This window comes from Salvelinus alpinus, chromosome 2 (assembly GCF_045679555.1).
Source record: "Salvelinus alpinus chromosome 2, SLU_Salpinus.1, whole genome shotgun sequence".
NCBI classification, from domain to species: domain Eukaryota; kingdom Metazoa; phylum Chordata; class Actinopteri; order Salmoniformes; family Salmonidae; genus Salvelinus; species Salvelinus alpinus.
This window is the reverse complement of record NC_092087.1, coordinates 54,286,949-54,575,306: the sequence shown is the minus strand read 5'-3', so window position 1 is coordinate 54,575,306 and position 288,358 is coordinate 54,286,949. Positions and strand designations below refer to the sequence as shown.

Sequence of the window (288,358 nt, the reverse complement as noted above, 5' to 3'; positions counted from 1 at the left end):
CAACATCAATGCACTGTATACATAACCTAAGAGAGACTTTGATATAAATACATACAAGTGAATAATACCAGTGATTCATAGCTACACAGACACTGCCCCTATAGACAGGGTGTGACTGACCTATGGTCTACTAAAGGTCTTGAATCTCCTGAGACTCTCGTCAAGAACATTCGGTTTGAGAGAGTGGGAGAGAGAGGGTCGAAACAGAAGATCCTGCCAACCGGGCAGGATATAACTCTACCCACTTTGCCAAAGCACAGCCCCAAAGCCACTAAAGGGATATCAACAGACCACTAATGTACTACCTTGAGACAAGGCCAAGTATAGCCTACAAAGATCTTCCCCACCGCATGATCCCGAGGACAGGAAGGATGGGAGAGCGCGAGCAAGCCAGTGACTCAGCCACCATAATAGGGTCAGAGGCAGAGAATCCCAGTGGAGAGAGGGGAGCCGGCCAGGCAGAGACAGTAAGGGTGCTTCGTCACTACAGTGCCTTGATACTCACCTTCGCACCCCTGGGCCAGACTACCATACACTAAGCTATTTCCAAGTCCTATTCTTGAAGATCAGTCGGTAATGCATTAAAATCTGTGTTCTTTCAAACATTTTATTCTATATTTTCAATATATTTGGTATTTTATTAGAATCTCCATAAGCTGTTGCAAAAGCAGCAGATACTCTTCCTGGGGTCCACTTAAAACTTGACACTGCACACAATACAGAACATCAATAGACAAGAACATCTCAAGGACAGAACTACATAAATAAAAATAGAAAATACAAAAGGCACACTTACCCTACATATCAATACATACACACAAACTATCTAGGTCAAATAGGGAAGAGGTGTTGTGCCATGAGGTGTTGCTTTATCTGTTTTTTCAACCAGTTTTGCTGTTCACTTGAGCAATATGAGATGGAATGGAGTTCCATGCAATAATGGCTCTATATAATGTTGTACACATTCTTGAATTTGTTCTGGATTTGGGGACTGTGAAAATAACCCTGGTGGCATGTCTGGTGGGGTAAGTGTGTGTGCCAGAGCTGTGTGTAAGTTGACTATGCAAACAATTTTGGATTTTCAACACATTAATGTTTCTTATAAGAAGAAGAAGTGATGCAGTCAGTGTCTCCTCAATTCTTAACCAAGAGAGACTGGCATGCATAGTATTTATATCATCCCTCTGATTACAATGAAGAGCAAGACATGCCGCTTTGTTCTGGGCCAGCTGTAGCTTAACTAGGTCTTTCCTTGCAGCACTCGACCACATGATTGGACAATAATCAAGATAAAACAAAACTTTAGCCTGCAGGACTTGCTTTTTGGAGTGTGGTGTCAAAAAAGCAGAGCATCTCTTTATTACAGACAGACCTCTCCCCATCTTTACAACCATTGTATCTGTATGTTTTGACGATGACAGTTTACAATCTAAGGTAACGGCAAGTAATTTAGTCTCCTCAACTCGTGCAACAGCCACACCATTCATTACCAGATTCAGCTGAGGTCTAGAACTTAGTGAATGATTTGTACCAAATACAATGCTCTTAGTTTTAGAGATGTTCAGGACCAGTTTATTACTGGCCACCCATTCCAAAACAGACTGCAACTCTTTGTTAAGGGTTTCAGTGACTTCATTAGCTGTGGTTACTGATGCGTATATGGTTGAATCATCAGCATACATGGACACATATGCTTTGTTTTATGCCAGTAGCAGGTCATTGGTAAAAATAGACAAGAGCAGAGGGCCTAGAGAACTGCCCTGCGGTACACCACACTTCATATGTTTGACATTAAAGAAGCTTCCATCAAAGAAAACCCTATGAGTTCTAATAGATAGATAGCTCTGAAGCCATAACACATACAGGTTATATTCAATAATATCAAAGGCTGCACTGAAATCTAACAGTACAGCTCCCACAATGTTCTTATTATCAATTTCTTTTAACCAATCATCAGTCATTTGTGTCAGTGCAGAACATGTTGAGTGCCCTTCTTCATAAGGATGCTGAAAGTCTGTTGTTAATTTGTTTACAGATAAATAGCATTGCATTTGGTCAAACACGATTTTTTCCAACAGTGCTAAGAGCTGGCAGCAAGCTTATAGGTCTGACTTTCCTCTAAACTCAGATTAAAGATATGACAGATTGGAGGGGCTATAGTGTCAGCTACCATCCTCAGTAGCTTTCCATCTAAGTTGTCAATGCCTAGAGGTTTGTCATTATTGATTGATAACAATCATTTTCCACCTCTCCAACACTAACTTTACAAAATTAAACTTGCAATGCTTTTCTTTCATTATTCGTTTTTTATGCATGAATGCGATGGCTCACTGTTCGTTTAAAAAAAAAAACATTTTAACCTTTATTTAACCAGGTAGGCTAGTTGAGAACAAGTTCTCATTTACAACTGCGACCTGGCCAAATGCCCCGTTGTTGGCATTTCCTGTCTAAGTTTGCCCACTTTGCCAAATAAGTAATCATTAAAATAATTGTCAACATGAAATTGTTTTGTGTTGAATAAGCCATCGGATTCGATGAAAGATGTAGTTGAATTAGTCTTTCTGCCCATAATTTCATTTAAAATACTCCAAAGTCTTTTGCCATCATTCTTTATATCATTGACCTTGGCTTCATAATACAGTTTCTTCTTTTTTTTGCTGAGTTTAGTCACATCATTTCTCAATTTGCTGTAAGTCAGACAGTCAGATGTGCAGACTTATTAGCCACTCCTTTTTCCCCATCTCTTTCAACCATACAGTTTTTAAATTCCTCATCAATCCATGGAGCTTTAACAGTTCTAACAGTCAGTTTCTTAACAGGTGCATGTTAATCAATAATTGGAAGAAGCAATTTCATAAATTCATCAAGTGCAGCATCAGACCAACAAATATGTTTAACATCATCCACATAAGAGTCACAGCAAAACCTTTTATATGATATCTTATACACTATTTTAGGCCCAGCTTTTGGAACTTTGGCTTTCCTGGCTATAGCCACGATATTGTGATCATTGCATCCAATGGGTACGGATACAGCTTTAGAACAAAGTTCTACAGTATTAGTAAAAATGTGATCGATACATGTGGATGATCGTTTTCCTGTAGTGTTTGTAAACACCCTGGTAGGTTGATTAATAACATGAACCAGATTACAGGCACTGGTTACAGTGAGAAGCTTCCTCTTGAGCAGACAGCTTGATGAAAACCAGTCAAAATTCAGGTCCCCAAGAAAGTAGACTTCTCTGTTTACGTCACATACACTATCAAGCATTTCACACATATTATTTAGATACTGACTGTTAGCACTTGGTGGCCTATAGCAACACCCCAAAAGGAAAGGCTTTAGATGTGCCAAGTGAAATTGCAACCACAACACTTCAATAACACTTCACTTAAGGTCTTCTCTAAGCATTACAGGGATATGGCTCTGAATATACAGTGCCTTCAGAGAGTATTCAAGACCCCTTGACTTTTCCACATTTTGTTAGGTCACAGCCTTATTCTAAAATTTATTAAATTGTTGTTTCCCCTACACACAATACCCCATGATGACAAAGCAAAAACAGGTTATTAGAAATGTTGCTAATTCATGAAAAATTGAAATATGGTATTTTACGTAAGTACTCAGACCCTTTACTCAGTACTTTGTTGAAGAACCTTTGGCAGCGATTACAGCCTTGCGTCTTTTTGGGTATGACGCTACACCTGTATTTGGGGAGTTTCTCCCATTCTTCTCTGCAGATCCTCTCAAGCTCTGTCAGGTTTGTTGGGGAACATTGCTGCACAGCTATTTTCCGGTCTCTCCGGAGATGTTCGATTGGGTTCAGGCTCTGACTGGGCTACTCAAGGACATTCAGAGACTTGTCCCGAAGCCACTCCTGCGTTGTCTTGGCTGTGTGCTTAGGGTTGTTGTCCAGTTGGAAGGTTAACCTTCACCCCAGTCTGAAGTCCTGAGCGCTCTGGAGCAGGTTTTCATCAAGGATTTCTCTGTACTTAGCTCCGTTCATCTTTGCCCCCCCAAGCATGATGCTGCCACCACCATGCTTCACAATAGAGATGGTGCCTGGTTTCCTCCAGACGTGACACTTGGCATTCAGGCCAAAGAGTTCAATCTTGGTTTCATCAGATCAGAAAATCTTGATTCTCATGGTCTGAGAATCTTTAGGTGCCTTTTGGCAAACTCCAAGCGGGCTATCATGTGCCTTTTACTGAGGAGTGGCTTCCGTCTGGCCACTCTACCATAAAGGCCTAATTGGTGGAGTACTGCAGAGATGGTTATCCTTCTGGAGATGGGAATCTCCACAGAGGAATTCTAGAGCTCTGTCAGAATGACCATCAGGTTATTGGTCACCTCCCTTCTCCTCCAATTGCTCCGTTTGGCCGGGCGGTTCTTGGTGGTTCCAAACTTCTTCCATTTAAGAATGGTGGAGGCCACTGTGTTCTTGCGTAACTGCAATGCTAAATAAATGTTTTGGTACCCTTCACTAAATCTGTGCCTCGACACAATCCTGTCTCGGAGCTCTACGAGCATTTCATTAGACTTCGTGGCTTGGATTTTGCTCTGACATGCACTGTCAACTGTGGGACATTATATAGACAGGTGTGTGCCTTTCTAAATCATGTCCAATCAATTGAATTTACCACAGGTGGACTCCCATCAGGTTGTAGAATCATCTCAAGGATGATCAATGGAAACAGGATGCACCTGAGCTCAATTTTGAGTCTCATAGCAAAGGGTCTGAATACTTATGTAAATTAGGTATTTCTGTTTTTTGTTTTTATTGAATTAGCTAAAATTTGTGAAAACCTGTTTTTGCTTTGTCATAGTGGGGTATTGTGTGTAGATTGCTGTGGGAATTGTTTTATATAATCCATTTTGGAATAAGGCTGTAACATAACAACATGTGGAAAAAGTCAACGGGTCTGAATATTTTCCGAAGGCACTGTATACTGCAACATCTCCCCCATAAGTATGTCTGTCTCTTCTATAGATGTTATATCCTTGTATTGCTACTGCTGTATCATCAAAATAATGATCTAAGTGAATCTCAGAAATGTCTAATATATGAATGTTGTCTGATGCTAGCAAGTTATTGATGTCATGAACCTTATTTCTAAGGCTACATATATATATATGGGCTATTCCCAGCCCTTTCCTGGGTAGATTATCAGAGATAGACATAATATGGAAAAGAGAAAACAAAGCAAGAGAACATTCAGCAGTCCATTAATCAATTGGTGTGTGTGTGTGTGCTGTGGGGTATATCACAGTCACCAACAACATACCACATATACACAAAACACACACACAATACATAGCACAAGGCAACAATGATGTCAGGGTTGTCTAAAAAATCCAACATATTACAATAAGAAAACAGCAAATAATGTAATTGAATTCTACTCAACTCATGACTTTTTTTTACTGTTCTATTTAATAATAATGTAATTCTTTATTTATTGTCTTTATTTATTTTTACGATTATTTGTTTGGTATTTTTTCACTGTAATAGCTACTGTAAATTGGACAGTGCAGTTAGATTAACAAGAATTTAAGCTTTCTGCACATATAAGACATGTCTATGTACTGGGAAATGTTCTTGTTATTTACTCATGCTAATCACATTAGCGCACGTTAGCTCAACTGTCCCGATGGAGGGACACTGATCCCGTAGAGGTTTAAACATAGGCTTTAGCATTCACACTGATATAGGGGCTAGACCTACTGTAAACTGCAGTCTGAACATGGACATACCAAACATAGTCAACAAGCAAGATTAAATTCACAAGGCTATTGATAAGTCCTATAAAGACAGTGTGTCATTCTAATCAACAACTTGCTTTAAATAGGCTAATGTCTAAATACAGTTACAGGCACCATCATTGCTTCCAGTGGGCGTATATTACAGACAAGGCAATTAAAACTATGGAGGATTTTACGTACGCCCAAACTTTTCACAGGATCTGCATAAAGATCCAATATGAAGAGAAAGGGGGAATATCCACTTACGTCATACGGCACGCAAATGTTATGTTTTATAATCATCGTGGAACCATTTTCCAGATCATATTGGCACTTCTCCAGAAATAGCAGACGAGTCATGTACTTTCTCACCATAAGCCCACGGTGAATCTTTCCAATAAATTTGGTTTTTAATCAAATTAAACATTATTATATATTTTTTGTAATAGGATCAGGTCAAAACCATGATATCATAAATCACTTCTCTCATTCCATGGCACTGTGTGCACACGTATGCCAAAATGTCTTTACGCATAACATTTCCACGTCCGTACAAAATACTAGGCTCCTGTCAATTGTATCATAGCCTATGTGCGAGGCCGATTCTAAAATAAATTCTCTGTTGATATGGCATTATAGGAGGACTGAATCATGGGTGAATTTGCCATCTGGCAATTCTGGCAAATGCTATAAGGGCAAGACCATCTTCTATTGAGGTGGGCTGGTCAAGAAAATATACATGATATGGCTAGCGGCCCATAGGATGTGTTTTTAAAGACTTTTGCACAATTTCTCTGTTGTCATAATAATATATATTGAGCATTTGGCTGACCAGTGGGCAATGGAGATGAGCAGTGGAAATCAATGCTTGAGCACTGCTCAGAGGCTCCACATCCTTTCCAACCACTCTGCTAAAAACTGCTCAGCACCAACAGAAAAAAAATGCTGCTCCAAATTCGCTCTATTCATTCAAATCAGAATTTAACCAACACCCATCTATTTTTGTGAATACCTGGACCAACCATTTGGTTTTGAAGTATTGAAACCAAACCATATGATTTGAATGAAAAGTATTTTAATAAACATGAAACGGTGAATGTAAGAAGCGTTCATACTTTCAAATAGGCTCTAAATAGGTCAGGAGCCAGAAAGGGAGCCTAAGAAGAAATGAAAATTAATTATTTAGGCTATATTAATTCAATTATGTCAAGGCTATAGCCTACAAAGAAACACAGTGTGAAGCATTTGCCAGCTGGAGTCAGGGACATAAAGCGTTCAAGTTTTAAACAACATTTCATTGTATTAAATCATTATAGTCTATAAATGTGACTTACTTGGAATTAATTACAAATTCAAAGAAAAATGTTGCATTAGGCTCAGTCTAGTGCATTTAAATTCATTTTTAGAAATATGATTTTGGCCAGAGTCTGGCTTCAGCCTCATGAGATGGTTGCTGATAATGGGCCTCTGTACGCCTATGTAGATATTCCATTCAAAAAATCAGCCATTTCCAGCTAAAATAGTAATTTACAACATTAACAATATCTACATTGTACTTCTAATCAATTTTATGTTATTTTAATGAACAAAAAAAATAGCTTTTCTTTCAAAAACAATGACATTTCTAAGTGACCCCAACTTTTGAACGGTAGTGTACATATAGTTGAAGTCGGAAGTTTACATACACCGTAGCCAAATACATTTAAACTAAATTTTTCACAATTACTGACATTTAATCCCAGTAAAAATTCCTGTTAGTCCCTGTTTTAGGTCAGTTAAGATCACCACTTTATTTTAAGAATGTGAAATGTGAGAATAATAGTAGAGAGAATGATATATTTCAGCTTTTATTTCTTTCATCACATTCCCAGTGGGTTAGAAGTTTACATACACTCAATTAGTATTTGGTACCATTGCCTTTAAATTGTTTAACTTGGATCTGTCACGATCGTCTATAGGAGAGAGAGATGACCAAGGCGCAGCGTGTGCAAAATACATCTTCTTTTATTGAAGAAGAGAGAAAACAAACAAGAAACGAACAACTATACATGAACTAACAAAATAACAAAACTGACGACCGTGAAGCTATACAAACATAAGTGCTGACTCTAAACACTTAGACATAGACAATTACCCACAACCAGCTAAAGCCTATGGCTGCCTTAAATATGGCTCCCAATCAGAGACAACAATAACCAGCTGTCTCTAATTGAGAACCAATTCAGGCAACCATAGACTTTCCTAGACACCTACACTGAACACTAAACCATCTACTCTACTTAACCCCCTAAACCATACAACACCCTAGACAATACAAAAACACATACTACACCATGTCACACCCTGACCTAACTAAAATAATAATGAAAACAAAGATAACTAAGGCCAGGGTGTGACATAACCCCCCCCCCTTAAGGTGCGAACTCCGGACGCACCAGCATAAAGTCTAGGGGAGGGTCTGGGTGGGCGTCTGTCCACGGTGGCGGCTCTGGTACTGGTCGTGGTCCCCACCCCACCATAGTCACTACCCGCTTTCGTAGCCTCCTCCAAATGACCACCCTCCAACTTAACCCCACTGGATTAAGGGGCAGCACCGGACTAAGTGGCAGCACCGGACTAAGGGGCAGCACCGGACTAAGGGGCAGCACCGGGATAAGGGGCAGCACCGGACTAAGGGGCAGCACCGGACTAAGGGGCAGCACCGGACTGAATGGCGGATCCTGGCTGGCTGGCTCTGGCGGATCCTGGCTGGCTGGCTCTGGCGGATCCTGGCTGGACGGCTCTGGCGGATCCTGGCTGGACGGCTCTGGCGGATCCTGGCTGGACGGCTCTGGCGGATCCTGGCTGGACGGCTCTGGCGGATCCTGGCTGGACGGCTCTGGCGGATCCTGACTGGACGGCTCATGGCTGGCTGACGGATCTGGCTGCTCATGGCTGGCTGACGGATCTGGCTGCTCATGGCTGGCTGACGGATCTGGCTGCTCATGGCTGGCTGACGGATCTGGCTGCTCATGGCTGGCTGACGGATCTGGCTGCTCATGGCTGGCTGACGGATCTGGCTGCTCATGGCTGGCTGACGGATCTGGCTGCTCATGGCTGGCTGAAGGCTCTGGCTGATCCTGGCTGGCGGAAGGCTCTGGCTGATCCTGTCTGGAGGAAGGCTCTGGCTGATCCTGTCTGGCGGAAGGCTCTGGCTGATCCTGTCTGGCGGAAGGCTCTGGCTGATCCTGTCTGGCGGAAGGCTCTGGCTGCTCCTGTCTGGCGGTAGGCTCTAGCGGCTCCTGTCTGGCAGACGGCTCTGAAGGCTCATGGCAGACGGGCGGCTTTGCAGGCTCAGTACAGACGGGCGGCTTTGAAGACTCATGGCAGACGGACAGTTCAGACGACGTTGGGCAGACGGGCAGTACAGGCGCCGTTGGGCAGACGGGCAGTTCAGGCGCCGTTGGGCAGACGGGCAGTTCAGGCGCCGTTGGGCAGACGGGCAGTTCAGGCGCCGTTGGGCAGACGGGCAGTTCAGGCGCCGTTGGGCAGACGGGCAGTTCAGGCGCCGTTGGGCAGACGGCAGACTCTGGCCGGCTGAGACGCACTGTAGGCCTGGTGCGTGGTGCCGGAACTGGAGGTACCGGGCTAAGGACACGCACCTTCAGGCTAGTGCGGGGAGAAGGAACAGGGCATGCTGGACCCTGGGGACGCACATTAGGACTAGTGCGTGGTGCCGGAACTGGTGGTACCGGGCTGAGGACACGCATCTCAGGGCTAGTGCGGGGAGCAGCAACAGGACGCACAGGACTCTGGGGACACACAGGAGGCTTGGTGCGTGGTGTTGGCACTGGTGGTAAAGGGCTGGAGACACGCACCATAGAGCTAGTGCGTGGAGGAGGCACAGGGCTCTGAAGACGCACAGGAAGCCTGGTGCGTGGTGTAGGCACTGGTGGTACTGGGTTGGAGCGGGGAGGTGGCGCCGGAAATACCGGACCGTGCAGGCGTACTGGCTCCCTTGAGCACTGAGCCTGTCCAACCTTACCTGGTTGTATGCTCCCCGTCGCCCGACCAGTGCGGGGAGGTGGAATAACCCGCACCGGGCTATGTAGGCGAACCGGGGACACCATACGTAAGGCTGGTGCCATGTAAGCCGGCCCGAGGAGACGCACTGGTGGCCAGATGCGTTGGGCCGGCTTCATGACATCCGGCTCAACGCTCAATTTAGCCCGGCCGATACGTGGAGCTGGAATGTACCGAACCGGGCTATGCACGCGTACAGGAGACACCATGCGCTCTACTGCGTAACACGGTGTCTGCCCGTACTTTCGCTCTCCACTGTAAGTACAGGGAGTAGGCGCAGGTCTCCTACCTGACTTCGCCACACTCCCTTTAAGGCCCCCCCCAAGAAATTTTTGGGTTGTACTCACGGGCTTCCAGCCATGCTTCCGTGCTGCCTCCTCATATCGCCTCCTCTCGGCTTTAGCTGCCTCCAGCTCTTCACGAGGGAGGCGATATTCTCCCGGTTGTGCCCAAGGTCCCTTACCATCCAGTATCTCCTCCCATGTCCATGAATCCTGTGTAGGTGGGTCCTGTTGCCGCTTGACACGCCGCTTGGTCCTAGATTGGTGGGTAATTCTGTCACGATCGTCTATAGGAGAGAGAGATGACCAAGGCGCAGCGTGTGCAAAATACATCTTCTTTTATTGAAGAAGAGAGAAAACAAACAAGAAATGAACAACTATACATGAACTAACAAAATAACAAAACTGACGACCGTGAAGCTATACAAACATAAGTGCTGACTCTAAACACTTAGACATAGACAATTACCCACAACCAGCTAAAGCCTATGGCTGCCTTAAATATGGCTCCCAATCAGAGACAACAATAACCAGCTGTCTCTAATTGAGAACCAATTCAGGCAACCATAGACTTTCCTAGACACCTACACTGAACACTAAACCATCTACTCTACTTAACCCCCTAAACCATACAACACCCTAGACAATACAAAAACACATACTACACCATGTCACACCCTGACCTAACTAAAATAATAACGAAAACAAAGATAACTAAGGCCAGGGTGTGACAGGATCACATGTTTTGGGTAGCCTTCCACAAGCTTCCCACAATAGAGAGAGCTGGTGTAACTGAGTCAGGTTTGTCGGCCTTCTTGCTCGCACACGCTTTCTCAGTTCTGCCCACAAATTTTCTATGGGATCGAGGTCAGGGCTTTGTGATGGCCACTCCAATACCTTGACTTTGTCGCCCTTATGCCATTTTGCCACAACTTTGGAAGTATACTTGGGGTCATTGTCCATTTGGAATACCCATTTGTGATCAAGCTTTAACTTCCTGACTGATGTCTTGAGATGTTGGTTCAATATATCCACATAATTTTCCTGCCTCATGATGCCATCTATTTTGTGAAGTGCCCCAGTCCCTCCTGCAGCAAAACACCCCCACAACATGATCCTGCCACCCCCACTCACGGTTGGGATGGTGTTCTTTGGCTTGCAAGCCTCCCCCTTTTACCTCCAAACATAACGATTGTCATTATGGCCAAACAGTTCTATTTTTGTTTCATCAGACCAGAGGATATTTATCCAAAAAGTACGATCTTTGTCCCCATGTGCAGTTGCAAACCGTAGTCTGGCTTTTTTATGGCGATTTAGGAGCAGTGGCTTTTTCCTTGCTGAGTGGCCTTTCAGGTTATGTCGATATAGGACTCGTTTTACTGTGGAAATAGATACTTTTGTACCTGTTTCCTCCAGCATCTTCACAAGGTCCTTTGCTGTTGTTCTGGGATTGATTTGCACTTTTCGCACCAAGTAGGTTCATCTCTAGGAGGCAGAACGCGTCTCCTTCCTGAGCGGTATGACGTCTGCGTGGTCCCATGGTGTTTCAACTTGCGTACTATTGTTTGTACAGATGAACGTGGTACCTTCAGGCATTTGGAAATTGCTCCCAAGGATGAACCAGACTTGTGGAGGTCTACATTTGGAGATCTTGGCTGATTTCTTTTGATTTTCCCATGATGTCAAGCAAAGAGGCACTGAGTTTGAAGGTAGGCCTTGAAATACGTCCACAGGTACACTTCCAATTGACTCACATGATGTCAATTAGCCTATCAGAAGCTTCTAAAGCCATGACATCATTTTATGGAATTTTCCAAGCTGTTTAAAGGCACAGTCAACTTAGTGTATGTAGACTTCTGACCCACTGGAATTGTGATACAGTGAATTATAAGTGAAATAAGCTGTCTGTAAACAATTGCTGGAAAAACAACTTGTGTCATGCACAAAGTAGATGTCCTAACTGACTTGCCAAAACTATAGTTTGTTAACTAGAAATTTGTGGAGTGGTTGAAAAACGAGTTTTAATGACTCCAACCTAAGTGTATGTAAACTTCAACTGTAGATGTAGGATCTTAAGCCAGTTTGCTACAGCATAGAAAAATAATCCTGCAGCAACAAGAAATGTGAATTATTATGTGGATTATAATTAATGGAATTTTTTTAGGGGTTGATACTGTTTTTGTCAAGGCAAATCAAGTCGGACATTTTAAAGTGAAAATTATAAGGTCTAGATGCCTTTTTAAACCTCAATACACTACAGGAAAATTCTCAACAACAAAAGAGTGATCAAATTAAGATCCTACATCTGTAGTTAAGTCAATAGCCATCTACTAGACATTTATACAGTGTTTTTCTGTTTTATACCCAAATCATCATGTATTACAATAAAGGTAAATTTGAGGACTGTCTGTGTATTTTAATTGTTTTATCAATGTTTATTTGCTTCTATATCTCAGTCTCTTCAGCCCAGCAAGTGGGTTTATGAGCTGTAGTAACGAGTGACTCTGACTTTACATAACCACCGCCACTGGAAGCTGGAAAGTCAGCCTATCTTCAGCCAATTTCAATCTCTAAAAGGCTTCACTTCTTGGCAGAAAGATACACATACGCGCATGGCACTGTCAAACTAAGTACAAAGCTGGAAATCTATCCTCATCCGCATAACTACTCCGGGCATCATTCTATGACAAACACCGAAATTTTTATATTGAGTTCAATATAAGAAAACAGAGAGAGGGAGAGAGAGAGAGACTGCCAGTTCCTTAATGTAGCCATTGCAAAACATTAAGGAACTGGCAGTCTCGCTCTCTCCCTTTTCTTCAATTTAATTATATGTAGCCTAATATTTAAACACTTAGCTATGTGGACAGGGGGGAACAAATGACATGAACCAATTTGAAATATGTAGTTAGGATGTCATAAGGTATTATATAAGACAATGGTAATCTATAAGGTATTTATTCTGTGATTTTCTTCTTTGTCAAATATAAACTCAATGACCAGTTTATTAGGTACACCACCCCTTTTACGAAAATGGTTCGCCCTAATCAAGCTACAAGAAACCTTCCCAGAAACCTTCACAGTTGGAGGAGAGCCCCCTGCTCTTAGTAGAGAACAAATACCCTTTCCCCCTCCCCTCAATAAAATCAACACTCTACTTTCCCCAAATAACTGTTCTCTATGAAGTAACGATAGAAGTAGCCAATGCCAATTGGCTACATGGACACTGAAAAGACAATTCAAAGGGAGAAATATAGCATGTATAACAATAACTGTTCTATGGATGTACATGTGTGTGGGAGTATTGATGTGTTTTTGTTTTTGTGTATATGAATAGACGTTTGAGGGAAGAGTGAGGGATGGTGAATATACATTAGTGTAGGAGGGTGGGAGAGCATGGGTGTGTGGATGCATAGGGTATATGTTGGACGGGAATGAATGAGAATGGATGAGTAAGTCGATGGATGGATGGGTGTGTCGGAGAGGTACGAGCAGGGCCTAAAATGTACTTTTTGGTCCATGGTCCATCGGCCATTGTGGCAGGTAGATTTAAAAACCTACAAGCTACTCAGATTTTTTTACCAGCTAACCAGCTAACCAGTTGGCTAATGTTGCCTGTGTCCCCATGAGCTCCCTTGTCTAGATAGCTGTGTTTTTTGGCGTTCAAGATAAACTAGCTAGCTAGTTGGCTACTGCATGGCCAGTGTGAGCCAGCATGCTAGCTAGCCAGCTACATTTCAAATACGAAAAATTGGGGTGTTCAGATGATTACACTTAGATAGTTGGCTAACTACCTAGCAATTGGCGGGTGGTTTGTTTAGCAACAAAACCAATGGGTGGGCAAAACAGACGGTGTTGGCTTACATTAAAAGGATTATTGACAACGTAAACTATATTTAGTCTCCAAATGTTTATTGAAAACATAAATGAATTAGTTTCAGCTGATAATAAAACATGTTTTGTTTAGTTACTTTTTCCTCAACTTGTTTCTCTTACTTTGTAGCAAGTCAAGCTGGCTTACACAGAGCAGCTAACGTTAGCTAGCTAGCTAAAAGCTAGGCTGAAGATACTGTAGCTACACCAAATAATTGTCAACATAAACAAATGTCATTTGTCACATTAAAATAGCGCATTTGGATAAGTGAACACCCTCCTGAGTTAATACTTGGTGGAACCACCTTTTGCTTGAATTACAGCCATGAGTCTCTTTGAATATGTCTCTACTAACTTTGCACACCTAGACTGTGCAACATTTGCCCATTCCTCCTTGCAGACTTGTTCAAGCTCAGTCAAATTGCATGGTCACCGCTCATGGACTGCACTCTTCAAGTCATTCCACAGAGTCTCGATGGGATTTAGGTTGGGGCTCTGACTAAGCCACTCAAGGACATTCACCTTCTTGTCCTTCAGCCACTGTATGGTTGCTTTGGAGGTGTGCTTTGGGTCATTGTCATGTTGAAACGTGAACCATCTTCCCATTTTCAACTTGTCCTTCCTGGCCCCGGTCATCCAGTTTGGAGGGATGGCCTGATCTATGCAGGGTCTGGTTGGTGCCATATGACTTACACTTCTTAATAATGGTCTTAACTGTGCTCCGAGGGATAGACAAAGCCTTTGTAATCTTCTTATATCCATCCCCTGACTTGTGCCTTTCCCCAACTTTATCTCGTAGCTCTTTTGAAAGTACATTTCTACCCATAGTGGATTCTTTGCTTTGAATTGCACTACTAAGCAGTGGAGTCCTCTATTAACAATTGCTTTTATTCTGAACTAATCAAAGTCACTACAATTGAGCACAGATGGAAGCCAATTAGCTTGATTTGTGATCTGGAAGGTGGTTGGTTATACCTCAGCAAGTTCTAACTTATCCAAACAGGATATTTTACTGTTTTACTTTTAATTAATTGTCAGAGTTTTTTTTCTCACTTGGATATTGTGGGTTACCATGTGTATATAAAGCCGGAAAAAGTCACATTTTATGTGTTTTCATTTCAAGCTGTAAGGCAACAAAAGGTTAACATTTTTAAAGGGGGTGGTGACTTTCTATACCCACTGTAAATTATAATTTGCTTGACATTCAATGTATTATTCAACATTTATTATTAAAATAGTACTCATTTATAGTACCTCATTCTGGGGTTTGGTAATTTCCTGTTCTATTGACGGACTCTGACCGGACTGAAGATGACGCAGTTTGGAAAAATGTTAAGTGTGCGGCATCCTTTTTGTAACGGAGCCTGTGACACAAGGGGGTACTGCTATGCCACTCTGTTGCGGACATTCCTCCATTGAAATGAATGACATCCGGCGCAACACAATGGACTGCGAAGTTGGGATGTGAATGGGGATTTACACTCCGCTGTGATCAAAATCTTCCTCAGTAAAGTGTACTCCGATTAGCTTGAATTCACTGATGCAGCAGTGAAATCCAGTCTCCTGATGTCACGGCCGTCAAAAGAAGTGGACCAAAGTGCAGCGTAGTGAGCGTACATTTTCCTTTTTATTTAAAATGTCGCCAACAAACGAAAGAAACAACCGTGAAGCTTACTGGGCATTAGTGCCACAAACAAAGTTAACTACCCATACCGAAAGGAGGGAAAAAGGGCTACCTAAGTATGATTCCCAATCAGAGACAACGATAGACAGCTGTCCCTGATTGAGAACCATACCCGGCCAAAACATAGAAATAAAGAAACATAGAAAACAAAACATAGAATGCCCACCCCAAATCACACCCTGACCAAACCAACTAGAGACATAAAAAGGCTCTCTAAGGTCAGGGCGTGACACCTGAACTGCACAAACCTCAGCCAGGCTCGGAAATGTGGACTATTCTTGCTAGGAAAAGGTGTATCCTATGGTACGACTGGTGTTCGAGCAACCGCAAAAACAGATTAATTTACCAAGCGATTAAGTTGGATTTAAAAGGCTGTAGTACGATCTGTTAGCTAGCCAGAGTTGTCTGCGTGACCTTCACCTGAACAAACATCAAAAGCTAAATAATTTACCTGCAACATGGTCATTGCGAGCTCACAGAACAGGGCTCCGGGCAGCCGAGCGGAAATGGAGGAAAACTCGCCTCCCTGCGGACCTGGCATCCTTTCACTCCCTCCTCTCTACATTCTCCTCTTCTGTCTCTGCTGCTAAAGCCACTTTCTACCACTCTAAATTCCAAGCATCTGCCTCTAACCCTAGGAAGCTCTTTGCCACCTTCTCCTCCCTCCTGAATCCTCCTCCCCCTCCCCCCCCTCCTCCCTCTCCGCGGATGACTTCGTCAACCATTTTGAAAAGAAGGTCGACGACATCCGACGACATCCGATCCTCGTTTGCTAAGTCAAACGACACCGCTGGTTCTGCTCACACTGTCCTACCCTGTGCTTTGACCTCTTTCTCCCCTCTCTCTCCAGATGAAATCTCGCGTCTTGTGACGGCCGGCCGCCCAACAACCTGCCCGCTTGACCCTATCCCCTCCTCTCTTCTCCAGACCATTTCCGGAGACCTTCTCCCTTACCTCACCTCGCTCATCAACTCATCCTTGACCGCTGGCTACGTCCCTTCCGCCTTCAAGAGAGCGAGAGTTGCACCCCTTCTGAAAAAACCTACACTCGATCCCTCTGATGTCAACAACTACAGACCAGTATCCCTTCTTTCTTTCCTCTCCAAAACTCTTGAACGTGCCGTCCTTGGCCAGCTCTCCTGCTATCTCTCTCAGAATGACCTTCTTGATCCAAATCAGTCAGGTTTCAAGACTAGTCATTCAACTGAGACTGCTCTTCTCTGTGTCACGGAGGCGCTCCGCACTGCTAAAGCTAACTCTCTCTCCTCTGCTCTCATCCTTCTAGACCTATCGGCTGCCTTTGATACTGTGAACCATCAGATCCTCCTCTCCACCCTCTCCGAGTTGGGCATCTCCGGCGCGGCCCACGCTTGGATTGCGTCCTACCTGACAGGTCGCTCCTACCAGGTGGCGTGGCGAGAATCTGTCTCCGCACCACGTGCTCTCACCACTGGTGTCCCCCAGGGCTCTGTTCTAGGCCCTCTCCTATTCTCGCTATACACCAAGTCACTTGGCTCTGTCATATCCTCACATGGTCTCTCCTATCATTGCTATGCAGACGACACACAATTAATCTTCTCCTTTCCCCCTTCTGATAACCAGGTGGCGAATCGCATCTCTGCATGTCTGGCAGACATATCAGTGTGGATGACGGATCACCACCACAAGCTGAACCTCGGCAAGACGGAGCTGCTCTTCCTCCCGGGGAAGGACTGCCCGTTCCATGATCTTGCCATCACGGTTGACAACTCCATTGTGTCCTCCTCCCAGAGCGCTAAGAACCTTGGCGTGATCCTGGACAACACCCTGTCGTTCTCAACCAACATCAAGGCGGTGACCCGTTCCTGTAGGTTCATGCTCTACAACATTCGCAGAGTACGACCCTGCCTCACACAGGAAGCGGCGCAGGTCCTAATCCAGGCACTTGTCATCTCCCGTCTGGATTACTGCAACTCGCTGTTGGCTGGGCTCCCTGCCTGTGCGATTAAACCCCTACAACTCATCCAGAACGCCGCAGCCCGTCTGGTGTTCAACCTTCCCAAGTTCTCTCACGTCACCCCGCTCCTCCGCTCTCTCCACTGGCTTCCAGTTGAAGCTCGCATCCGCTACAAGACCATGGTGCTTGCCTACGGAGCTGTGAGGGGAACGGCACCTCCGTACCTTCAGGCTCTGATCAGGCCCTACACCCAAACAAGGGCACTGCGTTCATCCACCTCTGGCCTGCTCGCCTCCCTACCTCTGAGGAAGTACAGCTCCCGCTCAGCCCAGTCAAAACTGTTCGCTGCTCTGGCACCCCAATGGTGGAACAAACTCCCCCACGACGCCAGGTCAGCGGAATCAATCACCACCTTCCGGAGACACCTGAAACCCCACCTCTTTAAGGAATACCTAGGATAGGATAAAGTAATCCTTCTAACCCCCCCCCCCCCTTAGAGTTAGATGCACTATTGTAAAGTGGTTGTTCCACTGGACATCATAAGGTGAATGCACCAACTTGTAAGTCGCTCTGGATAAGAGCGTCTGCTAAATGACTTAAATGTAAATGTAAATGTCTTAAAGTACACAACACCTAACCTTACATGTGATTGGAAGGACTAGGACAAAACTGACATAACAGATACATTCAGTAACTGTCAGTGTGGTTAGTAGAAGAGAATTGATCATGTTGGTACCTATTCAATGGCATGATTCATGATCTTGGTGGACACCTATTTTCTCCACATTTCACTCAACCTCTACAAGTTAACTTTCATAAGTGACCAAATGCTAACAACTGCTTCACTCTCATTTCGTCCCTAGAAAATGTGGAGGAAGCTTTGTTTGCATGCTCCCTCACTGCCTCTCAAAGGGCTTTGTTTTGATCTGTCTCCATGTCGTTCAATGGTAGCTGTAATATGATGCCAACATTACATAAGTCAAGCTGGTCCCGATCTCTGGCAGTGGGTTGAGAGTCCTATTAAGAGATATATTATTTTTATACTCCACGGCCATGCCAGCCAGCCAGCCAGCCATCCCACTGCTCAGTGCCAAATTGAGGCCCTACTTGGGCAGAGGTTTATACAGGGACCAACTGAGGGGTAAATGGCATTGCAAGTAGCATGGTGTTAATGTACGCACACACATGCACGGTACACAAACTCCTGACACGTAAAGAGACAGGCGTGCAAATACACACACACATACTCTCAATGACTCACTCACACGCAGACACATGCACCCCCCCCCCCCCCCCCCTCCGTTCCCTTCCAAACCACATGGCCTGAACCCATGCTGACGGCTTTACTGTATTGGGCTGATTTATCAACAGGAGCAGAGGACAGGACAGGGTGACTTAAACAGGTTCTTGCCCTAAACAAGCTGCTCTGATCCCACTCGGTGCGTTGACCTTCACATTTTAGCTCCCAACTCAATGGGTTTGGATTATTATCTTACTTACCTGTGAGATTCACATATCCAAATTAACAAGGTGCTAGGTATGAATTAAAGGCACACTCAGTTGCTCCTTGACGGGTAATAAAGAGGTACTAATCTAAGTGAATGTTAACTGGGTAGCGTATTACAATTTAAAATCGTCATATTGCCTAGTCATATTGACATGTATACGACACACACACACACTGTCGTATCAACACACTCTCAGATTATTACTATGCTTAAGACTCCACATTCCTGGATAGACTGGGCTCTTTCAGAGTACTTAAAGTTCTATTTAAAGTTGTGTGTAATGTTAAAACCGAAAGTACCAAAGTCAGACATGAAGTTGTTCTGTGTACATACAGTAGGACTGGACAGGTGTTTTAGGTTATTCCAGGAAGAAATATAGCGGACGCTGTATGCATAGCATTTATTTATAGAAAATGAATCTGCACCTATGAAAGTCCTCTCAGAGTCAGAAACTTAGAAACACAACAGCGACCCCAGTGGCCAGATCTAAGCCAATGGGTGGTAAGCATTGAGTTGTGGCCGGGGATAGAAATTATAATTACAGTGTATGATGGATATGTGGGGTCGCAAGCCAAACAACGCGGCACAGAGCATCCTCTCAGAGTCCATTTTATACAGAACAAACACACAAGATGGAGAATGTTTCATTTGTATATACTGTATATACAGCACTGCAAATACTGTAATACTGTAAATATGCTGGCTTTTGACTGGACCATAGATTTCAGTAACGCAGTAAAGGCTGTTGTCTTTTTCATGATAAAGTGACCTTGTCTGTGCCAGTCCAAAAATGTAGGTCAACTGTGTATCTGTTTTGGAGTCAAAACGAATGTACGATCCAAGTAGTTGTTGTTGAAGTTGGTATGTTATTAGGCCTAATGTTAGACATAATGTTACTGTACAAAATGTTGTGCCTGTGATTAGTTTCACTTTTTTATGGAGGCATCAATGATAAATCATATGACACATATATTAGGTTTATATGTACATTATGTAATGGGGCTATATAGATACATTTAACACATACTCATGACAAAAGTTGCCAATGAAGGGTTGAAGACCCATACTACCTCACTCTACTGTAACCCTGATGAGTTTAATACATTAACATGCACACACACACACACACACACACACACACACACACACACTAAGGTACTGCTTTCCTGGAGAAATAGACAGAACAGAAGTGTGGACAGTCTTCAATGCCTGGGGTTGGATGTCAGCGATTCCTCTATAACCCTAAGCAAAACAATCCATAACCTTAATCAATCTATAACCCCAAGCAAAACAATCCATAACCTTAATCAATCTATAACCCCAAGCAAAACAATCCTCAAACAACAGAGATGTGAGGTTGAACTCCTGGGGTTAGGCTACGTCAACCTACTGGCGAGGAGTGCTAAACATGTTTAAGGTATTAATGATTAGAACCTGCATCAGAAGATAGAGTTATTTCCTGATGCAGTGTTGCCCCTCTGTGGGCTGAACTAGATATAACACCCAGCCTGTGAGATTGAAGTAACTGGGTTGTATAACATATTGTATTCATTGTATTCATTAGGCCACACAGTTTTGCAACAGAAAACAAAAGATAGTGTTTCTCATTGGACATGTTTCGGTGGCATTGCAAAGAAATAAGGCAGCATAGATCAATGCAATTGACACCACAGCTGTGGCACCTGACATATCTTTGTTGTGATATACAGTACAAAACGTTTCAGTAAAAGGCATAAGCTGACGCACACCCAAAAATGAAACTAAAAAGAAAGAAAGAAAGTCGCACTCTCTAATTTTGCTCCCAAATATGTAATGGGTATAGCAACCATAGTTGCTACAGTATACCCATTAAATGTTAGAACTATGCTCCCATTAAATATTTAGGAGCACAATTAGAATGTGCCACTTTCATTCCTTCTTTCTATACAAAGTGTTTCATACGGTAACAGCATCACGACTGTGTCGTGGGTGTTATATCTGTTTGTTGTACGGTGGAAACTGACCTGTTGAGGTGTTCTCTCACACAAATTGAATCATCTACATTTCAATTCATCTGGTTCGTTTAAACTTCAAAAAGAATAAACGGAATAATTGTGGAATAATTTATATGGGCCCTATACCTCTAATTATACAGGTAGTTTGACTAACTAGTCAAATCAAATCAAACTTTATTTGTCACATGCGCCAAATACAACAAGTGTAGACCTTACCGTGAAATGCTTACTTACAAGCCCTTAACCAACAATGCAGTTCAAGAAGAGTTAAGAAAATATTTACCAAATAGACTAAAGTAAAAAATAATAATAAAAAGCAACACAATAAGAATAACATTAACGAGGCTATATACAGGGGGTACCGGTACCGAGTCAGTGTGCAGGGGTACAGGTTAGTTGAGGTAATTAACTTGAGTCTGATCTCTACGTCATTTTTATTATTTATTTATTTATTTTATCTTTTTTTATTTTATTTATTTTCATTTTTTTTTATTTTTGTCTTTTTTTTTATTTATTTTTTCACCTTTATTTAACCAGGTAGGCTAGTTGAGAACAAGTTCTCATTTGCAACTGCGACCTGGCCAAGATAAAGCATAGCAGTGTGAACAGACAACACAGAGTTACACATGGAGTAAACAATAAACAAGTCAATAACATGGTAGAAAAAAAAAAAGAGAATCTATATACAATGTGTGCAAAAGGCATGAGGTAGGCAATAAATCGAATAATTACAATTTAGCAGATTAACACTGGAGTGATAAATCATCAGATGATCATGTGCAAGAAGAGATACTGGTGTGCAAAAGAGCAGAAAAGTAAAAAATAAAAGCAGTATGGGGGGTGAGGTAGGTAAATTGGGTGGGTAGTTTACAGATGGACTATGTACAGCTAGTCGGTTAGCTGCTCGGTTAGCTGCTCGGATAGCAGATTTTTAAAGTTGTTGAGGGAGATAAAAGTCTCCAGATTTTTGCAATTCGTTCCAGTCGCAGGCAGCAGAGAACTGGAAGGAAAGGCGTCCAAATGAGGTTTTGGCTTTAGGGATGATCAGTGAGATACACCTGCTGGAGCGCGTGCTGCGGGTGGGTGTAGCCATCGTGACCAGTGAACTGAGATAAGGCGGCACTTTACCTAGCATAGCCTTGTAGATGACCTGGAGCCAGTGGGTCTGACGACGAACATGTAGCGAGGGCCAGCCGACTAGGGCATACAGGTCGCAGTGGTGGGTCGTATAAGGTGCTTTAGTAACAAAACTAATGGCACTGTGATAAACTGCATCCAGTTTGCTGAGTAGAGTATTGGAAGCTATTTTGTAGATGACATCGCCGAAGTCGAGGATCGGTAGGATAGTCAGTTTTACTAGGGTAAGTTTGGCGGCGTGAGTGAAGGAGGCTTTGTTGCGGAATAGAAAGCCGATTCTTGATTTGATTTTGGATTGGAGATGTTTGATATGAGTCTGGAAGGAGAGTTTGCAGTCTAGCCAGACACCTAGGTACTTATAGATGTCCACATATTCTAGGTCGGAACCGTCCAGGGTGGTGATGCTAGTCGGGCGTGCGGGTGCAGGCAGCGAACGGTTGAAAAGCATGCATTTGGTTTTACTAGCGTTTAAGAGCAGTTGGAGGCCACGGAAGGAGTGTTGTATGGCATTGAAGCTCGTTTGGAGGTTAGATAGCACAGTGTCCAAGGAAGGGCCGGAAGTATATAGAATGGTGTCGTCTGCGTAGAGGTGGATCAGGGAATCGCCCGCAGCAAGAGCAACATCATTGATGTATACAGAGAAAAGAGTCGGCCCGAGAATTGAACCCTGTGGTACCCCCATAGAGACTGCCAGAGGACCGGACAACATGCCCTCCGATTTGACACACTGAACTCTGTCTGCAAAGTAGTTGGTGAACCAGGCAAGGCAGTCATTAGAAAAACCGAGGCTACTGAGTCTGCCGATAAGAATATGGTGATTGACAGAGTCGAAAGCCTTGGCCAGGTCGATGAAGACGGCTGCACAGTAATGTCTTTTATCGATGGCGGTTATGATATCGTTTAGTACCTTGAGCGTGGCTGAGGTGCACCCGTGACCGGCTCGGAAACCGGATTGCACAGCGGAGAAGGTACGGTGGGATTCGAGATGGTCAGTGATCTGTTTGTTGACTTGGCTTTCGAAGACCTTAGATAGGCAGGGCAGGATGGATATAGGTCTGTAACAGTTTGGGTCCAGGGTGTCTCCCCCTTTGAAGAGGGGGATGACCGCGGCAGCTTTCCAATCCTTGGGGATCTCAGATGATACGAAGGAGAGGTTGAACAGGCTGGTAATAGGGGGTGCGACAATGGCGGCGGACAGTTTCAGAAATAGGGGGTCCAGATTGTCAAGCCCAGCTGATTTGTATGGGTCCAGGTTTTCCAGCTCTTTCAGAACATCTGCTATCTGGATTTGGGTAAAGGAGAAGCTGGGGAGGCTTGGGCGAGTAGCAGCGGGGGGGGCGGGGCTGTTGGCCAAGGTTGGAGTCGCCAGGAGGAAGGCATGGCCAGCCATTGAGAAATGCTTGTTGAAGTCTTCGATTATCACGGATTTATCGGTGGTGACCGTGTTACCTAGCCTCAGTGCAGTGGGCAGCTGGGAGGAGGTGCTCTTGTTCTCCATGGACTTTACAGTATCCCAGAACTTTTTGGAGTTAGAGCTACAGGATGCAAATTTCTGCTTGAAAAAGCTGGCCTTTGCTTTCCTGACTGACTGCGTGTATTGGTTCCTGACTTCCCTGAACAGTTGCATATCGCGGGGGCTCTTCGATGCTATTGCAGTTCGCCACAGGATGTTTTTGTGCTGGTCGAGGGCAGTCAGGTCTGGAGTGAACCAAGGGCTATATCTGTTCTTGGTTCTGCATTTTTTGAACGGAGCATGCTTGTCTAATATGGTGAGGAAGTAACTTTTAAAGAATGACCAGGCATCCTCAACTGACGGGATGAGGTCAATATCCTTCCAGGGTACCCGGGCCAGGTCGATTAGAAAGGCCTGCTCGCAGAAGTGTTTTAGGGAGCGTTTGACAGTGATGAGGGGTGGTCGTTTGACCGCGGACCCGTGGCGGATACAGGCAATGAGGCAGTGATCGCTGAGATCTTGATTGAAGACAGCAGAGGTGTATTTGGAGGGCAGGTTGGTCAGGATAATGTCTATTAGGGTGCCCATGTTTACGGATTTAGGGTTGTACCTGGTGGGTTCCTTGATGATTTGTGTGAGATTGAGGGCATCAAGCTTGGATTGTAGGACTGCCGGGGTGTTAAGCATATCCCAGTTTAGGTCACCTAACAGAACAAACTCTGAAGCTAGATGGGGAGCGATCAATTCACAGATGGTGTCCAGGGCACAGCTGGGAGCTGAGGGGGGTCGGTAGCAGGCGGCAACAGTGAGAGACTTATTTCTGGAGAGATTAATTTTTTAAATTAGAAGTTCGAACTGTTTGGGCATAGACCTGGAAAGTATGACAGAACTTTGCAGGCTATCTCTGCAGTAGATTGCAACTCCTCCCCCTTTGGCAGTTCTATCTTGACGGAAAGTGTTATAGTTGGGTATGGAAATCCCAGAATTTTTGGTGGCCTTCCTAAGCCAGGATTCGGACACGGCAAGGACATCAGGGTTGGCAGAGTGTGCTAAAGCGGTGAGTAAGGCAAACTTAGGGAGGAGGCTTCTGATGTTGACATGCATGAGGCCAAGGCTTTTTCGATCACAGAAGTCAACAAATGAGGGTGACTGGGGACATGCAGGGCCTGGGTTTACCTCCACATCACCCGAGGAACAGAGGAGTAGTAGGATGAGGGTGCGGCTAAAGGCTATCAAAACTGGTCGCCTAGAGCGTTGGGGACAAAGAATAAAAGGAGCAGATTTATGGGCGTGGTAGAATAGATTCTGGGCATAATGTGCAGACAGGGGTATGGTGGGGCGCGGGTACAGCGGAGGCAAGCCCAGGCACTGGGTGATGATAAGAGAGGTTGTATCTCTGGACATGCTGGTCTCAATGGGTGAGGTCACCGCATGTATGGGGGGTGGGACAAAGGAGGTATCAGAGGTACGGAGAGTGGAACTACAGGATCCATTGCAAACCAAAACAATGATAATGATAACTAGCCTGAACAACAGTATGCAAGGCATATTGATATTTGAGAGAGACATACAATAAGGCATAAAGTGATTGCAGGTCTTGATTGGGAGAGCTAGCTAAAACAACAGGTAAGATAACAGCAGCAATAACAGGGTGCTAGTCTAACACAGCAACAACAGGTAAAAATGGCGACGACTAGGCAGAGAGGGTCGGATTAACTACACACAGATCCTGAGTTAAAGCACAGAGCCGACAGATAAAACACAAATAAACAGAATGGAGTACCGTGAATTAATGGACAGTCAAGCAGGCATCAGCTATGTAGCCGAGTGATCATAGTGTCCAGGGGGCATCCGTAGATGGAGCAGGGAGGCCTCCACTAAGCTAGCACGCGGCGTTTAAAGTTAGTAGCCCGGGGGGTGGTCTGCTCAGACGGAGGGGGTCTGCTCAGACGTGGTCGTGTCGACAGAGAATCCAAGCCGGATGGCGGTGGCGAAAGAGAGGTTGTGAATTGTAGAATTGTGTTTGCTAACTGGTGCTAGCTTCGTGGCAGTGGCGCTAGCTGCGCTAGCTGCAAGCTAGCTGTGAGGATCAGAAGTAGTGGCTCAGGGATTTTGGCAGGAATCCGGCGTTGTTGTCGAGAGACAGTCCGATGCTGGTAAATTGGTGAGTAATATCCAGGCTAATAACAGGGCTGGTGTCTGTGCAGAAGGTAAAAGCTACTAGCAGCGGCAAAAAAATGGCTAAATTAGCTTGTAGCTGATTTAGACCAGTTGTGATGGATTGGCAGGGCTCTGTGTCGGCAAAAAAAGGTCCAGTCCAATTGGCAAAAGAGGTATTGTAGCCCAAGAATTCGCTGGTAGACCTCTTCGGCTAGCCGGCAGATGGGCCTAGCTCGAGGCTAGCTCAAGGCTAACTGGTGCTTGCTTCGGGACAGAGGTGTTAGCAGCCAGTAGTAGCCACTCGGTTGCAGCTAGCTAGCTGTGATGATACGGTGTAATTGTCCAGAGCTTGCGTCAGGAATCCGGTGATGTGGTAGAGAAAAAGCAGTCCTATATGCTCTGGGTTGATATCGCGCTTGCAGACTGGCAGGTATTGGCCCGAGCTGAAGCTGGCTGTGTCCGAGTTAAGGGTGAAGACCGCAGCAGTGGCTAACTGACTACTAGCTAGTTATCTGGCTAGCTTCTGATTGGGGTTACGGTTCTAAAGTATAAAAAATAGCAGGTCCGTACCACATTGGGTGAGGCGGAATGTAGGAATGTATATTCAGTTCCTAGATGGAAAGTGAAATTAAAATATATACGAAATGTATACGAAAAATACGAGGACTATTTACACGGGACAAGACAAGACAAAGACACGTCCGACTGCTACGCCATCTTGGATTGTCATTGGACATTGTTGATCAAGAATCAATAGACTGTGTCCCTCCACAAACCCCAATACAGTGGTTCGTCCTTTAAAAGCTGCATCGTACTGCGGCACAGCTTGCATGGTGCCACAGAATTCTATGGCACGTTATTTAAGTGTGAACCACTGGTACCATTAATGTTAGTTAGAGATAGTTTGACCACCAGAGGGCATCTTTGAGAAGCATTTGATAGCCTTCAATAGTGGCTGTACTAGAGAATGCAAGCATGCGGGAGACCGGGGTTCAATTCCCAGACGGGGAGGAAGGAGCAGACTGTCCTGGTAAATAAGAATTAGTTCTTAACTGATTCCATGTGTGTTATTTCATAGTTGTGATGTCTTTACTATTATTCTACAATGTAGAACATAGTAAAAATAAAGAAAAACCCTGGAATGAGTAGGTGTGTCCAAACTTTTGACTGGTATATGCTTAATTAATTTGATTATGGTGTTTCTATTCAAAGAAAAACGAAAAACCCTCTGGGTTTTCTTTTAGGATGGAACCGAAAATATGGCGCTGTACAATGTGACGGTCGGGAGTACAGTACTGGGCTATTTAGTTAAAGAATCCCTGTGTAGTGCGTGCAGGCCAGTCGTGTATAGCGTACAGGACATTTTGGTGACCTTATTTGACCTTTTCTGCTGCTTTTGAGACACGGTTCGATCCCTCCTTGGGGCACTACTTGATTGAGCAAATAAAACACTAAACAATCACAATACAGTAACTATTGGTCACTCTATTATGTTTTATTATTGTAATATGTATTCATTATAGTTGTAATGGCTGTCAAAGTCGTTCTCCTCCTCAGACGAGGAGGAGCATGGATCGGACCAAGATGCGGATTGATAATTGTACATGTTTAATGTAAATAACAAGAAAACACTACAAACTACAAAATAACAAACGTGACATACCTCAAAACAGTCCTGTGTGGTCCAAACACTGACACAGGAAACAAACACCCACAAAAGCCTACTGCCTATGGCTACCTTAAATATGGCTCCCAATCAGAGACAAATGAATGACAGCTGTCTCTGATTGAGACCCAATCTAGGCAGCCATAGACATAACTAGACAACCTAACAAACACTATCCCATACACATACAACACCCATAGACTAACCAAACACACACACAACATACAATGCCCACCCCAACTCACGCCCTGACCAACTAAACATAATCAAAATAACATAAAAATAGGTCAGGAACGTGACATAACCCCCCCCTCAAGGTGCGTACTCCGAACGCACCACCAAAAGTCTAGGGGAGGGTCTGGGTGGGCATCTGTCCACGGTGGTGGCTCCGGCTCTGGACGCTGTCCCCACACCACCATAGTCACTCCCCGCTTCCGTATCCCCCACCCAATGACCACCCTCCAACTAAACCCACCTAACTGAAGGGGCAGCATCGGGATAAGGGGCAGCACCGGGATAAGGGGCAGCACCGGGATAAGGGGCAGCACCGGGATGAGGGACGGCAGCTCCGGGCTGAGGGACGGCAGCTCCGGGCTGAGGGACGGCAGCTCCGGACTGGCTGGCGGATCCTGGCTGGCTGGCGGATCCTGGCTGGCTGACGGCTCTGGCCGGTCATGGCTGGCTGACGGCTCTGGCCGGTCATGGCTGGCTGACGGCTCTGGCCGGTCAGATCTGGCGGAAGGCTCTGGCTGATCCGGTCTGGCGGAAGGCTCTGGCTGATCCGGTCTGGCGGAAGGCTCTGGCTGATCCGGTCTGGCGGAAGGCTCTGGCTGATCCGGTCTGGCGGAAGGCTCTGGCTGATCCGGTCTGGCGGAAGGCTCTGGCTGATCCGGTCTGGCGGAAGGCTCTGGCTGATCCGGTCTGGCGGAAGGCTCTGGCTGATCCGGTCTGGCGGAAGGCTCTAGCGGCTCCTGTCTGGCGGACGGCTCTAGCGGCTCCTGTCTGGCGGACGGCTCTAGCGGCTCCTGTCTGGCGGACGGCTCTGTAGGCTCATGGCAGACGGGCGGCTTTGCAGGCTCATGGCAGACGGGCGGCTTTGCAGGCTCATGGCAGACGGACAGTTCAGACGGCGTTGGGCAGACGGGCAGTTCAGGCGCCGCTGGGCAGACGGGCAGTTCAGGCGCCGCTGGGCAGACGGGCAGTTCAGGCGCCGCTGGGCAGACGGGCAGTTCAGGCGCCGCTGGGCAGACGGGCAGTTCAGGCGCCGCTGGGCAGACGGCAGACTCTGGCCGGCTGAGACGCACTGTAGGCCTGGTGCGTGGTACCGGAACTGGAGGTACCGGGCTAAGGACACGCACCTTCAGGCTAGTGCGGGGAACAACAACAGGGCACACTGGACTCTCGTGGCGCACTCTAGGCCTGGTGCGTGGTACCGGAACTGGAGGTACCGGGCTGAGGGCACGCACCTTAGGGCGAGTGCGGGGAGAAGGAACAGTGCGTACCGGGCTCTGGAGACGCACAGGAGGCTTGGTGCGTGGTGCCGGAACTGGAGGCACTGGGCTGGAGACACGCACCATAGGGAGAGTGCGTGGAGGAGGAACAGGGCTCTGGAGATGCACTGGAAGCCTGGTGCGTGGTGTAGGCACTGGTGGTACTGGACTGGGGTGGGAAGGTGGCGCCGGATATACCGGACCGTGAAGGAGGACACGTGCTCTTGAGCACCGAGCCTCCCCAACCTTACCAGGTTGAATGGTCCCCGTAGCCCTGCCAGTGCGGCGAGGTGGAATAGCCCGCACTGGGCTATGCAGGCGAACCGGGGACACCACCTGTAAGGCTGGTGCCATGTACGCCGGCCCGAGGAGACGTACTGGAGGCCAGATACGTTGGGCCGGCTTCATGGCATCCGGCTCGATGCCCAACCTAGCCCTCCCAGTGCGGCAAGGTGGAATAGCCCGCACTGGGCTAAGCACGCGTACTGGGGACACCGTGCGCTTTACCGCATAACACGGTGTCTGACCAGTACGACGCCCTCTTACTCCACGGTAAGCCCGTGGAGTTGGCTCAGGTATCCAACCCGGCTTCGCCACACTCCCCTTTATCCCCCCCCCAATAAATTTTTGGGTGAGCCTCTCGGGCTTCCAGCCTCTCCTACGTGCTGCCTCCTCATACCAGCGCTCCTGGGCTGTGGCTGCCTTCTTCTCCTCCCGCAAGCGGCGATTCACACCAACCTTAGCCCAGGGTCCTTCTCCATTGAAAATTTGCTCCCAACTCCATTCCTCTTCTCTCCATTGCTTTAGTTCCTTGCCCTCCTTCCTCAATCCGCTTGGTCCTGTTGGGTGGGTGTTTCTGTAATGGCTGTCAAAGTCGTTCTCCTCCTCAGACGAGGAGGAGCATGGATCGGACCAAGATGCGGATTGATAATTGTACATGTTTAATGTAAATAACAAGAAAACACTACAAACTACAAAACAACAAACGTGACATACCTCAAAACAGTCCTGTGTGGTCCAAACACTGACACAGGAAACAAACACCCACAAAAGCCTACTGCCTATGGCTACCTTAAATATGGCTCCCAATCAGAGACAAATGAATGACAGCTGTCTCTGATTGAGACCCAATCTAGGCAGCCATAGACATAACTAGACAACCTAACAAACACTATCCCATACACATACAACACCCATAGACTAACCAAACACACACAACATACAATGCCCACCCCAACTCACGCCCTGACCAACTAAACATAATCAAAATAACATAAAAATAGGTCAGGAACGTGACAATAGTATTGTGTCTGTTATTAATGATAAACCTCCCTATCTCTCTATTTTTCAGCTCCAGATGACAAAACCTACACACAGTTTAAGGGTCGCAGGTCACACATTTTATTCAGAGAAATATCCAATAAACCAAAGACATTGCTTTAACTGTGAATGTACTTTACTGCAGATATATTCCTCAAATGAAATGGAGCATACATAAAATAAACATTTTATTGCAATTTATTTACATTGGGTCTAGTGTGTGTGTGAGAGGGAGAATGTCACGACTTCCGCCGAAGTCGGTCCCTCTCCTTGTTCCTCTCCTCACCGGCCTTCTAGCCACCGCCAATCCACTTTTCATTTTCCATTTGTTTTGTCTTTGTCTTACACACCTGGTTTCACTCACCCAATTACTTGTTTATTATTTAACCCTCTGTTCCCCATGATTGTTTGTGAATGATTGTTCATTGTACATCCGTCCGTTATTGTGGGCTCGCTATATTGCTTTGTATTTTGTATATTTTGAGTAAAGTACGTTGATTACTCATGTCTGCTGTCCTGCGCCTGATTCTCTACACCAGCTACACACAGGACCATTACACAATCACTCACCTGGAATGGAGTCAGCAGGAGCAGACGCCCTCCCTGTGGCGGTAGAAGAGCACATCAAGCAGCACGCCATGTTGCAACGTCTGGGCACCGCCATGGATTGCATGCTGCAGACGATGGATCGTTGGGAGAGAGGAGGAGGTTTTCCAGCGCCTCCACCAGCCCCACTACAGCAGGCCCCACTGTTCACCCCTCCTTCACCCGGTCCCAGCGGGATTTGACTCGCGCTCCCGAGGGAGTATGATGGGACGGCTGCCGGATGCCAGGGGTTCTTACTCCAGCTGGAGCTCTACCTGGCGACCGGCCACCCGGCTCCTTCGGGGCGTGAGAGCGTGTCCGCCCTCGTCTCCTGCCTCTCAGGGAAAGCCCTGGAGTGGGCTAACGCCGTATGGAGTGAAAGAGACGCGGCGTTGGACCATTACGCAGAGTTCACACGCCGCTTTCGGGCAGTGTTCGACCACCCGCTTGAGGGTTGAGCGGCGGGGGAACGTCTGTTCCACCTAAGGCAGGGGACGAGGAGCGCGCAGGATTTCGCTTTGGACTTCCGAACCCTGGCCGCCAGCGCGGGATGGAACAACAGGGCCCTGATCGATCACTACCGGTGCAGTCTGAGCGAGGACGTCCGTCGGGAGTTGGCCTGCCGAGACACCACCCTCACGTTGGACCAGCTGGTGGACCTGTCCATCCGGCTGGACAACCTACTGGCTACCCACGGACGTCCGGATCGGGGCCTGTCAGTTCCATCTCCAGCACCTCCGCTCCGACGACCATGGAGCTGGGAGGTGCTGCGCCTAGGGTGACTGGAGGAGGGGCCATTCCCTGCACCATCTGTGGCCGCAGAGGGCACACTGCTGGTCGGTGCTGGGGGGGTTCCTCAGGGAGTTGAGGCAGCAGGCAGGGCACTCTCGTGCCACCCCAGGTGAGTCGGCACCAGGCTCACCCAGAGCCCATTGTTGCTCACATGTATGTGTTTATTAATTTTCCGGAGTTTTCCCCGCATTCACAGCATAAGGCACTCGTAGATTCAGGCGCAGCTGGAAATTGTATTAATCGTTCATTTGCCCATAGTTTAGGGATCCCAATTGTTCCTGTGGATATGCCCTTCCCTGTGCACGCCCTAGATAGTCGACCATTAGTGTCAGGGCTGATTAGGGAGGCCACCGCTCCACTAGACATGGTTACGCAGGAGGGTTACAAGGAGAGAATCAGTCTCTTCCATATTGATTCTCCTGTGTTTCCCGTGGTGCTGGGCCTACCATGGTTGGCCTGTCATGACCCCACTATTTCGTGGCAACAGAGGGCTATCAAGGGGTGGTCACGAGAGTGCTCAGGGAGGTGTTTAGAGGTTTCCATTGGTGCGACTACGGTGGAAAGTCCAGACCAGGTTTCCACCGTGCGCATCTCCTCAGAATATGCCGATTTGGCTCTCACCTTCTGTAAGAAGAAGGCGACTCAATTATCACCCCATCGACGCCCCCCGTTGTGCGATAAATCTCCTGGTAGACGCAGCACTTCCCAGGAGTCCCGTGTATCCTCTGTCACAGGAGGAGACGGTGGCTATGGAAACTTATGTCGCCGAATCCCTGGGAATCCCTGATACATTCTGCCCTCCACTTCACCTGCCTCCTCGAGTTTCTTTTTTTGTGAAGAAGAAGGATGGAGGTCTGGCCCGTGTATTGACTATCGGGGTATCAATCACATCACTGTGAGGTACAGCTACCCGCTGCCTCTCATCGCCAGTGCGATCGAGTCAATGCACGGGGCGCGCTTCTTCACAAAATTGGATCTCAGGAGCGCTTACAACCTGGTGCGTATCCGGGAGGGGGACGAGTGGAAGACGGCATTTAATACCACCTCAGGGCACTATGAGTACCTCGTCATGCCGTACGGGTTGATGAATGCTCCATCAGTCCCCAAGTCCAGAACAGACTATGAAAGGCACACAGTACTACATAGAGCCATGACTACATGGAACTCTATTCCACATCAAGTAACTCATGCAAGCAGTAAAATTTGATTTAAAAAATCAGATTTTAAAAAACCTTGAACAGCGGGGACTGTGAAGCAACACAAACATAGGCACAGACACATGTATACACACACACGATAACATACGCACAATACACACACGTACACATGGATTTTGAACTGTATATATGCGGTAGTGGTGGAGTAGGGGCCTGATGGCACACAGTCTGAATGTATTGTAATGTTTTAATTGTATAAACTGCCTTCATTTAGCCTTGGTAGCATCTAATGTGGATCCATAATAAATACAAACACAAATTGAGATGCACTCAAAAGGCTGATTCCACTGTGGTGTCTCCTACTGTCTCCCTTCTAGAAAGTGACGTTCTACGGCTCCACTCTGGTTGACAATGGCTGCTAACGGACAACCCCTGTAGATCCCTGGTGTCAGTCGACCTGGTCTGGTCACTAAGGCAAGCCTGGTGCAGTTTGGACACGACGGCAGGACGGTAAGTCGCCTAACGTTACACAAATGTTATTTAGACATACATTTTATTACCAGGGTTGTTACCACAGAATCTTTTTTTTTTAAAGCCTTTCGACATTTTTCTTTGGCCCTATGCTTTGGAAGAAGAAACCCTGTTTATTTTTGCAAATACAAAATAAACTTCAAAATCTTTCTGAAGGCATTTGTTTCTAACTTTTTGGATTTAAACATAGGCCTATGTAGCATCCCTGCATGTAGACATGCTGTACTACCTGGCCTTGAGGTCAGGACTATCATGGCATAGTTTCAGTGGTGTTCATTCCCTGCAATCTCTCGGGGACTGGTTCCCGCACCGATTCTGGCCGTTCCCCCTCATTGGCAGGAGAAATAACTTTGGATGTTTTCCAGTCGAACGTTAGGCCTGCGCTGAAAAGCTCTCTGTGAGGTGTTATGTATTCAGTAGGAGCAACTGAGAGAAAGAGTCAGGGGATAGAGGGAATGTTTCAGAGATTGAGTCAAGGAAGTTAAGAAAGATTGGGGCCAGTGAGTGAGAGTTTGTTAGTGTTGCATCAGTTTATGGGAAATGTGTTGAAAGAGAATTTTGGGGACAGAGGGCCGCATCACAAAGGCTTGGAGATTAGGCTCTGTGTGTGTGTGTGTGTGTGTGTGTGTGTGTGTGTGTGTGTGTGTGTGTGTGTGTGTGTGTGTGTGTGTGTGTGTGTGTGTGTGTGTGTGTGTGTGTGTGTGTGTGTGTGTGTGTGTGTGTGTGTGTAAGCAGGGAAATTGGGCCGGGTCCCGCCGGGTCCAAGAACCGGCACCTATGGTTATTTGAATTATCTAAGGAAAAATTGTTGTCCACATTTTATTTTTCAACAGCCAACAACACGAGAAGCAACAGCAAAATCAGACAACCCCATAGTAGAATAGTTTACACATTCAATTGTTCAGCATATCAAATTGCGAGTACCGCACAGGGAGAGAAATATGCATGTCATACTACACTGAACAAAAATATTAACGCAACATGCAAGAATTTCTAAGATTTTACTGAGTTACAGTTCATATAAGGAAACCAGTCAATTGAAATTAATTAAGCCCTAATCTATGGATTTCACATGACTGGGAATACAGATATGCATCTGGTCACAAATGCCTTAAAAAAAAAAAGGTAGGGGCGTGGATCAGAAAACCAGTCAGTGTCTGGTGTGACCACCATTTGCCTCATGTAGCAAGACATCTCCTTCGCATAGAGTTGATCAGGCTGTTGATTGTTGTCCCACTTTTCTTCAACGGCTGTGCGAAGTTGCTGGCTTTTGGCGGGAACTGGAACATGATGTCGTACTCGTTGGCTCAGAGCATCCCAAGCATACTCAATGGGTGACATGTCTGGTGAGTATGCAGGCCATGGAAGAACTGGAATATTTACAGCTTCCAGGAATTGTGTACAGATCCTTGCGACATGGAGCCATGCATTATCATGCTGAAACATGAGGTGATGGAGGCGGATGAATGGCACGACAGTGGGCCTCAGGATCTCATCACAGTATCTCTGTGTATTCAAATTGCCATCGATAAAATGTAATACTGTTCGTTGTCCGTAGCTTATGCCTGCCCATACCATAACCCCCCGCCACCATGGGGCACTCTGTTCACATCAGCAAACCGCTCGACCACACGACGCCATACACTGTCTGCTATTTGCCCGGTACAGTTGAAACCGGGATTCATCTGTGAAAAGCACACTTCTCCAGCGTGCCAGTGGCCATTGAAGGTGAGCATTTGCCCACTGAAGTCGATTACAACGCCGAACTGCAGTCAGGTCAAGACCCTGGTGAGGATGACAAGCACGCAGATGAGCTCCCCTGAGACAGTTTCCGACAGTTTGTGCAGAAACTGGTTGTACAAACCTACAGTTTCATTAGCTGTCCGGGTGGCTCGTCTCAGACCATCCCGCAGGTGAAGAAGCCGGAATAGGTCCTTGGCTGGCGTAGTCTGCAGTTGTGAGGTCAGTTGGACGTACTACCAAATTCTCTAAAATGACGTTGGAGGCGGCTTATGGTAGCGTGGCATTGTGTTTAGTAACAAATCTGCACATTTTAGAGTGCCATTTTATTGTCCCCAGCACAAGGTGCACCTGTGTAATGATCATGTTGTTTAATCAGCTTCTTGATATGCTGCACCTGTCAGGTGGATGGATTATCTTGGCAAAGGAGAAATGCTCACTAACAGGGAGTAAACAAATTTGTGCACAAAATTTGAGAGAAATACACTTGTGCATATTCATTTTTTATTTTGTTTTATTTTTTACCTTTATTTAAGCACTGAGACCACATTTCTTTAGCAGATGCATGAACACATCAATAAACAACAATTATACTATACATATCTTGTATACACCTCAATTACACAATGCATGAAAAGCAAACACAAAACACAAAAAGCAAAACACAATCATATGAAACACACACATCTGCCTGAATTGCCCAACATGAGTATTTAGACTAGCTGTATTTTTAAGATATGCTATTGAGCTGCAAACCACACATGGTTTATATGCATATGTGATGTATCCAAGCCCAGAATGAGTGCTGCAACAAAGGGGTTTATTTGCCCAATCTGGTCTAAGAGGAGTTTTGACCCAAGTCTACTACACATGGTCTCGGTCTAGATAGGGGAAATACACTACTCTTCTCTACCACTCTTTGAAAGATAGGCTTTTCTGGCCTCTACTGGTCATATAACTGTAGTACAAGTGGAGCTAAATTCAATGATTATTTTATCTTTATTTAACTAGGTAAGTCAGTTAAGAACAAATTCTTATTTACAATGACGGCCTACCCCGTCCAAAGCCTAATTGTGCACCACACTATGGAACTCCCAATCACGGGCAGTTGTTATACACCCTGGAATCAAACCAGGGTCTGTAGTGATGCCTCTAGCACTGAGATGCAATGCCTTAGACCGCTGCGCTACTCGGGAGCCTACAAATTACGGGGACCTCCTTCCCGTATACAAACTTCACGTGACTCATTGTAAAAACGAGGAGAATCTAGTCGTGTTCATTAGGCACCACACTGAAGAAAATGTACTAAAATGGAGGGACTACCTAGTCTTGTTCAATAAGAAATGCTAATTTGTTTTACTTTACTTGATTGAGTATATTTTTACAGGGACAGTTAACATGAATCAACATTTCAGTAATGTATTTCAAATTTTTTACGTTAAATTGTTAAATGTTTTCCGTCGTGCGCACTAATGAACACGCCCCTGGAGATTTAACAGTGCCCAAAATCATGCTGCAATAGATAGGACTTGCTATAGCTATTTATAAAGTTACCCTGCATGCGTGTTTGGACAGTAAAGTCAAATTTGAAGTCTGTCTGAAAACACCCTTTCAGTGAACATATCGGTAATGACGTTCCCTCCATAGTTGAATTGGTAAACATACAGCAAGTTAATTCCCTTTAATAATATGAAATATTTTCCTAATATACTGTAGCTGTCAGATTTGAGAACTGGCATTTTTTGAATAGGTGTAAGTAAAATGTTAGGCTACGTTGTTTACATTTTAAATATATAAACCTCTGTCTTCCACACATAGGGAAGAGAATGACATCCAAGATGTACAGATTTTGTAAATATATATTAAGACAGTGATATGCACCCCATTAGTGACTCCCCCGAGCTATTGATATCCATCTGTTTGACTACCTTGAAGTGCTTCAAGGATCCAGAAATGATAGATACAATACAAGGTACCAGAGAACTAGTAACATGGACTTAACTTTTTCCTCATGGAACTCACTAGCTTCGGTTTCCATCCAATTGGCGACAGATTTTCATGTGAATATTCAAAAACTTTCCTACCAGAGATGTTTACATCAAATTGACTTGTTGCAGATAACGTTGTGGACATAAAAATATAAAACTTTTGTGGTTAATTTCCCATGTACTGAATTAAAAATACAAGTTAAATGGGTTTCCATTGCATTTTCAACTCTACTGATGGTTTTGTCAAAAATAAAATTGCGTTATATAGCTTATGTGCCCACTCTGGTCTTGGCACGTCTACTCTAGCCAACAGCTTGCAGATACAGTGCAGGTAGGCTTTCCTACATGATGAGATTAGTATGGACAAAAGAGCGAGATTACCTTGATTTGTCAAACAGCCAAGCAACGATCATCATGTGACCAGAATAAGAGTTTAAGACGGTCTATATTTCTTGGAACTGATCAAGCTCATCACCGTGCACTCTCACCAGCTTTCACCAGTCGCAGTGGGAGGACCACACAACATATCATCTTGTGACTTTTACTTCGATATTTGAGCATAAAGTTTCCAGCTCCATTTGTTGCATAATTTATTTTACCGACACAAAAAGATCCCACTCTGTATAGCATGTGTTGACATTTGGAAAGTTAACTGTACCGACAAATTAGCTGCTTCCATCAGGGCTGTCGTGACATTTTTTCCCCGACGGACTTTACTAGCTTAAAAAGATTGGATGGAGAACCACATACAGTGCCGTGAAAAAGTATTTGACCCCTTTCTGATTTTCAAATTTTGGGGGGGGACTGAATGTTATCAGATCTTCAGCCAAAACATAATATTAGATAAAGGGAACCAGAATTTACAAATAAGTATATATTTGTTGTGTTATTAATAAAGGTATGCAACACCCAATTCCCCTGTGTGAAAAAGTAATTGCCCCCTTACACTCAATAACTGGTTGTTATAGACTTGTGTGTTTTGGATTAAATTCAGCTCTGTATCAGAGAATTCTACAGGAGAATGTCAGGCCATCCGTCTGTGAGCTGAAGCTGAAGCGCAGCTGGGTCATGCAGCAAGACAATGATCTAAAACACACAATCAAGTCTGCATGAAAATGGCTAAAAAGCAACACATTTAAAGTTAAATCCAGACCTAATCCCAATTGAGAGGTTGTGGCAGGACTTGAACGAGCAGTTCATGCTTGAAAATCCACAAATGTCACTGAGTTAAAGCAGTTCTGCATGGAAGAGTGGGCCAGAATTCCTCCACAGCGACGTGAGAGACTGATCAACTAACAGGAAGCGGTTGGTTGGAGTCATTGCAGTTAAAGGTGAGTTATTGAGTGTAAGGGGGCAATTACTTTCTCACACAGGAGCATTGGGTGTTACATACATTTGTGCCATGTAGTGTATTTCATAAAGTTATGTGGACACCTGCACGTCGAATATCTCATTCCAAAATCATGGACATTTGCTGCTATAAGAGCCTCCACTCTTCTGAGAAGGCTTTCCACTAGATGTTGGAACATTGCTGTAGGGACTTGCTTCCATTTAGCCACAAGAGCATTAGTGAGGTCGGGCACTGATCTTTGGCGATTAGGCCTGGCTCGCAGTCGGTGTTCCAATTCATCCCAAAGGTGTTCGATGGGGTTGAGCTTAGGGCTCTGTGCAGGCCAGTCAAGTTCTTCCACACCATGTCGACAAACCATTTCTGTATGGACCTCGCTTTGCGCACGGTGGCACTGTCATGCTGAAACAGGAAAGGGCCTTCCCCAAATTGTTGCTGCAAAGTTGGAGGCACAGAATCATATAGAATGTAATTGTATGCTGTAGCGTTAAGATTTCCCTTCACTGGAACTAAGAGGCCTAGTCCGAACCATGAAAAACAGCTCCAGACCATTATTCCTCCTACACCAAACTTCACAGCTGGTACTATGCATTGGGGCAGGTAGTGTTCTCCTGGCATCTGCCAAACCAAGATTTGTCCATTGGACTGCCAGATGGTGAAGGGTGATTTATCACTCCAAAGAACGCGTTTCCACTGCTCCAGAGTCCAATGGCGGCGAGCTTTACACCACTCCAGACGACGATTGGCATTGCGCATGGTGATCTTAGGCTTGTGTGCGGCTGTTTGGCCATGGAAACCCATTTCATGAAGCTCCCGATGAACGGTTCTTGTGCTGATGTTTTTTTCCAGAAGCAGTTTGGAAGTCAGTAGTGAGTGTTGCAACCAAGGACAGACAATTTTTACACACTTCAGCACTCGGCGGGCCCGTTCTGTGAGCTTGTGTGGCCTACCACTTTGCGGCTGAGCCATTGTTGCTCCGTTCCCACTTCACAAGAACAGCACTTACAGGACAGCTATGACGGTGCCACGTTGAAAGTCACTGGGCTCTTCAGTACAGGATTTTTATTAACCTGTCAGCAACAGGTGTGGCTGAAATAGCCTAATTCACTAATTTGAAAGGGTGTCCACATACTTTTGTATATATATATATAAAATTGTTCAATCAGGTTCCTGTCATCTAATATCAGATTTTGGTTGACGATCTGATAACATTCAGTATCCAAAATATGTAGAAGTAGAGAAAATTGGAAATGGGGCAAATACTTTTTCACAGCACTGTACAGACAACCAACCACATAGGCTACATGCTTTCTAGAAATACCCTCCCACTTATGAATTTTGGCAAAGATAGGAGCTTCGCCCTCAAACTTTTCTTACTCTGTGGACAGATTATGCTTCCTTTTCTCCTTCAATAACACAATTCAATTGTCCTTATCATGACTGCCAGACTAAAACGTCTGTGTCACCAAAGGCATCAGGGAAAGGACAGTAACGTCAAAGGCCCAGGACAATCGGACCACAGGCCACTGTCCTATGCACTTGCAGCTCTCCCATCTGACTGAAGCTTTCGCCACAGTCATGGCATCGGTACGGGTTCTCCTTGTGAGTCCTCCTCAAATGTCCTTTCATATGAGCGTCCTGCCTGAACGCTTTCCCGCAGACTGGGCAGACGAACGGTTTCTCTCCTGTGTGAACTCGGATATGCTCGTTCAGATGACTCTTCACTTTGAAACCTTTCCCACAAAGGTGACAGCTGTGTGGTCTCTCCCCTGTATGAGTCGTCATGTGGTCTCCCAGACCCTTCCTTGCTGGGAACCCCTTTCCACAGACATGGCATCGGAATCGTTCGTATGAGGCGCGTCTCTTCATAAATTCAGACAGTGTTCCTATATGCCTAAATGGTCGCCCTCTCTTTGTTTTCCGTGGCGGAGGGCTCATGGTTTCACTCGGAGCTGCAGAACAGTGTGCGTTTACTGCAAACAGGAACTGTGGGTCACTCGTTGGTACTCCGTAGCCCTCTCCATCAGGTTCTGTTTTCATGTGTTCCACTAGGGTACTCGACAGATTATTAATCTCATTGTCCTCCACAATCTGGGTTTTAAAAAGGTGCGAGGGCCAAGGGTCCTGGTCAAACCCACTTTTCACACAAGGAGGAGTGAACACAAACTCTATGTTATGACTATGAGACTCAGGCCCTTGCAATTGCTCTTCTACCAGTCTCGTCCTGAAGTCCTGTTCCACTGTACTTTGTGCGGGCTCTGAACTTTCTTGCCGCAGACTGAGGCCCCTCATCTCCTCTTCTTCTGAGACATGCTGCCTAGGTTCTGGAGGGAAGGAAAGGGAAATAAATGTTAGTCAACAGAGAGCCATATTAATATATCTTACTGAGACCAGCGGAGTAAAAAAATCATTATCAGCTTCAATTCAGTTGGCGCATAAAAGCACTTTGTCAGGCCAAATACAGTATCACACACTCCTTTCTTGAAACATTTATATATTTTCCCCTATTGAAAAGTGGGATTCATAGTTTACTGGTAACATTACTATCCTTTACTTTCATTGAAAAATATCCCTCAAACTTTGTTCGAATTCCCTTGACTTGCTGGTAGAGTGGGGGAAATTGTTGTAAAGTTGCGCACTCACAGAATCGTTGGAGGCACAGAATCGTCTAGAATGTCATTGCATTAGGATTTGCCTTCACTGGAACTAAAAGGCCTAGCCCAAACCATGAAAAACAGCCCCAGACCATTATTCCTCCTCCACCAAACTTTACAGTTGGCACTATGCATTGGGGCAGGTAGCATTTTCCTGGCATTCGCCAAACACAGATTAGTCCGTCGGACTGCCAGATGGTGAAGCGCGATTCATCACTCCAGAGAGTCCAATGGCGGCGAGTTTAACACCACTGATCTTAGGCTTGTGTTCGGCTTTTCGGCCATGGCATGGTAACCCACTTCATGAAGCTCCCGACGAACAGTTCTTGTGCGGACGTTGCTTCCAGAGGCAGTTTGGAACTTGGTGGTGAGTGTTGCAACCGAGGACAGATGATGTTTATGTGCTTCGCACTTCAGCGGTCCCATTCTGTGAGCTTGTGTGACCTACCACTTCGCGGCTGAGATGTTGTTGCTCCTAGACGTTTCCAGTTCACAATGAGAGCAGTTGACCGGGGCAGCTCTAGCAGGGCAGAAATTTGACGATCTGACATGTTGGAAAGGTGGCATCCATAACTAGGCAAGTCAGCTACATTGGCCTAGCCAATGGCTGACTTAGCTAAATTTACCTCCCCCAGAGACCACCAAAGAAAAATCCTGATTCGAACTTTTTTCACGTCGGTTAACCCTTTCCTTTCTAACAAAAACTGAAAAGATTAAAAAAAACATAATTGATAATAATAATAATAATAATGTTATAAATCCTTAGCCTTTCTCTGAAAGCATAGCAGGCCCTCAATGTTCCCCACTGTGTTTGGGTTAGTAAACATTTGTAGAGTGGCTCTATTTGCCCTCAGCATGCATTTTTTTGACCATTCTTAGTGTCTAAAGAACCCATATGTTCTTCTGAAATATTAACATAAATACTAAACATTTTGAACTCTTATTATGGTGACGATTTTACAAAATTAGTCATGGTCTTTAATTGGACTGGCATTTTTCTGGTCTCGCTCTTGACTCGGACCTCTCGTCCCCACCCAGTCTCGGTATGGCCTAGATTCGCTCCGGTCTTGAATCGTTCTCGCTTTAGGTGGTCTCGAACACAAAACTGTCCACATATATTGGGTTCTAGCAAGTTGATTAACAGGTGACAAGAGAAGTGACACACACTGTGGGCTTGCAGTGCGCGGAACGTCAAGCGAGGGCAGTGAAAGAGAGTAGGCTACAAGCCAGTCAAACAGTACGTTGAAGTAGTCGTCGTTACAAACCTGCTCTATGTAACTTGATTTGTGGTTTAATGACCAAATCCAACAGCTTCTGTAACCGTTTGCTCTCCTCTTTCGAACGGGAGATTTCTTCTTGATACTCTACTATCGTATTTTCAACTACTCCAAATATCTCTACAGCAGCCGCTATCAATCGCTCACGCAGAAACACATTGAGCAATTGTATTTTTGACATGTTGGGAATGCACTGTCGCTAGTATTTTAGTATCAATTTAAATCAATTTAAAGCTTTTTGGAAACCCTTGTTAAATGTGCCTGCCAGGAAGTAAACACTGCTCGCGATACTTTTTTTTACAGTGTGTGCGCGGCAACACAATACCGCACTACCGCCGCCTGTTGTCCGGAGTGGAAACAAAGGTTGACAATATGCTGACGTTTTTCAACCTATATTTTTGGTTCACATGTGAGAACAGACAGACATGACTCTCAAATGGCTATTTCTTCCAAAAACACTTTCCAGACTGGAAGTTGGGCTGCACGCTGGCTATTGGTTAAGATTTTGGTAGTTCCATATAGTCAATAACCTTCCTGGCCTCTGTCCTAGTATTGTACACCGTTTATGAATACAGTTCAGTCCTGATTCAGGGTATTATAATGGCATGACTTTGGACTGTTCGGAATAAACATAATAAACTGCAGTGCATGCAGACATGTTGAACTGCATGCTTCTTTTCGAATGAATATGAGTGCACTGTTTACAGTTGAAGTTGGAAGTTTACATACACCTTAGTCAAATACATTTAAACTCAGTTTTTCACAATTCCTGACATTTAATCCTAGTAAAAATACCCTGTCTTAGGTCAGTTAGGATCACCACTTTATTTCAAGAATGTGAAGTGTCAGAATAATAGTAGAGAGTGATTTATTTCAGCTTTTATTTCTTTCATCACATTCCCAGTGGGTCCGAAGTTTACATACACTCAATTAGTATTTGGTAGCATTGCCTTTAAATTGTTTAACTTGGGTCAAATGTTTTGGGTAGCCTTCCACAAGCTTCCCACAATAAGTTGGGTGAATTTTGGCCCATTCCTCCTGACAGAGCTGGTGTAACTGAGTCAGGTTTGTAGGCCTCCTTGCTCGCACACGCTTTTTCAGTTCTGCCCACAAATTTTCTATATGATTGAGGTCAAGGCTTTGTGATGTCCACTCCAATACCTTGACTTTGTTGTCCTTAAGCCATTTTGCCACAATTTTGGAAGTATGCTTGGGGTCATTGTCCATTTGGAAGATCCATTTGCAACCAAACTTTAACTTCCTGACTGATGTCTTGAGATGTTGCTTCAATATATCCACATAATTTTCCTGCCTCATGATGCCATCTATTTTGTGAAGTGCACCAGTCCCTCCTGCCGCATGATGCTGCCACCCCTGTGCTTCACGGTTGGGATGGTGTTCTTCGGCTTGCAAGCCTCCCCCTTATTCCTCCAAACATAACGATGGTCATTATGGCCAAACAGTTCTATTTTTGTTTCATCTGACCAGCGGATATTTCTCCAAATAGTACAATCTTTGACCCCAATGTGCAGTTGCAAACTGTAGTCTGGCTTTTTTATGGCGGATTTGGAGCAGCGACTTCTTCCTTGCTGAGCAGCCTTTCAGGTTATGTCGATATAGGACTCGTTTTACTGTGGATATAGATACTTTTGTACCCGTTTCCTCCAGCATCTTCACAAGATTCTTTGCTGTTGTTCTGGGATTGATTTGCACTTTTCGCACCAAAGTGCGTTCATCTCTAGGAGACAGAACGCGTCTCCTTCCTGAGCGGTATGACGGCTGCGTGGTCCCAATGGCGTTTATACTTGCGTACTATTGTTTGTAACAGATGAACGTGGTACCTTCAGGCGTTTGGAAATTGCTCCCAAGGATGAACCAGACTTGTTGAGGTCTACAATTGTTTTCTGAGGTCTTGGCTTATTTCTTTTGATTTTCCCATGATGTCAAGCAAAGAGCCACTGAGTTTGAAGGTAGGCCTTGAAATACATCCACAGGTACACCTCCAATTGACTCAAATGATGTCAATTAGCCTATCAGAAGCTTCTAAAGCCATGACATCATTTTCTGGAATTTTCCAAGCTGTTTAAAGGCACAGTCAACTTAGTGTATGTAAACTTCTGACCCACTGGAATTGTGATACAATGAATTGTAAGTGAAATAATCTGTCTGTGAACAATTGTTGGAAGAATTATTTGTGTCATGCATAAAGTAGATGTCCTAACCAAAACTATAGTTTCTTAAAAATAAATTTGTGGAGTGGTTGAAAAACGAGTTTTAATGACATTTAGGTTGGAGTATGTAAACTTCCGACTTCAACTGTATATATTTGTTTGTGTCCTTGTTCTTCCATCTCAAGTCAGCAACAACTATCCATCAGTTTGTTCATCTGCAGGTTCACTGAATTCTGCAAAGGTGGCCAGCGCAGGGACAGAAGGACAGAGCAGCATTGACTCATTCTTGACCACCACAGGTGTCCATGTGTACAGCCAGGGCCACCCCAGGCAGAAGGCCATAACAGAGGCTATACTGCAAGACCTGATCATTTCCTGCAAACTGCCTATGTCCTTAGTGGACAACCCTCACTTTAGGCATTGCCTGTCAGTGGTAGATGACAAATATAGACCAGTAAGTAGGCTCACGTTGACCAGGTGCCTGCATGACTTAACACTGAACAAAGAGGCTACAATCAAAAGTGCCCTAGAGAAGACAGAATCCGTGTCTGTCACTGTAGATATATGGACTGACATGATCATGAGGGGCTTCATGGGAGTAACGGCCCATTACATGGCTACGGCAGAGAGAAAAAAACTCCCAGACTGGAGTCAGTTCTGTTGAGCTGTGATAGATTCACAGGGTCACACACTGGGGAAAGAATCAGTGATACATTTGAAGTAATATGTGATAGTTTTGGCATAAAACATAAATTAGATTGTCATATGTGATCACCCTGCAAATATGAAAAAGGCCTTCACAGTTTGTTTCCCCAAAGCAAGCAATGATGATGATGTGGATAACCCCAGCCTATGGGAAGAATTTGGTGAAGAGTACAATGCGGATGTAGAAGCTATTCAAACCAACTGCAGGCAACAGCGCTTACAGTGCTTTGCCCATTCATTACAACTAGTGATTAGAGATGGACTAAAGGCAAAAAATCATAAACAGTCTGATGGCTAAGGTAACTCAACTTCGCAGCTTACTACCAAGAAGCATTTGAAGCTGAGTTCGGAGCCAATCGTTGTACCCCTGCTGCTGTGTCTACCAGATGGAATTCCATCCTCCCAAGGACACAAGGAACTCTGCTTATCGCCAAGGGAATGGAGCCAGCTAATGGAGCTAGTGGACATTTTGGACCCTGTGGTGACTCTCAGTGCTGCCCTTCCTTGTGTACTGTCACTCAACTATCATCTGCAAAGTATACTGAGCACAAGTCGTCACCTAGTAAGTCTTGTAAAAGCACTGCAGCAGTGACTCAAACGCCGATTCCAGGGGGTGTTTGTGAATGTCAGAATGGAGCACTCGGATGAACATGCAACAAAACTTCCATTTGGTGACAATGTATACATAATGGCTGCACTGCTGGGCCCATCTTTCTGCCTGTTCTGGCTTGATTATAAGGTCCTCATACCACATGAAGATAAAGCTGAATTGAAGGAGTCTGATTGGTAGGTATCGCATTGCAACATGCAGCGTTTTCTATGTCACTTGCAATCAAATAATAATGTATTTTTTTTCTTCATATACTACATACTTTTATTCTTGATTATATACAGTACATCATTTAGTGACATTTTTTCAGACCTTGTTTTGGCTGAAGCACGGAAAGTCACCATTACGGAGAGCAGTAGTAGAGAAGAAAAAGAACAACCACCTGCCAAAACCTCTAGACTGTTCTCTGACCTCCGCAACAAGATCAGCAAGAAGAAAGGAGACATAAAGTCATCTGTCAGAGCAGAGATTATTCGCTATATTGAAGTATCCTCTGATGAAAATTAAGTTGATTGCTTGGATTTTTGGAGAATCCATGCAAAAGACTTTCCAAGGCTCAAGCAGGTAGCAAAGACAGTGTTGGCTATGCCTGCCACCAGTGCCCCAGTGGAGAGAGTGTTTAGTCATGGAGGTCTCATCATGCGCCCTCATCGTGCCAGGCTCAGTGCAGGAACGCTGACAAACTTGATCTTTCTGAAACGTAACCTGTCTACAACATACATTTTCTCTGTCCTAGGGCACAGCATGTAATTTACTACTTGTTACAGGAAATAGTGTTTCTGTTAAGTGTCAGGGTCAGTAAGTATATTTTAGGGATAAATGTCATTACGTTAGGACACTTTAGTAGTGCAGTTATTGAACAGTTGTCAGTTGTTTTGGTTTACATTCATGCTTGTCATTTATCTTCCCTCACCTACAGATTTTCTGTTTGTGTGACAGAATTAAGTGAAATATAGACAAGGTCTGCCACAAAATACCATGCACTTTAAAATGTTATGTTTGCTTTTTTTCATATCCGGTACAATTACTTTTATTAATGTAAACTGTTTACATTTTAAAAGGACATTTATTTTAATTTAAATAGTGCCTGATGTGCTTTCATTCAAGTATGGACTAATGAACAAGGGTAAATCTCTTCAAATAATTTACAAGGTTTATAGGCCTAACCCACAGCAGGCAGAAAGCCATTGCCAAAAGGGACTTGAGACTTGACTTAGACTTGGCCCTAAAAGACTTGACTTGCTTGGACTCTAACTCAAAGACGTGTGAACATCTCTGCTGTTATTGACACAGAGGTTTTGGAACGTTCTTCTAAATGCTAAAACTGTAGCTAGCACACTTAGCCTTTGGATTAGGTAGCACAGGATAGGAGCAACTTTATTTAGCATAACAAATGTATGTGTCCTGTAACCAGGTGGAGAAGAACATCAACAACATAACCATCCGGATGCCCCACCAGCTCTTCATCAACGGGGAGTTTGTGGACGCAGAGGGTGGGAAGACCTACAAGACCTTCAACCCCACAGACGGAAAGGTAGGGAGAGAAGATATAGGAGAGCCAGTTTGAATACTTTAGGAATTTGTCCCTCTTTCCTCCATTACTTGATCTGCTCCTTGACAGTGACAAATAAATCCACCCAGGTCCTCTTTGAAGAAGAGGCACTTTGCAGCCTCCCAAGTGACGCAGAGGTCTAAGGCACTGCATGGCAGAGTTGCGGCGTCACTACAGCCTGGGGTTCGATCCCGGCCGTGACCAGAGTCCCATATGGCGGCGCACAATTGGCCCAGCGTCATCTGGGTAGGGGAACATTTGGCAGGCAAGGCGCCTGCAGGCTGACTCCAGTCGTCAGTTGAACAGTGTTTCCTCCGACACATTGGTGCAGCTTACTTCTGGGTTGTTGTGAGTGGGTGTTAAGAAGCGCAGCTTGGCGGGTCATGTTTCGGAGGATGCATGACTTGACCTTCGCCTCTCCCGAACCCGTTGGGAAGTTACACCGATGAGACATCAAAATTACGGAGAAAAAGGGGGTAACAAAATATATATATATATATATAAAGAGGTACTTTGACCACAGTGGGACAACCTGGTAGTTTTAAAGCTACAACATCACTTTGACAGTGTATTGAGTGTGTTTCCCATCTCTCTCTTCCTCTCTCTCTCTCTAGGCCAGTGGTTCTCAATCAGGGAACTTGGCTTATCCACAGGGGGTACTTGAGAAGACTCATGAGACAATAGGCTTATTGGTAAAATGCACATGCGCGAGTACTTCAGGGGTAATCCGGGCAGAGCAAAATTCAGTTGGTGGTATAGTCACCGAAAAAGGTTGGTGAACCACTGCTCTAGGCCGTCTGTAATGTGTCTCTGGCTCAAGTCAGTGACCTGGACCGAGCTGTGAGGAGGGAGAGTGGGGCAAGATGAACCCCGGTGACAGAGGCAGACTCATATACAGGTCAGTATATTAGACACAGATACTCATACCAGTATAATGTTAAGGTGGCTAGTGGTCCGTCTGACACAATCATGAACTGGTGATTCCGTATGATCTGGAGGTACAGAAACTCAAATAGAGTTTGAGTTTTGATTTGTGTGAGTTTTTCCATCAAGGTTTACATTTGTACCTAGGAATGGTGCTGTGTATTTAATTTACAGTAGTAAGTGTTCTATGTGACCCCTCACTGACCCCTTCAGGCTGGCTGACCTGATGGAGGAGCACCAGGAATAGTTGGCCACCATAGACTCATGTAGGCATGTCCATCCAGACCTTCTGCTACTTCACTGGCTGGTGTGACACGCTTCAGGTGAGAGAGAGGAACATGGACACAATGTCCATTGTCCAGTATTTTTCATTTTGTGCAACAGAATAGGAACAACTTTATTTAGCATAACAAATGTATGCTGTGTGATAGCAACTTATAAGAAGGTGCTTCGAGGAAAGTGAATATTATCCTTACCTTCATCATCATAATACTACTTCTACTGTGAATATCACAGACAGAGGCGCGGTCATTCCTTGTTACATTTATTAAAGGCTACAGTTTCATAATGCTCTATGACTGCATCTATAAGGTGCTATAAATATGTTTATAAAGCAATATAACACTCTTGATGTGCACAGGTGTAAAGGTGATCACATTTTTCTTTCGACAGGGCTGCACCATTCCCATCAACCAGGCCCAGCCCAATCGTAGCCTCTCCTTCACCAAGAAATAACTAATTGGGTGACATACACTACCAGAATTTGAGAATAAACATGTTGTTTGACCTTTGACCTCTCAGAGTGTGCGCCATTGTTATTCCCTGGAACTATGCTCTGATGATGCTGGCATAGAAAACGTCTGCTTGTCTGGCTGCTGGCAACACTGTGGTCCTCAAACCTGCTCATTTGAGGAGCACCCCCAATACCTCCAACCATCAGACTACCTTTCCTCAAGGTCATGTTCATTAGGCCACACAGTAGCAAAACGTTTTGCAATGGAAATGAAAACATTTGTCAAGGTATATGAAATATGTTTGGAAATAACACATAGCCAGCATGTTGAATAATTTTGGTTATTCCAAAATGTTCCTATTTTCCCGAGGTGACTCCATTGACAACAGTGCAGTTTGATGAATTAGCAGCGAGGGCAGGATTCCCCAAGGGAGTGATCAACATTCTCCCTGGATCAGGTACATTTGACAAAAATGTTCATATCAAGAGAGAGTTGCGCCCATGTTTTTCTTTACACACCTTCGATTTTCAACTGCATCTCAGTTCTCCTCTCACCACCTTCAATAGAGAATCTGGGAAAGTGCCAAAATAATTCCTGGATGCCTGACAGGTTGACTTTATACAAGGCTGTGTTGTGATGCTGACAGTTTGCTGGTACATCTTCTGCTGTCTGTCAGGTGCTCTGGTGAGCCAGCGTCTGTCCGACCACCCGGACGTCCGGAAGCTGGGCTTCACCGCCTCCACTGAGATAGGCAAACACATCATGAAGTATGTTGATGTGGGGCCCCATCCTCAAACAATCGCATGGTATGCTTTCGCTGTAAAGCCTATTGTAAATCAGACAATGCAGCTAGATTAACAAGAATTTAAGCTTTTAACCGATATAAGATACTTGTATGTTCATAAATGTTTAATATTACGATTATTTATTTGAATTGCGCGCCCTCCAATTTCACCGGATGTTGTCGACAGGTATCCCGCTGATGGGACTTGAAAATAAAGGAGAGCCGCACACTCTAGGAGCTCAGATGCAAAAAATATAATATCCAACGTTTCGACAGCCAAGCTGTCTTCATCAGGGTATAATCACAAACACGGCGAGATGACTCGTTTATATAGTGTCAAAAGACACACAGGTGTCTGTAGTCATGGCCAAGAGTGGCCTAATATCATTGGTTAATTCTCAAATATTAAAATGGCATACAAAGAACAGCATACAAAAAACAAATGGATAGCATACGATCATAGATTCATTTTAGACTACACAAGCTTACAAACAATTACAATGGCAAAGTCACAATAATCACAAGAATGGCTTCAGATCAAAGTCTACGTTGAGACCGAAGGGAGCAAGGGTCTTTAAGTTAAAAATCCAGGCAGCCTCTCGTTTTAACAGTAAATTATCAAGGTCACCCCCTCTCCTAGGGAGGGTGACATGTTCGATGCCAATATAACGCAGAGACGAAATCGATCCCGCTGATGGGACGCCTAGCCCTAAGAAGATTTATTAATATACATTTTTCTGAATATTTTAAGGCATCAATAACAGTGTATTTACTTGTGTATTTCATGGCATGAGCTCAGTATTCTTCAACAAGGGAGTGTAACGTTCGTCATATTCCTCCTCCTCGGACGAGGAGGAGCATGGATCGGACCAACACGCAGCGAGGTATGTAGACATAATTAATTTAATTGAACAGACGAACACTGACACGAAATACACTTGAATAAACTATAAAACAACAAACGACGTTAAACAGACCTGGACATGAGAACTACATAAAAACGAAGAACGCAGGAACAGGAAAAACGAATGAACGAACGAGACATACCGTGTGGTGCAACAAAACACAGACACAGCGACAATGACCCACAAACAAACAGTGAGAACAGCCTACCTTAATATGGTTCTCAATCAGAGGAAACGTCAAACACCTGCCTCTAATTGAGAACCATATCAGGCAACACATTAACCCAACATAGAAAATAACACATAGACAACCCACCCCAACTCACGCCCTGACCAACTAAATAAATACAAGAAAAAGGAAAAACAGGTCAGGAACGTGACAGGGAGAGAACCTTTGTTTTGTTATAAATGTCATCATGCACCCTGATTGATTCAAAGTAGTTTATTTAAAAAAATGAATGCAATGAAATATTTTCTCACATAGAATCATATCTAACGTCTGAGTATTCCCCCTTATATTGAACACATTTCATTTCACCTCACAAATCCTGGGTTGATGTCACATTGTTTTGAAGTCATTCCTAGTACATGTAAGAGAGATGTTCTTCTTGTTTAGTCTGCTTTGAGCTTTTTATCTCTGATGTGTGGACTGTACCAAAGAGAGAGGCCAGGCTGTTTACACTGCGAGGTCAACAGACAACAGTCAGGGAGGACCCCTGGTTGGCAGCAGGTGTGTTTGTGTGTATTTGCTTCTGCATACTTTTGTGTGTTCGGCAGTTTGTCTCACATACCGAGGATGATCCTCAGTGGCGGTATCCTGACCTGGACTAATAATAGGATGCTGTGCAGGTGGGTGAAGGGATTCTAGGTCTGGAGGGAAACAGTTTGAGTTGATAGACAGTATGTAGGCTGCCTGTTGTAATGTCATCATACTTTATATATTAAGTTGATGTACAGTATATTTATCTGGCTTAATGAAAGATAATTGCGATAGATGCTAAAAAAAGGTACAACATAAAAAAACTTTCCTACCCAACACTCATTTACTTCTTACTTTTAAATGAATCATAAAACATAACATCAGATTGGGTCGTAACACATTACACATTTCTAAGTCACAGTAATACTAGGAGAGTGAATCATCTGTGACTCTCCGGTGTTCACATTTTGCACATTTGACAAGTGTCTTTCTATTTAGCCTCTCACTCCTTCTCTCACATAGTCTGTGTAGACCGTAGATGCGTATCTTCCGGATTCTGTTTGTGTTGTTGTGAGGTGGCTGAACAGTGGAAGAGGGGAGCTCGGGGGGGTTAGGTCGCTGTGATCTAATGAACCTGATAAGGTGACCTCGCTGGCACGCCGTCACTACTTTGTGTACAGTTTTTACGCAGCTTAAACTTCATGCAGCGTTTGCATACGTCTAAAAGTTTCGAAGAGTTCAACTTTTCATGGACCACAGTCAGACAAAGTAGGATGTATAAGCATACAAAAATGCAATGCATCCGTCTCTGTCTCTACGGGCCCTATTAAATAAATGTCACCAAGTACAACCTCAGACCAGAGGCAAGTTCTGCATAGCAAGTGCCAGACAGTATTCCCTTGGATTTTATTATGCAATTCCTGGAACCCAGTCAATGTGTTTGTAATGCGGTCTCTAAGCTGTGATATACGGTCCCATAGACCTGTCACTTTGTCATTTAACAACAGACCCCGAAAGGCCATGGCTATAAATAATCCAGTGTGTACTTGTACGTTTGACTAAGGGCTCTATTCAATCTGTAACGCTGAAGCGTTACAGATTCCGCAATATAAATGTAAAGGTAATTTCCGATTGAACTGACATATGCAGCGTTTACCATGAATGCAGTCTCCACTAAAGTGGGAACATTGGCGTTTCATTTCAATCATGCTGTAAAAGCTGAACTTCCGCGATGCAGATTCAATAGAGCCCTGAACTTTGTTTTCACTGCACACTGCACACACTGAGGATGATGTGGTCTAAAAAGGCCACGTACATACTCAAGTTGTACAACTGATGTACAGCACATTTGGCACAATGGTTTTGATACAGCAAAGTTTTTTTCTTCAGAAAAATAATTATACAAGCATTGTGGAGACTGCACAATGGTTGTGTTTACTGTACATTTATGTTGTATCACAATAATAGCCGTTGTACGACAACCATTGTGTCAAATGAGTTTAGTATTTTAGAATTTTATTAAGATCCCCATTAGCTGCTGCTAACACAGCCACTACTCTTACTGGGGTCCACACAAAACATTTAAAATCGGAATTCACACGTTCATACACTTAGGTCGAACATTCCATGCTTAATAACATGACACATACGCCAGCACATACTCCTTCGTTAATCGTAATATGTTACAGATACCACCCAGTGGGTCATACTGGGTCTCTTGCGGTATAATATAAACCTTGGTGGAGTCTTTCATATAAAAAACAAATAGAGTCACACCGGATTGGAGCCATTCACCCAGTGAACGGAGTCCCATACATATGTTCCCTCAACACAACCGTGACAGCGTTGACTTTTTGTTATATGTTACAGTCATCTCCAGACATAGTGGGTTTCTTTTACGGTGAAGTGAGACAGATTAGTTGTACAACCTATGTGTGTACGGGGCCATAGAAGCTAAAGTGATTGGTATTTTGACATTTCATGTTAAAATTTTGTGTTTTCCGCTGACTTTGTTTATGGCAGTTGTTTTCTGGTAATTTTCTGGCAGTTTTTTGGTAGTTGTTTTCTGGTCATACAGGAAACCCCTACCGGGACTTACAATAAGCTCCTGGCACTGGCCTGTAAGCTCCTGCTACCCTTCTCCTAAATGTGTCCTTGTGGAATCTCAAGAACTGGATTTACTGTACCACAACTAATCCTTCAGAAGCTTATGTTGTGAGACTGAAGTACAAGAAGTTGCCTGACATTTCCGGGAGACTATCTCTGTTTGTGTCCCTCAACAATTAGATCACTTTTTAAATATTTTTTATTCCAGGCTAATCAGAGCAGGCATTATCATATAAATAGAATGACTAATTAAGTAGTTATATTTCTATGGGAATTATCTTGTGGGCACAAGCAACACATAATCTCTCAATTATAACTGTGTCCCAGAGTCCTCTAAGCCCTGAGTTTACAGTCCGTATTACAACACAGTGTCAGTGGGGGGAGCAGGAAGGAGAGAGCAGACTGGACACATCACGTCTCAGGGACACCTTTCAGCTGAGTCACTCTGTGTGTATGTGTGTGTGTGGGTGATTTCTGTGTGCGTGCGTGCGTAATCACTTAAAAGGGAGAGATAAAGAGCTGGGCTCAGTTTCCTCTCTCCCTCTTTAACAGCATGCAGGACTCAAATCTCTGTCATGGTCATGGATGATTAAAAAGTTATTGACTTTTACTTCACTTCCAGTGTTTTGCTAATATTTACTAAACGTCTTTCCGGTCGATAATGTCGTTTTTTAAATTTGAATTTAAGTGAGAAGGAGAGGGGGATAAAGGGAAGGGGGGGGGGGAGGCAGACTTGCTAATAAAGACTGACGCAGAAAGAGCCAAAACCCCATTAGATGCCACGCCAAAGGAGGGGAGACAGTCAACCCACCAATCAAAAAGGAGAGGAGATGTCCTTTAGAGGAGACCGGGCTAGTGCCGCGTGTTTGTGAGAGGTGAAACACCTGCTGGCACAGAGGATGCGTCACAGAGTGGGGACAGGGATGGAGAAGAGAAGCGAGAGAATAAAGAAAACGGAGTTGAGAAAAAGAGAGTCGTCGGGAGGCAGAGATAGATAGAAAATAAAAAGAGAGCAAAGGAGATTTAGAAATAGAGACAGAGTGAAGCAGAGCAATAAAACTACAGAGCGAGAAAGAAAGAGACCCCGTTTCAGTCTGATAGCCTTGCTCGTACAGACGCCAGCAGCACCCCCTCCCTCCCCCTCCCTCCCTCTCTCACAGAAGCACCATCACAACCCACTCTGTCTGCATACCAGAATACAGGAAACCCCTGGTGGCGATGGTACAGGTACTCTAACGCTTTGCCTCGCAACTCACACCTTATCGTTCTCACTCAATGTCTCACTGCAGTCCTTCTTCTTCGGAGCCTTAGAACCGCGGACCATCACCTTATTACCTCATTTCTCTTCTGCGACACACCGACAAACGACCACCGTCACGTCTCTCCGACCCAACATGAGGAAGGGGCTCCAGGGAAGCCAGGCTGCTCACACAGGGCAGTGGGAAGAAAAGGAGAGGAAAGAGGAGAGGCATCACGAGCAGCAGCAGCTGGGGAGGGCAGAGAAAAAGTTAGTAGCGTTCTGGTTGTCCTTGTCCCAGAGGACGTGGACATTTTTCAGGCCCCGCAGTGGCGAACGCACCGGCTGCTTCCAGCGGAGCCCCTCGTCAGCTCGCCTGCTGAAGAGCGAGGCGTGAGGAGTGCGAGAGGCCAAAGGCAGTCCGTGCCATTCTTCAGCTTCATCCACCATTAGCAAAAACATTTTTTATTTGTTATATTAGTAACGTTGGCTAAAGACAGAAGCACAAAAGAGAGCGACAGGTGAAGGACAAGAGGAGGGAGGGAGGTTCGTCGAATGCCCTCTTCTTCTTTTCTGGGCTCCCTCCGGATTCTTTACCTTAGGGAAAAGCGTTAGGCAGCAGCAGCAGCTGCACTGTTACTTTTAGAACATTACAACAGACTGTCATTAGTTTTACTTCACGTTCACAACATTGAGGCAACAAACTGTGACTCAAAAGGCGTCGTGCTGCTGTCGACTGGAAGAACTTCCTGCCCTCCTCTTGTTGTCGTCAAAGCCAGGCCTCCCTCCTCGGAAGAAACTTCCACTCGCGAAACGAAACTATAAAGTTACCATAGACGAGATATTAGTGGTGGAGATTGTTGGAGGTTAGTGTGACAAGGAGCAGGTGTCGCTCCATAAACCCCCACTCGTCTTCACAGGAAGAGATGGGGTAACTGGGACCTGCTGAGACCATGGTGGTCACCCATCTGGAGCTGGAGCTGTGCTACCAAGGGAAGAAGCTGAGAGGCTTCACCTGTAAGCTGACCCGCTCCCCCTATGGCTACTTGCCTGAGAGTGCCTGGCTCATCGCAGCCCAGATCCTACTGCCCTTCCTGGTGGGCGGCCTGGGCATGGTGGCGGCGGGCATAGTCATGGACGTGGTGCAAGTATGGGCAAACTTTGTGTTTGTGTGTGTGTGTGTTTGTTTGTGTGTCTTGTAAAATACATGTGTGTGTGTGTAATATCTGTGAACAATATCCGTGTATGTATGTCTTTTCTTGACCTATTGTTAGGCTTTGAAACAGTATATTTGTGTGTATCAGGGCATGATGTGATGTGTTGTAAATCCCCTTTCATTTAAGCAAAAAACAGGTGAGAGAGGTGCAGCTCAACAGATGTTTGGGCATCTACATTGTTACATTGCTTTGTATCAGTGATAGCCCACATTCCCTGGTAGATAACCCACCAGTGTTGGGACTGGTGGGGTTAGAAAAGGGCACACTGGCTACATCCCAAATGGCACACTGATCTCTTTAAGTCTCAGACACGCCGGTTTGTCTGCCACAGTGCATAAAATCTCTTTTATGTTTACACAGCAAAGACCTTGAAGTCGTCAGCCACCCAGCCTTGTTAGGATACTCCAAACCAGAAGTCGGTAGTAGTGTTGTTTGGCAATGCATGTCTATGTGTGTTGCTATATGGTTTAGTCAATGTTAGCTAGCTACCTAGCTAGCTGCACTAATTTTGCCCTTGTTGATAATAGCCAGATGGCAAGATCACATATAAACAATTGAATTCACTCTCCATAATCAGATACAGGCCTTAGATACATGTTTAGCTATCTGGCTAATGTTAGCATGATTCGCTAACTAGCTGTTGTGCTAGCTAGGTAAAGTAAAGATACTGCATTGACTCTTGGCAGCCAGCTACAAGCAGGTGCTACATCGAAACTAATCCATTGTGATTTAATTATAATGTTGCTAGCTACAGTGGCCAGATAGCTAGCTTGGTAAAGCATTAAGTGTTGTGTGCATTGTTCTTCACTTAACACCCATTTGTTTAATATGAAGTGTGTGTGACTGCATTGCACAGTTAGCTAGCTAGCTAACTAATAAGCTAGTGCACATTATCAAACCTTACAAAAAAATCCTTCTTCAAGCATGAAACTCCTTACCTAGACGTAAAATATGTAAAGACTTCCTACAGAAAAAATATATTATGCAGGTTTATTGTTTTAGTTAGAACAATTCTGATGAAAAGGGGGTGCATTAGACCTGAAAAAGTGACCTATTTTTTCCTTTTACTTGTCACTCATATCTGTTCCCCACGTGGAGGTTCAAATCAAATCAAACTTTATTTGTCACATGCGCCGAATACAACAAGTGTAGACCTTACCGTGAAATACATACTTACAAGCCCTTAACCAACAGTGCAGTTCAAGAAGAGTAAAAAAAAGATTTACCATATAAACTAAAGTAAAAAAAATAATAAAAAGTAACACAACATAACAATAGCGAGGCTATATACAGGGGGTACCGGTACCGAGTCAGTGTGCGGGGGTACAGGTTAGTTGAGGTAATTTGTTCATGTAGGTAGGGGTGAAGTGACTCTGCATAGATAAAAAACAGTGAGTAGCAGCAGTGTACAAAACAAATGGGGGGGGGGGGTCAATGTAATAGTCCAGTGGCCATTTGATTAATTGTTCAGCAGTCTTATGGCTTGGGGGTAGAAGCTGTTAAGGAGCCTTTAGGTCCTAGACTTGGTGCTCCGGTACCGCTTGCCGTGTGGTAGCAGAGGAAACAGTCTACGACTTGGGTGACTGGAGTCTGACAATTTTATGTGCTTTCCTCTGACACCGCCTATTATACAGGTGTTGGATTGCAGGAAGCTTGGCCCCAGTGATGTACTGGGCCATACGCACTACCCTCTGTAGCGCCTTACGTTCAGATGCTGAGCAGTTGCCATACCAGGCGGTGATACAACCGGACAGGATGCTCTCGATGGTGCAGCTGTAGAACTTTTTGAGGATCTGGGGACCAATGCCAAATCTTTTCAGTCTGCTGAGGGGGAAAAGGTTTTGTCGTGCCCGCCTCACGACTGTCTTGGTGTGTTTGGACCATGATAGATCGTTGGTGATGTGGACACCAAGGAACTTGAAACTCTTGACCCACACCACTATAGCCCCGTTGATGTTAATGGGGGCCTGTTTGGCCCGCCTTTTCCTGTAGGTCACAAATCAGCTCCATTGTCTTGCTCACGTTGAGGGAGAGATTGTTGTCCTGGCACCACACTGCCAGTTCTCTGACCTCCTCCCTATAGGCTTTCTCATCGTCAGTGGTCAGTGTCGTCAGCAAACTTAATGATGGTGTTGGAGTCGTGTTTGGCCACGCAGTAGTGGGTGAACAGGGAGTACAGGAGGGGACTAAGTACACACCCCTGAGGGGCCCCTGTGTTGCGGATCAGCATGACAGATGTGTTGTTGCCTACCCTTACCACTTGGGGGCAACATGTCAGGAAGACCAGGATCCAGTTGCAGAGGGAGGTGTTTAGTTCCAGGGTCCTTAGCTTAGTGATGAGCTTTGTGGGTACTATGGTGTTGAACGCTGAGCTGTAGTCAATGAACAGCATTCTCACATAGGTGTTCCTTTTGTCCATGTGGGAAAGGGCAGTGTGGAGTGCGATTGAGATTGCGTCATCTGTGGATCTGTTGGGGCGGTATGCCAATCGTGCTCTCTGTGTTGTGTTCTGATGCACTACCCACGTTTACCACTAGAGACATAAGGTATTTTATTCTATGTATTCTGACAGAGCACAGAAGTACAATAAGAACAGGATTTCAGATAGGGAGAAGAAGAGGATGAATGTGCTGATGAGGTATGCTGTGATGGAGTGCTAAGCTTGTTGAGTAAACTTACCCTTAATTATACCCATCGTGTTCTCATGTTACTGAGCCTACTACACAACAAAATTGGCGACGAGGAAGGCAGCAGCATTAGCATCACCACCTACTCTGTTCCTGCCCTTCCCTGGTCAATCTACGATGCCGTTGTGGGTGAAAATCTTCAACAACTACTTGGTGGCTATCAATGCTACAGGAGATGACTGTCCAGATGCTAGGAAGCGTGCAGTGCTACTACATTGCCTTGGTACTGAAGGTCAAATTATATTTTACACCTAACACGGAACCCAAACCGGCTGCTCGAGTGCGCCATCGTGCGCAATCGTGCAAAAATGTATTTTGTCCCCCCACACCAAACGCGATCACGACACGCAGGTTAAAATATTTTTTTTAACTCTGAACCAACTATATTAATTTGGGGACAGGTCATAAAAGCATTAAACATTTATGGCAATTTAGCTAGCTAGCTTGCACTTGCTTGATAATGTGTCCTATTTAGCTAGATTGCTGTTGCTAGCTAATTTGTCCTGGGATATAAACATTGAGTTGTTATTTTACCTGAAATGCACAAGGCCCTCTACTCCGCCAATTAATTCACACATAAAATGGTCAACCGAATTGTTTCTAGTCATCTCTCCAGGCTTTTTCTAGTCATCTCTTCCATACTTTTTCTTCTCTTGACTTTAGATTGCGATTGGCAACTTTCATAAATTAGATGCATTACCGCCACTGACCTCGTTTGTCTTTCAGTCACCCACGTGGGTATAACCAATGAGGAGATGGGACGTGCATACCTCCTTCTATAAACCAATGAGGAGATGGGAGAGGCAGGACTTGCAGTGCGATCTGCGTCACAAATAAAACTGACTTCTATTTTAGCCCCTGGCAACGCAGATGCTCGTTGGCTCGCGCAAGCAGTGTTGGTGCAATAATTGAATAATATAGATTTCTACATTTATTTTGCAACACTCGCGCATGCGAGCATGTAGTCAGCCTGTTACCAATTACAGGTATTACATTTGCAACAGCTGTCACAGCTCTCCAGGGGCATTTCATTCCCGGCTATCAATGTCGTGGTCAAGGACCACAAATTCCGACAAAGAGCACAGAGACCTGATGAGTACATAGCAGATTACTTTGCTGCCCTGAGAGAGTTACTTGTGAACTGTGACTTTGGTGATAGATGAGATGCTGAGAGATCAACTTGTTGAAAAGACCTCTGCTCCCTTTTATTGCAGGCTAATTTCACACTGTGGTGTCAAAAAAAAGAGGAACGTGACCCGAACTTGCAAGCCATTCTCAGCACCTTGGAGAACGCTTGTCTGCTGCTAAACAAAGACAAATGTCACTTCAACAAAAAGAGCTTGACCTTCCTTGGTCATACCATCACTGCACAATGACTACTACCTGATGATGGACATGTCAGTGCCATTCTCAAGGCCCCTGCTCCTTCCGATGATACCACCCAAATTCGCCCACAACTACTCTACAGAGGTCGAGCATATGCTTGCCTGCCTCAGGACTAATGCTGACGGGGATGGATGCTGCGCAGGAGATCTTCAAGAAAGTCAAGCAGCTGATTGTCAATAGATATGCCCTGGCTATATTCGACCCTGCTCTTCCTATCCTGGTGTCCACAGATGCATCAGATTATGGCTTGGGTGGTGTGCTTACGCAAATACATCCAGATGGAACAGCGCACAATGACGTTTACATCCCGTTCTCTCTCCTCAGCCGAGCGCAAATACTCCATAGCAGAAAAGGAAGCGCTCGCCTGTGTGTGGTCGGTTGAGCGGTGGTGAATGTTCCTGCAGGGTACACGTTTTACACTATGAACTGATCATCATGCCCTTACTATTTGCATCAAAAGGTGCCGGAATGCGCATTGCGAGATGGTCTGCTGGCTTACTGTGCATCTCATATGACAATCTGTACAGGCCTGGATCAGTAAACGCTGGTTGCCTGTCACGTCTACCCCTCCCTTCAGACAAAAATGCTGTCCCCTTGTCTGAACCTGAGTTAGTGGCCCTGCTATCCACTGAGCTTAACGCACTGTCAGTGGCTGAGTTCGCCTTCGAATGTGCTACATGCCCCGAACTGCTTTACACAGCCAGATTGAAAAATTTGGGCCCAAAAACAAGATTTTATTTTCTTCCCAGACCTGTTACCTTCCTTTCCCTTTCGAGAGGAACTCTGTACAAGACTGTTTAGTGTACCGTGTACCAAACCGCCTACTAGTGCCCATTACACTGCATCACAGAATGGTTTCACTAGCTCATGAAAGCCACCAGGGAGTCTTCCAAATAAAAACAACAACTCTGTGAGTACTACTGGTGGCATGGAATGGACACATCCCTACAAACTACAATATCAACATGTCAACTCTGTAGTTTTTTTAGTTTTGTCATTTGTCTGACAAAGACGCATGTCGCACCTCTCCAGCATGTTCCCCTTTCTGAAGGCCCATGATAAAAATAATATAATTTACATTGTTGGTCCATTTGAAACTGCCCCAGCAGATTGGTGGTCAGATGAAGCAGATGCTAAGCAACAGGACTGTTTTGCTAGCACAGACTGGAATATGTTCCGGGATTCCTCCAATGGCATTGAGGAGTACACCACATCTGTCATTGGCTTCATCAATAAGTGCATCGATGATGTCGTCCCCACAGTGACCGTACTTACATACCCCAACCAGAAACAATGGATTACAGGCAGCATCCTCACTGAGCTAAAGGCTAGAGCTGCCGCTTTCAAGGAGCGGGACTCTAACCCTTATAAGAAATCCCGCTATGCCCTCCGACGAACCATCAAACAGGCAAACCGTCAATACAGGACTAAGATCGAGTCGTACTAAACCGGCTCTGATGCTCGTCGGATATGCAAACCATTACAGACTACAAAGGGAAGCACAGCCGAGAGCTGCCCAGTGACACGCGCCTACCGGACGAGCTAAACTACTTCTATGCTCCCTTTGAGGCAAATAACACTGAAACATGCATGAGAGCACCAGCTGTACTGGAAGACTGTGTGATCACGCTCTCCGCAGCCAATGTGAGTAAGACCTTTAGACAGGTCAATATTCACAAGGCCGCAGGGCCAGACGGATTACCAGGACGAGTACCGCGAGCATGCACTGACCAACTAGCAAGTGTTTTCACTGACATTTTCAACCTCTCCCTGTCCGAGTCTGTAATACCAACATGTTTTAAGCAGACCACCATAGTGCCCGTGCCCAAGAACACTAAGGTAACCTGTCTAAATGACTACCGACCCGTAGCACTCACGTCTGTAGCCATTAAGTGCTTTGAAAGGCTGGTCATGGCTCACATCAACACCATAATCCCAGAAACCCTAGAGCCACTAGAGCCACTCCAGAAATCTTGCTTGTTTGTAGGTGACCAAATACTTATTTTCCACCATAATTTGCAAATAAATTCATAAAAAATCCTACAATGTGATTTTCTGGATTTTTTTTTTTTCATTTTGTCTGTCATAGTTGAAGTGTACCTATGATGAAAATTAGAGGCCTCTCTCATCTTTTTAAGTGGGAGAACTTGCACAATTGGTGGCTGACTAAATACTTTTTTGCCCCACTGTATGTGCCTGTAGAGTCAGTAATGTATGTATATTGTGGAAACAGTAATGTATGTGCATGTAGAGTCAGTAATGTATGTGTATATACAGTCAGTAATGTATGTGCATGTGGAGTCAGTAATGTATGTGCCTGTAGAGTCAGTAATGTATGTGTACTGTATGGAGAGTCAGTAATGTGTGTATGTAGAGTCAGTAATGTATGTGCATGTGGAGTCAGTAATGTATGTGGATGTGGAGTCAGTAATGTATGTGTCTGTAGAGTTAGTAATGTATGTGTATGAAGAGTCAGTAATGTATGTGCATGTAGTCAGTAATGTATGTGCCTGTAGAGTCAGTAATGTATGTGTACTGTATGGAGAGTCAGTAATGTGTGTATGTAGAGTCAGTAATGTGTGTATGTAGAGTCAGTAATGTATGTGCATGTGGAGTCAGTAATGTATGTGCCTGTAGAGTTAGTAATGTATGTGTATGAAGAGTCAGTAATGTATGTATATGTAGAAACAGTAATGTATGTGTATGTAGAAACAGTAATGTATGTGCCTGTAGAGTCAGTAATGCATGTGCCTGTAGAGTCAGTAATGTATGTGTATGTAGAGTCAGTAATGTATGTGTATGTAGAGTCAGTAATGTATGTATATGTAGAAACAGTAATGTATGTGTCTGTAGAATCAGTAATGTATGTATATGTAGAAACAGTAATGTATGTGCATGTAGAGTCAGTAATGTATGTGTATGTAGAGTCAGTAATGTATGTGTATGTAGAGTCAGTAATGTAGTATGTAATATCACATCGCCTGATATAGAGGTCCTGGACGGAAGGGAGCTCGGCCCCAGTGATGTGCTGGGCTGTCCGCACCACCCTCTGTAGCGCCATGCGATCGAGGGCGGTACTATTGCCTTACCAAGCAGTGATGCAGCCAGTCAAGATGCTCTCAATGGTACAACTGTAGAACTTGAGGATTTGGCGGGAGAACCTTCCAGAACCTTCCAGAAGGACAACCATCTCTGCAGCATTCCACCAATCAGGCCTTTATGGTAGAGTGGCCAGATGGCAGCCACTCCTCAATAAAAGGCACATGACAGCCCGCTTGGATGAGAGAATGCAAAGAGTGTGCAAAGCTGTCATCAATGCAAAGGGTGGCTACTTTGAAGAACCTAAAATATATTTTGATTTGTTTAACACTTTTTTTGGTTACTACATGATTCCATATGTGTTATTTCATAGTTTTGATGTCTTCACTATTATTTGACAATGTAGAAAATAGTACAAATAAAGAAAACCCCTGGAATGTGTAGGTGTGTCCAAACTTTTAACTGAGTCAGGTTTGTAGGCCTCTTTGCTTGCACACACTTTTTCAGTTCTGCCCACACATTTTCTATAGGGTTGAGGTCAGGGCTTTGTGTTGGCCACTCCAATCCCTTGACTTTGTTGTCCTTAAGCCATTTTGCCACAACGTTGGAAATATGAGTCCATTCGGAAGACCCATTTGCGACCAAGCTTTAACTTCCTAACTGATGTCTTGAGATGTTGCTTCAATATATCCACATAATTTTCCAACCTCATGATGCCATCTATTTTGTAAAGTGCAACAGTCCCTCCTGCAGCAAAGCACCCCCACAACATGATGCTGCCACCCCCCGTGCTTCACAGTTGGGATGGTGTTCTTCGTCTTGCAAGCATCCCCCTTTTGCCTCCAAACATAACGATGGTCATTATGGCCAAACAGTTCTATATTTGTTTCATCAGACCAGAGGACATTTCTCCAAAAAGTACGATCTTTGTCCCCATGCTCAGTTGCAAACTGTAGTCTGTCTTTTTTATGGCGTTTTTGGAGCAGTGGCTTCTTCCTTGCTGAGCGGCCTTTCAGTTTATGTCGATATAGGACTTATTTTACTGTGGATATAGATAGTTTTGTACCTGTTTCCTCCAGCATCTTCACAAGGTCCTTTGCTGTTGTTCTGGGATTGATTTGCACTTTTCGCACCAAAGTAGGTTCATCTCTAGGAGACAGAACGTGTCTCCTTCCTGAGTGGTATGACGACTGCGTGGTCCCATGGTGTTTCAACTTGCGTACTATTGTTTGTACAGATGAACGTGGTACCTTCAGGCGTTTGGAAATTGCTCCCAAGGATGAACCAGATTGGGGAAGTCAACTATTTTTTTTCTGAGGTCTTCGCTGATTTCTTTTGATTTTCCCATGATGTCAAGCAAAGAGGTACTGAGTTTGAAGGTAGGCCTTGAAATACATCCACAGGTACACCTCCAATTGACTCAAATTATGTGTCAAATTATGTGAAAAATGGAGCCGGAAGAATTGGGAGCAGTTTTACGGGCGCCCAACCAATTATGTATTCTTTTTCGCATTATTTGTAACTTATTTTGTACATAATGTTTCTCACTTACGTGAGAATGCTATTCATTGACTACAGCTCAGCGTTCAACACCATAGTACCCTTAAAGCTCATCACTAAGCTATGGATCCTGGGACTAAACACCTCCCTCTGCAACTGGATCCTGGACTTCCTGACGGGCCGCCCCCAGGTGGTGAGGGTAGGCAGCAACACATCTGCCACGCTGATCCTCAACACTGGAGCTCCACAGGGGTGCGTGCTCAGTCCCCTCCTGTACTCCCTGTTCACCCACGACTGCATGGCCAGGCACGACTCCAACACCATCATTAAGTTTGCAGACGACACAACAGTGGTAGGCCTGATCAACGACGAGACAGCCTATACGGAGGAAGTCAGAGACCTGGCCGGGTGGTGGCAGAATAACAAGCTATCCCTCAACGTAACCAAGACTAAGGAGATTATTGTGGACTAAAGGAAAAGGAGGACCGAGCACGCCCCCATTCTCATCGACGGGGCTGTAGTGGAGCAGGTTGAGAGCTTCAAGTTCCTTGGTGTCCACATCAACAACAAACTAGAATGGTCCAAACACACCAAGACAGTCGTGAAGAGTGCACAACAAAGTCTATTCCCCCTCAGGAAAATAAAAAGATTTGGCATGGGTCCTGAGATCCTCAAAAGGTTCTACAGCTGCAACATCGAGAGCATCCTGACTGGTTGCATCACTGCCTAGTACGTCAACTGCTCGGCCTCTGACCGCAAAGCACTACAGAGAGTAGTGCGTACGGCCCAGTACATCACTGGGGCTAAGCTGCCTGCCATCCAGGACCTCTACACCAGGCGGTGTCAGAGGAAGGCCCTGAAAATTGTCAACGACCCCAGCCACCCCAGTCATAGACTGTTCTCTCTACTACCACATGGCAAGCGGTACCGGAGTGCCAAGTCTAGGACAAAAAGGCTTCTCAACAGTTTTTACCCCCAAGCCATACGACTCCTGAACAGGTAATCAAATGGCTACCCGGACTATTTGCATTGTGTGACCCCCACCCCCACCCCAACCCCTTTTTTTACGCTGCTGCTACTCTCTGTTTATCATACAGTATATGCATAGTCACTTTAACTATACATTCATGTACATACTACCTCAATTGGCCCAAACAACCAGTGCTCCCGCACAGTGGCTAACCGGGCTATCTGCATTGTGTCCCACCCACCCACCACCCGCCAATCCTTCTTTTACGCTACTGCTACTCTCTGTTCATCGTATATGCATAGTCACTTTAACCACATCTACATGTACATACTACCTCAATCAGCCTGACTAACCGGTGTCTGTATGTAGCCTCGCTACTTTTATAGCCTCGCTACTGTATATAGCCTGTCTTTTTAATGTTGTTTTATTTCTTTACCTAACTATTGTTCACCTAATACCTTTTTTGCACTATTAGTTAGAGCCTGTAAGTAAGCATTTCACTGTTAGGTCTACACCTGTTGTATTCAGCGCACGTGACAAATAAACTTTGATTTGATGTCAATTAGCCTATCAGAAGCTTCTAAAGCCATGACATCATTTTCTGGAATTTTCCAAGCTGTTTAAAGGCACAGCCAATTTATTGTATGTAAACTTCTGACCCACTGGAATTGTGATACAGTGAATTATAAGTGAAATAATCTGTCTGTAAACAATAGTTGGAAAAATTACCTGTGTCATGCACAAAGTAGATGTTCTTACCGGCTTGCCAAAACTATAGTTTGTTAACAAGAAATTTGTGGCAAATACATCAACCATGAACATTGGTTGGATTCATTCAAACATTCACCTGTAACTCATAATAGTTACTTTATATCAAGGCAAAACAGCAAAACATACTGAGTGATTTTAGTTTCACTATAACCTCAATCTTCAGATTATAGTTATTAGATTATTATGAGATGATAACAGTGTCGTGACATGACTTGCATCAATCTGATGACTGTATTTATCTTATCAAATAACTATGTTTAATTGTTACCCAATTAAATTATTAATGTAACAATTAACTCAATAGGAATTTGGTGCAACACGGAATAAGTTGTTTATTAGTTACCATCTCCCGAATTAAACTCTAAAGATATATAAATATATATATATATATATCGATAACAGTCACTTATTAATCATAACCTCATATCAGTCTCATTCTGAACGTTGCCGACTTCTTGAATTTGCAAGAATAACAGTATTTTCTGATTATTCAGTACTACACAAATTGATTGTATTATTTATTTACTAACTAACTAAATAATAACACAGAATACACATACACTCTATCATGAGACAAAAGTCCCTAGTGGACTGACAAGATATGACGGCTTGTTACACATATGGAGATGGGGTGGGGGAAGAGAGAGATAGAGAAAGAGACATTTATTGTGGATACCTTCTATAACTCTCCTCAAAGTAATAATAATACTTTGCTCATGAACCACTGCCCATTCGGATAAGAAATGCAATGTATATATTTACGCATAGATGCCTTTGTTCGTCGTCTATCTCTGTTGAACCAATCAACCCTTCTATGGGGACTGGGTAGCTGTTGTTCACACTTCGGTGTTAGTCTCGGCGTCGGTGTAAGGCTCGGCTTGTCCACCAGAGGTCACAATGTCCTTCTTAGTTGTAGAGCTTCTCTGGTAGTGGTGTTCAAATAGAACCGCTGCTGAGATGCAACAGTGATTGTCTGAGATGGGATTTCTTCCTTTAGTCAGTTCTAGGACCACTTTTACATGCACAGCTGCAGACTGTGAATGTTTTTGGTCTCGTCGTGGAGGTTATCTTCTCATCTCGTGTTGGTTTTCAGAGTTTCCAAACATTTCAATGTGTGGACCATGGTCTCACATCTTCTGGCATGGTATGTTAATTCTTGACGAGTCCATTTAAGCACTCTGGTCGGAAAGGCGGTTCCATCACACTGACACACTATTCTGAACCTCATTAGGGGCATGGCTTAGTTAATGTGCCAGGAACACGAAAAACCATTTACGACAGGGTGTGAAGGTGTCATAAAACTGGCCCAGCCACCCACCTCTGAGGCCTTGGATCCTTGACCAGGAGAGTCATGACAACAGCAACAGAGCATGCTTCTAATCTGAATAAAGAAATGATATAATACCGGTATTAATCATGTCCTGTTACAGTGAATTATTCTGCTTGCCAGATCTGTTTGTGCTTGAGCCAACTCCTTTCTGTTTTGGCATGACAACGACCAAACAGTTGGCTAAAGCACAAGTACTGTATATCTGGCAATCAGTCTAGCAGAAAACATGTTGGGAGGAAATGGGATGTTTCGTCATTGAGAGGTGTTTAAGGAGATCATTGTGAATGTTTCAGCACTGGCAAGTTTTTATGGATATTATTCAGAGTAGTATGTTTCAGTACTAGCTAGTGTTTAATTGTGTATTATTCAGCACTGGGAGGTGTTTAAGGAGATCACAGAGGTGTTTATCTTGGTGCCAGCCCTGGTGGGACTGAAAGGCAACCTAGAGATGACACTGGCATCCAGACTGTCTACAGCAGTGAGTGGACACACAATGACACACACACACACACTCGTAGGCACGCATGCACACACACACTCAATGCTGGCACGACATGTTTAAAGCTATAACGAAAACATGTGATTTTACACACACACACACACACACACAACCATTTCGAGGCTGCTGCCATATATACATAGACTTGGAATCACTGGCCACTTTAATAATGGAACACTAGTCCCTTTAATAATATTTAAATTATGTTTACGTGCTGCTTTACTCCTCTCATATATACTGTATTCTATTCTACTGTAATCTACTGTATGCCGACATTGCTCAATCTAATATTTATATATTTCTTAATTCCATTCTTTTAGTTTTAGATGTGTGTATCGTTGTGAATCGTTTTTAGATACTACTGCACTGTTGGAGCTAGGAACACAAGCATTTCGCTACACCCACAATAACATCTGCTAAATATGTGTATGCGACCAATAAAATAGTATTTAATTTAATTTAAATGTTATATCTCACCCCTTTTCCTCTCTAACTCCCCCTCCCTCCTCCCTATCAGGCTAACACTGGGCAGATGGATGACCCGAAGCAGCAGTGGAGGATGGTGTGTAGCAACTTGGCTCTTATTCAGGTGACACTGACGTCTCCGTCCAGCAAACACAGCCAATGGCATTTTATCAAACCAGTGCTGTCACTTTGGCTAGCATGTACAGTCAACCACACAAGTTATTATGGAGTGAGTTTATCTGTGAATCCAACAGAGGGCACAAGAGGGTGTCATTGTATCAAGGCAATGACATGTCTCGGTACCATGCTTCATTCTCTCTCTCTTGCTCTCTCCTCTTCCCTCCCTTACTCTAACATTTTCCCCTCAATCTCCCTCCTTCCTTTCCTGCCTCCCATACCCTTCCCTTGCTGACTCACCTGTTCTCTCCCTCTCACTCTCTCTGTCTGTCTGTCTGTCTCTCTCTCTCTCTCTCCCCTTCTCTCGCTGCCAGTTTCTTATTCTCCCTCTCTCTTCCTCCATAGATCCAGGCAACAGTGGTGGGTTTCCTGGCAGCGGTAGCCGCAGTGGGGTTGGGTGCGTTGACCAGGGGTCGTGTAGACTTTCTACAGGCTGCTGTCCTATGTGGCAGTAGTGTCACGACAGCCTTTGTAGCTGCCCTGTCCTTGGGTAGGTCAACGTAACAAAAGCACAACAGTATACTTGCCACTAGCTGATATACAAGCTCTGACTGACACCAGTAATTCTAGGTAGAATTGTAGTGAACGGAAAAGTGAACCCAGGTTGCTAGCGTGAAAGGCAAGCACCTTACCCATTGCGCCAGCGTAATCCTATATACCACCCATGGTTAAGCCACTTTGTGAGAATTGTAACAGGGCTCATTAGCGAAGATTGCTACACCATGTCATCACTTCGATTGTTTCGATGTTTAGCAGCTGTATATTTGCTAGGTAAAACGGAAATTGAGAGTGATCTTTTCTATCTTTTGGCAATAGATGACAGTCAGGAACCCTACAAACCTTAAGAGTTGTCCTGCTGAAATGTTTGAATGAATAAATGAAACTAGATATGCACTTTGATATGGATGATTCTATTTCAGATTGACAGTAGGCCATAGTATGTGTGTCCACTCTCTGTATCGGTAGGACTAGTGATGGTGGGAGTGATCATTGGCTCCAGGAAGGTGGGCATCAACCCTGACAATGTGGCCACACCCATCGCCGCCAGCCTGGGTGACCTCATCACCCTCTCTCTGCTGGCCGGGATCAGCAGCTTCCTCTTCAGGTTCAAAGGTCAGATCAATCGCCATAGAATAACTGGAATGTGCCGGAATCTGGTCGAGCTGTAACTCTCTCAACAGCCGGACCACTTATGTTCCAGCCTCGGCTCGGCCGCTGTCTGCGCCCTTCCTACCTGTCATTCTTCCTTCATTGTCTGTCCCCCTCACTCCATACTGTCCTGTCGGGGAAAAAACTGTTAAAGTACAAAAGGACGTTTGAATCTGTGATTCCCTTTAAAAAAAATAAGCCCACATTTTATCTGGACCTTCACACCTACCACTGACTAGACCCATCTTGAAGATTTCCAGGACTGGATGCAATATTAAGCTAAGCCTAGGTAGAGCCAGAGCCACACTTTGAGGAGAAGGGTAAACCCCACGTGGAGTTGCTAGGGTAGCTCTCTTGTTTATATTAAATATATGGCTCTGGGTAGAGCTATTTTCATATGCCTAGGTTCCGATTCCCTACACTTCTTCCCAAAATGGGCACTTGTCCCCCCCCCCCCCTCATGGATTTAAAAATACTGGATTAATGTATGCATGGACTAAACCATTCCAAGGAAAGCAGGAGTGCTGAGGGCACTGCAGCACCCCCTGATGAATTTATGTTTTGTTTTTAAATGTCCCTACTAAATTAGTACTTTTGTTACCTTTATTACTCCTGTATGAAAAGAGAAAAATACTTGTCAGCAGAGCGGAGAAAAATACTCCTCAGCAACCCCCCCTGTCGACTGCACCTCGGTCAACAGCACCCCACCTCATAACACATTCCCACGGGCATGGGCTAGACTAGATGGAGTTTCCACAATATGTTTTACACCAGTTCATGAAGGGGAATTAATGACTGCACACTTTGAGGAGACGGGTAAAGAATCAGACGGAAGCCCAGTTCTTTCAGATTTTCTAGGAAAGTGCTTGGTAGAAAAGAGTTGATTTAAAACTGATCTCTCATTGTTTCCAGCTGGAATAGACTATGATCATAAAGTAGATATTTTACATTACTTCATCGTTATTTCATTTTACATTTAATTTCCTTTCCAGGCAATAAAAAAATCTTGTTGACCTTTGCAGTGAATAAAAAATCTTACGCCTGACAAGGCCAATGAAATCTGCATCTCGCTGGAAGCCCCGCCTTCTACAGGTGACAAGCCCAAGGCTCGGATTCATTCCTTTAATTCTTCTGCTCTTCACTTCGAAGTGAGCAGCAACGATTCACACGACTAAAAACAAACACCTTTGGAACACTTTGTGGTAGTGCGTGCTCACCCCCTGGGCTTTGTGGGCTGGAGTTTTTGTATTTGTTCTCCTAGTTTCCTAACCACAAACCAATGAGTTTTTCTTCAGATTGCTTGGCCTGGCTGTAGCAAAGAGTAAGATGGCTAACGCGACCGAAAAGACAAAGGCTAACAAAGCCAGGTTTGGGTTCACGACCATGCCCAAATGAATATAAAGATACTCACATTTGTTGTCTTGTATGTCTCAACGCATGCTCTGGCTTCCCTCACTTGAATCAGTTTGGGTGCAGGACTAGGGGATGATGTCAGTAACAGTGGCTTGCCCGCGGCTGGTACTGTTCCCTTAGTCCAGGGTGCAAGTTCTCTTGACAATCGTGTAGCATTCTTGAGGGGGCTTGGTGTTTCCGATAGTGACTTCCTCTCCCTGGTGCCCGTACCTCGGCTGAGTCTGAGTTGCGGGACGCAGAGATGGATTGGGTCTGGTTGGAGAAAATATCTTGTCTGCCTGGGCGTGGTGTATGCGGTAGCTGTTGCCGGTTATGGGAGGCTACTTGAAGAGAGAGGGTGGCAAGGTTCGGTGGGTACCCCTTGCTGCCTGTGTCTGCCTCGGTCAAGCACCGCTTGCCTCTCTTCCCAGACTTGTCAATAATGGGTCCGGTCCTACCTCAGTGATCCGGTCCTATGCAGACTTTCGAGAACAGCCTAGCTAAACAAGTGCTGCATAGCGTGCTAGCCAGGTTAGCTAACTCGCCAAGCTATTCCTGCCACCCCACGTGGAGTTGCTAGGGTAGCTCTCTTGTTTAATATATGTAGCGTTACGTCGCTTGGTTGTTCTAAACAGACCTTGTTGCAGTCAAAGAGGCTATCTAGCCTAGCTTAGACTAAAACATCTCCTGGCTAAAGTCGGCTAGCATGCATAACTTCTGGTGAATGAAACTTCCTAGCTTTCCCCCAGGATTATGGCAACTCATTCCTATTTCCAATTCCTGGAGTGGGAGGGAGTGGAGGAAGCGGGGCTTGCGTGCACCTCCGATAAGGAAGAAGCCCCCGAGCACTTGGCTTGGGTAACCCACGGAGCAGGGGGCCTTAGCACGGGTCTGAGGGACCAGTGCGCCCCTCCACAAAAACATTACTGTGACAACAGTACCTCCACATTTGGTTACGGCCAGAACGGGGTACTACATCAGCCATTGCCAGAGCCCGGGCTTTGTGCAGGCTATACAGACTCAAGGAAGCACAACATATTTATTTATTTATTTTATTCTACCTTTCTTTAAATAGGCAAGTCAGTTAAGAACAAATTCTTATTCACAATGACAACCTAGGAACAGTGGGTTAACTGCCTTGTTCAGGGGCAGAACGACAGATTTTTATCTTGTCAGCTCTGGATTTAATCTAGCAACCTTTCGGTTACTGGCCCAAAGCTCTAACCACTAGGCTACCTGGCAGGTACCCAGGGTGAGAGTAATAGGTTTGCTCTCTGTCCACAAGGAGGCACCCCTCCCCATAGGTGGCTCATTTCTGGGATTCATTGCTGATTTTTGCCTGTAGCTCACTAGTCCCTATGAGGCATAGCCGCCGGAAGTAGGGGTGCTGAGGGTGCTGCAGCACTCCCTGGAAAATCAAAAATAAATTAATAATAAGAATTTTTGCACAAAATATTTTTTGCACTCCCTCCCACTTGGGGCGGGATTTCCTTTCCCCATAGTTGTGTTGTACCAAGAGTACCGACTGAAAAGGAATGTAAAGTTATGACTATAACTACTGTTTCCTGAAGGAGAGAAACGAGGTACAACACAACTATGGGGAAATGAATTAAAGGAACGAATCCGAGCCTCGGCTTATCACCTGTGGAAGGCTGGGCTTCCAGCCAGGCGCGGATTTCATTACCCTTGTCAGGCGTCAGTGCGACTCCCCATAGTTGTGTTGTACCTCGTTTCCCTGCTTCAGGGAACAGTAGTTATAGTCATAACATTACGTTTGCTGTTTGCTGAAGGTCTGCTTGATAAATGTCTAACACAGTGCATTGGGTGTGTTCCAGATACACATTTCCTTATTTTATACCTGTGTAATAAATGTGTATGTTGAATGTGCTCACTTTCTCACACACACTCGCTACCTGTCCTGTCTTCCAGAGATGTGGTACCTGCCTGTGCTGTTGTGTGGCTTCTTCCTGGTTCTCATCCCGCTGTGGGTGGTCATTGCCCGGCGCTCTCCTCCAATTAGAGAGGTCCTGAGGTCTGGGTGGCAGCCCGTCATCGTAGCCATGTCCATCAGCAGGTAAAGGCCTGGGGCTTTCAACAATCTAATGTTATTCAATCAACATTCTATCAATATTCAATCAATGTTCTATTAATGATCTACAAAAGACTAGTTTCCAACGAGTTTCCTTCAAGGAGACAACCGTGCAGTATATACACTTAAAGCGCATCTTGAAGGACTTAATCGCTTCCTCTTTCGTCACCTTTATCTCAACTGATTTGATATAATTGGACAAGTAAAATATACTTCTCAGTAGGCTTCCATGCACCATATCGCGTTCATCTATGCTCTCCTTTCAGATCAATTTTTTAATTGATTCTTTATTATGACACCTTTCAGCTTTGGACATGTTAAGTGACGTTTGTGTCCCATTGTGTCCTTTTAAACCACAGTATCGGGGGCCTTATTCTGGACAAGACCGTGAGCGACCCGAACTTTGAGGGCATGGCGGTGTTCACCCCAGTAATCAACGGTGAGTGGACCGAACCTTACTCCTCAAACAAATGAAAGGCTGGGACCTGTGTGTATTTCAATGTTGAATAGTTCCTACTTCCTCCTAACTAACAAATATCCTCAAGAAACCACCCGAGAAACAGCTGTCCCACTGGGAAAATACTGGTTGAATCAACGTCGTTTCCACGTCATTTCAACCAAGAAAATCAATGATGTGATGACATTGATGACATTGAATCAACATGGGAAACTGATTGGATTTGCAAAAAGTCGTCAACATAAGGGCATTTAGTCTTTTTTTTCACCCAACTTTGAACCTAAATCCAATGATATGGTGACATTGTTGTTGATTTCACGATGAATTCGTGTTTGTTGACAACTCAACCAAATGTAAATCAAAACTAGAAGTTGAACTTACGTCTGTGCCCAGTGGGGTATGGGAAAAACTAGAAACAGGTTTAACCTTTTTGCAATGCTGTTTACCATTACTAAATATGTCTCTTGTAAAACCACCATTAAATCTCATTTGTGCTCATGTTGGGAAACGGGTTCGAGTCGAGAAGCCATAGCTTAATTGGTCTCAAATTGTTATAAACAGAATCACTTTACCAATATGTCTGTTATCCTTAGCCTGTCCACTACTGTAACATATTATGTAAGCTTAAATGTAAAATCTGGTACTCTTTTCCCTCAAAGACAACATCTGGTTTTCTTGGTAGAGAGATATATGACGTATGTCAAAATAGATGGGAGTGGGATCCTGTCCTATTTAAACAGTCTTTGAAGTATGACAGTAAATTACTATAATTTGTGTGATTGTTTACAAAAGCACAACGGCTTAATGCAAAGCATCTAAATGGCATCCACATGTATTTCATTAGTCATAAGTTGGTTCCACACAAGTTGCAGAGTGCCATGTCACTAAAGGCCTAGTCTGTGATATTTACAGCCATTTTTGATCATTTAAATTAGTGATATATACCCATTCATTGTGAAGAATATCACTTATAAATGCATTATGAGTCTTGAAAGCCATGACTACGAGGCCTCCCGAGATGTTCATTACTTATACGGAGTAAAAGGACACCAATTTAAACCACTCAGCAGTCTAGTCAGAACATCAGAGGGGAAGGAGGAAAGTATTGAAGTTCCCACATCTTCTGTAAATAAGACTCTTAGTATGGCGATGTTTGTTACCCATGGCTAGCCACCATCGCTGGAGAGGAATAACAATAGGGTTTACATAAGCCTGTTTAGAATGACAACTATGCACCCTCTGCTTCGGATTTCCTCTATACTGCATATTTCCCAGCCTCAGCTAGCGATACCAAAGGTTTTCGCTTTGATCTGCATTTGAAGACAGGAAGTACATTTGCATTGCCATTCAGTGTTTCTTTCACTCTCTTTCTCCCTCCATCCCTGTTTATGTCTCTCTCACTGCTCTCCATCTGCCTCCCTCACAATCTCTCTCTTCCTCTCTTTCTCCTGACTCTCCAATCACTCTCCCCCTCTCCACCTCTCTCCGTTCCTCTCAACCCCATCCAATAATATGCAAGACTTAGCTGTAGGCTGTGGAAGCACGGCTGGTTGAGAATGTAATTTTAAGAGCTATTGCAGGGAACTACAGCGAGACACGCTCAAGGCTATTAGGCATGTTTGTATTCCTCTCGGAGAGATGCGCTCAAGGCATTAAAATATGCATTCATCATCCCATCACATGTTTCTGAGTGAGGATGTTGTTAGGATTATAAGGACGATATTGAGTTTCTCACAACTGGATGATACAAAGGATTAAGTAGAGGAACTGTTATTGAAGTCTGCACCGACGCAGTCTTCAACAACACCTGTGGCGTTGTGCTTGCTACCACGCTTTTAATACTTCTCTGATTTGAAGAGAAGCAGTATAATCTCATGCATACAAGATCATGCTCTCTCTTTGCACGAACTCACTTTAAAGATATGCCATTACAGTTACAGCCGAATAAGCCCTACTTGATGAACTATAAAAAGTTGCAGAAAACCAAAACTACCTACAATTACCTTAAAGATGCTTCATAACCTTGAAAATACCTCTAATTTATTAAACCCAGAGCTAAAGCCTAAATCTGTAACAGACAATTTCGACAAATGATCCCGGAAAAAAACACTAACCTCTATTTCCAATGATTGTTCTGTTCCATCCCTTCACCCAGGTGTGGGAGGTAACTTGGTGGCCATCCAGGCCAGCCGAATCTCCACCTACCTCCACTACTGGAGCATGCCTGGGACCCTGCCCTCCAAGATGGCACAACACTGGCCTGGCCCCTGCCTGACCTTCTGCTCCTCAGGTCAGCAGTCAAAACACATTTCAACTTCAAACACACACATACAGTTGAAGTCAGAAGTTTACATACACTTAGGTTGGAGTCATTAAAACTTATTTTTTCAACCACTCCACAGATTTCTTGTAAACAAACTATAGTTTTGGCAAGTCGGTCAGGACATCTACTTTGTGCATGACACAAGTAATTTTTCCAACAATTGTTAACAGACTGATCACTTCACTTATAACTCACTGTATCACAATTCCAGTGGGTCAGAAGTTTACATACACTAAGTTGACTGTGCCTCTAAACAGCTTGAAAAATTCCAGAAAACGATGGCATGGCTTTAGAAGCTTCTGATAGGCTAATTGACATCATTTGAGTCAATTGGAGGTGTATCTGTGAATGTATTTCAAGGCCTACCTTCAAACTCAGTGCCTCTTTGCTTGACATCATGGGAAAATCAAAAGAAATCAGCCAAGACCTCCACAAGTCTGGTTCATCCTTGGGAGCAATTTCCAAACGCCTGAAGGTACCACGCTCATCTGTACAAACAATAGTACACAAGTATAAACACCATGGGACCACGCAGTCGTCATACCGCTCAGGAAGGAGACGCGTTCTGTCTCTTAGAGATGAACGTACTTTGGAGGAAACTGGTGCAAAAGTATCTATATCCACAGTAAAACGAGTCCTATATCGACATAACCTGAAAGGCCGCTCAGCAAGGAAGAAGCCACTGCTCCAAAACCGCCATGAAAAAGCCAGACTACGGTTTGCAACGGCACATGGGGACAAAGACCGTACTTTTTTGAGAAATGTCCTCTGGTCTGATGAAACAAAAATAGAACTGTTTGGCCATAATGACCATCATTATGTTTGGAGGCAAAGCCCTGACCTCAATCCTATAGAAAATGTGTGGGCAGAACTGAAAAAGCGTGTGCGAGCAAGGAGGCCTACAAACCTGACTCAGTTACACAAGATCTGTCAGGAGGAATGGGCCAAAATTCACCCAACTTACTGTGGGAAGCTTGTGGAAGGCAACCCAAAACATTTGACCCAAGTTCAACAATTTAAAGGCAATGCTACCAAATACTAATTGAGTGTATGTAAACTTCTGACCCACTGGGAAAGTGATGAAAGAAATAAAAGCTGAAATAAATCATTCTCTCTACTATTATTCTGACATTTCACATTCTTAAAATAAAGTGGTGATCCTACCTGACCTAAGACCGGTAATGTTTACTAGGATTAAATGTCAGGAATTGTGAAAAACTGAGTTTAAATGTATTTGGCTAAGGTGTATGTAAACTTCCGACTTCAACTGTAAATGCAGATTGTTAAATACCCACACGAACACACAACACTGCCCTGACCCTTGCCTGACCTTCAGCTCCTCAGCTAGCCAGCCAAAACAAACTTCAAAAGTAGCACAAACAAGCACCGGGGGGGCAAGGGAACAGTGCTCCACCACCTTAGGATAGGTGAAAGCATTTTTGTTGAATTGATTTTGGAATTGAAAGGCAACCAGTTATGGGAAAAATGTATTCACTTACAGTACCAAATCCCAATTTGACTACTGCACACATCCACACACAATCTTACTTACCCATAGCAGCTGTCTTGCACACTTCCTCTGACCTAGACAGTAAAAAGATAGTTAACTTTTTAAAGTTTGATTCTTTTTAATTTACCTAATGTGTCATTTAATCCAAAACGTTTTTAAATCCTCTAAGTTTCCTGTTTACATCCACAGGGGTCAACTCCAAGTCAGCCAGAGTTCTGGTCTTCCTGGTGGTTCCGGGTCACCTGCTCTTCCTCTACACCATCCACTTACTGAAGGGCGGCCATGGTGCCCTCACGTCTGCCTTCGTCTGCCTTTACCTGTGTGCAGCCCTGCTACAGGTCAGAGGTCAAATATATATGTACCACAGACATTAAACTAGCTAAACCATAGACTGTATACAACTCCTACTGTAACAGCTGACATACTGTACATTGAAAAATCTATAAATAAACAAATATCACAAGAATAGCTGACATATGGACATAATAATTCATTAGAGTGCAATTATTTATTCAGGTTTTTGGGTCTATAACTAAACTTCAATGATAGAAACCAAATAGGAATCGTATAGAAATGATAATGGTGCTTTTTCAGTGCGGCCTTTGGGGCAAAATGAGTTTCACACCCCTGTGTTAGTTATAGTATTTTATTCTATATAATTTCATTGAACATAGTTATTCCATAGTGACACACTGCAAAAAGAAAGTAGGACAACTTTATTGCCATAAACCTGTGAACTTTGTGAAAAAGTTAGGTCAGTTTCATGGAGGAGTGCTTATTTACTCTACACCTCTTTTTTTTGTTTGGATCTCGCACATTAAGGAGGGTTTGAGTCGAGGGAATCATAGGCGTACACTAAGAAAATCATTTGGATGACTTTATCACGTCAAGATAAACAATGGCCTTAGTAGAAATGTTTCATAAAAAAAGTTTTTCAGCCCTCTTGCTTGGCCAAACCCCAGCGCTGCAATTCAAACCACATGTTGCTGAAACAGGTCGACCGACAGACTGATACGTCTGTTTAGAACACAACAGTGTTTTAGTCCTGCCGTTTATCACATCAAACTGTCTTTTTCAGTACAGTTGAAATGACCAGTGTTGTCATTTGCAACTTTTTAGTGTTAACTTGATAGCCACTTATCAGTAGGGGACGTATAAATATAATTATACACAGTATACAGCAACAGACAGATGTGGCTTACAAAAACCATATGTGATATAAATGTGCTGACTTGTACAAGAGCATATGTGTAATAGTAACTATCTACACCTAGACCGTATAAAAACAAGATCTAAACCAAGAGGCAATGGAATGATTACTGCTCAATAAAGAGTCAAGGATTGGGTTTGACTAAAGTCCAGCATACACAGTGGGTTGTCAGGCCCAGTGTTGCCAAATTACTGTATCAGTTCTTCTTCTCAGCATTGCTCCATGCACATAACCAAAGCTTAATCGTTCAGTTCAAACCAGTATGAACATAACAGCGGAATAAAATGGAACAAAAGAGCGCTTGTTTGGTAATACAGTCGGAAGTTTACATACACCTTAGCCAAATACATTTAAAATCAGTTTTTCACAATTAATGACATTTAATCCCAGTAAAAATTCCCTATCTTAGGTCAGTTAGGATCACCACTTTATTTTAAGAATGTGAAATGTCAGAATAATAGTAGAGAGAATGATTTACTACAGCTTTTATTTCTTTCATCACATTTCCAGTGGGTCAGCAGTTTACATACACTCAATTAGTATTTGGTAGCATTGCCTTTACATTGTTTAACTTGGGTCAAACGTTTTGGGTAGCGTTCCACAAACTTTCCACAATAAGTTGGGTGAATTTTGGCCCATTCCTCCTGACAGAGCTGGTGTAACTGAGTCAGGTTTGTAGGCCTCCTTGTTTGCATATGCTCTTTCAGTTCTGCCCACAAATTCTCTATAGGATTGAGGTCAGGCCTTTGTGATGGCCACTCCAATACCTTTACTTTGTTGTCCTTAAGCCATTTTGCCACAACTTTGGAAGTATGCTTGGGGTCATTGTCCATTTGGAAGACCCATTTGCGACCAAACTTTAACTTCCTGACTGATGTCTTGAGATGTTGCTTCAATATATCCACATAATTTTCCTACCTCATGATGCCATCTATTTTGTGAAGTGCACCAGTCCCTCCTGCAGCAAAGCACCCCCACAACATGATGCTGCCACCCCAGTGCTTCACGGTTGGGATGGTGTTCTTCGGCTTGCAAGCCTCTCCCTTTTTCCTCCAAATATAACGATGGTCATTATGGCCAAACAGTTCTATTTTTGTTTCATCAGACCAGAGGACATTTCTCCAAAAAGTACAATCTTTGTCCCCATGTGCAGTTGCAAACCGTAGTCTGGCTTTTTTATGGCGGTTTTGGAGCAGTTGCTTCTTCCTTGCTGAGCGGCCTTTCAGGTTATGTCGATATAGGACTCGTTTTACTGTGGATATAGATACTTTTGTACCTGTTTCCTCCAGCATCTTCACAAGGTCCTTTGCTGTTGTTCTGGGATTGATTTGCACTTTTCGCACCAAAGTACGTTAATCTCTAGGAGACAGAACGTGTCTCCTTCCTGAGCGGTATGACAGCTGCGTGGTCCCATGGTGTTTATACTTGCGTACTATTGTTTGTACAGATGAACGTGGTACCTTCAGGCATTTGGAAATTGCTCCCGAGGATGAACCAGACTTGTGGAGGTCCACAAATTTCTTTCTGAAGTCTTGGCTGATTTATTTGGATTTTCCCATGATGTCAAGCAAAGAGGCACTGAGTTTGAAGGTAGGCCTTGAAATACATTCACAGGTACACCTCCAATTGACTCAAATTATGTCAATTAGCCTATCAGAAGCTTCTAAAGCCATGACATCATTTTTTGGAATTTTCCAAGCTGTTTAGAGGCACAGTCAACTTAGTGTATGTAAACTTCTGACCCACTGGAATTGTGATACAGTGGATTGTAAGTGAAATAATCTGTCTGTAAACAATTGTTGGAAGAATTACTTGTGACATGCACAAAGTAGATGTCCTAACTGACTTGCTATAGTTGCTATAAAGCTATAGTTTGTTAACAAGAAATTTGTGGAGCGGTTGAAAAAACAAGTTTTAATGACTCCAACCTAAGTGTATGTAAACTTCCAACTTCAACTGTAGATGTCCGACAAGAGGTGCCCTTTGAAAATGGGGATGAATACTTGCACAAGCAAAAAAAGTTTATGCTGGTAGTGTGAAGAATACATATGTTTTTGTACGTGAACCCTTTGGAATTCCTGAATTTATGCATAAATTGGTCATCAAATTTGATCTTATCTTCATCTAAATCACAACAATAGACAAATCAAATCAAATTTATTTATATAGCCCTTCTTACATCAGCTGATATCTCAAAGTGCTGTACAGAAACACAGCCTAAAAACCCCAAACAGCAAGCAATGCAGGTGTTGAAGCACGGTGGCTAGGAAAAACTCCCTAAAAAGGCCAAAACCTAGGAAGAAACCTAGAGAGGAACCAGGCTATGAGGGGTGGCCAATCCTCTTCTGGCTGTGCCGGGTGGAGATTATAACAGAACATGGCCAAGATGTTCAAATGTTCATAAATGACCAGCATGGTCAAATAATAATAATCACAGTAGTTGTCGAGGGTGCAACAAGTCAGCACCTCAGGAGTAAATGTCAGTTGGCTTTTCATAGCCGATCATTAAGAGTATCTCTACCGCTCCTGCTGTCTCTAGAGAGTTGAAAACAGCAGGTCTGGGACAGGTAGCACGTCCGGTGAACAGGTCAGGGTTCCATAGCCGCAGGCGGAACAGTTGAAACTGGAGCAGCAGCACGGCCAGGTGGACTGGGGACAGCAAGGAGTCATCATGCCAGGTAGTCCTGAGGCATTTTGTGCGCTTAAACTAATAACACACAAATTATTGTATTTTTCTTGTCTATATTGAATACATCATTTAAACATTCACAGTGTAGGTTGGAAGAAGTATGTGAACCCCTAGGCTAAAGATAATTGGAGTCAGCTAACCTGGAGTCCAATCAATGAGACAAAATTGGAGATGTTGGTTAGAGCTCCCTTGCCCTATAAAAAAACACTCACAAAATGTGAGTTTGCTATTCACAAGAAGCATTGCCTGATGTGAACCATGCCTCTAACAAAATAGATCTCAGAAGACCTAAGATTAAGAATTGTTGACTTGCATAAAGCTGGAAAAGTGTTACAAACGTATCTCTAAAAGCCTTGATGTTCATCAGTCCACGATAAGACAAATTGTCTATAAATGGAGAAAGTTCAGCACTGTTGCTACTCTCCCTAGGAGTGGCCGTCCTGCAAAGATGACTGCAAGAGCACAGCGCAGAATGCTCAATGAGGTTAAGAAAAATCCTAGAGTGTCAGCTAAAGACTTTCAGAAATCTCTGGAGCATGCTAACATCTCTGTTGACAAGTTTACAATACACGATACGTAAAACACTAAACAAGAATGGTGTTCATGGGAGGACACCACGGAAGAAGCCACTGCTGTCCAAAAAAAACATTGCTGCACGTCTAAAGTTTTCAAAAGTGCACCTGGATGTTCCACAGCGCTACTGGCAAAATATTCTGTGGACAGATGAAACTACAGTTGAGTTGTTTGGAAGGGACACACAACAATATGTGTGGAGAAAAAAAGGCACAGCACACCAACATCAAAAGCTCATCCCAACTGTAAAGTATGGTGGAGGGAGCATCATGGTTTGGGGCTGCTTTGCTGACTCAGGGCCTGGACAGCTTGCTGTCATCGACAGAAAAATGAATTCCCAAGTTTATCCAGACATTTTGCAGGAGAATGTTAGGCTATCTGTCCGCCAAGAAGTTGGGTGATGCAACAGGACAATGACCCAAAACACAGAAGTAAATCAACAACAGAATGGCTTCAACAGAAGATAATATGCCTTCTGGAGTGGCCCAGTCAGATTCCTGACCTCAACCCGATTGAGATGCTGTGGCATGACCTCAAGAGAGCAGTTCACACCAGACATCACAAGAATATTGCTGAACTGAAACAGTTTTGTCAAGAGGAATGGTCCAAAATTCCTCCTGCCCGTTGAGCAGGTCTGATCCGCAACTACAGAAAACGTTTGGTTGAGGTTATTGCTGCCAAAGGAGGGTCAACTAGTTATTAAATCCAAGGGTTCACATCATTTTCCCACCCTGCACTGTGAATGTTTACACGGTGTGTTCAATAAAGACATGAAAACCGTATAATTGTTTGTGTGTTATTAGTTTAAGCAGACCGTGTTTGTCTATTGTTGTGACCTAGATGAAGATCAGATCAAATTTTATGGCCGATTTATGCAGAAATCCAGGTATTTCCAAAGAGTTCAAATACTTTTTTCTTGCCACTGTAATGTGTTTATTGTTATTCACAGGTGGTGATTCTGCTGTACACGGCTGACCTGATGGTGCGCTGGATGTGGCGGCGGGGGCTGGACCCGGACAACTACTCTATCCCGTACCTCACGGCTCTGGGGGACCTGTTGGGGACCGGCTTCCTGGCCCTGACATTCAGAGCCGTTCTATTGGGCATTTCCTCTGGGATGAAGGGGGTTTGAGAGAAGGGGCTAATCCATCAGCCTATTTCTGTCCAACATGGTCTTATTGAAAACATTAAAATAGAGACATTTAGCTATTGTAGTTATATGTCAGTTATGCTGACATATTATATGTTGTTCTGTTCATCCATAAGCAACTCTGTTCCAGTCATATTTAAGTGATAATGCGCGAGAAGCCAATGTTCAGAGGATATATTTATTGGAAGGGGTGTTGTTAGGCTCGAGACGAAATGCCACTATATCCTCCAAACACCGGCTTCGAGGACATTATCACTTTCATACAACAGGTTACCAACATATTCATATAATGATTGACATATATTCATTAAAAACGTAATTTTTATGAATTTATTCATACCATTTCATCCTTCTACAAGATATAATCCCGACACAAATCTAGGGTTGCTACCCAAGCTGTTCTATCGGTTCAGTTGCCAGAGACGCGACCCAGTCGTTCGTTCTAAATGTTCCACTGCCATACTGGCTGGCAACGTTCTTATCCCTTGCTTGCTAGCTAGCCAATTAGTACTAACTTACGGTCACGTCAAAAAGTGCAGCCAGAACAACAGCAAAGTAGCTGCATTTGCATTTGTTTAAGCTGTTTTCAAAATACATTTATTTGGATACATCCATAACAATGAGCTAATCAGGCAATATTTCCCCTGGCATAGAAAATGTGCTCACTCGTCAGGCCACTGTTGTTCAGAGGAGCTAGCCAACAACACAGCTAACACAATCACTTCAAACTGAAGCTGGAAAGCCTGAAAACTAGCTGCACTTGGTTTTGTTTGACCTTGTTTCAATTTACATTTATTTGTATATAACCATAAAAATGATGCCAGCTGATTCATGATTTCGACTGGCTAAGAAACGCTGCCCGTCTCGTTCATTACTATGGGACAGCTGATGATCAAATTTGAATATTGAAACAATATTGCAAAATGTCGGAGAGACAGACAGCAAGGTTTATACAAATCTCCGCTGTTGAAAACAAAATGTTAGTCTAAAAGAAATGTGAGATAATGTCTAGATGCTTTTTATAGTGGAGATCAAGTTTATAAATTGCTTGGCTGGGTTGATGAGACAATGGATTGCGCAGTCAGAAGGTACAGAGTAAATAGACATTTTAACTTTATAGATTTAGCCGGTGGTAACTTGTGGAATAGACACCGGCTGGAATGCTGTTTTAACCAATCAGCATTCAGGATTAGACCCACCCGTTGTATAAACTACTGTATGCAAGTGGCTGGATTTAAGAAGCGAGGGAGAAAAGATTCAACAACATAGCTTACCGACAACCACCAAGCTTGACTTCACATAGTCTTTAGTCTCCGATAACGAATGAATGCTGCTGGGCCTCCCAAGTGGCTAGCGATCTAAGGCACTGCATCACTACAGATCCTGGTTCGATCCCAGGCTGTGTCGCAGCCGGCCGCGACCGGGAGACCCATGAGGCAGTGCACAATTGGCCCAGCATCGTCCGGGTTAGGGGAGGGTTTGGCCAGCCGAGGTGTCCTTGTCCCATTGCGCTCTAGCTCTGGCGCAATGCATGCTGACACGGTCTCCAGGTGTTTCTTCCGACACATTGGTGTGTTTTGGCTTCTGGGTTAAGCAAGCATTGTGTCAAGAAGCAGTGCGGCTTGGCGGGGTCGTGTTTCGGAGGACGCACAGCTCTCGACCTTCACCTCTACCGAGTCTGTACGGCAGTTGCAGCGATGGGAAAAGACTACCAATTGGGGAGAAAAATGGGTAAAAATAAATATATTTTTTATGCTGCTAAGGGAGTACCTGTATACTGTAGCTCGATATGCTTTGAGCACCCAATAACCATATAGATGCTAACTGTTGAGAAGTGCTCTGATGTCTGTAAATGCTTCATAGTAAACTGGCAAATGCACTGTACTGAAGCAATAATGTTGTCTGTACTTGTTTTGTTGACTGTCTATACATTTATATTCATGCTCAAAAATTGTCACAACTGCACTCTCTGGATGTACACAATATTAATCAATAGATGACATAGGTTGTATCCAGTGTCACCATTTCAATGATCAAGCACTGCTATTTTCAATTGTGCCTTCAACCCATTACTGTACAAGCTAGAGGAGTCATGCATTTTTTATGACATCAGCAATGATGCTTATTCGTCAGTTAGTCTGCCACATTTAATTGGTTTAAAAGTTAATGTTTGTATCTAAGACATACCACTGCTTGACATTGCTCACATTTCCCAATGATAATTTTTTTGTGCATAAAATAAGTGTTATGATTTCTCTTCAAATAAATGGTCCCTTTTAAATAAATGAATACGCACTTTTAAAAACAGGCTTAAATCATATTAGCTGTTCTGCATTGAGCATGACAATATGACTTCCATAAAAGATATCAATTGTATAGAATCGTATTTCAAATTGTACAGGACCCATGTTGACTTAGTATGTATGCTAATGACTCATCTGACTAGATCATACCTAGAGCAGGTTATTTTAGTAACACAATTACTTTGTTTCAATGTGTTCCTTTGTTGGAATAAAACCATTCACATACAATGCCTGTCTTCCATTTTATGACCCCACTTATATTACAGGACAATCAATATGTCATGTGACTTTACAATGATTTTACAAAACAGATTAAAAAAAACATGACCTCACCACTAACACTCAAATGCGCATCTTTGTGGCAGCCCTGTATTTCAACACTACGGCACACATTGCATGTTGAGAAATAACTACTAAACTATCTCCATGTTTGAGTGGTGCGCAGAATCACTGATCTTCAAATCACCTTGCGTTCCAAACAATTACATCCTAAGTGATGTAGATGAGCAAATCGGTGCGAAAAGAGCATTGCTCAGGCCCATCCTCCGCAACACGGGCGGAGCTCGTCAGTCTCCACCTCCAGACCAGAATGTGCCCAGGGGATATACTGTAAATACCTGTGCTGACCACAATTATCCCAATAGTTATTTCACACAATACGGTAAAATGCCAGTTACAACTGTGCAGATTTCCTAAAGCAATGCCTGTGCTGGTGCTGTAGGTATAGAACCGTGTCGGGGTCAAGGTTCGTGGCTCTCAGCTGTGTGTGGAGCACATATAGTACACATACTGTAGAAAAATACACACAAAAATACAGCACTCTTATATAAAAAATAGTTATTCAGCTGTCCCCATATGAGAAACTGGATAACAGTCATTCAACTTCTTGCTAGCTAACCAGATGACACCTGCATCCCTAGCTGTATATAGCCACCGAAAAACGACATGAGGGGAAAAGGTCAGTCCCTCACCTACTCCTCCAATTAGATTACATGACATCCTCCTAGCAGCTATATAGCTTATGTTAGGCTCCATGTTTTTAGCTCGGTACATAAATAGAAATCAGTCATTTGAAATAAATTCATTAGGTCCTAATCTATGGATTTCACATGACTGGGAATACAGATACATCTGTTGGTCACAGATACCTCAAAAAAAGGTAGGGGTGTGGATCAGAAAAACAGTCAGTATCTGGTGTGACCAACATTTGCCACAGGCAGCGCGACACATCTCCTTCGCATAGAGTTGATCAGGCTGTTGATTCTGGCCTATGGAATGTTGTCCCACTCCTCTTCAATGGCTGTGCAAAGTTGCTGGATATTGGCGGGAACTGGAACACGCTGTCGTACATGTCAATCCAGAGCATCCCAAACATGCTCAATGGGTGACATGTCTGGTGAGTATGCAGGCCATGGAAGAACTGGGACATTTTCTGCTTCCAAGAATTGTGTGTAGATCCTTGTGACATGGGGCCGTGCATTACCATGCTGAAACATGAGGTAATGGCGGCGGCTGAATGGTACAACAGTGGGCCTCAGGATCTCGTCACGGTATTTTGGGGCATTCAAATTGCCATAGATCAAATGCAATTGTGTTCGTTGTCCGTAGCTTATGCCTGCCCATACCATAACCCCACCGCCACCATGGGGCACTATGTTCACAACGTTGACATTACCAAACTGCTCGCCCACACGACGACCGGGATTCATCCGTGAAGAGCACACTTCTCCAGCATGCCAGTGGCCATCGAAGGTGATCATTTGCACACTGAAGTCAGTTACGACGTTGAACTGCAGTCAGGTCAAGACCCTAGTGAGGATGACGAGCAAGCAGATGAGCTTTCCTGAGTTTGTTCAGAAATTCTTTGGTTGTGCAAACCCACAGTTTCATCAGCTGTCTGGGTGGTCTCAGACGATCCTGCAGGTGAAGAAGCCGGATGTGGAGGTCCTGTGCTGGCGTGGTTACACGTGGTCTGCAGTTGTGAGGCCGATTGGACATACTGCCAAATTCTCTAAAATGACGTTAGAGGTGGCTTATGGTAGAGAAATTAACATTAAATGATATGGCAACAGCTCTGGTGGACATTCCTGCAGTCAACATGTCAATTGCACACTCCCTCAAAACTTGAGACATCTGTGGCATTGTGTTGTGTGACAAAACTGCACATTTTAGTGGCCTTTTATTGTCCCCATCACAAGGTGCACCTGTGTAATGATCATGCTATTTAATCAGCTTCTTGATATGCCACACCTGTCAGATGGATGGCTTATTTTGGCAAAGAAGAAATGCTCACTTACAGGGATGTAAACAAATGTGTGCACAAAATTTGGGATCTTTTATTTCAGCTCATGACATATGGGACCAACACTTTACAAGTTGCGTTGATATTTTTGTTCAATGGACATGAAACAATTCAACAACTTAAAGTCTATTGTTATCAAATTGTCTGGAGCTGTTGTTGAACTGACAACAAGAGATTTGCTGAACCCAGTCAATTTGACAACAAGAGCCAGTCCGTCTTTTGTTGACCAATAAGAGGGCTGCACCATTAGAATGCAGTTTTATGTCTCCTTTAAATGAAAATTTTGGTGAAATTACATATTTAGATGTTTCTTTACCTTGAAAGCAGTTTATAGACAAGGAGTCCACACTTTGGTTTTGTTAAACTACCCACTGCCAACAAATGTAATGCCACACCGTACTTTGGATTCAGTCTTTTACGATTATTACATGTCACACTGTGTGATGTGACCAAATTAAAATCTTGATATCAACCTGGCCAGATTATAGATTTGCTTCAGTTCTGTCATCACATTTTGTGATTGGCTTGCGAGGCTATGTCAACTGCAATGTAGCCTACATCAACTGGGCGTGTCAAGCATGGCGTCAAAAGAACAACAAGCTGTTGCTGTGATGTTGGCGGTGTTTTGTCTCGAGAAACCCAAGAAAAAGAAAAGAAAAAGGGTATGGACCCGTTTATAGCTGGGAACGAGGGCAGTATGGGCACGCCAGCATGGCGTCATTGGCCGTGTTCCTATTGGTCAGCCACCGGGATCGGCTCGTAACACCAGCCACACTACACGATGAAGGCCCAAAAAATTGGACACTGACAGAACTTGACGGAGCCTACGACCGCACGTAGTGGTACTTAAATCGGCAGACCTAGGCCCTGTCATACTGAACGAGCCAAGACGTCCGACAAATCATTTACGACCTAAGAATTTGCCTACGACGTGGACATTTTGTCTGGGACGGCAAAATCGTAGCATAAGATGGCTAAAATCGTACAGTCGGTGCGGTGCTCCAAGCCTCCAGGAGTGTCACTGTTGATACTAGCACAATGATAAGAGTATAGACACGAAGACTGGTAATAATAATGCCTATCATGACAGTTCATCTTTCATAACATTGGACACAACTCGGATTTGAGTGCAGTAAAAGTGCTCTCTCTCCATACTTTCTTTCAGAACAACTATAAAACAGCGTGATTTTACCTCAATATGTCAAACATTCACACAGTAAATTCCACATATTGCACAGCTGGATACTTATCCTTTATGTCGACTGGTACAACAGCATTCCAGACAGGGACACACAAAAACAGCTGTGTTTATGTGTTGATTTGAATATGGCTGAAGTTATGGTAGATATTCCAAATGTCTCAGTGTGATCTAACCGCAGTTTGTTGACATTGAGACGCAAATATCACAATAAATAAACGGTCTAATGATGGTTAATGTCGTGCTCTGTACACACCAGAGACACTCTCTACAGTACAAAGAACACGCTGATGTCAGTCACATTTCCAAAGGATGTCATAAGGCCCACACTCAAAGGCACTAATATGAAGACTTTCAGCACCCCTGTGAGATAAATATCACTTTCAGACAGCTTGTGTTCCTCTTAGTCTGACTGTAGAATGGAACATTGTTGGTGACAATAGAAACTTTGAAAGAAAAAAACGAAGTTTGTTGGTGGTGTCATAGAGTTTGGTCATTTTGAGTTAATGTGCACTATACCGTAGGTGCATTTTACACATACAAAGGCAACAGTTCAATCTCCAGTGGCTCATTGTTACAGTACAAAATAATTTGCCAAGTTTAGTCAACTTCCCCATCTTGAGAAAGTGTCCATTCCCGGTTGTGAGGACGTCTCATCTTAAAGCCACTCTTACCTTTGATATGAAAGATATCTTTAGTTAGTTGCTTAGAGTTCACCAGGTTAGTTCTCTCAGTAACAAGCATTATTGTGCGTTGGAGAGTCCCGGGATCCATGTTCAAATTGTCTGTAACAATTATCTTGAGCCCCCTGTCATAGGTTATACAAATGTTGTTATAAGCAACAGCTGCTAAAAGCCATACAAACAGCTGATATCAGCTGTCTGATATTTGACTACTTCAAGCTGCCATGACACAAGCAATAAGCTAGTGGGGACTGGGCACGACGTCATGCTTACAACTGCATTACCCAGTCCTTATGACAGACGGTTCAAACAAAGCCTACTCCTACGAAAAGTTACTTCATCGAAACTTCAGGTACTCCGGCGTGGAGTAGTTGAACAGCAGGAAGTCCATGTGGTATAGGTTGTACAGCTTCTTCTGGTAGAAGGGGCTGATGCTGTGGAAGAACTGGGCGGCCATGTCTCCCGTAGTCCTGCTGCTCTTGGCTGAGGTGGGGAAGGTCACCTGGCCCTTCACCCCGGCCAGCTGTAGCACGTAGCGGGAGTCCTGCTCCAGCGTCTCGTACTTGCCCACCACATCATAGTGGATGAGGCAGGGGTGGCACAGCGAGTGCACCCGCTCCCAGTGCTCGTTGAAGGGCTCCTCACGCTGCGTGGCCGGGTCCACCAGGTAGTACACAAATTCCTCAAAGGAGACGTCGTCGCCCCGCTCCAGCGCCTCGGCCTGCGGGTCAGGCCGATGCTGGCGGATGATCTTGGTGCCGTAGCGCTTGTGGAAAGCTGTGTTGTAGCTGCGTGTGAACTTGTTGCGGTAGGCCGAGACGAGCCGCTCAAAGGGCTCGCGCACAAACACAAACTTCAGGTAGGAGCGCAGCCGCTGGTTGATCTGGGAGGTGGAGTACTCAGAGAGGGTGCGTAAGTTGCCCGGCACGTGGGCCTCGTTGGCGGGAATGGCGAGGGGGTCGCGGTGGGGGCCAGCGGCGCCTGTCAGGACCATGAGAACTCGTTTCCAGTTGGTGCAGGCCACCTTGGGCACGTAGCAGTAGAGCAGGCCATGCTGGTCGTCCACAATGATGTGCTTGAGGTCCTCAGGGATGAGGACGCGGCGCTTGCGCGTGTACGAGTGGCAGGCGTCTTCCAGCAGCTCCCGCCGACCCTGGTGGGTCACCTGCACTGCCGACTGCTCCAGCTACAGGAGAAGAGAGGAGAGGATTCAGTGAGTATTCGAGGTAGTGACATAAAAAACAGCTTGAATTTGTCTGAAGTTCTGGTAGATGTCTCGTGTTGTTTGATCACAGTTTGTTTTCTTGAGGTGAGTAGAAAGTGAGATGGCCAATGGTTATGGCTGGGGGATACTTTATATCCATGTTACTGAACACATTGGCATATTTCAACAGGTTAACGCAGGAAGTTTCAACACTCATCAGATTGCAGAATGGGAGACAAGAATCTGGTCTACACAATACGAAAAAAAATCGATTTAATGAGGCTGGACACAAGGCTGGACAATCTACGAAGGGTTCTGGGCCCACAACAACCCCTAGCCCAAACACACTTCAAGTACATCCAAAATAATTGGTTAGGTATAAGCAATGTTGTTGTAGCGCCACCTTACCCGTATCTTGATTAATAAACAAATGTATAATAACACCCGTGCCTTTCTCGAACTAACAATTGGCACTTGTATTTTCTTAGTAGCACTGGCTTTGCAGATAGTTTATTGAGGAGAAATGTACTTACTATGACATGTGGTTGTCTCACCTACATATCTTAAGATGAATGCACTAACTGTAAGTCACTCTGGATAAGAGTGTATGCTAAATTACTAAAATGTCAAATGTAAAAATGAAGGGGAAAGGGGGACACCTAGTCAGTTGCACAACTGAATGCATTCAACCAAAATGTGTCTTCTGCATTTAACCCAACCCCTCAATCAGAGAGATGGATGGAATTTTTTACATATTACTTATACCCATCCAATCCTTTCAGATTTACACAAGTGCCTTATTGGGGCTAGGGGTTGTTTCTGTATGGGGCCATTTTCAACCCGAATATGAGAAAAAAAACACCCTTTGAAAAGTAAGGCTTGGACCTCCTCAGTCTATTGACATTTACATTTACATTTAAGTCATTTAGCAGACGCTCTTATCCAGAGCGACTTACAAATTGGTGCATTCACCTTATGATATCCAGTGGAACAACCACTTTACAATAGTGCATCTAACTCATTTAAGGGGGAGGGGGGGGTTAGGAGGATTACTTTATCCTATCCTAGGTATTCCTTAAAGAGGTGGGGTTTCAGGTGTCTCCGGAAGGTGGTGATTGACTCCGCTGACCTGGCGTCGTGAGGGAGTTTGTTCCACCATTGGGGTGCCAGAGCAGCGAACAGTTTTGACTGGGCTGAGCGGGAACTGTACTTCCTCAGAGGTAGGGAGGCGAGCAGGCCAGAGGTGGATGAACGCAGTGCCCTTGTTTGGGTGTAGGGCCTGATCAGAGCCTGAAGGTACGGAGGTGCCGTTCCCCTCACAGCTCCGTAGGCAAGCACCATGGTCTTGTAGCGGATGCGAGCTTCAACTGGAAGCCAGTGGAGAGAGCGGAGGAGCGGGGTGACGTGAGGAACATTAGGAAGTTACTTGCAAGGGCAGAAACGCTCCTCGCATTCCAACGTCACTTCATAGAATTCATTCTACACCTTGTCCTTACCCGCACAGAAAATTCATTCTGAAAAGGAGTTAGCTACGTGCTTATGTAATAGTATAAATGTCTGGGAGATTAACCAGAATAGGCATAATCTGTCCAAGAATGGAGCTAATCTCCAGAAAATTGAGGGTATGCGGCGAGGTAGAAAATCAGATGAAAATGTGCGCATTAGGGAATCTGCAACCGAGACAAGAGAATGTTCGTGCTGAATGACTCTGAATGACATCTTCTCTAAATGATCTTATTGTTTGTCAAACTTAAGACTTGATAGTTGAGTTTTGACAGTTGAGTTTTAATGACCCATTTGTCTCCCACGTACACACACACTGTAGCTGGATGTCATAATTATAGTTACTGTAAATCTCTCCCATCGACAGAACCGTCAATACCAACACTACTGGTCCACCAGTTCAACTTGGCTTCCTTCCTGTACAAAACCTGTATTTACTCCTTCCATTTACTCGGCCAAATGCAGAGGCTCTCAGTTTGTCTTTGCGTCTGGTGGCATATGTGGTCCTCTGAGCTGGTTTGAGAAGACACTGTTTACACTGAAAGCTCAAGGACACACTCAAGCAGGCTACAATGATGCCACCTCTGAGCCTTCACTCATTGTGTAGCTGGGAAGTTATATCTTTCTATAAAACACTATTTTGTCAAGCAGAAGTTATCAAGTAAAACATCAAGTAAAACTATTACTTTATCTTTTGGCACCAGGTAATGTCATTCATTATCAATAACAGTGTAAAGACTATCTTATATGACAATCTTGAGTGGAATTAGTGGAGCAATATGTATTTTTATGGTACATACTCTTACCTTGTCGGCTACGACTGACCTCAAGTGGATTCAATGGGTTCCTCGTAAACCTAACACGCAAACCACACCGGCCACGTTGTGTGTGCAAGTGTTGCAAAATACATTTACACATACATATTATTCAATAATTTCACCCACACCGCTCACGAGCGTCTGCATAGCCAAGCGCTAAAATACAACTTGGTTCTATTTGACCCACATGACGCGCTGCAAGTCCCGCCTCTCCCATCTTCTCATTGATTTTCAGGAACATAGAACCCCACATAGATGAGCGATTAATCATAGATAACTTACTAAAAACTCAGCAATCATAATTTTGAGGTCATATGAATTAAAGATTTTAATTGCCTATTTCAAAGTCATGCCCCCCCCCCCCCCCCGTCCTTGAATTTTCATAAATAAGTCGATTCAACATACTGTCATTGTTCGAATTTCGATATCACAAACAGAGTTTGTATTAAAAACTGTTTTAGGAGGACATGTCATTTCCCCCCCCCCCGCCCTTCCTTCACCAGTTGGCTGCCATCTTACAATGGCCCATCAAAACTAAACCAAAACTATATCAAAACTAATTTCACATCTGGGCTTATAATAATAGATGTAGCTTAAATACAATATTAAATTGATAATAGTCTGATGGGCGACAATATTATCAATTGCCTCGTGAATGAAGAGACTGAAGTGCAGTGTTGGTAATCGACAAAGTGGATTACTTTTTCAAATCATCTTTCATGCAGGTAAGTCATTTTGATTTCATAACCTAGCGGAAAGAGTAGGTTGTAATGTTTCTAAAACACATACATTTGCCAAACAATAAAAAAAAAAAAAGGTTTCCTGATCTTTCTTATATCTCTCAGATATACTGTAGGACAGACACTTCAGAACAAACTTCCTTTAGATTTTTTGGGGGACTATCTGTTGTTCCCTGTAGTGAATCTGTTATTCAATGCATTTCTATTGCTAATAGCAATAAAGACAAATTCAATGTTTAATCTAATAATTTTTTCAATATTTTTTTTTTCATACTTTAAGTGGTCTTAAAATTAGACAGGGCTTAGACTCTAGAGCAGGGGTGTCAAACTCATTTCGCATCGTGGGCCACATACGGCCTAGGGAGATGTCAAGTGGGCCGGACCATTAAAATTATACCATACTCTGCTATAAATAACCAAAATATCATGTCTTTCCTTTGTTTTGGTGTAAAGAAGCACAAGAACATTAGGAAAATATTGAAATTTAATGAACTATCCTTTTACAAAACATTTCATGAAACACCTCATATTTCCTTAGACAAATGTGCAATTTACTTTTATCATTCACAAATATGCATTGCAACTGATCCCACTGATTGTACAAAGGCACAAAACTTTAATTGGTACTGAAAAATATAGTAATGCACTTTAAGATTAAATAAGACTTTTAAAGAAAGGAATTTTTAAACCACTTACACATACGCATATAAAATCTAAATGTAATCCCTGCGTACACCTTACAAACTAAGGAGAGTGATTTTAAATGTGTAATGAAGAAAGTGTTCGCCTGTCCTGTAAATCTGTAAACTTCATACATGAAACATACATACACATACAATACATACTGAAAATTTATGGAGTTGTATGAACAGTAGAATTCCATCACACAACTTTTGTTTTGAAGCTGCTGACTAACATTAAAGTGCACATTTTTTAAATCACCACAGTAAGGATTCATCTTCACAGAGCTGTATTCTTTCAATGCAAACAGTATCTAAGGCAGCATTTTAAAGGTACCGAAATACCGAAACTTGTTGCAAACACACCAAGCACGAAGGTTTTCCGTGCATCTCTGTAAATAAATAGGACGTGGTCCATTTTTCTTTGAAAATTCTACACTCCTTATCTACTTTTCTCCGTTTGGATAACGACATTTTGGCTAATGAGGGTGTAGCGGAGAGGTAGAGACCAAGGTATTAACAACGTCGTAACAAGCAGCAGATGGCGCATTGATACCGTCTGCTGTTTTCAGTCTGTCTCAGTGATGCGGCTTGTCTTCTACTCTGATGGAAAGAGTGCGCCCCTTAGCGGATAATCCATGAATTGCAGCGAATTAAAAATATTAATTCCATGTCTTTTATGCATTTTTTCCACTTTCAAATTATCCTGCGGGCCTGATCGAACCTCCTTGGGGGCCGGTTCCGGCCCGCGGGCCGTATGTTTGACACCCCTGCTCTAGAGGGTTTTAAATGTCGGAGTAGAGAAACACACGATTGACACCGATGAAGTGCGTGTCAGTCATGCTGGTGTCGGCAGTAGAGAGAGTTACGCCGCTGCTGCACAACATGCTGGTGCTCTATTGTTCATTAGGGGATATGTTTTCTTGGTCTTGGATACACAGAGTGATAGCAGTACAGAACCTTCCCTTTATTCTATGGTTCTTCCCTTCTCTTCTTTTTTCTGGGACACATGTTCTGGTTTAGAGAGATCTTCTGTTGAATCTGACAATTAATCTTGGTGGTTGTACAGTCGTCTCTAATAAAACTGTGAAGGACCTCAGCGTTACTCTGGACCCTGATCTCTATTTTGACGAACATATCAAGACTCTTTCAAGGACAGCTTTTTTTCATCTACGTAACATTGCAAAAATCAGAAAATTCCTGTCCAAAAATTTTATCCATGCTTTTGTTACTTCTAGGTTAGACTACTGCAATGCTCTACTTTCCGGCTACCCGGATAAAGCACTAAATAAACTTCAGTTAGTGCTAGAATCCTGACTAGAACCAAAAAAAATTATCATATTACTCCAGTGCTAGTCTCCCTACTCTGGCTTCCTGTTAAGGCAAGGGCTGATTTCAATGTTTTACTGCTAACCTACAAAGCATTACATGGGCTTGGTCCTGCCGTACATACCTACACGTACACTACGGTCACAGACGCAGGCCTCCTAATTGTCCCTAGAATTTCTAAGCAAACAGCTGGAGGCAGGGCTTTCTCCTATAGAGCTCCATTTTTATGGAATGGTCTGCCTACCCATGTGAGAGACGCAGACTCTGTCTCAACCTTTAAGTCTTTACTGAAGACTCATCTCTTCAGTAGGTCATATGATTGAGTGTAGTCTCGGCTAGGTGTGTGAAGGTGAACGGAAAGGCTCTGGAGCAACGAACCGCCCTTGTTGTCTCTGCCTGGCCGGTTCCCCTCTCTCCACTGGGATTCTCTGCCTCTAACCCTATTACAGGGGCTGAGTCACTGGCTTACTGGTGCTCTTCCATGCCGTCCCTAGGAGGGGTGTGTCACTTGAGTGGGTTGAGTCACTGACGTGATCTTCCTGTCTGGGTTGGCGCCCCCCCTTGGGTTGTGCCGTGGCGGAGATCTTTGTGGGCTATACTCGGACTTGTCTCAGGATGGTAAGTTGGTGGTTGAAGATATCCCTCTAGTGGTGTGGGGGCTGTGCTTTGGCAAAGTGGGTGGGGTTATATCCTGCCTGTTTGGCCATGTCCGGGGTATTATCGGATGGGGCCACAGTGTCTCCTGACCCCTCCTGTCTCAGAATCATCTGGCCAAGTGCATAAAGTTCCCTCAGCGCTCACAACAAGCAACCTCAGACAAAAGTCCCTCTACTTCTATTAGAGGTGAATATTATGAATCAGACACCTTATCGATAGCAACAGCTCATGGTCCTCCTGGAATCAGAAGTTTTTTTGACTCAATAGAGAAACGTAGTCAGAGAAATGCTGATGAATGTCTTGCTCGAGCTGTGTTTGCAACTTGTTCACCTCTGATGCTCACAGGTAATGTGTATTGGAAGAGATTTCTGAATGTTCTTCACCCAGCATACACCCCTCCAACCAGACATGCTTTATCTACTTATTTGCTGGATGCAGAGTTCAACAAAGTTCAAGTGAAGGTCAAGTAAATCATAGAGAAAGCAGACTGTATTGCAATCATCTCTGATGGGTGGTCGAATGTTCATGGGCAAGGAATAATTAACTACATCATCTCCACTAGAGGTCGACCGATTATGACTTTTCAACGCCGATACCGATACCGATTATTGGAGGACCAAAAAAAGCCGATACCGATTACTCGGCCAATTTTTATATATATATTTGTAATAATGACAGTTACAACAATACTGAATGAACAATGAACACTTTTATTTTAACTTAATATAATACATCAATAAAATCAATTTAGTCTCAAATAAATAATGAAACATGTTCAATTTGGTTTAAATAATGCAAAAACAAAGTGTTGGAGAAGAAAGTAAAAGTGCAATATGTGCCTTGTAAAAAAGCTAACATTTAAGTTCCTTGCTCAGAACATGAGAACATATGAAAGCTGGTGGTTCTTTCAACATGAGTCTTCAATATTCCCAGAGAAGAAGTTTTAGGTTGTAGTTATTATAGGACTATTTCTCTCTATACCATTTGTATTTCATATACCTTTGACTATTGGATGTTCTCATAGGTACTTTAGTATTGCCAGCCTAATCTCGGGAGTTGATAGGCTTGAAGTCATAAACAGCACAATGCTTGAAGCATTGCGAAAGCTGCTGACAAACGTAGTAAAGTGAGGTTTGAATGAATGCTTACGAGCCTGCTGCTGCCTACCACCGCTCAGTCAGACTGCTCTATCAAATCATAGACTTAATTATAATATAATAACACACAGAAATACGAGCCTTAGGTCATTAACTTGGTCAAATCCGGAAACTATCATTTCGAAAATAAAACGTTTATTCTTTCAGTGAAATATTGAACCGTTTTCCGTATTTTATCTAACGGGTGGCATCCATAAGTCTAAATATTGCTGTTACATTGCACAACCTTCAATGTTATGTCATAATTACGTAAAATTCTGGCAAATTAGTTCGCAACGAGCCAGGCGGCCCAAACTGTTGCATATACCCTGACTCTGCGTGCAATGAACTCAAGAGAAGTGACACAATTTCCCTAGTTTAATATTGCCTGCTAACATGAATTCCTTTAACTAAATATGCAGGTTTAAAAATATATACTTCTGTGTATTGATTTTAAGAAAGGCATTGATGTTTATGGTTAGGTACATTTGTGCAACGATTGTGCTTTTTTCGCAAATGTGCTTTTGTTAAATTATCCCCCGTTTGGCAAAGTTGGCTGTCTTTGTTAGGAAGAAATTGTCTTCACACAGTTCGCAATGAGCCAGGTGGCTCAAACTGCTGCATATACCCTGACTCTGTTGCACAGAACACAAGAGTAGTGAAACAATTTCCCTAGTTAAAAGAAATTCATGTTAGCAGGCAATATTAACTAAATATGCAGGTAAAAAAATCTATACATGTGTATTGATTTTAAGAAAGGTGTTGATGTTTATGGTTAGGTACACATTGGTGCAACGACAGTGCTTTTTTCGCGAATGCGCTTGTTAAATCACCCGTTTGGCGAAGTAAACTGTGGTTCAATGATAAATTAACAGGCACCGCATCAATTATATGCAACGCAGGACAAGCTAGATAAACTAGTAATATCATCAACCATGTGTAGTTAACTAGTGATTATGTTAAGATTGATTGTTTTTTATAAGATACATTTAATGCTAGCTAGCACCTTACCTTGGCTCCTTGCTGCACTCGCATAACAGGTAGTCAGCCTGCCACGCAGTCTCCTCGTGGAGTGCAATGTAATCGGCCATTCCGATTAATCGGTCGACCTCTAATCTCCACCCCTCAACCAGTATTCTACAAGAGCACAGACACAAGGGACAACAGACACACCGGTCTCTACATTGCAGATGAGCTGAAGGCAGTCATCAATGACCTTGGACCACAGAAGGTATTTGCACTGGTGACAGACAATGCTGCGAACATGAAGGCTGCTTGGTGGAGGAGTCCTACCCTCACATCACACCCATTGGCTGTGCTGCTCATGCATTGAATCTGCTCCTCAAGGACATCATGGCACTGAAAACAATGGATAGACTCTACAAGAGAACCAAGGAAATGGTTAGGTATGTGAAGGGTCATCAAGTTATAGCAGCAATTTACCTCACCAAGCAAAGTGAAAAGAATAAGAGCACCACATTGAAGCGGCCCAGCAACACCCGTTGGGGTGGTGTTGTCATCATGTTTGACAGTCTCCTGGAGGGGAAGGAGTCTCTCCAAGAAATGGCCATATCACAGTCTGCCGATATGGACAACCCCATCAAGAGGATCCTCATGGATGATGTATTTTGCGAGAGAGTAGTAAGCAGCCTGAAACGTATAGCAGTAGCCATTGCACGGATTGAGAGAGACAAGGCCATCCTGTCTGATGTTCAGACTCTGCTTGCAGATGTAAGAGAAGAAATCCGTACTGCCCGGCCCACTACACTGTTGCTCCATGCAGAGGAAACTGTAGTTCTGAAATACATCAAAAAGCGTGAAGATATCTGCCTGAAGCCCATAGACGCTGCAGCGTACATGTTGGACCCCAAGTATGCTGGCAAGAGCATCCTGTCTGGTGCAGAGATCAACAAGGCCTATGGTGTCATCACTACTGTGTCTCGCCACCTTGGCCTGGATGAGGGCAAGGTTCTTGGCAGTCTGGCGATGTACACTTCCAAGCAAGGGCTTTGGGATGGAGATGCAATATGGAAGTCGTGCAAACATATCTCATCAGCCACCTGGTGGAAGGGACTTTGTGGATCTGAGGCTCTTTCCCCTGTTGCCTTCATCATCTTCCAAATCCCACCAACATCAGCCGCCTCAGAGCGCAACTGTTCCTTGTTTGGGAACACACACACCAAAGCACGCAACAGGCTGACCAATACAAGGGTTGAAAAATTGGTGGCCATCCGTGCAAATTTGAGGCTTTTTGAGCCTGACAACAAGCTATCCTCAACAAGGTTGTAAAGTGAAAGTGAAGATTAGGCCTCAGAGTCTGATGTTCAAGAGGTGGACATTGAGGAGGTCCAGGGACAAGACATGGAAGCCTGAGAGGAAGAGAACCAAAGCTTTAGTTTCTAGACTATCATTTTACAGATGTATGTTGAAAACATTTTTGGGAGATGTGATGGATCATTGGGAATCATTCAATATTCCCTTTCTTTTGTTGTTCAGTGAAATTTTTATTTACTTTTTTCTATTGGAAGGATTGAATCATTTGCAATTATGTCTACTTATGATAAGGTAAAAGGTTTATGTTTCTGTCTCTATATGATATGGTAAATATATCCAATGCTAAAAACATCTACATTTAAATGGTATTAATATTAATTTGCATATATTTCCATTAATTCCCATATATTCCCGTTAATTCCCACGGAAAGTGTCCAAACCCTAGTCAGGAGTTTGTTTTTCAGTTGAGCCGTGGCAAGTAAGCTTCACGTTATCTCCAACATGAGCAGATTTTACATTGGGGACCAAAACGACTAGTTCTACATCCTGTAAAATCTTGTTATCGCAGATATACTCATAGTAGCCCAGCTGAGGTAATGGTGAGAGAGAGGTCTCCATTCTGGAGTTTAACCCTGTTTTCAAAACCCTCTCCTGGGGTGAAAATCTTGTTGATCAACTTTAGCCCTGATCTTCTGGTTATCATACATTGGTAAAATAAAAACCCAGTGTTTATCTCCCAGGACAAATAAGTTAGCAATAGAAGCTAGATAAATGTCCATGAATATTTCATGTGTGACATGACATGACCCGAAATGAATATAGTTGGTTCACAGTTGGTTTAAATATTTTTACCTGCGAGTCATGATCGCGTCTGGTATGGATGAACAAAATCTAAACGCTTGCGATGGCGCATGCGGACGTACGTGCATGGCCAGTGTAGTCAGCATATTAGGGTAACTTAAGCATGCAAGGTCAACTCTCCATGCATTGTAAAACCTTTGTTTAAGTTACATTTCCAGTATAAAGTAAGTACACCCTTCCGTGTTCCAAAACTGAAGTTAGACAAATCAGAATAAAATTTGTTAAAATCTTCCGCCAGTTTTGCTTGCTGCCTGCATAAACTCAAACACTTTTCCTCAAAGTATAGCAAGAGCACAGAGTTCCACTTTGGACAAGCTAAGTGCAAAATAACAAAAAGAAAACCGCAAGCGATTAAAAGTAAATATTGTCTCAAGCAGTTGTTCTGTCTTTTGGCATGAGCCTCAGACTACCCTCCCTGTATGATTTAATTTAATTTAATTTCTCTCACATTTTCTCCAAGTCTTAGTTCTGGAACAGTCCCTACGCAATGTCATATTGTATAATATACCACAACCTGTACATACAAACACATCCCGGAACTATGTATGTTTATTTACATTACAATTACCCTGGAGTAATGCCCATGTAATGTAAAATGTTGCCATAAAGTTTTAGCGAACCTTGTGTTGATGAAAAGTAATTGCAGAGAGTTCCAGGCCACAGGTTAGCTTTTTGCCTCTGCTGACACCAGAGTGTCAAACCGTCATAGTGACACACTGTATAGATGTTTGTTTAGAAGTAGAATGACATGAGATATTTAAGTAGCCTATAAAGTACAACTCTACAGGCTACTTATTAGGGATTTATATTTTCCCGTTTAAATACTGGAGTTTAAATACCGGGAGTAATTCCTACTAACAAAGAGAGTCCGGGGAAATACCGCAAAAATACCCACTTAAAGAAGTACCCACTTAGTGTTTAAAACCAAGATATGGTCACTATGCCAGGGTTAAGAGGGGCGCTGCACCGGCTTGGTTGTGCCACTATGTAAAGATTTCAGAGCAAATTAAACTGATATTTTAGTAATGTTATAGTAACTATCTTTGATCGCCAATGACATTGTTGTGAACTGCAAAACAGGCCATTCATAAATTCTGAGCGTTATCATGTTCCTCAATTAATTCGCCGCATTTCAGCGGTAGACTATCACGACACAGAGGCCCCCAGGACGCACCCCGAATATAGCGTTGTAGAATCAAACAAAGTTTGTAACGGCAGTCAAACAAAAGTCAAATGACCAAAGTTGCTACGCTTGCTAGGTAACCTCCTTCAATGAATGACAGAATATCTCCTCTATTTGGCAAAATCAAGTTGATGATTATACAGCTTGCAGATCAACTCATGAATAACCGGGAGATGAAGAGTGGAAAATGTTGAAATGTCATGATAAAAATATCCATATCTACTCTCATACCGTTTGTTGATCACACATTCTCTACCGAAGCTCTCATATGGGCAGCAAGTACGAGACAGCGCAGAGAAGCAGGGAAAATGTTATAGCGGTATTTTGACAGCCATAGGCGATTGCAGAATAAAGTTAGGAATTTTCATGAGAGACAGGAGTCAGGATTTTGGGTTTCAGTGGGATAGGGACTGGACAGGAAAATAGCTTAGGCTGTAGGACAGGAGAAGTTAGAATTTTCCCTCATGCCTTATTGTTAACAGACAGAGATGCCTATGTAGTGAATTGTGCATATTACATTTGTGACTGTCTGAAGAGTCACAATGACATCTCAAAGAGGCACACGTTATTTTATAGGATATACTGTAGGGGTTTATTGTAGGGTTTATAAACTGCATTCTGGTGTGTGTGCAGTACTGCAGTATCAATTATGCGTGTGCTTTGAATTTATGGTGACTTTGTGTGAAGTAAATACACTAGGTTTAAGGCTCCCATGCGACAACCTGTTTGGATAAGGTGCCATTTAATTTTTTGCTAATCTGTGCTGCTGCGCATGTTGTGTATTTTGTGGCATTGCATTAGTGCAACATTGGAGACATTTTTTGTAATTTCCCAGATCTTGTCATTCAATTTTTTCAGGAAATGTGAAGAGTGTTCCTGGGACAGTCCCGGGATCCCAGTTACCCATGTTAATCCATAACTATTTATAGTTAGGGAACTTTATACTGCACTCTATCACTGTCTGGACTTTTTTTCAACAGTGGTATGACAAGTCAAAAGAGGGAGGGAGAGAGAGAGGGGGATAAATGCTAGCAAAGTTACAATGTCAGTTATTTTATTTTTTTGTATGCCCACACCTGAGAAGCAGGCAAAAATAACTGTGTGAATTCCCTTTGCATTATAACTAATCTTTTTCTATCCTAAGCATCCAAAATAATTGTATTTTGCTAACCAATGTCTGACTGCAGTCTGGAATCGCCAAGTCAGGGCTAGGAATGAATCATCTTCAAATCATCTTCTGCGGCAAAATTTTACGCAGACGTTTGAACTTTTGTCTGATGAGTAACTTCAAAAGAGCTGTACTAGATAGTAAACAAACCCCCAAAAAGGGTCAAGGGTCGCATCTGTGTCAATCACTGACTGTCACCGGTAACTACAGCAGACAGTTTCAAAGGCTTAAGATGTACAGATTTCAAGACACCCGACCCTTGGAGCTTAAGGTACATCTGTAGTGCAATGTGGGCATAATAATTATAATTTAATCTAAATCTGCTTTTACAGACAAACCATTCACATCAGAGACGGAATGAAACATGAAACAGATCACGCATATATTAATTTGAGATTTCGGCTGTCCTCGCACAATTTTTTTTCACAAGGTAAATTGAAGTTCGGTAGCCGAAGTCTACAACCCTTCGCGGTGACACAGTAGGTCAACAGTAGGGGTGGGAAATAAGGACGGGATTCTTCAATCAAGTGTTTGCTGTCATTCAACGAGAGAGCGCAGCAGCAGCCAGGCCCTACTGTCTGCAGTGCACTACTAGTTTTTATGCCAAGTTTTTTTTACTGGAGAACCTTTGTATGCGGACACCTTCATCCAATGGCCTTGAATGTCAGACTTCCTCAACCAATAAGGTAAACACTCTCACATTATACGGAACTTTCAAGCAAGCAAACAGCAAAGGCTCCGAATATTTAAAAAATGAACGCTACCTGTTGGTGGGCGGGACTTACCTGGTCACTGTCATGGAGCATCTGGAGTGGACTTCTCCCCGACTTTCCCTGGTCGCTGCTCTTCCCACTGCCCTGCGCAGAGGCTGAGAAAACACACACAGGTACACACATCGAGGTCAGTACAGGCAGATCACCTATAGTACACACTCAAGACCGCTAGCCGTCTCTGCTGCGTTCTAAATTGGTATCCACACACTCCATGTCATGCCATTGTGACAAATCATCAGGTATGGCAAGTTATTACTGAGCTTTCAATCTGAATGCAAATGTCATGTTCGTTTAATGTCGAGCCCAATGCTTGATAAGCAACCACTCTGACACAGCCGAGTTGAAACTAGGGCAAAATGTTCTTCACATCCGTGCCATAGTTTAGTTAGTGTTAGTGAAAATGTGCAACTTAATAAAAAAAGGTGCAAGAGAGATAATCATGAACCATGTTAAATGTAAAGGTATGAATGTGACCCCAATCAGAGACTTCAATATAGCCACAAAAGTCACAAATCCAGTTGAGTCACAGGGACATCAGAAAGAGAAACTCACCCATGTGTAATTTGTTACATACTGTACACACTACTACACACCTGGGGGTCATTAAACACTAACAAACAGGTGCACACCCAAACGACATCCCATACAACACTTACAGTGAGGGAAAAAAGTATTTGATCCCCTGCTGATTTTGTACGTTTGCCCACTGACAAAGAAATGATCAGTCTATAATTTTAATGGTAGGTTTATTTGAACAGTGAGAGACAGAATATCAACAAAAAAATCCAGAAAAACGCATGTCAAAAATGTTATGAATTGATTTGCATTTTAATGAGGGAAATAAGTATTTGACCCCTCTGCAAAACATGACTTAGTACTTGGTGGCAAAACCCTTGTTGGCAATCACAGAGGTCAGACGTTTCTTGTAGTTGGCCACCAGGTTTGCACACATCTCAGGAGGGATTTTGTCCCACTCCTCTTTGCAGATCTTCTTCAAGTCATTAAGGTTTCGAGGCTGACGTTTGGCAACTCGAACCTTCAGCTCCCTCCACAGATTTTCTATGGGATTAAGGTCTGGAGACTGGCTAGGCCACTCCAGGACCTTAATGTGCTTCTTCTTGAGCCACTCCTTTGTTGCCTTGGCCGTGTGTTTTGGGTCATTGTCATGCTGGAATACCCATCCACGACCCATTTTCAATACCCTGGCTGAGGGAAGGAGGTTTTCACCCAAGATTTGACGGTACATGGCCCCGTCCATCGTCCCTTTGATGCGGTGAAGTTGTCCTGTCCCTTTAGCAGGAAAACACCCCCAAAGCATAATGTTTCCACCTCCATGTTTGACGGTGGGGATGGTTTCTTGGGGTCATAGGCAGCATTCCTCCTCCTCCAAACACGGCAAGTTGGGTTGATGCCAAAGAACTCCATTTTGGTCTCATCTGACCACAACACGTTCACCCAGTTGTCCTCTGAATCATTCAGATGTTCATTGGCAAACTTCAGACGGGCATGTATATGTGCTTTCTTGAGCAGGGGGACCTTGCGGGCGCTGCAGGATTTCAGTCCTTCACGGCATAGTCTGTTACCAATTGTTTTCTTGATGACTATGGTCCCAGCTGCCTTGAGATCATTGACAAGATCCTCCTGTGTAATTCTGGGCTGATTCCTCACCGTTCTCATGATCATTGCAACTCCACGAGGTGAGATCTTGCATGGAGCCCCAGGCTGAGGGAGATTGACAGTTCTTTTGTGTTTCTTCCATTTGCGAATAATCACAGAAACTGTTGTCACCTTCTCACCAAGCTGCTTGGCGATGGTCTTGTAGCCCATTCCAGCCTTGTGTAGGTCTACAATCTTGTCCCTGACATCCTTGGAGAGCTCTTTGGTCTTGGCCATGGTGGAGAGTTTGGAATCTGATTGATTGATTGCTTCTGTGGACAGGTATCTTTTATACAGGTAAGAAACTGAGATTAGGAGCACTCCCTTTAAGTGTGTGCTCCTAATCTCCGTTCCTTACCTGTATGAAAGACACCTGGGAGCCAGAAATCTTTTTGATTGAGAAGGGGTCAAATACTTATTTCCCTCATTAAAATGCAAATCAATTTATAACATTTTTTACATGCATTTTTCTGGATATTTTTGTTGTTATTCTGTCTCTCACTGTTCAAATAAACCTACCATTAAAATTATAGACTGATAATTTCTTTGTCAGTGGGCAAACGTACAAAATCAGCAGGGGATCAAATACTTTTTTCCCTCACTGTACCAACAGGTTGTCATAGAAGCACACAGAGAAGAGGGAGGATATTTTAGGTCAAACCAGGCCTCAAAAAGGACTGTGCATCCATTCCGACTACTACTGTATCTTTTACTGTAGCTCTCTCCTAAACATACAACGCAGCAACACTACTGAAAACAGCACTCCTTTATGGGAGCAGAGGAGGAGGTGGAAGGAAGTATGAGAGGGGAAAAGGGCGAAAATTTGCTTGCAATCATAGAAAACCAAGAGAGCAGATGGAGGATAAACAGCGGTAGGAAGCCTCTGGGACTACTTTAGAGTTACTTTAAGAAACATGACGTGACATTTAGATTGTTGTGATTTAGGCTGTTGTTGTCGTAGCCTCTGTTTCATATGCTGTGGCTCATGTCATGTTCTATAAAAAAAAAAATGGTTGGCGGTGCAAACATGCAATTTACTGTGTTTGAGTTAGATGGTAAAAAAAGGTCACATTTGTCAGACAGTGTGGGTTGACAAGAAACCTTCACATCGGAATTGAGAGAGACAAAGAGTCACAGACATGGTCTCTCGAGACGGGGGAGGGTTGGTGAGGGTGCAGCCAGACAGGGCATGGCTGAGATAATTGTCTGTGTTTCAGTACCATCAAGCACGACTTCAGAAATCCGACATCATAAATGGCATAGGAAACCACCAATTTATTCCTTAATGTTACTGTACAAGAATGGAGCGTTCACCTACTGAGAATAATTTGGTTAAAACTTAAATTAATTAGCAAGACTTCCAGTAACTAATGAAAAACTAAATATGACTGGGATTGAATATAAAAGTATGAAAAGGATAAAACAAACTGATGTGTCACTCTGACCAAATGAGTGGAACACACAAACACACACTGCAACCCACACTAAGGAGGTCAACAGGACCAACTCAGTCACCATACAGTACACCAGTCTGGTGGAAAGATTTAGACCGGAGAGACTACACCTGGTGGCATACAGTCTTCCTATGTACCCAACTGTCCTCTGACCCAACCACCGTAGTTTGGTCTAAAATTGTCACATCTACTCCCACTACGGCACTCAACGTCACCAGTCTACTGACCACCGGTCCTGTCAACCCATCATTACGCTCACCTGGCAACCATCATTACACACACCTGCGCCCCATCATGAGGCACACCTGGACATTATTACTACCTGATTACTTCCCCTTTATCTAGCACTCCGTTGTATCACCCATTAGGTAGTATTGTTTCCTGTTTTCATGTTTAGACGCGACTCCTGTTTTTGTATTCAGTCCATGTTCGTTCCTATTAAACTCACAGACTGCACCTGCTTTCTGACTCCCTGTGTCTCCGTAACATTCTCGTACTAGTCACTACTGTTGGGTTCTGAGAATACGACATATACTTATTCATGTCACTGAGGAAGAGAGGGTAATGTATAATGGTTTACATTATGTCAGGATATGTTATTGTTAGACATCAGGGATCCTATGGGAGGGATCCTCTTTGAGAAGAGACACAGTCTGGTACCAATCACCATGACAGCCTTGAGTTGGGGAGGAGTGAGCACTTTGGGGTAGAGGTCAAGTCAGATGAAGTGAGGATGAACAGATATCACAAAGGTTCTGTCCAGCAACAGAGATGCGTTGTCTGTTCAGATGTGTAGGAGGAGACTCAGCCTAGGAGGAAGGGTTAAATATCAGTGCTTGTGTGAAAATGTCTTTGTCTAATGCAGCTGTATTGATCCTCTGGGAAGAATAAACTTGGGTTAAGCTTTCATAGTGTCCGTTGAGTTTTACTCTGAAAATTTGAACCTAACACCACCCACTGGGCACAGGCGTCATTTCAACGTCTAGTTTTGGTTTACATTCGGTTTAGTCGTCAACTAACGTGAATTCAACAACGAAAAATGACCACGTGATTGGATTTAGGTTAAATGTTGTGTGAAATACATTTACATTTACATTTAAGTCATTTAGCAGACGCTCTTATCCAGAGCGACTTACAAATTGGTGCATTCACCTTATGATATCCAGTGGAACAACCACTTTACAATAGTGCATCTAACTCTTTTAAGGGGGGGGGGTTAGAAGGATTACTTTATCCTATCCTAGGTATTCCTTAAAGAGGTGGGGTTTCAGGTGTTTCCGGAAGGTGGTGATTGACTCCGCTGACCTGGCGTCGTGAGGGAGTTTGTTCCACCATTGGGGTGCCAGAGCAGCGAACAGTTTTGACTGGGCTGAGCGGGAACTGTACTTCCTCAGAGGTAGGGAGGCGAGCAGGCCAGAGGTGGATGAACGCAGTGCCCTTGTTTGGGTGTAGGGCCTGATCAGAGCCTGAAGGTACGGAGGTGCCGTTCCCCTCACAGCTCCGTAGGCAAGCACCATGGTCTTGTAGCGGATGCGAGCTTCAACTGGAAGCCAGTGGAGAGAGCGGAGGAGCGGGGTGACGTGAGAGAACTTGGGAAAGTTGAACACCAGACGGGCTGCGGCGTTCTGGATGAGTTGTAGGGGTTTAATGGCACAGGCAGGGAGCCCAGCCAACAGCGAGTTGCAGTAATCCAGACGGGAGATGACAAGTGCCTGGATTAGGACCTGCGCCGCTTCCTGCGTGAGGCAGGGTCGTACTCTGCGAATGTTGTAGAGCATGAACCTACAGGAACGGGTCACCGCCTTGATGTTAGTTGAGAACGACAGGGTGTTGTCCAGGATCACGCCAAGGTTCTTAGCACTCTGGGAGGAGGACACAATGGAGTTGTCAACCGTGATGGCGAGATCATGGAACGGGCAGTCCTTCCCCGGGAGGAAGAGCAGCTCCGTCTTGCCGAGGTTCAGCTTGAGGTGGTGATCCGTCATCCACACTGATATGTCTGCCAGACATGCAGAGATGCGATTCACCACCTGGTTATCAGAGGGGGGAAAGGAGAAGATTAATTGTGTGTCGTCTGCATAGCAATGATAGGAGAGACCATGTGAGGATATGACAGAGCCAAGTGACTTGGTGTATAGCGAGAATAGGAGAGGGCCTAGAACAGAGCCCTGGGGGACACCAGTGGTGAGAGCACGTGGTGCGGAGACAGATTCTCGCCACGCCACCTGGTAGGAGCGACCTGTCAGGTAGGACGCAATCCAAGCGTGGGCCGCGCCGGAGATGCCCAGCTCGGAGAGGGTGGAGAGGAGGATCTGATGGTTCACAGTATCAAAGGCAGCCGATAGGTCTAGAAGGATGAGAGCAGAGGAGAGAGAGTTAGCTTTAGCAGTGCGGAGCGCCTCCGTGACACAGAGAAGAGCAGTCTCAGTTGAATGACTAGTCTTGAAACCTGACTGATTTGGATCAAGAAGGTCATTCTGAGAGAGATAGCAGGAGAGCTGGCCAAGGACGGCACATTCAAGAGTTTTGGAGAGAAAAGAAAGAAGGGATACTGGTCTGTAGTTGTTGACATCGGAGGGATCGAGTGTAGGTTTTTTCAGAAGGGGTGCAACTCTCGCTCTCTTGAAGACGGAAGGGACGTAGCCAGCGGTCAAGGATGAGTTGATGAGCGAGGTGAGGTAAGGGAGAAGGTCTCCGGAAATGGTCTGGAGAAGAGAGGAGGGGATAGGGTCAAGCGGGCAGGTTGTTGGGCGGCCGGCCGTCACAAGACGCGAGATTTCATCTGGAGAGAGAGGGGAGAAAGAGGTCAAAGCACAGGGTAGGGCAGTGTGAGCAGAACCAGCGGTGTCGTTTGACTTAGTAAACGAGGATCGGATGTCGTCGACCTTCTTTTCAAAATGGTTGACGAAGTCATCAGCAGAGAGGGAGGAGGGGGAGGAGGATTCAGGAGGGAGGAGAAGGTGGCAAAGAGCTTCCTAGGGTTAGAGGCAGATGCTTGGAATTTAGAGTGGTAGAAATTGGCTTTAGCAGCAGAGACAGAAGAGGAGAATGTAGAGAGGAGGGAGTGAAAGGATGCCAGGTCCGCAGGGAGGCGAGTTTTCCTCCATTTCCGCTCGGCTGCCCGGAGCCCTGTTCTGTGAGCTCGCAATGAGTCGTCGAGCCACGGAGCAGGAGGGGAGGACCGAGCCGGCCTGGAGGATAGGGGACATAGAGAGTCAAAGGATGCAGAAAGGGAGGAGAGGAGGGTTGAGGAGGCAGAATCAGGAGATAGGTTGGAGAAGGTTTGAGCAGAGGGAAGAGATGATAGGATGGAAGAGGAGAGAGTAGCGGGGGAGAGAGAGCGAAGGTTGGGACGGCGCGATACCATCCGAGTAGGGGCAGTGTGGGAAGTGTTGGATGAGAGCGAGAGGGAAAAGGATACAAGGTAGTGGTCGGAGACTTGGAGGGGAGTTGCAATGAGATTAGTGGAAGAACAGCATCTAGTAAAGATGAGGTCAAGCGTATTGCCTGCCTTGTGAGTAGGGGGGGAAGGTGAGAGGGTGAGGTCAAAAGAGGAGAGGAGTGGAAAGAAGGAGGCAGAGAGGAATGAGTCAAAGGTAGACGTGGGGAGGTTAAAGTCACCCAGAACTGTGAGAGGTGAGCCATCCTCAGGAAAGGAACTTATCAGGGCGTCAAGCTCATTGATGAACTCTCCAAGGGAACCTGGAGGGCGATAAATGATAAGGATGTTAAGCTTGAAAGGGCTGGTAACTGTGACAGCATGGAATTCAAAGGAGGCGATAGACAGATGGGTCAGGGGAGAAAGAGAGAATGTCCACTTGGGAGAGATGAGGATCCCAGTGCCACCACCCCGCTGACCAGAAGCTCTCGGGGTGTGCGAGAACACGTGGGCAGACGAGGAGAGAGCAGTAGGAGTAGCAGTGTTATCAGTGGTAATCCATGTTTCCGTCAGTGCCAAGAAGTCGAGGGACTGGAGGGAAGCATAGGCTGAGATGAACTCTGCCTTGTTGGCCGCAGATCGGCAGTTCCAGAGGCTGCCTGAGACCTGGAACTCCACGTGGGTCGTGCGCGCTGGGACCACCAGGTTAGAGTAGCAGCGGCCACGCGGTGTGAAGCGTTTGTATGGTCTGTGCAGAGAGGAGAGAACAGGGATAGACAGACACATAGTTGACAGGCTACAGAAGAGGCTACGCTAATGCAAAGGAGATTGGAATGACAAGTGGACTACACGTCTCGAATGTTCAGAAAGTTAAGCTTACGTTGCAAAAAATCTTATTGACTAAAATGATATAGTACTGCTGGCTGGTGAAATAGGCTAGCTAGCAGTGGCTGCTTTGGTGACTTTGTTTGAAAGTGTATTTGGCTAGGTAACCTCTAACTGGCTAGGTAACCTCGACAATTACTCTAGACTACACAATTATCTTGGATACAAAGACGGCTATGTAGCCAGCTAAGATCAAACAAATCAAACTGTTGTACTGTAATGAAATGAAATGTAATACTACCTGTAATACTACCTGTGGAGCAAAGCGGAATGCAACTACTCGCTCCAAACCAAACCGGAAGTGCGTATCGTAAAGGGAGAGGCAATAGAAGTGTTGTTTCTTGTATTATTGTCTTTTGTGTCTTTAGAGGACTGCTTCACCTTAATGTCCCCTTTCCCTTTTTTTCTGTCCTTATTTTGTCCCACTTTGTCCCTTCTTTGTCCCTTCTTCTCTCCTGCCAACTAGACAGTCCTTGTTAGCTAGCTAGCTTCTTTCAGGAATGTCCCTAGCAACTGCCTAGCAACAGGTAAACAACTTAGCTAGCTAAGAAAACGGTATAATTTTATGAAAAATTTTTACTTTTTCAAAAGCCTTTCTTCTTTGTTTGCTGCTTGTTTGGTCTCCTATTCAGTTTGCAGTTTTCTTTTGATTTTTTTTCGATGTACTTTACTCTAAAAAAACATTTAAATTTCAATATTTGTAGGAGCTCATCTTTTCAGCTGCTGCTGCTTAATTATTAAATTAATTAATAATTAATTAATTAATAATTATAATAATATAATATATAATATAATAATAATTATAATTATTAATTATTAAAATAAAGACGAAATTCCCTTACGTTGACGACTTTTTTCAAACCCAATCAGTTCCACGTTAATTCAACATCACATTAAAAAAAAAAAATCAAATGACCTGGAAACAATGTTTATTGAACCAGTTTTTACCCAGCGGGTAGTGCTTGATTCAACCAGTTTGTGCAGTCTACTCACTACACACCAGAGATCCATCAGCACATGACTTCAAGAGGACATCAACATTCAGAAAAGATGTTTATACAGTCATCCCATATGTTTCTATATGTTCAGCTCTTTTGGCAAACGCAAGACAGTGTTTATGTTAAGTTTAAGGACATTGCAAACAGCTGAAGCACATACTGTAACCGTGCCATAATACTTTCAGGAAACACTTCTCTTCCAGCAGTATAAAGGCCATCTGGTGTGTTTTTAGTCCTTGCATCAAGACATTGAAAAAGGTATAGGGCTACATATACACAGATTACATTTTACACAGTCATTCCCAGCTCGTTAGACCTGTCCACCTGCTTTCAGTATACCCGATTTGAATATTTATATCCCCTGCTTTAACGACCTCCACTGTTCAAGTCAATATGACTGGTACTAACTCAGCCCTGTTAAGGCCGTAAAAGCAGTCGGTCTCTGTCAAGTTCAAAGAGAAAGAGAGGGCGGGCCTCTTCTGACAGTGATCTGACATGTTTCAACTCTGGAGTAAAGCTATACGGAGGCACCTCTCAAACCTGTCAAAAAGAATTGAGGAGACTTTCTACCTGCGAAGTTACAAATGTACGACCGTCATACATTTGTATCACTGTATACATTTGTATCGCTTGAATTTTCTTATTCCACTTTACAATTGACTGCAAAACTTGAGATGTGATTTTAAGGCATAAAAGACGCTGACACACGCAGTGTTTGACACTTGGCAAACTAGCATTTTCGACATTTTGTCCGTTTTTCTTTACTGGGAGAATTCACAATTCATATTCTTTAATGGAAGAGAACTGGTTTACAATTTTAAGTGGCATCTGTATGTTGACCCAACGCTAGCCTCGATTTCAGGAGTATGGGAGTATGGTAACGTGAGACTAACCCGATGCAAATGACTATCCATTTCATCCGTTTTAAGAGGTCACTTTAAAAGCTTTGCTATAACTTTCACATACAAGTTATTGAAAGGCAGCTATTGCATGAGTCACTTCTACCTTGACTGGGAAGTAATAGCTACTGTGAAAGACGATGAAGAGGTTGTAGTTCATTACAGAGGAGCAATGACAACAGGGTAAGATAGAAATTGTCCTATAACAGTTAGGATCAGCTTGATCTCCCTCTTTAGGTAAAGGACGCAACGTGGCTCCATTCTAAGCACAGGGAACCTCCCCAGAGAGGAGAGACATCACACAGAGAAAATAGAAACATACATTGTGGTATGTTTATTTATTTTATTTGTATTTAACCTTTATTTAACTAGGCAAGTCAATTAAGATAACATTCTTATTTACAATTTGCCTACCAAGGCAAAAGGCCTCCTGTGGGGACGAGGGCTGGGATAAAAAAAAAAAGAAGAAAAGTAGGACAAAACACACATCACGACAAAAGAGGCACAACATTACATAAAGAGAGACATAAGACAACACAACAATGGTAGCAGCAAAACAATTGTAGCAACACAACACGACAACAACACTACATGGCAGCAACACAACATGGTAGCAGTACAAACATAGTACAAACATTGTTAGGCACCGACAACAGCATGAAGGGCAAAAAGGTAGAGACATTCTTCTTACCGAACCCCGTGACCTTTGTTCTGGAGGTGTTCAGAACAAGGTTAAGAGCAGAGAAAGCTTTGGCCATGTCAATAAATATAGCAGCAATATTGCTTAGAGTCAAGTGCAGTGGTGACATAATTTAGGACCTTTAAGGTTGCAGTGACACATCCATAACCTGAGTGGAAACCAGACTGCATACCAGAGAGAATACTATAGACATCAATAAAGCAAGTCTGTTGATTATTGACAAGTTTTTCAAATACTTTTGCCAAACAGGGCAAAATAGAAATAGGCCTATAACAGCTTGATCTCCCCTTTTAAATAAAGAACACAATGTGGCTGCCTTCCAAGCACTGGGAACCTCCCCAGAGAGGAGAGGCAGGTTAAAAAGGTCAGAGATAGGCTCGGCGATGATAGGGGCTGCAACCTTAAAGAAGAAAGGATCTAAACCATCAGACCCAGATGTTTTTTTTTTTTTTAGGGTAAACTTTTAAGGAGCTCCTTTAGCACATCAGACTCAGTGACCACCTGAAGGGAGAAGCTGTTTAACGGGTCAGGGGAAAAAGAGGGAGGAGCATCAGGGTTAGTCGCATTAGAAGGGCTGGGAGATGACGAAGTGTTGGACGGGCAAGGAGACGTGGCTGAGTCAAATAGGAATCCTGACTTAATGAAGTGTTGATTAATGAGCTCAGCCACAGTAAATACCAGATTATCAACATTAAGTGACATGGGCAGCTGTGAGGAGCAGGGTTTATTCTCAAGGTATTTCACCGTTTTCCAGAACTTCTTGGGGTTAGACCCACAGAGAGAGAACTGCTCCTTTAAGTGGAGCGGTTCGAGAACTTCAAGTTCCTCGGTCTCCAAATCACTAAGTACATAAAATGGTCCACTCACACACATACAGTCATGATGAAGGCGTGACAGCGCCTCTTCCCCCTCAGGAGAGAAAACAGAATGGCAAAACACGCCATCTGACTTGACCCTTGTGTTCAATTTTTATTTTGGACTGTCTCTGTAGACACTCACAGGACTCTACACACTCACGCACACTGACACTCCAACACACACATAACATGCACACACATTTATACTAACTACACTCACATGCAATCATCATTTACGCTGCTGCTACTCTGTTTATCCTATATCCCGATGCCTTACCCCTATACATACAGTATCTACAGTACCTCTATCACTCCAGTATCCCTGCACAATGGAAATATGGTATTGAAAGTGACCCTGTATATAGCTTCTTACTTTCTCGTGTTCTTATTTCTTATTTTTACATTTATTTTGTCATTTTGTTCTACCTTATGTTATTTTTAGTGATACATTAATATTGACTACCGCAATGTTGGGTTTAGAGCTTGCAACAAAGGCAATTCACTATACCTGTGCACATGACATTAAAACTTGAAACCAGGTGCCCCATGTCTGTAAATGGCACAACTCAACGTGCTGTGGCTGGATTAACCCAAAAGGCATACATTCTAAAAGAGGGAGGAAAGTGACACCTAACTGCAGTGTGGATTAACTTAAACACACACACATTGACAGAAGAGGAAAGGCTGGGTGCATCAGGAATCCAGCAGAGTAAGACTGCCACGCAATCAAACCTTTCCCTGCAACAAGGATGAGGGAGAATTAAGAATAGGTGCCTTGTGCGTGTGCACGGTATATACTCTAGGAGTCCTGATGTAATATGCCAAATAAGATATAGCGTAAAGAATGGCTAAAGATTTTTTTTTTGTTTCTTAGCATTCATGCTATCACATCGAATGGACTGGCTCTGATAACTTAACTTGTCCGATCCCAATCCAATCAACCACTAGCATGGCATCTCAATATTTATAACGCTGTTGAACTCCAAGCTCTATAAATACCCATTAGGCTAAGCAGCATTAAATCCAATTTGATGATGCTGCTGTGACATGAGTCAGGAGTGAGTGACTTTGTAGAGATACACCATATAACCAGGATGCAACGTGTACAGCAGGGTCAAGGAGGGGAAATGCTATATGCACACTCCTGATCTGCAGACCAATATTTAATTTAAGAATTGGTTAAAAATAGGTTAAGGTTAGGGTCATGGTTAAGGGTTTAGTTAAGGTTAGGGTTATTTAAGGGTCAGGGACAGTTTTAGGGTTACGTGACAGCCACTGTGGTCTACAAGGCTGTTTCTGCATTACATGGTAGTTCCACCAAGGATAAAGGCAATTGAATACTACTTTTGTAAGATGAATAGAGTATAGAGGGAAAATGTGTGTGTGTGTGGCAAGGAAAAAGTAAAAAGGACGATGTGTGTGTCTCTCTCTCTCCACGCCCGTGTGAGACTCGGCAAGTCTGAATGCCAAGCGACTTGTGAACAATGAACACACTCACACTCTCCATGCCACAGCCAGGCATGCGGGAAATATATACTGTAGACCACTGTAGCTGGGGATAACCTAGAAACTATGCACTTCCAGGAGGTAGGGGGAGGGAAAGAGTATGAGAAGCAATAGATGCAACTATACATATTAAAACAAGTCTCTAGACTTGCCATCTGCACTTAACCCAACAGCTACTAAGTTGGCAAGCTAGATCTGAATAACTGCATGTCAAAATATAATATTAAAAATAAAACTTGCTAATGTCTTGCTAACCGATGTCTTGCTAATAGAAATTACATGTTATTATTGTGGAGAAACAACAATTTCCATGCTGAACAATTGACCTTGTATATACAGTAACTGTCATGGTCGTCATAATGAGGAGACCAAGGCGTAGCGTGATTAGCGAACATACCTCTTTAAAAAAAGAGAGAACACTGAACAGAACAAAATAACAAAACGAACCGTGAAGCAATATGGCTAGTGCAGAACAGGCAACTAAACATAGAATACAAAACATAGAATGCCCACCCCAACTCACGCCCTGACCAAACCAAAATAGAGACATAAAAAGGATCTCTAAGATCAGGGCGTGACAGTACCCCCCCAAAACCTAAACCTATAGGGGAGGGTCTGGGTGGGCATCTATCCGCGGTGGCGGCTCTGGTGCGGGACGTGGACCCCGCTCCACCTTAGGCTTGGCCCACTTAGGTGGCGCCTCTGGAGCGGGGACCCTCGCCGCCGACCCCGGACTGGACAGGAGGGCGACTCCGGCAGCTCCGGACAGGAGGGCGACTCCGGCAGCTCCGGACAGGAGGGCGACTCCGGCAGCTCCGGACAGGAGGGCGACTCCGGCAGCTCCGGACAGGAGGGCGACTCCGGCACCGGGCTGGGGAGACACACAAGAGACCTGGCTCTGGGAGCAGGCACAGGACTCACCAGGCTGGGGAGACATCCAGGAGGCCTCTTCCTTGGCCGAGTCACCGGATACACTGGGCCGTGGAGGCGCACTGGTGGTCTCGAGCGCAGAGCTGGCCCCACCCATTCTGGCTGGATGCCAGCTTCCACCCGGCAAATGCGGGACACCGTGAGCCTCGACACCGTGAGCATCACCCCATAGCACGGGGTCTGTCCAGTCCCATGCTCGCCACGGTAAGCACGGGGAGTTGGCTCAGGTCTACTACCTGACTCAAAAAAATTGGGGGGGCTGCCTCTCGGGCTTCCTTGCCAGCCGTTTTCGTGTCGCCAACTCCATTCGCCGGTATCCCTCCTCGCACTGTTCTAGAGAATCCCAGGCGGGCTCCGGCACTCTCCCTGGGTCGACCGACCACCTCTCTATCTCCTCCCAGCTTGTCTCATACTCCAGATAGCACTGCTCACCTGTCCAGGAGTCCCTTTCACCACGCTGCTTGGTCCTTTGGTGGTGGGTTGTTCTGTCACGGTCGTCATAATGAGGAGACCAAGGCGTAGCGTGATTAGCGAACATACCTCTTTAATAAAAGAGAGAACACTGAACAGAACTAAACAAAACGAACCGTGAAGCAATATGGCTAGTGCAGAACAGGCAACTAAACATAGAATACAAAACATAGAATGCCCACCCCAACTCACGCCCTGACCAAACCAAAATAGAGACATAAAAAGGATCTCTAAGGTCAGGGCGTGACAGTAACTTCTTACTTTCTCGAGTTCTTATTTTTTTTTTTCTTGTGTGTTTTTGTTCTACCTTATGTTATTTTTAGTACTACATTGCTATTGATTATTGCATTGTTGGGTTTACAGCTTGCAAGAAAGGCATTTCACTGTACTTGCGCATGACTGTGAAACTTGAAATTATACCGACCAAAAATATAATCGATCCCGCAGGTGAAGAAGCCGGATGTGGAGGTCCTGGGCTGGAGTGGACGTACTGCCAACTTCTCTAAAACGATGTTGGAGGTGGCTTATGGTAGAGAAATTAACATTAAATTATCTGGCAACAGTTCTGGTGGGCATTCCTGCAGTAGCATGCCAGTTGCATGCTCCCTCAAAACTTGAGATATCTGTGGTATTGTGTTGTGTGACAAAATTGCACTTTTGTCTCCAGCACAAGGTGCACCTGTGTAATGATCCGGCTGTTTGATCAGCTTCTTGATATCACACACCTGTCAGGTGGATGGATTATCTTGGCAAAGGAGAAATGCTCACTAACAGGGATGTAACCAAATTTGTGCACAAAATTTTGAGAAATATGTTTTTTGTGCGTATGGAACATTTCTGGGATCTTTTATTTCAGCTCATGAAACATGGGACCAACACTTACATTGCGTTTATATTTTTGTTCAGTATAGAATACCATTTAAAGGTTACTTTCTCTATAGACATAGCTTTACCATTTGTGGGCCAATCACAATGACAAAAATAATGTTGATGCTTAAATAATGTAGATGATAAAAAAGGTGTTGCCAGTGCCACTGTTGTCAATGGAGCCAACTGGTACAGTAATAGAGAGAGAACGGGTCCCCAAAGGGCAATTTTGTCACTTTGGCCTGGCCCTTGCCTAGCGTGTGCCAAGGTGTGGGGGCATTTTGTGGTGAACAGTGATACAGTACATTGATGTATTTCAAACTGTTTTATAAACACATTACAACTTCCTTATGCCACTGTAAGTCAAGGCAGCACACATTTTAAATACGACCACTCCCAAACCTTTTAAGTTTTTCCCTAATTAAATGCCAGGAGTACAGGTAACGTCAGTACTATTTTTGAATATACGAAACAGGACCTGGCAGAATGTGACTATAGATACTGTATTCCAGGAACGAGCAGAGATGACACATTGAATCAATGTGCTCTTAGTACCTTAACTTCCTGTTGTTATTATTAGGGCCGGGACGATACCAGTTTCTCTATACTTATTAGTATCGTGGCAAGGAAATAAAACACGAAGTGAATGTAACTTATTTAGGAAAACAGCCATAATGTTGGAAACAGACATCATGTTTGTGTGTGCTGTAGCTTGGAAAATAAATTAAAATGACTGGAAGACATTATGTTGTCTTCGTCATTTTAATTTATTTTCCAAGCTACAGCACACAATATTTTACAAACAGCAGGTTTTTAAAGGACCAAATTGGTCTGCTTCGTGTTTTCATTTTTGCCATGAAAACAATTATGCGATACTGGTATTGTCACAGCACTAGTTATTATCATTCTACAACCATGGAAAGTCACACAAAAAATCTACAAATCACTCTATTTGCTATTCTTCTGATGAATTAACATTTATTCGGATGGAAACTAATGAGCAATACATTCAGAAGTTTCCCATCCAATTACGGAAGATAAATTGTTTCATTTGCAAGCATTACCAGCCAGCTGCTGAAGATCTAGGCCTAAGTAAAGCCCAAGAATTGCTCATTGTATATGTTGACTGAGTATTGCTCAGAATAAGATCTGCTAGCTAAGTGACAAAAAACGTAACCCAAGTACAGACTTGTCTACCTAATAGAGCCCCACAGTGGAGGTGTCATAATACCCATAAAACCTAGCGGTCAAACAGGGAAATAATTTTTCCCATTGGGAATTTTAGAAACACTTAAAATAAGGGCTGTGTTTCGTGTCGGCTTATCTTTGCGTAACATTTTGATAACCAGGTAAATCTCAATCAGACAAGATGACTTTTATCAATATATTTCAGATTCGAAAATGCTAATTAGCATCAAAGTAGACATTGTGCAAGACCACAAATCCTTGAAAGCTCCTGCACGCCATCTCTAGCTGACACCTTTACTAACAGGTATTTAGTCAATTTAAAACTTGCACAAAACAGTTCACAGAATTGTCAATTTAAAGAAATATAGCCAATGTATTAATTACTAAATTTAGCTAACATTAGATAGTTAATCCAGAGATTCTTACCATTGCTCCTATTCGGCAGTCTCATCCATATCATCATGGCATTTGTAGTTCTTTATGATAGCCACATTAGCAGCTAATTAGCATTTCATTTTGGGGGAGTAAATACAGCCGCATACTGTATATTGATAAAAGTCACCTTGTCCTAAAAAGATTTACACGGTTATTAAAACGTCATGCCAGGGTAAGCCTACACGAAACACAGGCCTTATTTTAAGTGTTTCTAAAATCCCCTATGGGAAAAATGAATGGTGGAAAAACGATTGGAATTGGTTTTATGGGTATTATGACTCATACCGTGGTACTCTATAAAGGTGTTCATAGCACTCAACCAAAAACCCATTTAATGTGAGCTGACCAAGTCCTATTAGTTTACTTGACTAGAACCCATGCTGATCCTCTCTCTTTCCCACTCTCCCTTTCTGGTACAGTAGCAAGAGCTTAGGACATGCAGAATGTAGAAAGGCCAATGTGTGTTTCTCCTGTCCCTGCCATGAACGCTGCTCTGTGTGGAAATCCCTCGGGGAGCAGGGGCCCCATCCCCCTCCACGGCTCTCCAGGTCTGCCAAAGAGAGGAGCTTTACTGAGAGAGACACTGCTGTGTGGAGGCCGATCCCCGCTGCTGCTGCAATGTATGTGAAGGGTGTTAGTGCACATCCACGGGCAAGTGGGTGGTGGGGGTTATCTTTTTAACGAGAGTTAGAGTCTTAGGAGAGTGCAAGCAGATGTAGGGCAGGCATCTTCTTGGTCTTTCCCCGAGACACATAGTATGGATTACAGAACAGGTGGGGGCTTATATTGTCTATAGGCAAATTTGTGGGGGTAAAAAGAGTAGCAAGGCTGCTATAGCATCAAAGCAGGCTATGGTGTTCCACAAGGAGGGTCATCTTCCAGGCGGTTCTTTGGGTCATCACCAAGGTTTAAGTCTTTAATTGCATGCCAGGTTGATGACATGGGAAGACCTTACATGCTACGCCCGTTATGTGCCGATCAGGAGACAAGTGTTTCCCTTAGTGAGGAGAACAAGCCTCTCAAAGCGCTCAACGGTGATCTGCGAAATTGCTGAGTCAGCATGGGCAGTCTAGGGGATATAAGGTGACCTTCAGCACAGATCTAGGAACAGTTTTAACTTCAAAGCCAACATTTAGGTGACAGTGCAAAACTGGGGACAAAACAAGAACACAGGGTTGACAGAGTACATCAAAATTCCACAAAACTAAATGATGGAGAGAATTCCCATTGCCATTCCCAGAAGTCTTCTGTGTGAGAAGATAATCCAATCCTACATAGGGATTTGTGCCATGGTGAGAGCAGCTGGAAGTAATAGAGGCCAATTATGAACAAAACCAGAGTGAGCGAAGAAATCCATGTTCCCGCATCACACAAACTAATCTAATCCTGGAGCGATTGATCTACATAATTGGAGGATGCTGAGCAGGAGGATGCTTGGAGGAGGAAACACATGGAAACCATGTGTTTGATACCATTCCACCCATTCCGCTCCAGCCATTACCCCGAGCCTGTACTCCCCAATTAAGGTACCACCAACCTCCTGTGTTCTACATGAATATGCAACTGGCAGGGGGAAAAGAACAGTTTGGAACAGCAGGGCTGAACTGAACTGTCATCAATATCCCAAGATGGCTACAGATCTGACGGCAATCTCAGGCAGAACTAATTTCACTTGGCAACCTGAGAGTACCATCGAGATCTGCATGACAGACAGTCAGTCGGTATCTCTTCTGGGACACGTAGTACTAGACTGAAGTCAAACAACAATGACAAACATAGGAGAGACTGGAACATTCCCCAGAACAAAGTTCAAGACACTTTGTCTTACCTTTTAGAAGAGTAGGAGCACAATGTACAGATTTGTGGCTAAGGATATTTGCATTAGTCTGGGGTACTGCAATTGTTTTTGACACTCGCGTGTTGAGCAGATAAGTATTTTATGACCCCAATGCTCTTGAGTCAAGCCCAGGCAAGGCAGGTATGAGGTGGGAACCAACTTCACAGTGTAAGCTGATAGTTGCCCCAAGCACTGCTCTACGGCCAGGTTTCCTTAAATCAGCCATAATGATTATGGTTGGGACCAAGATAGGGCAATCAGGCCTCAGATCAGCACTAAATGAGTGAAATCATTGGTTGGAGCCTTGTGTGTCTTCTTTCACCCTTCCACTTGTAAAACATATATCTGACTTGTACACCACAGAAGCATGCACTGGCTTACAGGGCATATAGAGAGGTTAGTGGTGGAAGGATCCTGGCAGTGTGTCTGTGTTATAGACATAACATTCCATTGAGGTTAAGTGCCACGTATGCTGTCTCACATCTTTTCAAGAGTCGTGTTGTTCCACCAAGGCTTTTGTCGGACCCTCAAGATCCACTGGCTTTCGCTGCAAACCACAAAGGGTATATTGGGTTAAATACACGTTGATTTTAGCGTGGCCACCACAAACACTTTATTCGTGTCTCCTGGGTCAGGGGATCAGAGGCTATAGCCAGCATCTGGTGCAGTCTATGTAATTATCTTCCTTGAACTAGAGAGTGAGGACTGTGCACACAGAATTCCCATTCAGCAAGTGGGAGAAAATGACGCTGCCCTTTTGTAAGTTAAACAATGCACTCCAGTGTGATATGATATTCTCCCTTTGTTAACATAGTAAGACATTACGTCAGACTGGGGTCTGACAAAACAGACTTAGAAATGGAAATGTTCCCAAAGTCTCATCTGCACGCCCGACTGCAACATCTTGAAGCCTATCCAAATTCATTTGGCAAAGGATGCAGATTTTCTTCCCCAGACCTGTGCATCGGTATGATAGTGTGCTCTTTCATGTAGATCTATTGACATCTTGAATGCTCAGAGGCATTTCCTGTTACAGAAAACCATGCATACATTTGTGCTTGTGTCATGCTGAAGACCTACAATAAGATGCACCCGTAAAATGCCTTTTGGTTATACATGTAGTAGTGACAAACCCATTTTGATTGACCTTAGCTTGAGCAAAACCTTCCATGGCACTATGCTAGATAGAAAGGGAGTAATTTCAACAACATTTTAATGTTTAGGACTTTGATTTGTTAAATGAAATAAGTTCTTTAAAACTAATGTCATAAGTAGAGCAACACGCACCTACAGAGCTCCACAAAGGTGACCATTCTGTACAAATTTTTTATAAAAAGTCCAAAATGTTACCTTGTAGGACCACATGGACTTAGTATGGTGGGACATGTCTGAATTAGGCAATTGTACGGGCAAAGAGGGACCAATGTGGGGTAGAGGAGAAGGCCGGGGTCTCACAGTGAACGGATACACTAACGGCAGCAGACTCTCACCACGTTCTTCCACATAGCAGGGGAAACACTGAACCAATCAGGCTGGCAATTAGGGTTTTCCTCCATTCTGCTCCACGTCCCAAAGGGAAACGGAGACAGAGGGTGGGACATGAGGTAAAACATTGCTGAAAGCTGTTGAGAGAGTGGGGCGGAGACACCATACAACAGTAACACACACTTTAAACATATCATCTCTGTGGTTTACTCACTGACAGCAAGGCAATGGAGATGTGTTTCTATAGTATTATAGCGTGTGGTGTAGGTCAAGTCTGCAAAATGACAAACTTTCTCACTGAAGTAGAATTTCTGTTAAGTAAATGGGCATATACACTTTGTACAAAACATTAGGAACACCTTTCTAATTTTGAGCTGCACCCCCTTTTGCCCTCAGAACATCCTCAATTCGTCAGGGCATGGACTCTACAAGGTGTTGAAAGCATTCCACAGAGATGCTGGCCCATGTTGACTCCAATGCTTCCCACAGTTATGTAAAGTTGTGTGGATGTCCTTTGGGTGGTGGACTTATTCTTGATACACATGGGAAATTGTTGAGCTTGAAAAACCCAGCAGCGTTGCCGTTCTTAACACACTCAAACCGGTGTGCCTGGAACCTAATACCATACCCCTTTCAAAGTACTTAAATCTTTTGTCATGCCCATCCACCCTTTGAATGGCACACATACACAAGCCATGTCTCAATTGTCTCAAGGCTTAAAAATCCTTCTTTAACCTATCTCCTCCCCTTCATCTACACTGATTGAAGTGGATTTAACAAGAGAAATTACATTTACATAATTTAGGAGAAGAGCAACTTACAGTAGAGTGGATGCATTTTTGTACTGGTCCCCTGTGGGAATCAAACCCACAACCCTGGCGTTGCACCATGCTCTACCAACTGAGCCACATGGGACCAACATCAATGTAATGGAAATAGGTGTTCCTAATGTTTTGTACACTGTGTACACCTCTATCGAGCCTTTTTAAACCCATTATAATGAAAAGTATGAATAAGTGCTGGCATGGAAGCCTGCAGGCTACTTGGCTATCATCCATGGTTTGGTTATGACATGCCCCTGTTATCTATTCACACTGTATTAGAACACAGGAGACATTATTATTATTTGTCTAAATACAATGGATTAGTTTTACTCCTAAAATATACAATTTAAGACTTTTAATAGAGATAAGTTCAAAAGTCACTTTGTATGCAAAACACATGGGAAAACATGCATATTCCATTCAATGTACTGAAATATGACAAATTCACGAATACAGTAAACGGCTTGTGCAGGATATTTGACTCACCTGGTTTCAGGTTGCTGTGAACATAGAATATAACCATTATAAAACACCACAAGCACATTGCAAGAACCATCCGATTAACTTTGGGTTTTCTCATCCTTAATCTTTAGGAACGACAAAGCCGACCCAAGTCCTTCTGTGGTTCATGCGAAAAAGGACCGTTCAACGCTCAAGTAACGTTAGGGATTTGGAGATTCGAGTACATTGCTCGGGTACAGATAGAACCGTCTCTTCTTCAAGTCAAATTGCTGGTTGTTACTTGTGCGATTCATCATTTTGATGTACATCCACGCATATCCTGCGCCGGTGAAAAGTTACAACAGTCCAACCGCAAAAGGAGCGACAGTTACGTGAAGTCAGCAAATAATTAGTTGCAGACACAACTTGCCATGCCAGTCGCTCGAGTTCTGAACAAATTTACTGGCCAGGGTAGAAGGCACTTTATTCGAAATTAAAACGGCAATCGAGTTCTCTTACGACGAAGGGATTTATATGCCCTTCAGCAAACCTTCAGAGCTTAAGATCTTTCCAAATGTGAGCTTTGCTGTTAACTCTTTACTTTCCAGAAACGTGTATGGCACGGGTGACGCTTTGGCTACACACACCCCCAAGCGTTGGAACATTTGGGAAAGAAATATGATACGTATTCAATGAACCATTCTGGTATCAATGCAAATCGACGCCTGGTATACAATGTATGATTACAGTGATATTTAGGCTATATAAGGCCTTTTAGAAATCAAGCAATATTTGGAATGGGTTTATTGACCCTGCATCTACCAGTAGTGGCTAACTAAACGTTATCAGTAATAAAGTAAGATAATAATGCATTCTAGTATATAGTATTACATGGTAGCTATATACGCTGTTATAGCGTAATTACAGTCTAGGTACAAATTGTTGCATAGCAGCATACTTATACATCTCTTATACCTTCAGCATGTGTATATATTATCTCTCACCAAAGGCGTGTATATTCAACAATCTACTCTTCGTTACAGCATACCTGTACATGTATTAGGGACACTTATTCTTAAGTGGACATGCGGTTGTTAGAGGGACTGAATAATCTGTTTGCTGATCATATAGTAGCGACCTCAATACCTAGCGACCTCGTCAAGAGGTTTTGACCTCTTGGCATAGCGGTTAAGGTGTTGGCATGACAGTTGCTGTACCCGAAATTGCTACATTGGTGTCAGAAGTGGGGCCATTGGAGAGGCGTGTACACATGAGGGACACGGTAAAGAGAAGCGTGGGGACACGCTCTCCCAAAGGAAGAGGGTAATGTAGCGACTTTAACCCAACACCTAGCGACCTTGTCAAGATGTTCGGACCTCTTGGCGTAACAATTAACTTGTTGGCATGACAGTCGCTGGACCCAGGTTCGGGTCGGGGCATGCACAGCTAATTAAGAGCTAGTAACATGTCCTGTACAGCAGCCTTTGCCTCTTGACCCCCCCAGACATTTGGCACCTCCGCTTCCCATTGGGTCTCAGGGCAGAAGGTCCTGCTCGGAACCAGTGTGGATTAGGAGACATGCAAGTATTCAAACGAGAGCCCTCATAGGCAGACGGTGTGAAGCTTGCCAGTTTATGAGGGAGATAATGGTGAGTGGTCATTGTCAGCTCTGAGGCCAATTAGTCTGTTGTGTTAGACTAGACATTAAACCTGTGTTTAACTAGACCCCCAATTCTTTTTTTAATAAATAAGACCTTGCTCGTCTTTTCCTACTAGCACTGCCTTTGTCGATAACTTCTTTACTGAGGAAAACTGTACTTACTACGACTGTGATATGTGGTTGTCTCACCTAGCTATCTTAAGATGAACGGACTAACTGCATGTCCCTCTGGATAAGAGCATCTGCTAAATGACTAAAATGTAAAGCAGGTGGACAGTGACCTGTTTGAAAATAGAAAAAAATGGGCCGATCCCTAAGGCACTGCATCTCAGTGCTAGAGGCGTCACTACAGACGTGGTTCAAATCCAGGCTGTATCACAACTGTCTGTGATTGGAAGTCCCATAAGGTGGCGCACAATTGTCCCAGTGTTGTCTGGAGTAGGCCGTCATTGTAAATAAGAATTTGTTCTTAAGTGACTTGCCTAGTTAAAAAAAAAATCTGCTGTGGTAACTGTTTTAGCATTAGTAGGGCAAAGGAGAAGGTGACAGCAAAGTGCAAGTGAGCGAGAGCCTGGCATGCTCTCTTGCTCTGCGCTTGACACAGGTCCAAGGCTGAGCTCCCTTCTGACAGTGTTGAGGTACATGAGCTCACTCACTCCATCCCTCACTTCTTACCTCCCCGTTACCACCTCTTCCTCCTTGAAAACCCTACACTGGCTCCAGGGTTTCATTGGAAACACATTTTCTCCAGAGGAGAAGGGTACATTTTGTTTATTGGGAATATCATGTTCCCAGACTGTACAGCAAACTGCAGCCATTCCAAGGTAATTCTGGGGGGGGGGGGGGAGTCCAAGACGTTAGCTGATAATGGTGCTTCTGGAATAGTCCCAAACACATACAATGGGTAAAAAAAAAAAAAAAATCAATAGGAGTCAAAATATGCAGACTGTATTGGTCTTTATGGAAATAATTGTTTTGCTCTCACTTGAGCTAGGCAAGTTGCAAACTCTTATCTGTTGGGCTAAAAAAACTTTACCTTCTCATGCTGTTGAACAACAATGACATTTTCATGCTTTATTGATCACTGGTTGTCAATTTGGACCATCCTCAATTTAGGGGCCAGGAGGCTGGTATTGGAAGGGTGTAGGAATAACAGTAACGCTCTCTGAAATCACTTTACTCCGTAGCAGTTGATTATGTATTGGAATGAGAACACTAACTCTTCATGGACTAGGAGGTAGTGGTTGGAGAGGAATATGAGACCGCTGTCCCCTACTGGACAACAATGATAAAAACAGTGAAACATTTTGAGACTAGGAGAAACAAAATGATTCTCCTTATTCGTAACTCAGTCTGTAACTGAAAATATTAATTATTTTACATTTCTACTTATTTTGTATCAAAGTTATCTACTGCTCACATTCATACAAGGGTGTTTGGTAGAATAAAGTGCGACCAAACTAGTCTAAATACATCCTATAAAAGGCTCATGGAAGCCTTCAAAAGCTTCACTCTACATAGCACCTAGGCTTTTCATCAGTGACTTTAATAGTCCAACGCATCAGTAGGGGGCAACGTTGAGTCCATGTCCCGCACTCTGGCACTGTGTGAACAACACAGTAGGGCATAGGAGGAAGTGGGAAAATAAACCCCAAATACAAACGCTACATTACCTCAGTAACAAGGAATGATCCATCCATTCATACTAAATGATAGGATCAGTGAGTCACTGATGCAAGAGTCAGATACAGCTCAAAGAAGTTGGAAAAACATCGAGTTGTAATACAGCAAACTAGATTACCTGTTCAGGTTGCAATCCAAGCTACTTAGCATATTTCCATTGAATGTAATTAAGTTAACAATCACTGATTGTTTGATGAAAAGAATAACATAATGGCACGTAAAACCAGAATACCTTGTATTAGACTATAAAGACAAGGACATTTCAACAAAAGACTCCTTCATTACAACATAAGATGTGGTTAGGGCATGTTGATAAGGAGTGCCAGCCATAACTGTGGTCATGTTTTGCAGTGGGACAGGACTAATATTTGCCTCGTCATTGATAGCATATCGTGAATCAACACAGGAACTGCCAGCCTTGGGTGTTGTAACAAAAGTACACTGTGGCTTTGGGTCTTTGCACATTTGCAAATCCTTGACACAACTTCCTCGGTGAGAGAGAACTGTATGGAGAACAAGCCTCGTTCTTGAAACAATGTTAAGTCAAAACAGCAGCATGTTCCTACCTGGGCCTTTATTCATAACGCGTCTCAGAGTAGGAGTGCTTATATAGGATCAGCCTTTTAGCTCATAGCAAATACAATAACATGGACAGGGTGCCATTTCCACCAAGACTGAGTAGGAGTGCTGATCTAGGGTCAGTTTGGCCTTTTAGAGCATCATGAATAAGATTGTATGGACAGATCCTAGATCAGCACTACTACTCTGAGACACTTTGTAGATACGGGCCCTCATCTCAAAAGGACAGAACAAAACTGGAAGAGAGTCTACTTCCCACTTTATTCAACCTCTGGATTGTTCGTGGTTCGTTGTCACACATTTATAATAACTGTCTTATGCCTTGAATTACTGAGGTATCACCCTGAACAAACTCAGGGAAAAGGTTGACTAACAGAGGGGTAGAACTCCGGACAGTGGTGGGAAAAAGTACCCAATTGTCATACTTGAGTAAAAGTAAAAGATACCTTAATAGAAAGTGACTCAAGTAAAAAAGTGAGTCACCCAGGTAAATACTATGAGTAAAAGTCTAAAAGGATTTGGTTTTAAATATACTTAAGTATCAAAAGTAAATGTCATTTCTCAAATATACTTAAGTACCAAAATTAAAAGTATAAACCATTTCAAATGCCTTATATTAAGTAAACCAGAGGGCACAATTTTTGTTTTTTCCATTTACAGATAGCCAAGTGCACACTCCAACGTCATTTATAAACAAATAAGTGTTTACTGAGTCCGCAATATCAGAGGCAGTAGGGATGACCAGATGTTATCTTGATAAGTGTGTGAATTGGACAATTTTCCTGTCCTGCTAAGCATTCAAAATGTAAAGAGTACTTTAGGGTGTCAAAGAAAATGTATGGAGTAAAAAAACACATTATTTTCTTTAGGAATGTAGTGAAGTAAAAGTTGTCCAAAATATATAAACTAGTAAAGTACAGACAGCCCCAAAAACTAATTAAGTAGTACTAATTAAGTAGTATTTTTACTTAAATACTTTACACCACTGGCTCCACATGTTTAAAAAGCGCTCATCTGAATGACAGATTAATTTAATCATATCGCTGGTAGATTAGTCCTTACAGTTTAATTGAAACTCAAAGTAAATTAAAATTCACAAAGGTCAGAGTTGTCATGGCAGCGTGTGCAGGTGACAACATTCATACAGCTAAACGTAAGACGGAACCACTAAACCCAACAAAAGCGTCACACCTGTCTAGGTTCTTTTGATCATAACCGCCACTTGGCTGGCTGAATAGACCCATAGAAATACACAAAATTAAAAGGAAATACCCCATTTTAAAATGTTTCAAAACGTCCCTTTTCTGATGTTGGGTGCCCACTTCAACAGACTGGCTTGATCCACTGTACCAATGTGGGCGATGAATGAAGGTAATTAAAATAATCCAATAATGATCTCATCACTATTAAACAGCACGCCCACTTGTATGGAAAGAGGGTTCTCAGCAAACAATGTGAAATCGAGTTGTTTTTCCTAAAATCCTCCCTCAGTTCAACTTTAAACGTACAGGTTCAATAATATAGGTTGAAGAACAATTGCCTCTAAAAATGGCCAACATATCTTTCCCTTTACCAATACACTTGTACTAATAATCATTTTTGATATGCAAGTAATGTCCCAGCTCCAATGTCAGTCACACTTGGCAACATGACACAAGCGGATCACGGTGTAGGCTACATTGCTGGCCCTTTCCAGTAAGAAGGAAACAACACTGCAGACTGAAGACTATACAGCCGACTCCGTATCACTGGAAATTAACATGCACAAGATTTCACCATCAACCACTAACCCTACTTTAGGCAACCACACGGAACAGGTCACTTCATGATAGAAGCAAAAATAAAAGTAACATATCTTCACTTTCACTTTGAGACAGCAAACGAACAGCCAAGATGATAGCTTGCATGTTGACATAACTTTTATTTGTCTTCAAAAGATCATCTACAAAGGTGATACCAGTGAAGCAGTCATTTATACAGTTTGACGTGTCACCGCTCAACAAGTCAGATAGGACAGTATTTTAAGAGTAAATAAATTCCTCTACCAGATTGGCTACATCTTAAATACACAAATAATGCAGTGGCAAACGAAACAGCAAACTGATACAAATAAGCATTTTTTTTAAATTCTCCACTGTAAACTTAAGATGTATTTATTTTTAACATTGAGTACAATTCGAGTTCTATGTATTCATTCCTTGGAAGTCCTAACAGAAAGTGTTTCCTGAAGCAGCAGAGCTTTGAATGTCGGAGGCTCTTTTTCTCTTAACTTCTGTCACCTTTTTGGGTAACACTTTGGTAGAAATTGGAACTGGGAGGCATCTTTAATCTAAGGCTAACGACCTTGATGTGGAGAAAGGTCGATACCATGAGAAATGCAGATTAAAAACAAACATAATCTTTGCCCACCACATTAACCTCAATGATTTTTTTGTCTTCATATGAGATATTTGATAGTACACTTCTGCCAATAATGTTGATGGCTTGACAGAAGAGACGTGATGACAAAAGAAACAATATCTTACGTGAGTGTATGTATGCGTGTGTAAAATGTGTTTCAGTTGGGGAGTTGGACAAAGGGTTCGGTTCACACCATGTGCCTTTGGACACAGAGGGACATCGGTCCTAGCCCACCACAGCGACTGGGTTAAGGGCCAGGACGTCAAACAGCACTCACACATCCCTAGAGGGGTGGTGCACCTCTGAGCAAGACACACAAGTGGCACCTCGTAAAAGCAGCAGAGTAACCCCGCTGTCTAGTAGGCTGTCCCATAGATCGTAACTCACCTCATCTCATTATCTCACCTTGTATGTCCACGCTACAGGCCACCTCAGTGCATCTTTTGGCTCAATCTTTCAGACAGTGAGACATATTTCCCCATCCACCTCTATTCCCAAATGAGTGGTTTTATTCATTCAGACCCCGCTACCCTGGTTTCTAAGCACCTCATTGTTTTTTTCCTGAGAAGAGATTGGTCTTGGATGTAGAATTTGAGTGGCGGCCAGGTTGGCAGAGATACAAGGTGAGAGGGAGGGCGAGATGGAGATATCTAAGATGAAGAACGGGACAGCCTGCTAAACGAGCAGGGTTTAACCTCAGCAGCCCCCCTGGGTGATGTCACCGCCCGAGCTCTTGGTCACCTCCATGGTGGTGAAGATCTGGAAGAGAAGAAGCAGAACGACCGTTGATCTCTGTGGTGTGGTGAGGCGCTGCGGCTCGTTCACAAATGTAAAAACAACTGGGCAAAAGCAACCGATTTAAAGCTACAACCATAGAGATGGATAGAGGGTACACTTGCTACAAAATACTGTGATAACATTAGCCTTGAACGTAATGGCAATAGTTGCCTGTGGTACTAACTGTCAGCTGTTACAGTAGTTAGTTTTCCAGCCTTTAGTTGACAATTAAATTCTTGATTTGATAGGTTCTAAGGTCGAATAACTTGTCGTGGCTCACTGCCAGATCGACTCAGGCAATCAGAAAACGTTCTGCAAGTTACTTTTTTTCACCGTGGAGGGACTTGCATGTTATACATTCACATGTCAATCAAAAGCAGTCATAGAAGTGATTAATGGGAAAGATGGAGATGGATAGAGGGCACACATCCTATGTCTACAACCGATCCGAGGAGGAGAGAAAACGAGGGCAAAAATGGGGGAGCAACTCTGGAATGAAACGCGGCCTGCAGCTGGTGGGCGATCGGTCTTACCTCAGCGCAGGTGGGGTGGATGCCGATGGTGTTGTCCAGCTGCTCTTTAGTCAGTCCGCACTTCATGGCCACGCCATAGCCCTGCGTCACCTCGCCTGCGTTGGGCCCGAGGTAGTGGAATCCGATCACACGGTCCTGCAGAGAGAGTGATGTTACCGATAGATCAAGTGTATAGGTCATCTACAAGTTTATGTTAGCCAGACCCTGCATATCGGAACTTGTATTCTTCAAAATGGCTATTGAATTCGACATGTGTGTCCATTGTTATTCTAGAATAGCTTTCAGAAACATGGTGTCAAAAGTGACAAAGTGTTCACATAGCTTCTTGACCGGAGACAAGGGTGGAACATTTTTGTTCCTCTAACAAAATCATTTTTCAGGTTTCCTGAATTTTTCAAATGTGAGAACTTTTGAACTCTACACAGCAAAAGTGACAATTGCAGTATCCATGAATCAAACAGGTAGTCAGGTGAGTTAGCAGAGAGGAGGGTTCCTACATTGTCCAGTTTATTGCAGATGATCTTGGAGTAGCACTTGTTGTTGTCCCTGTTGGGGACAGTGAACTCCAGAGGCCAGAAGAGACTGTGGTACACCTACACAGTTAAGGACACACATTAAATACATACACATACAGAAAGGGCAGAATAACTTGAATTTAAAAAATAATGTGTCATGCGTGTATGTTTCTAGAGTGTGGTGTTATAACTAAGGCCCTGTGTTTTGTGCAAATGTGTGACATGTTTATTTTATTTAACCATTATTTAAATATTTTTTCATCAAACTGTCACCTTTTCTTTTTATGCCAGATGGTCCAGCACCATCCTCAGACAACACCTTTCATTTAAAATGGGCAATTCTCATGTCTGTATAAGGCTTAAAATACAGGATAAAATCCTGCCACGTCACATGATTGCACAAAACACAGGGCCCCATTTATAACAGTATTACCGCTATTGAACTTGACCTTTGTTTATTTTGTAAGTCATTCTGACCGCATCTGTCTCCACGTGCATATGTTACAGTACGGTTGTCAGTTGTGGTGTTAGTTCTTCATTGCAAAAACACTAACACCACAACATTAACCTGTGATATGTTAGTCCTAGTATTATACAGTCAGTGGACATTTTATTAGGTACACCCATCTAGTTCTGGTTGGACCCCCCATCGCTTCCAGAACAGCCGGAATTTCAGGGCATGGAAATGTTGCTCAATTGATCTCAAGGGACCTAACGTGTACCAGGAAAACATTCCCCACACCATTACACCACAGCCACCAGCCTATTAGGTTGACACCAGGCAGGTTGGGGCTATGGACTCCTGCTGCTTATGCCAAATCGTGACTCAGCCATTAGCATGACGGAACCAGGATTCGTCGGACCAGGAAAAGCTTTTCCACCTCTCAATTGTCCAGTGTTGGTGATAGCATGACCCGATTCTTGTTTTTAGCTGATAGGGGTGGAACCCGGTGTGGGTGTCTGCCGCAATAGACCATTCGTGACAAGGACCGACGAGTTGTGTGGTCTGAGATTCCGTTCCGCAAACCACTACTGCGCCGTTACTTGTCTGTTTGTGGCCCGCCCGTTAGCTTGCGCAATTCTTGCCGTTCTCCTTCGACCGCTTATCGATGTGTGGTTTTCGCCCATTGGGCTGCCGCTGACTGGATGTTGTTTTGTTTGTCGCGCTCCTGTGCGTGAAAAGCCCAGGAGGACACGTCCGTTTCTGAGATACTGTAACCGGCGCGCATGACACAACGCTCAACCACGCTCAAAGTCGCTTAGGTCACTAGTTTTGCCCATTTTAACATTCGATCGAACAGTAACTGAATGCCTCGATGAGTCACACTGTAGGAGCGAACCATTTGTGAACGGGGTGGTGTACCTAATAAACTGACCACTGAGTGTATATGATCGGTATCACTGTTTAATAGCTGGCGAGTCAATATCCACATTTAAATTGGTATGCTACAATGCATATTGGAGATTGGAGCAGAGCCTAAATGTCAGTTGATTTCGGTCTGTAATGTTCAGTGCAAGTGGTGTGGAAGTGTGTGATGTGGCTGTAGTACCACTAGGCTGGAAGTGGGCTCTGTGTGTGTGTGTGTGTGTGTGTGTGTGTGTGTGTGTGTGTTGCGTCAGCAGCTACCTCCAAGTTGTCTTGGCCGTACAGCTCAATAGCTTTCTCCTCAGAATGCCCACAGGCGCCATACTCCAGAGGGGTGAACACAGTGGTGGGAACGTTTACGTAGTCACACTGCACACAACAACATTCAACCGCAGTTAATAATAAACAACAAGACATGACAATTTACAGAGGTTCACCAGACAGAATATACTACAGTATGATGATAGAAGCTAGGGAACATTTTTACATGGTTTCTCCTAGTTTTTACATTTTAGGTGGAGAGCAAAGGCCCCGCCATATAACATCAACGAGGGCCAACATTAAGATTTGAACTTGCAAGCAACAAAAGCCAATCTTATTAAAAGCAGAGGGACAACGGAGAGAAGAGTCACACTGACAAACTGCCATGGTCTATCAATAGAAAAGCATGTTGATTATTCCCAAGGGGTGAATCGAGGCCCGCTGTCCAATAATTACCTTGAGTGAGGTTCCCGCGTACAGCCGGCGTGCCAACAGCTTTCCGGCCTGGATGGCCACGGGTGTCAGCTCCCACTTGCCCTCCAGGATGTCTCCGATGGCGTAGATGTGTGGCACGTTGGTCTGTTCCTCGTCGTTCACCGGAACCTTACCGTTCCTGGAGGAGGCGGGAAAAAATAAATAAAGAGTGGAAGCTTAGCTAGGGTAAAAAAACTGGCGACTCCCATTTGACTAATTATAGATCGCCATGGAGCCACAAGTTGCAGATCCCTGGTCTAGACTTACTACACATACATGTATAAGAACAGTTTGCAGAATACATACGCACCAATCTATGTGACCTTTATTATGCAGCGGACAGATTGAAAAATGTTTAGGGCATCATAGGAACTCATTGGAGAACAGAGTAAAGTGAAAGGTCCAACAAGTACAGAATGTGGTCAATAAATCCCACTTGACAAATTAAGTGGAATACAAACAAAGTAAATATTTTAGCATTCCCAACGTGCGTTCTACATTAAGCTAAGACTAAAATCGGTGAAAATATTCACACTGTTCGCAAATGAAAGTATCAGATCTTGCGACAGACATTCTCAGTGTAATGTGAAAGAATTATGTAATGTGACCATAGGATGTTGACAAAATAGTGGTTGTGTGTTTCCCGGTTGAGAAATATCTGTGCAAAGAACGCCATTGTTCCGTGATTGAGGGTAAACCAATAAGAGGGTGTTCGGGTCACACTTTTTAATGGTGAATTATTTAAGTAAAGAAAATATCATATACAGTGCATTCGGTAAGAATTCAGACCCCTTGACACATTTTGTTACGTTACAGCCTTATTCTAAAATTGATTAAATTACCCCCCCACCTCAATCTACACACAATACCCCATAATGACAAAGCAAAAATAAGTTTAGAAATGTATGCAAATGTATAAAAATAAAATATCACATTTACACAAGTATTCAGACCCTTTACTCAGTACTTTGTTGAAGCACCTTTGGCAGCGATTACAGCCTTGCGTATTCTTGGGTATGAGTTTACAAGCTTGGCAAACCTAAATTCAGCAACAACAAAAAACGTTCTCACACGGTCAACTGTGTTAATTTTCAGCAAACTTAACGTGTTTAAATATTTGCATGAACAGAACAAGATTCAACAACAGTCAAACTGAATAAGTTCCACAGACATGTGACTAACAGAAATGGAATAATGTTAAAAGTCAAAATCAAAAGTAACAGTATCTGGTGTGGCCACCAGCTGCATTTACTGCAGTGCATCTCCTCGTGGACTGCACCAGATTAGCCAGTTCTTGCTGTGAGATGTTACCCCACTAATCCACCAAGGCACCTGCAAGTTCCCGGACATTTCTGGGGGGAATAACCCTAGCCCTCACCCTCCGATCCAATAGGTCGAAGACGTGCTTAATGGGATTGAGATCTGGGCTCTTTGCTGGCCATGGTAGAACACTGACATTCCTGTTTTTCAGGAAATCACGCACAGAACAAGCATTATGGCTGGTGGCATTGTCATGCTGGAGGGTCAAGTCAGGATGAGCCTGCAGGAAGGTTACCACATGAGGGAGGAGGATGTCTTCCCTGTAACGCACAGCGTTGATTGCCTGCAATGACAACAAGCTCAGTCCGATGATGCTGTGACACACCGCCCCAGACCATGACGGACCTCCACCTCCAAATGAATCCCGCTCCAGAGTACAGGCCTCGGTGTAATGATCATTCCTTCAACGATAAACGCAAATCCAACCATCACCCCTGGTGAGACGAAACCGCGACTCGTCAGTGAAGAGCACGTTTTGAGTCCTGCCTGGTCCAGTGACGGTGGTTTTGTGCCCATAGGCGAGACTGTTGCATGGTGATGTCTGGTGAGGACCTGCCTTACAACAGGCCTTCAAGCCCTCAGTCCAGCCTCTCTCAGCCTATTGTGGATAGTCTGAGCACTGATGGAGGGATTGTAACTCGGGCAGTTGTTGTTACCATCCTGTACCTATCCTGCAGGTGTGATGTTCGGATGTACCGATCCTGTGCAGGTGTTACAGGTGGTCTGCCACTGCGAGGACGATCAGCTGTCCGTCCTGTCTCCCTGTAGCTCCGTCTTAGACGTCTCACAGTACGGACATTGCAATTTATTGCCCTGGCCACATCTGCAGTCCTCATGCCTCCATGCAGCATGTCTAAGGCACGTGCATGCAGATGAGCAGGGACCCTGGGCATCTTTCTTTGTGTTTTTCAGAGTCCGTAGAAAGGCCTCTTTAGTGTCCTAAGTTCACACAACTGTGACCTTAATTGCCTACCGTCTATACGCTGTTAGTGTCTTAACGACCATTCCACAGGTGCATGTTCATTAATTGTTTATGGTTCATTGAACAAGCATGGGAAACAGGGTTTAAACCAGGGGTGTCAAAGTCAAATGGACGGAGGGCCAAATAAAAAATTTAGCTACAAGCCGAGGGCCGGACTGTTCGAATGTTCATTGAAAAAATTTTAAATGACGCATATAGTCTAGTGAACCTAATTGAACCTACTGAAAACCTAACAAATATATTCCAATATGATCAGATAAATAAAGCAATATTTTCTTATGGCTCTGTCAGTAATCTTTAATTTTCAACAGACACAAAAGACAAATTTCCTTTATATAAAAATCCCCATAACATGAACATTAAATGAAAGAAACCGGTATTCAAGGCACCATCAGTAGCCTATATTTTCTATTTTAGCAAAAGTGGGCTAAATTTACTTCAAAGAAAAAAACAATAATAGCAATTTTCTATCATCCACTCAACTGAAATATTTTTAAAATATAATTGGATTGAAATACAATAAAATAAAGTGCAAAAATCTATTAATCAAAAACAACACTTTGTTTAAGGAGAAGTAACATGCAGTGAAAACAAATATTAAACTTTAACTTTTAAACTTGAACTGAGTAAAAACTCTAAATATGTGATTGCACAGTAATGTTCACTTGTTTGAGGTTGAGGGTGATACTTGGTGGTGTCCCATCTTTTCCACAAGTTCATCAATGTTCGGGGTAAGGCTCTGAGCTGAGGAAATCCTCAGAATTGAGTGGAGGTGTTCAGCAGTAAGTCGACTTCTGTGTGATGTTTTGTTCAGGTTCATCAAAGAAAACAGTTGTTCACACAGGTATGTGCTGCCAAACATAGACAACGTTTGAGCAGCCTGGATGCGCAGCTGGGGCATTGTGTCGGGGAGGAAACGGGCGAACTCCGCAGCACCCACTGCCGCATATTTTGCCCTCAGTGCATCATTGCATTGGAGGTCAATCAACTCCATTTGGAGGTTTGGTGGTGAGCTTTCCACGTCAACAGCAAATGGGTTACCGAGCAGTTCCAACCTGCTTTTTTGTGCTTCAAAGTCAGCAAATCGGCGTCGAAAGTCAGCGGCAAGCATACCTATTTTATCAGCCAACTGTGCGCTCGGGAACGCACTGGTAGAGAGCTTCTCTTTCATGGTCTGGCAGCTGGGAAAGTGGCTCAAATTTTCTTTCCGCATCTGCGTCCAATGTAGTATTGGTGCGTGTAAAAGATCTGCGGGCTGCCGGCTTGCTGCGGTCTGCGGGCCGGTTCTAATAATAAATCAAGATCATCCCAGGGGCCGTAAAAAACCTTCTCGCGGGCCGGATGTGGCCCGCGGGCCTTGACTCTGACATATATGGTTTAAACCCTTTACAGTGAAGATATTTGGATTTTTACAAATTATCGTTGAAAGACAGGGTCCTGAAAAAGGGAGGTTTCTTTTTTTGCTGAGTTTATATTTGAGGAGTTTCTCTCATTCTTCTCTGCAGATCCTCTCCAGCTCTGTCAGGTTGAATGGGGAGCATCGCTGCACAGTTATTTTCAGGCCTCTCCAGAGATGTCAGATCGGGATCAAGTCCAGCCTCTGGCTGGGCCCCTCAAGGACATTCAGAGACTTGTCCCGAAGCCACTCCTGCGTTGTCTTAGCTGTGTGCTTAGGGTCTTTGTCCTGTTGGAAGGTGAACCTTCACCCCAGTCTGAGGTCCTGAGAGCTCTGGAGCAGGTTCTCGTCAAGGATCTCTGTACTTTGCTCCGTTCAGCTTTCCCTCGATTCTGACTAGTCTCCTAGTCCCTGCAGCGTATGAACTGCCAGATAGCTGCAACAAGATGTTGACATGCTCACACCAACATCTTGTGGCATCTGACCATGCTGAGTGAACGGCAAGAATGTGCTCGTGACTCAATGGTCGACCAACTGCTCTCTCCTTGAGTGACAGCGGGCAAGGCATGGTGGGAAGCGGCATGCAGAAGGAGGAGAGGAAGACGACTCAAGAAACAAAACGGAGTAAACTATAAAAACGGACATTACACATGCCTGAGTTGCATATCACATTTAACAAACCAAAACATAAAAATATTGTCATAGAAGGTAAAGTAAAAACGCCAACTGGCCCATGCATCAATAGCGGTACAGTCAAAATCGGGCATACCGCCCAGCCCTAGGTTGTGGACATGAAGAATGGAACTGACTGTCTGGGTGGGGCTAAGATCTTGCCATCACCAAAACGGGGACAAAGTATTCAACAACGATGAGGATGATTCATCAATTTCAAAGATATTACCGAGTTACAGTTCAAATGAGGAAGTCAGTCAATTGAAATAAAAGCATTAGGCCCTAATCTATGGATTTCACATGACTGGGAATACAGATATGCATCTGTTGGTCACAGATACAGTACCTTAAATAAAGTAGGGAGGTGGATCAGAAAACCAGCCACTATCTATATTTCCCTTATGCTGCGTGACGCATATCCTTCGCATAGAGTTGATCAAGCTGTTAGTTGTGGCTTTTGGAATGTTGTCCCAGTCCTTTTCATTGGCTATGCGAAGTTGCTGGATATTGGAGGGAACTGGAACATACGGTCGTACACGTCGATCCAGAGCATCCCAAACATGCTCAATGGGTGACATTTCTGGTGAGTATGCAGGCCATGAAAGAACTGGGACATTGTCAGCTTCCAGGAATTGTGTACAGATCCTTGTGACATGGGGCCGTGCATTACCATGCTGAAACATGGGATGATTGCGGCGGATGACTGGCACAACAAATTGGCCTCAGGATCACGTCACAGATGTCGTCACAGTATTTAAATTGCCATCGATAAAATGCAATTGTGTTTGTTGTCCATAGCTTATGCCTGACCATACCATAAACCCACTTCCACCATGGGGCACTCTGTTCACAATGTTGATGTCAGCAAACTTCTCGCCCACATGCCACCGTCTGCCCGGTACAGGGATACATCCGCGAAGAGCACACCTCTTCAGCGTGCCAGTAGCCATCGAAGGTGAGCATTTGCCCACTGAAGTCGATTAAGACGACGAACTGCAGTCAGGTCAAGGCCCTGGTGAGGTCGAGGCCCTGGTGAGGTTGATGAGCATGCAGATGAGCTTCCCTGAGACTGTTTGACAGTTTGTGCAGAAACTTTTCAATTGTACAAATCTACAGTTTCATCAGCTGTCCGGGTAGCTTGTCCCAGGCGATTCTGCAGCCGAAGAAGTCGGATGTGGAGTTCCTGGGCTGGCATGGTTACACATTGTCTGCGGTTGTGAGGCTAGTTGGACTTGCTGTTAAATTCTCTAAAAACAACAGAGGCTGCTTATAGTTGAGAAATTAACATTAAATTCCTGCAGTCATGCCAATTGCACGCTCCTTCAACTTGAGACATCTGTGGCATTGTGTTATGTGACAAAACAGCCTTTTATTGTCCCCAGCAAAAGGTGCACCTGTGTAATGATCATGCTGTTGAATCAGCTTCTTGATATGCCACACCCGTCAGGTGGACAGATTATCTTGGCAAAGGACAAATGCTCACTAACAGCGATGTAAAAATACACATGTAAACTACTACTCTGGTTGAAACCAAACTCAGTCCGCCTGACGTGGGTCTCTTTAGCCAGCCTGGTAAGCTACACTCATGTAGTGCAACCGAGAGGCCGAACCTGGTGCACCTTAAGCTGTGTGTCAGTCAGCCCAATGTTAAAGAGATTCTCCGTTACGTTTGTATAATTTTTTGCCAGTAGTTCTGAAAGGAGCACTCAAGAGCCAAAAGTGGTCCCCGAAATCTGCGTGCTACGTCACATATGTGCATCACGCCATTGCTCTCTCTCTCGCTCTGCTGTGTGTGCATCTGTCTAGTTGTCACTCAAATGGTGAGGTGCTGAACCTCATTGGCTGGAACACGAATTGCTAGGGGGCTGGCCCACGTGGGGGAAAATGTAAGGAAAATGGCGCTGCACAGCTTCCAGTAAACAGTCACTTTCAAACTACGGATTTCGTAGTTAATTGAGGTAAAACAGTAATTCTCATAGATTAGGCATGTATGAACTACACATTCATTTCCTTAAATGCTGCTAGGGACCAGGTCATATGACTGAGGCATATGACTGACTAAGGCGCACTCACTCCTAAACCTGGCTCATGTGCTTGCTTAATCCCGTTGGCCTAGAGAGCACTCTGTAGGGCTGACCCATTCATAACTGAACTGCATGTTAGAAACCCCATGAAAACACTCCTTCCTCAATCAATCCAGTTAACAATATTTTAAAGAAGCTTGAGATTTTTTTAGATACCGTTACGTCCCAATGTAACATCACAAGGGGGTTTCTCTCCTTACAAAGCACAAACACAGAAACTCTTATCCCCACAAAACCCCTCCCTGTCAGTTCTCATACACCTCTGGTGAGGCAATAGTGCTGAATCACCATGACTGTAGAGAGCCTTAAAGGTACAGGCGTGCCCACACACACACCCTTGTCTGCGTCACATTGGTGACAGCCGCGAGGGTGCATGGGTGGATGAATGAAATGAGAGAATGGAAGAAAATAAAAGCAACGGTACATTTTTTTTTGCCTAAAATGACATACCCAAATCTAACTGCCTGCAGCTCAGCCCCTGAACCAAGGATATGCATATTCTTGGTACCATTTGAAAGGAAACAGTTTGAAGTTTGTGGAAATGTGAAAGGAATGTAGGAGAATATAACAATAGATCTGGTAGAAGAAAATACAAAGACAAAAAAAACAACCGGTTGTTTTCTACAACCATCTTTGAAATGCAACAAAGGTCCCTACATCTAACCATCACTCTGGTTGTAATTGCGATGGTGTCCACAAGATGGCAGTGTATGTGCAAAGTATCAGACGGATAACTTGAAGGACGAGCAAACTACATGACATTTAGTGTGAAGTCACCCAGGTACATTTGGGCAAATCGTGAAGGAGACATTTACATTCACATTACATTTGTCTGCAAGAATATCGTCAAATCTGTATACTTGGGACTTTGATTTAGCTTTTCCAGTTTTAGTAGCCATATTATAAGTTCAACATTTGCAAAACATCCCGTTTTCATAACTCTCCATATTCTTAATTTGTCCAAAAGGAAAGCCTTGATGTCACACAAGGTTAGCAGCAACATTTTGCGACAGATACTAGGTTTCCGCATACTCCCGTAAAGCCCCGCTCATTGGCTAACTAGCTAGCTTTGTTTGACCCCGATTGACTTTAACTTCGGAAAATAAGCACCAATCAAGTGAAGACTGCCTGCGTCATCGGCGTGCCATGAAGGCGTTGCTCTCTGACCAAATTCGGTGTCCAATAGGATATACTACACTCTTAATGATATAGTGAAGTCTGGTTACATTCTAGGATCTCTGAGGAATACATACAAACGTGATTTGACTGGTTGAAACAACATATAGGGCTAGATTTATACCGATTCCTTTCTTCGCAAATTGAACGAATGGAAATACAAAATTGATCGTGCATGCCATATGGACCTTTTTAGGATATGAAAAATAATTTTATCTAACAAAACGACACTTCATGTTATCTCTGGAACCCTACGGATGATACATTCTGAAATCTTGCTCTGATTTAAGTACACATTTCACCTTCAGAGGTGAATTTATCAAACCTAACGTGGTGAAAAAAGTGTTTTGTTGTTGGGAGCTTCAACTAATAGCATGGCATTTTTTCGCAGTAATAGCCACTGTAAATTGGACAGTGCAGTTATATTAACAAGAACTTAAGCTTTCAGCCGATATAAGACACTTATATGTACCGACATTTGTTGTTTCTCTAAAATCTGCGATCGTGACACACGGCGCTGAATGATTTACAACTGTCCCGTTGACGGGACGCCTATCCCGAAGTTAAACTTACTTGGGGTTGACTTTTACTCCGGCTTGATCCAGGCCGATCTTGCCTGTACACGCGTCACGCCCCACGGCTATCAACACCTGAGGGAGGACAAGGAAGTCACCGGGTTAACGGGACCATTCTCCCAAAAAATAAAGCCCTGTCATCCCTACAGAGCAAGAATGACTCAATTTTGCTGGACAAAACATCTTATAGTTAAGGCTCAAAGACTGACAATCATGCAGAGTTTGATAATGCCTAATGCAATATGTTAAAGTACTTTGTTTGCAGATTTAACTAACAGTATTGGTTTCATTCATACGTGACAGATTTACTTTGGCTATTGGGGCTTAAGGGGACTTTAATGCGTACGTACAGTGTTGTATTCTCCCTCGATGGTCTCGTCACTCTCCGTGCTCTTGGCTGTCACCTTCAGCCTCCCAGGAGTGCCTGCCTCCAGCTCCTCCACCTGACATGTAAAATTAATTGTATGGGGGGAAAAAATGTGTATCTAGCTACAAAATTCTCTATGATACTATAATGGCCAAGGCCGGGTGAACTGAAGGCATCTTTCACTCTGAAAGATCACGTGTTTTTTAATTTAGTTCACCTTCAAAGACTAACATCCATGAACTTTAGACTTAATCTGATGACAGGACTCTTCCGATAAATAGCTAAATATTACACAACTTCCCTGATTGTTCCCTGAACAATTTAGCCCAGGCATTTCCGAACCATAAAAAGGCCATAAAGAAAGCCCTGAACAGCTGAGTAAAGATACAAAGGGTGTAGTAGTAGTACCCGAGTACACATACTATTGAAATCATTTCAAATACTAGCCGTGCTTGATTAAGCTTAACTGTTGCGATGGGAACCAATAGGAAAGTCCCATGAGTGCAAACTTGACCCAGGCTAAGACAACGTTCAAAGTATTTGAAAGACTTCAAACACTATTTGAACCCAGGTCTAAGTAGTAGATAACTCACATTGGCTCACCTTGACTGGGACGTACTTCCGGAGGAACTTGACACCATGCTCTTCCATGTGTTCTCCGGCGCGGTTGGCCATGTCCTGGTCGAAGCCCCTCAGCAAGATGGAGCGTACCATGACCGTCACATCCAGGCCCAGGCCCGCAAGGAAACCCCCGCACTCCAGCGCCACGTAGGACGCCCCGATCACCAGGGTCTTGCCCGGGCAGTGGGGGAGCGAGAACAGGTCATCGCTGCAGCAGACACCCACAGACAGGGGAAGATCAGCCATAGTAGGGTGCACTTCCGTTAAACCCATAATGCTCTTAGAAATGTATGAAAACGCCACAATTCACCCATTCTTTCTGCGAATGGCATGTGAAATACCTGGAATATCAGATTCTTTCACTAGACCAGTGGTCACCAACTGGTCAATCGCGATCGACTGGTTGATCTTCAAGGCATTCCTAGTCGATTGCCAAACATTTCTGTAGAAATGCCAACGATAAAGCCTTGTGCTCCTATTTGTTTTAAGTTTGTCCCGGTTTGTGGTAGGTGCACTTGATTCAGCTGCCATCCGCGCCAAGTAAGCGAATTGTTCCCATTTAGAACCATTTCATTTGTCTCAAGGTATAAAACTTGGCCGACCGGGAGGGCTAAATCAAGTGCACCTATTGCTGGCCAATCGGATTAGGAGAGCTCAAAATCACTGTGCCTGCAGCTTCTACAGCAAAGTTTGATACTAAGTGAGATGTTAGAACTTTTAAAACTATGACCAGAGAGGGAGACTGTCAAGGAAGGCAGAAAAGAGCTGCTATTTTTATGAGTGATTTCATGTTTTAAAACGTTTTTAATTCAACACTGTACAATCCATAAAACGTGCTCCTCCCTATTTACATTCTCACAACCAACCAGCACTGCAATGAATATGTAGCCAAATGTAGCCTACATGTAGCCAAATGTAGTCCCTCTCGTAGGGACTACGAGAGGCGGACCCTCCGCTGCCCTCTCCTTCCATTCGTTGAAACTAACAATCAGAAAAATCCATTTTATTTTTATTTTTAAGAATGCTCAGCTTACAACTGATCTATTTAGCTCAAGTTTTGAAGTATATTATGGTCTGAGAAGAACAATATTGGCAGACCAAGCATGGCCAATATGACGTGATAATGTATTAGGCCTACTGCACAAACCTCACTCTTACAGAACAGTTTTTATTCAGTTAATGTTGCATAGGCTTACATTTGAGTCATGCTTAAAAAAAAAAAAAAAATCTGAGTGGTAGACCTCGGCTTGGATATTGATTCCGAAAGTGACCTCGACTCAGAAAAGGTTGGTGACCACTGCATTAGACACAATAACTTCCTTTAACTGATGAAAATCCCAAACTATAAACAAAAAAAAGTCTGGCTAAAGACTGGTTATGTAGTCTGAAATGGGTCTGGGCGTGAACTTTGACACCAGTAGACAAGAATGCCCTCTGAAAATGTATTCAGTCACAAAACAACTATCAGGCATACAATTAGCTTTAAAGGGTACAGAGATGGATACCAGGGTCTGTCCCTATGACATGTAGGTTAGCAAAAGCCCACCGACACAAAGAGGGTACTCTTCTCGACAACCTGTGTTTAGACAGGTTGGAGATTATAGCCTAATTAAATGAACGACCTGATACAAGACCTCCCGTGGTGGGAATTAGATATTTGAGCTCACCTGGGGAAGGTTTGTGTGTGTTCCAGAGCACAAGCTTAGCTGCAATGTTACACATCCACATATGTCCACATTTCACCTGCATGTCAGTGTTAGAAAAATCTATGCTTTTTCGGACTGAAGGGGGGGATTACCTGAACTTGTCCAATGAGAAACTTCCGTTTCTAATGCCGATGGAAATAGTTTTACTACAGTGTACACTAATGAAGCCACCTGCAGTGTGTTTATACAGTGCATTCGGAAAGTAGTCAGACCCTTTGGCTTATACCACATTTTGTTACGTTACAGCCTTATTCTAAAATTGATTCAATTATTTCCCCCTCCTTAATCTACACACAATACCCCATAATGGCAAAGCAAAAACAGGTTTAGAAATTTACCAAAAAATTTAAAACAGAAATACCTTATTTACATAAGTCTTCAGACTTTTTGCTATGAGACTTGAAATTGAGCTCAGGTGCATATAACGTCTACATAAGGTTCCAAAGTTGACAGTGCATGTCAGAGCAAAAACCAAGCCATGAGGTCAAAGGAATTGTCCGTAGCGCTCCGTGTAAGGATTGTGTCTAGGCACAGATCCGAGGAAGGTCCCCAAGAACACAGTGGCCGCCACCAATCTTAAAATGGAAGAAGTTTGGAACCACCAAGACTCTTCCTAGAGCTGGCTTCCCGGCCAAACTGAGCAATCGGGGGAGAAGGGAGGTGACCAAGAACCCAATGGTCACTGACAGAGCTCCTCTGTGGAAAGTACAGAGATCCTTGATGAAAACCTGCTCCAGAGCTCTCAGGACCTCAGACTGGGGTGAAGGTTCACCTTCCAACAGGACAATGACCCTAAGCACACAGCCAAGACAACGCTGGAGTGGCTTCGGGACAAGTCTCTGAATGTCCTTGAGTGGCCCAGCCAGATCCCGGACTTGAACCAGATCAAATATCTCTGGAGAGACCCGAGAAATAGCTGTGCAGCAACACTCCCCATCCAACCTGACAGAGCTTGAGAGGATCTGCAGAGAGGAATGGGAGAAACTCCCAAAATACAGGTGTACCAAGCTTGTAGCGTCATACCCAAGATGAATCGAGGCTGTAATCGCTGCCTAAGGTGCTTCAACAAAGTACTGAGTAAAGGGTCTGAATACTCATGTAAATGTGATATTTCAGTTTTAGTTAATACATTTGCAAAAATTATGGGGTATTGTGCATAGATTGATGAGGGGGATTTAAAAAAAATAAAAATAGAATAAGGCAAAATGTGTAAAGAGTCAAGGGGTCTGCATACTTTCCAAATACACTGTATCTTGTTGTGTTGATTGAATAATGAGGGCTTTCCCCTGGCTGGACAGCAGTCAAATTGGATTGTGGGTTAAATAATTACTCTGTCCAGGTGTTGCTGATGCATGCCAGATCTGGATAGGTATGTTACCTATCAGCTACCCACATCATATGTTATAGCAATCGGGTGCCCGATGGCACAGTCAATGACACAACCATTGGTTGATGCATGCAACGTCTGAGCAAGTGGGGGAGGGGGTTGGTCTCACCTGGTGATGCAGTACTCTTTGTCTCCGGGGATGCTCAGGTAACGCGGCCTCTCGCCCGTCGCCAGGATAAACTTAGCTGCTGTGTGGAAGGTCTCCTTTCCTCGCTTGTTGGTCGCCTGCGGAGGGGAAGTAGGGTGTCAAACACTCTCTTACACACTGAAATAAGTTGTTAAAAGTCACCTAGCGTATCCCAGTCTGTTGCGTCAATCCTACAGTATGGTTTAAATTAATCGATGCATCAATTCAAGGGTGTGGTTTGAAACCGTCCACGAGAGGGACATTAGCTGCTGTACTAAGTGTTGTGATGTGTGGTTGTACGGAGTCATTACATATCTTTGGGGTTTGTTTACGATAAGCCAAGGAACTAACACAGTCTCTATCCAGTTTCAGAATACATTGTGCTGTGCATTAAAAAAAAAAAGTTCACATCAATTTTACCCATTAGAAGACAATCAATTCAGTATGAAAATGTAAGGCAGTAAATTAAGTATGAAAATGGAAGGCAGTAAATTAAGTATGAAAATGGAAGGCAAGTCAATTCAAAATTAAAACGCATCAGAAAATAACCACCGTTAGACATTTGCTTATAAATTCATAGGGTGCCAACCTTGATTTTGTGCGGCTCGATGAACTCTGCGTAGGAGTTGACGTAGTTGACGTTTTTGTCGCGCAGTGCCACCCGGTAGCCCCAGTTCAACGAGCCAATGTGGTTGTTCACTGCCGTCTTCATCGTCTCCCAGTTGTGCTTCACTGGGAACCAGACCAGAATGACAAAGTCAACAAAAATGTCTTTTAAAAAAATGTGTATTTAGTCATTTATTACCCTAACTGAAAAAGTACTCAGCTGGAACTATTACATTTTGACCTCTTATGTTTTCAAAAGAAAAAAAAGTGTGCTCTTACACCTCATGTTTCATGCCTAGCACTGACCATGGCTCTGTTCCAAATATCCTTAGAAGCATACACCTTTGGATGAGGCCATGCGCTGAGCATGCTTTCCAAGTGGGTAATACAGACATTGTAACCTAACTAGACACAGTAACCTAACAGACGCTACCTGTCTCCTCGGGCAACTCCCAGCCAAACTTGCGGGCGTCCTGCATGGAGGTCCCTAGCAGGGCTGTCTGGTGCATCAGCTTCTTGGGGATGCAGCCCACGTTCACGCACGTTCCACCCAGGCCTGTCCAGGGACACATACAGAATCACACATTTGGAGATTTCATTTAGATTCCATTGAAACACGCAGACATGTTGCAACTGAAAACAGCTGTATTCTGCTAGCTATTTTGATTTATGCGTCGGTGGCCCTGCAGCAGTTTCTGTAAGATTGTATGTCTGAGACAACTACAAGTTAGGTCGAAGACACACACGCTCGTAATATAGTATAACTATCTTCAAAGTAATGACTTGGGACGTCGGGTATAAGATGAAAGCTTATTTACGCTACATTTCACCACTTTAGACAGTTCAAAACAATAAAGAAGGTTGTTAGCGCAAGCCAGGCTAATCACTCGTCACTTGTTTATAACTGGAGCATTCTCATCACTTCCTGTCGCAAATCCATTCTGGTACTTGCAGTCAAATAGTGTAATCCAATACAACAGATAGAGAACTATCTCCATCACATGAAATGTAATACAATTACTATTGTACATCTGTAAATAACTGTAGATAATCTCAATGAATTAACTGTAAAACTTAACTCCGTAACCCATTCAAGTTACCACAACCCCCCCCCCCCCCAATAAACTGTTCATCTAAATCGACTGAATAGGTCTCAACAAAGTCCGAGGTAGCACAAACTGAACATGACCTAACTAGGCCATCTCGGCCTGGAAAAAGTTACTTGATCTTCCCTAGTTTCCAGGTTTGTCAGGGTGTCATCTTCTCCGATGAGTGCAACGTCACCCACTTTTAGTGTGGTGGGCTGTGTGCTGACTAAGTCCAGCGAGTAGTCTCTTCGCCAGCTGTGACCAGCTTCTGGAACAAGTCTCTGCCTGTACTTACATCTGCATACCTTTTCCTACCTTGTTGAGCATCATTCGGAAATAGCTTGGGCGCCAGGAAGTGGACTGGTGTCAGGAGTTGTGGTTCAATCACTTCATTGTACTTCAAGGTCAGAGGCCTAGAGATTAGAATTGCTTCAACCCGTCAGGACTGTGCACACTACATTTACATTTTTGTAATTTAGCAGATGCTCTTGTCCAGAGTTGCAGTAGTGAGTGCATTTTCATATTTTGTTTGTACATAAGTGAACAGCGCAATGTAGGACTTCTTCACAGAACCATTTGCTTTCACGTGGAACGGTCCTGCAAGATCCACATCTGTGGTGGGGATTCAGTTATTCTGTCTTTTGGTAAAAGCACAGTGACCTGCAGTCCGGCCTTTGCTTTGAATCTCTTGCAGACTGTGCATCTAGCCATGGTGCTCATGACTAGCACGCAAGATCCAGTATCTTTGATATGCACTAGAGTGACTGATATTCCAGAATGCATCACCTTCTCATGATAGTACTACATCAGCATTTCTGAGTATCTGGGTTTTCTGTGGCAGAACCCATGGGTGGTGCTCTCTGAATGGGATGTTGGACTGTTGCATTCTTCCTCCTACATCGAGTAGTTCTTCCTTGTCCAGGAACAGTTTCAGTTGTTTGATTTCACAGTCATTGTTTAGGTTTTCCTGCCTTCAGCAGTTTGATCTGACTGAAACGCATGTGACTTTGAGCCAGTACTTTTCTGCTTCAAACAGTTTGTCAGTCAGTTCACCTTGTGTCTGTGTTTGTATGAGCATTGGCTGTGAATCTCTATATCCAGGCAGTCACTCTGAACACTTTCAGTTTGCTGTACCCTTCGAGCTCCAACAATGGTTCAGTGATGTGTGTTGTTTACAGTGACCGGACTTAAGTTCTGTGATCATGGCCTCCCGGGTGGCGCAGTGCTAGCAGTGCCACCTGAGACTCTGGGTTCGAGCCCAGGCTCTGTCACACCTGGCCGCGACCGGGAGGTCCATGGGGCGACGCACAATTGGCCTAGCGTCGTCCGGGTTAGGGAGGGTTTGGCCGGTAGAGAAATCCTTGTCTCATCGCGCACTAACGACGAGGTCGCTAGATGCACAGTGTTTCCTCCGACACATTGGTGCGGCTGGCTTCCGGGTTAGATGCGCGCTGTGTTAAGAAGCCGTGCGGATTGGTTGGGTTGTGTTTCGGGGAAGCATGGCTCTTGACCTTCGTCTCTCCCGAGCCCGTACGGGAGTTGTAGCGATGAGACAAGACAGTAACTACTAACAATTGGATACCACGGAATTGGGGAGAAAAAGGGGAGAATAAAAAAATGTATAACTTTTTTTAAAGTTCTGTGATCACCTCTTCCGGAACCTTGTCATCATTAGCTTCCTCTGACTGATCGCTAGGTCCGTTCCACCATAGCTGGCTCTAAAGTTTTGAACAGTTTGTCCTCCTTAAGGAGAATGGCTGGATTTGTTTTCCCTTCATTGGGTGACCATGACTCTCGGTTGGTCAAGGACTGTTTGCGACAACCGGTTTCCATTTTTGAGCTGAACTGCAAATCCAATGCAGCACAATCATTGAGTCTGTCCACACTAATCTGTGTTTGTACCATTTTTCAGTGTGGTCAGATTGTTTGCTAGTCTCGCTCCAATCATAGCTCCCATGAGCTCCAAGCGTGGCAGTGTCATTTTCTTGAGAGGGGCCATCCTGGACTTGTTTCTCCGTTTTGTGTTACACCTTACAGGTAAGATACTGCCTTTTCTCTTGTGTTACAGAACATGTCTAGTTTCAGGGTGTGGCTTTTCTGAGGCTGCATGTCTGTTCTGTACCACCTTGGTATGGCAAGATGGTGTAGTTCTGAACACATTCTAGTGTCAAATCAGGTGGTAACTCTTTTGTCCAAGCTGAGTCCGATCACGCTGCACGTTGGTCCGAGTATGCTTCCAACGATCGTGACAATAATAGTAGAGTGATTTATTTCAGATTTTATTTCTTTCATCACATTCCCAGTGGGTCAGAAGTTTACTCAATTAGTATTTGGTAGCATTTCCGTTGAACTTGGGTCAAACGTTTTGGGTAGCCTTCCACAAGCGTCCCACAATAAGTTGGGTGAATTTTGGCGCATTCCTCCTGACAGAGCTGGTGTTTATACTTGCATACTGTTGTTTGCATAGATGAACGTTGTACCTTTTGCTCCCAAAGATGAACCAGACTTGTGGAGGTCTACAATTTTTTCTGAGGTCTTGGCTGATTTATTTGGATTTTTCCATGATGTCAAGCAAAGAGGCACTGAGTTTGAAGGTAGGCCTTGAAATACATCCACAGGTACACCTCCAATTGCCTCAAATGATGTCAATTAGCATATCAGAAGCTTCTAAAGCCATGCCATTTTCTGGAATTTTCCAAGCTGTTTAAAGGCAAAGGCACAGGAATTGTGATACAGTGAATTATAAGTGAAATAATCTGTCTGTAATCAATTGTTGGAAAAATGACTTGTGTCATGCACAAAGTAGATGTCCTAATCGACTTGCCAAAACTATAGTTTGTTTAACAAGAAATTTGTGGAGTGGTTGAAAAACGAGTTTTAATGACGCCAACCTAAGTGTATGTAAACTTCCGACTTCAACTGTACATACATACATACATACATACATACATACATACATACCAGTATGTGGACAACCCTTAAAATTAGTGGATTCGGCTAATTCAGCCACACCCGTTGCATAAAATCAAACATATAGCCATGCACTCTCCATAGACAAACATTGGCAGTAGAATGGCCTTCCTGAAAAGCTCAGTGACTTTCAACATGGCACCGTCATAGGATGATACCTTTCCAACAAGACAGTTCATCAAATTTCTACCCTGCTAGACCTGCCCCGGTCAACTGTTAGTGCTGTTATTGTGAAGTGGAAATGTATAGTAGCAACAACGGCTCAGCCTCAAAGTGGTAGGCCACACAAGCTCACAAACAGGACTGACGAGTGCTGAAGCGCGTATTTTTTTTTATATATTTTTTTTTACAATTGCTTGTCCTCAGTTGGAACACTCACTTCAGAATTCCAAACTGCCTCTGGAAGCAACGTCAGCACAAGAACTGTTCGTCGGGAGCTTCATGAAATGGGTTTCCATGGCCGAGCAGCTGCACACAAGCCTAAGATCACCATGCGCAATGCCAAGTGTTGGCTGGAGTGGTGTAAAGCTCATTGGACTCTGGAGCAGTGGAAAGTGAAGTAATGAATCACGCTTCACCACCTGGCAGTCCAACGGACAAACCTGGGTTTGGCAGATGCCAGGAGAACGCTACCTGCCCCAATGTATAGTGCCAACTGTAAAGTTAGGTGAAGGAGGAATAATGGTCTGAGGCTGTTTTTCCATGGTTCGGGCTAGGCACCTTAGTTCCAGGGAAGGGAAATCTTAACCCTAAAGCATACAGTGACATTATGTGTATTAGAGGTCGACCGATTAATCGGACTGGCCGATTTATTAGGGCCGATTTCAAGTTTTCATAACAATCTGTATATATATATTTTTTTTTACACCTTTATTTAATTAGGCAAGTCAGTTAAGAACACATTCTTATTTTCAATGACAGCCTAGGAACGGTGGGTTAACTGCCTTGTTCAGGGGCAGAATGACAGATTTTTACCTTGTCAGCTCGGGGATTCGTTTTTGCAACCTTCCGGTTACTAGTCCAACGCTCTAACCACCTGCCTTACATTGCACTCCACGAGGAGCCTGCGTGGCAGGCTGACTACCTGTTACACGAGGGCAGCAAGAAGCCAAGGTAAGTTGCTAGCAAGCATTAAATGTATCTTATAAAACAATCAATCTTAACATAATCACTAGTTAACTACACATGGTTGATGATATTACTAGTTTATCTAGCGTGTCCTGCGTTGCATATAATATAATCGATGCCTGTTAATTTCTCATCGAATCACAGCCTACTTAGACAAACGGGTGATGATTTAACAAGCACATTTGCAAAAAAAGCACCGTCGTTGCACCATTGTACCTATCCATAAACATCAATGCCTTTCTTTAAAATCAATACACAAGTATATATTTTAAACCTGCATATTTACTTAATATTGCCTGCTAACATTCATTATAATTAAGTCTATGATTTGATAGAGCAGTCTAACTGTGCGGTGGTAGGCAGCAGCAGGCTCGTAAGCATTCATTCAAATAGCACTTTCGTGCGTTTGCCAGCAGCTCTTCGCAATTCTTCAAGCATTGCGCTGTTTATGACTTCAAGCCTATCAACTCCCGAGATGAAGCTGGTGTAACCGATGTGAAATGGCTAGCTAGTTAGCGGGGTGCGCGCTAATAGCATTTCAAACATCACTCGCTCTGAGACTTGGAGTGGTTGTTCCCCTTGCTCTGCATGGGTAACGCTGCTTCGAGGGTGGCTGTTGTCGATGTGTTCCTGGTTCGAGCGAGGAGAGGGAGGGAAGCTATACTGTTACACTGGCAACACTAAAGTGCCTATAAGAACATCCAATAGTCAAAGGTATATGAAATACAAATCGTAGAGAGAAATAGTCCTATAATTCCTATAATAACTACAACCTAAAACTTCTTACCCGGGAATATTGAAGACTCATGTTAAAAGGAACCACCAGCTTTCATATGTTCTGAGCAAGGAACTTAAACGTTAGCTTTTTTACATGGCACATATTGCACTTTTACTTTCTTCTCCAACACTTTGTTTTTGCATTATTTAAACCAAATTGAACATGTTTCATCATTTATTTGAGGCTAAATTGATTTTATTGATGTATTATATTAAGTTAAAATAAGTGTTCATTCAGTATTGTTGTAATTGTCATTATAACAAAAAAGAAAAATAAATAAATAAATAGGCCGATTAATCGGCATCGGCTTTTTTTGGTCCTCCAATAATCGGTATCGGCGCTGAAAAATCGTTATTGGTCGACCTCTAATGTGTATTCAACTTTGTGGCAACAGTTAGGGGAAGGTCCTTTCCTTTTTCCGCATGACAATGCCCCCAATGCGCAAAGTGATGTCCCTACAGAAATGGTTTGTCGAAATTGGTGTGGAATAACTTGAGCCTTGACCTCAATCCCATCGACACCTTTGGGATGAATTGGAACGCCGACAGAGCCAGGCCTAATCGCCCAACAGCAGTGCCCGACCTCACTAATGCTCGTGGCTGACTGGAAGCAAGTCCTCGCAGCAATGTTCCAACATCTAGTAGAAAGCCTTCCCAGAAGAGTGGAGGCTGTTACAGCAGCAAAGGGGGGAACCAACCTCATATTAAAACACCTATGATTTTGGAATGAGATGTTTGACGATCAGGTGTCCACATACTTTTAGTCATGTAGTGTAGTTCTCGATCACGTAAAAGTAATACAATTACCATTGCACGTCAATAAAATCTTTAGATAATCTGAATGAAATAACTGTAAACATGAACTCGGTAACCCCTTAAAGTTAATGAAACGTTGGTTGAAGAAGAGTGACACGTAAGGAGTACGCCAGGGAAGCCCTACTCACCCCAGGTGTTCCCTTTCGGCGTGGGCACCACATAGTCCAACACCATCACCTTCTTCCCCAGCGTCGCTGCCTCCTATCCCATGAGAAGCACAAGAGGGCAGACGTCCATTTAGACAACTTGATTAAAAGGTACTCAGCAATACTCAGAGAATAAACAGGGTAGAGGGTCAATTTCCGCAACTAAGATGGTTGAAGCTCGAGGCTCAACTTCTAAACTGTTTTGGTGCCCCGATTACCATTCAGTTGAACAGGGCGAAGCGAACACGTGCCCATGCGCAGATACTGTGTGTGACTGTGTCAGAGCGAAGTCTTGCATCTCGCTCATCTCAATATCTGCGGTGCTGCTTGTGGCAACTTCATTTCGCAGAGTCTGAAAACATTACTAGCAGTCAAAGCTCATTAGAGAAGGTTTGAGGGAAACCTTGGATCCTCTCCTCCAATCCGTTTTGAGAGGAATTGAGGAAACAAGGACAGAGGAAGCAAGGATTGGACAGCTAGTAATGTTTTCAGACACAGCCCATGATAGACTAGAGCCTTCCTTCAAGGGCCGCAACACTTGAAAAGATGCAGACCTGTAGTTATGCTTAGTTTGAGATGCACTGTCTGGGAGGCTCTCACCTTTGAGCAGGCCAGGCCTCCCGATCCGCCCCCGATGACGATGAGGTCATACTCGTAGACCTCATTCTCCCCGCACAGTAGCTTTTGCAGGATGCCATCTTTGTGGGCCTGAGAAGAGGATGACAGGTGGTCAGCTACCTTTGCAAGAACAACATTAACCCAACAAAATCTTTAAAAAAGGCACACAAACATGTTTCAGCTTGTGGTGGGAAAAAACTAATGTAATGCAGTAAGGACACCTGACATGCTGATTTATGATGCCGAAAAAAAGGTGTTATTCAAAAATGTGCATGGCTGTGAGGTTATTCTACATTCAATAGCGATGCCGACACCATTCATGCCGGAGAGGGTGTTCTTCATGCCACATAAAATGCCTTCGACGGAACTAAACCAGCATTTCCATGATAAGTGCAGGAGACAGAACGCATGTACATCTTAAGGATAATAATACATTATACACTGAAGGAGAATGTGTTGGTGGCTTCAAGTAAAGCATAAGCTATTGTGTCATGCTGGCAAAGTGCCCTCTTATGCAACGCATGAAAAGACAAAAACATAGTTTCATGAGCTAATTGCAGCTCAGTGTAGAGAGAAGAGGAGACTCTAGATTTGGGTGTTCTTAAGTAGCCATTTTTATGTAAATAGAAGTTTGGCAGTGGCATCAGGCTCTTATAACCACACTTGACCCAAATAGATCCACTCAACCCTTGTTTCTGGCAAATGGACAAAAACACTCTTCAGTAATATTACAATGCAATTAAAGCCTGCAGTGGGCATAATTTACCACATGCTAAAATGCAAGGGGAACCTATGACATCAAATGTAAATGTATCTTTCTTTGCCAAAACCTGACATTTCAGCAGAAGTTTGAGTAATGGGTCCTGTGTGGCTCAGTTGGTACAGCATGGCGCTTGCAACGCCAGGGTTGTGGGTTAAATTCCCACTGGGAACCAATATGGGGGGGGGGGGGGGGGGGGGGTATGAAAATGTATACATTCACTACTTTAAGGTCACTCTGGATAAGAGCATCTGCTAAATGACTAAAATGTAAATCAAAACAGGATAAGTCCAAAAGTCTAAAAGTTGGTGGCATTCGCAAAAACACAAGTGAAATGACAGTGAAGTTGTTCTTGAAATCTTATGCTACGTCGATCCATACCTGCATTGTTTTGTCACAGCCGCCAATGTGGGTTTTGTTGACGAAGACATTGGGGACAGTTTTCTGCCTGGTCATCTCAAGCAGAAGTTCTTGATAGTTTGATCCATCATCTAGACAACAGTTAAGAGATGTCAGCAGAGTAGCAGCTAAATGTATATGAAATTAACCATTCATATCTCTGTCATGTACACTAGGATCATTATACGTGACATTCATACAAACAGTACATGTATAATAAACATTACAGGTGTCCCTGACAACAACAAAAAACTACTTGCAACACTGTATCAACTATTAACTTGCAACATTTTATAAAATATTCTGGGCCCTCAGTTTCCTGTTCCTGGAATAATAATATATTGAATGCATTAACAGAAATTAGCGAAACAAACATTGTAGATTAGAAATTAACAGTAAATGTACTACTGGTGATATGTAAATGTGGAACTGATTGAGACTGACAGTCAAATGCAAACAATTCACACAAATTAACTTATGAAACAATGAATGTGCACAAATTGGCAGGAGAGAGTGCATTCTGGAGAGAGAGGTGCATTGGGCATCTTAGCCACACTCCCCTTCTTGGACTTCCCCATCCCCACGGCCTCCGCAATCGATTAGTACACCGAGATCGTCGTCGAATAAGACTGGTGTCCCGTGTGTTATGAAAAATATATATTATACACATTCGCTTCTGCTCGATTAAAACAAATCTAGCTCGACAAACAGCCTATCGAACAAACAATCGCCCAGTCGACTAATTGGGGTCAGCAGTAAACGTAAAACATACAACAACTTAAATTCTAAGTGCTGACAGTGGGTTCAGTCTGATGTAAATGTACTTTGGGTCTGTTCTGCAAACAAACAGTTTAAATACACTGCATAATTCATACTGGCAATCTTTTCTAAGTATATTTTCCAGAGCAATTTATGTAGTGCCCAGTGTGTATTTACCAGAACAGCTGTGACCGGTGAGAGATAAAATGGCCAAGCATCCAGAGGAGAGAAAGAGATTGAGGGAGTGACTCAGCACATTTTGTGGTGGCCCTAACAAACATTGACAGTGTATTCTGTGGTAAAACATTAACATATTGACTATGCAAGTAAAAACAATGATAATTTTATTAAAAGGCACCCATTAGCCTTTTTTTTTTAACCTTCTGATCAACCATTAACAAGTGAGAAATATCAGATAAAGCAATAAGGAACAGCTTTACGGTGAGCTTGAGGAAACAACCCATTACTAGAATAACAGATCCTGTACATATTTGTATGTATTACCATTCAAAAGACATATTGCAAATGTGTATGGTCCATCAACATCTCCCAAGTTCATTTTAATTTACCCCTTGCACTTGATAGTCCACACTGACTGAGTGACAGCATGACCAGGCAACTGGTCTGGAGGCGTGGATCCTTAGTAGAGTACTACGTAATACCTTTTGAACTTCCATTGCCAATTCAATGATATCCCAAAACGTATAGCCAACTTTACTGAGGCTAGAAAAATACTGGTCATATAACAAAGAACTACATGTCAGACTTTTGAATGCTGTACATCGGCCTTCACAGAAAGAAGCTTGCCACCGCTTCCTGTGAACAATTCCTTACCAATTAGATCCAGCTCCACCACATTGCAATTCACGTTCAGTTCCTTGAACAGATCCTTCACCTGGAAAGCAAAACAAATATGCTGCTTGAATCCCGTTTTATCTTCGCTGGATTAACTAACGTTACCCATCTATCTATCCAGCGTGTTACTGTAGTCATTTAACGTTACTTAGTTCTGTCAGAAGCTAGCAAGTAACCGACTACTACTAACTAGCTAGCAAGATAGGTAGACAAAAAGTAAAAACAAATATGTTGGACTTACTTTCACACAAAATGGACAGTAGCTTTTACTGAATACCAACACTTGGTTTGAATCAATAAGCTCCTGTATCCGAGATTTTAGTTGATTCCTCCCAGAGTCCGTGTCGATGGGAGGCATTGTTGGACTCTTTTCGCCTGGCTTGCCTCCTGGCAAGCTTGAACGTATGCGAAAAATGGGAAAGAGCGGCGCGAAACACGCAATCTAGCTGTTAAACGATGACCCAGCAAGTCCGATTTCTCAAGTAGTTGTTGTTGCGAATCACAGATAGATAGAAACTACCTTGTTAGCTAGATATAATTCCAACAGGTCAACTTTTGCCCTCATGTCGTTTCAGCACCCGCCCGGTATATCAACCCCGCGAAATGTCTTGCGTAAATCTTGTTTAAGGTCAGAGAGGAAGAGGCGAAGCGAGAGGGTTTACCCAGCCCAAAATCTGTCCACGTTAAGCAGATCATTCATTATTAAGCAAGTGATGAGTTTTTGTATGGGGGGTGACAATGAGAGTGTCGAATTTAGTAAATATAAACATGTATAGCTATTTTCGTAATGCTTAGGTTGTTACGGGTGTACTGTTTATATCGGAGTTGTATCGGAGTTTGACAGCCCGCCGTTTCCGCTCTGTGGACAACGAATCCTTTTGTTAAGGTGGAGACACAAGCATCTCGTCATTATATACAGTATCTTTGGTATCTCTGGTTAGGGGGGTATGTCTGTTCACATGCCTGAATGTATACTAACGCTTGTTTCAAACTCTACTCTAAAGACATATATTTATATATGATCAAACCACATTATACGATTAAATTGACGAAGCAGTGAAATTGATATTGATAATCCACGTGATATTAATCAGAATTTTAACATTGTTGGAGGACGCGGACCAACAGGCAATATATTCAGACAGCTATAACATTACTTTTGACAGGGTCCGTGCTATCTTGACTACTTAAGACATTATATATCTTTATTCAACCTTTATTTAACTAGGCAAGTCAGTTAAAAACAAATTCTTATTTATAATGACGTCCCTAGCCCATTGAAATGTAAAATGGTTGAATTAAGGATTTGGGGTAGGTAAGGATTATAGTTAAGGTTAGGGCAGGGTCAAGGTCTAGCGTAGGGACGTCCCAAGGATCCCACATAGCACTGAACCTTTTGACAGCATTCCTTCTCTGAGTCAAAGATGGAAGAGGAAACGAAACATCCCACTCCCTCATTTGTTCTGTTTCAATGGAAAGCAATGAACTAAGTACACCAGACCCAGCTGCATTGGTAACTATGGGAGAGCCACCCCTTAAAATAGACAGGAACTGACCATTTGTTCAATGGAAAACGGCCAGTGAACTATCTTAATTTATCCACCATCTTTGTCTGAGTCGCTCCAATGAAAAATCCTGTGATAGCCACAAGCAATATTCTTGAGGGGGAAGCACAAAAACAGACATAAATGTATCTATTTGGATCTATCCATCTACATCTATTTCCACATTTAAAAAGTATTAGCTACTTAGTATAAAAAATAAAAACAATTCTCAAAGACTACTATAAACTTGACTTTTCTGGATTTGTGCTTTTATTAGGCTACATTAATTATTTGATATAATGGTTGTTGTATGCTTCTAATGTTATGCTATTGCTCAAAGTCATAATCCACTACAAATAAGAAACGCATTACTCAGTCCCAATGTTTTGGCTCATAGCACCATCTGCTGGAAAACAAGTGTACATTTAGATTTTATTGGGATCCCCATTAGCCAATGTCAACAACTAGTCTTCCTGGGGTCCTTACCGAATGGGCAAGTTCGGGGGCCCCCCAACCTTCCGGGGGCCCACAACCCCAAAATAAATATAAAATGGGGTATTTTCCTAAGCATGCCTTCTAGACATGGCTGTAGCTAGATACTGTCTGCCTACCTACCTAGGTACATTTGTACGGCCTGGTCAAAGGTTGAGGGTTATGCCATATTTCTATTAGGCTAGATATTGTTCTAAATCTAATCTATGTGCCTATGACCTAGAAATGCCTCGGACATGATGAAAAACAAGCCCATATTCCCCATGGTGAAATTCCCCTTTAAAATATAAATAAATAACATACACAATACATAAAGTGACACAAAAGAAAGCCAATTTGCAATTTTATTTGATTGTATGAGAGACACTGTCGGAAAAAAACATACAGTATTTTTTGGGGTTTCGATGTTACCTTTTACATGCACTGAAACCCCAAAAAGTGTCTTAAACATCAATATTCAGAGTGAAGAAAACGTGTTTCACTGTTTTAAAACGCATTCTGTGTATCATAACCCTTATATTGAGTTTACAGCCACCAAACACCAGATCTCAGCTAAGGTGCATTATTTTTCATGGTTTCATTACACAGTGATGGTGCATTGCACTGCATTGGATTGGGTTCCTTTAACTAATGGTAGGATTGGTACTGGCACAGAAACTGGATTATTTGAGTTCAACCATTGGCGGGGCTGTATCTGGAACTGCATATTGCAATAGAATGATATGAAATAAAATAAGTTCTGACACTTAACTATTGTTTGACTCTTTCAACATGACACTGAAAAAAGCTATGAATAACCAAAAATATGAGCTTGTTTTACTCCAATGTTTTGTGTGACACACACAAAGTGGTCACAGTTTGTGTGATGAGAAACAATATTTGTTACTTTTGAGCATTCCACTGTGGGTTATTATTGTGGTCCTCCATGTTTTACATTGACTTACATGTACAGTGCCTTGGGAAAGTATTCAGACCCGTTGACTTTTTCCACATTTTGTTAAATTACAGCCTTATTCTAAAAAAAATCCTCAGCAATCTACACACAATACCCCATAATGACAAAGTGAAAAGAGGCTTTTAGAAATGTTTGCACATTTATTTTAAAAAACAAAAAAAAAAACGTATTTAGATACATTTAATTGATTGGACATGATTTGGAAAGGCACACACCTGTCTATATAAGGTCCCACAGTTGACAGTGTATGTCAGAGAAAAAACCAAGCCTTGAGGTCGAAGGAATTGTCCGTAGCGCTCCGAGACAGGATTGTGATGAGGCACAGATCTGGGGAAGGGTACCAAAACATTTCTGCAGCATTAAAGATCCCCAAGAACACAGTGGCCTCCATCATTCTTAATTGGAAGAAGTTTGGAACCACCAAGACTCTTCCTAGAGCTGGCCGCCCAGCCAAACTGAGCAATCGGGGGAGAAGTGCCTTGGTCAGGGGGGTGACCAAGATCCCGGTTGTCACTCTGACAGAGCTCCAGAGTTTATCTGTGGAGATAGGAGAACCTTCCAGAAGGACAAACATCTCTGCAGCACTCCACCAATCAGGCCTTTATGGTAGAGTGACCAGACGGAAGCCACTCCTCAGTAAAAGGCACATGACAGCACACTTGGAAGTTTGCCAAAAGGCACTTGAAGACTCTCAGACCATGAGAAACAAGATTCTCTGGTCTGATGAAACCAAGACTGAACTCTTTGGCCTGAATGCCAAGCGTCATGTCTGGACGAAACTTGGCACCATCCCAGTGAAGCATGGTGGTGGCAGCAACAAATGAAAGTTACAGTTTTGTACAGATGCTGTTAATTTAAATAGGGAAAAGAACTGAACCAAGAATCGAACCCTGTGGGACACCTTTTGTTATGTCTAGAAATCCTGATTTAACGCCATCCCAAAGACAGGGAGCAGGACATAAAGAGGACGTAAAGGTAACGTAAGGGTAATGGCGGACCTAAGGAAGTTATGTAGAGCACCTCAAGATAAAACATAATATTCGAAATATCTGCTAAATTAGACTAAAATATTAGCACTACATAATCTGGTGAGTGATAACCTTCAATCTGGATAATAACACAAAACAAATCCTAAAACTAGAGACATTTATCGACAAATATTATGAAAACAGGCAACAACCAAACATGACGGAGAGTAAGACAGGGGAACCGATTCCAAAACGAAAACGTGACTCTTCTACAGACACTGATGATTTAATATTCTCACCACCGGGAATGGTAAAGGTCGAAACCGATCTGTTAAAATCAATAAATGACAAACTGGGTATACTTGACTTAGTTAGTAAGGATATAAAAGAGTTGAAGGCAAGCCTAGAGATGAGTGATGAAAAAGCTGCGACATTGGAGAAGGAAACACACAAGCTAAAAGGGACAGTCAGTAAAATTGAAACCGAAATGAATGAAATTAAAAAGGAGAACACCGTTCTGAAGGAAGCCTTACTGGACATACAAACTAGATCCATTGGAGAAGGAAACACACAAGCTAAAAGGGACAGTCAATAAGATTGAAACCGAAATGAATGAAATTAAAAAGGAGAACACCGTTCTGAAGGAAGCCTTACTGGACATACAAACTAGATCCATGAGAGAGAATTTGGTACTTACAGGTATCCAAGAAAAAGAAGGAGAAGTTCCTGAATCTATAGTTAGAGAGTTCCTCCTTACAGCGCTTCAGATTCCATGCGAAGTTATCGACAAAATCCAACTTGAACGTGTACACCGCTTCGGGCATAGGTACGAACGCTCAATCGTTGCCAAATTTGCTTCATTTAAAGATAAAATAATGGTCAAAAGCCTGGGTAAAAGACTTGCTGGGACCAAAATTGGCATGAATGATCAGTTTCCGAAGGAAATTGCAGAACGGCGCAAAGTTCTGTATCCAATTTTCAAAGAAAATAGATTAAAAGCGAAACGAGTAGCTCTCGTCGTTGATAAACTATGTATTGATAACCAGTTGTTCAGAGACACTAAGACTACTCCATGGTTATTTTAAAAATTACAAAGTTCTCATAGACGAGGAAAATAAACACAATTCAAGCCCGGTTATTGATTGTAACAATACAATAAAAAATATAGCTTTTCTATAAATCTTCACATATAACTAATTGAACACACAAGCACTATTTCTACATAGTGAAGATAAAAACTAAGTAAACTAATTGAACACACAAGCACTAATTCAACATAGTGAAGATAAAAACGAAGTAAACAGATGGCACAGTATGTGTGGATGGTATGGTTTGTGTTTATTTTTTATTTTATTTGTTATGTTTGGAAAGTTGAGTGAGTGAGTAATGAAATGGTTGCATATCCCAGAGCCAATGTATTGCTGTGAGCCGGGGATGAGAGGGCTTTCAATGTTGTTCAGATGATGGATATACTTTTATAAGGAATTATACGTCTTATTTATTTATTGTCCTATCAGGTGTTTCAGGAATAAGGTGTACATTTGACCTCCATCATCTAGGATGTGACAATGGTAAATAAATCTCTCAATTTTTGCTCATTTTTTGCGCGGTCTTGCAGGCCTTCTCATGCAGCTGCAACTGCAAGTGCATTTGTAAATCATGACCCATCTTGAGTTGGGCTCTGGGATGGTGCAATTGTTGAGAAAGTGAGCTTATGGTTGTGTGGGGGTAAGGGCTGAGTGTGTGTGGGTGTATGTGTGTATCCCACAACTGTTGCGAAGGAAGAAGTAAAAGATGTTAGGGACAATAGAGGATGATCCACAGCTATATATAATACAAATCGAGGTGAGAGCAATGGAAATGGATATGGCAATTGATCTACTTCAATTCGGTAAATGGCACTGTGTGCTCTTTTCAAAGAATGGATCCCAGTCGGTTCAGGGCTATGGGATACAGGGGGTCGAGGGTGGTCTGCCGGGCATTGGGATGACAACCCAACTCGAGATGAGGACTTTTAGCGGGTGGAATAGTAGGGACCAATTGGAGGTTTACTTAGTAGAAATGCAAATATCATGGTACAACTATATATACACTCAATCATTATGTTACTTTTTAATAGTACGTTTACAAAAATATATTTTGATTAAAAAAATTGAAAGGTGTGTCTCATTATGGTAAGTGGTGAAATAAGTATAGCCAGTTACAATTGTAATGGCTTAGCCAGTTACAATTGTAATGGCTTAGCAGATAATAAGAAAAGACAATCAGTATTTACCTGGCTAAAAGAGAAGGATTATAATATCTATTGTTTACAGGAAACCCATTCAACAGTTTTAGATGAAGTTTTGTGGAAAAAGAACTGGGGGGGCAAAATATATTTCTCCCATGGGCAAAGAAATTCAAAAGGGGTGATGGTTTTAATTAACAATAATTTTGATCCAAATGTGCAAATTGTCCAAACAGATCCTCAAGGTAGATGGATTATTTTAAATATGTTATTGGACAATAAACAGATATGGCTTATTAACCTATACGGTCTGAATAATGATGATCCAAGCTTCTTTGAAAATATATATAAGAATTTATCAACTCTACAAGCAACACTAGACTCTATTATTATAGTGGGGGATTTTAATACGGTCTTAAATACCTCTATGGACCGGAAAGGAAATCACACTACAAACTATCACCCTCAGGCACTTAAGGAAATCATGAATGTCATGGATATATTGGAATTAGTGGATATATGGAGACTTAAATACCCTGACTTAGTGAGATATACATGGCGGAGGCTTAATCAAGCTAGTCGTCTTGACTACTTTCTTATACCATTCTCTCTGGCACCAAAAGTTTAAAAAGTGTTGATAGGGGACAGAATGCGGTCGGATCATCACATAATTGGCATATATATTTCTCTTACAGAATTTCCTACTAGATGATAAATTGTTTAGAACAAGTACAGAAGATTTTATAACTGACTTTTTCAGACATAACATAGGTACAGCAGATCCCCTTATTGTATGGGACACTTTTAAGTGTGCCTTTAGAGGCCATGCAATTCAGTACTCATCTATAAAACAAAAGCAATTTAGATCAAAAGAGTCCATATTAACAAAGGAAATTGAAGGACTAACAGTACAGGTAGATAGCAATAAAAACGGTACCATAGAGGCAAAAAGAAATGGAGAAAAAAAAATATAGAAATGGAGGAACTTATTCAAGAAAGATCCAGTGTAATATATTATAAAAATAAACCGAACTGGATGGAATATGGGGAAAAATGCACCAAATTATTTTCAATCTTCAATATAGAAATGCTACCAAAAAAAAAGTATTAAAACTTGTTACAAATGATGGAGTCACGCATGATTCACCAAATGATATTTTGAAAGAGGAAGTAAAGTACTTTAAGAATATGTTTTCGTTTCAGGCTCCTCCATCTCCACTAACTGAAACTAATTGTATGGATTTTTTTCCTATTAATAATGTAAAATTAACATCTGTACAGAAAGACTCATGTGAAGGCCAAATTACAGAGGAGGAACTGCTTGATGCAATTGGGGCCTTTAATGATGGGAAAACTCCAGGGCTGGATGGCATACCAGTGGAAGTATACAAAACTTTTTTTGATATACTCAAAGGACCATTATTAGCTTGTTTTAACCACTCCTATATAAATGGTAGATTATCAGACACGCAACAAGAACGTCTGATATCATTATTACTGAAACAGGACCCAAGTGGTATATATAAAGATCCAGTCCATTTAAAAAATTGGAGACCTCTTACACTTCTGTGTTGTGATGCAAAAATCCTAGCAAAATGCTTGGCGCATAGAATAAAAAAAGTTTTGTCAGATATTATTCATCCTAATCAGACAGGTTTTTTACATGGACGATACATTGGAGATAATATAAGGCAAGTACTGGAAACAATAGAACACTATGAAATATCGGGGACACCAGGCCTGGTTTTCATAGCTGATTTTGAAAAGGCTTTTGATAAAGTACGACTGGAGTTTATATATAAATGCCTAGAATATTTCAATTTTGGGGAATCTCTTATAAAATGGGTTAAAATTATGTATAGTAACCCTAGGTCTAAAATAGTAAATAATGGCTACATCTCAGAAAGTTTAAAACTATCTAGAGGAGTAAAACAAGGTTGTCCACTATCGGCATATCTATTTATTATTGCCATCGAAATGTTAGCTGTTAAAATTAGATCAAACATTAATATTAAGGGATTAGAAATCCGTGGCTTAAAAACTAAGGTGTCATTGTACGCTGATGATTCATGTTTTCTTTTAAAACCACAACTAGAGTCTCTCCACAGCCTCTTAGAGGATCTAGATACCTTTGCTATCCTCTCTGGATTAAAACCAAATTATGATAAATGTACCATATTACGTATTGGAACACTAAAAAATACACATTTTATATTGCTATGTAGTTTACCAATTAAATGGTCTGACGGAGATGTGGACATACTCGGTATAAAAATCCCAAAAGAAAGAAATGATCTCACTCCAATACATTTTTATAGAAAGTTAGCAAAAAAGTTAAATTCAAATATAGTAATTGATAAAAAAACGGTATTTATCGAAGAAATGTTTAAAAAAGGTATAATTTTTGTGAATGATATCATAAATAGGACTGGTGGAGTTATGTCACACATGCAGCTAACACAGACATATGGAAATGTCTGCTCTACCCAAAATTACAACCAATTAATTGCAGCATTACCACAAAAATGGAAGAGGCAAGTAGAAGGGGAAAAAAGTAAGGAACTTGTATGTCGGCCCTATATTAAAGAACATAAAGGGTTAAAGAAAAGTGTGATAAATAAAAACATATACCAATTTCATTTAAGGACCAAAAAACTGACAGCTGTGCCATATAAATTGCAAAATAGTTGGGAAGAGATTTTCGATGTACCCATTCCATGGCACATGGTTTATGAATTGATACACAAAACAACGCCGGATTCAAAACTTCGAATTTTTCAATTTAAATTACTGTACAAAATTCTTGCAACTAATAGAATGTTATATATATGGGGGATACAATCTTCCCAGCTCTGCAGATTCTGCTGTGAGGAGGCAGAGTCATTAGATCATTTATTTTGGTATTGTCCATATGTAGCTCGTTTTTGGTCACAGGTCCAGGAATGGCTGAAGAATTGCAACATTTGCCTAGAACTAACGCTACAGATAGCAATACTGGGGTATTTGAAAAGCCATAGTCAATCAATCAATAATATAATAATTATTTTACCAAAAATGTTTATTTTTAATTTACAATCTGTAGAAGCTAGGAGAATAGGAAGGTTCAAATCTTTTGTGAAGCATCACAGCACAGTTGAAAAATATATGGCAAATAAAAATCCGAAATGGATGATGTTGGAAGATAGATGGGAAGGGTTGAGTGGAACTGAAGGGTGGGACTAATAACAAGATAAACAATGTAGGGCATACGGGATCTGTGAAATGTGTATAGGTGCGGAGCTTTTGTGAAATAGCACAGTTACAAGTGGAAATAAAACTGGATGGACAACAGAAATAGAGGAAGGACTAAGAACAAACAAGAGAGAACTATTATAAAGTAGACTGTGTCTGTAAAATGGGTATAAGATGTATAAATTGAAGGTAAAAGCAGAAATGTTTATCAGTTTACTCCAATTGGGGGATCGGTGGTAGGGTTGCGGGGAATAATAATAAAGGTATATTCTTTAAAAAAGTATGTATGTCTATATAGGTATGTGTATGTATATATGTGTATATGTATGCATGCTTGTATGGATATATATATTTACCCCCAAAAATATGGGGGATTGGAAATGATGCAGACAATTACATTGGAAGCAACATTCTTTCCGCAATATTAAGCTGATCCACCCCTAAGAAAAAAATAAAAAAATAAAAATAAAAAAAGTACACACTGTGGTCTATATTTTAAATCATTCTCAAACCAGCTACAAGCAGCCCGATCTAAGCCAATCGTAGAGAGTTTCTGAATAAGTAAGGTGTGATCCACAGTGTTGAATGCATTGGACAGGGCAATGAAGAGGGCAGCACAGTGTTTCTTCATATATAAACAATTCATGACATCATTTAAAACCATAGAAGTAGCAGAGATGTTACTATGGCCTGGTCTGAACCCTGACTGTTTTACATTCAGAAAAGACGTAGCAGTTAAAAGGGATCTAAGCTGAGAAATTAATCAATGATTCCAGGATTTTTGCTATGCAAGAGAGTTTGGAAATGGGACAATAATTATTTAGATAACTCGGGTTGCCAGCTTTATGTAGAGGAAGCACATGGGCCACCTCCAAACTCTAGGGATAGTACTCAATATAATTGTAAAAATCATGTGTTAATGCTTCCGCAATCAATGGAGCAGAAAGCTGTAATAAGAAGGGATCAAGCATATCAGCCCCAGTACATTTCTTTTTACATCAATCATAAGTAATTGTTCCAATACATCAGAAGTAGACACTTGCTCCAGATAGTACAAAGATTCACTGGGGGTTTTCTGGTGGTCTAACAAGTCGACTAGCGGCTGGGAGAGGGACGAGCAGTTTACTGACTGACTCAAGTCTATGAAACTGATATTTCTTTCAAACAAAAAACGGCGTACATAAAATGTTGATTAAAAGCATGATCTATCAAATTTTTTTCAATAATGATGTTCAGTATAACTAGCTTGGGTAGGGAAGGAGAGGAATTTCCACGCTTTAGTTTTCCAAAATGTGTAGATGTCAGCCCTCATGTCAGCCCTCATGAAGAAACTGTCATGGAAGAGTCATGTGAAAGCTATGCAAGTGGGATGGAGGACGGCCCTCCATCCCACTTGTTAGCCCTCATGAAGACCCTGTCGTGGAAGACTATGGAAGTGGGGTGGATTCACCCACTGCCTGTAATGGCAGGGGCATCAGCAATGAATAATGAATCAGACCTTGACAGAATCCCTGAGGGCACATCATTGGCCATAGACCTGGCTGCTTTGACCAGTGTGTTCCAGGTGAAGCACAATTCTGTGGATAAGCTACTGAAACTATTGCAAAGCCATGGCCATCCCCAAGTGACATCCACTGCCCGTACTCTCGTCAAAACTCCTCGAGAAGTGGAAGCCGTGGAAAAGTCAGGCATTGATTATCTCCACTACCCACTAACGGAGAAGTTGGTCAAAACCCTGAATCGTTACCCAGTTCAACAGGTCAGCCCCCCCCCCCCCCCTTAGCACTACACAGCTGATACAAATAACCAACTCATCGTCAAGCTTAGATTATTTTAATCAGCTGTGTAGTGCTAGGGCACCCAGGGGGGCCCCAGGACCAAGTTTGGGAAACCCTGCAACAGGTGACTGACCTCAACATTCTGGAGTTGTCTTTTAATGTTGACAGACTGCCTCTTCGTGGCCTGTCCTCTGAGCAGTCATGCTTAGTCCAGTGACCATTTTCCCAACAGTACTAACCTGTGGACTGAAAAGGCAGACTAACTTTGTGTTCCTAGAGGACACGTGGCTGACCTAGATGAGATCTTGACGAATGGCCTGGACTACAGAGGGAGGAACATCAAAATAACAGTCCAATGCTTTGTGTGTGATACTCCAGCAAGATCCATGGTCAAGAACACCAAATGTTACACGGGGGGACTGGTTCAACCGAGTGACATACCAGGAGACAACTAACCTAACCTTGTGCACAAATGCATAATTCCACGCTCAAACGCAGCCAGAGAACCATCACGGCAACACACCACTGTCTGACCTCCCGGTTGACAAGGTGCTGTGTTTCCCCATCGATTACATACACCAAGCCTGCCTAGGGGTCACCAAAAAAACTCCAGGTGACCTGGTGTAGAGGGGAGAAAGGGATTAGAATCTCTGCTGGTCATGTGCGGGAGGTGAGCAGCAGGTTCCTACAGTTGAGGTCGTCGATCCCCTCCATCTTTGCCCGCACCCCCCGAGGCCTCTATGAGCTTGAGAAATGGAAGGCAAGAGTTCCGTCAGTTTCTCTTGTACACAGGGAAACCGGTGCTGAAGGCTGTCCTCAGAGAAGGACCTTCCTACCAGCCTTTCTTGACCTTTAGTGTTGCAGTTGGGTTGCAACACTAGTACCAACACTGGTACAGCAGCATCACCACTATGCTCACGACCTGGTGCAGTACTTTGTTGAAAAAGGACGTGAACTTCACGGGGTCACCTTCCTTGTCTACAAAACGCACATCATGCTGCACAGCAGATGCTGTCAGGTTTGGTGGCCTGGACAATTGCAGCGCTTTCATGTTTGAAAACCACCTGCAGACAATCAAGAAGATTGTGCGATCAGGAAAGAGTCCCATGGCTCAAATAGCCAACAGACTGGAGGAGAGTCTGACCAGGCCAATTGAACAGCCAACAAAAATTAACCACAAAAAAGAGCAAGGACCAGGCCTACCTGTTGGAAGATGGAGAGAGCTGTGAGCTTGTGGAGGGAGTTGAGAAAGAGGGAAAGGTGCCGTGCAAACTGTACCACCAACCAAAACCTCTGCTATTGGACACATGCAGCTCATCCCTGATCGGTGTGTACAAATACCACAGGAGAAACACAATTGTAAAATGGATACCGACCACGGAGATCTGACAGAGGGCCATACGAGTGGAGTGAGGACAGAAGACCACTTTTATGTCAGTACTACATCAGGTCTGAAGATGCCTGCTGTGGAGACTAACACACACTGACACAAACACAGTGGCTGACCTAGCTGAGATCTTGACGGGTGGAAGGTGTTCCAATGCCACTAGTGGCACAAAAGTGGGCCTGACAGAGCTGACTGCTGAAGATGTAAAGTTGGAACTCTCTGGAGAGGAGATGCCACTCTTAGACACACAGGAAGACGTGCAACTGCCCAGTGACTCTCAGAACTCACCACATTCTTGAGATGCCTGCTGTGGAGACTGACACAAACACACAAACACGGTGGCTGGCCTAGCTGAGATCTTGACGAATAGAAGATGTTCCACTGTTGGAGGTAGGTACTGTTGGACCCATTTATTGTCATTTTGGTCTCCATTGAATTCATTAACAGCGCTCCACAAACAGTCCTAGTCAGGCTTATGAAAGTTTTCCACTTTTCAGATAGGTACTAGTTGTCCTTCCCTTAATGTTTTTCTATCTTTTTAGATGACTTTCCAAAAGCTGTGAAGTGGTCTAAAGTTCCGGAAGTGAAGTCAGCAGTTGAAAGCGTGGATGAAACGTTACCTGACAAAAGGCCAGTGAAAAGACAGAGGGAATACAGAGACAGCAGCTGTGATGAGGGTATGACACAAACTGATCTGGTAACAGATCAATAAACCCACTGAATCTGATCTGGTCTCTGTAACCCTTAACCCTGATTGCATTCTTGACCAAAGTATCCTGTATGCTATTTAGACGAGGGCTCTGAACTAAACACACAAGCAATGACCACAATGGAACCCTCCTGCCAAAAGACAACAAAAACTAGAGGTATGATTGTAAAAATGTATCTTCAACATTTCAAAAGTATAAGAAAATAATATACACACGCACGAAATGTTGATTAGTCAGTTCATAAAATGGACAAAGATGTATATGTGCCCGTTAAGAACTACTGATTCATCACAGTATCTTGTTCATGTAAAAAGGTGATTCTCCACAGTATGTTGATAATTCACACTACTACTAGGCCTATTTGAAAAATTATCAATATTTATCGTCAATAACATTTACCCGACGAACTGAAACTGGATGGCCCACTTGATTGCAGTGTATTGAACATGTATTTTCTTTAGATAAGTGTATTTTCCTCCCACCAAAATTCCTCTAGTGAAGCCTAAGCTACCCCCCCCCCCCCGTACCCTTCCTTTTATGAAGCACAACACCAAATGTAAGATAACATTGTTGCAGGAGCATTATAAATATCAGATGTCAACCTTATCAACAAGGAATTATCAAGAGACCATTGACACAATGGTTGTGTTGCAATTCTGCTCTTTTGACATCACTTACAACAATGGCAAGTTGTTACTAATACTTGCAATTTTGCACACAGCCATTGATGGACCCTCAACATCTTGCATCAACCCTCAACAAGTGCATCGACGACGTCGTCCCCACAGTGACCGTACGTACATATCCCAACCAGAAGCCATGGATTACAGGCAACATCTGCATCGAGCTAAAGGCTAGAGCTGCCACTTTCAAGGAGCGGAACACTAATCTGGGCACCAATAAGAAATCCCGCTATGCCCTCAGATGAACCATCAAACAAGCAAAGCATCAATACAGGATTAAGATTGAATCCTACTACACCGGCTCGGACGCTCATCGGATGGGCTTGAAAACTATTACGGACTACAAAGGGAAACCCAGACACGAGCTTCCCAGTGACGCAAGCCTACCAGATGAGCTAAATGCCTTTTATGCTCGCTTCGAGGCAAGCAACACTGAAGCATGCACGAGAGCACCAGCTGTTCTGGATGACTGTGTGATAATGCTCTCGGTAGCCGATGTGAGCAAGACCTTTAAACAGGTCAACATTCATAAAGCTGCAGGGCCAGATGGATTACCAGGACGTGTACTCAAATCATGCGCAGACCAACTGGCAAGTGTCTTCACTGACATTTTCAACCTCTCCATGACAGTCTGTAATACCTACATGTTTCAAGCAGACCACCATAGTCCCTGTGCTTAAGGAAGCGAAGGTAACCTGCCTAAATGATTACCGCCCCGTAGCACTCACGTCGGTAGCCATGAAGTGCTTTGAAAGGCTGGTCATGCATCACATCAAGAGCATCCTCCCGGATACCCTAGATCCACTCCAATTCGTATACCGCCCCAACAGATCCACAGATAACACATTCTCAATCGCACTCCACACTGCCCTTTCCCACCTGAATGAAAGGAACACCTATGTGAGAATGCTGTTCATTGACTACAGCTCAGCGTTCAACACCATATTGCCCACGAAGCTCATCACTAAGCTAAGGACCCTGGGACTAAACACCTCTCTCTGCAACTGGATCCTGGACTTCCTGACGGGCCCCCCCAGGTGTTAAGGGTAGGCAACAACACGTATGCAACGCTGATCCTCAATACTGGGGCCCCTCAGGGGTGTGTACTTAGACCCCTCCTATACTCCCAGTTCACCCACGACTGCGTGGCCAAACACGACTCCAACACCATCATTAAGTTTGCTGACGACACAACAGTGGTAAGCCTGATCACCGACAACGATGAGACACCCTATAGGGAGGAGGTCAGAGAACTGTCACTGTGGTGCCAGGAAAACAACCTCTCCCTCAATGTGAGCAAGACAAAGGAGCTGATCGTGGACTACAGGAAAAGGTGGGCCGAAACAGGCCCCCATTAACATCAACGGGGCTATAGTGGAGCGGGTCGAGAGTATCAAGTTCCTTGGTGTCCACATCACCAACAAACTAACATGGTTCAAACACAACAAGAGAGTCATGAAGAGGGCATGACAAAACCTTTTCCCCTCGGGAGACTGAAAAGATTTGGCATGAGTCCCCAGATCCTCAAAAAGTTATACAGCTGCACCATCGAGAGCATCCTGACCGGTTGCATCACCACCTGGTATGGCAACTGCTCGGCATCTGACCATAAGGCGCTACAGAGGGTAGTGCATACGGCCCAGTACATCACTGGGGCCAAGCTTCCTGCAATCCAGGACCTATGTAATAGGCAGTGTCAGAGGAAAGCACATAAAATTGTCAGAGACTCCAGTCACCCAAGTCATAGACTGTTTTCTCTGCTAACGCACGGCAAGCGGTACCAGAGCGCTAAGTCTAGGACCAAAAGGCTCCTTAACAGCTTCTACCCCCAAGCCATAAGACTGCTGAACAATTAATCAAATGGCCACCGGACTAATACATATCCCCCCCTCCATTTGTTTGTACACTGCTGCTACTCGCTGTTTATTATCTATGCAGTGAGGTACTGGTACCCCTTGTATATAGCCTCATAATTGTTATGTGATTGTGTTACTTTTATAATTTTTTACTTTAGCTTCTTTGGTAAATATTTTCTTAACTCTTATTGAACTGCACTGTTGGTTAAGGGCTTGTAAGTAAGCATTTCACGGTAAGGTCTACACTTGTATTCGGCGCATGTGACAAATAAAGTTTGATTTGATTTGATTGGCAAAAGATACCAAAGATGGTGGATAAATGTAGATAGGTCACTTAGGCTGTTTACCATTGAAAAAAATGGTCAGTTCCAGTATAATTAATAACTGGGTGTATCTCCCATAGACACCAATGCAATAGCAGTTGGGTCTGGTCTTAGATCATTGACTTTCATTGACCCAGATAAAAACATTGAATGGCTATCCATCTATCTATCCGCATCATTTGATGCTGCCTGCCGCTCTTTACGGCAAAATGTAACAACAAATGAAGGTATCATATTTCTCAGGTGAGTATTCACAGAGGAAGAGGCAAATGGTGAAGGTTGATTCCACCCTACATCTGACCATGCAGATGTTAAGCAGACCAAGTAAGGAGGTTTTGTATGGGGGGGACAATGAGTGTCGAATTTGTTCAAGATAAAAGTGAATTCCTACAGTATTTTGATAGGTGAGGAATATTTGATTAAATTTAAGTTTTACAATGATAGGTTGTTACGAGTATATTGATGTTTTCTACAAAAGATAATTGGCCAGATTCGTCTGACAGGGTTTCCCAAACTTGGTCCTGGGAACCCCAAGGGGTGCACGTTTTGGTTTTTGCCCTCACACTACACAGCTGATCCAAATAATCAACTAATCATCGAGCTTTGATTATTTGAATCAGCTGTGTAGTGCTCGGCCAAAAATATAAACGTGCACCAAGGTCCCCAGCACAGAGTTTTGGAAAGACTGGGCTAGAATATTCCCTCCCACCTGATCTCGCTTCCTCCCGCCTGCCTTTCGTCGATGCAGATACGTATTTACATGGTTACAGCCATCTTGTCAATATACTAAATAATCTTTTGTAATCATCCTGCGATCTACCTTGACGATGGTAGGATTAACATGATGAGTTAAGTGTAGGCTTTATCTTGTGGAAGCAATTTCTTGAATATTGTAAAAAAAAAAATACCCCGGCCGCAGGGTAATTTACTGACTCGTTTACAAGTTTCAACAAGAAGATGGAACATGTGTTTCATGATGTCTGATGACTGATTTTGAAGAAAGCTAGTCTCCGTTTCACTGCAAAACAACCTTTTTACCAAGGCTGACACAAATGTTACATGGGTATAGCAAAGTCATGTGTGTGAGAGAGAGAGAGAGTCCTGTCTGACATTGGTACTGACTCTTCCACTCTCCTCCCCTAAGTACTTCAACAAATATATAAGCACCAGAGCAGTGATTTCACAAGAGGAAGCATTAGCAGACCAGAGTGAGAGAAGAAGAAACTATGGCAGAGAACAAGATGGGGCAAAACATTGGGGCTGGGGCTGGAATTTTTGCCAAACGAGTACAAAAGTCATTGAATCGTGCTCAGGAAAAGGTAAGCAACAAGTTAGTGAACCGTGATATCTCTGTTATCCAGAAATCAAGATTGCCACAATTCATTAGGCTATTCTACAACTACTAGTTTAGTCATTTGGGCTACTTGAACTTAATGACACTTAACTGTTTCCCAAAAAGCATCTTCAGGCTAAGTTCATTGTTAGAACCATAAGATGAACTTAGTTTTAAAGATGCTTTTGGGAAACCAGGCCCTGTTTATGTATTTTGGTCAGTGTGGAGGAACCTACTCTGAAAACATAGTTTACCAAGCTACCAATTAGTTCACACCAAAAGCAGTTAAGCCACACTAAATGTGCTACCACTACGAAAAGTATAGTATACTTAACTAAAGTTACTGTGAAAAAGTAGTTCACTACATCCAAACTACTTTGTGAAAAATGATCATATATAGATCAGAGATGTCAGACTATAAATTGCAAGAACAGATCAATTTGGGGTCATATGTTAACAGAATGTGTAATTTATCCTATTAAAGATTAATAGGATAAATGTTTCAAGATTATGTTTCAAGTGAGAATTAGGCAGGTCTGATGCTGAAAAATAAAAGGAAATTATTGCCAACTTCACTCATATTTTATTTTCTTTGTGCAAAAAAAGTTGTGTGTAGTTCCAGTAGGAAAAAAGTAATGAACTACTGAAAACACTACCTAGATTTGAATTTAGTTGAATTACCACCAAGCTACTGCAAAATGTAGTTAAATTATTAGTTGAACTACATGATATTGGTAACAGTAGGCCTACGTTGTCCACTACAGTAATACAATTTCTTCAGACAGTCTCTATTGAAGCTGACTGTTGGCGTGTTCTTTACCACCGACACTGACAGACCCAAGCAATTGATGGCTTGTGTAAGGGCTTTAGACAGGTTTGAGAGTTTAATCTGTTTGAAGAATCATAACCTACTGAATGTAGTTGATGTTGATATCTCAATGACCCCAGGTTAATTCCTCAAAAGACAAAAAAAAAACAACAGTTCAAATAATATTCAATTGACCTTTTTTTGTGAACTAGCCTATATTCCCAACAGAAAGCATTCACATTAATGTTGTGCTAGTCTGTTAATGCCATTTTGTTGATGCTGCATGTGGATACAATCTTCGACTTCCTGCCTCTGCATACACTTCCTCTCCCTCACTGCTCTTTCTCGGTGGCTTTGTGGTTCACTTGGCCTTGGTGCTGGCGTACTGCTCTGCTAGTTTCACTTTGCTGCTGAAACCCCCGAAAAGTTTGAAATGTCTGTCAGATGAAATCGTTTCAATTGTGCCCAAGTTCCATCCTATCATTTGGGGTCCACAACAGATGTAATTTTGGAAAAGGGGAATAATATACATTTTGTTGGCCTGGGTTTGGAAAATAGTGAACATTACACCAGTAAGTTTCGATGGTTGTTTAGAATCATTATGGAATACAATGTAGGGCCTAGATACTGTAAGTATCATGAAGGACGTGAACCACCCGAGCCACGGCCTGTTCACCCCGCTATCATCCAGAAGGCGAGGTCAGTACAGGTGCATCAAAGCTGGGTCCGAGAGACTGAAAAACAGCTTCTATCTCAAGGCCATCAGACTATTAAATAGCCATCACTAGCCGGCTACCACCCAGTTACTCAACTCTGCACCTTAGAGGCTGCTGCCCTATATACATAGACATGGAATCACTGTTCACTTTAATAATGTTTACATCCTGCTTTACTCATCTCATATGTATATACTGTATTCTACTGTATTTTAGTCAATGGCACTCTGACATTGCTCATCACAATATTTATATATTTCTTAATTACATTCTTTTAATTTTAGATTTGTGTATTGTTGTGAATTGTTAGATACTACAGCACTGTTGGAGCTAGGAACACAAGCATTTCGCTACACCCGCAATAACATCCGCTAAATATGTGTATTTGACCAATACAATTTGATTTGATTTGAAGGGTGATTGTCAGTACCTCACACAGGTCAACCTGAACAAAGGTACAATACCTATTATAGAGAGTCATGCCCATTAATGTTGATTGTTAGAAAGCTGTGGATATATCAACCGTTTTGTTTTTGTTCTGTCATAGGTCATGCAGAAGCTGGGGAAGAACATGGAGACTAAAGATGAACAGTTTGAGCAGCACTCCCAGAACCTTCTCAAACAACAGGTACCGATGAAGAAAAGCTCTGCTTCAATGTCATGCTGTTTCTGTCTCCCATGGTGAACTGCAACTCTGATGCAATAGATGTTTGTATCGACAAGCCCACTTTTTGTAACATGCTGTACTAGGCCTATATGACTCATACTGACTGTTACTGTTGGTTGCTCAAGTCTCTCCATCCCCTAAAGGCCTTCCCACACTGTACGTCGGATTCAGTCTTTATTACATGTCACACATGTTACATGTCACACTGTGCGACGTATTCAAATCTTGATTATCAACCTGGCCAGATCGTATGATTTGTTTCAGTTCTCTCGTCACATTCTGCGATTGTCATGCAGTGCAAGGATACTTCAGCGAAGTAGGCTACATCAACTGTGTCAACTGGGCGTATCAAGCATGGCATCTAAAGAACGACAACACACCAGCAAGGTGTCATTGCCAGCAGTGTTCCTCCTATTGGTCAGTCACCCGATCCCTGGTGACTCGTACGAGCTCGTAACACTAGCCAAACTCCACGATAAAGGCTCAACATTTCTGACACTTTCAGAACTTTGTCGGAGCTTACAACACACGTAGTGGTACATACTCATCAGATCTATATATACCCTGTCATACTGAACGAGAGAAGACGTCAGACAATCGTTTATGACCTAAGAACTTGCCCACGACGTGGACATTTTGTCTGGCACAGCAAAGCCGTGGCATAAGACGGAAAAATCTTAGTCTGTGTGGGCCTTTAGGCACATAAGGACCATATTCACTCGACTGAAATCTTTTTGCGTTGATAACTTTAGGATCCAAACTCTGAGCATTAGGAATGGTTGTCTTCCTTTCATTTTTTGTTGACATTATTATTTTTTCTATGTAATTTCATTGACTGATATGCTGTCAAATGGCCAACTAACTAGCCACTGGTTGGTCGCTCATTTGAAAAAGCACTGGGAAAACCAGAGGTTGTTTTGTCTGCTAAATCAGTGGTTCCCAAACTGTGGGGCGCGAGGGTCCGGCTTTAAATTTAGTTTTGAATGTTGTAATAGTAGAATGCACAAGACGCATCACTTCCTCTTGTCATGTTAGTTATTGCATACCTTAGAGCTATTTATAATTTGTCAGAAATGTCCAGATCAACTAGCTTTAAAACTGCAACATTTTCTTTGCACCCCATGACAAAATGTGTAGAATTATAGGAAATTAGCTTCAAACCTGTAAAATTCTCTCCACTAGGGCCTCCCAAGTGGTGCAGCAGTCTATGGCACTGCTGGAGGCGTCACTATAACCCCGGGTTTGATCGCAGGCTGTGTGACAGCCGGCCGTGACCGGGAGACCCATGAGGCGGGTCACAATTGGCACAGCGTTGTCCGGGTTAGGGGTGGGGTTGGCTGGTCGGGATTTCCTTGTCCCATCGTGCTCTAGCGACTCCTTGTGGCAGGCCGGACGCCTGCAAGCTGACTTCGGTTGCCAGTTGTACGATGTTTCCACCAACACATTGGTGTGGCTGGCTTCCGGGTTAATTAAGCAAGCAGTGTGTCAAGAAGCAGTGTGGCTTGGGAGGGTCGTGTTTCGACGCATGGCTCTCGACCTTCGCCTCTCCTGAGTCCGTACCGGAGTTGCAGCGATGGGACAAGACTGTAACTACCAATTGGATATCACAAAATTGGGGGAGAAAAAGGGGTAAAAGTACCCCAAAGAAATCTCTCCACCAACAAGAGGAGTGTGAACAGTTTGTCATGAACAGTGCTTGTTCCCGTAAATATACTTTTATCAATTTTAGAATAAGGCTGTAACGTAACAAAATGTGGAAAAAATCAAGGTTTGAATACTTTCTGAATGCACTGTATGTTGCAAGGGAGCTATCTCTGATGTTCGGTTAACTGTTTATCTGCCCTCAGATCTGTGTGCATTTTTAAATATCTGTATTTTGGGTCATTTCACCAAATCAACACATTAAGAAAAAAGTTGTTTTAAAGGGGCTTTTGAGTGGCTTAGCGGGCTAAGGCACTGCATCTCAGTGCTAGAGGAGCCATTACAGACTTGGTTTGATTCCAGGCCGTGATTGGGAGTCCCATAGGGCGGCGCACAATTGGCCCAGCGTCGTCCGTGTTAGGGCTTTGCCGGGGATGGCTGTCATTGTAAATAAGAATTGTTTCTTAACTGACTTAAAGGTTAAATATATAAAATGTATTTTTTAAAAGAGCGACTGATGCTAAAAAGCTACTTGTTTGGAAAATGGCCGATGTGGCATTGATATAAGTCAGAAACATTTATTCTAGTGTCAAAATTGACTACAATGTGTGAATGGGTTAATTTTGGTCATAAAGTAGTATTGTCCCAAAAAATTATTTGGGAGAAGATAGGAAAAAATTAAGGGTACCATAACCATAATCCTGCCCACAGCTGGCAGCCCCCAAGTAACCTGATCATAATGCCCATGGTCAATTTGGTTTGACATTTGATATCCTTATTGGGCTTAGGGATCATCAGGAAATTACACAATGTACATGGGACAATATTTTAAAGGTCAATATCTCCAAATGTTAATGATTTAGAAATCATAAACCAACTATAAATTGTAGAAGTTCATATATAAATATTGACAGCATTTAATGAGACAACATGAAAATATTGTCCCATTTACATTGTAATTTATTGACGGTCCCTAACTATCTCCAGAGATAAGCTATCCAAAGTCAAAACAAATTTGCCACTCTTCCCACCTACGAGCACACACGAGACACCCACATCAAACCTTACCCCAAAACCAACTCAAGTTTGAATTCAGTCATGGCCGCTAGCATTTAATTAACCAAACAATGGCCACCCAACCTGGTTTTAGAGCATTTCGTATTATTCTGTACGTAAATCTGAGACATTCCATTTAGTATATGTTAGAGATGGTTACTTAAGGCTAAAATGAAAGGAGGGTGGTTGGTGGGGGTGGATGGGTGGGTGTATATCCATCTCATCATGGTAAATTTTAGCTAATTAGCAACTTTTTAGCTACTTTGAAACTACTTAGCATGTTAGCTAACTCTTCCCCTAACCCTATTAGCTAACCCTTCACCTACCCTTTAACCTGACCGTAACCCTTTAACCTAACTCCTAAACTTAACCCTAACACCAAGCCTACCTAACGTTAGCGAACTAGCTAATGTTAGCCACCTAGACAGAATTCATAACATATCATACATTTTGCAAATTGGTAACATAATACAAATTGTAATTGATAACATATCATAAAAAATGGAGTGTCTGGATTTCCGTAGAGAATAATATGAAATGCTCTGAGACCAGGTTGGGCCCCCATGCCTTGCGTAAAACAATATACTCCTTATTCAGAGATTCCTTTTTTTTGTCGTTAGTTTCTCTGGCTCCTTGAAGCATCAACATATAAGTAAAAAAGGTCATCCTTGTTCGAAAAGGACACTGTCACTTTTAAAACACATACGGTACATTCTTTACTGTTATTGTTTGTGGTATAATTGTACATCTTGAATGTTGAAGATCCTGGTGTCTTTCTCTTTCAGTGTTTTTGGAGATTTATCTTCTGTAAAGGTGACGTCAACTACTGGAATGGGTCTTTGATTGATGGATGCTCTCTCTGTAAGAAATGTACTATAACAACTCCCTCATTGAATCTTCTGTCTTTTCAACCAACAGAATGATGGGGGAAGACTATTCAAAGAAGTCCAAGCATACTTCCGTGCAGTGAAAGGTAGGAGCTGAGTTGTCTATTTCATCTCACTCCATAGCAGAGGTTTCTCATGGGCACAGGGAGCACCTACAGTTCTGATCAGTCTAATCAAATCAATTACATAACCGGTGGCTTAATTTAAGTTGTTAAACAACAAAACTGGCAAAACAGACAGGGTTGGCTTAGAGTGTTGACAAATGTTATCCAATTTTTATTGAAAACATAAATACATTTGCACAATGAGCACTTGTCTCTCAAATACATTGTTACCGTTGTTGGTTAGCAAGCTAGCAATTTTTTTTTGCCATATTTCCATTGAAATTAAATCAGTCAAAACACCTCAAAATGAGACATGGTATCAAGAACAAAATGAAACTAGCTGAAAAGAGCCACTTATGATTCCCCACAAGGTAGTTTGTTGTCATTGTTGCTAGCTATCTGTCAATCCAGAATTGCAACAACTCAGACCTCTGCCCCATTAAGGCTTCCGTATTGTGTTCATGATGTTGTCAGCTAACCCATCTATAGATTCAATACTTATCTTTAGTGTTGCCATGTGCATTTAGGCAGTTCAGGCTGCCATATTCATATTCAGGTCAAAACCAAATATCTATAATCTTTGTGTTGGCACAAAATCAGAAATCTTTACCCTATTATTTTTTTTCTTTTGGCTTTGATGTAGTTGTAGGCCTATATTTTGTACAGTAATGTGTTAATTTTGACACATTGGCCCAAGTCTCTTTTTGTAAACTGACCATACTTTCAAATCCTCTCTGGTGGCATGAGGGAGAAAGTAAAGAGGGAAGTGAATTCCGTCTATTATTAGATCGTTGTTTTTGCAATGCTGTCTATACTGTCAATTTATAAAAGCCAAGAACTGAGGACCATTAAAAAGGGCAGACTCAGCAAATGAATGTATTATTCATTAAAGCAAGAAATGATTGTGTTAGTATTGTTTGTTTTTAGTGCAACCGTTTGCACACCACTTCAAATGAAGCCCATGTTGTTTTGACCTTGCGTAGGTATAGCCGAATCAGAATTGTGCCTAAAATCCAAAACTTTATCTTCATGTTCTTTCCATTATGATTTCTGTCATGCCAGGTTGTATTTATTAGGTCTACATTTGACACTTACCTGTGATTTCTGCTATCAGAATATGAATATCGCATTGAAAAGACGGGTCTGATTGTGTTCAGATCTGGCTGACCCCTTCAGGAGGTGGTCAGGGATGGATCGTGTGCGGATTTCTCCTCAGTCTTGATGTAATCAGGCTACTGAAAGTGCATACAGTGGGCGATGTCATCAGCACCCCTCCCACAAGTCTCCAAAAAAATGTGTATTTTGGGACCGAGGCACCTTTTCATTATAATGTCAGAGGAAATAGGTTCCAAGTGTGAGGAAAGTGTTTGCTGGACTCAAATGCTAGCCAGCTAACTAATATTTAGAAAATAATGTTTGTCTGGCTAGAGTTATGCTAATCTGTTTGCAATCACTTTAGCATTGCTTGCTAGCTTGCTGGCTAGCTACAGAAGTTAGCTGCCTAGTTAGCTACTGCCAATTGTGTTGTCATCATATTTAACCTATTCCACCGTTTGTAGACTGCATACTGGCATTTGAATATAGCGTGGGAAAAGGGAATCCGGAAACACTGTGGACACGTTAGACACATTTAAATGTAGACTCATGACGCCTCCATGATCAGAACTATGATCAGAATACTAAAGCTGCATGAACTGTCAAGTCTAGACACAGCCTTATTAGTGTACACCGTAGCAAAATGTTTTGCTGCAGAAAATAAGAGTTACTTATTGGACAACTAATGTAGTCCCACCTTGTTTGGTAGTGAATACTACCCTTGACAGTGTCTGGGGATGTAGTGAATACTACATCCCCAAACCCTGTCCCCTAGCCTAGTTAACAAGTGATCTGCTAGGCAAGTGGTGTTATCTACACACAAACATTTTTATGACAAATGCAGTCAATTTTCCTTCTGTCCTTCTCTACAGTGATGCATGAGACATCCAAGCGACTGTCCCAGACGTTAAGAGACGTCTACGAACCTGACTGGCAGGGAGGAGAGGACCTGTCTGTCATCATGGAGGTGGGCCATAGCTGAGTATTTTGTTGTGGTCTATAGCAGGGATGGGTGCGGTTATTTGAATATCCAAACAGATGTTAATATTAGATCACTTGGGAGAGTATTCATTTGAGAGAAAAAATAAAGGTATATTTTTAACAAATAAAAAATGTCTAAATGTTTATAAAACGTACATTGCTACATAACCTACAAGGATAGACCATTATATATAATTTTTTATAATACAAGTTTTTTATAATACCTGTAGCATTCACACGTGTAGCTTGTTACTCTCGGTCAATCAAATTGCCGTTAGTCAGTGTCATGTGTCGCAAGTGAAGTGGGCATATTTAGAATCAATGCAAAATGGAATTAAAATGACGGAATTAAGTTGGCTAAATGAGAAAAAGTGTAGCGGTCTTTATATGTACCACAGAAGAACCAAGAAATAAAGAGTGACACCTCAGCTGTCTTTTTGGGGCTTTTATGTAGATCTGCAATGGTATTATGAAAAGACAGGACAGGAATACTTCAGTCTTCAATGCACCATCTGACAAGTTGTTCTATAGAGGAGGGTCGTGACCTGACTATCATTAATGTGATGACTGCTATTTATCGAATAAATACCTATGTTTAATTATTACTCAATTAAATTAATCATATAACAATTAACTCATTAGGAATTTGGGGCACCACAGGTTAAGTTGTTTAGAGTTACTATCTCCCAACTTAAACTCTAAAGATGATCTAAATATTTTTTACATCAATAACAGTCAATTATTAATTATTTCCTCATATCAGTCTCATTCTGAACGTCGTTGACTTTGTAAATCTGCACGAACCCTAACCTAAGTGATGAATCAGCGATACACAAATTGGCTTAATTATGTATTTACTAATTAACTAAATAATCACACAGAAATACATAAACACACACACACGGTATAGGTTATTGATTACTAACACAATGCAATGAAAACAGTCCCTAGTGGACTAACCCGATATGATGGCTTGTTACATAATGGAAAGAGGATGGGGAAAGATAAAGTGTGGGAGAGACAAAGATGGTGAACTTATCGTACATACATCTGGAAACTACGCTCACCGTAAATATAAATATTTAACACCCTAACAACCACTTATTAGGATTAGAAATGCAACGTATATTTACTCGTAGATGTCTTTCTCTGTCGTCTCTCTAAAACCACTCGGGCCATCAATGAGGAGTAGTTCGATGTAAGTATCTGGTTGTCCACCAGAGGTCACAATGTCCTTTTGTTCTGGAGTGTTCTTAGAATGGATCCTTCAGGTTTACCACACAGTGGTGAAAGGGTTCAGTCTTCACGTCTTTGGTCAATTTTCCTAGACTACTTTACATGCAGAGCTGCAGACGGTGCATGTTTTAGTCTAGTCTTCACCTTCTTCACTCGTCGAGTTTCAGAGGGTCTTACCATTTTCTGGTCTTCTAGTTTTAACCATTTCAACGTGTGGACCACATTCTCACGTTCTCTGGACTGTATTTAAATTCTCAGCGAGTCCTTTTAAGCACTCTGGCCTTGGTGGGTGTTCCATCCTGTTGACACAATGTCTGTGCTCACATGGGCATGGTTATGACTGGGCTCAGGTTTATATGAAAAGCCATTATCTCATTTAAAGGCTAAAATCACATTTCTATCTTTTCAAAAATAGTTAATCATGTAATTTTTACAACATTTAGATTTAAATCTGATATATACATTGTGAAAGCTCTTAAAGTTACAATGTTTCCGTTATAATGTCTTTCTGATCATTTTAATGACATCACAAAATATACATGAATTTTCCATATTCCATCTATCATCATTCCCAACATTCTTTGTTAGAAATATTGTTTCATTATCCACTTTTGGATGTTGGAGTTTTGGCGGCAAAGTCTCTGTGTAACAAAGGATTTTCAGTCTTCCATTTCTGCAGAGTGGGGGAGAGTTTCTGCAAGGTATTTATGGGGGGGGGGGGGGTCTGGCTATCCTCAAATCTTTGCCTAGCTGATGGCTCCATTTGATCCTCACCAAGGAGAGACGGTCATGACAGGAGCATGAAGAAAAGTGAAACACATATTCTGTCTCACATCTCTAATACATTGCTAGGTGCTTTCAGTGTTGACAGTATTAAAATACAACTCATGTACAAAAACACTGTAATACAGACAATCTACAAAGTGAAATTGTATTTATCCCATTCAGACCTTAAGGAGCTAAAACTACATCTCCCACAATGCAACCCTAGCATACGTTGGCAGCTCAGATAACCATCGGCATCACAGAAAGACTTTCTAACTAGCAACAGCAATACTTTTTAGCACTCTGTAAAACTATATAATAACAATGATACAATAACAATGATACAACTCTGAAAGTTATGTGTTTCAATAGTCGCACACTCCCTTATAACAATACCTATAGCATTAACCGTGGGGTGCTTTATTTATTTAACTTTGTGGACTTCTACACAGGAGCAATCTGTGAAACATACCTGAAACATACCTTTCTCTCTCAGTGTTTTCTCAGACTGAGGAGAACGGGAGCTACGGGTAGTACCAGGGTGTTAGGTTCCGTAAGCACCTAGGTTTAATGAAATGAAAACCGAAGATGATATCATCCAGCTACTGTAGCTGCCAACTTAACATCAACAGGCAGTAGTAGCACAACAAATTAAAATATAAACCAAAACTAAAGTTCCTGGCGGTCATAGTGATCTGATTCCCTCTTCTGTCTGAACTTGGAACATTCGTGTTAGCGGGCTTGGGCCACTGACCCTTAACCTGGATGTTCTGTTCTGTGTTGTGTACTGTTCTAATAATTTGAAGTGTGCTGGAATAACCAGTTTAACTCTCCTACAGAAGTAGGCTACAATGATCAACCAACAGGTCTGCTGTTTCATATGAATGTAGTTGTTGTAGACATGTATGGGGAATACAGAAAAATTGCCTTAATTAGCCTTGCTACTTTAGCTAGCTAGCTGGCTAACTTACCTCGCTACTGTAGCTAGCTAAATTCTTTACAACGATTTGATGCGGTCAAGATGGGCTCTACCAGATGGTATGATAGATAACCTATGACATCAACAAGTTTGTCTAACTAGAGTGAGTCGGTTTGTCTACTTTCTGCCTCTCCACAGCTACCAACACTGGCCCCTCGTCCTCTCTCGCCTCTCCCCCACCGTTGTGCCGAAACAAAGACCTGCTCTCTTGAGTAGCGCGAGCAAGTCTCCATTGATGTTTCCCCGCAAAATGTTTTCTTTAAAACACATGTATTTCTACTATCCGGATATCCTAAAAAAATATCATGATATATTTGAATAGTGAAATCATTTCAAATGTCCATCTCTAGACTATAGTTAGAATCCTGATTAACAAGGATTCTATTGACAAACATTTGTTTGAGATTTAAAATAACAGTGGAGCCTACAAGAATACCAGTGTGTTGACCAGAATTTCATTTTGAAAGACGAGTGCTTTTTCATTTGTTTAATTTATTTACTCACACCAAAGAAAAGAAGTGACAGAAAAAACAGTACAGATAAACAAACTGGTAAAAACGGTGTGCAGGTGTTGTAAGCCCACATTTACGTTATGTTACAGCCTTATTCTAAAATGTATTAAATATTTTTCCCTCATCAATCTACACACAAAACCCCAAAACAGTTTTTCGAAATTTTGCACATTTATTAAAAGTAAATCAAACTTAAATTTCACATGTATGTACGTATTCAGAACCTTTACTCAGTACTTTGTTGAAGCACCTTTGGAAGCGATTACAGCCTCGAGTCTTCTTGGGTATAACGCTAAAAGCTTGGCACACCTGTATTTGGGGAGTTTCTCCCATTCTTCTCTGCAGATCCTCTCAAGCTCTGTAAGGTTGGATGGGGTGCGCCACTGCAGAGCTATTTTCAGGTCTCTACAGAGATGTTCGATCGGACATGATTTCAAGTCCGGGCTCTGTCTAGGCCACTCAAGGACATTCAGACACTTGTCCTGAAGGCACTTCTGCATTGTCTTGGCTGTGTGTTTAGGGTCGTTGTCCTGTTGGAAGGTGAGGTCCTGAGCACCCTGGAGCAGGCTTTCATCAAGGATCTCTCTGTACTTTGCTCCATTAATCTTTCCCTCAATCCTGACTAGTCTCCCAGTCCCTGCCGCTGAAAAACATCCCCACAGCATGATGCTACCACCACCATGCTTCACCGTAGAGATGGTGCCAGATTTCCTCCAGAAGTGACGCTTGGCATTCAGGCCAAATAGTTCAATCTTGGTTTCATGGTCTGAGAGTCCTTTAGGATCCTTTAGACTGTCATGTGCCTTTTACTGAGGAGTGGCTTCTGTCTGGCCACTCTACCATAAAGGCCTGATTTGTAGAGTGCTGCAGAGAAGGTTGTCCTTTTGGAAGGTTCTCCCATCTCCACAGAGGAACTCTGGAGCTCTGTCAGAGTGACCTTCAGGTTCTTGGTCACCTCCCTGACCAAGGCCCTTCTCCCCCGATTTCTCAGTTTGGCTAGGCGGCCAGCTCGAGAGAGTCTTGGTGGTTCCAAACTACTTCCATTTAAGAATGATGGAGTCGACTGTGTTCTTGGGGACCTTCAATGCTGCAGACATTTTTTGGTACACTTCCCCAGATCTGTGCCTCATCACAATCCTGTCCTGGAGCTCAATGGAAAATTCCTTCTACCTCATGGCTTGGTTTTTGCTCTGGCATGCACTGTCAACTGTGGGACTTTCTTTAGACGTGTGTGCCTTTCCAAATCATGTCCAATCTATTGAATTTACCACAGGTGGACTCCAATCAAGTTGTAGAAACATCTCAAGGAGGGTCAATGAAAACAGGATGCACCTGAGCTCAATTTCGAGTCTCATAGCAAAAGGCCGGAATACTTATGTAAATACGTTTTCAAAAATGTTTTATGTAAATTTGCAAATATTTCTAAAAACCTGTTTTTGCTTTGTCATTATTGGTATTGTGTGTAGATTGATGAAGAAAATGTTTTCTTTAATCCATTTTGGAATAAGGCTGTAACGTAACAAAATGTGGAAAAAGTGAAGGGGTCTGATACTTTCTGATTGCACTGTATATGAAAACCACACCACAAATATAAGTTAAACAAAGCATATTAATTATAATTGTACATGATATACTCAGTAAACAAGAAAAAAACATGTTTGAGGCTACATGGATGGGATTATTGGCTAGTTTGGTTCATCAAGCTGACCCCAGTCTTCGCTTGAAGTTATTGAGGGATGATGAGGTTTTGGCTATGTGAAGATAAGAATTCCGGAGTATGATACCTCTGTATCTGATAGAGAATTAAGTATGTGAGGTGTGGCAGTGGGGAGGGTGAAGGTAATCTCAGTGTCTTGTGTTATATAGATGGATTTCAGAATTAACCTGGAAGAATCCATTGAAGGGTTTAGGTAAACTGTCTGGGAGGTATGAGTATTTGTAGTGCATAATTGACGTATGTTCTAAATAGACTAATGTTCTAAATAGACAAGATATTTAGTTTCTTAAACAAAGGTGCAGATGGAGCCAGGTAATTAGAGGATGTGGCTAGTCTTGCAAATGTATTATGAATCATTTGTGTAGGTAGGAGGCATATGTACTGGCCCAGACAATATTACAGTAAATGAGATATGGGTAAATTAAGCTATAGTATAGAGTTAGGAAGCAAGCCTGATGAACCAAACCACTAATCTTTCTGATGATACCAACCGATTTCATCACTTTGCTACGGACAAATTGAATATGATCTTTCTAGGATAACTTTTCATCAATTAGAACTCAAAGGAATCTAGTGGATGTGACTTGTTCCATTTCATTTCCCCTAATTGATATTCTGGGTCTTTTTTTTTACAGTATTTCTTATTCTTACTAGTGAATACAATAAAGTTGGATTTTTTTACATTTAAAGATAATTTGTTTATCTGGAACCATTCAGAAAATGTGGCCATACCTGAGTTGGCTTCATTAATTAGTGAAACAAAATTATTGTGTGTGAAAACCACATTTGTATCATCAGCAAAGAGAATGGGAAGTATGGTAGAAGACACAGCAGCAAGTTCATGAATATACTGTAGATTAGGAATAACAAAGGTCCAAATATCGAAGGATATATTGGCCCTGGTAGATGCACTGCCATTTGCATGAAAAAATTGTGCTTCATCATAATAAACAGCTATATAACCAATTATATGTATTATTATGAAAAAAAACAATAATACAATTTAGAAAGTAATATTTCATTATCCACCGTGTCAAACGCTTTGGATAAATCTGAAAAGATGGCAAGAGCGTATTAAGGGCTGTAAAGATTTTATCCACAAGTTGCAAAAGAGCAATATCTGTGTTGTAGTTTTTATGAAAACCATATTGGTGGTCATATAGAATAGTGTTGATTTAAATGTTTCAACATTCTCTTATACTGTACATTCTCTTAGTGTTGGGCAGTATATTATTTCCATGTCGGTATGTTTCAGATGAGGCAGAGGCAGTTCTTTCTGTGAATATTTTGTAAATGTCGAAAGCAGACTGAAGATTTTTTTAAATGTATTTTTTACCTTTTCTTCCCATTATTACAGAGTGAGGACTTACTGTGGAACGATTACGAAGAGAAACTAACAGACCAAATAGTCCGCACCATGGAGAATTACACTGGCCAGTTTCATGAAGTCAAGGTAGCTTCTGATGTACTTATATCAACTGTTTTTGGTGCAATATACAGTGGGGAGAACAAGTATTTGATACACTGCCGATTTTGCAGGTTTTCCTACTTACAAAGCATGTAGAGGTCTGTAATATTTATCATAGGTACACTTCAACTGTGAGAGACGGAATCTAAAACAAAAATCCAGAAGATCACATTAATAACTTAAAAATCATACAATTTGCATTTTATTGCATGACATTAAGCAGAACTAAATAGTTTGTACAGAAACCTTTGTTTGCAATTACAGAGATCATACGTTTCCTGTAGTTCTTGACCAGGTTTGCACACACTGCAGCAGGGATTTTGGCCCACTCCTCCATACAGACCTTCTCCAGATCCTTCAGGTTTCGGGGCTGTCGCTGGGCAATACGGACTTTCAGCTCCCTCCAAAGATTTTCTATTGGGTTCAGGTCTGGAGACTGGCTAGGCCACTCCAGGACCTTGATGCTTCTTACGGAGCCACTCCTTAGTTGCCCTGGCTGTGTGTTTCGGGTCGTTGTCATGCTTGAAGACCCAGCCACGACCCATCTTCAATGCTCTTACTGAGGGAAGGAGGTTGTTGGCCAAAATCTCACGATACATGGCCCCATTCATCCTCCCCTCAATACGGTGCAGTCATCCTGTCCCCTTTGCAGAAAAGCATCCCCAAAGAATGATTTTTCCACCTCCATGCTTCACGGTTGGGATGGTGTTCTTGGGGTTGTACTCATCCTTCTTCTTCCTCCAAACACGGCGAGTAGAGTTTAGACCAAAAAGCTCTACTTTTGTCTCATCAGACCACATGACCTTCTCCCATTCCTCCTCTGGATCATCCAGATGGTCATTGGGCAAACTTCCGACGGGCCTGGACATGCGCTGGCTTGAGCAGGGGGACCTGGCGTGCGCTGCAGGATTTTAATCCATGACGGCGTAGTGTGTTACTAATGGTTTTCTTTGAGACTGTGGTCCCAGCTCTCTTCAGGTCATTGACCAGGTCCTGCCGTGTAGTTCTGGGCTGAGCTCTCACCTTCCTCATGATCATTGATGCCCCACGAGGTGACATCTTGCATGGAGCCCCAGACCGAGGGTGATTGACCGTCATCTTGAGCTTCTTCCATTTTCTAATAATTGCGCCAACAGTTGTTGCCTTCTCACCAAGCTGCTTGCCTATTGTCCTGTAGCCCATCCCAGCATTGTGCAGGTCTACAATTTTATCCCTGATGTCCTTACACAGCTCTCTGGTCTTGGCCATTGTGGAGAGGTTGGAATCTGTTTGATTGTGTGTGGACAGGTGTCTTTTATACAGGTAACGAGTTCAAACAGGTGCAGTTAATACAGGTAATGAGTGGAGAACAGGAGGGCTTCTTAAAAAAAACGAATAGGTCTGTGAGAGCTGGAATTCTTACTGGTTGGTAGGTGATCAAATACTTATGTCATGCAATAAAATGCAAATGTAATTACTTAAAAATCATACAATGTGATTTTCTGGATTTTTTTTTAGATTCCGTCTCTCACAGTTGAAGTGTACCTATGATAAAATTACAGACCTCTACATGCTTTGTAAGTAGGAAAACCTGCAAAATTGGCAGTGTCTCAAATACTTGTTCTCCCCACTGTATCTGGTTCACATCAACTTTTATCTCCCCATGTGTTTACATTGCTGCTTTGTCGTACAATCAAGAGACTTATAGTGTCGCTTGACTCATGGGGATTATGTTTAGAAATATCACTTCTCCCCGTGCCTCTTAGGAACGATTGGCCAAACGCGGTCGGAAGCTAGTAGACTACGATTCCTCACGGCACCACTTGGAGGCGCTGCAGAATACCAAGAAGAAAGACGATGCCAAAATCACAAAGGTGTGTTGAAAATGAAACGTCAATTATATATTTTTTTGTCAACATATTTGGATAAAGGTACTGAAGGCATTTGAATGCCATTTCTCTCTAACCAGGCAGAGGAGGAGTTCAACATAGCCCAGAGTGTGTTTGAGGAAATCAACAAAGAGATGAGGGAGGAGCTGCCTGTTCTCTATCAAAGGTAAAGTCAATGGACCACAGCACATCAGCATCATGTTCATTATGCATGAAAAAAAATTTGTTTTACTGAAATGGGTGAACTACTGTACTTATGAAATACTGAATGTTCATTTTCTGTTACAAAATGTTTTCAAATATTGTTCAGTTGCATACCGTAATGAACTCGACCAGCTTACTGTAAACTAGTAGTGGTTCCAAAAGACTGGCCATGAGAATGGCTGTGTATGCAGGGGCCTATTTAATGGGATGGAGTGTTCAGAATGTGTAGAGCAGACATGGTAGAATTGAACTAACATGTATACTGAACAAAAATATGAACGCAACATGTAAAGTCTTGGTCCCATGTTGCATAAACTGAAATTAAAGATCCCAGAAATGTTCCAAATGCACAAAAAGCTTATTTCTCTCAAATGATGCACACATTTGTTTACATCCCTGTTAGTGAGCATTTGTCCTTTGCCAATATATTTCATCCACCTGACAGGTGTGGCATATCAAGAAGCTGATTAAACAGCATGATTATTACACAGGTGCACATTGAGCTGGGGACAATAAAAGACCACACTAAAATGTGCTGTTTTGTCACACAACACAATCTCACAAAGTCTCAAGTTAAGGGAGGGTGGAATTGCCATGCGGACTGCAGGAATGTCCACCAGAGCTGTTACCAGAGAATTGAATGTCAATTTCTCTACCATATGCTGCCTCCAACATGATTTTAGAGAATTTGGCAGTACGTCTAACTGGCCTCACAACTGCAGACCACGTGTAACCACACATGCCCAAGACCTCCACATCCGGTTTCTTCACCTCCGGGATCATCTGAGAATTGTACCCGGACAGCTGATGAAACTTTGGGTTTGCGAAATTGAAGAATTTCTGCACAAACTATCAGAAACAGTCTCAGGGAAGCTCATCTTGACCTGATTGCAGTTCGGTTTCTTAACTGACTTCAGTGGGCAAATGTTCACCTACGATGGCCACTGTCACACTGGAGAAGTGTGCTTTTTACAGATTAATCCCGGTTTCAACTGTACTGGACAGATGGTGTCGTGTGGGCGAGCGGTTTGCTGATGTCAATGTTGTGAACAGAGTGCCCCATGGTGGCGGTGGGGTTATGGTATGGGCAGGCATAAGCTACGGACAACGAACACAATTGCATTTTATCTATGGCAATTTGACTGCACAGAGATACCGTTACGAGATCCTGAGGCTCGTTGTCGTGCCATTCATCCGCCGCCATCACCTGTTTCAGCATGATAATGTACAGCCCCTTGTCACAAGGATCTGTACACAATTCCTGGATGCTGAAAATGTCCATCTTCCATTGGCCTGCATACTCCCCAGACATGACACCCATTGAGCAGTTTGAGATGCTATGGATCTACGTATACAGCAGCTTGTTCCAGTTGCCACCGATATCCAGCAACTTCACACAGCCATTGAAGAGGAGTGGGACAACATTCCACAGGCCACAATCAACAGCTTGGTCAACTATTCAAAAGAAATGCGTCACATTCCCAGTCATTTGAAATCCATAGGTTAGGGCCTAATACAATCATTCTAAATGGACTGATTTTCCTTATGAACCGTAACGCAGTAAAATCTTTGAAATTGTTGCACATTGAGTTCATATTTCTATTCAGTGTAGAAAGAAGAATCCTTTGTCTAGTATATTTCTATCTGTAAACAGCCTGAACTTATTTGCACCAAGTGGCTCCAGTGTAACAGACTATTTCCCCTTTTGTCTGAAGCCGGATTGGCTGTTACGTGACCGTCTTTCAAAACATTTCCAACCTGAGGGATGTCTTCTATAAGGAAATAAGTTTGGTGAGGTTGTTTTTTTCCTACATTCTAAATATGGATTTTATTCTCCCAAAAGGAATAAAGCGATTACAGTATTTTTGACACATCTGCATCACTGATATAAATAATAGATGTTACTCTGTGTGATGTAGTGTGGCATCTCACTGATCAGATTAAGAAATGTACTGCAAGTCGACTGATATTGACTAATAGAATAACCCCTATTGGTTGCAGCTGAACCATGAGCTTTACAGTGTGATGAAGAAGCTGGAGACTCAGCATTCAGGAAAAGCGTTCATCATCAAAGGCCTCAACGGGTCAGTGATTTAGATGACCATGAGAATGTATCACATTGGTTTAGCCTCTCATAGTCCATATGTGATATACTGTATATATTGCTAATCAAGTAAAAGTCAACAGTCAATTTATTTTCAATTGAAAAAAACAAATATTTATTCTTGACTGTCTCTCAATAAGTCTGAAATTTGGAAAATGATCTGAGAATATCAGACCAAATGTTCTGCCACCAGCCAGATTAACTCACCCTCTATCTCCTCTCTTAGCACCAAGTCCAAGAAGAAGAAATCCCTGGTCATCTCGGCACCCATCCCCTGTAACACTGCCTTCCCCTCGGACCACACATCCCTCCAAGCATCCGCAGCCCCCGAAAACAGCAACGAGACCCACACCCAGAGCATCTCTGAGGAGCACGTTTCCCTCGCAGGAGAGGCAGATGAGGGCACTCACAGCGTCCTCACGTCAGAAACGTCCGACTTCTCAGACGAGCTGAGCTCCAACGGCGCTGCTACGCCCAACAGGCGGTCGGCGTGTGACAGCGACAACGGGGTCGGGAGCGACGTTGCGTCAGAGGGTCTGAGTGATGTCCGAGAGGGTGGGGCTTCAGAGGAGCAGGGCCCTAGCCAATCCGTCGGGCAAGGGCAAGTTCAAATGTCAGAGGTGACTGGGTGTGAAGTCACAATCAGTCAGGAGGCTCTTCCAATGTCCACAGAGAGCGACGTCCCACATGACACTGAGCAGGAGAGTGCACCTGTTTCTCCAGAGAATGTTAAAGCCAAGCCCCCACCTCGTCCTGCTCCACGCTGCTCCTTCCCCCCCTCTGAGAGGCACTCCTTCCCCCCTGCGGAGGCCAGCCAGGTGGAGATGAAGGTGGAGGAGGGAGAAGGGGCTTCCCAGGCCCTGCAGGCAGGTGATGCAAAGAAGACTGGAAATTACTCAGACTCCCAGAATCCACCTGGTTTCCTTATCAAGGTGATTCTCTATTGTAGTAGTGGTACTCTCTTTATAATATATTATAAGTTTAATTCAACGTTACTATTAGCATTTCTGCTGAGTTTGTCTAAAAGTTGTTTATGTGGCGCTGTGATTGATATCAGGGAGTGGCGCTGGAGGGTCACGCTTCAGAAGACGGGACGCTGCAGTTTGATGTGGAAGACGTGATTCTCATGTTTGCCGACACAGAGGAGAAGGTATGTTTGTGTTTATTTGTTTGTATGTCAGCCTCTGTGTCCTTGGCAGCGTTGGGGGTAATGCATTATGTAATCAGATTACTTTTATGAGTAACAGTGTAAAGTAACTCGTTACTTTTTCACATTTGGTAATATTATTACAGTTACTTTGTCAAATGTATCAACTTATTTCTTAATTTAGTTCTCGAGCGAGCAGAGAAAGGCTGTTTGGAGAAATGTCATGACAGCTGCTGTCCATAGAAATGTATTAGGGATGGGCACGTTTATTTGACTCTCCGAACGGACATTGGTATTAGATTACTTGGAGAGTATTCATTTGAGAATAAAAAAATATATATTTTAACAATGAAAAGGGTTTGTCTAAAATGAAATAAAACTGACATTGATGCATAGCCTACAAGGATAGACCATTACATTTGACATTTTTATAAAACAACAGTTTCATGACAGCTCCCCATTAAAAAAAGATACACCGGTAGCCTTCACAGGTGTAGCTTTTTGTTACTGTCTGTCAATCAAAGCGGCGATAGTCACAGGCTTCATGTGAAGCAAGCAATGCAAAATGGACAAAAAATTGGCTAAATAAGAAGTAGGCTACAATGATCAACCAACAGGTAGGCTGTTATATATATGAATGGAGCCTTGCTACTTTATCTCGCTAACTTAGCTGGCTACTGTAGCTAGCTAGCCTCTACCAGATGGTATGATAGATAACCTATGGCAGCAATATGTTTGTCTAACTAGCGTGAGTCGGTTTGGCTACTTTCTCTCTATCCCTCTGTGCCACACACATAGACTGTCACACACAGTTTTTTTTTTCTTCTTTAAAACATGTCTTTCGACTATCCGGATATCCGAATAAAAATGTCATATTATTCGAATAGTGAAGTAATTTAATCCTTAAATGTATACAGGGCGCACCTGATCTTTGCCATGGATCGCTTCTGTGATAGCAAAGTCCATAGAGGGCTTTCCCATCTAGTGGCAAGTGTGCCCTCTATTCATCTATATTGGTCCGTGTACATGCAGTCTATAATCAGAACTGGCGGCTCGAGAGATTTTGAATTATTATATATATATTTATTTTTTTACATCTGTACAGATATATGGCTAATAAAGCAGCCCATATACAGTGCGTTCAGAAATTGTTGTTACAGCCTGAGTTCAAAATGGACAAAATATATTTTTTAATCTCACCGATCTACACACAATACCCCATAATGAAAACATGTTTTTAGACGAGTCAATACTGAGTCAATACTTTGTAGAAGCACCTTTGGCGGCAATTACAGCTATGAGTCATCTTGGGTATGTCTTCTTTGCACATCTGGATTTGGGGATTTTCTTCCTTGCAGATTATCTCAAGTTCTGTTAAGTTAGATGGAGTGGCGGTGAACAGCAATCTTCGAGTCTTTCCACAGATTTTCAATGGGATTCAAGTCTGGGCTTTGGCTGGGCCACTCAAGGACTTTCACATTCTTGTTCTGAAGCCATTCCAACGTTGCTTTGGTTGTATGCTTGGGGTCATTGTCCTGTTGGAATGTAAATGTATGCGCCCCCCAGTCTAAGGTAATTTGCACTCTGAAGCAGGTTCTCATCAACCTGTATTTGGCTCCATTCATCGTTCCCTGTATCCAGACTCCCAGTCCCTGTCGCGAAAAAGCATCCCCATAGCATGATGCTGCCACCACCATGCTTCACGGTAGGGATGGTGTTAGACGGGTGATGAGCTTTGCCTGGTTTTCTCCAGACATAGCGCTTCATTCAGGCCAAAAAGTAACATTTTTGTCTCATCAGACCACAGACTCTTTCGCCTTATGATCTGTCTTTCCTGTGCCTTTTTGCAAACTTGCATGCTATCATGCCTTTTTCTCAGTAGCATCTGTCTGGCCACTCTCTCTCATAAAAGGTGTTCGATGGGGTTGAGGTCAGGGCTCTGTGCAGGACAGTCAAGTTCTAACACACCAATCTCGACAAACCATTTCTGTTTGGACCTCGCTTTGTGCACGGGGGCATTGTCATGCTGAAACGGGAAAGAGCCTTCCCCAAACTGTTGCCACAGATTTCCCTTCACTGGAACTAAGGGGCCTAGCTTGAACCATGAAAAGCCCAAGACCATTATTCCTCCTCCACCAAACTTTACAGTTGCCACTATGCATTCGAGCAGGTAGCGTTCTCCTGGAATCCGCCAAACCCAGATTCGTCCATCGGACTGCCAGATGGTGAGGGGGATTCATCACTCCAGAGAAAGCATTTCCACTGCTCCAGAGTCCAATGGCGGCGAGCTTTACACCATTCCAGGCGACACTTGGCATTGCGCATGGTGATCTTAGGCTTGTGTGCGGCTGCTCGGCCATGGAAACCCATTTCATGAAGCTCCCGATGAACAGTTCTTGTGCAGATGTTGTTTCCAGTGGAACTCGGTAGTGAGTGTTGTAACCGAGGACAGTCGATTTTTACGCACTCGGCGGTCCCATTCTGTGAGCTTGTGTAGCCTACCACTTTGCGGCAGAGTTGTTGCTCGTAGACGTTTTCACTTCAAAATAACAACACTTATAGTTGACCGGGGCAGCTCTAGCAGGGCAGAAATTTGACGAAATGACTTGTTGGAAATGTGGCATCCTATGACGGTGCCATGTTGAAAGTCACTGATCTCTTCAGTAAGGCCATTCTACTGCCAATGTTTGTTTATGGAGATTGCATAGCTGTGTCCTCAATTTTATACACCTGTCAGCAACGGGTGTGGCTGAATTAGCTGAATCCACTAATTTAAAGGGGTGTCCACATACCTTTGTATATATGCTGTATATATTTCGGAGATCTACGGACAGTTCCTTGGACTTCATGGTATCATTTCTGCTCTGACATGCATTGTCAACTGTGGGGCCTTATATAGACTACTGTTGTCCCGATACCAGTATTGCGATACTACGATACCAGATTTAGAAGAAAAAAAGAAAACACAAAGCAGACTTAACTCTCGGGTCCTTTAAAACCTACTTTTGTGAAATAGTGTGCTATAGCTTGCAAAAGAAACAAATAAGACTCTAGGTGACAACACAGGCTTTTTTCCCGATTAGGACTGTTTTTCTCAAGAAATTGAGTCTGCTTCATGTTTTGCTTCCTGACTTCCTTGTATCGCAATACTGGTACCATGACAACCCTAATATAGACAGGTGTGTTTCTTTCTAAATCATATCCAACCAATTGTAATTGGTATTTATTAGAATCTCCATAAGCCACTGCAAAAGCATCAGCTACTCTTCCTGGAGTCCAGATGAAACATGACATAATACATTGTACAGAACATTATTAGTCAAGGACTGAAATAAATAAATGTAAAACGTCACACAGCCTACATATCAGTACATACACACAATATCGAGGTAAATTGGTGACTGGTGGACTCCAAGTTGTAGTGACATCTCAAAGATGATCAAAGGAAATTGGATGCACCCGAGCTCAATTTGGAGTGTCATAGCAAAGGTGTATGAGAATGTATTAAATACATTTTGAATTCAGGCTGTAACAACAATATGGAATAACTCAAGAGGTATGAATACTTTCTGAAGGCACTGTATAGTGTAGCACATGTAGACTAGCACAGTAAAAGCAGCTCCACAGATGAAAAGAGAAACTAGTGGTCAAACCTGAGTTAGTAAGTAGCCTATCTTTGGTAGAGCGTGCGAGGCTCGCCTTGCTCCCTCCGACAGTCAAACAAACAGTGAGATTTTGAGACGTTTTCATGAAAGTAACGCAAAGTAATACTATTATTTGTATTTACAGATGGCATACACGTTTGTTATTAAGACACATGAAAGTTCACATGTTCCAGAAGGCATTTCTGCCCAAAAACGCATTTTGCGTTCTAATGCCTCTCCGGTGAAGTGCGACATGTGCCTAGCTTCCTGAAACAGGTCACATATATATAATTAGTAAAAACGCATTACTTTACAATATTACTTTGTGTGGAAAGTAACGCTTTACTTTTGTTAAATGTAACGACTAATATTACTTTTTCAAGTAACCAATCGCAACACTACTCCTTGGTGTAGTGTAACGTCCAAATAGGAACACTAAGTAAGTAATACTAAAGGTCACAGTCTTAACTTAGCACTGTGCATCAGACTGCCCTAGTTTCAGTGACACTGAAGTTGAACAGTTTGCCCATATGCATGTCACTTTAAATGTGCTTGTTAATGTGCACCAAATACATGTAAATTCTGAGAGTTTCTCTAGAGTTCCCTTTTTACCAAGATAACAGAACCTGGCCTGTTTTCAAAGCGTCTAAGTAGGATTGCTGAACTAGGATCATTTTTGCCTTTAAGATCATAATGAATGAGAGGAGGGACCTGAACCTAGATCAGCACACTTATTTGAGACACTTTATGAATATGGGCCATGATCTCTACTAAAATGTGAATAACATGGTTGTGTGTTTTTTGTTAACCCTTACCCACTACAGCAGGAAAGCATGGCGAAGGGGGTGAAGGAGAAGACCTGTATCTAGCAGGGAGATCTATCAGATTCAGAATGAGCCAATGGTGGCCTTTCGTTTCCTGCTGTCGTGACTCAGCACAACTGCACACAAAATGGCAATGGACCAAGATGGTGTGGAGGACTTCTTAAAAAAAGCGAGAAAAAAAGAGGAACACAAGCCCCATGTGATTATTACTCACATGCTTCCATGTCGCAACTTGTTGGTAGATACTGATGAGTTTCATACCTACCGGGAGATTTTTGCAGAATGTTCTGGATTGTTCACCCATGATGGTCTAATCTACAGTATTTTGCCCTTGTTTGTATTGTTATTGTGTAAGTCTAGAAACTGAAATGTATAGAAACCCTCTTTGTATTGATGCCGTTGAAAGATGTATAGTTTAATAAAGTTAAGTGCTGAGAGCAGTGGAGCTGTTGTTCAAAGAGCAGTAAGAAGAAAAAAAAAGCTATATTTCAGCATACTTACCATTCTGTCTAAAATGGGTTTCATGTGTTTTTAGGGCAGTTACTTTTCCATATGCCCCTAAGTCAACGTTTCCCAAACTCAGTCCTCGGGACCCCAGGGGGGTTTGGTTTTTGAATCAGCTGTGTAGTGCTAGGGCAAAAACAAAAACGTGAACCCCTTGGAGTCCCGAGGACAGAGTTTGGGAAACCCTGCCCTAAGTAGTCAAGCACCTGTGTATCACACTTTACAGCACAAGGTGGCGGTAGTGGTCTAACACTTAAACTACAGAGACGAGCCTTTTCCACTTGAGATGCTTTTCCAGTTTTTTTGCAGTGATTTTGAAGCTATATTAGCATCAATTTTATAAATCCCAATGCCCTACAGTGGTTGCTCATTTAAAAGTTGTGTCATACTCCAGCACAGCTTGCGGGCTGCTGCAGCATTCTGTGGCACGTTATCTAATTGTCAGTCATTTTTTTCTGTTAATGCAAGTTAGTGCTAGTTTGACTACCAGAGGGCATCTTTGAGAAGCATTTGATAGTCTTCCATATTGGCATTACCAGATCATTTAAAACCTTTTTTGTAATAACATAGTATATGGGATTGATTTTAAGAAATGTGGCTTAATTTGATTAATATTATGGTGTTTCTATTCAGAGAAAAATGAAACCCTCAGGGTTTCCGTTAGGATGGAATGGAAAATATGGCGCTGTATGTGACGGTCGGGAGCAGGCTACGGCATAGGAAGATTGAAGGATTCTACATTGTTTGCCTTCATTAGACAACTTTGTTCCAATATTTCTGTAAATCAGTGATTTACATTACATTTACATTTTAGTCATTTAGCAGACGCTCTTATCCAGAGCGACTTACAGTAGAGTGCATACATTTTATTACATTTTATTTTTTTATTTTTTTTACATACTGAGACAAGGATATCCCTACCGGCCAAACCCTCCCTACCGGCCAAACCCTCCCTAACCTGGACGACGCTATGCCAATTGTGCGTCGCCCCACGGATCTCCCGGTTGCGGCCGGCTGCGACAGAGCCTGGGCGCGAACCCAGCCCAGCCTGGGCGCGAACCCAGAGACTCTGGTGGCGCAGCTAGCCTAGACCACTGCGCCACCCGGGAGATACTCCATAATAATTCATTATGGATCCATAACTAAATCAACATGCATTTTGAAAGAGTATCATTATTTTATTAAAGAAAGCATAAAGATGCTGAAGAAAAACAGTACTGTATATGCTTTTACATTTGGATAATAAAGCATTTAGAAGATATAAGCCCCCTGCATTTATTAGGCTACTGTGCAGTCTGACAATGAAACATAGTCTACAATACATACTGTAGTAAACATGGGAAAGTACCTAATCCCCTACATAAGGGAGCGCAGGCCATGTCTGTACTACAGAATTCGGGCACGGAGGGAGACCTGACGGGGAGGAGGGAGTATGCTGAATTTGTTCTTAACTGATTCCATATGTGTTATTTCATAGTCTACAATGTAGAACATTTTAAAAAATAACAAAAAATCCTGGAATGTGTAATGTATACTGAGGGAGAAAAGGGTGTAGATTCACACGCAGAGTGCAGCAGGTGTTTATATCGCCATCGCAGAAGGCAGGAATTGTGGTCGCAGGCAATGGTCATACACAGGTAGGCAAACAGGCAGGTGAATCAAAACTAGGACTGAAGGCTATAACTGGTTCTCACAAACGAGCTAGGAAAAGGCTTAGTAAAGTCAAAACGAACAATACCTCACAAAGGCACAAACATAATGAACTGAACTAAATAAGGAGCTGATGAGACCAGGTGAATAACTAACACAGGTGAAATCAATGAACAAAAATGAAAGACAGGGCTACATTCAAGAACACAAAGAAACAGGGCTACATTTAAGAACACAATGAAACAGAACACAAGGTTGACTAAGAAAATAAATACAGAACCTTACAGAATGAGTAGGTGTGTCTGAACTTTTGACTGGTACTTGCTTAATAAATTTGATTAATATTATGGTGTTTCTATTCCAAGAAAAACAAAAAACCCTCTGGGTTTCTGTTAGGATGGAACGGAAAATATGGCGCTGTACAACGTGACGGTCGGCAGTACAGTACTGGGCTGTTTAGCTAAAGAATCCCTGTGTTGTGCGGGCATGGCTCAATTGCCCGTCGGGGAGGAAGGAGTAGGCTGTCCTTGTAAATAAGAATTTGTTCTTAACTGACTTGCCTAGTTAAATTCAATTTGGATTGCCTGCGCTCATAAATTCAGTTGTCAGTTTGTAAATTAAGACCATTTTGCTCTCGGAGCGCACACTGGACATTCGGGCTGAGGAGTACAGTTGATTTGAGCGTTCTGGCCTTACAATGGCAGTCAAGCACCCAAGCTAACATTGGCTAGCTTGCTAGCTACTTCTAGACACAAATGAGACCACTCTGACCATTTTACTCCCCCTAGCAGAGCTGGTTAGGCAATTTTTGTGTTAACCAGAGCGTTGGTGACTGTAACTGTGCTGTTGGAAACAATTTAATTATGCTTTTTGCCGACGTTTACTGACACCGGCCATATTCAATGGGTGTTGAGCGCGAACAACGACTATACCATTTAGCTAAGCTAACAATGACGAGAATAATCAAGTCAATAAACGTTGGGTAGTTAGCCTATAGTTAATATACTGGCAAGTTTGATGTATAACTACTAACATTAGGTAGCTAGCTAACATACCGGTACATACTGCTGTGGTTTTCTAAGGACAGCGTAGCTAACAAATTGTCAGCCAACATAACGTATACGGTAACTTATTTGAAAAGTCATTACTTTATTACATTGAGTAGCAAGCTACTGCGAGGCGCACTCTATTGACTCTGAGGCTTGAGCATGCTTTTGGTGCAGTCGAAAGCGTGCTGGACTTCGAGCCAGAAGGTTGAGGGTTCGAAACCTGCTCCCTGCTTTTTTCATTTGAAGTCATGCACAATTATCAACTTATTATTTGGTTTATATTGCCCATTCGTTGTCAGTTAAAGACACAGTAGTGCATTGGGATCCAAAAGCAGAATCAGTGCTCTAACACCCTTGGTCGTTAGGGCAAATCTGGTCTGTGATAGGTGGGGGGGGGGTTTCACACCTAGCTGGGCTATTAGACTATTCTTCAGTAAAGGTTGAATAGTCGAATGTTCAGCTATTAGCCCCCCTCCCCAACTTGCAACAAATTGTTATTACTCCCATCTCGTTCCTCGCCCTCTTCCACGAGTGGCTCGCTTGTGGGCGTGCTGGCAGGATATGGCAGCATCTTCGGTTGTGTGTCAAGAATTCTGCATAGCAAGTTTGTATTAAGGTCTGGTTATTCACAGGCAAATTGTTATATGCTATGGAGGGACATTTGTGTCTTTTTGTTGAGAGCAAAACCTTTTTTCTTTTCCATCAAAAATAATTGTTCTGAAAGCAAAAACGATGCTTCAAAGTCTTTTGCAATCAAATATTTTGTATTAGAGTGCAACACTTTATGCATTTTATTCCCCAAAATATTTTGAGAACAAAAAATGTATTTGAAAAGAAAACTTAATTTTGCTATCAACCACCCTCCATTTTGGCCATTTTATGAGTGTTCAGACTTTTTTTCCGACACTAAGGAAGTCATAGCGGACACCTACGAAGGACTGTGTGATGACGGCATCTCAGGTAAGCAGCACTGGGCATTCTTCCGTCCAACTTCTACATAGCTAGTAGTTAGCTCCTACGATTCAGTGTCGGTTCATAACATTCTACTATATTATATATATAGTATCCTCCGATGTCAACAACTACAGACCAGTATCCCTTCTTTCTTTTCTCTCCAAAACTCTTGAACGTGCCGTCCTTGGCCAGCTCTCCTGCTATCTCTCTCAGAATGACCTTCTTGATCCAAATCAGTCAGGTTTCAAGACTAGTCATTCAACTGAGACTGCTCTTCTCTGTGTCACGGAGGCGCTCCGCACTGCTAAAGCTAACTCTCTCTCCTCTGCTCTCATCCTTCTAGACCTATCGGCTGCCTTTGATACTGTGAACCATCAGATCCTCCTCTCCACCCTCTCCGAGCTGGGCATCTCCGGCGCGGCCCACGCTTGGATTGCGTCCTACCTGACAGGTCGCTCCTACCAGGTGGCGTGGCGAGAATCTGTCTCCGCACCACGTGCTCTCACCACTGGTGTCCCCCAGGGCTCTGTTCTAGGCCCTCTCCTATTCTCGCTATACACCAAGTCACTTGGCTCTGTCATATCCTCACATGGTCTCTCCTATCATTGCTATGCAGACGACACACAATTAATCTTCTCCTTTCCCCCCTCTGATAACCAGGTGGTGAATCGCATCTCTGCATGTCTGGCAGACATATCAGTGTGGATGACGGATCACCACCTCAAGCTGAACCTCGGCAAGACGGAGCTGCTCTTCCTCCCGGGGAAGGACTGCCCGTTCCATGATCTCGCCATCACGGTTGACAACTCCATTGTGTCCTCCTCCCAGAGTGCTAAGAACCTTGGCGTGATCCTGGACAACACCCTGTCGTTCTCAACTAACATCAAGGCGGTGACCCGTTCCTGTAGGTTCATGCTCTACAACATTCGCAGAGTACGACCCTGCCTCACGCAGGAAGCGGCGCAGGTCCTAATCCAGGCACTTGTCATCTCCCGTCTGGATTACTGCAACTCGCTGTTGGCTGGGCTCCCTGCCTGTGCCATTAAACCCCTACAACTCATCCAGAATGCCGCAGCCCGTCTGGTGTTCAACTTTCAAAGTTCTCTCACGTCACCCCGCTCCTCCGCTCTCTCCACTGGCTTCCAGTTGAAGCTCGCATCCGCTACAAGACCATGGTGCTTGCCTACGGAGCTGTGAGGGGAACGGCACCCCCGTACCTTCAGGCTCTGATCAGGCCCTACACCCAAACAAGGGCACTGCGTTCATCCACCTCTGGCCTGCTCGCCTCCCTACCTCTGAGGAAGTACAGTTCCCGCTCAGCCCAGTCAAAACTGTTCGCTGCTCTGGCACCCCAATGGTGGAACAAACTCCCTCACGACGCCAGGTCAGCGGAGTCAATCACCACCTTCCGGAGACACCTGAAACCCCACCTCTTTAAGGAATACCTAGGATAGGATAAAGTAATCCTTCTAACCCCCCCCTTAAAAGAGTTAGATGCACTATTGTAAAGTGGTTGTTCCACTGGATATCATAAGGTGAATGCACCAATTTGTAAGTCGCTCTGGATAAGAGCGTCTGCTAAATGACTTAAATGTAAAATGTAAAATATTATGTAGATACATACATACCGTAGAATGATAAATCATGCAATTATTATTCTCAGGCTAACCAAAAACATTTTGCTACGAACGCCTGTTCTCGCCATTTTCAGTTGAATTCATCCAACTTTCTTTCATGGCAACTCATAAGCAGGCCATGTCCTATTTGTTTCATAGTCGATATATAATCATATTTCATGACAGTGTAACGGTTAGCTTTTTTACAGAAGGATGAAAGAACACAATATGTCTGTCAGGGAATGCTATTCTGATATGTCAGATGAAGAGTTAAACCAGAAAGTCAGGGCCATTAAGGCAAGGATGTCCCATGCAGGCTTTAGAATGGTCAAAGGAAGTCTCCAAGCAATGGGCCATCGTGTACAATGGCGAAGAGTTTGGGAGTCTTTGCAGCATGTAGATGGTGCAGGTATCATTACTTATTCGTAGATACATTTTAAATGATGCATGGTAATACATAAATACATAAATGTGGTAATACATATATAATGAAAGATTAATAGGTTAAACATTTCACTTTTAATTCCAATACTTCTTTTCAAGATACAACATTGTCAACTTTGGCGGTATAGATGGATTTTCAAGGAAGGTAAGTATATTATTTTGTATGCATATTGCATATTTCCCATCACCTAATGAACAACCACAATACCAGTCTGGTGTTAAGCTTTCTGTGCTGTACTGACATATCCTGAAAATGACATTTGCTGCTTTAGATTGAACGGTCATATCTCACTTATTGTTTTCATATCTACAAAAAATAAGCTATTTTCTTTACTTTCAGAGTGCGAGCTGATCAAGGGGTCGAAAATGTAGATATTGCCAGATGTACTTTCACTGTCCGAGGAACAGGCCGTGGAAGCTTTATTGCTGGCAAAAGTGCCCATAACCAGAGGTAATTTAACTGTTATGTGTTCTTTTTCTCTCTTTCTCTCTGCCTGTCTTGTTGTACATGGAAGCTGTCTCACATACATTAATTTAAAAAAAATAAAGATGTCAGCTGCTAATTTTCAGATTTACCACACATAAACACTCAGCCATTTTCACTGGACTATCAAGCCCCTGTTGCTGCCAAGTCATGATTTCAATAACCAATAACCAAGTGGTGAGACACATAGCCCTCTATATTTAAATGTTTCAGGTACACTCGGATAGGTGTCTGTGTCACATATAGTCAGTAACCACTCACAGAGGCACACACAACTTGCATTTCTATAACCTCGGACCAACCTCAGTGTTCACTATTCATGGAGGAAGACCACAGAGATTAGGTTCCTCCCCCCACAAAACGCTTATGGAACGCTTATGGATAAATGTTTGGAGTGCTGTGACATGTCAGTACTACAATTTGCTGCACAGTTTGGAGGAAGAAGGCTACCTTGACCTGTCGAATTCTATCCACCTCTTCTGTGTGGGATATGTGTTCCTACCTCGTACCGGGCAGAACTGCAGCATTTCACAGAGAGTTGGAATAATCACCCTTTAAGTACAGAGGCGAACCTGACACCTCACCACCAGCTTCAAGTGGTATTTATGTATTCATTTGTGATGTGTTAATGTAAAAGTCTAATAATGACATTATCTTCTATTGTTTGTCCTCATGTGTCTGTTTTTCAGCATAAAGTACTCTGTAGCCACTTAGTGTGGACACCAGGTGAGATTACACACACACAGTTATATCAGCTTTGTTGGTGAACCCCTCCCGCATCTGAACTGGCTGACACAGAGGGCACAGCATGATCATAGGTGAGAGGTCACTTGGTCGGGTCAACAGGAAGTATTATTAAGAGGTGCTTCACATTGAAATACAGATAGAGATGTAGTAGTCCCAGAGTTAATAATCCAAGGTCAGTTTTACATTTCACCTCCTGATGATTATGATGACTGACTGTGTTAGATTTTTTTTTTAAACAAAGCTTAATCATGCTCTCTCTCTATCCATCTGTCTCTCGTCGGCAGGTATGTTTTGATGTGAGAGAGTAAGCCAGTTCTGTCATCGCCACCTCACCTGCTCTTAAAATAACCTTCGGGCCGACTGGGAGCCCAAGGCTGGTTAGGAGACACTGCTAGAGACACTATGTAATTGTAATGAACTGAGAGAATATTATAATTCATGAATCATATGCTGTCTTCCCTGCTCCTCTGTTTTATCTCTTTCCTTTTCTGTCTTCTACACCTCTCTCCCCACCTCCTTTGTTCCGCTTTTTTTATAATGCATACCATATGTGCATTGAAGTACATATTGAACTTGTATTTATAATATATTACAATTATAATATTTATAATGCATGTATTATGTATTTATAACACCTGGATAATGAACTTTCAATAAAGTGTTTCACATTCCCCACTGGTTGAAATTAAGTATGTCATTGAAATACTACACCTATCCTGTGTCCTCAGATTAATGCAGATGAAGGGAGTTAGATATAAATAGGAAGTGGAGTATACTGTTTTTTCTGTATATATGACTTGCAGTCTATCACAGTGCCATCTGTTTTGTCACCAAAGCCCCATATACTACCCACCACTGCGACCTGTACACTCTCGTTTGCTGGCTCTCACTTCATATTCGTCGCCAAACCTACTGGCTCCATGTCATCTATAAGTCTTTGCTAGGTAAAGCCCCGCCTTATCTCAACTCACTGGTCACCATAGCAGCACCCATCCGTAGCTCGTGCTCCAGCAGGTATATTTCACTGGTCACCCCCAAAGTCAATTCCTCCTTTGGCTGCCTTTCCTTCAGTTCTCTGCTGCCAATGACTGGAACGAATTGCAAAAATCACTGAAGCTGGAGACTCATATCTCCCTCTCTAACTTTAAGCACCAGCTGTCAGAGCAGCTCACAGATCACTGCACCTGTACATAGCCCATCCAACTACCTCATCCCCATACTGTTATTTTTTTTTCTTCTCCTTTGAACCCTAGTATCTCTACTTGCACATTCATCTTCTGCACATCTATCACTCCAGTGTTTAATTGCTAAATTGTAATTATTTCGCCACTATGGCCTATTTATTGCCTTACCTCCCTTATCTTACCTCATTTGCACACACTGTATATATACTTTTCTATTGTGTTATTGACTGTATGTTTGTTAATTCCATGTGTGTTGTTGTTGTTTGTGTCCCACTGCTTTGCTTTATCTTGGCCAGGTCGCAGTTGTAAATGAGAACTTGTTCTCATCTGGCCTACCCGGTTAAATAAAGGTGAAATAAAAAATATATATTTAAAAAAATGTATATAGGACTTGCATGCTTGGCACAATAAAGTTATTATATTGTACTCAATCCATAGGCTTCATTAATGCCATATAGACTTCAAGTCGATACAACAACTATGATAGCTGAGATTCATAGGTTCTGAACTAATATTCATACCAAATGTTAAGTTCCCCATTTTCTGTGTTGTGGTTTTGTGTATATGTATGTGTGTATTTCAGGAAATGGCTTCCTGGATTCCCCCAAGTAGCTGATTGGTCGACCCCATTGCAGATTATGAGCTCTGATCCCGCCCTCTCGTCAGGAGATACAGCTGTTTGCAATTACCGACTCCTTCTGCAGCTTGAAAAGACAGTGTTCCTTTGTCAGGAAGAGAGAGCTTCTTGGATGTACTGTGTTGGTTGTTGCTCAGCGACAGTTTTATTGTAAAGTATTTTGTAGCTGCTACTTCTGAGGCATGTGTGTGCTAATAGAATTGTGTTTTTGACTATTGAAATTGTGCACTTAAAGTTTGTATTATTCTGTTTCAGTTGTTCCTAGGGGGGGAAGGGGAAGGCACCTTGGGAGTGCTTAGGCAAGAGGCCTGCGGGCATACATATACCCGTAGTATGTACTCTGTCTATGCACACTAGGTAAGACCTGGGTGGACCACCCCCTGTATTTTGGTTAGTGCGCCAGGTGGCGTTAAGTTTAGGTAAGTAGTGGGTGCATGTGGGTAAGGTAGGAGAGGGGACTCTAACTTTTACTTTCTTTGCTTTGGTTCCATCCAGCCCCTTTTCCCCACATTACTGTGTTAAGGAAATAAATTCCCAGTCAACGGTAATATTTTCTGCCTCTGTCATCCTTACCCGCACCTACCTCTTTCACTCCACGGGGAGTTGAGTGTAGCAGGATGTTGCGTTCCCTCCTCCAAGAGGTGTATGTAACACCAAACATTTTAGGGTCCATGCACAGATCGGCTACATACTGAAGGTAGCAACACATCCATAGGCATACAGTTATTTTTATTCTCCATTATACAATAAGCAAATAAGTAGTTAGCTAGCTATGTTACTTCAGCTGCATTGCATAGCAAATATAAGCAAGGCAAGCTAACACAATTGTATATTCAATTTGCAGTAAATGCTATATTTAGCTAGCTAGATTCTTTACATCCACTGTTTCACAAGATGACTGCCTGGTTTGCTCAGCAGTCCCTAAAACACTAAACAACACAAATAACAATTTCATACTCATGTAATAACGCTAGCTAGCTGGCTAATGTTAGCTAGTCAGCTAACTTGCTAAATAGCGATTTTCTGAAATTAACTTTATGACAAAAAAATATGCACAATCGTTTGTCTCTACATTGACATATTCCTCTCAATTGTAAAAAAAATTGGACTCGTTAAAATTAATTACATTTGCTTCCACTGTAATATTTTGTCAGACGTCTTTGCTGAAGAAAGTCACCAGCGACAGATGGCTCGCGTCAAATTCGTCATTGGAACCACTCTATGATTGGTCATATGAAAACCTTGGGACCCAAATGCATAATGAGTGCTCTAACTCCCCCTTGCGGTGGTCTGGAGAAATTATGCCGTGACGCTGGGTACCTCTAAGTCCCGCGGTGTAAGCTCGCAACTTTTAAAGGAGGAACCACTGTACCTTCAAACATGGCTAACCCTTTATCATTTTGGACCTGACACAACCTTAACGATGATACACCGTCAATCAGTTGGGATAATTCCCATAAAAGAATCGGGAAAAATAGTTCCTCTAAAAACAACTAAATCTTTTGGAAATTCTGTAACAAAAGGGCAAAACAAGGACAATCGGCTGCTGAGGGGGTGTAGGCCTACTTTCAAAATGCTTTTGAAAAACAAAAGTTGTGAGGCAGAGCCTGGGGCCTTCTCAGTTCAAAAAACACATGGCTCTGTTGAAATCCCCGTTGGCTACGGGCCAAAGATATTCACATGAAGTCACCACAATGACACAGTCAGGGACCTTGAGTAATATTTAGGATTGATTTGGAACTGGAATTATATTTTGCCCTGGCTTTCCTGGAAGGAGACTAGGTTGTCTTGATCAATAGCAAAGGAAATCCCCATGTGACAGCTGTTCCAAGATGATGTCGGAATATGTTGAGTTCAGCTGTGTTTTTTGTGATGTAATGAGTGACGTGGTAATGACAGTCTATAAATGAGAGGAGATGATATGTGGTTTGACCTATGGCTTTGACTGTTGGAATGCTTTACAAGGAGAGAACAGGATTTGGCAACAATCTCTTCCTCAATGGAAAGTACAATTACCATCAATAAATCAGCTATTCCAAACTCCAGGAAGCCATTGGAGGACAAGATGCATGTTGATAACAGCGATAGACACCTTATCAATTTCCTTGCCAATTTTGCCCTGTGATTTAAAGGTGCAATATGCAGAAATCGCTCAGCTATTTCCTGGTTTCCAAAATTCTAAAAGTTAGCCTAATTTCAGTTTGTGACAAAATGAGCAAGTTTTATTTATTTATTATTTATGAACCCTTATTTTATGGGGTAAGTTGACTGAAAATACATTCTCACTTACAGCAACAACTTGGGGAATAGTTACAGGGGAGAGGATGTGCGGGACAAAATTGAGGCTATGATTAAGAAGTTGGAGCTCTTCTCTGTCTGAATTAACAAGGACAACACACAGGTCTTTCCATTATTGTATGATTTTTTTGTGTGCAAATGAACTCAAGCTTACGGACCATGTCAAATGTGATATAGCGAAGCACCTGAGTGAGTTGGGTGTGCAATTACGCAGGTACTTTCCCGAAACGGATGAGACAAACAACTGGATTCGTTATCCCTTTCATGCCCTGCCTCCAGTCCACTTACTGATATCTGAACAAGAGAGCCTCATCGAAATTGCAACAAGCGGTTCTGTGAAAATTTTATTTAATCAGAAGCCACTGGCAGATTTCTGGATTGGGCTGCGCTCAGAGTATCCTGCCTTGGCAAATCGTGCTGTTAAGACACTGATGCCCTTTGCAACCACGTACCTATGTGAGAGTGGATTCTCGGCCCTCACTAGCATGAAAACTAAATACAGGCACAGACTGTGTGTGGAAAATAATCTATGACTGAGACTCTCTCCAATACAACCCAAAATTGCAGAGTTATGCCATTCTTTCAAGCACACCCTTTTCATTAACCTGTGGTGAGTTATTCACAATTTTCGATTAACAAATAAAGTTTTAAATGTAAGATGGTTAAATAAAGAGCAAAATTATTTATTATTATTATTATTTGTGTCCTGGTCCTAATAAGAGCTCTTTGTCACTTCCCACGAGCCAGGCTGTGACAAACTCACACTCATTCTTATGTTTAATAAATGTATCGTATATTGTGTGTGTGGCAGGCTTACAATGACGGCAAAAAACAACATTTGAGAGTGCGCTGATGTAACGGATGTGAAATGGCTAGCTAGTTAGCGGGTACGCGCTAATAGCGTTTCAATCGGTTACGTCACTTGCTCTGAGACTTGAAGTAGGGTTTCCCCTTGCTCTGCAAGGGCCGCGGCTTTTGTGGAGCGATGGGTAACGACGCTTTGTGGGTGACTGTTGTTGATGTGTGCAGAGGGTCCCTGGTTCGCGCCCGTGTCGGGGCGAGGGGACGGTCTAAAGTTATACTGTTACATTGATGCTGTTGACCAGGATCACTGGTTGCTGCGGAAAAGGAAGAGGTCGAAAGGGGGGTGAGTGTAACGGATGTGAAATGGCTAGCTAGTTAGTGGGTACGCGCTAATAGCGTTTAAATCGGTTACGTCACTTGCTCTGAGACTTAAAGTAGGGTTTCACCTTGCTCTGCAAGGGCCGTGGCTTTTGTGGAGCGATGGGTAACGATGCTTCGTGGGTGACTGTTGTTGATGTGTGCAGAGGGTCCCTGGTTCGCGCCCGTATCGGGGCGAGGGGACGGTCTGAAGTTATACTGTTACACTGACCCTGGTGCTAGAGGGGGTACACAGCTGGAGGTTGAATGTTTGAAGGGATACGGGACTAAAAAAGTTTGAGAACCACTGCCTTGGGGAATTTAGACCAGAGGAAAGGGTGCATCCTACTGGCCCTCCAACACCAGTTGGTCTCCCATCCAGGGACAACCCTGCTTAGCGTCAGAAGCAAGCCAGCAGTGGGATGCAGGGTGGTATGCTGTATAGTGTAGAGAATCATTGTACCATCTAAACCGGTGTGAAATATAATTTCTATAACAAAAAATATTGTATTTTCATCTGTTTAAGCTGTTGTACACAACCGAAAGTAAAACACGCAAAAATGAAACATAACCAATGAGTCACAGATCTATAACACACATTTTTATGTGAACTTGGTCAGGTCGCCCAAAAAGTTACATATTGCCGCTTTAAGTGCAGTTCCTCAAGTTAATAAGCAACAAGGCAATCTAGTATCACAAAATCTATGCAGCATTTCCTTTTTAATAAGGGTAAAACAAACAACATTTTGTTCAACTAGAATCTGCTCCATTCACTGTTTCCCTGTTGCGCAGGTTGTCCAATGGGTGACAATCTTGTTTCCTCTTTTTATCATACAGTATGTTAAAGGAATAGGTCAGGATTTTGGCAATGAGACCCTGTATCTACTTCCCTGGAACCAGATGAACTTGTGGACAGCATTTTTATGTCTCTGTATCCCTTTAAACATGGAATCATGAGTATGACTTCTTCGAGTTGTTATTAGTGCGGGGGGGGGGGTTAAGCCGTATAGTAGGGGAGAGGTTTTCTTTTCGATGCTGTGTTAATTTGTTAGAGGGAGCAGACTGCAACAGGGAGTATTTGAAGCAGTGCCATCATCAACAACACTTCACTTGTGTGTCTCTTCCAACTGCATTACGAACAGTTTATTTTGTCTCTTGGCTATGCAGGTCACATATGGGCGCACAGAATGAAGTTCATGAATATTAGTCCTCTCCCCTGGCCCTCATAGCGCCAGACTTTTGACAGGGCCATTTCTCAGTTGACCATTGGGAATACACACATGCATACACTTGCATACTCCATTCTAACAACAGGTGCCAAAAGGGGGTCACACACTATAACAACCCCCTCAGTAGAATAGACTGCAAGTCTGTTATTAATAGTACTTTTACAAAGGTCTGAGAGGTTAAGAGGCAAAGGTGATATTCTCCAGAAAGGATCGACATTCCGTTCCTTGTCTTTTCTCAATGAGGGTCTGACTTTCCCCACTTACTCGTACTTGGTTTTGCTTGCTTGTTGTGTGTGTTTTTCTTCCCAATCCTCTTTGGAAAGGGTGTATGGAGGTTGCGCAAGCATAACTGTGTTTTATTAGTGTTTGGTCCCATTAAGAAATGTCACTTTGTCGACAAGGCAGATGACAGATGGTCAGATAAGTTTTTATACAGTCCCCTAGAGACCTCTGGAGTTTGAACCGATGCTGACATTGTTCTTCTTTGGTTGCATGCATGCCCGAGGTAATCGAGATGGGATATTAAACTAAGGAACTGGATTCAATCTAAGCTACATGGCTGTAGCCGTGTCTATGCAGTTGTTTATACAACTACTCCCCTCACAGACAATTGTCTTCTTTGGAAAACTGGAGGTCTTTATAAAAATTGGAAGCATCTTCCTGTGAACATTGTCTCCCGAAAGGTGGTGTCATTCATACATGATGTTAGTGGTTGGACGAACAGTTCATTTAGCCTTTAGGGTGCATTCCAAATACACATTTTATGTGCAGGTCTGCTCAGATTTTTATAATGAACGATCCTATAATCTGAGCAGACCTGCACATAAAATGTGTAAACGTTTGTTGAGGGAACCTACCTAATGTCTCCTCAACTGGAAAATCAGTCAAGATGTTTGATTGAAAAAGTAAAACATGAGGTAAACTCATTCTAGAGAAGTGAGGGCTGAGATGTTGTACCCTAGAGCTACAGTATATTTGCATGTGTGGTCGGAGGGTGTCACTCAATCACTGCAGGGGTCATATAAAAAAATTGGATTCGCGGGCCAGACATAGCCTATATATATTTTTGGGTAGTTTATTAAACATGTATTCTGCTACGACCTAAAATGGCAATTATTTAATAGAAAAAGATGCCTCTTTAAAGTGTTTCAAAACTCCAAATAACAACACGTAGACAGGTTGTAATATTCAAACTTAAAACAATTATACAATCATAATTGTCCAACCTATTTAAGGTTCCCCCAGGAGGTTTGTAGGCCTATTGAAGCTACCTATTTCCTACTGCTTGAGCCAGACACCTGGCTTATTTTCTTTGATGCAAGTTTATCAAGCTTTGGGTTGGCTGCTGCAACTCTCAGAATGGAGCGGTGTTAATCAGTGAGATGTGATCTGTGAGATTTTTGTGTTCCTCTTCATCACGGAGAACAGCTGCTCACAAAGGTATGTGCTACCGCACATGCACAGCATACGGGCGTCCTGTAGGCGGAGCCGTGGCATCGTTTCTGGGATGAAAGGGGGAAAGTGGTCTGCCCTGACTGAATCCTACTAAGCCTTAAGTGTGCCTTCAGTTCTCTGAATCCTACTAATAAGCCTTCAGTGTGCTGTTACATTGCAGTTCTATCAGCTCCATTTGAATGTCCATTGGTGTGCTGTCCATATCAACTGCAAACTATTACCAAGCTCAAAATTGAATTTCTGAGCCTAAGAAGTCTGCAAATCTTATTATTGACAGTGCATGTCAGAGCAAAAACCAGGCCATGAGGTCGAAGGAATTGTCCATAGATCTGTAATGTACCTTAACTGACTAGCCCATGCAAAAAAACAAACCCATTGATATATGCTGCAATAACTCTTCTGTGTGGTTGCCAGTACAAGTAATATTACTCTCAGTACATGTCGCAAGTGTACCTCAGTTTAATTTTTGTTTTTATTGCTACTATGGTGTGTTTCATGTGTATGCTTTGAAAGTAAATGTGTATATCTACATGTTACCTCTTGGTGGGTTGGGGAGAAAAGATAAGCCATTCTAGTTAATTTAGTCTTTTGTTTCTGTTAGTCTTTAGTGACATGGATAGAAGTACAGTCTGCTGTCATTCTGATCTAAGAATATTACTCCTACTTATTATGAAGAAAAAATACATCTGTTTAACTTTGGTGTAAACTAAAGGAGTGTGTTTTGAATTATTTTTGTTGTATTAATGCTATTTAATCTCTCCTCAGACTAATATTATTCTGTTTGTCCTGTGGGTACCTTTGCCACTGTTCCACCCCTTGTGTGTTGCGCTGTCATGGTGTATTTGTTTGTCGAGGCACAGATCTGGGGAAGGGTACCAAAAAATGTCTGCAGCATTGAAGTTCCCCAAGAACACAGTGGCCTCCATCATTCTTTAAATGGAAGAAGTGTGGAACTATCAAGACTCTTCCTGAGCTGGTCGCCCGGCCAAACTGAGCAATCGGGGGAGAAGGGCCTTGGTCATGGAGGTGACCAAGAACCCAAAAACTCCAGAGTTCCTCCGAGGGGATGGGAGAACCTTCCAGAAGGACAACCATCTCTGCAGCACTCCACCAAGCAGGCCTTTTATGTAAGCCATTCCTCAATAAAAGGCATGACAGCCCACTTGGAGTTTGCCAAAAATGCACCTAAACGACTCTCAGACCATAAGATTCTCTGGTCTGATGAAACCAAGATTGAACTCTTTGGCCTGAATGCCAAGTGTGACGTCTGGAGGAAACTTGGCATCATCCCGACGGTGAAGCATCATGCTGTGGGGATGTTTTTCAGCAGCAGGGACTCAGAGACTAGTCAGGATCGAGGAAAAGATGAACGGAGCAAAGTACAGAGAGATTCTTAATGAAAACCTGCTCCAGAGCGCTCAGGACCTCAGACTGAGGTTAAGGTTAATCTTCCAACAGGACAATGACCCTAAGCACACAGCCAAGACAACGCAGGAGTGGCTTTGGGACATGTTTTAGAATGTCCTTGAGAGGCCCAGCCAGAGCCCGGACTTAAACCCGATCGAACATCTCTGGAGAGACCTGAAAATAGCTGTGCAGCGACGCTCCCCATCCAACCTGACAGAGCTTGAGAGGATCTGCAGAGAAGAATGGGAGAAACTCCCAAAATACATGTGTGCCAAGCTTGTGGCATCATACCCAAGAAGACTCAATGCTGTAATTTCTGCCAAAGGGTCTGAATACTTACTGTATGTAAATGTTATATTTCAGTTTTTTATTTTTAATACATTTCCCAAAATGGCTAAACCTGTTGTAGCTTTGTCATTATGGTGTATTGTGTGTAGATAAAAAAAAAAATCCATTATAGAATAAGGCTGAAACGTAACAAAATGTGGAAAAAGTGAAAGGGTCTGAATACTTTCAGAATGCACTGTAGGTGTTCCTTTTGTCCAGGTTGGAAAAGGCAGTGTGGAGTGCAATAGAGATTGCGTCATCTGTGGATCTGTTGGGGTGGTCTGCGAACTGGAGTGGATCTAGAGTTTCTGGGATGATAATGTTGATGTGAGCCATTACCAGCCTTTCAAAGCACTTCATGGCTACAGATGCGAGTGCTACGGGTCGGTAGTCATTTAGGCAGGTTATCTTGGCATTCTTAGGCACAGGGGCTATGGTGGTCTGCTTGAAACATGTAGATATTACAAACTCGGTCAGGGAGAGATTGAAAATATCAGTGAAGACTCTTGCCAGTTGGCCAGCGCTTGCTCTGAGTACACGTCCTGGTAATCCATCTGGCTCTGCGGCCTTGTAAATGTTGACCTTTGTAATCCATAATAGTTTGCAAGCCCTGCCACGTCTGAGTATCAGAGCCAGTGTAGTAGAATTCAATCTAGTCCTGTATTGCAGTTTTGCCTGTTTGATGGTTCATCAGAAGGTATAGCAGGATTTCTCATAAGCGTCTGGATTATTGTCTCGCTCCTTGAAAACAGCAGCTCTAGCCTTTAGCTCAGTGCGGAGGTTGCCTGTAATCCATTGCTTCTTGTTGGGATATGTATGTACATACGTACGGTCATTGTGGGTACGATGTCATCGATGCACTTATTGATGAAGCCAGTGACTGCTGTGGTATACTCTTCAATGCCATCGGATGAATCTCGGAACATATTCCAATCATTGCTAGTAGGATTTTAGATGTGCAGATAGACCAAAGCCCAGTCTATTTTACCATTACTACAGTCAGGTCTGTGGGTTATGGTATTTTAATATAGAAGTTACCATTTTAGTAATCAACTTAGCTAGCTAGTAAAATAAATGTTTTTTTTTGTCTTTCAGATACACGGACTGGAAACCCAGTGACAACAATTGTGTCTGCAGCTGCCATTTTCGGGTTGGAAAGAGAAATTACCCTGTATTTACAAGAAAAGGTAGCTCATCCATCATGGCAGAAGAGGAAGATCAAGACTGTTGATTGCGAAACAAGAACAAACAATGAGGCATGAGGATTGGTTGTTGAGGGACCACTTGTCACATTGTCCAAGGTGGGTTGTCTGTGTTATATTAAACCATGCCTTTTCTGTCCAGACAAAGATGTTGATAACGCATTGAAAGAAAAAAAAAACACTGACTAAATGTCGCTTTGTTTTCCAGTCCAACAGGAGTGCATCCTTCAGACCATCTGGTGCATGTACATCCTGTGCCAATGTGATCTGAGCATTAGCGTCCAGTTATGGAGACTACAGCACATTGAACCTGCGGACGGACAGGTCAGTAATTCATCAAATATGACATCATATAGTGTAAAACATTGAATTCGTAGATGCATCGAAGAAGAAAAATCCCCATGTTTTAGACATAAGGCGTGACATGCGGAACATCTGGCTCACCCCACGAGAAACAGTGCATGATCAACACCACCCTCAGCAAGGATATCTGCTGGAAGTGATGTACTCTCGCACACTCTGCGGTTAAGACATCATTTAAACATCAGAGATATAAATTCCCACTGTGCTCATGATAAAATGCAATGTGAGTTGTGTTGTACTACTGAATGAAACTGTGAGGAGATGCGTTTAGACCAGACTTTGTGATACTCCCCTCTCTATTTTTTTTACCTCTTTTTCTTGGTAGTTACAGTCTTGTCCCATCACTGCAACTCCCATATGGACTCAGGAGGCAAAGATCAAGAGCCATGCATCCTCCGAAACATGACCCTGCCAAGCCAGACTGCTTGCTTAACCCGGAAGCCAGCCACACCAATGTGTCAGAGGAAACGCCATCCAACTGGCGACTGTGTCGGCATGCATGCGCCCATTAAGCCACATTAGTCGCTAGAGGGACAAGGGACAATGGGACAATGGGACGCTATGGGACAAGGACATCCCGGTCGGCCAAACCCTCCCCTAACGACGCTGGGCCAATTGTGCACCGCCTCATGGGTCTCCCGGTCGCGACACAGTTTCATGATGTTCTATTATTTCTAGTAGTTGTCGTATATTATCTCCAATGTATCGTCCATGTAAAAAACCTGTCTGATCAGGATGAACAATACCAGGTAAAACCCTTTTAATTCTGAGTGCTATGCATTTCGCTAGTATTTTTGCATTACAACATTGAAGTGTAAGTGTTCTCCAGTTCTTTTAGATAGACTGGGTCTTTATATTTGCCATCTGGGTCTTGTTTTAATAATAGAGAAATCAGACCTTCCTGCTGAGTACCTGACGGACTACCATTTCTATAGGAGTAGTTAAAACAATCTAACAATGGAGCTTTTAGTATATCAAAAAAGGATTGATATACCTCTACCGGTATGCCATCAAGCCCTGGGGTTTTTCCAGACTGAAAGGTTTCAATAGCCTCAAAAAGTTATTCCTCTGTAATTTGGCCTTCGCAACTGATCTTTCTGTACATTTGTTAATTTTCAATTTTTTATATTATTTGGAAAGAATTCCTTACCGTAATCTTCATTCAGTGGGAGAGGATGAGACGAAAAAGAAAACATCTGCCTAAAATAATTAGCTTCCTCTTTTAAAATATAATTTGCAGAATCATAGATGACTCCGTCTTCAGTAACGAGTTTCTGCAAGTTCTTTTTTTTAGCGTTCCTGTTTTAGAGATTCAGGAAGAATTTTGTGCATTTTTCACCATATTCCATCCAGTTTGCTTTAATTTTGTAATAGATTACAATAGATCATTCTTGAATACGTTCCTCAAGTTCTTTTTGTTTTTCCTCTAACTTATTTTGCATCTCTGTAGTATTGTTTTTATTGCTATCTACCTGTACTATTAGTTCATGGATTTCCCTTGTTAGTCTTGTCTCTTTAGTCAGAAACTGCTTTTTTATTATTGATGAATATTGAATTGCATGACCTCTGAAGGTACATTTAAAGGTATCCCAAACAATAAGGGGATTTGCTGAACCTATATTACACTGTACAAATTCAGTTATACATTATTTTGTCTTAGTTTTTGTCTTAGTCTTAAAATAAGTTGTCCTCCAGTAAACTTTGATTAAATTTCCAATATCCCCGTCCACGTCGAAAATCTATAAGAGTTATGTGAATGCCAATTAGATGAAGATCCGATCGCATTCTGTCTCCTATTAAAACTGTTTTAACCTTTGATGCAAGAGAGAAAGAGACAAGAAAGTAGTCAAGACGACTAGCTTGATTAAGTCTCCTCCATGTATATCTCACTAGGTCGGGGTTTTTTAGTCTCCAAATATCCACTATTTTTGATGTGACCATAATATTTGTGATATCCTTAAGGGCACGGTGATGATAGTTTGTAGAGTGATTACCTTTACGCTCCATTGAGGTACTTAACACTGTGTCATAGTCTCCTACCATAATGATTAGATCATTTGTTGCCTGTAAGTTCAATAAATTGGTATAAATGTTTTTGAAGGAGTTTAGCAGATTATAAAAAATTTTGGACCATATAGATTAATGAGCCAAATCTCTTTTTCGTCCACTTTCATATTCAAAAAGATCCACCTTCCTTGCGAATCATTCCTGACTATTTGCACATTCAGATCGAAATTTCTGTTATTTAATATCATCACACCTTTTCAGTTCCTTTGTCCATTACTTTTTCCACGCAACTTCATCTAAGGATGTAGAGTGAGTTTCCTGTTAGCAGTTTACGTTATATTCCTTTTCTTTTAGCCATGTAAAGACTGATCTTCTTTTTTATAATCTGCTAAACCGTTACAATTATAACTGGCTATACTTATTACACCCCTTACCATAACTAGATACTGTTCTCAGTCTAAATTGACCATAATTAGTGCTTGTACTGCCATCGGAGGTTTTATGATGGTCAAAATTAGAGCTTTCAAATGTCATATTTAGAATTCAAGAAATAGGTTCCAGCAGTATGTTTTATTCCCTTGCCTGTTTGCCTGTGAGCCAATGCCACAGATGTTAGAAAATTGAGACAAAATATTATGTGTGTAGTAAATCTGAGTAGGTTGTGAGAGTGTGTATGATGCCTGTGTAAGAGTAAGACTAATGTGTGATGTCCAAATAAATAATAACTCCGACAATTTGCATGGTTGAGTGTCTGTGTGTAACATGTAGTGCGTATAGCCTTAATATTAATGATGATAATTGTAATCCATATCATATCACCATCACAGTTGCATCATAATTACCTTTAGCATCATAATTACCTTTAACATAATTGAAAAACACATCCCAGCATTTCCACAGCAATTGACGTTTCACATGATCAAGAAAGAGACCTTGCATTACTCTAGAGACGGCTTCACTACAGTACAAATGTATTCCGTACAATATGTTATTATTCCCCAATGCCCCTCTTCTGATATCTTCCCCTTGCTTATTGTAAAAATATATAAACTTGTAGACAAATACATAAAAAAGATAGACAAACAATAAACATATTAATTATAAAATGGTTCTCGACAATAGAGAGAGAGGGAGAGAAGAGAGCGATATCAGGTGTGTATGTATAAGTCTGTATGTGTAAGCGAGCATGTAATTGAGTACGTGTCTGTTCATATCCACTTCATAGTGTTCAGATATTTTTACAGTTCCCATACTTTCTTTTTTTCGTAACCTGAAGTCCCTGTAGAATTTAGTACAGCCATGGTGTTATGGAGCTGTCTCGTAATAGCTGTCCATCTATAAAGAGTTTGTCTACAATGAGAAAGGCACGCTTACCCTTCTCCCTTTGTTGCTTTTGTACCGGATGCAGTCTCTTACGACGTTTGTTTATCTCTCTTGGAAATTGGTCATTGAGCCCGAATTTGGGCCCCTTAAGCTCCCTTCCCCTGATATTGATCAGCTCCTTTTGTTGGTAGTGTTCAAATTTTACGATGATCAGTCAGGGGACCCTTGGTCTTATCGCTCCGAGCTCCAAGTCTGTGTACTCGGTGAAAAGCCACATTGTTAACAGTCTCTATAGGAAGTTTCAAGGCGAATTGCATGAATTCTCGGATTATTCTCGGATTATTGGATGCATCCTCAGGAATCCCAGAAAAAAATATTTTCACACATGCTATGACTTTGTATGTCTAGTAGTGACTCCTTCATCACCCTGTTTTCCCTGAGTAGACAATCCATGTTGGAATCGTGGTTTTTTTCCTTGGCTGTGATGGCCTTGTTTTCTCCTTGGAGCGTGATAATTTCACTCTGGCTAAACTCAAAACTCCCCCTCAGCCCTACTACCTCCTCACACAACTTTTCCAGTGTTACAGCCAGAGCACTAGTCTCTATTTCAACAGTAAGTAAATTGTCTGTGTCTGTAGAGGAATCTGTTTTTCTTTTTTTGTCGGGTTAAAGTTATTTTGTGAGGTAGTAGGATCTTTCCATGATGGAGTATGTTGTTCCTCCATAGCGTAAAGCTGTTGGTACTCGTCAATTTCTCTCAGGATCTCTTTAGTATCCAGGTTGGCTCTTTACTGCAACCAGTTGTTTTACGAAAAGATAACAATGAGTCTTTCCCACTATGACGACAGGTGTCTCGTACAGCCAGCTAGCACTCGTGGAATCCACGCAAATAATGGAACACAAACTTGCAGTCCCAGCCTTAAATGCTAACCTTGTCGTGGAATCCTTAGCAACAAAACTTTACTTCTGATTAAAATCGATTTAATGAATTGTTTTTTAGATATAAACAAACTGTGTAGACAGTACAATGTTCGGTCAAGAAAAGTGTTACCTCTGCCTGCTTTCCAGCACCACACTAGGAGTGGTAGGAGAATAAGTCGATACCGTTTTCCTATTCCTTTCTATGATCGCTATTGGGTAGTGTGAACTTTCTTGTGTGTGCATCATTTATGGTTGGTTTCTGTGTTTTTGTGTCCCTCTTGTTGTGCCTGCCTTCTTTGAGTAGCCTATGTGGGGGTGTATCTCTCTGTTACTGTCATGTCTTTCTCTCTAGTATTCAAAATGTTTGCCAGTAATGAAAGTACTATATGCTTGGAGTATAACCGACAGTCTTTTTCTAATGGGGGGGTTGAGTTTCTGGAGGAGTATGCTTACTTTTGTGGTTTGTATTTACAATGTACCATTATATTATTATATCTTATTTGTGATAGCATCGATGGGATGATGAAGTTGGTGCTGATGAGAGTGGTGCTGATGAGACCTGGAGTCCCTCAAAGGAATCCCAGGTGAATGAAGATTATGATGAAGAGGAGTCTGACGAGTTTTAAGATTCTGTGGACAGCAACTCAAAAATGTGTCCTCCTATTTCAAATTCATGAACAATGGGATGGTTTCCAGTAGCACTTTTTTCAACATTCAAAACTCGTACTGTGTGGACTCAATAAAATTGTTGGAGAAAAGGGATGTGATCATTGACCGTCTGCGAACCAAAGACAGTGTTGTAGTCCTAGGTAGGAATTAATTGTTTGTGTGCTTACAGTACACCACAATTATTTAACACGGATGTAATGGTTTTTTATTGATTCCTTCAATGTATCTTACAATTTCAGCTGATGGCCGCATGGACTCGCCAGGCTACTCTGCACAGTATTGCACCTACACTATATTGGAGAATGATTTCAGAGAAATCATCTCCGTAGTGAACATTGACAAGAGGGAGACCCAGAGAAACTGTCACCATGGATTAGGACCATGGATCAACTGATTACAGAGATCCCGCTAAAATAAATCTGCACAGATGCACATTCTCAGATTTGTGCTTTAAGGAGTACGCTTGGTTATGACTATGCACATCTAAAAATGTTTATTTTGCCAGATTGAATCGTTTAGAAATACATACATCTCATATTTTTTCAGCCCCGGCAAAAGGAAAATATCAACACGGCGGAATAAAGCACTCTCTCGATATGTGGCATGGTGTGAAGATGTTGCTCCAGTGTTAGAATTGTTATCATATCTAAACAGCACAGATTAAAGGCCAGGCAGAACTCATCCTGTGGTTGAAGTAGGTTGTCAACCACTTTTGGTTGTTCTGTAAAAGGGCAGACACATATGAGGAGTTTATTGTAAGTCATATTTATCTTGTCTTATTTATTACTCTCATTTATGTATTATGGTTGAGTGATATTGTACTTACTGTATTGTGCTTTGCTGTGAGCAAGTACTTGTCCCTGAGTTTGTGAAATCATATCTGCAATACGTAAAATGGGGAATGACACTGATTATTGTTGAAAAAAATGCATGCATTGCAATTGTATGTTTCAGGACCTGTGGAGAGGTGTTATTCACCATGTGGTGAATGAACACACATGGACACTGGGACATTTTGAAAATGACTGCCTAGGGGACAACTTCACTAAGGAATGGATAAAAAAGGGTTAGTTTTAGGCACATCAAGCTTTCACAGACATTGTCCTCACCAAACGTGGCTGAAAGGTCTTCATAAATACAAGAAACTTCAGGTTGGTTACATATTTTCTCAAGAATCCTTCCCCCTATTTAGCAATTGGTTACAGATAATGCTCCATTATGCATTACTGCAGTACTGTCCTTAGGGACTACAAGAACATTTATAAAAAATATTGGTATATTGGTCACAGAGGAGAGGGTTGGGAATCCTGGTGTTAGGGTTATGTTTGACATGTACACATCCAAAGGAGGATTACACATTTGTTGATTTCATGATGCATTCATTATGACTTGTCTGTGTTCAATTATTATTTTAACTTTTTTTACAGATCGACAGCTGATATGTGACCGACCTGCTCGATTCGGTCTAATGTATCAACATTTGAAATTGTGTTCTTTACATTAGATAAAAGTAGAGACTCAGAGCTAGAAAATGGTATATCATACACTACAGTTGAGGAACAATGGGAAAGTTATTCTGCTTTGAAAGTTGATAAACTTGTAACCTCACTTTTGAAAAAATGGCGCTTGAATATTTTGGTACACATACTGGTGAGCTATTCTTTGTCTACACCCATTCAGCATCATTCACACCCTCTTAAGCCTTATCCCCACCCATCTCTTTAAGGATTCACATGCATGACATCAGCAGCCTGGTGGTCCAAAATAGCATAACTGGTGTATTTTAACACCAATAATCACATCTGTTTAAAAATGAATGTAGTATATCTCAATCGAGCAAACCAGGCTACTAAAAGCAACTTTCTAAACAATATTTTGGTTCGTTTCTAGCTTGTTAAGTTAGCTGGCTAGCCAGTTCAAATAATGACCATATCATATAGCTGACAACATCTTAACTTTAGCTAATTTGTATTCATTATTACAGGAAAATAAACTCACAACAAGACCATTATTTACAAGTGAATGGAAAGCTAGATACAGAAAATAGCTTACGGTTGTGAGTGTGAAGAAATAAAAGCAGGGCATACTACCAGAGAATTTTAGAACTTGGACACTGTCTGGTTGACTTTGGTGCAGGTCATGTTGTTCTTCACATCTTTACCATCTCTGGTAAACACACACTATATGAAATAAAATCGAAGTTTATTTCACAGGATACAGAAGGTGTAAACGGTACAGTGAAATGGGTACTTGCATAGTGGAGTCTTTGTTTAAAGATGTAGCTAGCTAACTAAACAATGAACTATAATCCCAACTCATAACGTTACTGCCCTGCATGAATCTACAGGTAAATAACACACTACGTTCAATGTTAGCTAGCTAGCTAACATTAGGCTATAACTAGCAATGCAAATGGCTCTGAGACACGAATAATATTACTACACAGATCATACACGTAACGTTAGCTAGTAAGCCAGCCACTAGGCTCGCAATTTAACAATTGTATTCATATTTACAGATGGCACACAAGTTTATTATTAAGGCACATGAAAGTTGACGTTCCAGAAGGCATTCTGCCCCAAAAAATTCTGTGAAGTCCTGTGACTTCACATGAGAGGCATTTGAATTTTTTTGGGCAGAAATGCCTTGTGGAACGTGTTTCCTAAAACTAGTCACATACTGAGTCTTACCAGAACCATATTCTGATGTAGGCAAGCAAGCATTTTTCCTTTTCACCACCAGTCTATGAAGCCAAATCATTGCTGGCAGCACTAGATTACAACTTCCACAAGGACAGACCAGCCAGGCAGAACGTACGTGGCACAAAGTCCCCACTCTATTAAGTCGATAGGTTAGAGAAGGAAGTTTTGAACAACAGAACTTTTCAAGTCTGCCCACGCACCTGTTCTCACCCACAAAATGGCTAGCTAGTTATGCCTATGTAAACAAATCCACACGTTTTAAAACAAAAGAGAGAGTGTGCAAAGGGGGAGTGACTTTTGGCTTGTTGAGAAAGGGGGCGGAGGAGGGGCAGGGGAGGGGCGGAGGAGGGGCATGGGAGGGGCGGGTTTGAAAATAGCCTAACTGTTGTAATTCGCCAAGCTTCCACAATGTGGAATCAGAGAGGTGCGGAGGGCTGCCTTAATCGACATCCACATCTTAAGGTGTTTACATGAGTAATGCTATACTTGGCCTTCTGCCATAATCAAATTAATATTGAATTATTAGTCTGCATGTAAACATACTCATTGTAGACAACCTTTAAAGTCCTATTTCTGTGCAATGTCTGAAACAATGATTTGTTGCATATTATGCATGTTTATAGCAGAGAAACAAGGGAATTGTCAGAGGTGGTGTGTGGGTAAGTACATCTGACTGTGAAAACAGGCACCAATAAAATCCTCTAGGTACTTTAAGAGGTTCTCAGTCATGCTTTGCACAAAGTCAGCCAGAGTAAAATAAAATCCCATATACTTAATGAGCACTTACATTACAAAATAATGACAGAGTAATTGCAGTGAAAGCTGCAATAGGTGTTCTAAACGTTTTCCCTCAGACTGTTTGAATTACCCAGCACACTGTGGTCCTGTAATGTGCTCTTTTTCCACAGAAAGGAGCCAAAACTTAAAAAAAGGTCAGTCATTATTCTCTCCTGTTTTTCCGGTCATCACTAGTTACCAGAGCCACAAAGTCAGAAGCCTGTCTACCTGACTAATCAGATGAGGGAGTGTGATTATGTGTATTCTGGTTTCTGGAGAAATGCCTCCTTTTCTAAATGGCAAGTTTGAGGACCAAATAACGAAATACATTCGGGATCAATAATGTTCTGAGAATTCATAACATTGAGAAAGGACAAAAAGATGAGTTATCTTTTCTTTTTTGGGGATTCCATACGGGATTCCGAACATTGTTTGTTTCTCTACAAGCCTCAGTAATATAGAATATTATTGAACTTCAATGCAGGGGGAAAAAACGCAGTTGGGAGAGTAAAAAGTCTCCCATTCAGTGGTGTTCTGTTTCAAGTTGTGGGCACAAAGACGTATGAATGACACCGGGGGAAAGACAAACAAAAGCCAAAGAGAAATATGCTGCTGAAATGAACAAGGCCATAAGTTACAAGACAGATCATTGTCATTTATACCATACACTTTTACAATATTTATTTCATTTTGATCATGTTGAAGTACTAGCTAACAATGGAATGTTCCTCAATGAAATTGAAGATGGGACTTTAAACGGGTGACCCAACTCTGTGGTCACTAAAGATCCCATGTGGGGGACTGTATATTTGTCCTGTTTTCACTGCATGTGTATATCAAACTGTATTCCTATCATGTAATACTGTGTATAAAAGTACCATGTATGTAAAATGTATGAATAATCTACATGTAAAAAAGTTAAACAAAGTTACTTTTGTCCTCCGAAGAGGAGGGTGGATGGGGCAATAAAATAAATACAAATGAAGAGTATGTAAGTGAGGTTAGAAAAAAAGTGATGTAATCAACGGCCAATGTTTACTTTTTTAATTGGGACTATAACAGTCTATTACAAATCAATCTGAGTACTTTTGGCAGTATTTCAAGCTGAAGGAAGCATGGTTTGAAGGTATTGGGAAGTTCTGAAGATCATCAGGCAATCATTTTGTATGATGTTCTGTGTAGAAAAGAACATCATCATTGATGATGTTCTGTTTCCCCCAGTCTGATTTGGTCTTGTCTACTCTGTTCTAAGGAGGATTGTTGCAATTGTAGAGGGAAACAAAAGATATGCTTGTTCCTGGGAGTCTTATCTTCCAGCGATGGGGTCATAATATTTTGTAACTTAAACTGTTCAAAAGATAGAGCTACAGGAGGTTACTGAAGTAACCCCGGTTCTATGAACCAAGCGCGAGTTTTACTTTTTTTATTTCAGAGTTTCTCCCGATGCTGCCTCACAATGAGGTCTTGAAGAGACAAAAAAACTGTTGGGGGAGATTTTTCTGCCTTGTTCAACCAATCCAGTAAATGTGGAGGAGTTAAGATGTAGTATTGCCTTGTTAACTTCCAAAAGAGTAAGTTGTGTCACAGGCTCTCTTTCCATTTCCCCTGAAAACCAGAACATCCAATTGTTGGGGACTCAGTAGAGGCTACTAGCAATGGGGTCTGGTCTTTGGTGAGATTAGCCCCTTATTGGGTGGAGGGTTCCATGTGAAGTTGTTGAGACGACGAATATCCTACTTGATGAGAGTTTCAATTTTAAGACGAGAGGGCTGCTAGCACACGTGGTGTTGTGGTGGCATAACATATCACAGAAGACCAAACAAGTAAGATGATAGACAGACCCAGCAAGATGATACCAATCGATACATTTCTCAATCTGAAAGCTGCAATATGTCATTTTTTTATGTTCAAAAGCACCAATAAGTCGCTAGTGGCATCCAATGTGATATAACATTAACAATATTGCACCTCTATCATGCCTGAGAACCACTGCGTTCATTAGTTTTAATTTTCCCTGTCGGGTCCGATTTCCCCATCAGATTTTGTGCAACACGTAAAGAGTGATGTGTTTTCCGATGGTGAGTTGGGCGGTGCCACTGTTCAAGGATATTTTAACGGGTAGTGGTAGGATATCTAGCTAGTTGAGCCCATGTCCACACTTGGCTTTCGGATATCTAGCTAGCTGAGCCTATGTCCACACTTGGCTTGCGGATATCTAGCTAGCTGAGCCCATGTCCACACTTGGCTTGCGGATATCTAGCTAGCTGAGCCTATGTCCACACTTGGCTAGAGGAGACCTAGCTTACAGACATGGCAGATGTGAGAGGCAAATGACCTGACCTAGCAGTAGCTACTGTACTCCTCCATCTAAGCCAAAGAAACAGAGACATTTGGAGAGCAGACAGGCAAAAAGGGAAAGTGATAGAGCCCTTACTAAGGCACGAGTAAACCTTGGATTTGCGTTTACACAGTGGAGAGAACTAAAAGAGTTGAAGGGATTCAAAATTAACCCAGAGTTTCATTTTTTTCTGTTGTAAAGGTAAGACATTGCTAGCTAGATAATATATCGCCGGAAAATAAATGGGACGAACTGAGAGCACGTATATCCAACCAACGGTACATTAAAAACTATAATATCTTATGGTTCACAGAGTCGTGGCTGAACGACAACATTAAGAACACACAGCTGGCTGGTTATACACTCTATCGGCAAGACAGAACAGCAGCCTCTGGTAAGACACGGGGCGGGGGCCTACGCATTTATGTAAACAACAGCTGGTGCACGATATATAAGGAAGTCTCAAGGTTTTGCTCGCCTGAGGTAGAGTATCTCATGATAAGCTGTAGACTACACTATCTACCAAGAGCGTTTTCATCTGTATTTTCTGTAGCTGTCTACATTCCACCACGGAGCGAGGTTGGCACTAAAACCGCACTAAATGAGCTGTATTCCGCCATAAGAAAATAGGAAAACGCTCATCCAGAGGCGACGCTCCTAGTGGCCGGTGACTTTAATGCAGGGAAACTTAAACCAGTTTTACCAATTTTCTATCAGCATGTTAATTGTGCAACCAGTGGGGAAAAAAATTCTAGACCATCTTTATTACACACACAGAGATGTGTACAAAGCTCTCCCTCGCCCTCCATTTGGCAAATCTGACCATAACTCTATACTCCTGATTCCTGCTTACAAGCTAAAATTAAAGCAGGAAGCACCAGTGACTCTGTCTATAAAAAAGTGGTCAGATGAAGCAGATGCTAAGCTACAGGACTGTTTCGCTAGCACAGACTGGAATATGTTCCGGGATTCTTCCGATGGCATTGAGGAGTACACCACATCAGTCACTGGCTTTATCAATAAGTGCATCGAGGACATCGTCCCCACAGTGACTGTACGTACATACCCCAACCAGAAGCCATGGATTACAGGCAGCATTCGCACTGAGCTAAAGGGTAGAGCTGCTGCTTTCAAGGAGTGGGACTCTAATCCGGAAGCTTATAAGAAATCCCGCTATGCCCTCTGATGAACCATCAAACAGGCAAAACGTCAATACAGGACTAAGATCAAATTGTACTACACCGGCTCCGACGCTTGTCAGATGTGGCAGGGCTTGCAAACTATTACAGACTACAAAGGGAAGCACATCCAAGAGCTGCCCAGTGACACGAGCCTACCAGACGAGCTTTTTTAATTACTTAAAAATCATACAATGGGATTTTCTGGATTTTTGTTTTAGATTCCGTCTCTCACAGTTGAAGTGTACCTATGATAAAAATTACAGACCTCTACATGCTTTGTAAGTAGGAAAACCTGCAAAATCGGCAGTGTATCAAATACTTCTTCTCCCCACTGTATATACAAGTGTTTTTTTGGATTACTTGTTTTGATTGTTGTTTTCAAGCCACGCATCCATTAGTTTGTATTAGCTTGCTGGCTAACATTAGCTAGTGTAGCTTATTAGCTGACTGTGACTGGTTTGTTTCATTTTAATATAAAATGTCACTTCACTAGATAGTCGTAATTAGTTAGCTAAATTATATGTATGGCTACTTTACCTTGTGTTATATTTCTGATGTCTGTGGTCTGAAAGCCACGCTGATATTGGCTAGCTAGCTAGCTACTTCACACACTACCCTACTGGCACGGAATATCCCTGATCATAAAGCCCAGTTCAGATACATAAAATGAGACACGACGCAGTGGTTAGTTTGATCTGTCATTGGCTGGAGTTTCCAAGAAGATTCAACATGTAACTAGGCCTACAATAGCTAAACTCTTTAGCCAAAGTCTTGCAACGAGAAGGATCGATTTAGCTTATCATATTAACAGTGCGCTAACGTTCTGTGTTCAGCCAAGCAGCGAACTAGCTAGCCAAGCAGAGAGCTAGCTAGCTATTTTGCTGTATATAGCTAGCCAAGCTTGGTGATATTTATCTGAGAGGTCATAAAGTGTACCCTAATTCTGGTGCATGTACTGTTTACCCCATACATACGACTACTAAAACTTGAAACGGTAGGTTCAGAATCTACTCGCTACATTCTGCCTAAAAACCTTGTTTATCCAATGATGAAAAAAATCCTAAACTGAATGTATTTACCCTGGAAATCTAAGAATGATGGTCATGGAAGAAAATTGTGGTTTGTGAAATGGTAAAATCATATTCCAAATTAGGATTGGGATTGATGGAGCATGTTTGATTTGTTGTCTATCTAGGTCAGGGACGGGCAACTCCAGTCCTCTGGGGCCCCAGCCCCAGCTGACTCCAATAATCAGCTAATCATAGTCTTCAGTTTAGAATGCAATTAGTTTAATGACAGTTAGAAACTGGGGAAAAGTGTGACACCAATCAGGTCCCTGAGGACGGGAGTTGACCTTCCCTGATCTAGGTCTTAGCTGGAGTCCTTCCATAATCACATACTTATGTACGTGGTTTGCATTTCCTCCGCCAGTCTACGAGGCTGGAACCTTACAGGCAGCACTTGACTCGACCTTTGTAACCTTCGTCCAGCCCCTTGGAGATCTTGTTAGCGTAACGAGTGCGCTGAGAGTCTGGAAGCAAGTTCAGAGAGTGGATGTTTTAATAAATAAAAGAAACAATGAACACGAAACACAAACAACACATCGCCATAAAAGCAGAGTCAATAACACCTGAGGAAAGAACCAAGGGGAGTGACAGATACAGGGAAGATAATCAAGAAGGTGATGGAGTCCAGGTGAGTGTCATAAGACGATGGTGACAGGTGTGCGGGATAATCAGTAGCCTGATGACCTAGAGACCGGAGAGGGAGTATATGTGACAGTACCCCCTCTCCGACGCGCGGCCCAAGCCGCAGGATGCCGTCAAAGGGGACGAACCCGGGGATCAGGAGCGGACCGGTCACCCCTGCTGATGCGCGAAAACCTGTTACGCCAGCTGAGGCACGGGAACCTGCCAAGTCAGTTGGGGCACGGGAAACCTGACAGATCGGTTGAGGCATGAGAACCTGATGAGCCAGTGGAAGCAGGGGAGCCTGGCGATCCGGCGGAGGCATGAAAGCCCGACGAGCCAGCTGAGGCAGGGGAGCCTGGCGATTCGACTAAGGAATGAGAGCCTGACGAGCCGGCTGAGGCAGGGAAGCATGGTGATCTGGTTGATGCATGAGAGCCTGTAGCAGTTCCCGGAACCGACATCATTACTCTGACAAAAAAAAAAAACACTTCCTGATGCTTCCCTTAGGTGAGATGTTATTCTGTAACAAGTGTGCTGAGAGTCGGGAAGCAAGTTCAGAGAGTGAATGTTGGGTCCGAGTGTCTGAACCGGAGCTACCTGGGAGGCCTCATCCGGTTTGTCGGGTTCCCCTGCCTCAGCTGGCTCGACGGTTTTCCATGCCTCAGCGGGCTCGATAGGCTACCATGCCTCAGCTGGTGAACAGGTTCCCATGCCTCGACCGAGGCAACCAGGGAGGTCTCAGCCGGCTCATCAAGCTCTCATGCCTCAGCCGGTTCGTCAGGTTTCTGCGCCTCAGCGGAGGCGACTGGTCCGCTCCGGATCCCAGGGATCGTCCTTTTGGTTGGCGTCCTGCGGTTGAAGCCGAACGCACCAGGAAGGGGGTACCTTCACATATGCTCTCTCTCCGGCGCTCTAGGTCGCCATGTTCCCGCGTCTCAGCCAGACTGACAGGTTTCCCGCGCCTCAGCAGAGGTGTCTGGTCCGCTCCTGATCGCCGGGATCGTCATTTTGGTCGGCGTCCTGCGGGCAGGAGCTGCGCGTCGGGGAGGGGGTATTGTCATGTGTGCTCCCTCTCCGGCCTCTAGATCACCAGGCTGCTCGTTATGGCGCACACCTGTCACCATCGTTACACGCACCTGTGCGTCATCAGACTCACCTGGACTGCTTCACCTCTTTGATTACCTGCCCTATATAAGTCACTCCCTTTGGTTCCTTCCCCAGGTGTCATTGTTTCTGTTTCATGTCTGTGCATTGTTCGTGTTTCTTGTTTTGTATTATGTTTTCATTTATTTATTAAATGATTCACTCCGTGAACTTGCTTCCCGACTCTCACCGCACATCGTTACAGTTAGTTGTACTCTTGTGAAAAAGATTTGCATGATGTAATACCAAAAATTACAATTTATTAGGACTCATTACAATATATTATACTGTATGTTAACGCTATTATGTATGTTAACGCTATTCAACAGATGTCAACACTACAGTTCTGCATTGATAGTAATTCAATTCTATAGACAAAAAACTCACCAAATATTATAATTTTTCAGCTAAAGGACTCCACAATAATGAGTCTCGAAGGTGGAGTGCTTACGCCAATGATGTATATCCACCCTGGGTTGCTGAGAGTATATTTATTGGCCATTAAAAGGCTTTGAAGCCACCGGTCAGCGATATTGGCACTCCCCAGTAGGAGCTGTCCTCGATAGAAATTAATGGAATTCTACAGTATTTCAATTAAATGTTTCAAGGACAGAATTACATGTATTTAAGTATTTGGGGACAGTAACATTAGTAATCTAAAAAAAATATGTATCTAGATTATATTTTTATATACAGTTCCAGTCAAAAGTTTGGACACACCTACTCATTCCAGGGTTTTTCTTTATATTTACTATTTCTACATTGTAGAATAATAGTGAAGACGTCAAAACTATGAAATAACACATAGAATCATGTAGTAACCAAAAAAGTGTTAAACAAATCAAAATACAGTACATTTTATATTTGAGATTCTTCAAAGTAGCCACCCTTTGCCTTGATGACAGCTTTGCACACTCTTGGCATTCTCTCAACCAGCTTCACCTGGAATGCTTTTCCAACAGTCTTGAAGGAGTTACCACATATGCTTAGCACTTGTTGGCTGCTTTTCCTTCACTCTGTGGTCCAACTCATCCCAAGCCATCTCAATTGGGTTGAGGTTGGGTGATTGTGGAGGCCAGGTCATCTGATGCAGCACTCCATCACTCTCTTTCTTGGTCAAATAGCCCTTACATAGCCTGGAGGTGTGTTGGGTCATTGTCCTGTTGAAAAACAAATGATAGTCCCACCAAGCGCAAACCAGATGGGATGGTGTATCGATGCAGAATGCTGTGATAGCCATGCTGGTTAAGTGTGCCTTGAATTCTAAATAAATCGTTTCTCTTTGTTTATTCTCTTTGCTTATTTGAGCTGTTCTTGCCATAATATGGACTTGGTCTTTTACCAAATAGGGCTATCCTCTGTATACCACCTCTACCTTGTCACAACACAACTGATTGGCTCAAACACATTAAGAAGGAAATAAATTCCACAAATAAATTTTTAACAAGGCTACTTTGAAGAAGCCTTTTTAACAAGGCTACTTTGTCGTCTGCCACGACAAAATGCTTTTCACCAGTGTATTTAATGCATATCCCGCTCAGTGCATGATGCACCAGATGATTACCGCCAACCCCGCACTCTATGGTGCCCAACGACACCCGCATCCTGGGAGATCCAGATGACCCTCTACAACCAAGGCTGCTGGCTCCCTTAAAAGACAACAGCCATCTATCATGAGTTCAAAAAAGCTTCAACAACTCACTCTGCAGCACAAAGTGCACAATGGAGAGGTCCTTCGCCCACCTGAAGGGAAGGTTCAAGCGCCTGAAGTACCTTGATATGAACCGCATTGACCTGATCCCACGCTGCATACTCACATGTTGTGTGCTACACAACATTTGCCTCTACAATGATGATACCATTGACGGTGTGCTCCTGGGCGTGCTACACTGTGAACAGGAAGAAGAGCAGGATGTCAATGATGAAGAGAGGGTGATGTCTGTTGCATCGTAGAAGCGGAACTACATTCCTGTCCTGTTGTCTCGTGAGCTGTAGGCTAAAACCCAAACCCACCCCAAGCCCCTGGACCAGAGTTGGGCACCCCACCTCAAGATGTGTGTATGCGATGGAGCCAGCATTTACTATTCCACTGCAGCTCTCTGTCCCCCCCATCTCTCTCTGTACGCCCACATTACATAGTTCAAAGTTGAACAAACAAAAACAGAAAACAATGTTAAATTATTTTTATTGAATAATTAAAGTCAATACATTTCATTTACTACAAATAATGAACTTGTAAATAATTGTTTTGATATGCCTATATCGAACCTAAACCTGTTCTGATGTGACTATATTTATTTGATATAGAATTAGTAAATAACATTGTTTAATTTCTTTAAATTCATTTAATTTCAGGTTCTTCATTTTTGCCACTTCACTTGATCCATTACATTTGGCAATATGTTGAATTATAACTTCAAATGTATCAATATACTGTAGCCACATCCATCACATCTTGCAGTTAGGTACACTGCCATTTTGAAATTGGATAGAAGGATCGAACTCTTGCAGACGCTTGGATCAACCCTTCTCCTTGGCCAGAGCGTCCAGTGTGAACGAACAGACAATCTGACAACGCTCTGAATTTATGAACGCCCAGAGCGCCCTCTGAGTGCTCTCTGGAACTCGAGAGTGAATTTATGAACGCACCCATAGAAATAGAATGAATAGAACGGGTTTGGAAGCTCTAACCCTGGCAATTTGACTTGTAAACTCATGGCCCTGGGTACCCCCGTAACGGCTGCCTGGTATAGTGAAGCAATCATTTCCATGGTAATTTGGAATGTACTATCAACTGATGCTGGATTGCCATGGTAATAGAATGTTCATTCAAATGATGCTAACTGGTGTGGCTCATGCAATGGAATGTGTTTTTTGTCATGTCAGTTGAGTTGATTTAACAAATCACAGCATAGATTGAAGGGTATACTTCATGCATTTAGGGCGCCCACTGGACGCTCTGGCTGAGGAGTATGGTTGATCTGAGAGCGTTCTGACCTCACAATGGCAGTCCAGATAACTGGCTAGCGATAGCTAGATAGCTACTTCCAGACAAAGATGAGAGAACCTCACTGTGACCATTTTACTCGCTCAAGAAGAGCTGGTAAGGCTGTTTTCATGTTATCCAGAGCGTTGGTGACTGTAACTGTGATGCTGGCAACAATATAACTACGTTTATTTGCCGACATTTACTGGCACCGGCCGTATTCAATGGGTGTTGAGCGTTTATAAATTCATCAGTTATTCTGCACTCTGGCACACTCAGATGACATGTTCTGAAATCAGATTAGATAGCCAGAGTGAATTTACGAACGCACCCCTAGGGATGGGTACACTCGAAATGGCGGCCAGTCCACTCATTATGTCACCATTGACTTGAATGGGGACGCTGGTTCTATTAATTATATTTCTGTGTTTATCTCTGCTGCCCCATCATTCCCCACCCCTTGTCTTTAAATGAAGTGCCCTGTTGAAAATGCATTATATCTTCACAAAATTATAACAATCTATGCTAGGCTTTTTTTCATCGACTTTGATAGGCCTACATCTCATAGAATACACACACACACACACACACACACACACCAAAACAGGTAATGAGTGCTCCCACATCCCATGTTTAATATCCAAAGCTCCACCCCAAAATGTATCTCCCTCCCCGAGTCTAAATCAAGTAGCCTATGAGAGCGAGAAGCAGAGTGTAACTGGGTCCTATTCAATTCACAATGAATTAATGGTCTCTGCTGGAATATGCATTACCAAACATATTACGCAGGCGAATGATGAGTTCCACACCTCGCAACATATTTAACAGTATTTAGCGATTCGATGAAAGAAAATACGCACAAAAGAAATGGGCACTGGACGGCAATTTGCAACAATTTCAGTCAACTCAACCCCGCGAAATCCAGGTTATTGCGCCCTGTTCGTTGTACTTACATTGGTTTTTATCCAGCAGTGCGCAACGTTTAACTTGGAAACGGAAAACCGCGTCGTCTACACTGGACCTAAGGACAGTTTTTTCGGTTATTCGGTGGATGTTTTCTACAATAATTTGTCTAGGTGAGTGCTTATTAATTTTACCCGTCGGTTAGCTTTGCTTTCTTTATATTGTTCTAGGCAACTGTTTGGCACAATAATACACAATTTCATTCACTTAAAAAGTTATGATTTTAATGATTCCATTTAGGCTATTTTGATATTGTTGTTATTCACAGTCTAATATCACAGTTTAGGACTAAACTACATTACCATGTTATGTAGCTGCTCAACAAGCCTACACATACGATTTGAATAACGGTTTGTAGGCTACATGGAGGCAAAGGGAACACGTTTTTCACAAGCCCACCGCCACAGCTCCTGCCCTTTCTTCCCTACAATACCACACCACTTTTGTGGGGAATAATTCCCAATTTCCCCTCATGGTGTGATATTATCTAAAGTTTTAGATCAGGGGTATTCAATCAGGGGTCCACTAAAATATATATATAAAAGGGGGAAATATATATGTTTTATATCAAAGTTTGTATGAATACAGCTAGCAACAAACAGTATAAACGGATTGTGAATTACATACCTACAGTATAAAAGAGGAGAATATCTTCTTTCAAATGATGTCAACTTTATTACACAAATTACACTCACTGGAGTATCTGACATAGGCTTTGTAAAAGCATCCGCAAACAGGCTACCAGTCAAGTGCCGCTGGCTGCAGGGAAGCTTTCTTGACTCGGACACCAACATATAGCTAACACATAACACATTTTTGGCAACACATAGCTAACCTTTTTTTTAACCAGCTTAATGCCTAACACACCTACAGTGTTTTTGCGCAAAACGGTACGCAGCCTCATCTGGACATGGGTGGAACAAAAGTTCAACATTTACCTTCTGTCAAGCCTTCTACTTATATAATTTGATGCATATGTTCGATTTATCCACACAGAAAGTTACAGGGCAAACGCAACGTTCCATTGAAAATGAATGTACTTGGTTGTTTTTATGAACTAGGGTTCCAGTGTGCATTTCTTGTAGTGGACAAATGTTTCGAGCTGTTACAAAGTCATTCATAATACTAATTTTAAAGGGGGGACATAGATACATTCAATATAATTCATGAGGTGAATCAAAACCTATGTTTAAACCCTTTCTCATGCCTTGGGGAAAAAATCTTTTACATAAAACACTACCTTTCTTTCCTTACATTTATGATAATGTTGTTTGTTGTTATATCATATACTAAGTATTTAAGAATTTAATCACACATTGACCTTGATCTGGTGAAATTCCTGGATATTGCTGTCGGACTCTTTTTTGTGTGTGGCGATCTCGGGAAGTGTACTGTAACCTCATAACAGTTCGTATCTCCCTATGTTAAAGTGTGAAACCCGTTTTCATGGGCACACATCCAAAATAGTGTATGTGATTGCAAAATCCAGTACTTCAAACAGAAAGAGTAACTTTAATATGATTAATGAAACAAAAAATCGATACTGTCATTAACAGGATTATTCAATAATTACGCATAATAGTTGATTGATGTCTAGCTGTTTAGTTACATGGAGACATTATCCGCAACAGCTGATTACAGTCAAGTGATGAAGACCTTGTGTGATACTGCACACGATTTAACAACAGCCAAAGTGTGGGAATTCATGTTGACCTCGAGGATTAACAGAACATTTTGGTGTATATGTTGTTAAGGTGGTCAAAATACAGTAGTTGGTCTACTTTATAGATAACATTCAATTAATGTTCCTGAGGTAAGATTACGGTCTGTGTACCTTTTGTTTTCCAAGTTAAAACGGAGCAATCGGGAACGTGAAAACTTCCTCATTATTCGTTTTGAATAAAGTAAAACCCCAAAAACTACTCAATATTTCGATGTTCAAATGTAGGTGGGGTTAAATGTGGAACCCCTGGTCAAGTACACTTCAAGTATCCAACACTTCTTCTCCTTTCAAAGTAGTTCACTCTTCAAACTTCATTCTATGAATCTATAATCTATTAACTCATTGATTAATAGTTGCTCATACTGTGCCACAGTATCAAGATAAGGTAAGATTTCTCCATTTCTGCAATATATTTAGTGTGTATTAGACTTATTAAATGAACTGCTGTTACTGTAAATGGTTAGCTGACTGATATTAGGGTTGGGCAGTATCATATCATCATACCGTCCTTCTCTACCCCGGGATTTACAGTATTACCGGTTTAGTACACAAGGTGGCACCAAAAAAGCTCATTTGGCATCTATAATCCAGAATGCTTACAAATTAGTAAAAGTAATAGCGAGTTTCCATGGAGGCTGCTAGCTAAATATGCTAACAAGACAGGCAAGGCAGACAGGCAATCCAGCTCATAAAGATATATCAGACCTGCGTCTGTGTGGTGTCTGGAGTCGCTAGGGCAACGGGCCTGCCTGCTCTGCTTGGAGAAGAGGGGGGAAGAGCTAACGAGCAGAGAATGGAGAAAATGTATTCCTAATTTATTTAACTTATTCATTTAGCCACTTACTTATTACATAGCAAGTTATACTTAGGGGTATAACTAGAATTCAGCGTTTTTCACTCAGGAAAAAAATAGAAAACACTTAAGAAATATCTTGCTGCGTTTTGTAAACGCAGATCTAAAATTATTCTTATTGTAATTTCTGCTCGGCATCAGACTAATTTCGTGCTTCAGTTGCACTTCTAAACTCCGATGAGAATTCACAAACGGGCATTCTATCAGCAGACAGCAGACATCTGACTGATGCGTAGCTACTTTTCTCTGTTACTTTTCTGTAGCCATCCTATTTTTCTCCTGTAAAATGCATGATTTCCTTTAAGCAAAACATTTGGAAATGTAGGTGGTAACACTTTTTCTATGATAGGCCTCAACATTAGAAATACGAAGGCCATCCATCGTTTTTGCAAAAAAATGACTTGCTTTTTCATTGTAAACTCATCTACTTGTGTGGCTGCCAGCAAAAATAGTGTTGCACTGATGAAAATTAAGCTAATGTATTTTCTGTGAAGAAAAACTGTAGTTGCACATCCCTGATCACTCTATTGAAGCAAAAAAAACACTGCAGACTTTCAATATATCAGCTGGACACAGCTGGACCGTTTTCTCCCATTGTGCTATTTACAAACAAACACATGACTGGCTCAACTGTTCTGGGTAACTACATACGTTTCATCATGTAAAATAATGTGACAGGTGAAATAAGAACGCGATCTGCTTTATCTCCTAACGCATTGCATAATTTGACAGCAGGTATTTACTTTAAAAAATAGCTACAAATATTCAAATGTAAAGGTAAACTTCAAAGATATAGTACCAACGGTATTGACTGTATTGAAAAATACCCCCGTATACGGTATATAATATATACCGCCCAAGCCTAACTGAAATATCCTACATTTCTATCTAACCATTGGTCATCTTATTAAATGATGCTATTCAGCCAAAACAACAGTATCTATTGCTAGACTAGAGATATGCCCTAGCTGAAGTTAGCAGTTGCACATCTAACTGTTTGGATTGAAACAAGGGTGTGTGGTTTCAATGGTTTACTGATTATAATGACTTCATTATTGGTTATTATTGTCAATGATTTTGTTGACAGAACCCAGATGTATTATATTATTGTATTCAATTCTTATATCAACTATAAAAAAAAAAAAATAGAAATCCTGTTGTTTATCTTTTATATTCTTCTGAAATGTTTAACAGGGCTATACATGATTGACAAGTTGACTAAAGCACAAACAGACCTGGCTACTAGGCATGACAAAGAAAGATGCAGGGTCCATGTTTCATGTGACAATTTGAATGACGTGTAGATGTCTTGTTTTGCTAGGAGTTATGGTCTCAGTGTGTCTATCTATACTCTTATTCCTGTAACTACACATGTGAAACTGAAAGAAAATCATATTTAAATGTATATCAAACCATTTAGAAATGTTGACCCTGATGTCACACATTGCGATGACGCTGTAGGTGTGATCGAGGCGTAACAGCTGCTTTTAGCGAAAATGTGTTTGGAGTTTCCTTTCTAGCTAATAGGCTATGTTATGATGTAGAGAGGTCAAAATAATGTCAAAGTATCGACCAAAACGATTCATTTTAAAATCTTGTTTACTTTTCCTCACCATTATCATTCACCTGATGATACTTTTTTTCTTCTGCTAATGGTGGTTTCTGGGTCACCAGTTTGCCTGGGAAGGGGTCCCTAGGCAAGAAGATGTTGAAGGACCTTGTTTTTGCTTGTAATATCCTTTCATTCACAGGCCAAAATCCCACAAATTTACCATGCCTGCTTATTTTTGCCTGTTTTTTTGGTATATCTGAAAGGGGTAACGGGTAAAACACATGGCAAATTAAAATCCACCAAAGACCTAATCATGATTCCTGCATTTTCACAGACCCTGTAATCAAAATACAGGTATCGGGTAAATTCAATAACACTTCCATTGTTTAACACCTGCTTAATTTAAAATGCAAACAGCCCCCATGGTTTAAAAATATATATATATATATATTTGCCAGTTACCCACTGATATGTATAAAAGGGGTATACTTGCAATAAAGTGGTATTTTATTTTTTATTTTACCTTTATTTAACTAGGCAAGGCAGATAAGAACAAATTCTTATTTACAATGACGGCCTACACCGGCCAAACCCGGACGACTCTGGGCCAATTTTGCACTGCCCTATGGGACTCCCAATCAAGGCCAGTTGTGATACAGCCTGGAATCGAACTAGGGCCTGTAGTGACGCCTCTAGCACTGAGATGCAGTGCCTTAGATGCAGTGCCGCTGCACCACTCGGTAAATAAGGGGCTGTTTGAATCAGGGTCATATAAACATTGCCATACATTACAGGTAATATATCACATTTTCTGTCTGAAATTGGAAAAACTGAGCTAAGAAGGCTATTTGCCAGATGTTCACTTTCTTCAGCAAAGCTTCTGATCAGTAACTAGGCTTGTACCAGATTGAGCATTTGTCATTATTGAGCTATTATTTTGTGATATATTACACACATACATATTCAGCATTTTGTGGGAGTTGGATCATATCTATTAAGGGGAAATTCAAATCCTTGGGTGAATAGGGATGTCATTGACTTTGACAAATACAAGAAGGACCCCCTCCCTGCTGTTTTACTAATTGGTGAGTGAGATTAAATAAGATTCAAACATGTAGCTAGGCCTACTTAGCCGATGCCCACAGCAGGTAACACCACTTTTCACCTTTCACTAAAAGAAAAATCTTAGCATTCACAGCTGAAATGAAGTAACACAACTAGGCCTGTTCTACCAACTGAAATGGGTTTTTGTCTTAGCCCATCAAATTAGGTACTCAGGAGTTGCATTGTTTTTGTCCAACTAATGTTATAGGAATGTAGTGGTACCACAACCTTCACGGATCAAATCAACAACTGAACTTGTGTAATGTGCTCGCACTTCATACAGTACATCACATGTACACAAATGACGCAGTGCATTGTAGGCCTGTTATTGTCATAATCACTTTGACAAGTGCGCATCGCTGCTGTGCCACCGCTACCCCATCCCGATCCTTTCAAGAAAAATGCATTAAACTTGAAGTTCACTTGTTTATAATCAATTCTCTCATATTTACGGATTCATTGATATAAAATGATATAGCCTACAGTGGAAGGAAAAATGTCATGAAACTTTAACACCATTCCCCTAAAAACTAAAATATTTCCAAGCCTATGCTGATAAAAAAAATATTCGAATGAATAGGCTTTTCAGCAATTGTGGCTTGTCCTACATTTTAGGACGGACACACACACACAGCCTATTTAGAACAACTATTGTCATCAACAGCGTCATGGCGGCTGAAGATAAAAGGGCATGGGCTGTAAGGCATCTATTATAGTGTACTTCACCTCCTTTTTCTTTGAAATTACCATTAGGAGACCATCAGCAGAGAGGAACTCCAACGGTTTTGACTGAACTGAAGTATCATCTTGCACTATCACTCAGGAAGTAAGCACAGCCCTTGTACATGTACTGTAGGTTAATCTCATGGTAGATGACGTACCCTAGACCTAGGTTTTGAACAGCTACAGTGTCACACTATGGTTGGACTAATCCAGAGAAAAGGGCATCAAGTTAGTCATGTAGGCCTAGTTTACAATGGGTCCACTAGAGATTTAGCTGTGACATTATCATTAGGCCTATCATGTAAGTCAGGGGTTAGGTCACTTGTTGCAAATGCTCATTTCACTAATTGTCAAGGACAACCCATTTAGTCAAATCTGAGGGTCACCATATGGGCTGAGCCAATATTGTCATAGGGGCTGAGCTGAGTGATGTTTAAACAAATAGAGGCCTATATCAACTCCGGCTGTCACAGCGCCCCTTCTACCATCCTCTGAGGCAGAACTGGTTTTATGGCATTGACTTAAATGTACACGTTGTCTGACACCAGCAGGAAGGAAATTGCTTAAGTCTCCCTCTGTTTGCTTAGTTAAGCATTTGGGGGGGGGGCAGAATGTGTGTTGTGGAGCCATTATGAAAATGTTGATTCAGTCGCCTTGTAGGAGTTGGCTCTTTTTCTCCCCCGTGGTGCATTTTTTAATCTGGTTGTAACGGAGACGCTGAGAGTTGAGAAGCAGGTACAGGTGAAACGTTTAATAAAACATGGAACGAGACAACAGTAGCATCTACACAAACACAGGAACAATACTGACTGTGGAAAGAACCTAAGGGAGTGCCAGATATAGGGGAGGTAATGGAGTCCAGGTGTGTCTCATGATGACGTGCAGGTGCGTGTAATGACTGATGCCAGGCGTGCGTAATGATGAATCCCGGTCGGGGGGCGAAGGTGGAAATCAAGGATGATGTTGGGATCCAGAATGTCCTCCACCGGAACCCAACGCCGCTCCTCTGGGTTCATACCCCTCCCAGTCCACCAGGTACTGGAGCTGAACCCCACGACGTCGGGAGTCCAGTAGAGATCTGACGGCATAGGCTGGACCCCATCGATGTCCGGGGGGGGCGGATGGGTGTTGTGGGGGACAGCATCAGCTAGGGGACCAGGAACCACCGGCCTGAGAAGGGAGACATGAAAAGGTGAGACACAGTAGTCACTGTGAAGCTGTAACCTATATGTCACCTTGTTGGGGGGGGGGGGGTCGCACTGCGGTGGTGGTCTGCCTGTCCCTTTTGACGGTAGACGGCGCACTGGGACTCAAGTGAGCGTCGCTCCACACTTCTGCACGCCTGAACCACTCAGCAACCGCATAGGTCTGGCCCGGGGTCCACGGAGCCAGGGCTGGCTGACAACCCAGAACAGCCTCGTCTCTGTCAGTATGTACTCCAGGTTCCGATGGTCAGTGAAGATGACGAATGGTTCCTTGGCTCCCTCCAGCCAGTCTCTCCAATCCACTAATGCAAACTTCACCGCCAGGAGCTCTCGATCACTGACGTCGTAATTCCTCTCTGTGGGGGACAGTTAGAGTAATATGCACACGGATACAATTTCTGTCGATTACCCTGTCGTTGAGACAGTACTGCCCCCACGCCCACCTCTGAAGCATCCACCTCCACCAAAAATTATATCATTGGATCTGGGTGATTGAGCAATGGGGCGATGGCCTCGTTGGCTGCTGGGCTCCACACCAACCTACGGGGGCCACCCTTGAGGAGAGAGGTGAGGCAACGGAGCTGAAATTCCTGATGAAACGGCATTAGGAGTTGGCAAACCCCAAAAACCGTTGTAACCCCTTTATGGTGGTTGGGACTGGCCATGACCTGACCGCATCTACCTTCTTGTCGTCCTTCCTTACTCCCTGCAGGCTGATTTGGTAGCCTAAAATTGGCACTTCTCAGTCTTGACGAACAGGTGGTTAGCCAGGAGGTGTTCCAGGACTGCTCGAACGTGAGTGATGTGATCCTCCAGGGTAGCCTAGTAGACCCCCTCCTCGATGCGGATGAGATTGTATGCACTTTGTAGATCCAGTTTGGTAAAGAACTGGGCACCGCGGAACTGTTCAATGGCTGATGGCACCAACGTGAGAGGGTAATGGTACTTCATGGCGATTTCATTGAGTCCTCTGTTATCAATACATGGACGTAACCCTCCATTCTTTTTGGCTACGAAGAAGAAACCAGTCGACGCAGGAGATGTGGACGTGCGGATGAAACCTTGTTGGAGCGCCTCTTGGATCTAATGCTCCATGGACAGGGTCTCAGCCACCGACAGAGGGTAGATGCGTCTGCGCAGAGGCACAGACCCTGCAAGCAGGTCGATGGCACAGTTCACGGGTCTTGGAGAATACCTCCCGCAGGTCCTGGTATACCTCCGGGATGTTGGGCTGAAGGGCAACCACAGGACTCTCAATCGACGTGGAACCACAGCGGATGGGGGAAGCAGGTCCTCCGGCATTCGGGTGACCAGTCTGATTCTCATCCTCGACCATGAGATGGTGGGGTTATGGCGTTGAAGCCAAGGGAGGCCGATCTTGTGAACTGGTGCACTGGTGATGAAGGGGATGTTCTCCTGATGAATGGACTCCATGGTGAGGGTGAGTGGTTGGGTGATGTGGGATGGTTCCGGATCCTAGTGGCCGATTATCGAGGGCTTGAACCGGGAAAGGAGCGGAGAGCGGGTATGATGATGTTAAGAGGGTCTGGTCAATAAAGTTCCCCACGGCACCAGAATCCACTAATGCTGTAGACACAATACATGAGGGACAGTCAACTAGTGTGATGGACACCAAAAAGAGAAAGTGATAAAGATGGAATACTTACTCCTTCCCCGGGAGGTGGAAAATCGCATGACCGTCCCTCTGCTCTTGTGGATCCTGGATTAGGAAATGCCTGACACCGTTGGAGCCCTCCTTGACCACAATACAGACAGAGCCCCGGCTGTCTCCGTCGCTCCGCTGGGAGGCGTGTGTTCAGGCTCTGATCCGGAGTGTTCACTGAGGGAGGGAGAGAAGCGATGAGAGTACCGGTGCTTCCGAAGTAGGTTATCCAGACGGATAGCCATTGCAATGAGTGCGTCCAAGGAGATGTTGTTGTCATGACAGGCCAGTTCCGTCTGGACTTCCTTGTGCAGACCGCTTCTGAATAGCGTAGAAAGCGCCGGTTCGTTCCATCACCTGGATGCTGCTACTGTCCGGAAGGTGAGCGCATACTCGGCAGCCGTCTGGTCCCCTGGCGTAATTGGAGTAGGCACTCACACCCCACCCCCCCTCTGCCCTCCGAGGGATGATTGAAGATGCATTTGAACAGAGCCATGAACCCCTCATATGAATCTAGCTCCTCCTCTCTCCCATTCCAACACCCGCCCAGACAGCAGAGAAATAACCGTGGCAACCTTGGACCGCTTGGTGGTGGGGGCTTCCATCTGGTGCGTAAAGTAGAGGGAGCACTGAAGTAGGAAGCCACAGCATTTACATGGGGTGCCGTCATATTTATCCGGGAGGGACAAACGGGTATCGCTGACCTGAGCGGGTTGCTGAATGGGCTGTTGTGTTGGCTCGACTGGTTGTAGAGTATCCTCCGCTAGTTGACGACAATGCCTCCCGGGTATGTTCGAGACGTTGCACACTGCGAATAACCTCTTCCATAACCGTCCCCAGTTGTGCCAGCTGGTCATGATGTTGACATAGAAGGTATCCCTGCTTGTCGACCGTCTGGGAGATATTCTGTTTTCCTGCTGCTTCCATTGTAACGGAGATGCTGAGAATCGAGAAGCAGGTGAAATGTTTAGCAAAACAACAAAACATGGACCGAGACAACATAACAGTAGTGTCTACACATGAACAAAGGAACAATACTGACTGGGGAAAGAACCTAAGGGAGTGACAGATATAGGGGAGGTAATAAGTGAGGTAATAGAGTCCAGGTGTGCCTCATGATGACGTGCAGGTGCGCGTAATGATTGATGCCAGGTATGCGTAATGATGGATCCCAGGACCGGTGGTTAGTATACCGGCAACGTCGAACATAGGAGGGGATGAGCGGGAGTAGACGTGACACTTTTCAGGACTGGACAATGTTAGTCTTTATGCTGAAATAAACAAAATAATTGAATAGCTAACTATTGTTGCTGTTTTGATTTCCCAAATGTTATCATATGCCATGTTGCAATTGCGTCTGTCTTGTTTGGGGTCATATAAGTCAAGTTGGGATAGGTGGAGCAGTTGCGGTCGTAGAGAGACAAATAGAGTGACACACTCGCCAGAAAATGTCCTGCTCAATTTCATGCATGCCACATATTAGATTGTTTTGCCATACAGGCGATATCCAGAGTTTGCTGTTTTTCAGCATGCCACTGTTGTTTGTGTCTCGGCGACATCCACAGTGTAAGTCAATAAGCCTAGTTAAGATAGAAGACCATTGTTTTGGTAAAGAGGGTGTCTGGCAGTAATATGTAACGAGCAGTAGCTGTAGAATGGTTTTGGTGAAAAAGCAATGTTAATGCAGTTTCCCTTAGATTTAATTTTTTTAGGCAGGGCAACAACTGCAGTAACACCCTGAGATGACATCAGTTGAAGGGGAGGGGGGTTAACCATTCCTATGTACCAGACCTAGGTTCAAATAGTAGTTGTTTTCTTTCAAATGCTTTAGATGCACTTGATTTATCCAGTGGTGGAAAAAAGTACCCAATTGTCATACTTGAGAAAAATAAAGATACCTTAATAGAAAATTACTCAAGTAAAAGTGAAAGTCACCCAATAAAATACTGCTTGAGTAAAAGTCTAAAAGTATTTGGTTTTAAATATACTCAAGTATCAAAAGTAAATGTAATTGCTAAAATATACTTATGTATTGAAAGTTACATTTTAAGTATAAATCATTTAAAATTCCCTATATTAAGAAAACCAGATGGCCACATTTTCTAGTTTTTTTTATATTTACGGTAGCCAGGAGCACACTCCTACACTCAGTCATGATTTATAAACAATGCATATGGGTTTAGTTAGTCCACCAGATCAGAGGCAAAAGGGATGACCAGGGATGTTCTCTTGATAAGTGCATGAATTTGACCATTTTCCTGTCCTGCTAGCCATTGAAAATTTACTTTTGGGGTAAAAAGTACATAATTTTATGTAAAACTAAAAGTTTTACAAAAATCTAAATAGTAAAGTAAAGTACAGATACCAAAAAAAATGACTTAGTAGTATTTTTACTTAAGTACTGGATTTGGCTTGCCTGGCACCATGGAACCAATGGAATAGACTCAAAGGTGCAAGCCCTACCCATATAGCACTCCAGGCAAGCTCAATCAAAGTACTCAAAGTAACTCAAAGTACTTGAAAGAAAATAAATATTATTTGAATCGAGGTGGATAACATAACTGTGTTGCTATATGTTTGGCCAGTAGATTCAAGTTGACTCATTCATGTGTCATTACTCTGATATTGTTACTCTAGCTATGGTATGGTTTCCCTGTGCTGTATGTTTTCATATTCTTTTTAGTTGTATATCATTGACTTAAAGGGCACTTAGCAACTCAACACTTTGAGAAATCACAGGGGAGCTCGAGAGTATATCTGAAAGAGAACGGTTCCCAAAAACTCAGTCGTCAAAAGAGTGAGCGACTGCATAGTGAATGGTTTATAGGAAAGTTAATCCTGCCGTGTAAATATTCCTCTTATGCTCGCCAGACATTTGGGGGCCCCTTGACTCGGAGGCTGTCTGATCTCTGTTAATGTCATCATTCATTGACATCTAAAGCTTTGCAATTCCCCTGTGCTCGGCTGTTTGTGTGGCTGCCTTGAAAGGGTAGACGGATTGTCTCTCTCGCTCTATCTTTCTCTCTTTCTGTCTCTGTCCCCCCCGACACACTGTTTTGGTTCAGACCGTTAGCTCAGTTAATTCTCAGTCCCACTTTTTCCCATTTAACATTTTACATTCTCATTCTTAGGAAACTACAAGGATCCACAATGCCTAATATTCACTGTATGTCTACGATTACCATCTTGCAAAGTCAAAAAAACCTGCTAACTCCCAAAAAGACATGCTTTCCACTGGACACAGACGCCAGTTCAACGACTAATTTTGATTTACATTCGGTTAAGTTGTCAACTAATCTGAAATGTGAAATCAACAAAAAATGTGACCATGTCATTGGATTTAGGTTAAAAGTTGAGACGAAATACCCTTACAATGATTACTTTTTGCATATCCAACCAGTTTTCCGTGTTGATTCAACGTCATCACATAGATTTTTGGGGGGGTTGAAATGACGTGGAAACACAGTTGATGTAAACAGTTTTTGCCCAGTGAATTCTGTCTATGTACACTTGATAGTCCTGTCAGGCAGAATCAAATCTTGAATCAGTAGCTTATTTCTCAGGCATGGGTAGATGGATCCAGAGATCCTAGAAATTATCCTTTCATACCCTCGGAAACCAAACACTTTTTAACCACAAACACAAAACCCTCTACCCCAGCCCCTCTTTAGCCCAATACCTCAATGAAATATGTGTCGTGTTTAGCTTCTTCGGTGGAATACTATCTGAACAACTAAATGTTGCACATGTAGTCTTTTTGATTGTGGAAAAATGTTTGAGCCCACTGGAAGTAGACTGGACTAGAATGGGTTTCCTGTTACTTCAGTCTCACCACATGTTCAAAAATGGCCTTTTCACTTTATTCAGATGACAACCTCTCACTTTAGGTTATTTGAAAATTATAGAAATGTCTGCAATACCCATTACAACAACTAATTGCAGCATTACCGCAAAAATGGAAGAGACAAGTGGAAGGGGGAAAAGTAAGGAACTTGTCTGTCGGCCCTGCATTAAAGACCAACATTGGTTAAAGAAAATTGTAATACATAGAAAAGTAGACCAGTGTCCTCTACGACAGTGGTTCCCAAACTTTTTATAGTCCCGTACCCCTTCAAACAATCAACCTCCAGCTGCGTACCCCCTCTAGCACCAGGGTCAGCGCACTCTTAAATGTTGTTCTTTGCCATCATTGTAAGCCTGCCACACACACACATGATACATTTATTCAAAATAAGAATGAGTGTGAGTTTTTGTCACAACCCAGCTCGTGGTAAGTGACAAAGAGCTCTTATAGGACCAGGGCACAAATAATAATATAATAATAATCAATAATTTTGCTCTTTATTTATCCATCTTACATGTGAAACCTTATTTGTTAATCGAAAATTGTGAATAACTCACCACAGGTTAATGAGAAGGGTGTGCTTGAAAGGATGCACATAACTCTGCAATGTTGGGTTGTATTGCTTCTACACCTGCATTGCTTGCTGTTTGGGGTTTTAGGCTGGGTTTCTGTACAGCATTTGGAGATATCAATGGATGTAAGAAGGGCTTTATAAATACATTTGAAGTTTGATTTGAAATAAATTAGATTTTTGATTATAAATACATTTGATATTGGAGAGTCTCAAGTCTTAAATAATTTTCGGCACACTGTCTGTGCCTGTATTTAGTTTTCATGCTAGTGAGGGCTGAGAATCCACTCTCACATGATACTCTGAGCGCAGCCCAATCCAGAAATCTGGCAGTGGCTTCTGATTATATTACATTTTCACAGAACCGCTTGTTGCAATTTCGATGAGGCTCTCTTGTTCAGATATCGGTAAGTGGACTGGAGGCAGGGCATGAAACAGATAACGAATCCAGTTGTTTGTGTCATCTGTTTTGGGAAAGTACCTGCATAATTGCGCACCCAACTCACTCAGGTGCTTTGCTACATCACATTTGACATTTTCCGTAAGCTTGAGTTCATTTGCACACAAAAAAATCATACAATGATGGAAAGACCTGTGTGTTGTCCTTGTTAATGCAGACAGAGAAGAGCTCCAACTTCTTAATCATAGCCTGAATTTTGTCCCGCACATTGAATATAGTTGCGGAGAGTCCCTGTAATCCTAGATTCAGATCATTCAGGCGAGAAAAAACATCACCCAGATAGGCCAGTTGTGTGAGAAACGCATCATCATGCAAGTGGTCAGTGTGAAAATGATGGTCAGTAAAGAAAACTTTAAGCTTGTCTTTCAATAAAAAAAAACATGTAAATACTTTGCCCCTTGATAACCAGCACACTTCTGTATGTTGTAAAAGCGTTACATGGTCGCTGCCCATATCATTGCATAGTGCAGAAAATACACGAGAGTTCAGGGGCCTTGCTTTAAGAAAGTTAACCATTTTCACTCTAGTGTCCAAAACGTCTTTCAAGCTGTCAGGCATTCCCTTGGCAGCAAGAGCCTCTCGGTGGATGCTGCAGTGTACCCAAGTGGCGTCGGGAGCAACTGTTTGCACGCGCATTACCACTCTACTATGTCTCCCTGTCATGGCTTTTTCGCCATCAGGGGCAGAGCACAGCTACGTTTGGCTACATACGGACCGTTAGTGGAATTCCTGAGAGTAATGGTTAATGTGATTGGATGTTAATTATTCGACTAGGCTACCTGTATTTGACGTGTTGTTATTTCGCTGAACACTAGATGGTTTAATTAAATTTTGGGCTGTGAAACAAGGCTACTCAGGTGAGAAAAAAACCTCACCCAAATGTATAGCCCCATTGGAAAATATAAATGGACTGTCTGAAAATGGACATAGACATATCTTATATACTTGAGCCAATCAGTTGTGTTGTGACAAGGTAGGGATGGTAGACAGAAGATATCCCTATTTGGTAAAAGACAAAGTCCATATTATGGCAAGAACAGCTCAAATAAGCAAAGAGAAACGACACTCCATCATTTCAAGAACTTTGAAAGTTTCTTCAAGTGCAGTCGCAAAAACCATCAAGCGCTATGAAGAAACTAGCTCTCATGAGGACACATCCACAGGAAAGGAAGACCCAGAGTTACCTCTGCTGAAAAGGATAAGTTCATTAGAGTTTCCAGCCTCAGAAAACAGCAATTAACTGTACCTCAGATTGCAGCCCAAATAAATGCTTCACATAGTTCAAGTAACAGACACATCTCAACATCAACTGTTCAGAGGAGACAGAATTAGGCCTTCATGGTCCAATTGCTGCAAAGAAACCACTACTAAAGGACCACAATAAGAAAATAATACTTGCTTGGGCAAAATATCAGGAGCAATGGACATTAGACCGGTGTAAATCTGTCCTTCGGTCTAATGAGTCTAAATTTGAGGTTCCAACCGCCTTGTCTTTATGAGATGCCGAGTAGGTGAACGGATGATCTCCGCATGTGTGGTTCCCACCGTGAAGCATGGAGGTGAAGGTGTGACGGTGCTTTGCTGGTGAAACTGTCAGTGATTTATTTAAAATTCAAGGCACACTTGACCAGCATGGCTACCACTGCATTCTGCAGCGATACACCATCCCATCTGGTTTGCGCTTGGTGGGACTATCATTTGTTTTTCAACAGGACAATGACACAAAACACACCTCCAGACTGTGTAAGGGCTATTTGACCAAGAAGGAGAGTGATGGAGTGCTGCATCAGATGACCTGGCCTCCACAATCACCCTACCTCAACCAAGTTGAGATGGTTTGGGATGAGTTGGACCCCAGATAGAAGGGAAAGCAGCCAACAAGTGCTCCGTATATGTGGGAACTCCTTCAAGACTGTTGGAAAAGCATTCCTCATGAAGCTGGTTGAGAGAATGACAAGAGTATGCAAAGTTATCAAGGCAAAGGGTGGCAACTTTGAAGAATAAAACATATCAATTATATTTTGATTAGTTGAATACTTTTTTCGGTTACTACATGATTCCATATGTGTTATTTCATAGGTCATGTCTTCACTTTTATTATACAATGTAGAAAATAGTAAAACATAAAGAAAACCCCTTGATTGAGTACATGTGTCCAAACTTTTGACTGGTACTGTATACATTTACACAAAAATATATGGGGGATTGGAAATGATGCAGACAATTACATTGATGGAATCTACAATCTATCTGCAATATTAAAGCTGATCTACCCACCCCCCAAATGTTTTTTCCTGTTTCTCCCACCTTCGCTCCCATGCTACTCTCTTCTACCCCCTCACCCTTTTCCTCCCTCTATCAGTCCAGTAGAGTGGAGATAAGAGCTAGCCTTTGCTATGATCTGCCCTTTATCCTTGATCTTTTCCCCAGATTCAGTACTGTCATCATCTGCTCTTTCTTTTTTGCTCAGAGGAACAACCTCCCAAATGATAACCATAGTTACTCAGGTCTATTTCCTGAAACGGATCTAATGGGGAACGTTAAGACAGATTGGTGATGATGATGATAATGATAGGGCACCTCTAAAATGAGAGTTGGGGGACCTCTAAAATGAGGGTGATGCTCACACTGCATAGAGAGGATCCTTGTATTCACAAATGGTCTCAGAGTAGAAGTGCTGATCTAAGATCAGTTTTGCCTTTCAGATCATAATGCAAAATATAGGCGAGAACCAGATCCTAGATCAGCAATACCTCTTCAAAACGCTTTGTGAAAGGCTAAAAAATCTGTATTTTGGGTGGGATTGGATCTCTGACCTATCTGAAAGTATTCAGACCCTTTCACTTTTTCCACATTTTGTTACGTTAACACCTTATTCTAAAATTGATTAAATCGTTTTTTTCCCCCTCATCAATATACACACAATACCACATAATGACAAAGCAAAAACAGTTTTTTAGAAATGTTTGTACATAAAAAAATAAAAAAATATGTAAATATCAAATTTACATAAGTATTCAGACCCTTTACTCAGTACTTTTTTGAAGCACCTTTGGCAGTGACTACAGCATTGAGTCTTCTTGGGTATTACGCTAGAAGCTTGGCACACCGGTATTTGTGGAGTTTCTCCCAATCTTCTCTGCAGATTCTCTCAAGCTCCGTCAGCTTGGATGGGGAGCGTCGCTGCACAGCTATTTTCAGGTCTCTCCAGAGATGTTCGATCAGGTTCATGTCCGGGCTCTGGCTGGGCCACTCAAGGACATTCAGAGACTTGTCCCGAAGCCACTCCTGTGTTGTCTTGGCTGTGTGCTTAGGGTCGTTGTCCTGTTGGAATGTGAACCTTCGCCCCAGTCTGAGGTTCTGAGCACTCTGGAGCAGGTTTTCATCAAGGATATCTGTATACTCTACTCCGTTTATCTTTCCCTCAATCCTGACTAGTCTCCCAGTCCCTGCCATTGAAAAACATCCCCACAGCATGATGCTGCCACCACCATGCTTCACTGTAAGGATGGTATTGGCCAGGTGATGAGCGGTGCCTGGTTTCCTCCAGACGTGACTCTTGGCATTCAGGCCAAAGAGTTCAATCTTGGTTTCATCAGGACTAGAGAATCTCTTTTGTCATGGTCTGAGAGTCGTTTAGGTGCCTTTTGGCAAACTCCCAAGTGGGCTGTCATGTGCCTTTTACTGAGGAGTGGCTTCCGTTTGGCCACTCTACCATAAAGGCCAGATTGGTGGAGGGCTGCAGAGATGGTTGTCCTTCTGGAAAGTTCTCCCATCTCCACAGAGGAACTCTGGAGCTCTGTCAGAGTGACCATCATGTTCTTGGTCACATCCCTGACCAAGGCCCTTCTCCCCTGATTGCTCAGTTTGGCCAGGTGGCCAGCTCTAGGAAGTTCCAAACTTCTTCCATTTAAGAATAATGAAGGCCACTGGGTTCTTGTGACCTTCAATGCTTCAGAAATCTTTTGGTACCCTTCCCGACATGCACTGTCAACTGTGGGACCTTATACAGACAGGTGTGTGCCTTTCCCAAATCATGTCCAATCAAATGAATTACCCTAGGTGGAATCCAAGTTGTGGAAACAACTCAAGGATGATCAATGGAAACAGGATGCACCTGAGCTCAATTTCGAGTCTCATAGCAAAGGTCTGAATACTTAATGTAAATAAGGTATTTCTGTTTTTTTGTTTTAATACATTTGTAAACACTTCAAAAAAACTGTTTTCGCTTTGTCATTTGGGGTATAGTGTGTAGATTGATGACACACAAAAAAAGTCATTTGATCAATTTTAGAATAAGGCTGTAACGTAACAAAATGTGAAAAAAAGTGAAGGGGTCTGAATACCTTCTGAATGCCCGGATCCATGAAGGGAGAGTAGCCCAATCATTAAAAAATAATTTATTGTGGCGGCAGGTAGCCTAGCGGTTAAGGGTGTTTGGCCAGTAACCGAAAGCTCGTTGGTTTGAAACCCCGAGCCGATTAGCTGAACAATCTGCCGATGTGCCCGTGAGCAAGGAACTTAACCTGAATTGCTCCTGTAAGTTGCCCTGGATAATAGTGTCTGCTATATGACTCAAATGTTTATGCTTCCTGTACTCCCACTTGTTATTTTTGGATGCTGTATTTTTGGCCAACTGTGCACTAATGTTGTGTTTTTGTGTTCTATTTGAACTTTATAGTGTCAGCATTCTGATTGGTGCTCCCAAAGCTAACACCAGCCAACCGAATGTCAACGAAGGTGGATCTGTGTACTTATGTCCCTGGAGCCAGGGCCAATCGAATTGCAGTGTCGTCCACTTTGACAATGAAGGTAAGGTACCTGGCTGAATAACCTGGTGATATTAGTAGTGAATGAGTAGCACTACCGTAGAGCTAACGTGTGAACTATCCACTGTGTGATTCTCTCAGCTATTCCATCTCAGATCAAAGCCTTTAAGTAAATTAATTTGTTGATTATTTAACCTGTTTGAGGGGATGAGGAGAATTACTGTATAACTCCTTCATAAGAAAACAAGTAACATTACCATTCATTATAAAACGGGTTGTTTGGATCCTGGATGCTGATTGGACGAGCAGCGTTCTGACACATCTATGCCTGCTAACAGTTCCATCTGAAAATGATCACTGCACCTCCATACGAATATCATGTTCATGTTGCTGTCCGAATCGTCTCTTGTATTTATTTCAACTCGCACATAATTTCCCCTTGCTTCCAGCCTAGCATTTAGTTTGGTACAGCGGGGGTTAATATAAGCCTCACTGTCTGCAAGTCCGACTTCGGAAACAATGTTTCACTTTTGAAATGTCGGATCTCTGTAAGTTAGTACCGTACATACGGTGCCCAGAAGAGACAAAACAACCTTTTCTACGATAGTCGAAATCACGCATCAACGACATTATCATGGATATATCCAAGTAAATACCAATAGAAAAAAAGCTCAAACAAACAAAAATCCAGCTTGTGTACTGTCATTCCAGGTTCAATGTTTGACGTGACCGAGTTAGCTGAAGTTGGCTAGCTAGCTAGCAAGTGACAAGAACGTTATCCAGCCTGCATAGCAACCATTTTGGTTAGTACGGACGACCAGTCCTTTCACGTCTGTAGCGATATGGCCAAAAGAACTAACAACCAGATTTTTGTCCGGACTATATTTTTGTGGAAGAATGAAATTGTATCAATTGACTTATCAAAATAAAGTTCTAATTAAAATATGTAATTCATTGTTATTGTAATATGTTGGTAACAGTTTTATAAAACGGATAAGGTACGCGAGGCTCTGCTATCTGTGTTGGGCAGAACACCTGTTCTGTGACTGTATTCATGATACAGCACTGCCTCTTGTGCCGTGTTGTTTAACCAGTGGTTACAACATTTAAAAATATATATTTCACCTTTATTTAACTAGGCAAGTCAGTTAAGAACAAATTCTTATTTTCAATGACGGCCTATGAACAGTGGGTTAACTGCCTTGTTCAGGGGCAGAATGACAGACTTTTTTACCTTGTCAGCTCAGGGATTCGATCTTAGAACCTTTCGGTTACTAATCCAAATCTCTAAGCAATAGGCTACCTGCCGCCCCAGCATTCTATTTCCTTGTACAAACGTCTAATACAAACGTCTAATGAATTTCCCGATTAACAATGTTAACGTCAGGTGTCACAAAGGTTTCATACGTACATTTTACAAAGAATGTATACCGCAACGCTTTCATAGCATACCTCCAGTTAAAGTTGGATTGTATATACATAAAAATGTGTCTTCAGCCATTAAAGAATAAGGCTTCTATTTGTGAGCTCACTGGCAATGATGACCCTGACGTTATAGTGGCAAACCTCTGTCAAGGCTTAGAGATTCTTCACCAACGATGCTCTGTTTTTATTTAAACCATTCTTTGAAGTTTCTCCTCCTGTGCTTAGTAGTGAGTGAGCCCTGTCTCATCTTCCCCCTTTCTAAAGCCCCTAGGTTGAGGTAAAGTTTAGTTAAAGCTCTGCATCCACTACATCCAGTGTCTCCACAGGACTTTGGTTGATTTCCTGCCTGGCTGGATTGAAGCCCAGTATTGTAACTTTAATTAGGTCAAAGCAATGGGCCAGAAACACGGTTACAACTGCTCTTAGAGTTTTGCTTTGGTACTGCAGTTTACTGACGCCCAGCCCAGGAAGACAATTTCCATACACGGCCACATTGAGAAATCAGATTAGAAAATTCCTTTGTGCACAAAACATCCATTGAATTATTCAAATAATTGTTGCTGAGGCTAATTTTTTCCCCATCGCTCACAGCCCGAAGATATTAAAATGTTATATTCATCCAATGTCTGTCGTGTTTTTGGATGACGTGATCACGCCGCTGCTGCTCGTGCTGCGCCCTGTGTGCAATGAGTGCATGTGATGTTGGTTCGTATAAACTGGATGCAACCCTCATGCAAACATGAGTAGATATCTTTGAGAACAACGGGCGGACATCTTGGACTCGGTCTCCAGTTGTTATTATACATCATTGGGCCAAAGTCATTATGGGGACAAGGACCCCTGGGCTGCCTGCCCTAGCTCTGCCTGCCAGTGAAGCAGTCACAGCCACATCAGATATAAGCAGGAAGTGATAAGGTCCACAGTTTGAGGATCAGAGAGCGTGCGTTATTGCATACTCTCACACACATACTGTACATTACATAGACACATACAGACACTGGATACACATATTCAGACACACAAACATGCATAAACAAAAACTGGATGCACGCATTCTCGTGTACCTAAACTGTTTATAAGTACACAAATATAGGCACATGCACTGCTTACGAACACAAACTATGTACACAAACATGTACACATCCACAGGCTTACATATGCAGTCATGCCCACACACACCCCCTAATATGTACACTCCCCAAATTGAAGGCACAGCTGATGTGATATGTGAATTCAGGAAATTAGCTGACAGCCGTTTTACACAGACAGATAGGTACAGTAGACACACACACACACACTGCCCCAGGCACTTCTTTTCCCGGTTTTGTGCAGTGCAGCTTTTCTCATGCTGGTCTCTGGGTTCAAAAGGCATAGTGTGTACAGACTCCAGCAGCCAGCCAGACAGAGAGACATAGGGCATTGCAGTGGTTAGGGAAGGTTAATGTCACCTGTCAAGTCCATGAGTCAGACAAATTAATCAAACAACACACCCAAGTCTACTGCATTAAAGGAATGGTTCATCCACATTTCTAAATTTGTTCAGATTTTTCTTACCTTGTAAGTAGTCTATTGGCCAGGATTGTGTCACACCCTGATCTGTTTCACGTGTCTTGTGCTTCTCTCCATCCCCCACCAGGTGTCTCCTATTTGTTCCCATTATCCCATGTGTATTTATACCGGTGGTTTCTGTTTGTCTGTTGCCAGCTTGTCTTGTCAAGCCTAACCAGCGTAGTTTTCCGTACTCCTGATTGCCTAGTCCCTGTTTCTAGTCCTCCCGGTTCCGACCTTTTCTGGCTGCCCTGAGCCCACCTGCCATACCATTCTGCCTGCCCTGACCTCGAGCCTGCCTGTCGTCCTGTACCCATCTGACTCTGACCTGGTTTATGAACTTCTGCCTGTCCACGACCTGCCTCTTGCCTGCCACTTGTCTATTAATAAATGTCAGACTCTAACCATCTGCCTCCTGTGTCTGCATTTGGGTCTTGTCCTGTGTCGTTATAGATTGACTGTCTGCCGTTGACGACACATGCTTTTTTAATGAATTTGGGTGAACTATCCCTTTAAGGAACATTTAAGGGTGTTCATAGCAAGGCTTGTCCTCATTCGTGTTCATTCTCTCTCTGTAAGTTTGACCTAATGTTACCACCCAGAAATGTTGGGTGTACTCTCTCAAAGCCAGCTGCTCAATGTTTTTGTCTGTCACAGGAGACTGTTTTACCCCCCACGCCTTCACAAAACCGGGACCAGACTACGAAGGACAAATGTTTCGATTTCAGTAAAAACGCCTTCCAAGTCCTGCTGAACAGTTTTATGTTTGCCAATAGCATGGTGGATGGATTAAGAGTTGAGGCTCGGAGACGGAGGTTATAAAAACATCAACGCTAAAAACCCAAGGACACACATGGAACCATCTGACATGTAACAGGAACATCAAACAGGGATGACATGGGGGATCATGTTGAGACATAGTTACAATAGCCATCACTATGGTCGTTTGGAAGTTTTGCTCTCAAATAAGGAGTCACGCGATGATATGGTGTGTGGTCCTTCCCCTATGACTCGAGAAACCATGCAGTTTATTAGGATACAGAAGAAATAAGTTATGAACTTCGCAGGGTGATGAACAGTGATGAGCTTGATGCTGCTTTCCAAGAAATATTGAGGGTCCTTTTCTGGTGACACGATGATCGATGCTTGACTGCCATTTGACAAATAAAACGATTCTCGCTCTTATCCATAATAATCTCATCATGTAACACAAACTGTACACCCGCACTGTATCTGCGAGCTATTGGTAAAAGCACAGGTGCCAAGACCAAAATAGGCACATTTGCTATTTAACGCAACTGTTTTTGTGACAAAACTCTCAGTAAAGTTGGAAATGCAATGGAAACAATTTAAACTTTATATTTTTATTTGGTACATTTTGTGTGCACTACGTCATCATGCACTGATTTCTGTCTGCAGCTAGTCCATTTGGTGGAAGCATACCATTAGTGGGAAAATGCACATATTTTAAACTGCAATATTTTCTCTACGCCCTATGGTGAAATGTGTAGAATTGTGGGAAATTAACTCTAAAATTTACATTTCCCTCCGCTGTCAAGAAGGGAAATGTACATTTTATGGATATTGCCCCCCCCCCCAACAAAATTTCACTTAGGGCCCCCAAAAGGCTAGGGCCAGCTATGACTGCATGTGTGGGTATGGATATGAGTATGCAGACCCGCAAGCCACTGTGGCCCCTCATGATGAGTTCCATTTTTTTGTTGCCCCCAACCCATCAATTTCACCCATCCCTGCTTAGGCTATTAAATTCATAGAAGTATTGTATTATAAATGTGAAGGTGCGTTTTCTTTGGCATCTTCCAGGAGATCGCCGTTTCCAAGTCAACGACATCGACGTCCAGGTGGAGTTCAAGTCCCATCAGTGGTTTGGGGCGACAGTGCGTTCCCATGGCAACACTGTCCTGGTAAAATACTATGTTCTGTGGGATAGAGAGAATTAGGTCATAATCTAGCTGTCCAGTTAGAATTGATCATCAGAAAGCCAATACGGACTTGATTGATTTGATGATTGTATGTGTATTTTGATATTGTTTATTATTTGACTACTGTCACAAGTCGACCATAGCCCCAGTCACGAAAAGCTTTTCACAGTATGTCAGTGATGCCTATGAACATCTGACAGCATTGTCTTCCATCAGATAGCACAACAGTGGTTTTAGAATGACGCCATCTGACAGAAGACAACGCATCTGACAGTTGATAGTTGAGTTTCTTGTGTGTTGTTTTGAATTTGAACCCTGTCTAACCCCTATACCCTTCTCTTGAATGTGTCTAAGGCTTGTGCCCCGAGGTATTACTGGAGAACGGAACACGACGCCCCCTTCTCTGACGCCACAGGAACTTGCTACCTCTCCGTGGACAACCTCAAGACATTTGTGGAGTACGCCCCCTGTCGCACAGGTACAGTACTGCAAAATACTGTACCTGAAGTCAATTGAATGAAGTAGGGCCACGACTTTGAGTTGTGTGAGGGCTGAAGCCTGACTCCAACTTGAACTTTCTTGTAAATTGACCACTGATGTCAATGGGAGATTTGTGTGTGCACATGTTATGATATAGCTCTGGCTAGCCCATTTGGGTAGTAGCCTTTCAGTGTGACTCGTCAATGTTTTCTGCCTCTCTTCCGTTTACCTCAGAGAGACATGGTCCTGCCGGACAGGGCTACTGTCAGGGCGGGTTCAGTGCTGACTTCACCAAGGTATGTTCAAGAGGAAAAGGAACAATTCATTAACAATTCAAAATAGATTATCTTGGGAGCTTTCTATATGGGGGCTTATGTCTTGGGGGCTGTTCCAGAAATCAGGATTAATGAGTTAGCCAGCTAACTGTCCCAGAAATTCTGATATAACTTAATCCTTTTGAGAAATATATACTTGAAATTAGCATGGAGTAATTGACTCGACAGCCAACAACCTATATTCAAGTTTAGCTTTCTAAATGAATCAGTAAATCATGAGATATATTTGACTGCTTGTCAAAGTTAGCTGGCTAACTGAAGGATCCTGCTTTCTGGAACACCCCACTGTATGAATTCTGTATGTTTAGCGACATAAGACTTAAAATGTAGTTATATCTGAAAGCCCCTTATACATATTCTTGATAAAAAAATTGCTTGATACGTAAGGTTCTCATCAGTGTTTTTTTTCTGTTTGTTTCAGGATGGGAAGATTGTTCTCGGAGGACCAGGAAGCTTTTACTGGCAAGGTAAGTGCACTATTGGATTTATGATAGGATCCTATTGGGACCATATGTGGATTTATATGAATTGGTTCAACTACAGGACGTAGAGATAGCATACAGTTTAGCCTAGAAAACCATACATCAACTCATTTTCTCCCCATTTTCTTTAAAGGCCGGGAATTCCGATTCTTTCAAACGTTTCCTTTTTATTAGACAGATACAGTGTAGAGAGACATGAGAGAGATATTATTTATGTCAGCATAACGACAGAGCGGGATTAAAACCTGCGCAGACGTGTCCATATGGTTTCCAAGCGGCGAAGTTACCCCCTAGACCAGTGGTTCTCAAACCTCTCCTCGGGGACCCCCAGCCGTTCCATGTATTTAATCCATTCCAGAGCTAGCACACCTGATTCAACTTGTCAACTAATCATCAAGCCCTTGACTAGGTAAAGCAGGAGCGCTAGTTCAGGGCTACAACAAAATTGTGAAATGTCTGGGGGTCACCAAGGAGAGGTTTGAGAAGCACTGCCCTAGACCATCCTCAGAGCCAAACTTCAACAGTCATTTCACTGCAGCTAAAACCCCATAAGACAAAGTTCAAAAGTCACAGCTCGTTTTTACCCCTGACCTCTGACCCTTATCCCCATCCGTCCTTCCCACAGGTCAGCTGATCTTAGCCACCACAAAGGAAATAGTCAAGGCCTACTACCCTTCCTACTTCCTGCTCTCTGTTACCGGACAGATCCAGACCCATCAGGTGCAGGGGAGCTATGACGACAGTTACCTGGGTGAGCATGGTCCACTTCTTCATAGTAGTTAGACAGAAGCTGCGTCTGAAATGACACCCTATTCAGTTCACAGTTGCTTTTGACCAGAGCACTAAGTAGTTGCCTTACCCGATTTCGCAATGCACTACTCCCTCTTATTGACCCATCATTTTTCTCCCATTCTCTCTCTCTCCCCCTCTCTCTCGCTCTCTGTTCCCCCTCTCTCTGTCTGTTTCTCTGTCTCTTGTCTGTCTGTTTCTCTCTCTCTCCAGGTTACTCTGTGGCCGGCGGGGAGTTCAGTGGAGATAATATTGAAGGTGAGAGTCATATTTACAGTGTCAACTGACTGGCTTGCGCATGATTGGGCTTAGGGTTTGCTTACCCCATAATTCTGTCTAATAGTTATTAACTATCGGAAGTCCATCTAAAGTCCCCTATGCACTAATATACTCGTGTGCTCTAATCATTAGAGCTTTAGTCATTAGAGCACACAAGTATATCAGAAGAATATCAGAGCACAATGTAATAACCTACTTATTACATGACATTGGAGTCTACTGTACTTAAGTAGCTCACTCAAGGCCACAACATGAAGATGTTCTGCTTATTTGAAAATAAATGAAAAACTTGCGCGGTGTGCTTGGCCGTATCACCTCAGTTCATTGAGCTTTTAAGATTGAATCAAATGATTGCCACAGACCTGCAACAAGCAAACCTCAGCGTTTCATATTTTAAACACTGCTTATGATCAGCAATGTTTTAAACCCTCGGTTGTTCATATTTGGAAGTGCCTGGAGTCCTAGCCCTAGCTTGACCTCAACTTGAACCTCCTTTCTCTCTTTCTCATTTTCTGTCTTTGCAGATTTCGTCACGGGAGTCCCCAAGGGACTCATGCTGTATGGTTTAGTAAGGAGTCCTCACATATTTTATACATATTTCATCATTCATTCTAGATGAAAGTTAATGAGGGGTGACATAGGGATGACATAGAGGAATGTTACTGTGAAGAAGAAGAAGAGGGAGTGAGAGAACGCCAATATATAAAACGGGAAAAGTTTCAAGTTTCAATGTCACATGCACAAGTACAGTGAAATTCCTTTCTTGCTTGCCGCAGCAATGCTGTAATCAATAACATTGTAATACTTCTGGAAGTGAATTAAGAGAGGGATTTAAAGAATGATGTTCTTATACAAGAATGATGGGCATACATATTCATAAATGCATGTGTTACAACTAGGGCTGTTACGGTGACCGTATTACCGCCACACTAGCCGTCACGAGTCAAGATGGCAGTCAAAGTCCATGTTTCCGTTGAGTCACGGTAATTAGGCTTCTCCAAGCTCTGATGCGGCTGATGGTTGTTAGTAGCCTACCAAACTTGCTAACTGCCTGGTACTCCGCACTCTATTGTCCCTCTAATCACTCTGACATCAACGCAAATGTAATTGAAAATCGAATCAAACACTTCATGGGAGCCCATGAGCTTATATTGAGCAACATTGCTATAGGCTATGCAATTGAGTGAGAAAACAGAGTGATGGCCTCTTAAAAACAGGAGGATCCCATCAGCTTTCTATAGGCAAGGCCTACTATATTTATTTCTCAACCTTCCTAAATTAAGCACATTGCTTCTCTTTAAAACAGGAGTATAGCTTACCTGGCTGGTATGAAAATAAACCACGGGGAAAGTGCAAAGTGCATAGATTACATGTATTTTTCCCCTGCCCCTGTTTCAAGACAGGTATATGATAATGGTCCATTCTAAATTAAAACAATTTTCACACTTATATTATTTAGTATATGTAAAGACAAGCTTAAATCAAGAATAGTGTGATGGGTGACAATATTAGCCTATCACTTGTGAATGATATATTATCACTTGTGAATGATGCCCAGCTTAAAGGAAACAGTGCATGCTTTTTCCCCGACTTTTTCAAATCATAGTCCCACACCTCATGTAGCCTAGCCCATAGCCCTATATGTTTTGATAAGGTTTGTATCACAACTAAAGTGGCCAAATACCTTCTTAAAATTAAGCACATTAATCCGCTTTACAATGGTTGTAGAGCCGAACTGGCATACGTGATTTTCAAGTTTGGGGAAGATCATTTTTACCATAAAAATGCCCCTTTATAATAAAATCACATTTGTTGTCACTTTTGAGAATGGTATTTTCCTGCAAATGGAACAGTCGCGCTTATAGCCTACTGCCGTGTGCGCATTGCTGCGCTTATAATGTGAAGAAATAGCCTAATAGTTTATCAACATTTTAAGCTAAAAGTTTTAATCTGTTGCGTCAGGCTCATTGCTTAAAACAGGTTTTTTGATGCTAGTGGTTGTATTCATTTGGGATCTATCGCATCCCACAACTGTCCTGGTCTATGCTTTGAATATTTATTTCTCGCACAGAATAAAATAGGTCAACTTTTGTACTATGTACATAGGCTAGTGCTTTTGCTGTTCGTTAGGCCTACTCATCTTGTTGGCTGACAAAAAGTAAATGTGGACAGTTCTTCCAATATCTTCAATATGTGCCTCGGAATTGGAGAAGGACACGCGCAGTTGCATCCCATATGTGTCTGTCTTCACTTGTAGCCTGTGAGAAAGACCCAATCACTTGATTGAGAGCCATGTGAGTGAGAGGTGCTTCGGCACGCAGTGGGGAGAAGGGAATTATAATCATTATATTCAGCCCAAGGGCATAACGGCCACTGACCTCAAAAGGCGTAGATTTTTTTAGGGGGATTATGGCCACACAAAGGGGATGCAGCAGGGAAATTCGAGGCATTATCAAGTGCGTTATCAAGTGTGTACAGCCTGTGCAAAAAACAAAGCAGAGCTCATGCCTTTCATGCAACTTTTTTCAAATCATCATTAGAGTTCAATCATGCAGCCTTAGAATGTATTCAAATCTAAACATAGAGCCCAACATTGGTATCACAACTAAAGTTACATAAATAACTCTAAATTTAGCATATGAGTACGCGTTTCTTTGTTAACCGCTCAACACAGAATAGCCGCATGTGCGCACTCCCTCAAATCGTTTGGAGAAAATATCCTTTGTATTTTAATCAGCTATGTTCAATTGTATTCTTCATACTATAAAATAATTCCACGGAATTCTAAGAAAATCTTGTCTGCTAAATGAACTAGTGTAGGCCACAGCCATATGACATAGTCAGATCACCGCCTAAAATATGGACAATGCAGAGTATGCTATTCTGTTTTTCTGAAATAGACTTCATTTCATGTTTCTTTAGACCTGTCTCAAATAAATAATGGATGTATTGTGATGGTGTAAGCTATATTATATGGATTTATTAGACTTTTTAAAATGTAGATGTTCCAAAGGTCTGAATCAGTGGCTTGTAGGCTATGCGTGGAATACAGGAGATGCTAAATGTGTTTATGTTAATTAAGGGTAAATTATAGTGAGATCAGCAATTATTTGCTTGACAATCACCGGCTGACAAAATTTCATGACCGCCACAGCCCTAGTTACAACCAACAGTATTGCATGTCATTTTCATGATGGTTCTCCTACAATCATGGTTGATAACTGAAGGTTTTTTCTAAACTCTCTCAATGCAGGTGTCCATACTCAATGGAACAGACCTGACATCCATGCTGAACCTAACCGGAGAACAGGTTGGTTCAAATCTACTTAACAGCAAGGGGGCTAGGCTATACTGGACTTTTGGCGCCTCTATTTTGATTTGTGGGTATATATAGGGGGGCTGAAGGAATTTGCCCCCAGGAGATAACGCTCTATCCCTGGGTCAGAGATGAGCCCACAAAGCCCTATGTGTTCCATACGTTGTGAATCACACAATCACATACACACGTAGACACACACACACGAATACACCAAAGTACACACATGTGTGTGTGTATACACATGTCTTGTACTAACCTTGTGGAGACACAAAATTCAGTCCCATTCAAAATCCTTCTTTTTTTTTTACCCCCTAGAAATACCATTTGACCATGTGGGGACCAACAAAATGTCTCCAGTTGGTCAAATTTTGGTTTGTTTACTGGTCTCCACAAGTATAGTTAAACACGTACACACACACACACACACACACACACACACACACACACACACACACACACACACACACACAAACAGTATTACAGCTACATGTTTACTCAGGATATTGTGTTGCAAAATAAGGGGGTGGGGAGCTTGTTTATGCCAACCCACCATTGTGCCAAAGGGTTTGGATTCCTCATTGGCTAAATTGCTGGATTTTTTGGGATAATGTGACATGGTTTGTTGCATGTTACTCCTGTAGTCTTCTAAATTCTCCATGGCTGATGAACAAGACAACTACTATTGTACATGCATATGTGTGCTTTGTATGTATGCTTTCTGTGTACGCTGCTAACGGACTGCTAACTGCGTATTGCATAGTGGGAACGATCTGAAATGAACTCCTGGTTGGATTTGATTTGACGGTCTCTTTAGGTTGACTACTCTCCACATGAGTGCTTTGGACTGTGCCGTCGGACTCCACTGTGTCAACAAAGCTGTGTAAACAATGTCTCCGTGCCATACATTTGCATGTTTCTATACAAGTAGCCGTACCATGAAATTGATCTTGCTGGTTCGAGTATACTGCTGCGAATTCGGGGGGTAGCTCAGACCGGGACTCCAACCCAGGTCCAGGGACTGTCAGCCCAACACCTCAGCCGATTACGCCAAGAGATCCAAACCATTTGACGAGGTCGCTATGTGTTGGGTTACGGTAGCTACACTACAGTAGCTCTAACATCCACTACCTCTCAGCTTTATAGAAGGACCACCATACTGTACATTGTCGATGAGTCTGGTGAAGTCATTCACCAGGGGATAATAGCTGTGATATGAAACTCTTGACAACAGTCCATCATTTATGGCATAATATAGAATCGTCAAAGATAACGACACCGAGTGACCAATCCTCCCTCTCTCTCTCTGAGATGCCTATAGCAGCTTGAGTACCCCACCGCCTCCGAATGCCTACCTCCTTCTACCTCTCATGTAACTTACAGAAGCTCTGGCACTGAGCTTAGAGAAAACAGAGAGGAAAGAGGGAGCCAAGGGGGATGGATTTGGGGGGCCTGATTGAAGAGGAAGGCTTCTAGGGCGAGGGGATATAAGAGAGAGAAGTAGAGAGAGAGAGAGTGAAGAAGAAAGAAAGAGTGATACTATGCCCCCCGGTGTGATTACACACTAACTCTGTCTGCTTTAATGTCTTCCAGATGGGGTCCTATTTCGGCTACGCAGTGGCAGCCACGGACATCAACAACGACGGGTGAGTGAGCTAGCGTGGAGAGAAGGGGAGAGAGATGGAAAGAGAGAGAAAGAAAAATAGGGCGAGCGATGAAGAGAGAAAGACAAAGTGTGCAAAAAGAAGGCAGGTGTGGCAAGATTTGGACAGACAGACTTGGACAGACAATGTATGCTAACAAGGGAGAAAGGAAAGAGAGATGGAGAGAGAGGAGGTGAAATACAGTATTTCAGAAGATCCCATGGTCATGAATTTCCCTCTGTCATGTGTCATGAAAATTCCTTGCCATACAGTAGCTACTCCTACACTTCCTTTCTCCTGTTTTCAGGTTCTCTATTGGTCAATTCCGCTTCCCCTATCCTATTAGACTCATAGTCAGGAAACTCAGGACGTCACACTTACTACACTAATGCACGCTAGCTCAACTTTAGAGGCCTTGATTTGACCTAAAGTACTAGTCCATTGTAAATCAGGAGAAGTAAAGTTCAACTATCTGGGGTTATTTACCTTTCCTCTCTAGGGCTGGCACAATTACCATATAACCGTGTAAACGACAGTTTTGGATGAAGACCGTCGTGAAAATAAAATAACCTTCATAACCGTAAAATATATACAGTATATATATTTTTTCATTTTACCTTTATTTAACTAGGCAAGTCAGTTAAGATCAAATTCTTATTTACAATGATGGCCTGCCCCGGCCAAACCCGGACGTCGCTATATATATTTTTATGAACAGCTGACTGAATGAGCACACATCATCTCTTCCTCTCTCCTCTCTCTTCCCCAGGATGGAAGACCTTGTGGTGGGAGCTCCCATGTTCATGCAGAGGGGTTCCGACGGACTGCGTTGGGAGGAGGTGGGCCGTGTCTATGTGTACCTGCAGCGGCGACCCTTGCTCTTTGAACCCAGGCTGCCCCACCTGGGGGGGAGCCAGGCCTTCGGGAGGTTTGGCAGCTCGCTGGCCCCACTGGGAGACCTCAACCAGGACGGCTTCAACGGTGAGAACTCTGGAAAAGCTTGGGTCATATTCATTAATGAACACTGTAGAAAAACATTTTGCAATGGAAAAAACGAAAATGAGGATTTCATATTGGACAAGTTCAGGTAGTACCTTTCCTTAGTTTTCCCCATTTGATGCCTAAAGGCCGCACATAAAACTATGTGATACATTTCAATCGTTCATGCAAGAACATAGCTAAAATCAGGGCGGAGGGAGTGGGGATAAACCATTATCCTGAAGTGTCATAACTCTGTTGATTAACTTAGATATTGCCATCGGCTGTCCCTTTGGAGGAGACGACCAACAGGGATTGGTCCTCATCTATAATGGACATGCCAGTGGACTGATGGACATGCCCACTCAGACTCTATCTGGCCAATGGGCCTCTGGCACCTTTCCCGCCAGTTTTGGCTACGCCCTCCGCGGAAATAAAGATCTGGATCATAATGGCTACCCAGGTACAAGAGAAAATGGTTTAGTCCAATTGCCCAATTTTGTTTTCAATTATTTAGCCTTTTCCTATTTCAGAAGGCATCACATTGTTCTTGAATTAGTGTTAATCTTGGGGTCATCTTTGTGCAGATCTCATCGTAGGTGCTTTTGGGGCTGACAAGGCTGTTCTGTACAGGTATATCCTCGCACCAGAACATTATTGGCTCATTGTACATGCAAATTAGCTAGCTGACCAATTACACCCCATTTTTGTATTTGTATTTTAATTAAGCATGTACCTTCATCTCAAAGTATTGTTTTATATGTGACCTTTGTGTAATTTTGAATTACATAATTATTTTTGTATTGGAATCAAAGCTTTTGATTAAGGTAATCATATCTTCCAATTTGTTGCTATTCTCCTATCAGGGCTCGGCCTATTGTCAATGCCAGTGCTTTTCTTACGCTGCAACCTACCATGATCAATCCAGAGGAGAAGAGTTGTACGGTGTACAATGGGAACGAGACGATCTCTGTGTCTTGGTATGTTGATACAGATGTGCTGTCTTAATTTGACCCTGCTTCTCACAGCAGGAAAATAATCCTGCAGTAACGGTAAATTAAATTATGTGATTTATAATTAATGGACATTTTTGTAGGGCTTGATACATTTTTCTTTAGGGCAAATAAAGTATGACATTTTGAAGTGTAAATTACACCCTTTAGAAGCCTTTTAAAACCTTGAATACACTACAATTTGTATTTCCTGCCACGCAGGAAAATTCTGTGTGACAACAGATTGATCAAATTAAGATAACACATTTGTACATCCTTTTTCCTTTTCAAATAAATCTGATTGGTTGAAACACTGCTGATATTCCATGGGTTAAGACAAGCATAGCCGGTAACACTTCATTTTGAGAGTCCCCTTGTACAGCCCAAAAAAATCTAGCTATCAGTAACATGTCAATTGTACTTCCGGACACCACCACTACCATTGACTAGGATATTACTATAGCCTCATACAGACCAACCTTGATAGGAGGGAAACTGTCTTCAGCAACAATATAAATTCAAGTGCTAGACATATTATGTAGTACATTTTCCACTCTTAAACCATGTCAATGGACAAAACGTCCGGTATTCACCACTTGAGAATGTCAAATGACACCATGTTTGACAAGCTTTTCCAGTCTCCGGTCCAGTGTGAGTGTTTAATGGCGAAGTCTATATTCTGAGCCCAAGCCAAGGGAAAATTTCCCTACTTTTAGCTCACAAAAATTCCTTCCATAAATTAAAGTAAAACATTAATTATTTTTAGACTCTTCAGAGAAAGTTATGACTAGTGGCTGGTATCTTGGTATCTGCCTTTAGTACAGAACAAGTCGCTTTTGTTTGTGTCTTGATTACCGTTTATGTTGCTGGGAGACTTGGGGAGGCAGCGGCAGAGGGAGGAGTAGAGGTGGGGTGCTGTGGACAGAGGAAAGGGTGGAGAGGGTTGGCATTCACTTTGAATGACCTATTATTTGGCACACCAGCCTAGGACACAGAATGCATGAGGTGACACACCCACACATGCACATTCACACGTGCACAGGCAGATGACCATTGGCCACACACTCAAACACACACACACAGATTTACAGTGGAGCATACAGATGTTGTGTGCATGCACACTCTCATAATCAAACACACACATTCTCTGCCTCTGCTTGTAAAGTTTGGGTAATTTCTATTAAAGGGGAGAGGTTGAATTGGGCTTCAATTCTGTGCAAAGATTGAATGCATTTACATTTAACAGGTTTAGCTGAACATGTACCAATAAGATGAAACTTCTCAGATTTCTTACTATCAAATTAAATTGATTTATAAAGCCATTTTTACATCAGCAGATGTCACAAAGTGCTTATACAGAAATCCAGCCTAAAACCCCAAACAGCAAGCAATGCAGATGTAGAAGCATGGTGGCTAGGAAAAACTCCCTAGAAAGACAGGAACCTAGGAAGAAACCTAGAGAAGCACCAGACTCTGAAGGGTGGCCAGTCCTATTACTTCATCATATTTTCAAACTTGAATACAAGATTAATAGATTTCCATTACAGGGTATCTATTCAAAGGTAGCATTTTTTACATGGAATGCATCATTCAAAATGCAGTAGTATTGTATATTATCACTGTATTATCAGAGCTCTATATGGATCTATTGAATATACCGTATACTGAAATACTCCCCCTCACTATTTCTTCTCTGTCTTCACCCCCTCCAGTGTCAACCTCAGTTTCTGCCTCTCGGCCAATGGGAAGCACCTCCCTGCTGATCTAGGTGAGCCCAGTGTTTTCATTTTGAAAGACCCCGACACAGCTGTTCCCTATTACCTTCCCTTGTGTGGCCACAAATATGCCTGAACTCACTGTGGTCAATTTAGCAGTTAAGATTAAGATAAAAGGGCAATCGAGTAAGTACAGGGGAAACTTTGCAAGGTTTGTGAGTGTATGTGTGTGTTTATGTTTGAGTATGTGGGAGTGGGATTGTGTGTGTGTGTGTGTCTGCACTTGGGAATGGGTATTTGTAATTGTGTGTATTGTGTTAGTGTACCCACAATAACTGACTCTGTAATTACTTTAAATGCATGTGTGTTTCAATGGGTTTGTTTTTGTGAGTATAGTTCTGTGTTCTATCGTGTGTGTGTGTGTGCACGTGTATGTAACCCACCCTGTGTGTGTGGTGCAGGTTTTGTGGTGGAGGTACAGTTGGACCATCTGAAGCAGAACCAGAAGGAGTCGTCAGTGAGGAGAACTCTGTTCCTGGATAGCCAACAGCCCAGCCTACTGAAGACCATCACCATGGCCAACGGAGGACGAACGTGTCACGACACCCGCATCTACCTGCGCGTTAGTCACTTCAAACACTCAAAGAAATGTTGGGAGACATATTAAAAAGCCTTGCTATAAGGCATTTTAAAGACTTGGACGTGCTTAAAACATGTAATAAAGCATTAAACCTTCAGGCTTTAAGTAAAGTGTTACAGAAATGTTCAAAGACGCGTTGGAAAAATTGCCCGTTTATAAATACGACAATGATCCAATGAACTCTTCTCGAGGTGGACTTAAAGTTTGTGGGGAAATGTTGGCTAGTTATTTCGAATCCAGCCTTCAAAGACCAGTAAATTGAATCATTTAATGTTACATTTTACAGTTAATCTTTTTTTTTTAATAGTTTCAATATGACTGAAAGTGAACATTTCCCCTTACGCTGTACATTTACACTGATCTGTAACATCTAGAGGCACACGGTGTCTTATCTCAACCAGTTAGTTGACAATAAGTCAGTGTAACACCGATTCACTTCCTCTTGAGTGTGTTGCTGATGCCGTTGCCCTTCTTCCCCCCATGTGTGTTGCAGAGTGAAGGGGAGTTTAGGGATAAACTTTCCCCCATTTACGTCACACTCAACTTTAGCCTGGACCCTCTCGCTTCACTGGATCTCCATGGCCTGAGACCCATTCTAAAATACCAGACAACACACCTTATAGAGCAGAAGGTATGTATTAACTACGCTATTCAATTAGAAAACATTTCGGAATTGGAATTTCTGTTTATTTCCTGATTTGACTGAATTGAACTGGAATTTACCCCCAACCTTGCCAGACATCACACCTTATAGAGCAGAGAGCGTGTACTTCCAGAATATCATCATATTTACCAGACAACATTACAGTTCATAGCTGGTATGTACATGACACTACTACTGAAACGCCAGTCCACACAACGTCTCCAGTCCACTCAACGTATAGAGGGTATGAACATAGGTGCACTATGGACAATGGAGTCCAAAACTATCAGACTTCACCACGAACACACATGTGCACCATATCTAAATCCACCAATATCTACATTTTGCGCCATAAAGACTTGTTGAAGTAGAAAGGCATAAGTGGCCAGTTTAAATATGGACGACCCTTCAGTAGTGCTGGTCCCCATATGTCTAAAGGTTGGGGGTTAGTCCTGATACACAAAGCACGGAATTACAATATGTGGCAGCCATAGAGTTGGATAGACGGCACACTTGCTACAAAGCCTTTTTTTTAACTTTACTTAAGATGAAAGCCTTCAATGGCACTACCCATGCTGTCACATACGCGATAATGGCAAAGAACGTGGTGGGCCCTCTTTCCAATTCTATGGTGGTAGCTTTTCCGAATTGAGAATAGAATCCTCAGGGGTAGGGGTGGTGGGTTGAGTCACGGCTATGCGATTAAACAGAGGGAGAACTGACAGCTCTTTCTGGGTGGGGCACTGAGGCTAGCCATCTGGTTGTGGTTTGTTTATGTATGTAGCCTTTGGTCTCTGCCATGTTGCGAGCCAGACGAGCCAGGCTTGGAGCATGTGCATGTGTTTATATATGTGTGTGTGAGTATAAGTGTGTGTGTGTGCACATGCATGTGTGTGTCTGTGTAAAAGTATGTGTGTGCTCAGAGGCTCTCACTTATTGGCAGAGAAACCAATACAACTTAGCTAGAACAGCTTTTGGGAATAGCTCAGACTTTCCATGCTTCCATTATTACACAGAAATATGTTTGCACTCTCTACCTCTTTCTCTTGCACTTCTCAACAATAAAGTTTTTACCGCCCTTTTTGTCCCACGGAGATGGAGGGCTGAAAGAACATGACAGTGAGTAACTGGGGGAAAAGATAAGCAGAGAAGGGCAACCCTTGGTGTTTCTGTGTGAACATTACTAGTCCCCGTGCACTCCTCCGTCTTGCGATCTTGTGCTGACTGACCGATTACCACATGGACTTTAGTGAACGATAACATTGAGGACTTTAAATGAGCCATCGCCATGGATACGGAGTGAGTGACCGCCATGCCGACTCTGCACTCTTGTAGAATCCTTTTTGGGTCTAATGTTTTCCACATGTTGCTGCCGGGATGGGGTAGTATTGTAACAATGGGTTCACAGTACACAGAGCAAGAGCAATGTTGGAGAAGGAGAGAGGCGGAAGAGAGTGAAGGGGAATACGGTCTAATCGAATCATATTCGATTTATATTTTATTGTGGTTTGTAAAGTCTTTACACTTCAGTGACAAATTGCTTAGGAGACCAATTCCTCTCCTCACTAAGCAGCAAGTTTATTTTTTTCTCCCAATCCCTCCTTTCTTCACATTGGAGTCTGTCTACCTTTCTCGAACATCATTGCTCTCCTCATTCCACCAAAACGAAACACTGTTTCCGTTCATTCCTTCACCCCTCATTTGCTTTCTCTTTTTCCGCCCTCCCCTTATTCCCTTACTTCTCACTCCTCTACCTTTCCCCCTCATTCTCTCATTTAAGGCGTTAGTCTTCATAAAACTTTATTGCCGTGGTAAATTTACCAGTGGTTGTTCAAAAACCAATGTGAATTGTCATAGAACTGCATGCTGTTTTTGCAGTCTTAAGAAAATATACTGGTAGTACGTAATAAGCTGAAAATCTTAGTGAGTTGTATTTATGTCTTTCTTGGTACATAACTCTCTTGCTCTCTCTAAATATCTCTCTCTCTCTTTCAGTAGAAGTGCATTTCTTTTAGCATTCTAAGATGAGGCGCTAACTGAATTGGGACGATAAAGTTTTTCTCAAAATCGAAATATCTCCCTCTCTCTCCCATTAACATCTCTCTCTCTCTCTCTCCACTCTTTCTGTTCTGCAGGCCCAGATTCAGCTGGACTGTGGTGAGGACAACATCTGTGTCCCTGACCTCAAACTGGCTGTTTATGGGTGAGCTGAAGTCCCCTCTCCATTACCTTAAACCAAGGCATTACTCCGGAATAGTCCACCTTGGTATTCTCCCTCTTGACCTTTCGATAGGTGAAAGGCCTCAGTAGGTCTTCAGCCTATTGCTTTCACCTGTCATGTCCTCTCAAAGCAGTGGCAACCAAGAAAGAAGAGTAGGAAAGAAACGATCGGATACAGACTGTCGAGAGGTCTATAGTTGGGCTTTTGTATTAAACGGTTGCTTTTTTATTTTACTGGTGATGTCCTCCTTCTGATGGTCAGTCTGAGGGGAGGGAGGGAGCAGCGTTGAGGCTGCCTCTTACACGTCTCACCGTCCCTCCTCTCTCCCTCCCTCCCTCCCTCCGCTGAGAAAAGGGGACAGTCTTCCAGCTGATGGCGAAACTTAAGTCGCCCTGCATTATTTCTGCCTTGTGCAACAATTCATGTTGTTTCTCCCATGAGCAGAGAAAGTGAAATATTCATCAATATAAAAAAAAGCCACAAATAATAGCTTATCGAAACACTTTGCTTTACTCATTCATTGCAGCTGCAGCGCTGGTTGTAGCGTGAGTGGAAGTAGGGAAAATATACGTTTTATGACTTATAAAACCGTTGAGCAAAGTATTGACAGTGCTGAATAACTTAAACATGAACAAACTCATAAAAACAGCAATTCTTTGCGGGATTCGTTGATTCTCTCTCTAGTCATGGTTTTAAAAGTTTTTAAATCTCACATTATCAACTTTGCTGTGCGTTCGAGGCTTCTTTTTACAGTCTATGGTGCGAGGAAACTGAGCAGACACGGTGATCTGAGCCATCTGATTGGCCAGCAGCAGGCCTATAGGTGCACTTGATTTGCTCTCTGGGACTGTCGGGTAGGCGGAGTTCTACCTTCAAACACATGAAATGGTTCATAATGGGAACACTTTGCCTTCCCGGCGCTAGCGTAGCTGAATCAAGTGCACCTAACGCCAACAGCAAAAAAAATGTATAGTAATAATAGGAATGCAAGGATTTATCGTTGGGGGTTTTACAGAAATGTTTGGTGATCGACTAGGAATGGCTTGGAGATCGACTAGTCGATCGTGATAGACTGTTTGGTGGCCACTGATATACATGTATGTTTATTTGTCCTTGATTAAAGAAATGCACTTTTATTCCAAGGAGAGTAACTCATATCCTCACGACTCTTTACTTGCTCCTGGTTATTCATGGTTAATCCTTGTTGTTTGAGTGTGGACAACAGCAGAGTATGTTGCACTATAGGCTGAATGGAACAACTGGGGCCATTCACAAACTAGTAGCTCTAGCTCTTTTGTTGCTCTGTCTTGAGTAGTGTATTGCAGGACTTCGCCATGTGATTTTTATTAGTGGCAGAGTACAATCAAGTTAAGAGTTTCCCATGGAAAATTGGGGACTGTGTGTTTTCTGTTTCCACGAGACCAAGTCAGTCAAAAAAGCGTCTATGATTCAGTACTTTCACTATGCCGCTTCGACGACCTGTCACCATTGGAATGTAATACACAGCTTGTTTTTTAGGACTTACATTTTTTGCTTCCCGAGAATTCCCATGCGTGAGGTTGTTTTGTGTTCACAACCTTGAGGCCTATCTTAGAGATAAATGCCCTTTATTATTGGTACTTTGTATAGTACATCCTCTGGGTTCAAGTATACAGTAGACTTGGAAAGTATTCAGACCCCTTGATTTTTTCCAAATTTTGTTACGTTACAGCCTTAATCTAAAATTGATTGAATTGTTTTTCCCCCTCACCAATCTACACACAATACCCCAAAATGACAAAGCAAAAACAGTTTTATTTTTTTTGCAAATGTATAAAATAAAACATAACTGAAATATAACATTTAAATAAGTATTCAGACCCTTTACTCAGTACTTTGTTAAAGCACCTTTGGCAGCGATTACAGCCTCGAGTCTACTTGGGTATTATGCTACAAGCTTGGCACACCTGTATTTGGGGAGTTTCTCCTTTTCTTTTCTGCAGATCCTCTCAAGCTCTGTCAGGTTGGATAGGGAGCGTCCCTGCACAGCTATTTTCAGGTCTCTCCAGAGATGTTAGATCGGGTTCAAGTCCGGGCTCTGGCTGAGCCACTCAAGGACATTCAGAGACTTGTCCCAAGCTACTCCTGTGTTGTCTTGGCTATGTGCTTAGGGTTGTTGTCCTGTTGGACGGTGAACCTTCACCCCGCTCCGGAGCAGGTTTTCATCAAGGATCTCTCTTGTCATTGCTCCGTTCATCTTTCCCTCGATCCTGACTAGTCTCCCAGTCCCTGCCGCTGAAAAACATCCCCACATCTGGATGCTGCCACCACCATGATTCACCGTAGAGATGGTGCCAGGTTTCCTCCAGACATCACGCTTAGCATTCAGGCCAAATAGTTCAATCTTGGTTTCATCAGACCAGAGAATCTTGTTTATCATGGTCTGAGAGTCCTTTAGGTGCCTTTAGGCATACTCCAAGCGGGCTGTCAAGTGCCTTTTACTGAGGAGTGGCTTCCGTCTGGCCACTCTACCGTAAAGGCCTGATTGGTGGAGTGCTGCAGAGATGGTTGTCCTTATGGAAGGTTCTCCCATCTCCACAGAGTTACTCTGGAGCTCTGTCAGAGTGACCATCGGGTTCTAGGAAGTATTTTTTATCAATTATATTTGTATATTTGAGTTTAACCATAATATTTGATGTAATATTTGTTCTGTCTTATCTAGTGGATTAAACTGAAATTGCAACCAACTTTCTATGCGTTGTTTTAAAAATAGCAATATTTTGGAGATACTTTCATTTTCAAATAACCGAAAGTGAGAGGTTGTAATCTGAATAAAGGGGAAAAGCCATTCTTGAACATGGGGTGAGACATTCTTACAAATCTGCTAGAGAACCAGTTCGGATTTAAGTATGACTTTTGCATGACTGGCCTTTAGGGAGGCCAGTCATAGAAATAATAGTTCATCATTTCTGCCCTCCGAATTCATATTCATTATATAAATAGGCCTGTTTAATTTTGTCTGGCTTGCCGTTCCAAATTAGATTGAATATTTTTTGCTCGTATAATTTAAAAAACAATTATAAATTGATTATATTTCACGTACATGTTTGTCTGTATCTTAAAAGCTTTGACTCAAATACAATTTGACTTACAGTACATCTCCCTCTCCCTCTCCCCCCACCACCTTTAACCTTTCCTCTTCTCTCGTAGTCTGCAGTGATAGAGTAGCGATGTTATCACTTCCTCTGCGTTTCATTCATCTTTTTTACATAGGTCCCTGTCCTCACAAGGAACAAATTTGCCTCAGGGACCCCATAAGGTCCGCCATTATGGATTTTCGCCAATTAGAATTTTATGAAAAACACTGACCGATCTGCACAACTTGATATGTGGCATCTATGGACAAAGGTCTCTCAATGCAAAATTTGGTACACATGTTGCAAACAATGTCAAAACTCAACATATGCAAGAACATTCATATCGACCTACGGTAATGCTATAACAGGCATATGTTTATATCTCTTGATTTGTTTGACTCAGAGTGATGAAATTTGGCACACATGATCAGGGATATGAGTCTAGCTAACCCACACGATATCTCAAACACCACTGGCCTGATTTTAGTGAAACTTAGGCGAATGATGTGTCTTTCCATAAATATCTGGCATTTACAAAATGACACTGTTTGGCCTAAGGGGGGCGCTATAGTAATCAACTGTACATACATTAGTCACATGCGATATCATAGACACCACTGGCCCGATTTTTGACGAAACTTCGGTGAATGATGCGTCTTGTCATAAAGATTTGTCATTTACATTAATTACACTGATTGGCCCAAGGGGGGGCGCTACATAATTCGTGGGGGATGACATGTTTATTGTTGCTTTGTTTTACGTTGTTGTATTTTCTTGTGGTTTCCTTAGCGATAGGACGGAGGTGTATCTGGGTGACGAGAACTCCCTGACCCTGACTTTCAATGCCAGGAACGAGGGAGAGGGCGGGGCCTACGAGGCAGAGCTTTACATGGTGCTTCCCCCAGAGGCTGACTACAGTGGTATAGCCCGCAACAATGCGGTGAGGGAGCAACCATCTGTCCTGTCCCTCTTAGGGGACATGCTAACTCAAAACGATGCTACGGCTAATATGTCTAATAAAAATGTAAAATGTTTTTTTTTACCATTATTTTACCAGGTAAGTTGACTGAGAACACGTTCTCATTTGCAGCAACGACCTGGGGAATAGTTACAGGGGAGAGGAGGGGGATGAATGAGCCAATTGTACACTGGGGATTATTAGGTGACCATGATGGTTGAGGGCCAGATTGGGAATTTAGCCAGGACACCGGGGTTAACACCCCTACTCTTACGATAAGTGCCATGGGATCTTTAATGACCTCAGAGAGTCAGGACACCCGTTTAACGTCCCATCCGAAAGATGGCACCCTACACAGAGCAGTGTCCCCAATCACTGCCCTGGGGCATTGGGATCTTTGTTTAGACCAGAGGAAAGAGTGCCTCCTACTGGCCCTCCAACACCACTTCCAGCAGCATCTGGTCTCCCATCCAGGGACTGACCAGGACCAACCCTGCTTAGCTTCAGAAGCAAGCCAGCAGTGGTATGCAGGGTGGTATGCTGCTGGCACAAAAGTTCCTATGATAATGCTATGATAATAAATATCCACATGACAATGACCATAATTTAAGTGATATCAATGCAATAGTGTTGATACTAACGATGGCCTGATGACTAAAACAATGGTAATGATATTAATAGTTAGAAAGACTTGACTTCACAGTATTTCCAAATTCTATGTCTCTCTCTCTATGTTGGTGCTTGGATCTCATAAGCAGAGTCTGACTCAGCTAACCTGTAGCTACGAGGCAGAGAATCAGACCCGCTATCTGGTCTGTGACCTGGGCAACCCTATGAAGTCTGGCACAAGTGTAAGTGGACCATCATGGACTAACTGTTTCTTCAATTCAAAGTCAAATGGAGCTTTATTGTTATGAAAGGAACTTCCAATGTTGCTGAAGCAATATGGTACTTCTGTCCTTCTGATTGTGGGTTTCTGTATGTCTGTACAATTATCTGTCTTTACGAATGATGTTGTGTGACCCAGACTGATCCTGTTAATGACTGTGTGTGTGTGTGTTTATGACGGACTGTCTTTCTGACAGATCTGAGGTCAGTGTATCTCTAGTGTCTTTGTGGTTGATCGTGGGTCTTTTGTGTGGATCTTCACAGTTGTGGGCAGGCCTCCGCTTCACTGTGCCCCGACTGAAGGACACTTACAATACGGTGCAGTTTGAGCTCCAGATACGCAGGTAACACAGTTGTACCTTCAGCACAGAAATGGTATACACTATGAATTACTTTACTGTGTACTGTATTACTATTTAGTTAAATGTTGGTGTGAGGTTGAATGTTTTTTTTGTACCTCAACCCGCCCTAAATACTTACACACTTACGCCCGTGTCCTGACTTGAGCTAAGCTTAGGGTTAAGTGCATAGTTAGTTAAAATGTTGTCGACTGTTAAGTGAACTTCCAATGAACATCCACAAACAATCTTTTTGGCACAATCTAAATGTAGTGTTACACTTCTCTGTTCTCTCTCCACTCAGTAAAAATGAGAATAGCTCCCAGAGCGATGTTGAGCTCTATGATCTTGAGGTGGCTGTGGTAGCTGATGTTATCCTACAGGGGTGAGTCAGCATGGATGGATGGATGGATAGACGGATGGATGGATGGATGGACGAACAAACAAATGAATTAGTGGTCTCCATCACTATACTAATGACATATTCCCTGTTTAGCTACACTCAAAGTGACTGGGTACCAATACCCAGTCACCAATACCCAAATCAACTGGGACTTCAACAGCCCCAGCCCCGATTACATTGGAAATAATGTTTCGTTACCACGTTCTGTAGGGTATGTGTACTGCATCTTTTTACTATTTTGTCCTTTGTCCTACGGTGTTACTCTCTCTCTCCTTTTCTCGATTGAAGCGTTTCCCGTCCGGACAAGCTCCTCTTCCCTCCCCCAAACTGGAGGATGAGCCACAGCCTCCAAGAGGAGCAGGACATTGGGTCTGAAATCCAGCATGTCTACGAGGTACTCAACGTGTGCCGCTAGAGTTGATTTTGTGTTATTTTGTTAAGTGGAGTTGTAGGGTTAGGTGGTTGAACAAATGTTTATCTCAGCTTCCTGGTACAGTATGCTAACATGGGTTCTCTCTCTTTCTCTCTCTCTCTGTAAGTTGGTGAACAACGGGCCCAGTATGATCAGTCAGTCGGTGCTGGAGCTGCGGTGCCCTCTGAGAGCTCAGGGTCACGACCTTCTGTACCCTGTGGAGGTCATCACTCAGGGACCACTCAACTGCAGCTCCAACCACACCCTCAATGCACTGAAACTCAAGGTGAGGAACACACGTACACGCACACATGTACACATGCATAGATGCATGCAGGCAGGCGCACACACAATCATACTGGATGCACACGCTTTCTCATAATCTACATCCACAGACACTCATCCCAGATACTGTATACATTCACACCCAACCCTAATACATTGTCATTTATTTTGTGTGGTTTCACATAATCATTCGCAGTATTTACGCCAAGGATATGCAGTAGTCCAATATTACCCAAGTTTATGAGTCACAATGACCGTATGAGAGTTTGTGTTATGTGTCTATGAGTGGAATGGTCCATGTGTAGTATTGTGTGTGTGTGTTGCCAGCTCCAGCCTCCTACAACAGAACAGCCTCCCTCACAGACGTTCAGCCCTGAACACCACATCCAGAGGAGAGAGGTCTACAGGGATCCTCTGGCCAAACAAAGCAACTTGGTGAGACAGCCTTGTGTGTGTGTGTCTTGTGACCCGTTAGTGGTACTTTTAATACGTAAAAAAGGGTTAGCAGGTCAACTTGGTTTCTACAGTCACCTCTCATGTTTGGAGTAGCTTTTAGAGGGAGAAGCTTCACCTCGTGTTTGGAGTAGCTTTTAGAAGGGGAAGGGGGGGGGTAAGTGGAGTTAGTGTGATGTTGTTGGCTTGTACTGTGAGAGTGAATACATGTATGGCTGAAAGGAAACCACCAGCCCAGACCCATAAATTACAAAACTCATTGTAGCTACAAATTCTTCAAATGGAAACATGACCATGCACGCACTCACACAGTCATCCACTGAGAGTACTGACCACACTCTCAGTCCCTACAGCATTATAAAGCCAGCCAGTAGTGCCTCTCGAGAGCTGTTCATCTGATCCCCATATGAGGATTCCGGGAGATGTTTTCTCTCCTTCTTCCCTTAATCTTCTCTCCTTTTACCTTTTTTCTTTTCTCTCATTTCTTCATTATTTATTTATCATATTTCCTTATTTTCACTCCCTTTTCTTCTCCCCCCCTCCCCTCACTCATCTTGTTTAGGGACTCAACATGCTTAACCCCATGTGGAGTCAACAGTGACACACGGCCGCTGAGGTCTGTTAACTCTAAAAACAGTAAAACAGCAGATACCGACTGTTAAATGAAGTCACTTGGCACATAGTCCGGGAGCACAGAGATTAGAGAGTTAAGGGGTAATAATGAGCATCTTATGTGAGGCCTGTAGTTCACTAGCTTGTTAAATAGACTGGCCTCGAATGCTGCTGGTGCAGCAGTCATGTTTATTGGCCTGCCTAACCTCTTCTCTCTTGAAGTCATTGTCTGTTCTTTTTTCTTTGTTTGTTGTTTTTCATTGTAATTCCGTCTCTTTTTGAGTCTTTCGTTTCATGTCCTAACGATGGCCTTATGAGCTGAATTACCACAGACAAAACACTAAGAACCATCCGTGGCTTCGCTAATACCACAAAAGACAAACTGAAAGGGAATTATTCTCTCGTAAAAGGGATATGAGGATATCTATCATCATAAGATCTGCTCGTAATTATACGTTATATAGCGTCGTTGTATGTGAAGTATACTTCTCAAAACAAAACTTCTCAAAACAGCTGTCAAATCAAAACGGCTCTCTTTTGATTTTTCCTTTATGCTCTCCACCCATTATTATTATTATTATTATTATTATCCACCCATTATTATTGCAATCATTATTCATTCCCTCTCTCCCCGTCATTCAGTATTCTTTCACCTCAAAAAAAACGAATGACCACAAAACGTTTTACAACAAAATTAACAATGGCTCCCCACTTTTCACAAAGGGCACAAAACTACAACCTAGTATCATTCCCTTTTATTAAAAGCAAAGGGATTAGCTCTTTATGGAGAACTTGAAGATACACTAAGTTTAGTTGCTAATTGTTTACATAAAACGTTGGCTTGAATGATGCCCCAAAGGCAAAAGTTCACAATAGCCTCTTACTGCTCATAATCACAGATTGTTAGCTATAACTGTTTGTGAGGTTGATTGAATGTCATGTATTGGTGGTCTGTATTGATTACTGTTTGCCTTCCTCCATAGTCATGCTCTACGGTGGAGTGCTGGAGGCTGCACTGTCATGTGGGGTTACTGGAGAGAGGAAGCAGTGTCATTCTGACAGTCCGCTCACGCATCTGGGCTGAGACCTTCATCGAGGTGAGAGAGCGTGACTCTAGTTTGTACTACTGTCATGTACCGTGCAGTACTGTTTATATTAAATGATCATTTGGATAGCACATGTATATTGTGCTATGTAGATCAAATGTAATTGAACTTGGTACTAACAATCCTTATGTAGTATTAGTACTGTAATACTACTGCTATTATTGGTAGTTCGAATGAAGAATGAAGCTACTTCAGAAAGTATTCATACTCCTTGACTTATTCCAAAATGTTCTTGTGTTACAGCCTGAATTCAAAATGGATTAAATAGTTTTTTTTTTTTTTTATCTCACCCATCTACGCACAATACCCCATAATGATTTTGTTGTTGTTGAAAATCTATTCAAAATGAAATGCATAAATATTTAAGTTACATAAGTGAAGGCATTGTAGGTTCTGCTAGTCGGTGGTACAATGTTGCCCTCTCCTTGTAGTACATTTGTAAAGCATATAAAACATTTGTTTAGAGTGTCCATTTTTACAGTGAAAGGTATTGTTTTTTTTTGTACACACTTTGGCAATATTTGGCTAAGTAGTTCAGATGATCTATTGTCTCATTATTTATTTTCTTTGAACTAATGCTACAGAGGGCATACAAGCAGTATGTGCTGGAGTGTTCTGCCCAGTACAGAGTCAAGAACATGCCCTATGCCATCGCTCCCAAACTCAAACCCAGTGGATCCACGAAGGCAAGTGCAATTTATTTATTAAACTGTTCATTTTTAGGTTTCTGATGGTTTAGGCCAGTCCTGTCTGTATGATTTGGGATATCGTTTGAAGAAGTGCACACAAAACATTTTTTTTTTTAAACGTTAGGAGTAATGTCACATTTTTTCAAAGTGACCTCTCACTCCCCAACGGTAACAACATATCATTGCGTTGCAGGTCCTGACTCCAGTGATGTGGAACAAGCCGGAGAGCCAGTACATTGTACCCCTGTGGATCATCATTCTGGCCATACTGGCTGGACTGCTGCTGCTCGCCCTGCTCATATATGTACTATACAAGGTAAGTGTAGCGTAAAGGACAATAAACCCAACGGGCAAAATCACATGCATGTTACGTCATGATGACGTAATGTTCTGTTTGTAAACAGTTTTTATGGTTGGCAATACATTATATAACCAGATAAAGATGTTGTCATAGGATAGACGTCATATTATTACAACCGGTTTCTGGTTGCTAAAAATACATATAGAAAATCATTTTGCAACCTGACCATGAAGTCCCATAAGAGGTCATCATGATATCATTGCAACCGGTTTTGCCAGCTAGGGAGAAGCATATCAATTCTTAAAATAATATCTAAAAACGATAAAATAAGATCAAGATTAGAAGTGTTCAAAATGTGCAGTCTTGAAAGGGTATGTTGTTAGCAAATAACGATGAAATGCAATCTAACTGAACCGGTACTATGACATCTATGAGGGCTATTCATGTAATTAAAACCTTTGAAATTGTAATAAGTCTCATTTCTCTTTCCGTCCTTCCAGATGGGCTTCTTCAAAAGATCCGATCCCTATGGTACAGCCATGGAGAAAGCTCAACTCAAACCCCAGGCTTCTTCGGAGGCCTAAATGGTGGACCATCCCAGACGTCGTTTCGAAAACTGGAAAGTCATTGCGTTGGACTGAACTTGTAACTCCAAATGAACTACAGAATACTCATGCATGAAGGGCAGTCTTCAACTAATATCAACAGGATGAGTACTACTTGGACCTCACTGGTATTCAGCCTGGTACTACACACTGAAATGCTCAAGCAGGCAAACACATAATGAGATGTCTGGCCCAAACTACAACAGAGCTATCCTGGCACGGTTGAATGGACAATAATGTCTTTAAAATCCTGCTTTTTGCTTTGGGAAAATCTCCATCAAAGTAGCAACACTGGATGGGGCAATGGAGCATTCATTCAATTGTTTTATTCACCAAATACGTCTTTACCTAAATCAAATCAAAGTTAATTGGTTGCGTACACAGTTTGGCAGATGTTATAGTGGGTGCAGCGAAATGCTTGTGTGACTAGCTCCTAACAGTGCAGCAAAAATTTCAAACAAGCACAATTTTTAAATTTTTTATTAACTTGAAACAAGAAATCCCGAATGGCAGAATGTGTATACGCATAGAATCCAAATGGAATCTATGCGTATACACACAAATATATACTTAAGAACAATGGAGGGAAAAATACACAATTGTCATACTTGAGTAAAAGTAAAGATGCTGTACCTTAATAGAAAATGACTCTAGTAAAAGTGAAAGTCACCCAATTAAACGCTATTTGAGTAAAAGTCTAAAATATTTGGTTTCACATTCCTTATATGAAGCGAACCAGACGCCACGATTTTCTAGTTTATTTTATTTAAGGATAGGCAGGGGCACACTCCAACACTGTCAGCCAGATCAGAGGCAGTATGGATGACCAGGGATTATCTGGTACTTTTGGGTGTCAGGAAAAATGTATGGCCTAAAAAGTACATTATTTTCTTTCGGAATGTAGTGGAGTAAAGGTAAAAGCTGTCAAAAATATGAATAGTAAAGTAAAATACAGATACCTGAAAAGTACTTAAGTAGTCATTTAAAGTATGTTTATTTAAGTACTTTACACCACTGCTTAAGAATTATATGTACGGTGGTAGACATTTTACCTACCTGCCGGTAAATGAGGAGAGAATGTTGAAGAAAGTGTGCTATTGAAGGGAATCAGTGTGTGGCACAACGGTAACAGCCAAAGACCTCTGATGCTAGGAGTACAAAATGACACATGGAAGGGTATCAGTCAAGGTAAATGTTTTCCTAATGTCACAAAACTCCCTCTATCCTCCCGACGTATGGATGGACCACACATTGAAGGAGAGTTTGCTACTCCGAGTTGCCTTATTTTGGCCCAAACAGGCCATGCCTGACCCTGATGGCAAGCTTACGGTGGCCCACCATCGACAAAGTCGGCGGTAGCTGACAATGCTAACAGTTTCATGTTGACCGTCAGTTGGTCGTTGCGTTGCTGGGCTGCTGGCGATATACCACCATATCTGTCAACACGGGTGCAATATCAGCTTGCAGACAGTGGTGTGCTGCCTCATAGCCACCAGTTTTCCAATAAAAGCTTGTTAGCTGGAGAGTTTATATGTTGTTGAGAAAATGAAAATGGCCTTTTTGCTGATATATATTATTACATTTGTCATGCACTTCCTGATGCATTATGTTACTGTGCAACTTGACCACATTTGTAAATACACTGCTAGAGCTTTTTAGATACGTATTACAGTTGAATGATAGATATAACCTCACATCCACTAACCACTATTTATAACCCATTTTTTGTGCATTCAACAAAAGGAACTTGGTCATACTTAAGGAAATGTTTTGTTAGTTTTTTTTGGGGGGGGGGGGGGGGGGTGTATGTTTCAAAGTTGTACACTTAGAATTTTGTGAAGACTATGTAAAATGCAGTGGAAATACGTTTTTTTGTAAAACTATTCTCTCCCATATTGGGAGTTGTCATATCTTTTCCATAAGTTGATTCGAAATAAATGTACCATTTTATATAACCCTATCCAAATACTTTTGAGAAGATAAATGCTAATATTGAATGTGCTTGCTTCTGGAAGCAAGAACATTAGTGTTATTCACCATACTTATTAGTGTGCCTTTTAATTGCATTGAGGGGGAGGGAAGAAGTGCATACTTCTGGGTGAAGGGTGGTACCTGTGTTTGCATGGTACCTGTGTTCCCGATTCTCTACCGTTCTCCCCATTTAAGGATTTAACAATGTTGGAAACTCCCTCCAGCCAATGCTTACAACAATCCAATGCTTTTTTTTTATAGGGACGCAAGTTAAATGACATTTTCTTTACCTTTTTTGGTTGTGGATGGGTCAGAAGCCTGCCCTGGATTGGATTTTTATATAGCAACACTGTTATTGGTTAGAAATAACTAGCTATAGTGAGAGAAAAAAACTTCACTCAGAATAT

At 42.7% G+C, this 288,358-nt stretch overlaps 6 protein-coding genes and 1 long non-coding RNA gene across 9 annotated transcripts; 4 read left to right on the top strand and 3 right to left on the bottom strand.

Moving 5' to 3' along the window:
• Positions 1-39,497: 39,497 nt before the first annotated feature.
• Positions 39,498-42,682, bottom strand: LOC139564941 (zinc finger protein 436-like). Its single transcript, XM_071384881.1, has 2 exons — positions 42,367-42,682; positions 39,498-40,771 (listed from the first exon to the last, which is right to left on the bottom strand). The coding sequence occupies exons 1-2, from the start codon at positions 42,557-42,559 to the stop codon at positions 39,942-39,944; spliced, it is 1,023 nt and encodes a 340-aa protein (XP_071240982.1). The 5' UTR covers positions 42,560-42,682; the 3' UTR covers positions 39,498-39,941.
• Positions 42,683-47,167: 4,485 nt separating this feature from the next.
• On the top strand, positions 47,168-49,495 carry LOC139551096 (uncharacterized). Its single transcript, XR_011670201.1, has 3 exons — positions 47,168-48,314; positions 48,554-48,663; positions 49,013-49,495. It is a non-coding gene; the product is annotated as an uncharacterized lncRNA (long non-coding RNA).
• A 4,606-nt stretch (positions 49,496-54,101) lies between these two features.
• On the top strand, positions 54,102-85,920 carry LOC139564927 (solute carrier family 41 member 1-like). Of its 2 annotated transcripts, XM_071384847.1 has the most exons (10): positions 54,102-55,954; positions 68,077-68,184; positions 68,723-68,794; positions 69,193-69,337; positions 69,814-69,960; positions 73,318-73,462; positions 73,837-73,916; positions 76,090-76,224; positions 77,957-78,105; positions 83,189-85,920. In XM_071384847.1, the coding sequence occupies exons 1-10, from the start codon at positions 55,760-55,762 to the stop codon at positions 83,369-83,371; spliced, it is 1,359 nt and encodes a 452-aa protein (XP_071240948.1). In that variant the 5' UTR covers positions 54,102-55,759; the 3' UTR covers positions 83,372-85,920. The 2 variants fall into 2 exon arrangements, with proteins under 2 accessions (XP_071240948.1, XP_071240958.1); XM_071384857.1 differs by lacking the exon at positions 68,077-68,184.
• Positions 85,921-88,006: 2,086 nt separating this feature from the next.
• On the bottom strand, positions 88,007-125,620 carry LOC139564935 (carbohydrate sulfotransferase 11-like). Its single transcript, XM_071384869.1, has 3 exons — positions 125,059-125,620; positions 104,214-104,296; positions 88,007-91,061 (listed from the first exon to the last, which is right to left on the bottom strand). Exons 1-3 carry the CDS (start codon positions 125,150-125,152, stop codon positions 90,213-90,215), a joined length of 1,026 nt encoding a protein of 341 aa, XP_071240970.1. The 5' UTR covers positions 125,153-125,620; the 3' UTR covers positions 88,007-90,212.
• Positions 125,621-130,832: 5,212 nt separating this feature from the next.
• Positions 130,833-159,208, bottom strand: LOC139564920 (thioredoxin reductase 1, cytoplasmic-like). Its single transcript, XM_071384833.1, has 16 exons — positions 158,838-159,208; positions 158,576-158,636; positions 156,965-157,074; positions 155,806-155,913; positions 155,188-155,260; positions 148,714-148,836; positions 148,264-148,406; positions 147,657-147,772; positions 144,437-144,662; positions 143,817-143,909; positions 143,465-143,541; positions 135,244-135,400; positions 134,788-134,895; positions 133,143-133,238; positions 132,646-132,780; positions 130,833-132,094 (listed from the first exon to the last, which is right to left on the bottom strand). The coding sequence occupies exons 1-16, from the start codon at positions 158,952-158,954 to the stop codon at positions 132,032-132,034; spliced, it is 1,806 nt and encodes a 601-aa protein (XP_071240934.1). The 5' UTR covers positions 158,955-159,208; the 3' UTR covers positions 130,833-132,031.
• Positions 159,209-175,421: 16,213 nt separating this feature from the next.
• Positions 175,422-200,946, top strand: LOC139564909 (bridging integrator 2-like). Of its 2 annotated transcripts, XM_071384820.1 has the most exons (13): positions 175,453-175,598; positions 175,895-176,069; positions 178,155-178,235; positions 181,890-181,944; positions 183,930-184,024; positions 190,605-190,700; positions 192,461-192,568; positions 192,664-192,749; positions 194,503-194,578; positions 194,789-194,871; positions 195,118-195,823; positions 195,949-196,041; positions 200,507-200,946. In XM_071384820.1, exons 2-13 carry the CDS (start codon positions 175,977-175,979, stop codon positions 200,549-200,551), a joined length of 1,617 nt encoding a protein of 538 aa, XP_071240921.1. In that variant the 5' UTR covers positions 175,453-175,598; positions 175,895-175,976; the 3' UTR covers positions 200,552-200,946. The 2 variants fall into 2 exon arrangements, with proteins under 2 accessions (XP_071240912.1, XP_071240921.1); XM_071384811.1 differs by having other exon boundaries at positions 175,422-176,069.
• Positions 200,947-237,657: 36,711 nt separating this feature from the next.
• LOC139564902 (integrin alpha-5-like) lies at positions 237,658-286,683 on the top strand. The gene is made up of 30 exons (XM_071384783.1): positions 237,658-238,031; positions 256,298-256,428; positions 261,183-261,283; positions 261,656-261,779; positions 262,016-262,077; positions 262,538-262,583; positions 263,224-263,349; positions 263,601-263,645; positions 264,191-264,234; positions 266,920-266,976; positions 268,576-268,628; positions 269,395-269,606; positions 269,875-270,066; positions 270,191-270,236; positions 270,470-270,583; positions 272,308-272,363; positions 272,772-272,932; positions 273,444-273,581; positions 275,729-275,796; positions 279,720-279,870; positions 280,647-280,739; positions 281,041-281,120; positions 281,419-281,499; positions 281,806-281,911; positions 282,057-282,215; positions 282,542-282,649; positions 284,263-284,376; positions 284,970-285,071; positions 285,268-285,390; positions 285,876-286,683. Exons 1-30 carry the CDS (start codon positions 237,823-237,825, stop codon positions 285,957-285,959), a joined length of 3,186 nt encoding a protein of 1,061 aa, XP_071240884.1. The 5' UTR covers positions 237,658-237,822; the 3' UTR covers positions 285,960-286,683.
• Positions 286,684-288,358: the final 1,675 nt, after the last annotated feature.

Bases quoted from the DNA above. Each gene is read 5' to 3' on its own strand.
- LOC139564941 (XM_071384881.1), bottom strand. From the start codon at position 42,559: ATGTCAAAAATACAATTGCTCAATGTGTTTCTGCGTGAGCGATTGATA. The intron at 40,772-42,366 runs GTTTGTAACGAC...CCTTCCCTCCAG, and splicing joins AATCAAGTTACATAGAGCAG to AACCTAGGCAGCATGTCTCA.
- LOC139564927 (XM_071384847.1), top strand. From the start codon at position 55,760: ATGGTGGTCACCCATCTGGAGCTGGAGCTGTGCTACCAAGGGAAGAAG. The intron at 73,463-73,836 runs GTAAAGGCCTGG...TTTAAACCACAG, and splicing joins GTAGCCATGTCCATCAGCAG to TATCGGGGGCCTTATTCTGG. The intron at 73,917-76,089 runs GTGAGTGGACCG...CCCTTCACCCAG, and splicing joins GTTCACCCCAGTAATCAACG to GTGTGGGAGGTAACTTGGTG.
- LOC139564935 (XM_071384869.1), bottom strand. From the start codon at position 125,152: ATGAGAAAACCCAAAGTTAATCGGATGGTTCTTGCAATGTGCTTGTGG. The intron at 104,297-125,058 runs GTGAGTCAAATA...GTGTTTTCTCAG, and splicing joins TCACAGCAACCTGAAACCAG to CCTCTGCGCAGGGCAGTGGG. The intron at 91,062-104,213 runs GTAAGTCCCGCC...CTTCTCCTGTAG, and splicing joins TGCTCCATGACAGTGACCAG to CTGGAGCAGTCGGCAGTGCA.
- LOC139564920 (XM_071384833.1), bottom strand. From the start codon at position 158,954: ATGCCTCCCATCGACACGGACTCTGGGAGGAATCAACTAAAATCTCGG. The intron at 155,914-156,964 runs GTATGGATCGAC...TCCTCTTCTCAG, and splicing joins GCTGTGACAAAACAATGCAG to GCCCACAAAGATGGCATCCT. The intron at 147,773-148,263 runs GTTGGCACCCTA...TCCCCTCCGCAG, and splicing joins TCGAGCCGCACAAAATCAAG to GCGACCAACAAGCGAGGAAA.
- LOC139564909 (XM_071384811.1), top strand. From the start codon at position 175,977: ATGGCAGAGAACAAGATGGGGCAAAACATTGGGGCTGGGGCTGGAATT. The intron at 192,750-194,502 runs GTAAAGTCAATG...TTTTGTCTGAAG, and splicing joins CTGCCTGTTCTCTATCAAAG to CCGGATTGGCTGTTACGTGA. The intron at 194,872-195,117 runs GTCAGTGATTTA...CTCCTCTCTTAG, and splicing joins ATCATCAAAGGCCTCAACGG to CACCAAGTCCAAGAAGAAGA.
- LOC139564902 (XM_071384783.1), top strand. From the start codon at position 237,823: ATGGGCACTGGACGGCAATTTGCAACAATTTCAGTCAACTCAACCCCG. The intron at 264,235-266,919 runs GTAAGGAGTCCT...CTCTCAATGCAG, and splicing joins GACTCATGCTGTATGGTTTA to GTGTCCATACTCAATGGAAC. The intron at 280,740-281,040 runs GTAAGTGGACCA...GGATCTTCACAG, and splicing joins CTATGAAGTCTGGCACAAGT to TTGTGGGCAGGCCTCCGCTT.